Genomic DNA, 272,286 nt, shown 5'->3' on the forward strand with positions numbered 1-272,286 from the left:
CAAGTTTATACTGTATAGCACAGGGAACTATATTTAATATCTTGTAGTAACTTATGGTGAAAAATAATATGAAAATAAATATATATATGTTCCTGTATGACTGAAGCATTGTGCTGTACGCCAGAAATTGATGTAACAGTGTAAACTGACTATACTTCAATAAAAAAAATATAAAATTAAATAAAATAAAGGGAAAAAACTATTTTTTGGAAAAAATAAGCATTTGTGTTAAGTGGTGATACTTACATAGCTTATTTTATTTAATTAATTTATTTCAGTTTTAAAATTTTATTATTTTTAATTTCATACGAATTTATTGATGTCAGGAGCTTGTTGGAGCATTTTTTTGTATTCAAATCATATCTCTGTATTCAAAGATAAGTAAGACATGACTCCAACAATTGTGGACTTATTGTGTACAAGTTTATTTATGTAAATTTATTATTTATTCATTTATTTATTATTTTTTCATTTTTTTGTGGGGGAGGTAATTAGGTTATTCATTTTTTATAAAATGGAGGTACTGGGGATTGAACCCAGGACCTTAGGCATGCAAGGCCTTCACTCTACCACTGAGCTATACCCTCACCTTCCCTACAAGTTTAGTACTCATATTAGCAAGTATTCTATTGACTTCAAGAGGTTATTGTCTTGCCAAAAAAAGATGTTGCCTGTTTCTTATTACAATGTTCTGTGCTTTGAGTCAGTTTCCTTGCTCTTGGCTGTTTTATGTCAAATTTCTTAAAATTGTGTCCTATTATTTCATGCAGGTGACTTATTGTGACTACACTAATGAAATTATTTGCTTAGTTATTTAAAAAACTTTAAATTTGCTGTTGGAAAGCAGGTTGAAACAATGTGTAAATCCAAATCTCAAAGAAAAGCATAATTTTTCTTATTGTGGTTAAAACACAAACATGAGAGCTACCTTCTTTAAGTGTACAATACAGTATTGTTAACTGTGGTCACAGTATTGAACAGCAAATCTCTAGAATTTATTCATCTTGTATCACTGTTGTGAAGGATGCAAAGGAGGCAATATATACAGTGACTCACTTCTAGGGGTGCTCCATACTGTATCAGGCACACTCTCCTCTGTCTCTTTCCTTTTGTGGATCAAAGATAAGAGTGGAGGGGTCACACAGCAGGGAGAGACAGGGGTCATCAGAACAATGCTCATTCTTTACATAAGCTATTATTGATTGATCATTCTTAGGAAATTTTATACTTTTATTTGTTCCTCCTTATAATTAGCAATCCTCAAATGCGTATAGACAAAGTGGACCATGTTGTCAAAGTGCTTACAGCCTCACAAAATGAGTGATTTGTGCAAACTGACGAACATAGTGCATGGTAAAATGTGAAATGCGCTATGAGAAGAGAAGTAAATTTAGCTGGGATGAGAGATCTGATCGGAGATGCCATGATTTTCAGCAGTAACAAAAAACACTGTTTTTTGAGAGCCTCACTACATGTGGAGAGGCACTAAAAGTTGATTTATTTAATTTTGCCACCATCCTTTAGTAAGTGTTAATGTTATACTTGGTTTTCATACGGAATATATTATTTTGGAGGGGAGTTTTTTTCAATTGAATGAAATGTCATTTAAATTCTGTAGTCATATGGAATATATTATGACTCTAGGTTTGGCTGAAGGGAAGGAAGAGATGGAAATAGAATGGAAGAAACAATGTCTTTATTTTTAACCTTTGGTCATATATATATGTGTGTGTAAACATAAAAACACACATGTATATATGTATGTATGATTTAATTTTACATAACAATAATGTTTGATAAAGTTTGAAGATAAGAATTTGGCAGAAAGGAGCTCTGAAAACCCAACTTACTTTGACCTTAGTTTGACGTTGCCTCACCAGTAAGCAACTCAGTGTCACAATGAATGCATGATGCCGTCTCTCACATCGAATGGACTACATTTCTGCATTCCTCTTAACACAACATCCCTCTTCCCAATGGCTAACACCTACCTTTTTTGTCTGTCACTGAGACGATTGTCTTGGCTCTGAAACATTTAATATAACTGAGAAATATTAAAGACAAAGTAATTATACAAAATCAAAAGTAACATCTCAATTTCAGTATGCATAAGCTTAATCTTAGCTAGAAGTTTAATGTCTTTACCTAATTCCTTTATCCTGAAACTCCAAGTACCAATTGTATGCCATTAGGTAGGGTACAGAACAAAGCACTGGTGACATTAATTCTTGAAAATTTTCTTTCTGAAGATAAAGACCTTTGGAGGACTAAATATTGTAGTGTCTTTTCTCCCCTTTCAGGAGAGAAAGGGCAGGTTCAATGAATCACATCCTGATGGTTCTTTCACTGTGTTCCTGTCTTCGCACAAATCCCTCAGTCTCAGGACTCATATAAAAGTTGGAAAGGGAATATTACTGGACAAGGAAGTGAAAGTCAGGTGCCTGATTCTGCTGCTGGTGACGAATTTTCAGTGGGAGTTATTAAAAATCACTGAGACGTCCACATGTGTACACACACACACACACGGACACATTTTGGTTGGTGTCCAAATTATTTAGAGGCAGTAGATGAAACCTGTGACTTTATCCACGGCTCAATCAGAACTTTGTTAAAATATGCCAATTGCTGTTCCCAAGAGACTAAAAAGGTCCAATTCTGATGGCTTGCAAGGCTCAGAGGATATCATAGACAAAGGAGTTTTAATTATATTGCCAAAAAGCTAGAAGAAGAGAGCTGGACCTCAAATCATTTGCTATTAGTCCAGTTTCTGATTATACACTGGATGATTATGTCTCATGAGTCTCCTCACGTAGAGAAACATGACTTAGGTGGTGTCTGGGGAATGCACAGTTTTCCTGTTTTCCAACACTCTACTCAAAGGAATTTCTCAATTTCGATACAGCTATCAGATAAGTACTAATGTAAAGCTGTCCACACAATTGCAGTAGTTATTTAAGTTGAACTCAGTTTATTAGATGGTTTCATCTTATATAGAATCTGATTTCACTGTTTCCCTGAATGATGATGAATTTAACTGCTTTTCGATTTTGTTTTTGTACATTCAACTAGTCTACAAAGATAAAAACTGCATGGTACAGATTGTGTGTTTGAGATGGGTATTTTTTCCACCTCTATTTTGATGTAATTGGCATACATTGTGTATGTTTAAGGTATACAATGTGTTGACTTGATACATTTATATACTGCAAAAATGGTTATCCTAGTAATGTTAGCTAACAACTCCATCATCTTACGTATATACCAATTCTTTTTTTTGTGGTGAGATCATTTAAGATCTACTCTTTCATCAACTTTCTTTTTTTGTGTATATATATATATTTTATATATATATATATTATTGAAGTATATTCAGTTTACAATGTTGTGTCAATTTCTGATGTACAGTACAATGCTTCAGTCATACATGAACATACATATATTTGTTTTCATATTCTTTTTCACCATAAGTTACTACGAATTATTGAATATAGTTCCCTGTGCTATACAGTATGAATTTGTTGTTTATCTTAGCAACTTTCAAGTACACAACACAGTACTGTGAACTATAATCACCATACTGTGATCCTCAAAATGTATTTATATTATACCTGGAAGTTTATGCTCTTTGACCAACATCTACCCATTTTTCCCATCCCCAGCTCCTGGCAAGCATCTCTGTTTCTATAAATTCAGATTTTTAGATTTCACATTTAAATGAGACTGTACAGTATTTGTCTTTCTCTGCCTGACTTACTTCATTAGGACTTATTTCACAAGGTCCATCCTTGTTTTTGCAAATGGTAGGATTTCCTTCTTTTTTATGGTTGATAAAATTTGATTTTATGTGTATGTATATATATATGGTCACATCTTTATCCATTTATTCATCAATGGACACTTAGATTGTTTCCCTATCTCAGATATTATGACTAACGTTACGATGACCATGGGAGTTCTGATACCTCTTCTACATTCTGATTTCATTTCCTTTGGATATATACCCAGGATGGACTTGCTGGATCATATGGTCGTTCCATTTTCAATTTTTTTGAGAAACATCTATATTGTTTTTCATAGTGGCTGTACCAATCTATATTTCCATCAACATTGTACATTCCTTTTTTCCACATCCTTGCCAGTACTTATCTCTTGTTCTTTTGATGGCAGCCATTCTGATAGGTGTTAAGTGATAGCTCATTGTGGTTTTGATTTGCATTTCTCTGATGCTTAGTGATGTAGAGCACCTTTTCATGTACCTGTTGGCCATTTGTGTGTCTTGTTTGGAAAAATATCTATTCAGTTTGTCTGCCAATTTTTAAATTGGTTTGTTTGTTTTCCTACAGTTGAGTTGTATGAGTTCTTTATATATCTTAGATATTAATGTCTTATCTGGTATATGGTTTGCAAATATTATCTCCCATTCTGTAGGCTGTCCTTTCATTTGTCAGTTATGTCTTTTGCCATGCAGAAGCTTTTTAGCTTGTGTATCTCCACTTACTAGATTTTGCTTGTGCTTTTGGTGTAATATCCAAAAAATCGTTGCCAAGACCAATGTCAAGGAGTTTTCCTCTTATTTTCCTTCTAGAAGTTTAATGATTTAAGGTCTTAATACTTAATCTATTCAAGTTAATTTTTGTGAGTGGTGTAAAATAGGGGTCTAATTTCATTATTATGCATGTAGTTATCTGGTTTTCTCAACACCATTTATTGAAGAGACCATCCTTTTCTCATTGCATATTCTTGGATTTTTCCCATATATTAATTGATTGTGCACGCATGGATTTATTTCTGGAGTCTCATTCTGTTCCATTGGTCTATATGTCTGTTTTATGCCAGTATTATGCTGTTTGATTACTATAGCTTTGTAGTATAATCTCAAATCACAAGTGTGATTTCTCTATCTTTGTTCTTCTTTCTCAGGATTGCTTTGGTCTTTTGTGGTACCACACAAATTTTAGGATTGTCTTTTTCTATGTCTGTAAAAATTGCTTTTGGAATTTTGATGGGAATTGCATTGAATCTGTAGATATCTTTGAGTACAATGGACGTTCTGTAATATTAATTCTTTCAACCCATGAGCATGGAATATCTTCCCACTTACTTGTATCTTCATCAATTTCTTTCGTCTGTATCTTATGGTTTTCAGTGAACAGATCTTTCACCTTCTTGGTTAAATGTATTCCTAAGTATTTTATCCTTTCAATGTAGTTGTAAATGGAATTGTTTTCTTAATTTATCTTTCTGATAGTTTGTGCTAGTGTACAGAAATGATGTACTTTTTGACTTTGGTTATTTGCAGTTTTGCTACAGTGTGACTAAATGTGGATAACTTCTTATGCATTCCATGGTGATTTGTTATGAATCTGAGAATTTGTATTTTTCACCAGTTGTGGAAATCTCCCAATTATATCCAGTAAAATTGTGCCCCTTCCTCATTTGTATTATTTTTTCATTCTGGAACTCATGTCAAATCTGTTATTTATTAGATTTGTTCATTTTCTTCTCTAAATCTCTTAACCATCTTCCTATGTGTTCTCTTTGTCTATATGTGATTCGTTTCAGGGAGTTTCTTCAGTTCATTATAGTTTTCATTTCTAGAAGTTCTGTTTCATTCTTTTTACAAATCTGCTTTGTTAATCTTTTTTTCTTGTTCATTAAAAAAAGCCTTTATTTTTTTTAGCTCCTTATTTACATTACATTCTGTATCTGATTACTTCAGTATTCAAAGTCCTTGAGTGATTGTGTTTTGGTTGTTCCTTTTGATTTTTGCTAATAATGGCTTGTTTCTGCATGCAGCTTTTTTTAATGTTGAATTATGAATTCATGCTCAGCTGTTTATGTGAAGGTCTTGGAAGGCTCGGGTTCAGTATGCATTCCTTCAGAGAAGGCATATATTTATTTGTTTCTTTCAGACATCATAAGGCATTATTAACCCTGCATTACTCTTAGTTAATTTTTCCCTTTGGAGTTCCCCATTTCATGGAGGCAATAAAAACTTGAATCCTAGACTTGTATCTTGAATTCTCAGAACAGATAATCTTTATTCCACTCAAATCTCAGGTTGGGACAGACAAGTGTCATTGTTATCTTTGCTGGTGGGAAGATTTTTTATCCAGCTTACCCTTCCACTGGTGGAGGAGTATTCAAATCTCTGGTTTTCTGCTTTGTATCTATTTTTGGTCCTGAGTCTTTCCCTTCCCTTTGTGTGAGTTCTGATATCCTCTTAAGTGGATGTTTGCAGGAAGCATTTCTAACGTTTGTGTGCATGATTAAATCAAGACTTTATATTTCATGATATGTGGTCTTTCATTTTGCCTAAAATAGCTCTACTATATTTTCCTCACAAATATTGGTGATGTACAGGAAAACAGTGATGTGTGTAATTTGATTTTATATGTGAACACCTAGTTGAATTCTTTTAGTATTTTCAGTGATCTTTCAGTGAACTCTTTTATATTATTTTGGGTATATCATCTCAATATCTGAGAATAATGACTTTTTTCCTCCAGCTTTCCCTAGTTTATAAAATTTCATATTTTTTCCTTGTGTTTTTGAGTTGTAAGTGAATTCAAGCTTAATGATTAATGTTAGTGGTGATAGTGGACACTGTTGTCCATTTATGGATGTAATAAAAATTATTTTAATTTTTAATCATTAAGTGTAATGTTTCTTATATCGTTCTTATTGATATTCTTTATCAAGATGGTACATTTTCCCCCCCTCAGTTCCTGGTTTCTCAGGTGTTTTGTTCCCCAGCAATGTGGGTTGAATTGTACTGAGTATTTTCTGCATCACTGAGATAATCACATTGTTTCTTCTTCTAATCTGTATTGCAGTGAATTGCATTAACATTTCTTTTTGAATTTCTGGTATAAACTCTACTGGGTTTTGATTTGTTGTTATTTTAATACATTGCTATGGAATTCGCTACTGTTTTATAAGAATTTTATATGTATCTTTAATGATCTAGTTGTTGTGTATACATATATTAGATACGTAATATTACTAGATATATTAGGTGCTATTACCTAGTTATCTATTTCATCAATAGGATTATGTTGTCCTTATAGAATGAGTTAAGAAGATTTCTAAATTTTATGAGAAAGTTGAGAATTAAGAATAATGTTGAATATTTATTGGAAATCACCCACAAAATTATGTGGACCTGGCACCATTTCAGAGTCTCTATCTTTGGCAATTTTTAAATTCATCTTTAATTATTGATTTATTAAGATTTTTCTCTTTCCTTCAGTTAATTTTTATAATCTATATTTTCTATAGAAATTATATGCTCTCTTCCATTATTCAAAATTTAAAACTACATTTCAATGTTCTGAGTCTTTTCTTCTTTTCCTTAATAAGCTCCAAGTCTGTAGGGTGTATTTGTTTATGTATTCAACCAAAGAAGTATAACTCTTGAATGTGCCTGGGTATTTGGGGAACAAAAGGATGATTCCTAGAAGCAAGTATCTTATCAGCTTCCCATGAGATAAGAGAAATACTTTCATTACTTCCAAAATGAGGAAATGTAGTAGCAGTATCTTTGGTCCCCTAAAGTGAAGAAAAATTGGAGTTTCAAAGTTTCCTTTAATACCAAGAAATGAATGAACTGCATATAAATAAAAATGTGTTATAGATGGTCAAAATTTAGTTATAAAAAGTCTGTTTAGTACCAGTGAATTGATGGTAGTTTTATGTGCTCCTAAAACATAGGGTTGGGGGCAGGGTGTAGCTCAGTGGTAGAGTGCATGCCTAATATGTACAAGGTCCTAGGTTCAATCCCTAGTGCCTCTGTTAAAATAAGTAAATAAATATCCAATTACCATCCCCCAAAGAATAAAAATTTTTAAAAAAACAAACAAAAAACATAAGGTTGACAAAATAAAACTTGTTTGCCTTTTACATTTCTCTTTGGAAAAGTGTGTGTGTAAGTGTGTAAGTGTGTGAGACAGGGGCTGATTATCTTATATTTTTAAATATCGAGTTTCTTAAATTCTAAGATGATATTTTTCTTTCCTTCAAATTTAGATGTTCCTGAAATTAAGATGCGTCTTATCATCAATGAGTACATGTTATGTAGTAGCAATTCTTTTTTTTTAACTACGTAGCTGTTATAAAGTGGATGATATTTTCAATTAAAATATGGTGAATATAGTTTCTGTACAAAATACTTGAAATTCCATCCCTGTGTCTCATTTCATGGAGTATAGGAAAAATTCACTTGGTATGATATGATCTCACTGTTAACTACTCATGGAATTTCGGCGAGTGTTTAATTAGGCCTCTACTTCAGATTCGAATGCCCCATTCCATCCTACACAGAGTCCATAAAGTGGTGATGGCTTAGGGCTGGCTTCTCCAGCCCATGCACTTGGACTTGAGGTTTGTGCATGAGTGTGGTGCTTAGTCCTTGGCTCTTGGGAGAACCATGTGGCCACCATCCCTTGGTTGGTCCCCCTCCCTACCCCAGCCTCTTTTCCTTGCATCTGTCTTTCTCTTCCTTTTCCTTTTTGGCTCCCACAGCCTCTTCATCTCCAACTGAGGCACCACCCTTGCACGAGTGTCCTGTGGCTGCTGTAACAAAATCACCACACACTTAGTGGCTTAAAACAACATAAATTTATTATCTGACAATTCTGTAGATCAGAAATCTGACATAGGTCTTTTTGGAGTCTCTAGGGGAGAGTCCATTACCTTGGTTTATCTAGCTTCTAGAAGCTGGCCACATTCCTTGGTTGTGGGCCCTTCCATCTTTAAAACCAAATTCTTCTCATATTGTATTTATTACTCCAGCCTTCGCTCCTGTCTTTCTCTTCTACTTTTAGAGACCTTGGTGATTACATTGGGCTTCCTCAGATGATCCAGGATAACCTCCCTATTTGAAGATGAGATCCTTAGCAAACTTCCATTTGCAACCTTAATTTCCTTTGCCATGTAACACACCACACACTCAGATTCTGGGGATTAGGATGTAAATATCTTGCCTACTATAATCCTCTCTTACTCAATTTCTGTATTTGTTGCCAGTCATTCTGAAATCTCCAAACTCAGAATGCTGATTTTTAGAAAGTCATTTGGTAGTAAATCTGATCTGACCTGAACCAATTTTGTGTTGCAACATTTGATTTGAATTAATATGAGGCCATGTGTAGTTTTTATTGATTGCACTTAGTGGGAATATTCACATACTTTATTGCAGAAATTGATTAAAGTGTTTGGGTATCAGGTGCTTCCAGTGAGAAAAATGATGTAGTAGAAAATACATGCACTGTGTTATCTTTCTAAAATTGAAGAAATTTGAAATTGCGAAACCTATCTGGTCCCAATAAATTAAAATAAGGGAATGTGGTCCTGTATAAAGCCTAGAGTTTCAGATTGTAGTACACTCTGATTTGATCATTTCCATTTCCTTTGGCTTCCGTGAAGAAGTATCTGTTCAAGAAGTAAAGTCAATTTTAAATACTAAAAATCTAAGATCCAGTCGAATTTGGTGTCATCTTCTTACATACATTCATTCCACTCCTTTCTACATATTTGAAACATATTTATCGGTCAGGCACTATTCTAGACACTGGGAATATAAAAGAGAATTCAATCTACTAATTTGAAGTTTTATGGGGTTTTAAAATACGCGGTGATAAGGAAATGATAAAGAAGTACACATAAGAAAAATAAAAGTATTCTTTGGGTTGGATATAGATTTTTCTTTTTTCAAGCAGTCAAACAAGCTTATGCCAAAGTTGGTGGTTCCAGATTCTTACCATTTCTGTAGTCACGTACATACCAAGGGTTTACAAAATCAGCCTGTGTAAGTTCCAGGTCACATTCAGTTCTGACAAAGTCACAGGGCGTGAAAGGCAATGGAAACTCTTAAAAACCAAGACTTTACATTTCCTGAATGGTTGTGGCAGAAGGTGCTGGTGTATTTTATAGGTGAGTTAATTAAGCAGACAGTCCAAAGTTGCTGACAGGACAGAAGTGATAGTGAAGAATGTTTGCAGACAGTGTTTCATACATAGCATATGATTAGTTAATAATCATAGTCTATTGTTGAACTGGATCCTAGCCACTGGATCCCTGCTGTGTTGAGATAGGTGTCCCTGCTGCCTGCTGCATGCCTGGACAATGCAGTACTAGTCTTTACTCTGTTGCCTGGACACCCAGGTTCTATTATAGTTCACATTTGTGTTCTGCTTGCTGTCAGTTGCTCTGTAAGGACTCTGCTCTTTTTGTGTAACTTCCTGCTGGTGTTCCTTTTTAACACCAGTGTTCCAAGATCCTGGTCCTTTTTGTCTGTGCCATCCTGGTACAGCTAATTGTCTATGTATGGTTGAGCCCCAATATATCTCAGCTAATATTTTAAGAAAATAGTTCATCATATACTTGCATCTTGATCCACACTCTATAATGAGATTATTCCTTCTCAGAACGCGTGAGTCTTCTCTTCAGTCTTTTCATGGCTGACTTCATCTCATTGTTCCTCAGGGTGTAGATCATGGGGTTCAGGACAGGGATGATGATGGTGAAGGTGACAGATATGGTCTTATCAGTGGGGAGGGCAGTGAAGGGCCGGGCATAGACGTAGATGCAGGGCACAAAGTGCAGGGTCACCACCGTGATGTGGGCCGTGCAGGTGGAGATGGCTTTCCTCCTGCCCTCCCCTGCTTGAGACCTCAGTAATAATAATATGACTGTATAGGACACCAGGAGGAAGAGAAACCACAGTGTGGTGAGCAGTCCATTGTTGGAAATCATCAGCAGCTCAAGCATAAAAATGTCAGTGCAGGCGAGTTTGAGGACCTGGGGGACATCACAGTAGAAGGTGTCAAGAACATTGGGTCCACAGAAGGGGAGTGGGAGCAACAGGGAAATCTGCACGATGGAGTGGACAAAGCCCCCCACCCAGGAGGCCACTATTAACCCAATGCAGCAGCCTCTATTCATGATGGTCACATAGTGCAGGGGCTTAGAGATGGCCACATACCGATCTAAGGCCATCAGTGACAGAGAAAATACATCCACCCCTCCAATAAGATGGAAGAAAAACATCTGGGCGAAGCAGCCATTGAAGGAGATGGTCTTTCTCTGTCGCAGAAGGTCCACCAGAACCTTGGGAGCTGTGATGGAGGAAAAGCAGATATCGGCAATAGACAAATTACGGAGCAAAAAATACATGGGGGTGTGAAGGCGAGAGTCACAGGTCACGGTGACCATGATGGCAATATTTGCTAACACAGTTGTTACATAAACTGTAGCTAAAAAGAAAAATAAGAGCAAGCTCAGTTCTTGAGACTGGGTCAGTCCACGAAAAATAAATTCAGACACCCTGGTATGATTTCTCAAGGCCATTGGAAGAATTCCTTTCTCCATGTGCAGCTTTGAATGAAATAATAATATTACTGAGGCAATGAAATCAGCAAAGGTTTGTCTCATACAGAAATTGAACACACATCATTCAAAAACTCATGTATCTTATTCTTCATGAACTTGCTGTGTTAACTGGAGAAATCACTCAGTTCCTCTTGTTTCACTCCCTGGTTAGTACAAGTTGTAGGGTCATTTCCTTACTGCGCTTGATGGGGACCTTTGGCTTCTGTTACAGTCCACCTCTAGAAGTTGCCGAGGAAGAGAACTTAAGGAAGGTTTTGTGGAAGCAGTTGTGGGTTCCCTGTGCCTTTGTGAATCAGAGCAACTGTGATTTTATTCACATTCCACTTTGTTCCTATGGCTTAAAAGCCATTAGACTTAAAAGCCGTTAGAGTAAATCAACCCTCAAATGCCTTTCTGTAACAACATGATAGGGATCAACTTCAATAACATATTATATTTTTTACGTATTATATTTTTATTGAAGTAGAGTCAGTTTACAATGTTGTGTCAATTTATAGCTTTAAAAGCGACTGTGCACCTCATTTCAATAAATTTTCCTAACTTCCCTCGGAGGCTAGAGGGGTAGGAGGTGCAGTCATGCCTAGTTCAATAATACTGAAACTGAACTCCATCCAGGTAAGTCAATCTTCCAAGGTCACACAGAAAATCAGTGGCAGAGAGAAAGGAACACAAATTTCTTCTGTCTCTTAGTACTAGGATTTTTCCACAATACCACACTGTCTGCCAGTTTCAGGATACATAAATCCTACAATAATTTGCATAAGGTACTCTTTACAGAATTTTTCTAGCACCGTCAGTGCTGAGTTTCATCACCCCTTTGATTTCCACTCCCCATCACCATGGAATTTCAGACAACGCCCCTTCTACTAGCTTTCAGAAGTGATGTCTCTTTAATTTTTAAATTTCATTTCAGGGGTTGGAGTTTAACACAAAGAAGATGATAAGGATGGTGATGGAGATAGTTCTGTTCACAAAGCAGACAGCAAATGTTCCGGGCATGCCTATATAGAGGAAGGGCATGAAATGCAAAGATATCACAGTGATGGAGGCAGGTAAATGCAGATTTCCTCCTGCGCCCTTCCTATAAACTTAAGCAGCTTCTGATGAGCTTGCTATTTGCATTTCCTGATGGAGTGCGAGCTAACACAGGACGGAAGCAATGGCAGCTCCCTGTTCCTGGAGGCCTGCTGGTCCTCTTACTGTACAGTCCTTGTTGGGGAGGAAGGGGCAGATCCAACTGAGAGAATTTTCAGTTCATTCTATTTTGCCCATGTGAGTCAGGATTAGCCAGCCTTTTAATGCTTGAATATTAATCTAGGAAAAATCAAATTCCGGAAGATGCTTAAGTGACATGTGAAAGGTCACACAGGAAGCTAGTGGTGAAATCAATCTTTGACTTTTAGCCCCATACATATTTCTAAGTAGACTTATGATGGTGGCAGCAGTTGAAAAAAATAAGGTTAACTCAAGAGTTAGAGAAAAAAAAGGAATCCTCAGCTTAACATCTGAGTTATCTGAAACCACCATGTAGATAGATGGTCCTTTGATCAGTGCCCAGCTGGGAAGCATTGTGCTTGGCTTGTGTAGAAACAAGCTTTCAGAGTCTTGAGAAATTATGTGGATAAATAAGCAGAAGACACATGTCGCCTCTCATTTGCTCTGGAGGATATGGTTACTTGTTTTGTTTCCCCAGTTTATTCCGTCTTTATGGACATGGTCACCTCCACAGCATGTATTGCTAGGTTAGCACATTTTATCCAAAAGACTTACCTGAAGCACCTACATTGCCAGCAACCTGGACATTGTGTCAAATCTCTTCTGAGGGATCTACTTTCTACCTGTCTCTCAATGTATCCCCTTTGCTTCATCCTCAGTTAGACCGGTTTCATTTCTTCTTAGATTGTTGCAAGAATTTCCTAACTGGTCTTTTCTTTGGTGTGGTGTTCTCTAATTCATCCTCTCTGTTGTTTCCAAAAGTATATTAATAAGTCACAAATGGAACCATCTGTTCCTTTGTTTGAAACTTTTCAATGGTTCCCCACTGCCTACAGAATAAAGATAGAACTCCTCTTACAGCATTCAAGACTTTTCTCCATCTTGAATATTATCTGGTGCCCTGTTTCCTTTGATCCTGTTTCAGGTCTTCAGATGTTATGCAAATCCTTGCTGGCCCATGCCTTTGGATTTGTGTTCCTGCTGCTTTTTCCACCTACCATGTCCTCCCCACCCGCAGGGTCTCCTCTTTGATGAACATTGATCTCCTAACACTCAGGTTCAGAGTCTCCTCCTCTGTGGAAACTTTCCTGATATCCTTTTATGACTCACAATCCCCTGCATAGACTTCTGGCACCTATTACAGTTTATTTCATCTAATTTCTCATATGTCTGTCTCTCCTTGGTTCACTGTAATTTCCCTGCAATACCTCAAGTTCATCCTGTCCACTCACTATTTCATTCATTCTAATGTAATCAAAGATTTGCTTCACCTGGGGCACATATTAGGTGCTCAATAAATGTTTTTTAAAAAAATTAATGAATAAACTTTGCTGGCGAGTGTACATTACACAGGCATTGGCGTTGGAGTTTGAATAAGTGAGAAGGATGTTGACAAACATAAGCTAAGAGACCCTTTTGTAAATGTCTCTGACTTGGCCTCAGGGATGCCAGATAGAGGTTTGCTTTCTGATCCAGGCTTTAAAATAGCTTTGCGACCCTGAGGAAGTTGTGCAGCCTCTCTGTGCCTCAGGTGCTTAGCTGTAAAATGTGGGAACAGCCTAGTGTGATGTAGCGTCTAGTGAGATGCCCTGTAGGACGATGTTAAGAGGTCTGGAGGCACCCCAGGGCTGGAATTCTGCCTCTTCCTTCTTTGTTACTTGAAGCAAGTCCTTTATTTTCCTTTAGTTTCCTCCTCTGTAAACTGGGAGGCACAGCACTCGCTTCATTAGGTAGCATTAGGAGCAACTATAATCGCACTGGTAAAGTGTCCAGCACATATTAGGCATTCAATTAACTCGCTTCCCTTTCATTCCTCTGAAGAAAAAAGTGTCTGTCCTGAAGGGTTATTTATGAGGACATTTGCAGAATGTAAAGTGCTATTCAGTAGAAGGACAGCTTCTCTTTTAGCCAACTTGCTCATTTTTGTTCCAATGAGCTGGTATGAATTAACCAAGTGGACCCGAGGATTCCATGCTGGGTGGTTGGATTTGGGGCTGAGATTGGCTCTGGATCAAAGGCAAGAGGCCCAGTAAGTCATGTACAGGTGTGGGGCTGCTTTTGAAACCTGCATAGTTTTTAAGGGAATCTGGGGTTAAAATCATGTTTTTTGAGGAAGCACCCATCTTGTGGAAAGAGGTTCTGTGATTCCCTCAGGCAAACCCTAAGCTGGAACAAAATCTGCTTCTTATACACAACTCAGTTGTTCCATCAAATGCAAGCTGCTTTCTCTTGTACCACCCTGACCCCATCTCTGTAGCCCCTTTTCCTTAGGAAGACATTCCTCCTTTCCCAATATTTAACATCCACTTTGTTTTCTGTTGTTTCAGCTCTCTTTGCAGCATCTTACACACCAGGTATATTTTTCATGCTCATACTATTCATGTATGATCCACAATGTCTCATGTTCTGATGGTTTACTGTTCTTACCTAAATCCTTCAGTATCCAACCAGGAATTTACACCTTCTGAGACTGGGTAGCTGGGCCTCAGTGTATGTGATGCTGAAGAACTAGCACGTTAGAGGTGAAGTTCTTGTGAAGATTAGTTATACTGGACTTCAGTGTCTTCTCTTCAACCTTCATGTTGGAAAAGGCAGACGTGGGGAGTTACATCATCATAGCTCTTCTGCTTGTCCCAAAGTGTCCCTGCTATGCTCACTAATCCCCAAGGTGCAAGCCTAATATGGGAATTAGCAAAGGGGATTTTATTGAATGTGAGTGTGAAAAGAGGATGGACATTCTTCTGCTAGTGTTGGAGTTCCAGTGGGGGTTATTAAACAGCTTCTAAGTCATTATTGCATGCAAGTACACACACACACACACACACACACACAAACATAAACATACTCACATTTCTATGCCTTCCTTGTACGGTTCTAGAAGACATATATCTGCATATTCTATGATTCTCTCAGTTTTGAAGAAACATTTATACAGACATTTCATATCATGTGATCATTCATTCTCAATGTAGGCTTTATGTCCAAGGGAGCAAAATTTGGTTCTTGAGGGGCCAAAAACTTAGATATTACAATGATGTGTGCTTCTTTAGAGAACCTCAGTACACAAAAGTATATACAATATATTTTGGTAATAAATTTTCATGAGGGAGAGCAATTAGGAAAAATATCTAATAACTCTTTTGGGGGGGCAATAATTTTAAAAAGCTTTCGAAGCACTGGTCTATGATTTAGAGTCTTGGCCCAGTTTCTTTGTCTTGTAAGACTCAGAGAAGATCACAGCTGTGTGTCACCAAAAGGACCTTTTCAGCTAAATATTAACCCCTCATAACATTTTAAAAAAATTGTTCTGTATGTTGCAATTTCCTCAACTTCTTTATTCCTCTTGGCCAATTTTTGAAAAAACTATTGAAGGCAGAAGCGTGGAATTTGAGGTGAGCATAGAGAGAGAAAGGAGATTTATTCTTTTTCTTTTTTCTTTTTCTTGGATTCCTTCTCTTGGGAGAGAGGTGGATTATAACACAGATTCAGTCTCTAGTCCTAAATGACCCTTCATACAGTATGTTTCTTTTCTCTCCTGGTACAGAAAATGGGTCTTGAGTGTGTGAAAAGTTACTTCTTAGGTAATTTTTTTTGTACTACAATGATGTGTCTTGAGTTGTCTATACATACATAGATCAAAACTACAGTTTTGCTCCAGCTCTAAAAGCCAGGGGTGAAATAGGACGAGGGGATAGAGGAAAGAAGGAACTTCAGGTTGACATAAAAGAAATGGGCACTTTGTGCAGGTACATCCCCCCACTGGACAAGTCCTTTTGATATTAATCTCAGTGGGCAAAAAAGTAGAAAAGACTTGAGAATAGGAAATACTTGGTTCTTGTATAGATTTGTTTATAGATATATCAGACTTGACACAACTTAAACTAGTCCTTCTCTTTTCAGTAATTAGTGAAATGTATCAGAGATTCTGTACTTACAGCATTAAATCAAGAAGTGATTTTAATAATCAACTGAAAATAACAGTCACTAGGGAGAGAATGTGTGGAATAAATATATCCATATCTGTATATATGCACATATAGGAACAGAGGTGTGGATAATAGGGGGCATTGATTATATGCCTCATTAATGCCAGGAGTGGTGCTAACCTTTGCAATTGTAATCCTCTCAATGTTTCATTCTCATGACAACCTTGTCAGGAGACAAGGCTATTCCCACATCACAGGTGGTGAAAGTAGCATGAGGGCCACAGATCCACCAAAATAGCATTTAGGTTATTGATTTCAACCTCAGACCCCTACTTCTCCCCGGACCGCAAGCCTGATGGCTGATGTTCAATCTCACCTCTTCCTTTTGTTCTCACAGCCTCTCTAATAGAGTTTCGTGGCTCTGGGGATATACAGAAATGACTGTGGAGAGTTAGCTGCCTCTTACCCTTAGGGCAGTGGTTTGAGAAAACCAACTCAAAATAAATGTCCAGTCTCAATCTGACTGCTCATCCCAGTTTCTCGCTCTCAACAGGCCCAAGCCTCCTCTGCAGTCTCCTCATGGCTGACTTCATCTCCTGGTTCCTCAGGGTGTAGATCATGGGGTTTAGCATGGGGGTGATGACCGTGTTATTGATGGACACAGCTGTGTCCATGGGCAGCATAGTGAAGGGCCGGCAGTAGATGTAAACACAGGGCACAAAGTGAAGAGTCACCACGAGGATGTGGGAGGTGCAGGTGGAGAGGGCTTTGTTCCAACCCTCCCCGGAGTGAGCTCTCAGCATCACCAGAATGACGGTATAGGACCCCAGGAGCAGGAGGAACCACAGCAGGGTCACCAGCCCATTGTTAGAGATCATGAGAAGCTGCAGAGCAAAGGTGTCAGTGCAGGCCAGCTTAACCACCTGGGGCACATCACAGTAGAGGGCGTCCAGGATGTTGGGGCCACAGAAGGAAAGTGGAAGCATCAGAATTATCTGGACAATGGAGTGCAAACCACCACCTACCCAGGAAGCCACCACCAAGGCCACCCACATCTCTCTCCTCATAATGGTCACATAATGCAGGGGTTTGGAGATTGCAAGGTATCTGTCATAGGCCATCACAGAGAGAAAAAAAATATCTGCTCCACCAACAAAGTGGAAGAAAAATATCTGTGCCATGCAGCCATTGTAGGAGATGGTTTTCCTCTCTGATAGAAGATCCACCAGGAACTTGGGAACAGTGACAGATGTGAAAACAATATCTAGGACTGACTTGTTCCGCAGGAGAAAGTACATGGGAGTGTGGAGGCGGGACTCACAGGTGATGGTCACCACAATGAGGGCATTGCCCAGCACGGTTGTTACATACACAGCAAGGAAGACCACAAACAAGAAAAACTCCAGTTCCCGGAAGTGAGTGAGTTCCAGGAAGACAAATTCCTTCACGCCGGTGTGGTTGCTCTGGCCCATGATGGGGACCACCTTCATCCAGGTCTATCTTGGAAGAAGATATGTTAGGGTTAGGAGTATGGTGTCATAGGGGGCAACATCATGGATCATATACTGATACAAGGCTCTTTTAAGCGTTTAGATCTTCATGACTACTAGAAAACCTGTGCTTGAGTCTTCCTTTTTGTGAAGATCTGAAAAATTTTTGCCCTGATGACTCTTCGTTTTTATTGTAAATAGCCCGGGTTGACTGGAAGAACCATCATACTCCTATGTCCTTCATCTGACAGAGAGAGATGAAGATGGTCCTTTGGCTATGACTTACCTTCTGTCCTGTAAGAATAACTTCACATGTACGCAAAGCTTTATCCTTTACCAAAGGCTTCACCTGTAACATCATCCTGATTTGGATTCCCATATAGATACTCTATAGTCTCTCTGGGGGTCTATAGAGTAGTTATGACTATCCCCATTTTATACAGGGGAGACCGAAGCTTAAAGCAGTTAGCGACTCGCTCACATTTGTGTATTTGCCAAGTTAATAAGTGGAAAATCAAGGATTCAAACCTGGGCAAAATTTCTGACTTGACAAGGACTCTTTCCCTGATCAAATTTCAGTTAGGCTCTTCTGAGCTCTCTTCTCAACCAGGTCTCGACCTTGGCCTTCCTTGTCTTTCATTGCAGAGGTCAGTTTTAGCAAGAGTCTTGCTAAATCAGGTTAGCCAGAAGCCCTTACTTTTGATTTCTGATCAAACTCCTTATTCCTGCCTTTGATATCCAACCACTTGTGTCTAAGTCTTTGGCTTAACTTTAGCAAAAATCCTTCTAAAGCAAGAATCCCCCCATCCTTGATATCTCCTCTTGGTAATTTTCCATCCACTGACCCCCTCACTCTGTTCACTGGCTATAAATCCTCACTCGTCCTTGTTGTATTTGGAATTGAGCTCAGTCTCTCTCCTCTACTGCAATAGTTTTGACCCTCAAGTCATGAATAAAATCTGTCTTGCCATTTTTAACAAGAGCCCAGTGAATAATTTTTTCTCTGAGTCTCCAGAGGTTTTTCCACTGTAGCACTCTGTCAGATCAGAGAGTCTGGGGCTTACTTTGGTTTATCAGAATTACAGTGAGTAGATAAGGCTTAGTCAGTTAAGTCGCCTGCCTCCTCAATCCTCTTTTCCCTTAAAGGAAGAGACGAATCAGGCCCTCATAAGAACTCCCTGTACGTGGAGACACTTGGGCCTCATTTGGGCCCATGGGCTCCTGGTAGCGTGTGCAGCTGCAGTCATTGTCCAGAGCACATGAAAGTATCACAGACAAACTGATGATTAAAGCTTCAGGATCTCGGATGTGGCTTACCCCAACTCTCCCCACTTTAAAGGGGAACAGAGAAGAGTATTTATTTTTCCAGAATTAATCTATGAATTGGTGAAAGATGGAGAATTAAAGAAAATTTCAAGTATTTTGGTGATTTTTTAATATTTTGGTCATGAGAACATGTAAGAGCTATGCAATATTTTTCACTATAGTCACCCTGCTGTTCTACTGCGGATCTCCAGGACTTACTCATCCTGCACAACTGGAACTTTGTACTCCTTGACCAATATCTGCCCCTTGCCCCATACTCCCAACCTCTGGCAATCACCATTCTACTCTTCTTCTGTAAGTGGAGGACATTTGTTAAGTGAAACAAGCCAGACACAGAAGGACAAATACTGCATGATCTCATTTATATGTAGCATCTAAAACAGTCAAACTCACAGAAGGATAGAGAATTTTGACCAGGTTTATTGAATTAAATTCCAACAACTTTCTCCTACTACTATATTACAGAAAAATAGTTTTTTTTTTTGTTCAAATTAGATATCTGGTCACCAGAGTGCAAACTCCCTTTAATAAGAATATCTCTATGTCCAAGAATTCTCATCAACCAGATAATTTTAAAAAATTCAAATAGTTAAGGTGGTCAAAATCCAGTTCAACAATAGAAGGTAGACAGTTTTGTATTTGGAGCAATGGAATTAATATTTGAAGAAAATAGGATGAGAAAGAAGAGGTAAACTGGATAAAAAAAGGACAGATCATTTTCTGTGAAGCAAAAGCATATTAAAGCATCTTGCAAACAACCTATTTCTTGATGTTTCTTTTTTCAGCTCTATTACAGTTGGGTGCATTTTATGGTTTAATCTGAGGAGTTAGGACATACAGAAAGCCTCCTAAATAAAAAGGTTTTCTTGATTTTCCTAGATTCCTAATGTTCTCACCATTAGAACAATTTAATTCCTGTGGAAAAGTGAATTTCCTTTAAGGGTTTAAAAAAAAGTATGATCCAATGGGAATCTCACTTAATAGCCTGGCATTCAGTGGCACATTACCTAGAACTGATTCCCATACAGCCTTTTTTTTTAAACTGCCACCTAGCAAATGACAGAAAGCTATGCAAATGGTACCCTATATTTGGACTTAAGTTACTGCCTTTTATCAAGGGTGTCTACAAAGAAGACCTTACCTTAGGATTGTATTGAGGGCAAGATTTATTCAGTTCCCCTTATTTGAGACCACAAGAGAAATGTTTATCCAAGACCCATGTGTTAAGGGACAGCTCCCCTGGGAAACCAGTAAGATTCTTCTTCTTAGGTAATGAAGAATATGTACTGGGCCATATCGCTTTGTTTTGTCCTTCATACACTCAAAAGTATAGATGTGGCTCAACTTCTTACTCCATATTTTTTCAGGTGTAGTCTCGTAACAGTTTCTTACCTACATATTATTGCTTATTGTATGTGTTTTGTAGTTTTTGCTGTATGACCTTCCTGATCTTTTGTGGAATGTGATGGGTAAATACATTGGTAACTAAAGTAGAGACTGGTTTTCACAGGTATATGTCAATCAGGCAGGTCAAGAGTAAACACTGGTCGTGAAGGCTGGAGTGGAATGGGGCACTAGCCAGGAGCGCACAGCAGCCTTGGGAGACGGGGGTTGAAAGGGGAATTTGGAAACTAGAGGTCTGTGGGTGGCTTTGGGAGTCAGGCTTGTAGAACGTGCAAGAGGGGATGGGACCACAAGTCATACATTGCCCTCTTCAGTTTGCCTAGTTGGGCCCTAATTACTACTTTCAAATAATGCTGCTCTCAACATTTTGCAAATGCATTTTCATGTACATCTGTGAGTCCAGACATGGGTCAAACGATGTGTTAATTTTCTAAATTTAAATGATAAACAAGGTATTGTAAAGAAACAAACCCATAGACATAGAATACAAACTTGTGGTTGCCAAGGGGGCGGGGGTGGGAAGAGATAGACTGGGATTTCAAAATTGTAGAATAGATAAACAAGGTTATACTGTATAGCACAGGGAAATATACACAAGATCTTATGGTAGCTCACAGAGAAAGAAATGTGACAATGAATATATATATGTTCATATATAACTGAAAAATTGTGCTCTACTCTGGAATTTGACACAACATTGTAAAATGATTATAAATCAATAAAAAATGTTAAAAAAAGAAACAAACCTAATTCTAATTGCGTTTGAATGTTTGATTACTTTTTATAGATAATACCATGAGCTGAAACAAATAATAGTTTTTTTAAACTTCTCAACATGGAAGGCTGGAGATTTCGACAACTTATATAATATAAACCGCAAAAATAATTTAAAATATTAGAATAAAATTTAAGTAAATTTTTAAAAAATAATTTTGGGGTAGAGAAGAACTTTGTAGGCATTACATGGAAGATTATTAGATTTGGCTAAATAGAAATATGAAACTTCCAGGTTTCAGAAGTGTTTAAAATAAGTTTAAAACTAAAAATAAATGAAAAACTTGAGGAAATATTTGTAAAAAATATAAAATAAGCTTAATTTTTTGGTATCTAGAGAGCTCTTATCATTCAGTAAGAAATGGATACTTGAAAACAAAAATGGGTCATGATTTACAGAGAAATTTAGCTGATCAGCCCACATGTGAAAAGGTGGCCACTCATACTATCAATCAAACGAATGCAAATTAAAATAATAATAGGATGTCACTTCTCATCTAGAAGATGGGCCAGCGATGAAAAAATCCATTACTGGCATGGATATGGGGAAAGAGACACCTCTATATGTAGTTGAGAGGAATGTACACAGGGACACACTTTCTAGAGTCATTCTGGAAATATGTGTCAAAACTTAAACAGTGCAAATCCTTTGACTCAGAAATTCCACTTTGGGAATTTATGCTAAAGAATCACTAAACCAATTGCTTAATGTCATAAATACAAAGAATGTTCATCACAGTATAGAAGAAATTAGAATTTAAATTAATGTCTGATTTATAAAATTGGTTCAGTAAGTTATGGTACAATAGAATGATTCAATATTTGCAGCCATTCAAATTGATAACATAGACCTTTATTCTTAGACATGGTAAGATTCCCTATTAGTAAAAGGTTGAAGCACTGGATATATCATATAATGTTATCATTGGAAAAAAACCTACATGTCTAGAAGAAATCTGGAAAGATGTATACTGTTACCTGTGGGTAACTGGATTTTGGTAATGTTACTTTAAAGAGATAATCTATTGTTTCCAATTTAAAAAAATGACTTTAAATGGCTTCTTGTCTTGCTAATACATATAAAATAGTAAACAGCAAGTTCATATTGTATAGCACAGGAAACTATATTCACTATCTTATAGTAACCCATGATGAAAAAGAATATGAAAACAAATATATGTATGTTCATGTATGAGTGAAGCATTGTGCTGTACACCAGAAATTGACACAACATTGTAAACTGACTATATTTCAATAAAATAAAAAATAAAAAAATCTTGAAAATCAGAAAAAACTCATACACATACTTAACAGCTTGAAGTAAATGATTTTCCCGTTAATTTGAGATATGATGTTACAATTTTTGTATTTTTCTTTTCCCTTTCTGTAAAATTGTCCTAAGAAAGATAACTTATTAAGGGAGGAGGTATAGGAGGGAAGACAGTTCTAATTATTCTTTTGGTATATTATGGTTCCCCAGGCGTTGGCTGGAGGCTTCCAGGAGAGACTCTGGGACCAGCCAAGTTAGAGCTCTGGAAAATGAGATCAAAGATACTTACTGTTGGCTTCTCTTTTGGATTAATATGGTTCCCCCTTGCTCTCCTGGTCAATCATCGTGGAAGGTTTGGACTCTCAGGCCCGATGTCAGGTCAAGATCAAATGGTGGCCTTTCTCTCTTGTAACTTCACGGTTGTATTATGGAATCTAGAGGCAGCTTGTTCAAAAGAGCACAGCCTTTGAACTCAGGCTCGAGTATTTTAAATTTTGGCTGTGTGTCCCCAAGCAGGTTAACCTTTATGCTCCTGGAAATCTCCTTCCATGAAACGGGGGGCACAAGGCTTACTGTGCAGTGGGGTTTATTTGAGATGGCCCAGCACTGTTTTATTGCCTGTTCTTACGTGTCTGTCTGTTTCTGCTTCTTCCTCCAAATGTGAACTCCTCAAAGACTGGGACTCTGTTTTGTCACCATTGTCTCCCCAGCTCCTACCGGGCTTGTATCAGCTATCCAGTAATTCTTTGTGAATAGAGGAATGAACAAGTGGACGGCCAGTGCCTGGTGGGCAGTCGTCACCCAACAAGGGCTTGTTCTCCTTTCCTCCGTCTCCGGCGTCATCTAGACTTCCCCCTCCTGCCCCCTATTCACTTTTGTTGCTGCATAAATCAATTAAATGACAATTCACACGGGAGCCTATAGGAAGCTTCAAAGCATTATCCAACATCATCATAATGCTAAAGTCGCTATAAAATTGTATTTCTCTCCCTGCTCCCAGCTTGCTTTTAATTTCTCTCTCTCTCTCTTTTTTTTTTTTTTAAAGAAAGAGGCTGTGCCAGTTACTTTCCTATACATTGTTGGTGCTCATTAAATGTTTATAGAATGAGTTTTAATATAAAACAATAATCTCATTTGAATGTGCCTTGAGAAGCCTAATAATTTACAGGAGAGAGCAGGAGATTGTAACCAGCTTAAGGATATCAGTCCTACAAGACGTATACTTCAAGAATTGCACGTGGATAGCTTACCTTTCAGGGGCTGAGACAGAACAATAATAAAATCATAAAGTTGTGTGTGTGTTAAGCTGAATTTGCCTGCAACTGTGTCTTCAGGATGCCCTCACCTACCTTTGTGTTAGAAAGGTGAGCCCGCCAGGTCCCCCATCTTCACTGTTCTGCTCTTCTCTACTTGAACACAGGCACAATCTGCACTGCTCCCTTGGACACTGGATTGGAAGCCTAATGACATAATAATGAGCATAGGGAATAGGGTCAGATATTTGTATGAAAAAGTAATTTTCACTAGAGAAGCAGGCCATTGCAGATGCAATGGGAGTTATTAAAAAGTTACTAAGCAACATATATCTACATTCGAACTTTCTGATCTAACTTTTGTTATTGCTTTCTAGTTTAATTCCACTGTGGTCTCAGAGCATACTTTATATGATTTATGAATAAAATGCCTTATGGGCCAGAATGTGGTTTGTCCTGGTGAATGTTCCAGGTGGGCTTGAGAAGAATGTGTATTATGTTATTGTTGGAGGAAATACTTAATAAATATCAATTAGGTCCAGTTGATACATGGTGCTATTTAATTCAACTGTACCCTTATTGATTTTCTGCCTATTGGATCTGTCAGTTAGTGATAGATGGGTGTTGAAGTCTCCAACTATGTAGTGAATTTGTCTGTTTCTCCTTGTATTTCTGTCCATTTTTGCCTGATGTATTTTGACACTCTGTTGTAGGGTGCATACACATTGTATGTTGTTACATATTATCGGATAACTGATCCCTTTAACATTATCATTATAAAGATCTCTCCTTATCTCTGATAATTGTCCTTATTCTAAAGTCTGCTTTATCTCAAACTAACATATATGCTCCAACTTTCCTTTGGTTTATCTTTCTCCATTGCATTACTTTTAGTCTATCTCTGTCTTTATGTTTAAAGTGGGCTTCTTATAGAAAACATATAGTTGGGTCTTAAAAAAAATCCACTCTGCAGTCTCTGTCTTTTATTTTTATTTATTTATTTTTATTTTGGATACTATTTTATTGGGCTATAATTGACATGTATCATTATATTAGTTTCAGGTGTACAAAATAATTATCTGTTACTTGTATGTATTGTGAAACAATCACCGCAATAAGTCTAGTTGACACCTGTCACCATACATAGTTACGATTTTGTGTATGTGTGTGTGATGAGAACACTTGTCTTTTAATTGGCATATTTAGACTAGTTACATGATCAGGTGGCTTAAAAAAACTTTTTATTGCAAACTATAGCTCACTTTCAGCCGAGCAAGACATAATTATAGACCTTACCCTGTGTAACCGTCACCCAGACCAAGAAATGAAACACTGAAAAAAATCTTAGAGTGCTACACCCTTACCACCTCCCCACCCCCACTGGAGCTAATCACAATCCTGACTTTTATGATAATCATTTGCCTTTTAAAAGTATTTTAACAACTTATGCATCTATAAACAACATAGTTAATTTTGTCTGTTTTTGAACTTTATATGCATTAGATCATACTATAGGTATTATTTTGTGTCCAGCATCTTTCACTTCAGGTCAATCCCTTTTTTTGCCTGTAGCTGTAATTTGTTCACAATTGTCACTATGTGATACTCCATTGGGTAATGTAGCCCAGTCTTTATGAACATTTATATTGTTTCTTATTTGAAGTTTTTAGGAGCAGTGCAGTTGTGTTATCCAAGTTTTCCAAGAAGCAGACAGGGTTGAACATATAAGGATATTAGTAAAGGAAGTTCCTAAGAGAAGAACTGAGGAGGGAGTCAGAAATGACTGGAACTGATGTCAGTCCCCAATGCAAGCCTGATCCTAAGTGCAGATGAGACGGAAGGAAGACTGGGTGGAAGCCAAGACGTGTTTTGGCAGAAAGGGGTGCTAAGGGAGTGTAATGGTCTAAAGTTGAGTGGGCTTTGGAGACCAACATGGTACTTGTTTCTAGCTCTAACTACCAGTTACTGATTCTGTGACTTCGGGCTACAAATATTTCAACAAGTTATTTTTGAGGCTCAGCTTATTTTGTTCAATGGGGATGATACTGCCTACCTCAGGGGGCTGTTGAGATGCGTGGTTCAGAGAATATATCTAAAGTTTATAACACAGTTCTAGGCACAAAGTGAGTGCTCACTTAAAGGGGCATATTAATGATGGTGACTTTTGGGCATGGGTGGATTATATGTCATGGAACTCCCTGTTGACATATACTAAATACAGAAAAATCAAGTCCACTCTGAGAGGTACAGAGGTTCAGAAGAAGGCGGTTTTAAAGGTGATGTTGTGGGGATTTAGTCTTGAGGTTGGCGAGTGAATTCAAGGGGCTCTTTTTAATAATTCTTTTACTTTGTCCTTAAAAATTCAGTTTAGAGAGTAGCCTTGAGAAAGAACATCCAAAGTTTAAGGGTAAGCTTTCCTTAGTACCATAAATTTTATTTTCTATTGGACAAGTTGGCAGCAGAAGAAAAGGAGTAGAGAATATGCTACCCTGAATGTTGCTTTCAAAACAAATCAGAGTGATTTAGTATCGTCAGGGAATTTTGGGCTAATTTGAATCTCTGAACTCTTATTGCACAAGGTGTAGAGACTCCCTGAACCTAGAGAAGGGAATTCTTTCCTTGAGACATAGGAGAAAGCCCCTGCCCTCACCATAAAACAGAGAATTCAGTTTGCACACAGAACCACACAGAGACGGAAACCTAACACAAATTACACAAACTAATATATGTATAGAATTTAATTCCCACACCTATTTTGCAAAATAGATGTGATAATTAAATATTAATCAATTTAAAATTAGTAGTCTCCCCTTGGTAGAGTTAGAGAATGAAGACATAAGAGCATAAGTGATATCCATAACTTGTCAGAGTTAGCGACTTTTGGTTCTGGGATTAAAAACTTGATCATCCAAAAAAAATGCACCTTGCAGGTGACAGGAATGATTACATCAAACAGCACCATCAAACAGAAGTGTCTGGCACAATGCTCTGTGAATTGCAGACAGTCAGGAAACGTTAATTCTTTTATGTATATTGTTGGGGAGTGATGGAAGGTATCTTGGGACTTGATGCTTCTTCAATTAGGTGGTAATACCAAAACCCATAGAATAGGTAAGATTTTACAGGTGTGCAGGACACAGACTGTTTTACACATATTACCTTATTTAATTAGTTCTTGCCACACATTTGTGGCCAACTTTGATCTTGACCATTTGGATTGCCGGTTTGGGTTTGACAGGTGTCTTGGCTGTGAGAGTGAAACGGCATAAATTGATAGCAACGTCCTGTAACCAGAGCTGAGTCAGACTGTGACGCTCATGACGGCTGTCTGTGGGTGCGCCCTCTTCTGGGCTGGAGCTTGTCCTCCTTCAGTGCTGCCTCTCCCTTTAACTTCTCGGGTGCTTAGAGAAGTGCCTAGTTTCCCTTTTGGACCCTTACTGTACAAATGACTGTAAAACTTAACGAGTGACCTCTTTTAAAAGGGAAAGTTTGGCATTTTGAAAGAGGACAAGACAAACTAACAGATGAGTTTCAGAGTCTGAGGCATTGGGATGCAAATAAGGGAAAGTTCAGAAGTTAGGGACCTCCTTGGTCCCTAAAATATACGTCACTTCGTAGTTCTTTGAGGAGAGGTTGAGAGCAAGCAAACTCCTTGGAAACTTTTTCTTTTTAAATCTTTCTTCCTGGGGGCAAAGTTTCAAACATGGGTCAGGATGTCCATCAGAAGATGTCATCAGAGGAGTGGAAGCAGACAGGGGAGAATTTGGGTTGAGTTTATAGAAAGGCAGAAACACTAGAGAAAAGCTAAAGAAGTTCCTGCATCTGGCTCAGCCTTACAGTTCCTGGGGGCTCATAAATAAGACTGGATGGGACACACACACACACACACACACACACGCATACACACACAGAGACACAGAGACACAGACACACACACGCATGAACACACACACACACACACATGCACACACATATAGACACACACGCAGACACAGACACACACACATGCACACACAAACACACAAACAGAGGAGACACCAGTTGACTGTGGGCACCCTCTCCGTCCCTCCCCTCCTGCCAGTCTGGTCCCCAGATACCTTGTATTTTGTTTTATTCTGCTTTGGATACAGTCTAATCAGGCACATGTAGCTCCGTCGGGTCCCCAAGTTGCTCTCTAATGAGAGAGAGAACTTCAAGCTTAGTCATCCATCCTCCCAGGGCAGGAAGTTCGTGTTTGTGGGTAGATACCTGAAGTGAGACAATGAAAGGAGACTGAAGAGAGACTGTAACCTCTAAGAGTCTCTTTTCTAGTGCCTGTTAACATCCACAGCTTTGGAGAGTAGACAAGGGATTTTCAAAGTCTATGGTTAGGGGTGCATTTGGGGAGCTGGTTCTCTCCATCCTTGCAGACGAATCATTACATTGAGTGTCTCTGTGAAGGAAAGATTTGCAAAATCCAAAATCCACAGCTTCATAAATTAATCGCTCTCTGGGGTGTAAGGGATTTATCCTCATTTAACTTTTCTAAGCAGAGGTAGTTAATCTCCAACCCAGTGGTCAGACCCTGAGATTCCCTAGGGTTGATCTAACTTGGGGTTTTCCTTTGTGGTCGATGAGGAAAACACATAGGAGGGTCTGGAAGATACAACAAAGGATAAGTATCTGATCATTTAAAATCCTGCACTCTTCACCTCTGAATAACCCGTTAGCATAGAGAACCTCATTGCTTCAATTGTTTGCCAAGTGTTGCACTGGGCATTTTGCATATGTTAACATACTGAATCCTGCAAACAAACCACTTACAGATGATTTGATGGACACTAGCACTCATAAATTAGGGACACTTGGAATCACAGTCCTCAGATCATGAGCGCATACCCTCTACACAGCACACAGGCGACCTTTCCCTCAGGTGAGGGAGCACAAAATTCACAGACTTTTCCTATAATCATCTAGTTTCATTTTATTTAATAAAAATTATTAAAAAAAAAAACCATATAGTATTATTTAGGGCATGAGTGGAGAGTATCTTTTCTAATGAGGAATCACATGCATATAAAAAGCAATAGAGGAGGGTGCAGTTGTGTTATCACAAGCATCAGTTATAAGATAAATAAGTACAGGGAATGTAACATACAATATAATGACCGTAGTTAACACTGCTGTATGGTGCATTTCAAAGAGGCTTAGAGAGTAGATCCTAAAAGTTGTCATCATGCAAAACTCTACATTTTTTTTTCTTGTATCTATTTGAGATGATGGATGTTAACTAAACTTATTGTGGTGATCATTTCACAGTATATATAAGTCAAGTCAATATATGCTGTACGTCTTAAACATACAGTGCTGTATGTCAATTACATCTCAATTAAACTGAAACAAAAAGCAACGGAGGATGACAGACTCATAAAAATCTTCTTATTGGTTAGAGGCACCATTAATATTTTGTATATAAATATAAAATTGAATCAAAATACAATTTTATGATATTTTAAATAAAAATTTAATGTAAGAATTATGTAAATTAAATATTTAATATACATTTTAATTTAACATAAATTTAAAAATTTTAATTCACTTGCTTCATGAACAGAACATAGTTGTGGACTTTTATTAAATAGTTAAAATAAACAGTGAAAAGGTAGAGAAGGTTGATTTTGCTTTTAAATTTTTAATATTACTTTTCTAATGGAGGTCCTGGGGATTGAACCCAGGACCTCCTACATGCTGAGCTATACCCTCCCCCCAGAGAAGGCTGATTCTTGATTCATGTTATGACCAATGAAGGGAAAGAAAGGAATTTAGGTTAGAAAACAAGGTATGAATGTCAAAGGCTACAAGGATGTTTCCATTTTTACTATCATGTATAGCACTGAGATGAACATACTTGGACACGTATGCACATGCTACATTCTTAGCAGGACAAGAGCTAAGGCTTAAGCATGTACATTTAATGATTTTTGATGCATGTTGCCAAACTGACCTTCAGAAAGATGGTACAATTTATATTTTCAACAATTGTACATGAAGCAGCCTATTTTCCTGTATCTGAGCATTCAGTAGCATTCAATATTATTGCTACTTTGAACATTTGCCTTTTTAATAGAAAAAATTTCTCACTGTTCCATTTTCATTTCTTTGACTCTTAGTACAGTTGAGTATTTTCTCATCAGATTATTAGCTGTTATTATCTTTTTGTGTGTGTGAATTGCTTCATTATAACTGTGCCCATTTTTTTCTATTGGTTTATCTTTTCCAAATTTTGTTGGTAAGATGTGTGTGTGTGTGTATATGTATGTATATGTATACTATTGTCTACCATATGAGGTGTGCATATTTCCCTTGGTTAAACTTCTGTCCTTTAATTTTCCTTATGTTTTGTTTTCCAGGCAGATTTTTAACACTATTGCAGTTAAACTTGTCCTTTTTTTTCTTTGTGGTTTTGCTTTCCGCATTAAGTTTAGAAAAATCTTTTCTATTCCAAGGCTACACATATATTTGTCTATATTTTCTAATTGCCATGAAGCATTTTAACTTTTTAAAAAGCATATAACTGTTCACTTACTTGCAACTTGCTTTATTTTGTGCAGTGCATGTGTATTTGAAGTCACTTTGAAATATTTTGAAACAAGGAAGGGTAAAAGGAAAAAACCTTTTAAACTTTGCTTAAGAAGTTTATTTAAATGTGTTCTAGAAAGTGTTTCTGGCAAAACTGAGTTTGTGTATATTTTATAAAATCACTTTATTAACCAAGTTGCCAGCCTCTAATTTCTGAGGAGAAAGAGCTAAATTTTAGAGACGGAAGACTTCTTAGAGAGAGAAAGCTGATCTTTGCAGAGTATTTTGTTCTGGAAACAGTGGATTCATGTGATGCAATGGTCTCTTTTTCCTTGCTCAATCATTAGAGGGAAAGGAGGCAGAAGAAACCTCAGGGTGGGCTCACACATGTCTTCAGGCACAAACCGGGGTAGATCTCTCAGGTTAGGGAAATGGGTGCTTTGATGTCAGATGAAGCAAGACCATTAAAGCCAGAAATATGGTAATCTGCTTTTCACTGCAATTAACAATTCTGCGTGGGTTTTAAATAAATTATGCCTAGGGCTAGGAAAGATGGAAAGCCATTGAGGTTTGATGTATAGGGTGTTTTGTTTGTATGAATACTCTGGTATTTGCTTTCTTTTTATCTATCTCTAACTGTCTATTATATCTGCAATGGAAAGTACTTATGCATTTTTGAATGTTATGATTAGCCATTTAATTAAAAGCTCCCTTACATTTATTTTTAGAGTATAGCAGATGGGAAAAGAGGTCTAACATTTTTCAGTCTCTCTTTTATTGAAACAAATCTATAAAAAGCCTTGTTAGCCATACCCCAAAGCAATATATAAACACTGTGCTCAACAAAAGCCAGAATTACTACGAACAGTGAACAGTTCATTTGTTAAACATATTTATTATGTGTCTACTACGTGCCAGACACTGTCTTAGGTTCTGGAAGAACAGCAGTGAACAAGAGTCACTCTGAGTCCTTAAGGAAGTGATAGTTGAGTGTAAGGTACAAGCTACATAATGAGAAGTTACAAACAGTAATGTTAGTGCATCAGCTGGGTAGATCATGATGGTTTGGGCTTGGGGAAGGGGTGGGAAGATCTTTATGGAGGAAGTGCTGTCTGAGCAGAGACCTGAAGTATGAGAAGCCATCAGGTAAGAGTATGGATGGAGGGAAGAGGATACTTCTTGTGCAAAGAGCTTGAGGGAAAAAAGTCAAGGGACAGCATGCTGCCCAGATCCCATAGTCCTGAGGCAGACGTAGTGAGGAGTGGGGGGTTGGAGAGATACAGCAAAAAAAGCAAAAGGGACTTTGAAGTGCCTGTTAAAAACTTTAACTTGGAGGCAATGGGAAACTCATGAATGTTCTTGAGAGCTGGCCTCACAAACTCAAATCAATAAAGTGACAACTAGTGTGAAAAGAGCTAAGTAGGCTGAATAGTTACTCCCCCCACCCCCAAATGCCTATGTCCTAATTTCATGAACCTGCAAATAGATTACCTCTCAGGCAAGAGGGACTTTTCAGATGTGAGTCATGAGCCTTGAAATGAAGAGATGACCCTGGATTTTCAGGGTGGGTCCAATCCAGTCACAAGAGTCTTTTAAAAGTAGAGAACGTTTCTCAGCTGAGGGTAGATGTGACATCGCTGGCTTTGAAGATGGAGAGAGGGGGCTGTGAACCCAGGAATGTGGGTGGTTTCTAGAAGCTGGAAAAGACAAGGAAATGGATTCTATCCTAGAGCCTCCAGAAAGCAACACAGCCCGGCTGATAACTTGGTTTCAGCCCAGTGAGACCCCTACTAAACTTCTAATCTGCAGAACTGTGAGACTGTGAGATATTAAATTTATATGGTTTTAAGCCACTTACTTTGTGGTAATTGGTTACCGCAGTGATAGTGAACTCATAAGCTCAGAGTCTTTAGATGGAACTGTGCAGAGGCCACTGTATTTTGTTTCTATGCGAAGCTCTCTTACTAGGTGAGGTGGAGGATCTTTGGTATATAAGCTGAGATGGGTTGGCAAATAAGGCAGATGAGGAAGAGCAAAGAGGTGTGTGTGTGTGTGTGTGTGTGTGTGTGTGTGTGTGTGTGTGTGTGTGTTTTAACTTAAAGAAGGAGAAGAAAGTAAAATGTGTTGATATCAAATAATTCATAGATTTCTTTTATGGTAAACTCATTCCATAATTTTTATAAACTGAATCACTTTCTTTAGGAGAAAAAATAATTTTACCTCATCAAACTTATTTATTTGGATGGGAATATGCCAGACTTCAAGCAGGTCAATTCAAAACTTCAAAGGAATAATCTAGCCTTCTGTCTCCTGCTGTGCTTGGTCAGTCTGTCCCCTCCATTAGATCTCACATCTGCAATAATCCCAAAGGCTTCCTCATATTATAGTCGTACAGCTGAGGAAACATAAAAATAGAATTGTCCTGAACATAGCATCCATCATCCATTCTGATTATCAGAACTTCCAATACAGTGCCAGGTAGGTCCTAATATTCATAAAGGTAATCAGCAAAGGAATTTCAGAAAAAGTTACCCATTGGGTAATCCCATTGGGTATTATTTGTATGGGTCATTTTAAGTTTGCTTGACTTGAATGGGAATAAATTTAGGAGACTGAAGAACCCAAGAGACCTGAGACAGAGATCTTTTCTCCACTGTGCATTGTTTATGCTCTTCCAGATATGAAAGAAATAGTTAATTCATTTATATGAACAATGAAGTAAAGTCAAGTCCATATCTGATGTCTAACAGAAGGAAGAGAACATAGCTACAAAGGAATGAGAGAGGACTTTATCAGCAGAAATGGTTGTCCTGGACAACTCCACTATAAGTGCCCTCCATGAAGGAGTAATGGCAGCCTGGGATATTCCTCCCTGAGATAAGGACAAATAATATTTAATGTGGGGCAGCAAGGGATAATCCATTCAGGTAAAGAAACAAGGAGCAATAGGTTCAAATAGAAGAGAGCAAGAGGAACTCAGAGTGTGATGATCAAAAGGCAATCAGAGATGTGAACTGGAGTAAAGGAATGGCATGGTTGAAATCAGGGAGGTAAAAAAAAGTAGGCAGTTCAGGTGACAGAGACTGGGAAGAGAAGAGTATTGCTGTGATACCGTTGGACTCAAGTTTTCCAGGTCCCTCCAGGGGTGAGGTAGACATGGAAGCAAAGGGTAATGTCCTTCAGTATTTGTTTAACACATTATCCAGTAGCCATCATGGGAGGCCAACAGGGACAGCTCGGACGCTTAATGGAGTAGGCATCTGGGTTTGCAATTTACCTCAACTGCACACAGTGCATCTTTTTGAATTCTTCCATATGCTAGTAATAAGCTCTTTGCACCTGGACAACTTCAGGCCTGTTTATTGTTGAGTATGGAAAGCAGCATTTGGGTAGAGCATGGGCTCTGGAGTCAGGACGACCTGGGTCTGAATGGGAGCTCTGCCCCTTGCTTCCTGCATGACCCCAGGCAAGTCAGTTTTCCTCGCTGGGACCTTGTTTCCTCATCTGGAACATAGGGATAGTGCTACGTGCATCATAGCACTGCAGTCAGTATTTACTTAAATAACTTTTGTGCCTGGTACATATTAAGCACCCAATAAAAGGTGGTGGTTGTAATGCCAATTGTGAGAATGTTATCCTGCGAAGTTTTTTTGTTTTTGTTTTTTTCTGAAGTAATCTCTCCCTGCTTTCGACTATCCATGGTGGGATCAGTAGACAGATGACCGTGAGGAATGGTGAGAGAATCCGGCAGGAGGAGCCTTCATTTTCAAAATGCACACAGAACGTATCACTTACCTAAGCCAGAGGTGGAGGTAAATGCCTTGGTTCATTGAAGCCTCCAGGAGTTTGGAGAAATATGTTTTCAATCACGAGCTAGGAAAACACTTTCTTTTTCTCCAACACCTTCCACAGGGCATCTTTGATCTCTTTGTTCCTCAAACTGTAAATGAGCGGGTTCAGCATGGGGATCACCAGTGAATAGAACACAGAGACCACCTTGTCTCTGCCAAGCGAGTAGCTGGAGCTGGGTCTTAGGTACATGAAAAGGGCCGTCCCAAACAAGAGAGTCACCACCATCAGGTGTGAGGCACACGTGTTGAAGGCTTTCCTTCGGCCTTCCACTGAGCGGATCTTCAAGACGCCAGCCACTATGTAACTGTAGGAGATGAGGAGGATGAGGAACGACGTGCCCCCAACGGAGACCACCACAAGGAAACTCACCACCTGACTGAGGAAAGTGTCAGAGCAAGAAAGTGCCAGGACTGGTGGGAGGTCACAGAAGAAATGGTTGATGACATTGGGTCCACAGAAGTGGAGCTGAAATATGGAGCTGGCCTGGACCAGGGAGCTCAGGAAGCCACCAACATAGGCCCCAACCACCATGTGTGTACAGAGGCCCTGGGACATGACCGCAGTGTAGAGCAGGGGGCTGGAGATGGCTGCGTATCGGTCGTATGCCATAGCAGTCAGGAGGAAGCATTCAGTTAGACCCATGCCGACAAAGAAAAAAAACTGAGCAGCACAGCCGAAGAATGATATGGTCTTCTGTTCCCGGAAGAAGTCGGTGAGCATCTTGGGAGCCACGGCGGAAGAGTAGCAAATGTCGATGAAGGACAGGTTGCTGAGGAAGAAGTACATTGGTGTGTGTAGACGGATGTCACCTCTGATCAGAAAGATGAGGGCCAGGTTCCAGGTCAAGGTCACGAGATAGACACCCAGGAAGAGCACAAAGAGAGGGGCCTGGAGTTCCGGGTGGTCTGCAAATCCCAGGAGGATGAACATGGTCACTGACGAGCTGTTCCAGGCTTTAGTGGTGGGCATGTTTCCCGTGGACCACAAGGACAAGATGCAGACCTGGCATAATAATGATAACCCGCAGTACAGGTGATGTCAAGAAATAATTACTAAATGCGTGGGAGGGAGGGCAGTGTGTTATGGAGGGTTACACCTTTATGCAAAGATTCTCTCTTGCTCTCAGAAGGTAAATGTCTTAAATATTTGCTTTCTAAACGTAGGATAGTGTGGATGATCTGAGCTTAAACTTTGGATTCAGACTCCCTGTGGTCAACTCCTGTCTCCACCCTTTAGTAGCTGTGTCACTTTGGATGAGATATCTAACATCTCTAGGGTTCAATCTCCTTATCTTTAAAAAGGGTGACAACACCTATTCACTTTTTATGTTTTAAGAATTAAATAAGGCAAAGTGTATAAGGTGACTGGCACATAGTAAGTCTGCAGTGAAAGTTATTATTCAGACAGTTTTGTGTGTCCCAGGTGAGTCACATTATGCCCTGAAATAATTATGTGTCTAATTTTATTTCAAGTTTCCGTATTGGAATGGAGAAACCAGCAGAGACCGGGTTCAGTCAGGTAGCTGTGAAATAATCAGTCAGGCATTTCGAATATTCTTAATCTATAGGATTAGGCCCGATCTGCATAGAAATGCCTTCATTGTCGAATATTAGACCTGAGTATACCAATGTGGTTGCGGTTTCAAATTTGTCTTCAGTCTGAGCTGTCAAAGCTTATTTATTAAGAATGTGGAGTCTGGATTTGGGCTGCCTGGATTCAATTCCCAGCTTTGTCACTTAATAGATGTGTGATCTTTGGAAGGTCACTTGAACTCTCTATGACTCCCTGTGAAATTAGAGATAATAATAGCACTTTGTTCTTAGGATCTAGCTATCATATCTATCACCTCTATCAATTAGCTATCTGTCTGTCTGTCTGTCTGTCTGTCTGTCTGTCTCTATCTATCTATCTATCTATCTATCTATCTATCTATCTATCTATCTATCTATCTATCTATCTATCTACCTACCTACCTACCTAATTATCTACCATCTTCCCAACCTCCTTTAGGACATTCCTGGCCCACAGTAAGCACTCTACAAGTGTTTGTTTTTGCTATTGTTTAAAACCTAAATTACAAACTATCCTAAATCAAATTCTTAGAATTTTTGGTATATGAAGCATCTTTGACGATCAGGGACTGGATTCCATTCAATCTGCATCTGTAAGGATTCCCATCATCACCTCTCACGTCCACACTGTTTCAGTGCACGTAGCTCAGAGGAGAACTCTGCCGTCAGTAGCTCTCTGAAGCTGAGGTCCTGTCCCTGCAGGAGGCACTAGGAAGAGTGTGGTCAGAGGGCTTGGTGGCTCATGGTGAATGACTCGTAAACATTTGGAATATATCTTGATCCTTCTTCAGTTCTTGACCCCCAAATTGGGAAGTCAACAAAATTAAGTGTCTTTTAAGCTATGTTTTCAGCCTATTCTATCTACTTCTTAAAATATAGTAAATCCAACAAATTTTACTTTATTTTTCAGAAAGAAAATGTTCTTTTATGAATTTAAAGCAATATGTGAGAACTGTAAAATGATTTGATCAGCAGACAACTGTGAAATATTAAGCCTAAAAATCACATGCAGTTCCTGCTTGATGTACAAAAAAACCCTGAAACTGGAAATTATGATGTTCCACCTCCTGAAATGAAGACTCTTAACATTTTGGTGTACCCTTTTCATGTGCAGGTATATGTGTATATGTGTGGGTGTTTGCATCATGGTACACATACTCTCTATAACTTACATATATGATAGAAACCATCCCAAGTTAGTAACTTGACGATTTGCAAAGTAACACTTTCTGTGTTTGTTTTGAATTTTTCTTGCTCAATTTAGGTGTGCTATCTCAATTTAATATCCCCAGTTTTTCATAAATCAATCCATATTTACTCACTGCTAGTCAAGTTCTCTTTGACTTTCTTAACTTTCTTCTCCAAACTTGCACAGAGAGAGGCCCTTGGAATTGGGGCTCATCCCTTCCCTCTTAATAGCGCCTGCTACAGATTTTTCAGCATTAAAACCCTCAAATTTGGATAGCGAGACAACATGAACCTCGTTTTAGCTGTAACCATGCCATCATTTGTGCGGGTTTAGGAGGTCTCTTACAATCCCAATCTTACGAATATGACTTTAAGTTTTATCCTATGTTCAGAGGTTATGTACCTGTTTGTGAAAGGTGTGTAGACTTCCTAGAATCAGGAGAAGATTCTTTCCCCTGGAAGAAAAGAAAAGGACCTGTAGCAAAATTTGGAGTAATCTGCTGCGGGCGTAGAGCCGTGAGAAAGTGGATCTAAGCAAAAACAGCTCTGCTGGAGCCTTCATCCCACTCTGTGCTGGTCAGCTATTTAGTAAGGTTGGAACCCGAGGTCCGCGGCGTGGATCAGGTTATTTGGAGCACCTATTCAGGCAAGCAGAAAGGGGAGTGGGATCAGGTAGTGGTTATGATTCTGGACAGGCTTTAGGACAAGACTGGTTTTAATCTTGACTCTGCCACTTGCCAGTGGTGGGATGTTGGGCAACTCATTTAGCTGCTCTGAATCTCAATTTCTCCATTTTCAAAATGTGGATAACAGTGACTACTTAACAGAGTTGTTTGAGGATCTCTTAAGGTAATGCGTGAAATGTTCATGGGTTTGAGATGCGGTATTTGCTTAATACATTGGGACTGTGACTGCTATCAGCAGTGAATATTCCTTAAAGAATTATTTATGGAACTCAGCATTTTTTTTGGGAAACACTTCCTCATCATGTGATAGGTTAAATGTGCTTATATTATGGAAATAAAGAGTTCACTGATGGACCACATAGGTTTATAAAAAGTATCCAGGGGTAAAGTTGAAGAATTTAATAATCTGGGGGTTTGATGTGCCAGCTGAAAGTCTGTTCTGAATGTTGCCACTAGAAGGGAAAATTTTCATATCTAAGAATGAAACGTCCCATCCCCAGGAGCAGACAGTGAAGCTGGGCAAGTTGAAACAAGAAGAAATGCTTCTCCAGGGTTTTATTCTCACATATGGATGCCCTGAATGTAATTCCAGAACGTTACCTGGAAGGTATCGTAAGGGTTGTGTGAAGCAGTTTACATGGCTGAACTCTGCTCACAAAGAGGTGCTTCTTCCCTTAAGAGAGGAAGGGAATCTCCGTCATTCTTGCAGAAAACTCCAGGAGGCTCAGTTTGGTCTGAATCTGGACTCCCTATGATCCCATGGTATATGTGTAATCAACACCAGCCCTGTTTTACAGAGCTGAAGAAAGAGTTTGGGGGGACTGGATTCATAGATACTGGAGCTGCGTCTTTGTGAATAACATTAGCCTTCAAGGCTGTGGTGAAGATACAATGACACAGTAAAATTAAACACCTGGCACCTGGAAGACACTCAGAATTGACGGGACCTGGTAGAGTTGATTTATCAACCAAGTCATCTTTTATGACACAGCTTCAAGAAAGTGTTAAAATTTATAACCAAATATGCCTCATCTGAGCTTAACAGTTGCTGTTGGGGATGCAAGAAAAATGGAATAGTAACAAGGAAAGCCTCAGCCAAACTGTGGTTTTCTGTGATTTTCCTGATTTCACAGTACCTCGTGCTTTCACTGGGCAAGAGCCCAGTGCCTTTAAGGTCTTGCTCTTTTACGTCTATCAGCAGAATGTACAAATGATTTCAAGTGAAAGTCACAAATGAATTAAAATGAAATGTACAAATGAAGTCAAAAGGTGCCAAGACTTAAATCCAAGAATTAAGATTCAGATGGAAAAATTCAAGCCATCAGTCAGAAAAAAGAAGGATTTCAGACATTAGAGGTCTCTGCAGTATTTGGAAAATCTCCTAGGTACAGTCTGCCTCAATTACAGCCCTTCCAAATTGCTTTCATATCACTTACTTGTAATTGGGGCCATGTTCAAGGACACAGCAATTCCTTCAGAAATTTGACATCTTCTTGATTCTTTTCCTAGTTGCAAGATCTCACCATGGTTCAAGAGTCCATCAAAGGAGCAGTAAGGTAGAACCAAGATTGGGGCTGAATTTGGTGAAGGACAGGTAGAACTGAGAGGCATATGGGTAAAAACTGAAAGCCAGGGAACTCTTTCGTCATCTACACAGGTTTGTAGATCTAGGGTGCTCTATAAAATAATATTAATATGGATGTGGAACAAAAAGTAAAAGACGAGTGACTGCACTCAGCCTTCCCTCTTGTTCTGCCTGTCATCTTGCTAGTGCATGTGTGGGGTTCTGCTTTTTAAGGCGTATAATCATGCTTCGGTACCTGCCTCCAGTCCCCAAGGCACTAACAAGTTTGAAGAGCAAGCTTGAGGCTGGTTTGTTCACCAAAGATAAAAATATCCACTTGTCACATAGGATGTGTGTTTGTGGGCAGAAAAGTAGAGGGAAAAGATATCCAGGGAGAGGAGGAAGAAGATATAATCTTTACGAAGCTCTTCCGGTATCAACTAATATCTGCATTTGGGGTGATTTTGGAAATTTTTAAAAGCTGGGGTTGGGGCTGAATTTGAGAGTTTTCTTCTTTCTCCTTGGAGATGTTTTATTACACTTCCCCTTGAGGGTCTTTTTTTTTTTTTTTTTTTTCCAAAGGGAATGGAATGTATCACCTAAACTTCACAGATTTGTAGTTAATTGATCTCTGGGGTAGTATGGAGAACACATATTCATATAAATGCTCTGAAGACCATGCTTATTAAGCTCTATCCCAGTGGCCAGCTCCTCTGATCCCACAAGGCTAATCAAGATCTCTTCTGATTGTGCATGGTGAGCAAACTCAGGACAGCAGTGGAACACGTAGGCTGAGATACACACTCAGTAGGAGAAAACAAGGTTGCATACATATTTGTACATGTGATGGGTACACACAGTGTTTACACTTACTCTTTCCAGTCCTTCATAGAACTTCTTTGGCTTGAAGTACATTAAAGAGTTGGAAACTCAATCTTATTATGCTCCTACTTTGTGCTAAGCTATGTGCAAACTGTACTGGGCGGTTCATGTGTGTTAACTCACTAGATCCTCCAAACTTCCCCTTGAAGAGGAGGAAACTGAAATTTGGAGAAGTTAGATAAATTGCTAAAAATTTTATAGCTTGTAAAGGATTGGTTCCATATTTGAACCCATCAGAACGTGACATAAAACCCTGCATATGAATATATGATATATGCATATATTTTGGAACTCAGTTGCACATATATGTGTTGTTATGGTCAATCATACCCCTCAATTCATAAATCCATTCTCTTTCCACAGAAACCTACTATCTTCCTCCAAGAGAGAAACATTAGACACAGGGCTTTTCCCCCTAAAATTTTTCTTAACTTATTCTGATCAGAATGATGATGTAATATAAAGATGTAGGACTTTTATTTCACAGAATGCCATATCCAAATAAAAATTAATTTGAGACCAGACACCGAACCAAAGGGAAGCCATTAATTCACGTGTTTGTGGATGGTGGGAGAAAATAAAAAGTTTGATTCACCGTATTTCTGAAACTGAGAATTTTGAACTTTGATCTTTTAAAAATAGCTACAGTAAAGAGTGGAAGATTGCTCCTAGACCCATGACCAATTAAGGGAAGAAAGTTACCTAACCAGGCAGGGAAGGAATAGCTAGTCACAGGATGCCCAATTCACTTGGACCCTGCTTCTTTTAGCCTACAACTGATAAAAGGAGAGATACTCCACTATAGCAAAGGCCTAATTGCTTGTGTTAATAATAACCATGTTTTGGCGGAGCCATCTGTGACTGTCTCAAAGGGTGAGAGTCTATGAGTTCTAAAAAGGGTGGATCTGAGGTTTAGAAGGACCAAGAGAAATGCCTTTTTAACATAAGAGCACCAGTGAGCCGCGAGGAGTCAGCAGTACCCAGAGGAGCTTGTAGAGCATCACAAGGAGTCAAGAGGCAATCTGTCAGTGTCAAGCAGTTGTAAGGGAATCTCATGGTGATTTTCTCAGCGGCATTAACCAAGAGGGCAGTGGCCACAATGGCACTAAGGCAATGGTCATATCCCTGTGCACAGGGTCCAGGTGCTGGCTATGACACCCTGTGGGTCAATGGTGGTTCCTGTGTGTTTAAGTGAGTACCCCAAGGTTCATTCCCTTCCTTTCTGTATTCAAAATAGGAAAAAAGGAATTTGATAATTGGGGGGCCCAAGGGCAGTTGGGTTCATCAAACTTTCCTTTAAGGTCTTGAAAATCACGTTGTCCTGTTCTTCCCATAAAACTGGCTTGAGGTTGTCACTGTTTACTAAAATGTACAGAAAGTTTTGCCTATGTTTGTTTAAACTTAGGTTTGGCCACGAGACAGAAGCTTGGCATCAAATTTCAGCAATAACCAAATAGCCCTGGCTATTATCACTTAGTCTTGGCTTCTGGGAAACTTAGGACACCATGAAGTCTATCTGGATCTAAGAGTAGCCCTTGTTCTGAGATAGCAGATGACCTAAATTTTGGGCAAATTGCAACTTTGGTGATCTTACGTCCCTTTGTGGCTGAAAGCGTTAGCAAGTGGATGCTGTCTTCCTGCAAGGAGGCTTGAGAAGGAGAGCACAGAAACAAATCATCCACACACTGTAACAAAGTAGAACCTCCAGGGAACTTCGTGGCGTCTAGATCAGCCTTCAGGATACGGGAGAGAGAAGGACTCTCAGTAAAACCCTGAGAACGTTGCTGAACGGGTGAATTGTTTTTCTTCCCAAGTGAGGGCAAAAAGCTATTGGCTAGCTTCATCAATCGAGACACTAAAGGATGCTCAGAATACATTAATTAGAGTAAACAATTTGCTTCTGGTGGGAATGGATGTTAGTAACGTATGAGTAGAGAATAGGGAAAGCAGGGTGTTGAGCGATAGCAATGTTGTTTATTGCCCAGAGATCCTGGACAAACCTCCACTCTTGACTGTTAAATTTTTTCACTGGTAAAATGAGTGTTACAGGGGCTGGTGCAAGGGATAATGAGGCCTTGAACCTTGTAATCTTCTAGTATGGGCTTCATGCCTTGAAGGACGTTTTTGCTTATAGGGTATTGATTAATTCTGAGAAAAGGCTTTGAAGAATCTATTTGAATCTTGATGGGAGGTGCACTGTGAATTTTGCCAACATCCATTGGAGATGTGCCCATAAGGAAGATGACAGTTGATTCAAAAGAGACAAATGATTAGTGTTTCCAGAATCAGTGCTACTATCCCAGATGGAAACAAATAAAAGATGTCAAAGGGTCATTTAACTTGTCTGATTGGTTACTTTGATCACTGTCATTAAATTCTACAGTTATTTCCTCCTTTTGGGAGAAAGAATTTCGAGCATCATCCTTCTTCAGGGAGTCTCAGCCTAATAAATGGTGGGGTGGAGAAACTAAGGAGAAGAAGGTATGTGTCTCTCAAAGGGCATAAAGGAAAGGAAATAGGTTCAGAGACAGGAATCTCTTGAGGTTCATTAGAGATCCTCATGGTTTTACTACCCCAAGGCAGTGGCTGCTTTATTTTTTTAATTTTTAAATTTTTATATTGAAGTATAGTCAAGTTAGACTGTTGTGTTTGTTTCTGTTGTACAGCATAGTGATTCAGATGTCTGTATCTATCTATATCTACATATATTCCTTTTTGTATTCTTTTCCATTATAAGCTATAACAAGATGTTGAATGTTGTTCCCCGTGCTATGCCATAAGACCTTGTTGTTTATCTATTTTATATATAGTAGTTTGTATATGTTAATCCTAAACTGCCAATGTATCCCTCTCTCCATCTCCTCTCCTCACTTTGGTAACCATGTTTGTTTTCTATATCTGTGAGTCTGTTTCTGTTTTGTAAATAAGTTCATTTGTGTCATTTTTTTAAAGATTCCACACACAAGTGATATCATGTGCTGTTTTCTTTCTCTTTCTGGCTTATTTCGTTTAGTATGACAATCTCCAGGTCCATCCATGTTGCTGCAAATGGTGTTATTTTATTCTTTTTCATGCCAGAGTAGTATTCCATTCTATCTATCTATCTATCTATCTATCTATCTATCTATCTATCTATCTTCTTTATCCAGTCAGAACTTCTTTATCCAGTCATCTGTTGATGGACATTTAGGTTGTTTCCATGTTTTGGCTATTGTAAATAGTGCCACTATGAACATTGGGGTGAATGTATCTTTTTGAATTAGAGTTTCCTCGGGGTTGCTTTATAGTAGTGAGGTTGAGCACCAAGAATGTGGCTCTGGTGTCAGTTAGAACTTGAAAAGATACATCCCCAATCTGGAGACAAGTTTTTCCAAGCTGATTAAGAGGGAGGATTGGGAAGAGGCATGGCAATTCCTTGGAGCTTCAGCATTGAGAATTGGAAGGATGTTAGAAAGATTGGTTAAAGGACTGGATATACCTACAGAGATTAAATTTATAACAACATTTGCTCCCAATGTCCTAGAAGGGTTTTGGTTTCATTTAGGAGCCTTCATCTGCTGGAGTTGAAGACTAAGAATTTTGGCAGTCTTCCTTCGAGATGACTCATCTAGAGGATAAGAAAGCTGGTTTGCCAGATTAACTAAATCTGGAGTGGATGTATTTTCCCATTCCATCCATTTACTAGAAGGGAAAGGTTCTGGTTCAGCTCATTAGTAACCACAGATTTAAAAGCTACCTGGGTGGAATTGATACCTGAAGGAAGACCAGAGTTTTCTTTAAAAATAATCTGACGTTGATTGTAATAGTCATGCACAGGTTCATATTTTTATGTGCAAGCTGGATTTCATTCCAATCAACAGGTTGTTAATTAAAATTTTTGCTTCAACTTTCATTGTATCAATGGTTAAGGACATTTAAATTTTATTTTCAAGTCAACACATAATTTCCCAATGATTCCTTTTGAGTTTGTCTTCAAAGAGTGTCTAATTATTTTTTAATTCAAGTGTTTTCCAGAAGTATAATGTTCACATGGTTCATAAATAGTGTCCACAATAATATTAAGCTCAGAACAATAAAAAAAGACATAGGTGATTGTTTACAAAAAAATCACTATGCCAAGATTTTCTAAAAATGAGTCTTAAAAACTATATCCAACATTGTAAGTTTGAAATAAAACTTTAATTCAATATACTTACCCTAGTTAACAAGAATAAATCATATGGAAACTAACAAAAAAACTATGTCCAAATTAGTTGGCATTTTAAATAAAACATATAATTAGCTGATATTTAATGAAAACATATATAGTTAACTGGGAACAATAATTATATAGATTACTATGCATTTCTAATAAATCGGTACAAGAATATTATAGCTGAAAGTGTTTCTTCTGAGAATAATGGGAATTTAAAAATCAAAATTTTAACCTGTCCCATGTAACTAGTTCTTATATAATGGTTTTCATAGATGTTGTATATCATCTGATCCTCACATAACCTGACGATACTGATATAGTTTTGGAGCATCTCACAGATGAAGGAAGAGCTTATATGAGATCAGCTGAAGTTCACAAAGCCACACAGATGAAAATAGACAGGATTCAAACCTATGACGTGAGTTAACATTACCAATTTTTTTAAACCTATGATGCCCGTTCTTCTAGACTCTCCTTCCTTATGTCATGATGCTTCTTTTTGAGAAGTAAAAAAAATCTGATTTGTTTAAAATGGTACTATGAATGTGAACTTGCAGCTTACCTGTTCTCAATTGCATCATCCTTATCAAAATATGTTTATTAGCATTATTCACTATTTACAATATGGTTGGTAAGTTGCCCATCGCCCCAGTTTCTGTTCTCTCCTCTGCTTTCTTTCCCAGAATTGAACTGCATAATAGTATTGAGTTCAGGTTCTTGAGGAGCTCTTGTTACAGTGCTAAGAGTGTGATGGGCATGTAATGTGTTTGAGGAAGATCAAAAGCTGAGTTCTCATGTGGATTTTAGTCCTCAGTCATCTTTTAAAACTGACCCTACAATTTAGGCATACTTCCACCAGGTGGCAGCAACATTCCATAGGGGGTCTAACCTAGTAGGCGTCTGTGAAAATAATGTTTTTTTAAAAATACAGTTATCTGAGTTGTAACCATGTTATTTGGGTGATTAAGGTCTTCTACTTTAGCTTTTTTTGTTTCAGAATGAAAAACTGAGGTCCAGAGAGGTCAAGAGCCTAATCTACCACTGTAGGTTGGGAATTGGAACTTAGTTTCTACAACTTCTAGCTTAGGACTTCTCTCTTGCAAATACGTATATTTAAAGGATCTCTAAAACCTCTAAATGTACTTTAATCTTATACCTTATTTCAGAATGTTTGGTGAAAAGACTTTGAATCTGTGTAAGGTTAATGTTTTTACTCATCGCCCTTGGAAGGAATACAAACTGAGATAATTTTCAAACTCTAATTTGAGAATCAAGATTGTGTTTTAATTCCAAATACCTCTGGGTTTTTCTCTAGGCTTTGCCTTGAAGCAATTAAAGTAACCTTAATAAAATAGGTATGCTAAAATGTTAAACAAACATGAAAGCAAATCATATTTTAGGAGAAGTTGTCAGCAAACAAACTCTAAGATGCATAGAATTGTAGTGAGATAAATTTTGGGTGGAAGTTCAAAGAAATGTCTCTTAAATATTTGTAATTTTATATGGAGTTTATTTGCTTTTGTACTTTTTGATGTTCACTTGAATGGCGTTAAATTCTTAAATTTAATCATATTTGAAATTTGATATTTTAAAGTAAGGCTATGAAACATTTATGGTTATATCCAGGAGAGTTAAATAAGGTAACTATTTTTATAGAATAAGTTGACAGATGCATTGAGTGTCCTCACTCTACATTTTCCTGTCCAATGCAGACATTGCTAATTTATAATTTGCTTTTTATTCTTGAGCTTCTCAGTATGACTTTGTAGATAATCGTTATCACTATAATCAGAGTTGGCACGACAGATGACATCTATTACCATTCTATCAGCCTTCTCTAATCCCCTCAAAATGTATAGAGCATAATGAAGGGGTTATTTTCTAAGTTATCCCAGATCTTAACTCAGTATCAAAACTCGTTCAAAGTTAGTTGGGCTTGACTCTCCCAGCCTCAGGATCTCCTGGACCAGTTTATCCCCAAGCCTGGGGAAGAATGCTTCTCTTGGTAAGAACTTCTTGCCTTCTCTCCTTTGCAGTCTATTTTGGGAGTCATTTACTTTCTTCTTCCAGCCATCTCCATTGCTAAATTTCTTCCTCTGAATTCACCTATTACCATGTGTGTCAAGAATCTCAGTAATTATGTTCCTTCATATAGAAGATATTTCTGTCAGTTAATTGTTAATTTTCAGACTGAAGATTGCTAACTTGATCGCCATGAAACAGATTAACTCCTTCTGTGTAAACTTTATTTCCATACAAAAAGTTTCAAAAACCAGGAAATCATGGTCTCAAAATTTCAGACTTTCAGAGTTGAGGGGGGTCTTTAGAGAGTGAAGCCCAGCAGGGGTGGGGAGATGCTACTGACTCATCTGTAGAGACACATCCAGGTCTTGGCAATGCTGGGCACAGCACCCACCACATTAAAGAGTCAAGGAAGGAACTGTTTTCATTACAATGAAAATGAGTCACAGTAAAAAGTCAGATATAAAGGAAAGAGCTCTTGTTCATGACCCTAGAGACAGTGAATGATGTTGTTAGTTAACGTTCATTGAGTGGTTTTTTTCACTAGGCTCTATGCTAAGGCTTTCTTATTTACGTCTCATTTCAGGATCACGACAACCTGTTTGAGATAAGTATTATTACACCGGCTTCACAAGTGAGGAAATCGATAGGTAAGAGATTTAAAAACTCGGTACATGTTTATATGAACAAAATGACAGAGCTAGAATTCAAACCCAACTCTCTCAGTTGGAAATTCATGTTTTTAAACACCATATTTTAGTATAAACTTTGGCCTGTTTGTGTGTGGTTTACTGCCAGCGAAGGGTCTCTTACAGTGGAAGGCTGCCCATCCACACAAAAGGAAGTCTTCCTGGACCTAGATCTGGGAAGGCTCACGGAGAATAAGGCAGAGGGCTGTAAATAAGACTCTGGCGTGGGTGGCTGGCCCTGTTCCCCATCACCCCAGAGAACAATCAGCGCTCAGAAAAATGTTTGTCTGTAATGACTGCTGGGCTTTTCCTTTGGACCCAGGAGTGTGCGACAAGGCAGCCACATGGAGGGAGAGCATGGCTACCCCTCCCCATTACAATAATGAACTCTCAAAGGCCATTTGAGACTTGGTAATAAAGGGGGTCTAGAAGCAGACATTACTATTTGTGTGAGGCCAAAGTATACAAAAAAATTTGATGGAACCAGAAACCAGACATAGAGCAGCGGGAAACACAGATGAATTAAAATTTCCAAAGATGTTGTTGGAGCAAAGCAACCAATAATTCTTTTTTAGCATCAGAACTCAGGACACTTCTGCATGAAATAATTCAGTAAGTTTGCCTTCTTTCCTTCCACATCATTCATCCAACAAATGACAATTATAAATGTACAGCCTTTCCCATATTTTATCTGTGAAAGGGGCAGAGTACCTCTACCCACCTCCAGAGAGGATTAAATGAGTTAATATTAATCAAGTCCTTAGAACAGTGCCTGGTACTCAATAAGCCCTAATAAGTGCTTGTGATTATATTACGTATTACATAGTATATAATTAGCATTGAGCACTCACTATAAGCCAAACACTCTGCTAAGTTCTGTGGATAAGCAGTGAAGAAAATTCATTCATTAAACAAATATTTACTGTGCCAACATCACAGACACTCTTCTAGGGACTCAGGATAGATAAATAAACAGGACAGATAAAACACCCCGCCTGCCTTTGAGTAGCTTACATTCTGGTAGGGAAGATTTCGTTAAGATGAGAAACACCAAACTCATCCAATTTCCTCTTTGGTGGGATTAATAGATTGATGTCATAGTGGAGAGTTGTCTTGGCTCTTCTTGGTTTTGGCTGATCCATCAGTGACTGATTGTGGGGAGATTTAAAATGTTTAGAAAACACAAAGCTAGGAGCACTATTTATTTGAACAACTTTATAGACAGATCTTTAACATATAGAAATGGCATATGTTTAAGATGTACAATTTGTTGTTTTTTATATATATGCATATGTTGTGAAAAATCACAATCGAAGTAAATAACTTATCTATCACCTCTACATAGTTACGTGTGTGTGTGTGTGTGTGTGTGTGTGTGTGTGTGTGTGTGTGTGTATTGAGAAGATTTAAGATCTATCTTCTTAGAAAACTTTCAAGTATACAGTAATGTTAACTATTGTCACCATGATGTTCAGTAGATCTCCAGAACTTATTTATCCTGAATAACTGGAACTTTGCACCCTTTAACCAGCATCTCCCTTCCTCTTCCCTACCTCATCCGAGCTCCTGGCAACCACCATTCTACTCTCGGCTTTTGTAAGTTTGACTTCTTAAGATTCCACGTATAAGTGAGATCATGTGGAATTTGTTCTTCTGTGTCTGGCTTATTTCACTTTGCATAATGTCTTTTGTGTTCATCCATATTGTTGCAAAAGACAAGGTTTTCTTCTTTATCACGGTGAATAATATTCTACTATTTATCTATCTATCCATCTACCATCTGTCTATTTCAAATTTTCTTTATCCATTCATCCATCAATGGACATTAAGTTGTTTCCATATCTTGACTATAGTGAATTATAATGAACATGGTTAGTCCAAATTTTAATCTTTTAATGCATTTTATGCAGTGACTTATATAAAAACTTATTATATAATTAGAAAAATTCTAAGCATGTATGTATATGTGTATTATACATATATATATATATATATATATATAAATATAAATAAAAACATATATTTTCCCTCTTTAGTTTTACTACCTAAAAGAATAGGCTGTTTTTATTATGGGTTGAATTTTCTCCCTCAAAATGGAATATGTAAAATATTATACCCCGTTGTATTTAGCTCCTTAAAAAAAACTAGCCCATTTTTTGTATTCTTATACCAAAGATATATAAAAGATAAGACATTCCTAACTTTATTGTTAACTTGAGCTTACATTTTCAAGCCTGGACGTCTAAAAAGCCATAAGAGACCCAAGTCCAAGGAGCCTTGAGACTCATCTGATTCAACCCTCCTATTTTTCAGTTGGGGAAATGAGAATCCCACGAAGTGAAATGACTTCTCCACAGCTCCCAGGGAGTTAGGAGTGGAGCTGTGGGCAAAATTCGGATTACTGGCTTCTAGTCATTCTCTGTTCTATCAGACTAATTCTCTTCTAGTCAACAAGTTATATAGCATACGGTTTTATAGTGCCAAGAGATTATCGCAGGTTGTCTTCCTCCAAGAAGACCTTGCCTAGCAGGTGGCTAAATTTGGTGTTAACTGTATGATCTTCTAGGAAATACCCACTCATTTAATAACAAAGTCTAACTGATCACAGGATTGCTTCTTCCCCTTATGCAGGAAGCAAGTCTACGGCTGAAGGCAGGAACAACACAATTGTGACAAAATTCATCCTCCTGGGATTTTCAGATCATTCTCAAATGAAGGTGTTCCTTTTTGTTTTACTTCTGGGGATTTACCTCCTGACACTAGCCTGGGACCTGAGCCTCATCGCCCTCATCAGGATGGACTCCCACCTGCACACGCCCATGTACTTCTTCCTCAGTAACCTGTCCTTCCTGGATATCTGCTATGTGTCCTCCACAACACCCAAGATGCTCTCTGACATCATCACAGCGCAGAAAACCATTTCCTTTGTTGGCTGTGCCACACAGTACTTTGTCTTCTGTGCAATGGGGTTGCCACACATTACTTTGTCTTCTGTGCAATGGGGTTGACAGAATGCTTTCTTTTGGCAGCCATGGCATACGACCGGTATGCTGCAATCTGCAACCCAGCTCTACACAGCCCTCATATCCCATTCACTTTGTTTGAAGATGGTGGCTGGGGCCTATGCAGGTGGATTCCTCAGTGCTTTGGTAGAAACCTACTCCGTCTATCAGCATGATTTCTGTGGGCCCAACACGATCAACCACTTCTTCTGTGACCTTCCTCCGGTCCTGGTTCTGTCATGCTCTGATACCTTCACCAGCCAGGTGGTGAACTTCCTCGTGGGTGTTGCTGTTGGGGTGGCGTCTGTCCTTGTGATCCTCATCTCCTATGGTTACATTGTTGCTGCTGTGCTGAGTATCAGCTCAGCTAAAGGTAGGACCAAGGCCTTCAGTACCTGTGCCTCTCACCTGACTGCTGTGACCCTCTTCTACGGTTCGGGTCTCTTTGTGTACATGCGACCTAGTTCCAGCTACTCCCTGGACCAGGACAAGGTGGTGTCCATATTCTATGCTCTGGTGATCCCGATGGTGAATCCCATCATCTACAGTCTGAGGAATACGGAGATTAAAGATGCCATGAGGAAAGCTGTGGAAAGGGATTGTTTGCTTTCTCGTGGGCATTGATTTTTCTGACCCTGGTATAATGGTTACGGTGAAGCTGTGAGCTGGGTCACCTGTTCAGACTTTCATGTCATGCACAACAATTTGTGCTGACCAGGCTTTTTTTTTTTTTTTTTTTCAAATATTCCCTTAACCAGTTTCCAATTGGTTATGGGAAAACAGTTTGGCCATTATTAGTTTCTAGAATGAATAGTATTGCATAGCTTGAGATTATAAATGCTCCTTTTAGTAGAAACTTCACCATGACAAAGACTGATTAACCTGGAGCATGGCAGTAAGAGTTTGTGTCTGTAGGAGGAAAATATTGAAAAAAATGTTAGTCCAGCATTCAGGGTGGAGATTCTTAAGGTAGGTCAGGAATATACAGCATTATAATCTAAAAAGGGGCATACTTCTTCTAAAACAGTTGCCTTTCCTTCTAATGAGGTTATATTATGATAATTTATCACCATCTGAGCCAAAGAAATAGAAGACATTTTCTTAGTTTGGTAGAAAACTTGACCTCCGTAATAATAGCTTTGACACATTGGAAAGTGAGTTTGCAAAGACTGGTTAAGAGTATTTGTTAAGTATTCTTAAGTCATCAGACCCGTAATTATTAACCTTATCTCTGCCATTTTGCAAGTATGTGGCCTTAGGTAAGTTATTTACAAACTCCATTTTTCTCATGTGTAAAAATGAGAATAATACTTCTATCTACCTCAGAATTGATGCAACAATTAAGTGAGAGTATGCATGAAAAAGGGCTTAGCCTAGTGCTTGGTATATTGTAATATTTAATAAATACTAGCTCATATTATCAGTCAATTAGTCAATATCATTAGACAGTTTTATATAAATCAGGAGAAATCCAGGTTAACGTGCTAAAAAGAGACAGAGGAAATAACTTCATAGTGTCTACTCAAATTGGGATGTAATAGCATGCCTATAACAATGTCTCACCCCCGCTTTCTTTTGTGTACAGGAAGCAGTCCTTAGGGAAACAGAAATAACTCAAATTCATAGAAGTGGCCACGTGTAGAAATGCTACCATTGTCCTAAGTCTGTCAGCTACCTGGACACATTGCCTTTTCCTTATTGCCATTTTCCTTCCAACTTTCTTCACGTGTGCTCCAGTTCACTGAACTCCTATCCTTCAACTTACCTTTGGTAGCTAATCTTAAATTCCCCTAATGCCAGAAGTCGTTGGAAAATGAATGAATGAATGAATGAATGAATGAATAAATAAATAAGCCTCATGCTCTGGATTTATGTGGACTGTCACTGGTCTATTATTATATCTATTTTTTTTTTTTTTTTTGATGAGCAAAGACTCTGACTATAAGGTCTTTGTAAGAATCTCTTTTGTTCGGCCACATATAGGTTTGCTACTTATGGAAATTTTCTCTTTTCATTGAGAAGATATAAGGCGTTTTGCTGGTTGCTCAGCTACCCAGGAGAAAGTAATGCTCATTCACTAATTATCCTGAAATCTAGTGCTTAAGATGGGGATTGGTACAAAGCCCGAATAAAGCAAAAATGATCTGGGGCTTCTAATCAGCCACAGGTTAAATAAAACTTCCCAAACAAGCGCATTTATTATGGAGCATATGAACAGGCATGCATTAAGCAGAATATTTTTGGCACTAAAAGAATCAGGTAATTTATAGCCATTTGAAACAGGACAGGGTACAGCTGTCTCCAGGGGGTGGCTAGCTAGCTGGGGACGAATTCACTTTAGTAAAATTACCACAATCCTGGGCATGGTGCTCATTTCGCGACCTCTGAGAATCTTTTCCAGATGGACAGAAGCTAACCAAGCTCAGCATAGCTAGCTGCAGAAGCCAGAATGCCATTTTTAGTTTTCAGTGAAGAACAAAGCCGCCAAGCTTGTACTTGTGCCAGTGGCACAATTCTTCGTCCTGTTGAAGAAACCACATGGAAAGTCAAGTTGTGATCAAAAGTCTATTTGGAAAGAAAGGAATCAAAGCAAAGTGGATGATGTGTGTCAGCGCCTGAGATGCCCGGACACGGAGTCCAGACAGGCTGAGCCCCTGCGCCAGGGCACTACTAAGTTTTCTCTGCAAGCATTCATTTCCCTCTCTTCTAAGTGACCATTTTTCTTTTTAATCAATATATTATTTACAGATTGATTAATTGACAGGTTTTCCTTCTTTTGATACAAGAAATATTTTGTCTCTAAAATGCCTCTTTTATACATTTTAATTATTTATTATGACTTGTTTTATGGTTTCATTTTTAGCATCTTCAGAAACCTGATTATTGTCCACCTACATTCCCCTAATTTTTTGGGTGGGTATATATGATGACATATACACACACACTCATTCACATACTCCCCAATTAGTGACTGATGCATTAAGTGAGCTCTGATGAGATTTTAAACTTTTTTCTAAAGATTAATGGTCTCATGTTTCTAGTCTTAAATCTAGGCAAACCTAGAACTTGCCTATTCTGATCATTCACGCAATTAAGGAAACATTTCCATTTCACTTCCCTGTGTCCAGATAACTGATTTGGGTCTCCCTGACCTACAACTGGGCAGGGAGAGTCTGACTGTCTTGCATGGAAAGAGAGAAACCATGTATCCCAGCATTCTCCCATTAGCTTGATCAACAATTACCTTCCCTGAACTCTTGGTGTGTCTCCTTGTTGTAACATCTCTTAAGTGACTGGGGAAGAAACACCAACTGCTTGTATCAGACCTTTGCTGCCTTTATTCTGTCCTCACTCTTCATGCTTCCCACTCCCTTTCTAACACTGGCCAAAATCTCCTATGAGCAATGCTGCTTATGGATCTGCCCAGGGGCAAGTAAAGAAATAGTCAGTGGGCTGTTGCAGTCATGGCTTGGAACTGTTATAAACGAGATGTGGCAGCATCTTCCATCAGTGTTGCCAGACTAGATGGCTGGCACCATCTGGTTGGAAGACAGGCAGACCACACACTTTGGTGGGACCACAGTCTAGAAATAAATCAGGCATCTGGGATCCAGAGAGACCTCATGGAAGAACAGAGGTTTCATCTCTCTCAGAACAAAGCTCTCCTGAGGGAGAATCACGATACCAGGTTAGATTTATTCAACATAAATAGCAAAGCTGGCGTCTGTAAAGGGTTTTGTTGATATTGTGTGGTATATTCGTGTTATTCTAATAAAACCTCTTATGCAAAGGGAGGCTGGGTTATTTTCATCTTAAGAAATCCTTAAGAAGCAAGACTGATCCATATGGACCCGAGGAAGGAAGTGCTTATATCAAACACACACAGAAACACATAGTTCATTTTCTAACAATTATAAACTGAAGAAGTAACCTGGCAGGGGTCATCTCACCCTTCATCTTGACCCCCAGTCTAGAATACAACTGGAAATGAGACTCTATCTGGGGTTGAGATGCAGCTGGGAGGTGTCCTGGAGCCTAATCAAGAAGAGGTGGATTCTGAGAAGTCCTGCATCTCCACACACCTCCCAGTCCAATTTTCCCTCTATTTCCTGTTATACATACTATTTATAATTTGCTGTATTATCTACATTGTCTGTTTGGATGACACTTTTTTTTTTTTCTTACAGTCTCTCTCTTTTCTTTTTTTCCACCAGAAGGCAAAGCAAATATTCCTTCTCTGTTTAACACTTTTGGTGTCTGTGGCTTTCAGATCTCTGAAGGTTCTGGGATTGTTTCTTATCATAGATGCCATCCCTGATAGTTTTTCAACAGAAGACCATACACGAGATTTTCCTGCTTCAGCCAATTAACATCTTTGATGAAGATGCTAGCCTTCTTTATTCATTTGATTCAGTTTTATTGAACAATTACAGTTAGGTGTAACTTGCTGTTACTTCCTTATCCTTTTTTCTCCTTTTGGTATTTAGTATGTGTCCTTTTTAAAAATTTTATTTTTAATTGAAATATATTTGACATATAATACTGTGTTACTTTTATTTTTTTAATTGAAGTATAGTCAGTTACAATGTGTCAATTTCTGGTGTACAGCATGTCGCAGTCATGCATATACATAAATTCATTTTCATATTCTTTTTCATTGTGAGATTGCCACAAATTCAAGTGAGGCTTAGAATAAAGCAAAATTTAAAAAGAACAGAATTGAGGGTGGGTATAGCTCAGTGGTAGAGCACATGCTTACCATGAATGAGATCCTGGGTTCAATCCCCAGTACTTCCATTAAAAAAAAAAAAAACAGGCAAGGGTGCTCTGAGGATTTTGATTTCAAGACGGCATTTCCCCTTCTCCTCACAAATACCTTAGGGGAAACTGAAATAACAATCGGAGGGGAAACTTCTAAGGCCCTTGTAGACATGGTGGGGCGACATTATCTGTTCTTAACCCTATTCTTATTCATTGCCTCTCCCTCAGAGTAAACAATCAATTCAAATGGTAGGAGTTTCAAATTTTCCCATGCAGGTTTCAAAATCAGAGCCAATAGCTCTTCCGCTTAGAACTATCACAGCGAGACGTATATTCCTTTTGATGAAATGTAGTCCAACTCATTTGATTGGATGAGACTTTTCTGGAGTCATATAACACTTATGTCACCTTTTCACCTAAAGATGAAATGATTTTACGTTTAGAAGATATAGAGGCAGATTAGAACATAAGTGGTTATGAAATGAAAATTCAGACACATTAGGAAGAAATTAATGGTTTACTATTACAAATGCCTAAGGAATTGTGGTCTTCTTCTTCCTCAGAGATTGGGAAAGTTAAAATGGCTGCTCCTATTAGAGTAACTGTTGGTAATTCCAAGCTATCCAATATTGGAAGATCCACTAAGGCCAGAGGCATTAAGTGGAATAAGACCTATTAGTTAGGAATTCCTTAAGAAAAGACATAATTCCTCGTACCAGTCCTTGCATTACTCCCACTTTACCTGTAAGAAAGCCAAACGGAAAAGGCTAAAGGGTTTCTCAAGCCCTGAGAGCTATAAATAACATCGTGAGCCCTCGCCATCATGTGGTTCCTAATCCTCACACTCTGGTCTTGGCCATTCCAGGGGACACTGTTATTCCTGTTATTTCTCAGTAATAGACCTGTGTCATGAATTCTTTACTATTCCAGTAGAAAAAGAAGCCAATACCGCTTTGCCTGTACACGAGAAGGCCATTAGCATACCTGCATGGTTATGCCCCAGCACTATGCTGAAAGACCTACTTATTTTTTCTCAGATACTTAAAGCTGACTTGGCTGATGTATACTTTCCTAATGGCTCTGCTTTAATTCAATATGTGGATGATTTACTTTTGTGTTCTAGAACTGAACAGGACTGCCAAGGAGACACTATCCATCTGTTGCAACAATTAGCATCTAAGAGGCATAAGGTGTCCAAAGACAAACTACAGTTCTGCTTACCAACTGAGAAATACTTAGGTCATTTAGTATCTAAGGAAGGATTGTTGATTGACTCTGAAAGAATCAGGGAATCCCAGCTTTCTCACTTCCCCAAACAAAGAAACAACTAAGAGGATTTCTAGGTCTAACTGGATGTTGTAGGCTATGGGTACCTAGTTTTTCCCTCTTTCCCAACCTCTCTATGCATTTTTAAGTCTGACCAACTAGACCTAATTGAATGGATGATAGAAAGAGAAGAGGCCAAAATGCTTTAAAATCTGCATTAGCTCAGGGTCCAGCATAGGCCATCCTAATTATAAATGACCATTTTTCCTTTTTTTTTTTAAATGAAGATAGAGGATACGCTCTGGTATATTAAACTGAGGCAATGTGACCAGCGTTGACCCACAGGACATTATAGTCAATAGTTAGATTTGCTGGCAAAAGGGCTCTCACTGTGTATGAGGGTTATTTCAGAGGACAGCTCTCTTATGAAAAGCCACTACTGAGGAACCTGTAGTGTGTTCCTCTCTGACCGTTTATGTTCCTCACTCAGTTGAACCACTCTGAAATTCTCATCATACTCAACACTATGAGTAGATTGACCTCTTGCAAAATATTGTTACTCTTTTCACCCACTGCCACTTTACCACTGGCCATTTTCTTACTCCTAGGACTGACTTACAAGAAGTTCCCATTGATAATGCTGATCTAATTTGCTTTACAGATGGATCCTATTTAAAGGATGTGCAGGGACATTATCCAGCTGGGTATGCAATAACTTCAGTGGTAGAAATAACTGAAAAGTGCTTATTTACCAGAACCAAATCAGCCCAACAAGTAGAATAGATTGCATTCATTAGGGCTTGTCAGTTAGCCAAGGATCAAATAGCAAATATTTATACTGACAGCCACTATGCCTTTGGAGTGGCTCATGATTTTGAGATGCTGTGGAAACAGAGGATTTCTCACCTCTTTTTGGTCAGCCTATAAAGAATGGACAGCTAATCTTAAAACAATTAGACTCCAATCAATTGACAAAACAGCTGGCTATCATTAAAATACCTGGACATTCTAAATCTGACTTAATAGAAACCAAAACTATTGCCTTGAATCTTGCCCCCTGCCCACCTTTGAGAATGTCTTCTGCTCAAACGTAACTCTGATGAAAATATTAAGAAATTTCTTTTGCAGGCTCAAGAACTAGCTTCAGAGGATGAAAAGCAGGCCCGGGGGAAAAAGGGGGGATTTTCTGACTCCATCTCATAAATGTGTTTTGGATCAAATAAAAGGCCTAAAGTACCTGTAAGTGCCCAGTTACCCTTATTCCAACATGTACATTCCCTGACCCATTGGGCACCTGAAAAATGATATTATGGGGAAAACAATATATCTGGAAACCTTCTCCCACTGTAGCTCATAAGGTTTATGACTGATGTTCTGCCTGTCTTAAATATAATCCTGCTAAACCCTTTCATGGCTCTCAAGGCCACTTTCCCATTCCTAAGGGACCCTTTGAAGTTTGGCAACTGGAATTTATCTAGGTGCCTTCCTCTCAAGGCTGCAAATTCATCCTGGCAATGATATGCATGTTTTCAAACTGGGTGGGGGAATTTTCTTGCAGAAGAGCAACAGTCTGAACTGTAGGCAAATTAATATTGGAAAGAATAATTCAAGTTTGAGGAATTCCTCCTGAGTTGCATAGCAACTGGGGAATCCATTTTGCTGGACAGATTATTAAATCCATTTGTAATAGGGAAGAGCTAATCTGACTCCATATTCCCTCCTCTTTGTAGTATAAATGGAGTCTGAATTCTGACTTGGGGAAGATGGTTCTCTAGCACATCAGTCCCCCATCTTCTCAGTCGGCCGGCTTTCCAAATAGAGTTGTTATTCCTTGTCCCAACACCTCATCTCCCAATTTCATGGCTTGCCCTGCATTGAGCAGAATGAGTTTCTACTTGGTAACAGTAAGATTGGGTTGATAATGCAGTATTTTTACTGTGCCTATCACCCTGAATCTTCACTATTACTGGAAAGGATGAATAGCACAATTAAAACACAATTGGCTATAATTTCGGAGGCTTTTAATCTTCCATGACCCAAAGCTCTTCCCTTGGTACTCCTCAACCTTAGGTCACTTTGGTAAATATCAATTGTCTCCTCTTGAAATAATTACTGGGTTAACTATGCATCTAAATGAGGTATGTATGAACCAGCACTTCTTAAAGGTGATATTTTAAGTTATTGTCAAGGATTCATCAAAAACCTTAAAGACAATGAAAAATTAGTAACTAATTCCTTCCCCAGCTCCTTGGTGATGAAGACTTTAAGGACCACAGTTTATAGCCTGGGGATTCTGTCTATCAGAAAAGACATCAAATAAAGGACTTACAACCACGTTGGAAAGGACCATATCAGGTATTGTAAGCAAATCCCTGTGCTGCAGAACTTAAAGGAGTAAGCTTTTGAATTCACATTTCTCACTTTAAAAAGGCCTCCTCTCCTGAATGGACTGCAACTCCTATTTCTGACACTGGCTTTGACTAACTAAGAAAGGCCCCACCAAGCCAGGATGAGAATAAAATGGCAGCAGTGTTAGACAGCTAACCCAAGAGTCTGGACCAGGCCTGTAAGGCCTATCTTACTAGCTCAAACTGTCTGTATATGAAAATATCTGTATCTCTATCCTAACTGCAAGTTATCATTCTATTTCTAGCTATGTCTTTCCCCCAGTGTTTAGGATGGAAAGAAATCTTTTTAGCAAAACTGTCACAACGTATAGGTACTGGGGCCAGTTTAACTGATTGTTGCATTGGTCACCAAATTCCTTGGTCAATACAAGGCCAATTTAACCCCCTTGGAATTCCTGTCACTGACTTTTCAGGTGTCCATACTCAGATCTTTCAGGTTCAAATTCCCCAGCACATTAATATATGTCCATCCTTTGTCTGACACTGTCTTCAATTCTAAGAGACTGGACACAACTTACCCTAAGACCCTTTTGCTCCGTCCCTTGCTCAACAGATGTCTAAAAGAGAAAAATACAAGTCACTTGTGCCAGCCACTCCCCCACGTCAAATATCATACAGGTAGTTTTTGGAAAGCCTGCAAGAGAAATGACCCATGGTTTAATATTGTGTTAACAAGACTTCCAATTAACAAAGCTATGAACAAAAGCACTCTGGGAGTAATCACTTGTACTCCCCCAGATTGTGGAACCTACTCACCTTCCCAAGGGCGAGCTCATAAATGTCTTAATAGCTGGCAAGTAGAAGATTTATGCTTATTGGAAAGTTATGTTACCCCATTGTCTATATACAGAGAGGCAGATGGACCTCCTTTTCCTCCCCATTATGGAGTCAAGAGAACTATGCTATGAGGATACCAAAGTACGTGGTGGTGAAAATCTTTTAGGAATATTGGTTCCTATTGGAGGAATACATGTAACCAGGGATGTGCTTAGAAATCTATCAGCCACCATCGGTGAAATGGCTGAAGAAACTGCAAAAAGGATTGCAGCACAACAGAAGTCCCTAAATTCCTTAGCCCAAGTAGTATTAAATAACAGAATTGCCATAGATTTTCTACTGGCCAAACAAGGAAGCATTTGTGCTATTGTTGACACTACTTGTTGCATTCACATCAACACTTCTGGAGAGGTTGTGACACACCTAGAAAAAATTTGTCAAAAAACAAATTGGTTACAAGATGTAAGAAAGACTGACCCATCAAATGACCTGTTTGGATGGTTCCCCTTAGGATTAGGCAAATTTTTTTTGCTCTGCTTTACAGACAATTATTATTTTCATAATGTGCTTTATTATCCTTTTCCTAGCTATCAAATTACTCATAACATTGTATCACTGCTTGCTGTTAAGTCTACTGCTGAAAGCATACATGCAATGATTGTACAACAAACTGAGATGTTGATCAAATGTATAATCTAGGAAACTTTTCTCCATTGATATATTTCATGCTTATTTACTGATAAGAAAGAAAGTAATGCTTAGAGGAATTTAAACTGCCAATCACATCTATAGTTCTATATACGATAATGGACATGCACAATGCACATATAAGATACAGTTAGCATAAGTCCTATTGGACATCCTTGAATTAACCTCAATTCCCTGCCAAGCATCCTACTGGCATAATACTCTAAAAACAAAAGAAAGAACTGGGCTATTAAGACCCAGCATCAAGGGACATGATGAATCCAGGACAGATAAGCAACTAACTTGTCTTTGAAGGACCAAATAATTGATCACCTAATGCTTTCTAATGAAAGAGTTATGATCAAAAGGGGGAAGATGATGAGGGAAAATCATAAATACTTCTATGGCAAGGCAGCCAAACTAAGACATAAAGGAAAAATAAATGAGATATCCCTTTTGTGGTAGGTCTTTCCCAACGTGCATCTATATTATACATTAACCAAGCCTCCTCAAGGCAGGAAGATGAAATCAATCTTTGAGAAAAAATTGTCCCTTTATTCAGAAGCCAGCATTGTAATTTTAACATTAATATTTCTTTTTCATCTTATAGAAGGGGTTGCATTGACCAAAGGCTTGTTGTGCCCATGCATAACTTATCAAAAAAAATCTTTGATGAACTTTGTGTATAATGCTAACCTGTCAATATGACATGCAAAATTCTTTGTCTCAAAAATGTATAAAACTGCATCTCCAATACCTGATCAATGGAACAGTTCTCAGAGCTTCTGAGAATCTGTTCCTCAGGTTATAATCCTCAGTCTGGCTTGAATAAAATTCTCTTTCCTTTCTTCTTAGCTTGATTGTTACTTGATTTTCTGTTGATTCATTCTTGCCTTGATTTCCTCACTTATGCATAGGAAATAATGCCATGTCTGCCTCACAGTCCTGCTGTGATAATTGATTTAGATCAGGTAGTTGAGAAAATGTATGTATGTATTTATCTAAAATGAAAGTTCTTTGTAAACAGGGACATGTCCACATGTCTAGTATATTGTTATCAGACTATTTTACCAAATAGCTATATTATCTTAGGTAAATCTCTTAGCTTCACAGGCTTCAGGTCCTCACTGGAAATGGAAGGTATTGGACTAGATGGTCATCATGTCCCTTTCAGCTTAAATTACTCCAAGTTGTTAAAAAAGAAGCTATAATCATGGGATCATGGTAGATCCAAAGGGAAGAGAGAACTGAATCAGAAGAGACATGATAAAGTGGGGCATGAAATTAGCAGGGACAAAAGCTCCATGACAACCATGACTCCAGAGAGCAAGTACCTGGAGAGTTTTTCCATCAATTATCTTTTTAATTTTTTTTCCACTTTTGCTTTTAGTAACACATTTAAGAGGATTTCCAGTGTGGACATCTCTTTGGCTGTGAGTACACAGTCAATTTCATGGCCAAAAGTTCCCATGGTGGAGAGCAGTAGGGCACAACTGGAAAATCCTTTTGGAAAAGAAATATACAATTTCAATCTTTGTCTGGAACTCTGTCCTTCTGGGGAACTGGGTCAAGGTGAGAGCAAGATTTATAGAGAACAGTGGATTCTGTGCTATCACTATAGCCATGTGATTCTTTTAGTAGGAGCTTCCTGGAGCAAAATTTATGGTCCACAGTCTCTCCCATTTTTCAATCCTTCCCTCTCCCTTATGTCTCTCTCCTCCACATAGGGCTCTTCCTTGGGTTCTCTTTCTCCATTCTCCGATGCTCTAACCTTCAGGCAAAAGATTAATCTGCAACCTAAATTTTCTGGTATTACTGTGGGGTGAGGTGTAGATATTGATTCTCAGTTCTGGAATTTCTTAAGAATATTATCTTAAAAAAATTGAAATACAGTCAGTTTGCAATGTTGCATCAATTTCTGATGTACAGCATCATGGTTCAGTCATATATATACATACATATATTTCTTTTCATATTCTTTTTCGTTATAGATTACTACAAGATATTGAATATAGTTCCTTGTGCTATACAGTTGAAACTTGTTTAAAAGATATTATCTTTAACTCTGCTATTTTCTGATTTTTTTTACCTGTAAAATGAGGGTAAAGGATCATATAGTATCAAGTGAGGTAATGTTTGCAAAGCCTAATACATTTAAAAGTTAATTGAGTGCCAAAGCAAAAATAATAATTTACTGAATTTCAAAGGAATTAACTATGATAAAAACATGTTTGTCTATGTTTCCTATCTTAATTTATCCTAAGGACACTTTTAAATTTAATTTGTTCCCTTGAGGATCTGTTTTTATATAATAATAATTATTTTGATTTCCTTTTAATATATGTCCCTTTTGGGTTGACATGCCTCTAAATGAGATCTGAATCTACACCTACCTAGAGACAATGATGCCTGACTATCTATAGGGTCAATGATATCTCGGGAAATTCCCCAAATTAATCCATAAAACTGTAGCATCCTTGGTATTCCTATTCATGGGTATAGCTGTCATTTGTGAACCTGGGCTATCTTTCATTTGTGTTTCCTTTTCAGTTTCTTTCATCAAGGTCTTGTAGTTTTCATTGTACGGCTCTTTTCCTTCCTTGGTTTAAAAATACTTCTTAAGCATTTTGTTATTTTTGATTCTAATCTGAATGGGATAGCTTTAAAAGTTTTTTTTTAAAAGTTGTTTTATTGTTATTTTATAGAAATGCAACTGATTTCTGAATGTTGATTTTATATCCTGCAGCTTTACTGAATTCAGTGATTACTTCTTACACTTTTGGGTTAAGTCTTTAGAGTTTTCTACATATAAGGTCATATCATCTGCAAACAATGAGAATTTTACGTCTTTGTTTCCAATTTGGATTTTTTTTACTTTATTATCTTGCCCAGTTGCTCTAGCTAAGACTTTCAGCACTCTATTGAAAAGAATTGTGAGCATTAGCATCCTTATTTTCCTCCTGCTCTTAGAGGAAAAACTTTCAAATTTTCACCATTGAGTTAGCTGTGGATTTGTTTTATGTGGATTTTATTACATTGCAATATGTTCTTTCTATATCCATTTTGTTGACGGTTTTAATCATGAAAGAGTGTTGTATTTTGTCAACTGTTTTTTCTGTATCTGTTGAAATTATCATATGATGTTTACCTTTCATTATATTAATGTAGTGTATCACAGGTATTGTTTTTTTTTTTTTTGTATGTTGAACCATCCTTGCATCTCAGAAATAATATTCACTTAACCCTGGTGTATGATCCTTTAATGTGCTGTTGAATTTGATTTGCTAATATTTTGTTGAAAAAATTTACATCTCTATATTTCAGGCATATTGGTTATAGTTTTCTTCTGGGGTTCTTATCTGGTTTTAATATCAGGGTAATGCTGTCCTTATAAAATGAGATTGAAAGCATTTTCTCATGTTCAGTTTTTTGGAAGAGTTTGAGAAGCAATGGCATTAAACCTTCTTTAACTGTTTGACAGAATTCACCAGAAAAGTCACCTGGTTTTGGAGTTTTCTGTCTTTGGAGGTTTTTGATTACTGATTCAATCCCTTACTCTTTATTCTATTCAGACTTTTTTTTCCCCTGATTCAATATTGTTAGGTCATATATTTCTAGGAGATTGTCCATTTCTTCCAAGTTATCCAATTGGTCAGTATATAATTGTTCATAGTAGTCTCTTATGAACTTATGTATTTCTGTAGTAGATCTTGTAATGTTTCCTCCTTCATTTCTGATTTTATATGAGTCTTCTATCTTTTTTTTCTAGTCTAGATAAGGTTTTATCAATTTTGTTTACCTTTTCAAAAATCAGTTCTTAGAGACTTACTGATTTTTTAAAAATTGTTTTTCTTGTCTCTATTTTATTTATTTCCACTTAGATTTGTTATCCTCCCCCCACTTTTTTTGTGTGTATGCTAACTTTGAACTTAGGTCATTATTTTTTTTTCTATTTCCTTGAGGTGTAAATTTTGGATGTTATTTGAGAGTTTTCTATATTCTTAATATATGTATTTATTGATATAAACTTCCCTCTCAGAACTGCTTTGGTAGCATTCCATTGGCTTTGATGTACTATGTTTTTCTTTTCAGTTGTTTAGAGATATTTTGATTTCCTTTTTGACTTCTCATTTGACCCATTGATTTGTCAGGAGTGTGCTGTTTAGTTTCCACATGCTTGTAGATTTCCCCACTTTCCTCTTGCTCATTTCTAGTTTCATCCATATTGTGGTTGGAAAAGATACTTGGTTTGATTTTAATATTAAATTTCATAATACTTATTCTGTGTTCTAGCATATGATCTACCTGGAAGTGTTCTTATGCACTTGAGAAAAATGTGTATTCTGACGCTATTGGATGGAATGCTCCTCAATTTTTCTGTTCGCCCTATTTAGTGTAGTGTATGGCTCAGGTCCAGCATTTCCTTGTTGATTTTCTCTCTGAATGATGCATCCACTCCTAAATTTGGAATGGTAAATGCATAGTCTGTCTTGCTACCATTTCCCCTTCCATATTGATGGCAAACATCTTGACTTTCTTTTCTAATTAATCACTTCATTCCTCTGAATCCTCAAAATAGTGCACCATGAAGTAGTGACTGATCTGATTTTTGGAAATGAACCATTTAACCTTTCTTCTCAGGGTGTAACCTTTGCGTCTATGGGGATTTCCCAATTTACACATTTTTGCTATGAGGGATTAGGAAGTAGTTGGGGAAATGGAAGACATTTTGGAGGCTAATGTTGACAAATATGTGTAGTTCATTGACATAGTTTATTCCATAAATGTCACAGCCTTTCTCTTGGGAAATCTCCAAGACTTTTACATTTTTTCCATAAACACAGTTCCCAGGCTACACTTGATGGCTGTTTTCTACCTTTGAAGGCTTCCTCTGATATTTTTTTGTAGTCTGAGTTTATCTGAATAAAAATGTGTTGGTGTTGGGAGGTGTTCTAATGACCATCTACAAAGAATAACACCTATAGCATCTTGAAGAGAGCATTCAGTGTCTGGTGCAACAATATTATTTTGTTTAATTACTATTTGGCCTGAAGACTCAGTGCTTGCCTACTCTGGATTTGTTCCAGTGAGATGTGAAAAGGGCTTCTAAAAACACTGCCTCAGTTTCTTAACACTCATACATATTGCTTAGCATCCTAACCCTATCATGAGTTCAACCATACTTTTCTAAAGAGAAAATGAATAGATCCTGGGGGGAATCGAGAATCTAACAAAATCATATACAATGGTTTTAAGTGGTATCAATTTGCAGGGTAGAGAGCCCAGAGTTTCCAACAGGTTCCAAAGTATCACTGACTCAAAGAAAATCAAGAATGACTGAGATACTTTAACTTGTAAGTATCTATAACTTGAGGAAAGAAAAAAAAATCTGCACCTGCAAGGAAGGGAGCATAATGGCTTTTTAAACCTTGTCTTATCTAACTTTCCAGGAGCCTTGGTAGAGTCATTAAGCTGGTGAAGACACATTTCCAAGCTGCTTCATGGTGTGTGACTCTTCCCATCATCCCATTACATTATTTTTTAATCTCACAAGGCTTTATGAAAGCAGAAAGGTAGTTACAGAATTGCCCACCATCCCTGATTACAGACTAACTAACTCAAGGAGATTTTCGAGAACACCTACTCCATCATCATCATTTTACATATGAGGCCTAGTGAGATTCAGGGGCTTCTTCAAATACTGAGTTAATATCAGAGTCATGCCTAACCAGGATCATTCTTTTCACCACATAGAGAGATGACAAAATTTCCTAATTTGGTCTATTTTAAATTCTCATAAATTTCTAAAATATGGAATGGAAAAGCATAAAATCATGTATTTAACGGGATATGTACTAATGTCGTGCATTTACTGTCTTCTTTCCCCAAATGGAGAGTTACAATATTTATCCAAGAGAAGTTTTCAGTTGAGGTTGGTGATTATACGCAAAAGGCATAGTTTAACTTGACATTGATGATTCAATATTATATATTTAGTCACACGTGAATGAAAAATGAAGAGTATTTCTTTTGTTTGTAGAATAAAAGCATTCCCTTCTCTCACTTTTTCTCACCGGCTTGCACCAAACAGGTCCATGGAAGTCAGTAGGAATCATACCTCTGTGGCTATGTTTGTTCTCCTGGGACTCTCAGATGAAAAAAGGCTGCAGCTTATCCTCTTCCCAATCTTCCTAGGGATCTACCTCGTGACCCTAATCTGGAACCTGGGTCTTATCATCCTAATCAAGATGGACTCCCACCTCCACACACCTGTGTACTTCTTCTTCAGTTTCCTGTCTTTTATTGACATCAGCTATTCTTCTTCTGTCAGCCCAAGGATACTTTCAGATTTCTTAAAAGTTGAAAAAAAGATTTCCTTCATTGCCTGTGCCACCCAGTATTTTGTTGGGTGCTGGATGGGTCTGTCTGAGTGCTGCCTCTTGGCTGTCATGGCCTGTGACAGATATGTTGCTATTGGTAGCCCTTTGCAATACTCAGCCATCATGTCTCCTGGCCTCTGTCAGAATATGATTGCTGGGGCTTTTGGGAGTGGTTTCCTTGGTAGCTTAGTTGTAACAATCTCCTGCTTTCATCTCTACTACTGTGGGCCAAATCTCATTCAACATTTCTTCTGTGATGTACCTCAGATTATTTCCTTGTCTTTCTCCAATCCCTTCATCAGCCAAATGATGCTTTTTCTAGTATCTATTATTTTTGGATTCTGTTCTTTGCTTGTTATCATCTTATCCTATGGTTTCGTTGCAGTTTATATCCTGAAAATATCCTCTATCAAAGGTAGTGCCAAGGCGTTCAGTACTTGTGCCTCCCACTTGGCAATTGTGACACTCTTCTTTGGCACAGGCCTCTCTGTGTACCTGCTTCCCAGCTCTAGCCACCTCAAGAAGGAGGACAAGGTGCTTTCTGTGTTCTATGTTATCCTTATCCCCATGTTAAACCCTCTTATATACAGTCTGAGGAACAAGGAGATCAAAGAGGCCCTCAAGACAATGACAAAGAAGGCAACACATTTATCTCTGTATCAATAAGATTTGGGCTGATATTATTAGCCTTATAAGGAAGACAGGGGTGTGAGTATGTAAGTGACGGTTAGTGAGTCACAAGAACAGCTAAGTAGAGAGGTAAGTGAAAACCTAGCTTCCTTAATTTTTGGTGCCATTTTGTTTATTTTGTAATTTTCATTTTATCCTTTCTTTATTTTGTTGAAATGTAGTCGATGTACAATATTTTATATGTTTCAGATGCATGGCATAATGATCCACAATTTTAAAACTTGTCATTCAACTAACAGTTACTGTAAAATCTTAGCTATATCTGTGTTCTGCATTGTATCTTTGTAGTTTATTTATTTAATACCTAGTAGTTTGTCTGTCTAAATCCCTTACCCCTCCCTTCTTCCCTCTCCTCACTGGTAACCACTAGTTTGTTCTCTGTACCTGTGAATCTATTTCTGATTTGTTCTATTCACCAAATTTATTTTTTAGATTCCACATATAGGAGATATCATACAATACCTGCGTTTCCATATGACTTATTTCACTAACCATAAGACCCTCCAAGTCCATCCGTGTTGTTGCAAATGGCAAAAATTTCATTCTTTTTTTGGGTTGAGTAATATTCTATTGTTTATATATGTATATATACATTTATATATCACATATTCTTTATCCACTCATTTGTTGATGGACACTTATGTTGCTTCCATATCTTGGTAATTTTAAGTAATACTGCTATGAACATTTTGGTTCATCCATTTTTTGAAATAGTGTTTTCATTTTTTGGGATATATTCTCAGAGGTAGAATTGCTGAGTCATATAGTAGTTATATTTTTAGTTTTTTGATAAATCTCCACAGTGTTTTCAATAGTGGCTGCTGGTGCCATTATGTTTAGCTGCCACCACCAAGTGATCTGAAGCAGTGCCACCTACATTGAATTCAGTTTAAAAAGTCTGTTTCCATCATTAGACCCAGTTAGACAAAACATTATGTGTTGAGAATAGAGGTTCTGATTGATATTATATGTAGTGAAATGACAAGAACCCAGGAAGCCTCACACACTATCTTTTTCTTCACTGATTTTCTCTCTTCATTTTTAAAATAAAGCACTTATTTACATATCCATCAAAATAAAATAATGTATAAAATTAAATATATGAAAATTAAAAATAGTTTTTAAATGGACATTATAAATCTTGAGCAGAGGGCATATGTATGTGAGAAACACACACACACACACACGCCCAGAAAAAGAGAAATGGGAAGAGAGAGAGAGAGAATAGACGGGAAGAGGAAGAAAGAAAAGGAAAGGAGATGACAGGAGACAACAGGAGTGGAGAGGATCAGAGATTGGTCTACTTTTATTCCCAAATTAGCTTGTTCTTCCATCTTAGTCCTTCAGTCTTTTTGTAAGGTGAATTGTGAAAAAGAGATAGGAGAAAGCAATGGTAGAAAGAAAGGACAATTTTAAGGTCAAGAGTAGAAGGGATGCTCAGAGTCTAGAAAAAAGTCAAGTCATTAATTACTGAGCATGGATGCAACTGGAGGACACTTCATGGAAGCTTCCTAGAGACAGGCAAGGCCTCAGAAATGAAGGCTGTCATGATGTGTGTAGGGTGGTGGGACCTGAGTCCCAGAGAGCTGAGTCTCCCAGGGGATCTAGGACCTTAGGTTTGAGCAGGGAGGAGAAGAACCATCAGACTTGGGTTTACCATGGAGACTCAGAATCTAACCAAGAGAATTAAAAAATAATTTTAAAAAGATTGTATTTTTTTCAAATAGGAGTTCATAGGAGTTAAGTTTCACACATATAACATTAATATTTAAACTACATTTTATACTTCATATAGTTATATTGCATAGATGTCATTTTTTTTTTCTATTAACACACGAAGTTGTCAGGTGAGAAATTTTTTCCTTTAAAGACAGAATGATTGGGCATATTGAGATCTACCATGTTCTTCCTAGTGGAGCAGCAACACATATTTAATGCCACAAAGTGTGATTTATGACCAGAAAAATGTCCTCATTGCTTGGTCATGGTGTCCAAATTCTATACTTTTGGCCTTAGTTCTGTAAAATTGCCTTAACAATCTGTTCAACTTAAAGGATTAAATTATTATAGTTTTTATCAGGGCAATACATAACTACTAACATACTAGCAAGAGTTTAATTATATAATTAACTCATTGCCCACTCACCTCTTTCTTTCAGATTAGCTGAAGTAGATCGAACCAAGAATGGGACGTTTCTAAAGCATCTTTACAGCCATATTAATGGCAGGGTAGAGCCCTATTTAAAAAAAAAAATAATGAGAACGTTTGTAAGATGATCTTAATTAATTATTTTTAAAGAAGAAATGGTAATACAGCATAATATGTTGGAAAAAACTCCAACTTAGAACACATAAATTATACCTGGTATTAATAGAAGGCAAGGTGTGGATTACATACTCTGATAATAGCTTAATAAGGGTCCTCAAATTTAATTATACTATTAGTCTTATTTTAGAGGTGATAATACTGAGGCTTAGAGAAGTTAATTTACTCAAGATCACAGAATCATCAAGTGCAAGAGATGGTATTCGACTCAGATTTGCTAATACCAATGCCCAAGGTTGTAACCACAATAAGTTGTGGCTCTTTCATGAATAGTTTTATTATATTCCTTATTGCCTTGGTTTCATCACCTTATGCACAGGAAATAATGGCATGTCTGCCGCACACTGCTGCTGTGATGATTCAGTCAGGTCAGGTATTTAAGAAACTGTATGTATGTATATAACTAAATAAAGATGCTTTGGAGACTGGCAGCCAAGATGGTGGAGTAGATGGAGCTGGATCTCACCTCCTGTCACAGAGACACCAAGATCACAACTAATTGCAGAGCAGCTGTCAATAAAAAAGACTGGAAACTACCAGAAGAGATCTTCTATGGCTAAAAGTTTAAAGAAGAAATCATGATGAAACTGGTAGGAAGGGCAAACTTGTGATATAATCAGGTCACATACCCTTCAGGTGGGCAACTCACAAACCGGAGAATAATTATATTACAGATGTTCTCCCATAAGAGTGAGAGTTCTGAGTTCCATGTCAGGCTCCTGAACCCCAGAGGTCTGGCACCACGAAGAGGAGCCCCCAGAGTGTTGGGCTTTGAAGGCCAGTGAAGACTTGATTACAGGAGCTCTGTGGGACTGGGGGAAACAGAGAGTTTATATTTAAGGGTTTCACAGAAGATCTCATGCTCATTAGGACCAAGGGCAAAAGTAGTAATTTCATAGGAAACTGGGCCAGATCTACCAGCTAGTCTTGAGGGTCAACTGGGGAGGTGAAGGGTGGCTGTGGCTCAACTTTGGGACATAGACATGATGGTAGACATTAGGATATTCATCAGAAGGAACTCTTCTGGAAGGTTGACATCTTGCTTGGATTTTAGCACTGAGACTTAGGCCCACCCAACAGCCTTACACTCTAGTACTGGGACACCTCAAGCCAAACTACTAAATAGATGGGGACATATCCCAATCTGTCAGCAGACAGACTGCCTAAAACTGACCCTATAGCTGCCTCCTGGCACACTCTTAGATACGGCCCTGGACAGGCCAGAGGACCAGGAATCAGCTCCACCTACCAGCGGAGGCACCAACCCTCCAGCCAGGAAGACTGCACAAGCCTCTACAGCCTTCTCACCCACAAGAGTGGCAGACACCAGAAGCTAGAAAACTTCCTTCTTGCAACCTGCAAAACAAGTCCACAAACACTGGCCAAAATCTATCCTGGGGCCATCTGGCCACAGGCCTTTGGGTGAAGAGAGGGGAGTGCACTGTTGGGACACAAAGGACATCTCTTACAGAGGGCCACTTCTCCAAGATTGAGAAACTTAACTAACGAGCCACACACAAAAACTACAAATAGAAATTTAAACAAAATGAGGTGGCAGAGGAGTACCTTCCAGACAAAGGGACAAGATAAAATCCCCAAAGAAGAACCAAGTGATGTGGAAATAGGCAATCTACCTGAGAAATACTTCAGAGTTATGACCATAAGAATGATAAAAGATCTCAGAAGTAAAATTGATAAATAGAGCAAGAAGATAGAAGTTGTTAGCAAAGAGATAGAAAAAATAGAGAACAGCCAAACAGAGGTAAAGAATATAAAGCTGAAATGAAAACTACACCAGAAGGACCGACAAAGGCTTGATCTCTAGAATATATAAGCAGCTCATGTGACTTAATAAGAAAAAAAAAACAACCCAATCCAAAAATGGGCAGAAGACCTAAACAAGCAATTCTCCAAGGAAGAAATACAAATGATCAATAGGCACATGAAAAAATGCTCAATATCACTAATTATCAGAGAAATGCAGATCAAAACCACAATGAGATATCACCTCGCACCAGTCAGAATGGCCATCATTCAAAAATCAACAAATGACAAATGCTGGAGAGGCTGTGGAGAAAAGGGGACCTTCCTACACTGCTGGTGGGAATGCTGTTTGGTGCAGCCACTGTGGAAAACAATATGGAGATTCCTCAAAAGACTAGGAATAGACTTACCATATGACCCAGGAATCCTGCTCCTGAGCATATATCCAGAAGGAACCCTACTTCAAAATGACACCTGCACCCCTATGTTCATAGCAGCACTATTTACAATAGCCAAGACATGGAAACAGCCTAAATGTCCATCAACAGATGACTGGATAAAGAAGATGTGGTATATTTATACGATGGAATACTATTCAGCCATAAAACCCGACAACGTAACGCCATTTGCAGCAACATGGATGCTCCTGGAGAATGTCATTCTAAGTGAAGTAAGCCAGAAAGACAAAGAAAAATACCATATGAGATCACTCATATGTGGAATCTAAAAACAAACAAACAAACAAAGCATAAATACAAAACAGAAACAGACTTATAGACATAGAATACAAACTTGTGGTTGCCAAGGGGCAGAGGGTGGGAAGGGATAGATGGGATTTCAAAACATAGACTAGATAAACAAGATTATACTGTATAGCACAGGGAAATATATACAAGATCTTATGATAGCTCACAGAGAAAAAAATGTGACAATGAATATGTATATGTTCATGTATAACTGAAAAATTGTGCTGTACACTGGAGTTTGACACAACATTGTAAAATGATTATAAATCAATAAAAAAAGTTTAAAAAAAAATCCCTACACCAGAAGGAACCAATAGTAGACTAAAGGAGGCAGAATAACAAATCAGTGAGCTGGAAGACAGAGTAGTGGAAATCAATGGCACAGGAGAGAAAAAAGAAAAAAACATGAAGAGAAACAAAGATAGTTTAAGAGACCCCCTGGGACTATATGAAGTGCACTAACATCTGCATTATAGGGGTCCCAGAAGGAGAAGAAAGGAGGCTGAATAATATGCTACTAAACAACAAGTGGATCATTGAAGAAATCATAGAGTAAATAAAAAAACACTTAGAGACAAACGAAAATGAAAACACAATGATCCAAAACCTCTAGGATACAGCAAAAGCAATTCTAAGATGGAAGCTTATAGCAATACAAGCTTACCTCAGGAAACAAGAACAATCTTGAATAAAAAACCTAACCTTACACCTAAAGCAATTAGAAGAAGAAGAACAAACAAAATTCAAAGTTAGTAGAAGGAAAGAAATAATAAAAATTAGAGCAGAAATAAATTAAATAGAGACTAAAAAACAATAGAAAATATCAATGAAATTATAAGCTGATTCTTTGAAAAGATAAACAAAATTGATAAACCTTTAGCCAGACTCATCAAGAAGAAAAGGGAGAGGGCCCAAATTAATAAGATCAGAAATTAAAAAGGGGAAATTACAACTGACACCACAGAAATACAAATGATCATAAGAGGCTACTGTGAGGAACTATACACCAACAACGTGGACAACCTAGAAGGACTGGACAATTTCTTTGAAAGGTACAATCTCTTGAGAGTGAATAAGGAAGAAATAGAAAATTTGAACAAACCAATTGCCAACACTGACATTGAATCAGTAATTTAAAAACTCCCAACAAACAAAAGTCCAGGATCAGATGGCTTCACAGGTGAAATCTACCAAACATTTACAAAAGAGTTAACATCTATCCTTCTGAAACTATTCCAAAGGAAGTTGCAGAGGAATGGACACTTCTGAACTCATTCTATGAGACCACATCTCCTGATATCAAGGCCAGGAAAAGATATCACAAAAAAAGAAGATTACAGGCCAATATTTCTTATGAATAGAGATGCAAAAATCCTCAACAAAAACTAGAAAATTGACTCCAACAATGCATTAAAAGGATCATACACCATGATCAAGTGGGATGTATCCCTGGGATGCAAGGATTTTTCAGTATCCACAAACCAATTAATGTGATACACCACATTAACAAATTGAAGAATAAAAAGAATGTGATCATCCCAATAGATGTAGAAAAACCTTTTGATAAAATTCAACATCTATTTATGATAAAAACTCTCCAGAATGTGGGAATAGATGGAACATACCTCAACATAATAAAGGCTATATATGACAGATCTACAGCTATACTTATACTCAATGGTGAAAAGCTGAAAACTTTTCCTCTAAAATAAGGAATAAGACAAGGATGCCCACTCTCACAACTTTTATTTAACATAGATTTGGAAGTCCTAGCCACTGCAATCAGAGAAGAAAAAGAAACAAAAGAATCCAAATTGGAAACAAAGAAGTAAAACTGTCCTCTTTGCAGATGACATGAAACTGTACAGAGAAAATCCTAAAGATGCTACCAGAAAACTACTAGGGCTCATCAATGAATTTGGTAAAGCTGTAGGATACAAAATTAATAACAGAAATCAGTTGCATTTCTATACACCAACAACAAAATATCAGAAAAAGAAATTAAGGAAACAATCCCATTCACCGTCGCATCCATAATAATAAAATACCTAGGAATAAACGTACCTAAGGAGGCAAAAGACCTGTACTCTGAAAACTATAAAACACTCATAAAAGAAATTGAAGATGACATAAACAAATAGAAAGATATATTATACTATTGGATTGGAAGAATCAATATTGTTAAAATGACCATACTAACCAAGGCAATATACAGATTCAATGCAATCCCTATCAAATTACCAATGACATTTTTCACAGAGCTGGAACAAAAAATGTTAAAATTTGTATGGAAACACAAAAGACCCCAAATAGCCAAAATAATCTTGAAAAACAATGGAGCTGGAAGAATCATGCTCCCTGACTTCAGACTATAACACAAAGCTGCAGTAATCAAAATAGTACAGTACTGGCACAAAAACAGACACGTAGATCAATGGAACAGTATAGAAAGTCCAGAAATAAACCCATGCACTTATGGTCAATTAATATGTGACAAAAGAAGCAAGAATATACAATGGAGAAAAGACAGTCCCTTCAATAAGTGGTGCTGGGAAAACTGAACAGCTACCTGTAAAAGACTGAAATTAGAACATTCTCTAACACCACATACAAAAACAAGCTCAAAATGGATTAAAGACTTAATCGTAAGACCAGATACCATAAAACTAAAGGAAAACAGGCAGAACACTCGTGGACATAAATTACAAATTACAGCAATATGTGTTTTGAACCAGCTCCTGGAGTAATGGAAATAAAAGCAAAAATAAACAAATGAGATCTAATTAAACTTAAAAGCTTTTGCACAGCTAAGGATATCATCAACAAAATGAAAAAACAACCTACAGAACTGGAGAACATATTTGCAAATTATGCAACTGACAAATGCTTAATTTCCAAAATATGCAAGTATCTCATACAGCTTAATATCAAAAAAAAACCAAGCAACTCAATCCAAAAATGGGCAGAAGACCTAAATATACATCTCTCCAAGGAAGATATACAGATAGCCAACAAGTACATGAAAAGATGCTCAATATCACTAATTGTTAGAGAAATGCAAATCAAAACTATACGAGGTATCACCTCACACTAGTCAGAATGGTGATTGTCAAAAAGTCTACGAATAATAAATGCTGGAGAGGGTGTGGAGAAAAAGCAACCCTCTTACACTGTTGGTGGGAATGTAAATTGGTACAGCCACTATGGAGGACAGTATAGAGGTTCCTTAAAAATCTGAAAATAGTCTTACCACATGATCCAGCATTCCTACTCCTGGGCATACAACCAGAGAAAAGTATAATTCAAAAAGACACATGCACCCCAATATTCACAGCAGCACTATTTACAATAGCCAAGACATGGAAACAACCCAAATGTCCATTGATAGTTGATTGGATAAAGAAGATGTGGTGTATATATACGATGGAATACTACTTAGTCATAAAAATAAAATAATGCCATTTTCAGCAACATATATGGACCTGAAGATTGTCATTCTAAGTGAAGTAAGCCAGAAAAAGAAAGAAAAATGGCATATGATGTTACTTATATATGTGGAATCTTAAAAAAAGGGCACAAATGAACTACTTATTATTTATAACTTAGATGGTTGACTTCTTGAATATGTATAAGCACATTTGACTGTCCTTTATGATTGGATTACCACATTCTGTTGATTCTTATTTTGTGGTTGGCTTTATTCCTTTGATAACTATGTAAGTTTAAAAAGCTAAAGCTCTAAACTGTTCTTAGAAACAATGAACAGTACATATATGTAAATTTAAAATATGTGCAGTGTGTTGTATATATGTATTTACATGAAATATATTGTATATGTGCATTCAAATTGTATCAATTTCACCTAATAAAACTGAAAAATGAAAAAAGAAAAATAGTGCTTATCATAAGGATGTATAAGGTCTAGAATATTACAACTATTAACTGACACGCAGTCAAGAACCAAAAAAATCTCTAGGAACCAATTTGTCTGTCTCCCAGGTTGTCTCACCTCTGGCTTTCAATTTGCTGAGTTCTATCTCATTAGACCAATGGCTTAACATTTCTTTTCATCTTTTTCATGATCACTGTGGCTTTGACATGATAGATCACCCATAAACTCTACGTCTCTTTTCCCCATGTGTTCCAGACTCTACTTTCTAACTTCTCCATGTGCATCCTCACAGCTTAGGTCCCCACTACTACCTATCTCATGTCCTCAACATTTCCTACTTCAATACAACTGTGCCCTATTTAGCACTAGAGATAATATTCCTGGAAATGGGAGTGCTGAATCAGCACATTATAGCTTTGTCCCTATGAGTATTTATTCATAATTACAACTAACATACCATTAAACATGTTTTGAATGATATTTTACATTCTCTTTATTTTTGAGAATTATTCTAATGGTAGCTTTAATATAGAGAGTATAAAAAAAAGTTTGTAGGAATGATCTTAAGTAGATATTTTAAGTGAAATATTAGTAATTCAGAGTAATATTTTGGAAGGAACTCCAATTAGGAACACATTAATTACACCTACTATTAATGGAAAGCATGCTGTGTAATACACACTCTGAATAATTTAAAGCAGTATCTAATTTGATTCTACCGTCAGCTCCATTTTATAGGTGACACTACTAAAGCTTAGATAGGTGAATCTGTCTGAGGTCACACGATCATCAAGCAGAAGAGCTGGAACTCAACCTAGATGGGGTAATACAAATGCCTGTGGCATAACCAGGGAAAATCATGGCCCTGTCAGGAATTAGTTTTATTGTGTTCCTGATTACCTCAATTTCCTCACTTATGCATGGGAAATGATCCCATGTGTGCCTCACAGGGATTCTGTGAAGATTGATTCAGGTCACATATTTGAGGGAATGTATGTATGTATATATCTAAATGGAAGTGCTTTGTAAAAAGTGAGGTGTCCATATCTATTTTATTGTTATCAAGCTATTTTACTGGCTAGCTGTGTCATTTTGGGCAAATCCCTTAGTTCCGCTGGCTTCAGGTGCTCATCTGGAAGTTGAAGGTATTAGGCTAGATTATCACCATATCTCTTCTGGCTCAAATGACTCCAAGTTCATTAAAAGAAAAGCTACAATCATGAGGTCATGTTAGGCCCAAGGGGAAGTGAGAATTGAATCAGAAGGGACATGGCAGAGAACATGAAATTAGCAGTAACAAAAACTCTGTGACAACCATAACTCCACAGAGCAAGTATCTGGAGAGTTTTCTCCCTCTAATTGTCTTTTAAAAAAATCTCTGCCCTTAGTAACACATCTAAGAGGACCCCTGGTGTGGACATCTCTGGCTGCAAGTACACAGCCAATTTCATGGTCAAAAGTTCCCGCGCTGGAGAGCAATAGGGCCCAACTGGAAAATTCCTTTGGAAAAGAAATAAGCAATTTTGAGCTTTGTTAAGAACTTTGTCTTTCTGGGGATCTGAGCCAAGGTGAGAAGGCAAGATTTACCAAGAACAGTGGATTCCCTGCTATCTCTAGGGTCACTGATCATTTCAGTAAGACTTTCAGGGAGCAAGATTCATGGTGCTCAGTCTCTTCCATTCTTCAACTCTTTCCTCTCCCTTATGTCTGCATCCTCCACTTAGGGCTCTCCCTTGGCTCTTTTTCCTTACCCCAATTCTCTGAATTTCAGGGAAAACACTAATCTGTAACATATATATCAGATATGACTCTGGGGTGAGGGATAGAAGTTGGGTTGAAGTTTTGCAGTTTCTTAAGGATATGATCTTGAAATCTGTTACCTTCTAATTTTTCATCTGTAAAATGAGGGTGAAGGATTATCTAGATCAAATGAGATAATATAATGCCTAACATATTATAAAAGTTAATTGAATGTTGAATCAAAAATAATAATTTAATAAATTTCAGGGTAATTAACTATTGTCAAAATATGTTTGTCTTGTTTCCTATCTTTATTCCTTCCAAGAACACTTTTAATTTGTTTCCTTAAGGATCTGTATTTATTTTGATTATTTTGATTAATTTGATTTCTATTTTAATACATAACTTTGGTTAATAATTTCTGAAACAAAGGCCAGCCTCATTTCTCCATTATGATATGACAAAATACTTAAGTACAATTCCACTGGCCTTTGGAAATACTTCAAATAGCTCTTCATTATCATCTCTGGAGTACCTGGGGGTCTGGAGACACTAGGGTGGGTGGCACAGAGTCAAGCACAGGTAGTGTTTGTCTAATTGTCCCTTTTAACCTTTTACTTGTATTGTTCTTTATCATCCAGCAACATTCCTGGCTTTTTGTAACCTGATTTTGTACCCTGCATTCCCTTACAAATGATAATGTCCTTAGTAGATCAGATTTGGAAAGGGTTTTCATAAACTCTTATGCCTCAACCATGTCTTGGGAAGTGTCATTAGCCCCATTGATAAGTGAGGCAACTGAAGCACAGAGAGGTTAATAACTTGCTAACAGTCACACTGCCAGTAAGTAAAAGTCAGGAAAGCCTGAAAGTCTATTCTCTTTGTCATTCTCTCTGTCATTTTTCCTCTTCCTGTCCCTCTTTTTCTCTCTCTGTGTTATTAAGGATTAGAGATTTATACATCTTAACTTGCCCTTATTATAAATATAGAAGTTGAAGAAAATTGGAAAACAACAGATGAGTATAAAGATGAAAATCAAAATCATATCAGTCATTATTATGGCATTTATAATTAGCACACATGTTTTGCGTGTGTGTGTGTGAGAGAGAAAGAGAGAGAGACAGATTATATAAAGTAAAACTTTCCTTCAGAAAGGATGAATCATTTGTATACTCATCAGCACTATGTATACTTGCCCATCCCTTCCTGACTTATGCTTTTTATATTAAAGACATTCCCACATTGTCTTTTTTAATATTTTGTGACTATTTCTCATTTCATCCAGTGCATTTCAAAATTATTTTATATAAGTGGGTTTTAAACCATAAGCAAGTTTTAAATGATTTTTTGCTTATAGTTTTTGGTTTATTCTTATATTTTGGAAAATTGTTTTTCATCTCAAGAGCATATAAATTCATAACTATTAATTTCCCTCATGCTTTTTACTTATAGTGAGCCAGGTCTCACAAAACATTTGTGTAAGATCTTTCTATGAAGTTAAAATAACTAACTTTGTCATATATTAAATTCTTACCAATATTTAAATTTATTTAAAATTTCTGTTTGCCGTCTTGATATATGCTCTTTTCTACAAGAATAATAAAATATCAATGTTTATAATACTTTCTGATATCTGAAAGTTCAAGTCCTTCCTAATTATTATTATTATTTTCTAAATTTTCTTGGCTGTTACGAATAATTTACCCTTTTATCTCAAAGGAAGACAGTTTGGTTATACAGCATAGTCAAAAGGTATTATCTATTATGAATCTGTTAGCTCTAACATGCTGACTGCATCATCAAAAATAGGGAATATACCTTTGTAGTATATAAGGGTTGAAATCTTTACTTTGACTCTTTCTCAGCATCATGGCTCATCACAGCTTTATGCTCATCATTTGACCCAAGTATATTTGAACGCAAGCTAACTAAAGTGAAAATAATTTATGTAGTTAGTATCTTCATGGCTCCAAGGAGGTTGGCATACCCCTAAGTGAGATATGAATCTACACCTGTCTAGAAGCAATGATGCCTGACTGTCTAGAGGGCCAATGATGTCTCAGAAATTTCTCCAGATTAACCCGTGAAACCCTAGCACCCTGAGCATTTCTGTTCATGGTACAGCTGTCAATCATGATTATCTCTACGCAATTAGTGATAGTAATAGTAAACTGCTATTGAACAATTGCTAAATTTGTGGTGAGAATTTGCATAAATTTCCTCATAACCCTCCATTTAACCTTATAGCTCAAGGGCTCTTGTCCTCACTTTGTTATGAATAAATCTGACCTAGTGTGTTTAAGCCACTGGGATAAGTTCATAGAGTGAGAGTGTATCAGAACGAAAACTCTGTTTTTCCAGTTTTACTGAGATCTAATTGACGTATAAAATTGTATATGTTTAAGGTATATAATCTTAATGATTTGATATATGTATACATGGCAAAATAATTACCATCATAAGATTAGTTAATAACCATCATCTCTCACATAGATAGTTTTATTCCTTGTGCTTAGAACTTTTTAGATCTACTGTCTTAGCAACTTTCAAATATGCAATACAACATTGTTAACTGAAGCCATCATGTTGTACGTTACATTCCCAGAACTTTTTTATCTTCTAACTGGAAGTTTATGCCTTTTGACTACCTTCACCCAATTTCTCCATCTCTCACCTTCTGCTTCTGGCAACCACAATCTGATCTTTGTTTCTATGAGTTTTTTGTTTTTTTCTAGATTCCACATATAGTGAGATCATTCAGTAATTATCTTTCTCTGTCTGACGGATCTCTGTATAATGCCCTCAAGCTCTATCTAGGTTGTTGCAAATGCCAAGATTTTCTTATTTTTTATGCTTGAATAATATATACTCATTATTTTATGAGTTATTCATTATATATATCCATTCATCTGTCAATGAACAATTAGGTTGTTTCAATGTCTTGACTATTGTAAATAATGCTGCAGAGAACATGGGGCATATGTATCTCTTAGGGACAGTGACTTCATTTCCTTTGGGTATATGCCAAGAAGTGGAATTGTTGAATCATTTGTAGTTCTTTTTTAAATTTTTTGAAAAAATTCTACTCTGCTTTCCATTGTGGCTTTATCAAGTTACATCAGCTTAGCAGTGCACAAGGGTTCTTTTTTCTCTACATACTTACCAGTGTTTGCTATCTCTTGTCTTTTTTTTTTTTTTTTTTGTAGTTGATTTACAATGTTGTATTAGTTTCAGGTGTACATCATAGTGATTCAGTATTTTTACAGATTATACTTTATCAAGAATTATTACAAGATAATGGCTGTAATTCCCTGTGATATATAATATATCCTTGTTGCTTATCTACTTTATACATAGTAATTGTCTCTTAATCCTTTACCCCTAATATGTCTCCTCTTTCCCTCTCCCCTTTGGATACCAATAGTTTGTTTTCTTTTTTTTAATTAATGGTTTGGATTTTTAAATTATTGAAGTATAGTTCATTTATAATATTGTGTTAGTTTTAGATGCACAGCAGAGTGATTCAGCAATGTATTTTTTCGAGTTGTGTGTGTGTTTTTTTATTTCTGGGCTCTCTATTCTATTCTAGTGACCAATGTATCTATTTCCATGCCAGTACCACACTGCTTTGACTACTGTAGTTTTGTAGTATTATCTGAAGTCTGAGAGTTTAGTACCTCCAGCTTTGTTCTTTTTTCTCAAGATTGCTTTGGCAAATTGGTGTCTTTTATGGTTGCATATAAAATTTAGGGTTATTCTAGTTCTGTGAAAAATGTTGTGGATATTTTGATAGGGATGTATTAAATCTGTAGATTGCTTTGGGTGGTATGACCATTTTAACAATATTAATTATTCCAATCCAAGAGCATTGAATAACTTTCCATTTCATTGTAACTTCCATTTCCTTAGTCAATGTTTTATAGTTTTCAGAGTGTAGGTTTTTCACCTCCCTGGTTAAGTTTATTCCAATGTATTTTATTCTTTTTAATGTGATTTTAAATGGAATTTTTTTCACTTTCTGTCTCTGATAGTCCATTATTAATGTATAGAAAAACAACAGATTTCTGTATATTAATTTTATATCCTGCAACTTTGCTAAATTCATTTATTAGTTCTAACAGTTTTTGGGTGGACATTTCAGGGTATTCTGTATAAAGTATTATGCCACCTGCAAATAGTGACAATTTTAACCCTTCCATTGTAATTTTGATGCCTTTTAAATTTTTTTTCTTGTCTTATTACTGTGCAAGGACTTCCAATACTATGTTAAATGAACGTGGCAAGAGTGGGCATCCTCGTCTTGTTCCTGAATTTAGAGGAAATGCTTTCACCTTTTCACATCTATGTATGTTAGCTTTGGGTTTGTCATAAATGGCCCTTATTATATTGAAGTACATTCCTCCTATACCCAGTTTGATGAATTTTTTTAAAATCATGAATGGATATTGTATTTTGTCAAATGCTTTTCCTGCACCTATTGAGATAATCATGCAATTTTTATTCTTCCTTTTAAAAATGTGGATTTATCACATTGATTTCTGAATGTTGAACCATTTTTGTGCCCCTGTAATAAATCTGACTTGATCATGGTGTATGATCCTTTATATATATTGTTGGTTTGGTTTGCTAATATTGAGAATTTTTTGCATCTATATTCATTGAAGCTATCGGCCTGTAATTTTCTTTTTTTGTAGTGCCTTTTTATGATTTTGGTATCATGTTGATAATGGCCTAATAGAGTGAATTTGGGAATGTTCCTTCCTCTTCAATTATTTTGAACAGTTTGGGAAGGATAGGTATTAACTTTTCTTTATATGTTTGGCAGAATTCCCCTGTGAATCCATGTGGCCCTGGAATTTTGTTTGGTTGAAGTTTATTACAAATTCAATTTTACTTCTAGTGATCAGTCTGTTCAAATTACCTATTTCTTATTGATTCAGGGTTGGCTGTTTGTATGTTTCTCAAAACATTTCTTCTTGGTTTCCAATTTGTTGGCATATAACTTCATAGTACTTTCATATTTCAAACACTTCATAGTATTTTCATTTTTGTATGTCTGTGGTATTGGCTGTTACTTCTCCTCTTTCACTTCTTATTTTGTATATTTGAGTGCTCTCTCTTTTCTTCATGATGAGCCTGGCTATTGGTTGACCAATTTTGTTTATCTTTCAAAAAAATTAGACCTTGGTTTCACTGATCTTTTCAATTTTTTAATTGCTACTTTATTTATATCCTCTGTGATTTTTATTATTTCCTTCCTTCTGCTAACTTTAGGTTTTATATATTCTTGTTTTTCTAATTATTTAAGGAGGTGAGTTAGGTTGTTTATTTGAGATTTTCTTGTTTCCTAATGAAGGCCTGAAATGCTATTAACTTCCCTTTCATAGATGCATCCCATTGATTTTGGAATGTTGTTCTTCCATTTTCACTTGTCTGGAGGAATTTTCTGATTTCCTCTTTGACTTTATCATTGACCTAGTGGGTTTTTTTAATTGAGGTATAGTTGATGTACAATGTTACATAATTTTCAGGTGTGCAACATAGTTATTCATGATTTTTAAAGGTCATAATCCATTTATAATTATTATAAAATATTGCTATATTCCCTGTGCTATACAAAATATCCTTATAGCCTATTTATTTTATACATAGTAGTTTGTAATTCTCTCCCTCTACCTTGCCCCTCCTTTCTTCCTTCTCCACACTGGTAACCACTAGTTTGTTCTCTATATTGGTGAGTCTGTTCTTCAATTATATTTATTTATTTGATTTTTAGATTTCACACATGAGTGATATTATAGAGTATTTGTCTTTATCTGACTTATTTCACTGATCGTAATACCACCAATGTCCATCCATGTTTTTGCAAATAAGCACACATTCTGTGTTCCACCAAAACATTATCAGGATTGTAAATCATGAGGTAAAATTCCAGGCTATTTAGGAGATATTGTATTGAATATATTTATAAAAAAATTTGAGAAGTTATGACAGGGTAATTTTTCTTATGGGTGAAAGAAGAAAACTTAAAAATTCATCTAGATGGCCATTTGGGAGAGAATAACTATATCACACTTATTCTGAAAGGATAGCACTTATGTTTTATTATTATAAAGCTGCAGTTCTATATTCAATTATCAGAGGCCTCTTAAAGACCTATTATTTTAATCAGTGATATTTTCCATTAGATATGATAATCTCAGCATTACTATTGCTTTACTTCAAAGTTTTCAATCAACTTTTTAAATACATCTTTTAATTTTCATGATACCTCATGAAATAACTGAAAAGGCACTAACTGACACTTCGAGATCAAAAGCCGGGGTTTTTCACCAGGACAGTGAAGCATTTTCCCCTTTCCAGTATTAAGTGAAGGAGAAATATGGCACTAACGAAAATTTTAAAGCTTACCATTTCACCTGAGTCAGCAATGCATTCTCTTATCTCCTTTTTTGATTTTAGGGGCACCAAGCCAATGATTAGGGGAGGAAATATTACAGAGATCACCTATTTCGTCCTTTTGGGATTCTCAGATTTTCCCAGAATCACAGTAGTACTCTTTGTTGTATTCCTGGTGATCTACATTATGACGCTGACTTGGAACCTGTCCCTCATCATTTTAATAAGAATAGATTCCCATCTCCACACACCCATGTACTTCTTCCTCAGTCATCTGTCCTTCATAGATATCTGCTATGTGACCTCCACAGCACCCAAGATGCTCTACGACTTCTTCCAGGAGCAGAAAATTATCACCTTCGTGGGTTGTGTTGTTCAATACTTTGTATTTTCAACCATGGGACTGAGTGAGTCTTGTCTCATGACAGCCATGGCTTATGACCGATATGCTGCCATTTGTAATCCACTTCTCTATTCATCAGTCATATCACCCACTCTCTGTGTTCAGATGGTGCTGGGATCCTATATGGCTGGACTCTCTGCTTCCATATCCCAATTGTGTGCCATGCTTCAGCTCCACTTCTGTGGGCCTAATGTCATCAACCACTTCTTCTGTGACATGCCCCAGCTGTTAGTCCTGTCCTGCACTGACACTTTCTCTTTACAGCTCTTGACTGCTATATTAACAATGCTCTTTGGGATAATAAATGTCCTAGTTATCATGATATCCTATGTCTACATTGTCATCTCCATCATGAAGATCACTTCAGCAAAAGGCAGGTCCAAGGCTTTCAACACTTGTGCTTCTCACCTGATAGCAGTTTCCCTCTTCTATACCTCAAGCATATTTGTCTATTTGAGTTCAAGCACTGGTGGTTCCTCCAGCTTTGATAGATTTGCATCGGTCTTCTACACTGTGGTGATTCCCATGTTAAACCCTTTGATATACAGTCTGAGGAACAAAGAAATCAAAGATGCCTTGAAGAGGTTGCAAAAGAAGAGAGGGTATTGTTGAGGTCACAGATTCCAAGATTTCTAACAGATTTGTCCTTTCAGAATCATCTTAACACACAACAATATTCATACAAATGGAGTATAATAAAATCCAAAATGCCTTTGGACAATGAAGGCTTAATTCGACACAGATAACATGCCAAAATGGACCCACAGCTGAATCAAGCCACACAAACACAATGTTTCTGAGTCCTAGAGTTACATTATTTTCATTCTACATGAGATGTATCCTCATCATATATTAATATATTCTCAAGTATTTGTGAAACATCAAGATTTAGAACATTGTTGCTTTTTGTTTGTTTGTTTGTTTTTTGGTTCTGAGATGGATCCCTGTTCAATCTCAGGCTTCTGACTCTAGAGGAGGGATAACTTACAGGGAAATCTTGTGTCCCAAATATTGTGTTGCTGCTTAATCCAGACATGGTGGTGACTGATGTTCATTTTGTGTTTCTAACAAGAGTGAGAATGAACAAAAAGAGAATATATCTTTGCACAGAAAAAAAGCTATACAATTGGCCAGGCCGTGCCTCCCATGCAGACCAATAAGATAGCTTATATTTGTGTAAGTCATTTTCAGTGGTAATTATCTAATAAGTTTTGGGTGACATCCTAGTTTCCACCAGCTGTAGTCTAAAGAAGAGGAGGTGGTTTGAATTATGAAGAGGAATAGAATGAAGCATGTGGTCTTTTCAGAGCCATTTACTTATGAGTCTGATGATGTAGTTTCTTGCATCTGGTGTTCAGTGGGGATTTCTGATGGGGATGATATTCAAAATCTATGTTACAGTTAATAGCAATTTTTGATATGATGGGACTCAAACCTCTCTCCCATTAAATTTGGAAAATATCCCCTTGGTTGGCATAGCTAATGATCCCAAATAATTTCTGCTATTTCAAGAATCTGAACACATTTAGTTTAATGAGAATTGTGTGGGAATTCCTGGTAATAATAAAGTTACTGAATTTCCAATATTGCAGAGTAAGCACTGAAAAAAATGGCACACATTCTTTTCTATTGTCTAGGTTCAACATTTTCTGTCCTAGAAATTTATGCTGTGTGGGCTGATATAATGGTTGGAGTAGAATGGTTAGAGTTACTTTAAAGCTAATTTTTTTTCAGGGAAACCTCAAGGGGCAGTAGAGGAAACAGACTGTGGTATAGGTAGGGTTTTAATTCTGGCAAATTTTTGTTGTCTGAAGGAGAACTTAAGGTGTGGTCCTTGTGTTTCGTTTAAAAATAGGACCAAGATATGTACTGACTGTTGATTTTCCAGATATCCAATATCTCAACAAACCAATATAAAATAAACATCATTAATTTACATATTTTCTTTGGAAACTCATTGGATTCTTAATGTTTTGGGGTGTCAGTTTCAATGGTCACATGAATTATTCTGTTTAACAACCATCAGTGGAGAGGTATTTGAAGCCTTGCCAAATTTTCTATGAGTTTGCACATGGACAAGATTAAAAGAAGGGTAATTATTGAACCTCTGGGAGAGTATGTGAGGGATTACCTCATATCAAGTAAATCATGCAATATAAATAAAGATGTATGTCTCCTCTCAGACTCATCCAGAGGCAGGTCATTTATTCAAGCATTGCTCTTTAAAAATGTGTAAGATTTGTGACAAATCTCTCTCTAAAGGGCTATGAGAGCTCCAGTAGGAGGCAGACCTCTGCTAGTTGTTTGTAATATGGTGGTGTTGATTATAATCACTATTCTGTGCATGAGACCTCCGGAACTTCCTCATCTTCTAGATGCAAGTTTCTGCCCTTTAAATTCATCTCCCCAATTCTCCTGGCCCTCATCCCCTGGTAACCATGATTCTAATTTCTGTTTATATGAGTTCGGCTTTTTAGATTTCACATGTTTGTGATGTTATACAGTCTTTTCCAGTCTGGCTTATCTTACTTAGCATAATGCCCTCAAGTTCCATCCATATCATCAGAAATGACAAAATTTCCTTCACTAACAAGATTGAATAATATTCTATTGTCTGTATATCCCATGCAGTTCACTTACTGATGGGCCCTAAGTTTGTTTCAATATCTTGGCTTTGTGATTAGTGCTGTAATAAACATGGAAATGCATACCATTTAGATATCCTGTTTTTACTTACATTGGATATATACCTGTAAGTGGAATTGCTTGATCATATGGTTGATCTATTTTTAATTTTTTGAGGACTCCCCATACTGTTTTCTGTAGTAGCTGAATCAATTTATATTCCCACCAACAGTGTAAATAAAAGTGTTGCCTTAACTCCACACCCTCACCAATATTTGTGCTTCTCTTTTTCCTTGATGTTAGCCATTCTAACAACTATGAGGTGATAGCATATTTTGGTTCTGATTTTCATTTCCCTGATGATTTGTGATGCAGAAAACCTTTTCATGTACCTGTTGGCCATCTGGATGGTTTCTTGGAAAAAATATCTATTTAGTTCAGTTCCTCTTTTTTTTTTTTTAACTGAAGCATAGTTTATTTATAATGTTGTGTTAGTTTCAGGTGTACAGCAAATTGATCCAATTATATATATATTCTTCTTCAGATTCTTTTCCATTAGAGGTTATTACAAGATATTGAATGTAGTTCTCCGTGCTATACAGTAGGTCCTTGTTTATTTTATATATAGTACTGTGTATATGTTAATCCCTAATTCCTAATTTATCCTTCCCCCCTACAACCCCTTTCTCCTTTGGTAACCATAGTTTGTTTTCTATGTTTGTTGAGTCTATTTCTGGTTTGTAAATAAGTTCATTTGTATCTTTCTTTTCAGATTTCACATATAAGTGATATCATGTGATATTTATCTTTTTCTATCTGATTTATTTCACTTAATATGATAATCTCTAGATCCATCCATGTTCCTGCAAATGGCATTATTTCATTCTTTTTTATGCCTGAGTAATATTCCATTGTGTATATACATATCACATCTTTTTTATCCATTTATCTGTAGATGGACATTTAGGTTGCTTTCATGTATTGGCCTTTATAAGTAGTGCTGCTATGAACATTAATGTGTATGTATCTTTTAGAGTTATATTTTTATTTGGATACGTGCCTGGAAGTGGAATTGCTGGATTATATGGTAACTCTGTTTTTAGTTTTTTAAGGAAACTCCATACTGTTCTCCATAATGGTTGCACCAATTTATATTCCCACCAATGGTGAAGGAAGTTTCCTTTATCTCCACACGCTCTCCAGAATTTATTATTTGTAGGCTTTTTAATGATGGCCATTCTGACTGTGTGAAGTGATACCTCATTGTAGTTTTGATTTGCATTCCTCTAATAAGTAACAATGTTGAGCATCTTTCCATGTGCCTGTTGGCCATCTGAATGTCTTCTTTGGAGAACTGTCTATTTAGATCTTTCGCCCATTTTTTTCCTGAGTGGTATGTTTTTTGGTGTTGAGCTATGTGAGCTGCTTGTATATTTTGGAAATTAATGCTTTGTTGGTTGCATCATTTGCAAATATTTTCTCCCATTTTTTCATTTTGTATGGTTTCCTTTGCAGGGTAAAGGTTTTAGGTTTAATTACATCCCATTTGTTTATTTTGTTTTTGTTTGCATTACTCTAGGAGATGGATCCAAAAAAATATTATCATGATTTATGTCAGAGAGGGTTCTGCCTATGTTTTCCTCTACGAGTTTTATAGTGTCTGGTCTTACATTTAGGTCTTTCTTCCATTTTGAGTTTATTTTTGTATATAGTGTTAGAGATTGTTCTGATTTTATTCTTTTACATGTAGCTGTCCAGCTTTCCCAGCACTACTTATTGAAGAGACTATATTTTCTTCATTGTATATTCTTACCTCCTTTGTCATAGATTAATTGACCATAAGTGCGTGGGTTTATTTCTGAGCTCTCCATCCTGTTCCTTTAATCTATGTGTCTGTTTTTGGGCCAGTACCATACTTTTTTGATTACTGTAGCTTTGTAGTATAGTCTGATGTCAGGGAGTGTCATTCCTCTAGCTCTGTTTTTATTCTCAAGATTGCTTTTGCTATTTGGGTTCTTTTGGTGCTTCCATAGAAATTTAAACACTTGTTCCAGTTCTATGAAAAATGTCATTAGTAATTTGATAGGGATTGCATCAAATACATAGATGACTTTGTGTAGTATGGACATTTGAATACTATTAATTATTGATTCATGAACATGGAATATCTTTGCATTTGTTTGTGTCTTCTTTAATTTCTTTCATCAGTGTGTTCTAGTTTTTATAGCAAAGATCATTCTCCTCCTTGGTTAAATTTATTCCTAAGTATTTTATTATTTTAAACATTATTTTGAATGGGATATTCTTCTTTACTTAAAAATTTTTGTTGTTGTTTTTGTTAGGGTATAGAAATATGACTGGTTTCTGTATGTTGACTTTATGTCATGCAGCTTCACTGATTTTTTAAATTAGTTCCAACTGGTTTATGGTTAAGTCTTTAGGATTTTCTATATACAAGAATATATGGTCTACATAAATGGCAATTTTTCTTCTGTCTTTCTTTTTTTTGAATGTCTTTTGTTCCTTTATCTTGCCTGATTGTTCTAGCTAGGACTCTAGTACTCTGTTGAGTAAGAGGGGTGAGAGTGGGTACTCTTTCTCTTGATCTTAGAGAAAAAGATTGCAACCTTTCATTGTTGTGTATGAGAGTAGCTGAAGCTTTTCATATATGTTGAGGTTATACCCAGTTTGAGGATTTTAATCATGAAATGATGTTGCATTTTGTCAAATGCTTTTTCTGCATGTATTGAGATGATCGTATGATTTTATCTTTCATTCTATTAATGTGGAGTATCATATTTATCGTTTTGTGTATGTTGACCATCCTTGCATCTCAGGGATAGTATCTACTTAATTATAGTGTATAATCCTTTAATGTGTTGTTGAATTCAATTTGCTAATATTTTTTTGAATTATTTTGCATCTATATTCATCAGGGATATTGGTCTAGAGTTTTCCTTTTTTTGTAGTATTCTTGTATGTCTTTGATATTAGGGTGATACTGGTAAAGTAAAATAAAGTTTAGGGTTATGGTTAGGGTTAATGTCTCTTGTTTTCTTAGTCTTGCTAAAGCTTTGTCAATTTGTTATCCCATCAAAAAACCATCTTTCATTTTTATTGATTTTTAAAATCACTTTTCTTATCTTTATATCACTTATTTTTATTCTGATTTTTATCAGCTAGGTTGCAAAATTCTGTGTTTTTGAGTTTAGTTACTAGAGGATAATTTTAATTTTTTGATGATGACATGATTTCTTGATTCCTGGTGTTCACTGAAGTTTTGAGATCTGCTCTTGCATTTTAAGTATCAGACACCTTCTCAAGTCTTTACTAGTTGTCTTTAGGTGGTAAATTTTTTTTTTTTTGTTTATCTTGCTTATATCTCCAGTTCAGTATGGATACACCTGCTTCACACTTCTTGCTCCCCTTGGTGGCCAAATTCTTAAGAATGTATGTGTTCTCTGGTTCTTAAAATTCACGAGACTGGCTCCTGAAAAATCTCTTTTTTGTTTCCCAGAAGGTGATGCTATAGCTCAAGTTTGTGGTTTCTCCCACAAGATGGCCTGATTTTCTTAACATATTCACTGTTTACTGGAGCTCACTCTCACCTCTCACTTGAGACCATACACAGTGGGTTGTGGGGAGGTGTGAGTTTAGACTTGGGATGTTTGTGCGTGCCTGCAGGTCACGTGAAGATACCCTCATGTATGATCAGATCACTCAAGACAGCAGTTCTCTTAGTCTCTGTATCCTTGCTGGATGAGCCCCCTTTCACCTACACCCTACACACATAATTTACCTTCCCTCTTAATCACAGAGTCCATCCAATAACTGCCTGCTTACCCCCAGCCCCAGTTAGTGATTGTTCTAATCTTTAGGTCAGAGTGGCTTCACCCTACTGGTTAATCAAAGGGGCTATGAAGGATGTGCCCATCTGCTGGTTTCCCTGGTAACCAATGAGCCAACCTCATATCAGTTCCCCTTAAAACTGGCAATCTCCCTCTCCCCTGGTTGTGAAGATTGCTGCCTGCCTGCTGTCTGCCATACACAATGGGGTATCACTCTAGGACCTTGCTTCCAACATGTAAGATCCCCTACCTAATAAACCATTGAAATCTCTGTTGCTGTCACCAGGATCTTTCTTTAGCCTTGATGCTGGGCAATTACAGGGCTTGTAGGCTTGCAGGGTCCAGCACAACACTTTGGATTGAGTTTGTATAGCAGCCTGTGGTTGCCCTTCCTCCTGGGGTTCTGAATAGAGTCAGGAGGAACTACATCCCTTTAATGATATTCTTATCCACTTCTTTCATGATATCCTCCCTCTTTTCAGTTAAGAAGGTCTTGCCTCAGTATCCTTGGTACTGATGGAGAGAAATGAGTTTTACCAGCATGTTCAGCACAGCTGTGGTAGCCAGACACTCATTCATCACATTCCTTTTTCCTGTGTGGAAGTCATTGCTGGCTAGGTCATTTCTGTGCTGTGTTGCCTTGGCAGGGAGTGGTCCTGGCAATGTTTTAGTTAAACCTCTCCAATGCATACCAACTTGTATTTATTTTTTGCTCCAGTGGAGAGCTGAAATCTCTACATAAGAATCTGGACTTCCACAAAGTCTCTGTCATCCTTGAATGTCCGCACAAGCCAGAGCCCTCTTCAGAAGTCAAAGTCACAGTTTTTGACTTCAAACTCGATTACAAAACTATAGTAACCAAACCAGTATAGTTTGGCATAAAAATAGACACATAGATCAATGGAACGGAATAGTGATCCCAGAAATAAATCCACTTATACATGATCAATTCACTTATGAGAAAGGAGCCAAGAATATCCATAGGGAAATGGATAGTCTCTTCAATAATTGGTCATGGGAAAACTAGTTAGCCACCTGAAAAGGAATGAAACTGGACCACTATGTTACACCATATGCAAAAATCAACTCAAAATAGATTAAAGACTTGAATGTAAGAACTGAGACCATAAAACTCCTACCAAAATCTCATAAGGGGCAAGTTTCTTGACATCTGACAAGTCTCAACAAATTTAATAGGGTAGAAATCATATCAACTATTTCACTTAGTATAATGCCCCAGTGTTGAAATTTCCATCCATGTTGTCTCAAATGGCAGAATTTCCTCCTTTTTAAGGCTGAATAATGTTCAATTATACATATATGATCTATTCTGGATCTATCTATCTTAAGAATATGTTCAGATTATACAATTAAATTATTAGTTTTTATCATAACTACTAACCTATTAGTAAGAGTGGAATAATATATTTACCCACCCCATTTTTCCTGGAAGTAAGATTAGCTGAAGTAGATCAAATTAAGCATGGTACCTTCCTAAAACATCTCTATAGCCCTAGTAATGACAGGATAGATGAGCCCTATTTTTTAAAAAATTTAAAAAGCAACAAAAAAGTTTAGGAGAATTACCTTAAGTAGATATTTTAATGAATATTTTTAATGCAGGATAATACACTGGAAAGAAGTCCAATTCAGAGAACAAGCTTATACTTACTATTAATAGAAAGCATGCTGTGCATTATACACTCTAAGTAATGATTTATAGGCAATTGAATTTGATTTTCCCTATGAAGAGCTACTCTATGAAGTAGCTACTACTGTCAGTCCCATTTTATGATAACCTTGAAGTGATAATTCTGAGGCTTAGGGAGGTTAATTTGTTCAAGGTCACACAGCTATCAAGTAGAAGAGCCAGAATGTAACCCATATTCGCTGATACCAATGCCCGTGGTTTTAACCACAATAATTCTTGGCTCTATTATGAATCAGTTTTACTGTATTTCACATTGCCTCAATGTCCTCATTTATGCATAGAAAATAAGGCCACATCTGCCTTATAGGTGTGATGATTGATTCAGATCAGATATTTGAGAAAATGTATGTATGTATATATCTAAAATGAAACTGCTTTGTAAACAGGAAGCCCATATTTTTAATTTATTGTTTTCAAGCTATTTTACCAACTAGCTATGTCTTCTTGGGCAACTCCCTTAGCTCCACTGGCTTCAGGTCCTCACCTGGAAATGGAAGGTTTTGAACTAGATAATCCCTAGGTCCTTTCCAGCTCTAATGGCTCCAAGTTCGTTAAAAGTTATAACCATATGATGATGATTGGACGATGGGGAAGTGGGGAATGGATCCAAAAGGGACATGGCAAAACGGAGCATGAAATTAGCAGGGATAAAAACTCCATGACAACCGTGACTCCAGAGAACAAGTACCTGGAGAGTTTTCTCTCCCTAATTTTCCTTTTTCTTTCACCTCTGTCCTTAGTAACACATTTAAGAGGATCCCCAGTGTGGGCTCCTCTCTGGCTGTGAGTGGACAGACAGCTCCTGGACAAAAGGTCCCATCTTGGAGTGCACGTAGTAAGACCCAGCTGAAAAATTTCTTTGGGAAAGAAACACACAGTCTCAACCTTTGGCAAGAACTCTGTCTTCTAGGGGGATCTGGGTCACGGTGAGAAGGCAAGATTTATAGAGAATGGTGGATTCTGTGCTATCTCTGTAAGCCATGTGATCCTTTTAGTAGGACCTTCACGAAGCAAGGCTTATAGTCCTCAGTCTCTTTCATTCTTAAGCTCTTCCCTCTTGTCACGTCCGTATCCTCCACCTAGGGCTCTTTCTCCTCATCCAAGTTGTCTGGCTTCCAGTGAAAAGAGTAATCTGTAACCTAAAATTTCAGGTCTCATGCTAGGGTGAGGACAGATGCTGAGTTCTGAAGTTTCTCCAGGATATGATCTTGAACTCTGTTACTTTCTGTTTTTTCACCTGTAAAGTAGAGGTAATAGCATCATTTAGAATCAAGTGAAGTAATGCCAACATAGCCTAATATGTTGTACAAGGTAACCGAGGGCTGAATCAGAAATTGTAATTCACGGAATTTCAGGGAAATTTCCTAAGATCAAAAATGCTTGCATGTGTTTCCCAACTTTACCCATCCCTTTAAATTTAATTTTTCCTGAGAATTCTCTTTTTAAAAATAATTATTTGATTTCCATTTCAATATACAGCTTTGATTCATAATTTCCATGTAGCAAAAGTCAAGCTGGTCACTCCATAATAATACGACAAAGTACACATGGACCATTCTGTTGGCCTTTTGAAATACTTCAAATAGTTCTCTACTGTCATTATGGAGACCTTGGGGGTCTAGAGACATCTAGCATGGGTGACACAGATAACAGAGATGCTCCACTCCAAGTGCAAGTAGTGCTGTCTGTCACTTTAAACCTTCTTTTACTTACATTGTTCTTCATCCAGCAACATTCCTAACTTTTTTTTAAACCTGATTTTGTACTCTGCACAATCTCCCAAATGATCATGTCCTTAGTAGGTCAGACTCGGAAAAGGTTTTGATTTACTTTATTTCCATAATGAAATCTCCAACCAATATTTACATCAGTCACCTTTTCTTCTAAAAACTGTATTGAGAGATGGTGAACACATGCAAAAAATTCATCAGAAAGAGTGAATATACTCAGAATATATTTGTTTTTCCTCTAGTTTACCAAATTTTAACACTACAAGTTTTTAGATAAAATTTGCCATGAGTAAGTAGAACAACCCAGCACTGCTCACTCTTTTCTGGGGATGATGGGCTACACAGAATGCTTTAGTTGTGGCTGAGTCTATTACCAGAATGTATTAAGAAAGTGAAGAATTTTATTGCAAGTCATTGATCAAAAGCTTAACTGATTTTCATTGAATTGATTAATTTATGTTGGTGTTAGGGGGATGCTATGTTTGGGGGTTTATACTTTCAAAATATTTTCACTGAACCCTACTTATCATCTTGGACAAAATATCTGAGAAATATGTTGATAGCACTGTGTTCTAAAAGTAAGCAGGAAGATTTCAAAGTTCATAAAATCATAAAGTAAAACAAATATAAGATTTTTTGAGTTTCATATCCAAAAGTGGGTGAAAGAACCATTTCTTGATGTATTCAACATACATTTATATTTGAGTTTTATAAACATTAGTATATGAAATGCTTATTACTAAATAGGAAAGCATCTCCAGTAGTCCATATACTGTACACGGTGAGTATCATCAGCTCAGATATACTTGGTGGTGGTGGAGCATAAAAAGTGGCGTTATCAAGAGTTTACAGCTTAGCTGGGTGGGAGACAATGAAATAATGCAATAAAGAAATAAGCACAATTATTTATTAACAATGTTCTTTAGTCTAGGCTTAGTGACCATCCAATTTAGGAAATAGTTTTATGAAGAACTCCTTAGTATTTCAGTGTTAGTTCCGCCTTATGTTTTTTCTTCACGGTGAGGAATATTCATGTGAATGATAATTGCTAACATTTCTTGATCCCTTACTGTTTTAAGCCCTTTATGTCATTCATTCCCTGCAACAACCCTATGAGGTAGTAAGTATTGTTAGTCCCATTTATAGATGAGGCAACTGGCTGAGGGCCACACAGCCGGTAGGTAAAAGTAGGGAAGCCTGAGTCTATCCTCTGTCATTCTCTCTTTCACTCTCTCTCTCTCTCATTTTCCTGCTCCTCCCTCCCCCATCTCTCTTTGCTACTGAGGATTAAAGATTTATATATCTTAATAACTTATTTTTATATAGATAGGAGTTGTAGAAAATTGAAAAACAACTGGCAAGTAAAGAAGAAAATCAGTCATACCACTCATTACTTTCAGCTTCTGTGATTGGCTCCCATGGTGTGTCTGTGTGTCTGTGTGAGACAGAATTAGGTAAAGCAATTACTTCCTCAGTAAGAGAGAACCACTTTGTGCACTCATCAGCAGTATACGTGAGTACCCACCCCTTATTCATTTATGCTTTTTATATTAAACATTTTATCACACTTTTTAATATTTTGTGACTTATATTTCAAAACTATTTTATGTAAGTGAAATTTCAGCTATAACCAAAATTTGAGCTGTTATGTTTTTTCTCTTATAGTTTCTGTTTTGGTGTTGTATTTCAGAAATATTTCTCATTCCAAGATTATATGAATGCCTATATATTTATTCCCCTAATGCTTTTTACTTACTGTGGACCTGGTCTCACAGACCATTTATAGCAGAGTTTATCCTTTCTCTACCAACTTTAAATACTTTTATCAAATATTAAATTCTTACCAATATCTAAATTGATTTCTTAAATTTTTATTTGTTCTTTTGACACATCTATTTTAATAAGAACAAGAAATTATCAATGTTTATAATATTTTTGATACCTCAAAGTTCAAATCCTTTTAATTATTAATCTTTTCCAAGATTCCCTTGGCTGCTAGCATTGATTTACTCTTTCATCTCAAGGAAGGACAGTTTGGGTTATGGAACAGAGCATATAGTTGGAATCTGTTACAAATCTGCTAGTGAGTTGTGACATGCTGACTGTACCAACAAAAAAATAGAAATATACCTTTGTAATATTTAGGAATTAAAGTATTTACTTTGAATCTTGACATCGAGGCTCATGATAGCTTGATGCTGGTTTTCTAGTGACCCAAGTGTGCTCAAACTCAAGCAAACTAAATTGAAAATAATTTATGTGGTTTTATCTTCATGGCCCCAGGTAGTTTGACTTGCCTCTAAATGAGGTCTGAATCTACACCTGCCTAAAGGCAATGATGCCTGCCTGTCTAAGGGCTGATGATGTCTCAGGAATTTCCCCAAATTAACCCATGAAACTCTAGCACCCTGGCATTCCTGTTCATGGGTGCAGCTGTCATTCAAGGATATCCCTGAGCAATCAATGATAATCATGGCCAACAGCTATTGAACAATTACTGGGTACTGGGTTGTGTGCTGAGCATTTGCATGAATTTCCTCATATCCCATTAACCCCATAATTCAGAGGCTCTTGTCCTCAATTTGTTGTGAGTAAATCAGACTAAGGGAGTTTAAGCTACTGCGACAAATTCATAGAATGAGAGGATATCAGAACTAAAACTCTTTTTTTTTCAGTTTTACTGAGATATAATTGACATATAACTGTATAAGTTTCAGGTGTACAACATAATGATTTAATATAAGTACATACTGCAAAATTATTACCATATTAAAATTAGTTAACATCCATCACCTTATTCAGATATAATTTTTCCTTGTGATGAGAACTTTTAAAATGTACTCTCTTAGAAGCTTTCAAATGTACAATACAGTATTGTTAACTATAGTATGTTGTATATCACAGTCCTAGAACTTATTTATCTTATAACCGGAAGTTTACACTTTTGACCATATTCTTCCAATTCTCCCATTCCCCATCTCCTGCCTTTGAGAACCACAAATTTGGTCTCCATTTGTATGAGCTTTTCCCCCCCAATATATAGTGAAATCATACAGTATTTGTCTTTCTCTATGTGATTTATGTCACTTAGCACAATGCTCTCAATGTATTTTTTATGCCTGAAATATGTATATATCATAATCTCTTTATCCATTCAAGTATCTTGGCCCTTGTAAATAAGGCTGCAGTGAGCATGGGGGTGAGGTGCACCTATCTCTTCTGGACAGTGCTTTCATTTCCTTTGGATACATACACAGAAGTGAAATTGCTGGGTCATATGGAGTTTTTAGTGTTTTGAGGAAACTTCACTCTGTTTTGCACAGTGGCTGCACCAGTTTACGTTCCCACAACAATTCACAGGGTTCCCCTCCACATCCTCAATGGTAATTGCTAGCTCATCCTTTTGATGGTAGCCATTCTAACATGTGCAAGGTGATATCTCATGAAGTTTCTGATTTACATTTTTCTGAGGATTAGCTATATTAAGCACATTTTCTTGTACCTATTGGCCATTTGGATGTCTTCTTTGGAAAAATGTCTATTTTGGCCCTTTGCCTATTTTTAATTGAATTTTTTTTTGCTATTCAGTTCTATAAATTATTTATGTATTTTGGGTATTAACTCCTTATATATGTGGTTTGAGATATTTCCTCCTGTTCCACAGGTCACTTTTTCTTTTTTATTTTTGATCATTTCTTTTTCTGTGCAGAAGAATTTTTATTTGATACAAATCTACTTGTTGATTTTGACTTTTTGCTTGTATTTTAGGTGGGATATCCAAAAAAATCATTGTCAGGACCCATACCAAGAAGTTTTTTTCCCACCAAAAACTAGATAGGAGGGTTTGCTTTTCTCCACACCCTCCCTGGCATTTATCATTTGTCAACTTTTGAATGATGGCCATTCTGACTGCTGTGAGGTGATACCTCATTGTAGTTTTGATTTGCATTTCTCTGATAATTAGCAATATTGAACATTTTTTTTCATGTACCTATTGGCCACTTGTTTATCTTCATTGGAGAACTGCTTGTTTATGTCTTCTGCCCATTTTCGGATTGGGTTGTTTGTTTTTTTGTTATTAAGTTGTACGTGCTGTTTATATATTCTGGAAATTAAGCCCCTGTCAGTCTCATCATTTGCAAATATTTTCTCCCATTCTGTAGGTTGTCTTTTTGTTTTGTTTATGGTTCAATTTGCTGAACAAAAGCTTATAAGTTTAATTAAGTCCATTTGTTTATTTTTGCTTTTATTTCTATTGCCTGGGTAGACTGCCCTAGGAGAACATTGATAAGATTTATGTCAGACAATGTTTTGCTTATGTTTTCTTCTAAGAGGTTTATAGTATCTTGTCTTATGTTTAAGTCTTTAAGACATTTTGAGTTTATTTTTGTGTATGGTGTAAGAGAGAGTGTTCTAACTTAATTGGTTTACATGTGGCTGTCCAACTTTCCCAATATCACTTGCTGGACAGACTTTTCTTTTCTTTTCTCCATTGTATACATTCTTGACTCCTTTGTCAAAGGTTAATTGACCATAAGAGTGTGTGTGTTTGTGTGTGTGTGTGTGTGTGTGTGTGTTTATTTCTGGGCTCTCTATTCAGTTCCATTGATTCATATATCTGCTTATGTGCCAATATCACACTGTTTTGATTACTGTAGATCTGTAATATTGTTTGAAGTCTGGGAGGATTGTTTGACTGGATAATTTTAAATGACTTATTTTCTAGCTCACTGATTCCTTCTTCTTGCTTGGTTGAGTGTGCTTTTAAACTCTCTATTGATTTCTTTATTTCAGTCATTGTCTTCTCCAGTTCTAGAATTTTTGTTTTTGTTTTCTTTTTTGATGGTTTCTCTTTCTTTGTTGAACTCATTTTATTCATTTTGTTAATGCGTTGTCTTCTTAATTTTATTTTGTTATCTATCTTTGGGTTTCGTATTTCAGTAAGCTTCTTTAAGAGAGTTATTCTGAATTCTTTTGTCAGACAGATTATAGAACTTCATTTCTTTAGGATCAGTTATTAAGGCTTTATTAGTTTCCTTTGGTGGTGTCATATTTACCTGATTTTTTGTTATCCTTGATTCTTTTGTTGATATCTGCACATTTGGGTAAGTTGTGTCTATTTCTAGACTTTACAGGTTTGCTTTGGCAGAGATAGTCCTTCCCTAGTCAGCTCAGCTTTGGGGCAGCCATTATGGAAAACAGTATGGGGATTCCTCAAAAAATTAAAAGTAGACTTACCAGCAATCCCACTCCTGGGTATATATCCAGAAGGAATTTTAATTTGAAAAGATACACACACCCCAATGTTCATAGCAGCAGTATTTAAAATAATCAAGACATGGAAACAACCTAAATGTCCATCAACAGATGACTGGATAAGGAAGTTGTGGTATATTTATACAATGGAATACTACATAGCCATAAAAATAAAACAATTCCATTTGTAGCAACACAGATGGACCTGGAGATCATCATTCTAAGTGAAGTACGCTAGAAAAAGAAAGAAAAGTACCATATGATATCACCTATATGTGGAATCTAAAAAAGAGAAGATACTTCTTGGCAATTCAAGATGAAAAGCTGGTCTTCCCCCCAGGACAGTGAAGGATTCCTCTTATTCCAGTGCTCAGTGGAATAAAAATTTGTAATGCTACTATTTCACCTGAGTCAGCAGTGCATTCTCTTGTCTTTTTTTCTGATTTTAGGAGCACCAAGCCAATGATTTCGGGGAGAAATATTACAGAGATCAACCATTTCATCCTCTTGGGATTCTCAGACTTCCCCAGAATCATAGCAGTTCTCTTTGTTGTATTCCTGGTAATTTATGTTACAACTCTGATTTGGAACCTGTCCCTTATTGTCTTAATAGGGATGGATTCTCACCTCCACACACCCATGTACTTCTTCCTCAGTCATCTGTCCTTCATAGATATCTGCTATGTGACCTCCACAGCACCCAAGATGCTCTACGACTTCTTCCAGGAGCAGAAAATTATCACCTTTGTGGGTTGTGTTGTTCAATACTTTGTATTTTCAACCATGGGACTGAGTGAGTCTTGTCTCATGACAGCCATGGCTTATGACCGATATGCTGCCATTTGTAATCCACTTCTCTATTCATCAGTCATGTCACCCACTCTCTGTGTTCAGATGGTGCTGGGATCCTATATGGCTGGACTCTCTGCTTCCATATCCCAATTGTGTGCCATGCTTCAGCTCCACTTCTGTGGGCCTAATGCCATCAACCACTTCTTCTGTGACATGCCCCAGCTGTTAGTCCTGTCCTGCACTGACACTTTCTCTTTACAGCTCTTGACTGCTATATTAACAATGCTCTTTGGGATAATAAATGTCCTAGTTATCATGATATCCTATGTCTACATTGTGATCTCCATCATGAAGATCACTTCAGCAAAAGGCAGGTCCAAGGCTTTCAACACCTGTGCTTCCCACCTGACAGCAGTCAGCCTCTTCTATACCTCAGGTATGTTTGTCTATTTGAGTTCCAGCTCTGGTGGTTCCTCTAGCTTTGATAGATTTGCATCGGTCTTCTACACTGTGGTGATTCCCATGTTAAACCCTTTGATATACAGTCTGAGAAACAAAGAAATCAAAGATGCCTTGAAGAGGTTGCAAAAGAAGACAGGGTGTTGCTGAGGTCACAGACTGAGATTTCTGACAGATTTTTCCTGTTAGAATTACTTTAACACACAATAATATTCATATGAATGACCTATAACAAAATTCATACTGCCTTGGGACAAAGAAAGTTTCATTTAACACGGATAACATGCCAAAATGGACCAAGAGTCAACTTGATGCCACATAAACACAATATTTTTAAGTTCTAGGGGCTCATTATTTTCATCCTACATGAGGAGTGGTCTCATCATTTATTAATATATTCACAAGTATTTGTAAAACATGAAGATTTAGAACCTTATTGATTCTTTTTTGCTTCTTAAATTGAGCCTTATTCAGTCTTGGGCTTCTGACTCTGAAGGAGAGATATCTGACATGAACCCCAGGAATGTAGAAACCTTGTCTCTCAAGTATTCTGATGTAGCAAAATCCAGACATGGTGGCCATTGATGTCCACTATGTGTGTCTGATGAGAATGAGAATGAACCCAGAGAGGGGATGTGTGCCTTTTGGACAGAAACAAAGCTGTACAATTGGTCTGACTGTGCCTCCCAGGAAGACCAGTCTGAAGATAGCTAATGTTTGTGTAAGGCCACTTTCAGTGCTAATTATCTAATAAAATTTTGGTTACATCCTAGTTTCCACTAGCTATAGTCTAAGGAAGGAGGACATGATTTGAATCATAAAGAGGAATGGAATGAAATAGCTGGTTCCTTCAGTACTACTTATTCATGGTCTGATGATGTAATTTCTTGAATCTAGAGTCCAGTGGGGGTTTCCAATGGGAGATAGTGTTCGAAATCCATGTCACAGCCAATAGCTGTTTCTGACATTGTGGGACTCAGACCTCTTTTTCTCTCCTCCATTTAATCCAGAAAATTTACCTTTGTTTGACATACCCAGTGGGATCACACTCTCCAATCATTTCTGACATCCTAACCATCTGTTCAAGTTTTATATGAGGGGACTTGTGTGATAATTTATTGTAATAATAGAGTTACTGAATATTCAATATTGCAGAGACTGAAAATGAATATGGAAAACTGGTATACCTTTATTCTTATTGGGTGTGTTCAATGTTTTCTGTCCTAGAGATTTATGGTTGCATAGGGTGATACATAGTTTAGAGTAGAATTTATAGTGTTGCTTAATGCTGACTACTTCCAAGAATCTTCAAGGGCCAAGAGAAGAAATAGATAGTGAGATAGGCAGTGTTATCAGTTCTGACCAGTTTTGTTTTCTGAAGGAAGATGTAAAGATTTTGGTCATTGTGGTCTGATGAAAAAGAGTAGCAAAATATATAGCAGCATTCACTATCGATTTGAAAGATTGTCTATACTGGAACAAACTGATATAAACCAGATGTTGTTACATTTCCATTTTATCCTTGGAGATTCATTGGGGTATTAATGAATGTTTTGGGAGTCTCAATTTCAATGAGTTGCATGAATTATTGTGTTTAATTAAGGACTGTAAGTGCAGACATATTTGGAGCCTTTGCCAAATCTTCCATGAGTTTACACGTGTACAAGATTTAGAAGAGGGAAATTGTTGAAACTCTGGGAGGGAATGTGGGGGCTTATCCTATGCCAAGGAAACTGTAACATGAATAAAGGATATTTGCTCCTCTCACTCAGGCACATGTATGTTTTCTGAAGCATTGACTTCGAGAGAAGTCTGTTCCTAAGGGGACATAATAACTTCCTTAGGAGATAGAACTCTTGCTAGACGTTAGTATGGAAATGCAACTAATTTCTGTATGTTGATTTTATATCCTGGAAGTTTACTGAATTTGTTGATTTCTTACAATAGCTTTTTATATGTAGGATTTTTTATATGTAAGATTGTATCATCTGGAAATAATGACAATTTTGCTTCTTCCTTCATCTTAACAGAATTAGAGCGTTGTAATTCTGTGTATTTGCCTTTTATCACTGTGTTGTATGTTTGAATATGTTTTCATGTTACTATTTAGTGTCTTTCACTTCAGCTTGATGAGCTAATTTCACCATATTTGGCAAAGAAGACCTAGTGGTGATAAACCCCCTCAGCTCCTGGTTGTCTGGAAAAGTCTTTATTTTTTTCTTCTATCTGAAGGATAACTGCTGGCCAGATTATTCTTGGTTGGCAATTTTTTCTGTCAACACTTTGAACATATTATTCCACTTTCCCCTGGTCTGTTAGGATTTTTGTTGAGACATTTGCAGAAAACCAAATGGGAATTCCTTTGTAGGTTATACTCTTTTTCCCCCTTTTCTGCTTTTAAGATTCTCCCTTTGTATTTGATTTTTGACAGTTTCACTATAATATATTTTGGAAAAGGTTATGTTGCACTGAGATAACAGGGTTATCTATCAGTTTGTGAACTTGGTTGTTCATGTCTCTTTTCAGATTTGGAAAGTTCTCAGCTATTACATTTTTAAATAGACTTTCTGCCTCCTTCTCCATCTCTTCTCCTTCTGGAACTCCAGTTATTTTAATATTTGTATGTTTCACAGTGTTCCATAGATCACGCAGGCTTTCTTTGCTCTTTTCATTCTTTTCTTTGTCTTCTGTCTGTGTTATTTCGAAGTTCCTATCCTGTAACTCACTGATTCTTTCACTTGGCATATTCTATCTTAGGTCCTCCCAATTTCATTTTGCATTTAATTTATTAAATTCTTCAGCTCCAGAATTTCTGTTTGGTTCTTTTGAATGATTTCTACCTGTTTGTTAAATCTTTCCCTTTGTTCATGTATTGTTTCCTGATTTCATTGAATTGTCTTTCTGTGTTTTCTTGTATTTCTTTGGGTTTCCTCTAAGCAGCTATTTTGATATATTTATCAGATGGCTTGAAAAATTCTGTGTCTTTATGTTCAGTTTCTGGAGGATTATTGTTAACTTTTGGTGATGACATGTTTCCTGGATTCTTCATGCTACTTGGAGTTTTGAGTTGTTATTTTTGTGTATGAGTAGTAGAAACCTCCTCACATCTTTACTAGTTGTCTTTGGATGAGAGACATTTTTCATTGCTTTTGCTTATATCTGAGATTTTCTCCAACTTTTTATGAATACATCTGCTCCACACTTCTTGCTTTCTCTTGCAACTGATTTCTTAAGCTTGCAAGTCTTCATCTGGTTCTTACAGCTTACCAGGATGGCTGCCAGTAACCTCTTTCGTTTTCAAGAATTTGGCAACAATTATAGCTTAAGTTGTGGTTTTTCCCTTGCCCACAGACCTTGGTCTGATTTTCTGAGCATATTTGCTGTTTACTGAAACTCACTCTCTTGCCACATTTGGGAATATGCACAACGAGCTGGCACAAAGTTGGTGGAGGTTTGGGGTTAGCACTCAGGGTGTTGCGTTCCTTGCAGACCAGATGAGGGGATCTTTGGGTGAGGTTCTCTCAGCAAGTACCAGCTGGGCTTCCATCTGGGGATCTGAAAACAGTCAGCAGGAACCATATCCTCGAAAGAGAGATTATATGGGAAAACAGAATGCTTCTAGCGTGAGTTGTTTGCTGTTAGATGCATTTAACAAGGTTCCACAGAAATGAGACAAGCTCACAAAACAAGTAGTCAGTTTGTAAGGAAAAATGAAAGAGACAAGAAATTTGGGGACTTGCAGAGTTAGAGGAGAAGCTTTATCTCCAACTTGTAAAGATAAAAATGAGAAGAACTCTGAGGGAAAAAAAGGTGAATAAAACTGAACCTTGCATCAAGGACCAAATCAAGGAAGTGGTCATCACATCCCATGGTTATAAATTCTAAATGATTGAAGGTTATGCTCAGTAAATCTTTTAATTTGACAAAATAGTTCCTATTAAAGAAATTTAGGGAGTTAGAATGTGACTTTCACAGAGAAGCCCAAAAGACCTGAGATATCTGAAATATATATTTGATATATATATAAAATATATACAGAGAGAGATCTAGAAACTAATTGTGAATGTGAATATAGCTTATGGTCTGTGGAACTGACTTGAATAAGTAGATAAGAAGTCAACTATTAATCTAGAGTAAAAGAAATTTGCTTATTTGAGACTGAAAAGAATCCTTGGAACATCAGTCTTCAATGGCCAGGAAACAGATTGAGACAACTGACCAGACCCCCAAGGAAGAGACATTCTTTGACTTCCTATTCAAATGTGACCAAGGAGGATAAACATCAAAGTAAGGACTTTGTAGAAGGTGGAACTAAGTATCATGAAAAATAATGGATGGGGGCAGAATGGAAACAATGCTTAATGATGGAACAGTCTACATTCTCAGTGTGAGGATTTCTCCTAAGACATGCCTAGTAGGATTTTGGGATTGCTATGGACCAATGCATGCCGTATATCTTCTCTTCTTTTACTTCCTAAAGAGGTGTGTTTACTGCCATTATCCTATCCATATTCCACCATTGAACATTGGGTGTGTGGAAAACAGATAACTTGTTGGTTAGCCCACATGTTTCCAAGTCAAGGAGAGTAATATATTCATTATTAAGAGACTGCTAGGAATCCCTCAAAGATCCAGTCCCCATTGGAAAAGATCCTAATACAAGTATGACTGACAAGATTAGTATCTAGAATGTTAATAAACTCCTAGGAACAAAACGTGGCAAATGTCTTACTTAAAATGGGCTAAATAGATCAATAGGAATTCCATGACAAAATACAAATGATCTTGAAACATATTAAAAGATGTTAAACCTCATTAGTAGTAGAGCAACACAATTTCACACCCACTATTTAGGTAAAAACTGAGAAGTAGGACAATATCAAGTGTTGATTTGACCATGTAGTAATACAGACTTCATCTTCTGCTGATGAGTGTGTACACTGGCATATCTACTTTAAAAAGTTGCTTTTCACTGTACAGCAGATACAAATACAGTATACAAATACAGTGGGCCAATGATGGTAGCAAAGGAAAATCCTCCCCGTGGTCAGAGTTCCAAGAAGCATGCTTGGTTGTCCAATTTGCACTGAGGGAGAAGGCATTTGAGTTAAGGATATACATGGACTCCTAATCAGTGCCAGGTAGCTTGACTGGCTGGTCAGGAGCCTGGAAGGAGCAAGACTGGAAGAATGGAGAGAAAAACATCCAGCAAAGAAGTATGTGGATGGACCTATGGAAATGGATACAAACACATGGATATTTGTCTCACATGTTAATGCCCACCAGAGAGCATCCATTGCAGTGGAAGTTCTCAACACTTCGATAGACAGCAATAGCATAGATATCATCCAGCCTCTCTCCTTGTAAACTCCAATTCATGGCCACCATGGGCAGAAAGTGAGCATGATGGAAAGGTTGAAGGCAATGCTCAAGCTCCTTCTCATCAAGGCCAAACTACTGATCTGACTGAGTATTCAGTGTGCTAGCAGATAAGTCAAACCTGAGCCCTTTGAAGGGTACCACGACTCAAGTATTACAGCCAACCATGTGGTAGTGGGTGTATTATAGTGAACTCTACCACCCTGGAGGGGATAGTGATTTACACTTCCTTGAGACACATACTATTGACACAGGTCTGCCTTCCATGCCTGCAATGTCTGTGCCAGTACCACCATCTGAGCACTTACAGAACACCTAATCTATCCCATATGAAATTGACCTGGCTCAAGGGACACAGTTTGTGGCAGAGGAGGTGGCCAATGGGAGTATAACCATGAGATCCAGGGATTTTATATTGTATGTAATTATGTAGAAGTATCTGGGTTAATAGCTGAATTGAGGTGTCAGAGGAAAAGACCTGTTGAGGCACTATCTTCCAGGAAGCTGCATGTCCACCACACAAGCACATAATATGTGGTACCTTCTCCCAGTGGCTTGGCTGTAATGACTTCCTGAACCAAAGAATGAAAACAAGATTTCACCCTTTCACTGTCATTTCCAGTGAGACACTTCTGTGATTTGTGCTTTTTTTCCCCCATAAACTTAGGCCCTCCCTACCAAGTTGGAAGTTGGGAAAACACCTCCATCAGAGGACAGAGAAGGAGTCCAATGAGCTGAGACTTTCCTCTGATGCTGGTAGACCAGCAGGCAAAGAAAGAATTTACTGCATAGTGGGGATAGTTGACCTGAATATCATGAGGAGTTAAGGTTTCTGCTTCACAACAGGGGCTGGAAAGAGTATTTCTGGAACTCAGGGGATTCACTGGGGCATCTTCTATGCCTGGGAGAACAGTGAATAGGCAATTATAGCAACCAAGAACTGTGAATAGCAAGGCAACCAGAAGAGCTCAGACTCTTCAGGGATGTAAGTGTGGGGTAACCCTCTAGACAGGCAACCTAGACCAGCTGAAATAATGGCTAAGAGTGAGGGAAATCTGAAATCAGTGGTAGAGGGATGAGATTAATCAGCTGGGACCTCAGATCTAAATGCTTTGGCAAGGACAGAACTTGCTTTAGTAACCCTATTGATTGTATCTCCCCTCTTGGGAGGAAATGAGGGCATCTAGTTCCTGCAGAAATGGAGCCTCCATATTGTAGTATTGGAACTGGGTACGATCATAAGGCACGAACAAAGCTGAGTGGTGCAAAGGGTTATCTGTATTAGATGCTTCACTTCTTCAGATCCTCTTGGCTACACCCGTTTCTGGAGCTTTTTGTTATAGACCCAGTTGTGGCTGTTACAAACAATCTGCAAGGCCTCTAACCCACTTCACTTGGGCACGATAGTATCTTGCCTCATGCTCACTCCCTCCTCCACACAAAATATTAACTGTGTCTTTGACCTAGGAAAGAAAAAGCCACCTGCTCTTTTCATTTCCTGTTTTCTTGTTCTGTTATTTGAATAGGTAGGTACACATTCTCTAACATGAGCCATCTCATCCCATTGTAGTGGACAATGATAGGGTAAGGAGAGAGAAAAACCATCATTCACATGAAAGTTACACAAGTTTAAAACAAGAAGTTATATTTAAATAATCAGAATAAACTCCAGTGAAATTTACTTACTGGAGAGGAAAATAGAAGCAGAGAAAGGCTTTTAAAAATCCACTGAGCTGGCATGTAACAACCAGGATGAATCTGTAAGACCACTTCTCATGGCTTCCCATAAGTACTCAGAAATGGGAGCCAGGTGAAGCACTGGATGTATGAAGCGACACAGGATGGATATTCGTGCCTTCCAAATCTGGATATTAAAAACAAATGGGCAATATTACCTACGCGGTAGTCTTGCTGAAACCATCAAAGCTGAGTCATATGAAGCCCCTATATCCAACTGCAAATTTACATGAAATACAGAAGATGGAAAAACACATTAATTCATACTATGGGGAGTCGATTAGCAAACTGCAGACTGTGAGAAGTTCCAAAGGAAAAACATAAATTTCAGAGAGAGAGAGAGAGAGAGGGAGCAAGCAAGCAAGCTACAGAGACAGAACCACAGACACACACACACACACACACACACACAGAGCACATTAAAAAAGGCCAAAACTCATGTTAACCTTTAGGTATGTACACTTCAGTGATAAAATTATAAAGAAAAATCAAGAGATTATTAAATCAGAATAGTGGCTACCTGTAGGTGGGAAGGAAGGGGGTATGATTGGGATAGAGCATGTAGGAGACTTTTGAGGTAGGTAGTAAGAGTGTTGTCTTCTCACATGGGTGGTAGCTACAAGGGTGTTCTCATGTAATTCCTTAAGCTGTTTATTTTTATGTTGTTTTCTGTATTTGATTATTTTTAACAATAAGGTTAATTTTTTAAATAAAAAGCAAGTATAATATGATGTTATAGTTAAGATTAGTGAGATCAGGACTATCTGGGTTGCATTTATATTATAAAAGATAAATAAAACAAAACATAAGGTAAAGAGCCAATATAGCAAGAAAACCATTAACTAAATTAAAAATTTTAATAGTATAGTATGCAAACATTAAAATAGAATTTACCAAGTTTTAAAAATGTGAAAGTAGTATTTTATAACAAAGGCTGAATAGGGAATTGTACATATACCATGATCTCAATTTTTGTAAAAGTATGAACAGAAGAAAAAGGAAAAATTGTAACAGACAGGAACAAATATGACTCCAAATTAAATATAGTCCTTTAGCTCTAACCATTGTGCTCTCTTGCCTGTGCTCAGTCATGCTCTCTCTGCACCTTTGTAAAGGAATGTTGCCTTTAGCCTGAAATATACATAATAGCCCCTTCTCAAAGCTCTGCCTCTTGTGCTTGACTTTTGAAGGTATAACACTTTTCATTCACATACAGATAAAAAGTTGCAGAACAGAGAATAACATTTTGGAGGTTTACAGAAATTCCTTAAGCATTTTGCAGCAGCTAGTTATGCCCCCTCCCTTTTTACTATAAAAGAATCCTGAATTCTAACTCAGGTACGATGGTTCTTTGGATCAGTAGTCTGCCATCTTGGTCTGCTGACTTTCCAAATAAAGTCACTATTCCTTGCCCCAACAACTCATCTCTCAATTTATTGGCCTGTTGTGTTGGGAGGAGTATGAGCTTGGACTTGGTAACAAAATCACAACAATTATAATGTTAGCAGTAGTAGGATTTCTAACATTTGCTGAGTGCTTCCAAATACTGTACAGGTATTATTTAAGTTCATTACAACTCTTTTAGGTAGTGGTTTTATTATCACATCTGTTTTATTATTTTTTAAAATTAAAGTATAGTCAGTTACAATGTGTCAATTTCTGGTATACAGCACAATATTCCAGTCATGCAAGTGCACACATATATTCATTTTCATATTCTTCCATTTTATTGATTAAGTAACTGAAGCACAGTGAGATTAAGTAAAAGAACCAAGGTCACAGAGCTGGTAAGTAATTAAATCTGAATTCAACCCAAGCAAGTCCATCCAGAGACCAAAACCACATAATCACCAAAACCACAATGGATGACTATTCTGATAAAGACTTCAAATGTTGGGTGACCATACAACCTGGTTCACTGTACAACTTGGTTTGCCTGGGACAATCCTGCTCTATGCTTGTTGTCCTGATCTCATTATTAATAACTCCTTTTCATGACCAAAATTATCCAGTTTTGATAATAAATGCTATGATCACTCTGCACTGAGAGTCCCTCCCAGTTCTCATGGTTCTAAAAGTCTGGAAGGGAAACTTGGAAATTGATTCAACAAGGTGGTGAGGTTCACATGATAATGTGGAGAAATGGAATCAACTGGGAACATTTCTCTGTTTCACCATCCATCACTCTAGAGCATAATTAACGAAAAAGTTGCCTTCTGTTAATTGCCTCCTCTCTCCCTACATTGGACCCCAAGGAAACATTTAAGAGAAAATCTTGAGTTGGAAGCACCTCTTGTACAGCGATGGCTAGCAGGATCCATGGCTGAAAGCCCAGAGTGTAGGGGAAGTTAATCCTTAATGCTCATATTATGTTTGTGTCCTCTAACTCCTGAAAGAAACCTACGTACATCTGGACATCCAGAGTTCAGATACAGGTCCAGGAAAAGGCTGCCATGGCAGCAGTGCCTCTCGGATTTTACCAAGACACACCTGTCAGAATATATATGAGACAATCTGGGTGAGTAAAATAAGAATGGGACAATTTGGCTTTCTTTTTCTTCTTGCAACCCTATGCACTCAGCTCAGGGACCTCATACATCTAGGTTCAATGACTATTTTTACTTTTTAATTTTCTCACAATAACCATGTTCTCTCTTCTCTGTCTCAATGGAATTATTTGAACTTTAACAGAAATCAAGGTATTTGAGCCTAAAGGAAAACATCCAACATGGAATTTCAGATATTAGCAAGTAGAAAGAGTGAGGAATGGAAGACATGGAGGTTTTCTGATAGCTCACAATCTGGGCCCAGGAACCCCAGATTTTCACTACCAAATAATCTCATTTTTCCCCTGTAAAAGATTTTTAGTTAGCAAATACCTTTAGCATATAATAGTTACTGTTATTCATTATTAGTATAACATTTCGAGAGCTTACTATGTGACCAGTACTCTATTACATACTTTATATACTATACTTGAATAAGTCTTCACAAAAGCCCTGTTAAGTGATAATTCTTCTCTTACAGATGATGAAATGGAGGCACACAGAGACGAAGTGATTTGCCAAAAATCATCAAGTTGGTAAATGGTGGAAGCAAACATACTCTGCTTCTCAGTAGTTAATTTCTCATTTATATTCAACAGAGATAGTTGAAACTTTAGCTTAGTTTGAAATAGAATAGCCAGGAGGAGTTGATGTAATTTTACTCCAAGGCAATTTAATGGTGTTATTTTACATAAAAAGACAATTTTAATAGCTTCATGAAATATTAAAAATTGTCACTGCCATCTTTGCAGACCTGCTGCTGTCTTTGCAGAAGGATTTTAAACATTATAATAGTTGATGTGAGAGGTGACTTGCTTTAGCTACACTTGATACTGGGCCAATGTGATCTTTAATTCTACGTACTTTTTAAAAACAATTGTTTATACTCTAGCAACAAAAGCTCATTTAACATGTTTATTATTTAGAGCAGTGGTTCTCAAAGTGTGCTGTTGGAACCAGTGGCATCAGAATCACCCGAGAAGTTGTCAGAAATGCAAACTGTCAGATGCCACTCAGACCAACCATGTGAGAAATTCTTGGAGACAGAGCCCAGAAGCCTGTGTATTAATAAGCCTTCAGGATGATTCTTATGGACACTGAACTGTGACTACACGTTGAAATCATTTGTTGAGTCTTAGCAAATACTGATGTCTGGCCCCCAGCCCCAGAGAGGCTGATTTAATCAGTTTGATCACTGTTGCTTTAAAAAGTGCACCAGGTCATTCTAACATACAGCCATGGTTGAGAAGCTCTGCTATAGGGGGATAATTTTCGGGCTGTGATGACTGAGCTGCAGAAAGGCTAGAGAGAAACCTGTGTAGGAAATTCCCTCCTCTGCTCCCATACTGCAACAGTATAGGAAGGCAAGATGTTTAAGAGTACAGTTGGATGAATTTCAGAAACTTCCACAGATTCAAGACAACAGGCAAAATGCAGGGGCTCCTATCACTAATTTGTCTACTTTTCATTTTCTCCATCTCCCCCAAACTGTAGAAACGGGTATCTCATATAAGACTACTCATGAATTTTTCAGTTATAATCTGGGCATAGGTTTGTAGTAGGTTGAGGAACGAAGATGTAAACTTAAAAGAATTTTATTTATTGCATTTTCTCTTTTATTTACTTACTGTATCTACACAAGGCTAAGATTTTAAGTAAAGTGTTATTTACAATCAAATTATTTTCCCCATTCTTTTTTTTGGGTTGTTTACCTTCACCTTCCGATAGATTTTTTTTGAGAAGAGCTAATGGGCACAGGTGCCCTCTGAGTTCTCGCATGTTTAAAAATGCGTATAAATTTGCTTTCATTCTTGAAGGACAGTTGAGTGGGCACCAAATTTGGGGCATCACACTTTCTTTGTCCCCAAACTTTGCAAACATCACTTTTCTCTCTTCCACTGTTGAATCTTGTTATCAAGTATGAGGCTGGGCTGTTATCTGCCCCCTAGGTAACTCGATATTTTTCTGATTTTCTTGTATCACTTTGAAATTCTTTATACTTAATTAAAATATTTTTGTTCTTTCCTAACTGTCTAAGAATTATGGTCAGACCATTTGTTTTCAGTTTTTCATCTTTTATATGCATCTAAGACACCTATATTTCTCTAAGCACATCTTTAGTTAAATCCACAAGACTTGTTAAATGTCTTCACCAAAAAAAAAAGAAATGGCAATTATATGATATGATAGAGATGCTGGCTAAAGCTATAATGGTGATCATATTGCAATATATAAATGTGTCAAATCAACACATTCTATACCTTAAACTTATACAATGTTACATGTCAACTATACTTCAATTAAAAAGTCTACAGGATTTGATAAATAGCATTTTTCATTACATTTAAGTTACAAATATTTTAAAATTTTCATTACAATTTGTTATTTGACTTCTGAATAGTTTAGAAATATGTAATTTGTCTCTAGTTGTGATATTTCTCCATGTGTTACTGATTTAAAATTTAATCAAACTGTAGTCAGAGAGTGTTATCTGCATGACAAACCCTTTAAAATTTACACTTTAAAAATTTACCACAAACCAAATGAATGCTTTAAAACTATATTAGAAAGATATGCCCTGCTCACTCCACTTCATATAATACTTTATGCACAGCAGGCACTGTACTTAACAGACCTAATTTAACTTCAAATAAACCTTATGAGATAGATTCTATTATAATTATTTTTCTGTTTTTCAGATGAAGTAATGTAGGTAAAAAGATAACAGACAACCTTTTTAGAGTCATGAAGCTTACAGATAGCAGAGCTACCTTCAAAAATAGATAGGTGGCATCTAAGGCCATGCTGTTAGTCACTAAGCTATATGCAGGAGTTAAAATCCCGTTAAGAATGTCCTAAAATTTCCCAAGTATCTTTTTCTATTCTTTTTTTTTTTTTTTTTTTTTTTTTTTTTTTTTTTTTGGTGAAGGTGATTAAGTTTATTTGTTTATTTTGAATGGAGGTACTGGGGATTGAACTCAGAACCTCGTGCACGCTTAAGCACGTGCTCTACTGCTGAGCTATACCCTCCTGCCCCTCAAGTATCTTTTAAGAAGGGCTTTCCAAATGTTATTTTACTTTCTTTTGTCTTTGTAAGAGGTTGATGGGTTAATAATGAAAAGTGTTAACTATCCTCTTTTATATGTGGGAAAATTGACAGGGAGAACCATTGTTTAGGGGCAAAGTTAACCAGTTATTTCTTCTAAAATGGCTCAGTCTCTCTCTTGATTCTGTGTTCAGCATGCGTAAAAGCAATTTATTCTAATAGAAACTGGGGTAACAATTGACTTAGAGATTTATTCTCTTCTTTCCCTACAGACCCTAGGATCATCAATGCAATGGCTGGGGGAAGGAACAGCACAGCAATTACAAAGTTTATTCTCTTGGGATTCTCTGAATTTCCAAAGCTCACCATTGTAGTCTTTTCAGTATTCCTAGGGATCTACCTCATGACGGTGTCCTGGAACGTGGGCCTCATCACCCTTATTAGGATGGACTCCCATTTGCACACACCTATGTACTTTTTCCTCAGTAACCTGTCTTTGCTGGACATCTGCTATGTTTCGACTGTAGCCCCCAGGATGCTCTTGGACTTCTTCAAGAAGCATAAATCAATCTCCTTTATGGGGTGCACCATGCAATACTTCTTTTTCTCTAGCCTGGGTCTGACTGAGTGCTGTCTCCTGGCAGCCATGGCCTACGATCGCTATGCTGCCATTTGTAACCCTCTGCTCTACACAGCCTTCATGTCCCCCACCCTCTGTGTGCAGACGGTGGTTGGAGCCTATATAACTGGTATCTTTGGCTCCTTAATCCAACTGTGTGCTTTACTTCGGCTCGACTTCTGTGGACCAAATGTTATCAACCACTTCTTCTGTGACCTGCCTCAATTATTAGTCCTCTCCTGCTCTGACACCTTTTTCCTACAAGTCATAAAGTTTGTGATAGCAGTGGTTTTTGGTGTGGCATCCCTCTTAATCATCATGATATCTTACGGTTATATCATCGCCACCATCTTGAAGATCAGCTCAATTGAAGGCCGGTCCAAGGCCTTCAACACCTGTGCTTCTCACCTGACAACAGTGACCCTTTTCTTTGGATCAGGACTCTTTGTCTATATGCACCCCAGCATTGATAATTCTCTGAGCTACGACAAGATGACATCAGTCTTCTACACTGTGGTGATCCCCATGCTGAATCCTTTGATTTACAGCCTGAGAAACAAGGAAATCAAAGATGCCCTTAAGAGGTGTAAGAAGAGGATGTTTTCCCATTGTCACAGTTACTTAAAGATCTGGTAGGCTAGTGACCCTGTTGACTAGAATTTTCTAGACTTTGCAAGGAAAATGCATTTAACATTATTCAACATATCTGATGCTCTGGCAGGATTGCAAGTGAGTCAGTCCATCTAAACCCAGGACTGGCTCAGTGCCACGCAAATCCAGTGGCTTCTTTGCGTCTCAACAGTTGACTCTCATATCTTACACCAGCAATGACTTCACAAAGCAGTTAATATATTAATATTTATATCAACATAACCTTCAACTTTTCAGTATTTGACTCTTACATATCTTTTCAGAATTTCTGACTGCAGGCTGGAGAGAATGAGACTGAATACAAGGTCAGTAAGTGATCTTTCTCGTACACAACATCACAAAAGGAACAATGACCACTTTGTCCCAGACTTCAAACTCTCTGGGTGTCCAGGCAAATTCCAGTTGATAGAGGTAGGGACGTGGAGAGAAGCCTAACTTTAGACTTTGACATAACTTCCTTGCCAAGGAAATCTGCCGTAGAGAGTTTGGTCTAGAGTTTGTTTTCTAGGTTTCTGTTTTCAGAACTCAACATCAATAGGTGAATAGAATGAACAGGGGATTTCTATGATACTACCTTGACCAGGAAGAGCTAAAAAATACAAAGGAAGGAAGTGATCCTTTGGATTCTGAAATATAATAGAAAGATTACATTTTGCTTTCACAGACTGAAAAGCAGAGATGTACTCACCACTGCAAAATAACTAAAGACATTGGACAACATACTTTTTAGGGAATTTTTTTGCATACCTTTCTGATCAGGCAAGAAAAGAAGAGAAATCTCCAACATCCAACTATAAAGAAAGTGGGTGGGTATAGCTCAGTGGTAGGATGCAAGCTTAGCATATGTGAGGTCCTGGGTTCAATCCTCAGTATCTCCATCAAAAATATGTATATATATAAAGAAAAATCAAGAATTCTGAGAGTAAAGGCAGCTCTGAAGATGACTTTCACATTGGGGGAAATCTGCTGAACTCTGGTAATATTGTGCCTGTATTTCAACAAGCACGTGAAGCTTAGGGAGAGGGAGACCAAGCCTGGGGCTGCCTGAGACTTCGACAGGAGACCCAGACATGTATATACATGAGAGTCCAGTGGACTTGACTTTGGTGTGAGAAGAAATTAAGGGGAAAAAATTCTATTTCACAGAAAGGAAATCTTAAAACTCTTTCAGGCTTCATGCTGGGTATGTGGAAAAGTAAACTGAAAATTTGTAACCATACACCCTAATGGAGGTTTGTAGTCTGAATTCACACAACCTGTTTAGTTAAGTGTCTCTTGGGTGAAAATTAATTTTAAAGCAGTCAGAGGTTGGTAGTACCCTTGAGCACCAACCAAAAGCAAATGCAAATCCTCTCTTTAGATTCTTAAGATAAAATCTTAAACCCAAGCTCAAATAATTCTCCCAAATAACTTTCTAAAGAAAACCAGGTTACACCAATCTCCAAACACACACAAAAAGAAGACCTTATGGGCAAAAGGCAGGAAGTTATAGACATGTCAAACCTAGAGAAAAAGTCAGGAATGGCAACTGTCTTAATACAAACATAAATTAGGTGTGACTGATAAGGTCAAAAATAAGAAGGGGAATTGAAAATATCTTTAAAGATCAGGAGAATGAAGTTTACTGAAGATTTCTGTGTCTGGCAGAGTGATGAATTATGTATTATACCTAAATGACCCCCATCACTGAAGCAACTGAAATGCTGAATCTGAAATAAAATCATCTTTTAAAAGAATTTCAGTTAGTTTAATGAAAAGGAAGAAGAAGCTAAACCCTAAGATGAAGTGAAAAGTAAGCAAGCACTAAACATGGCTTTCACTTGGAGAGTCCTGCCGAACGCTGGAGACCCTGAGCTTCTGCTATGTTGGCCGAATGGGTGGTGAAGCCTCAGAGGACAAGACTCAGGACATGCTGTCGGTGAACTGGAAGGCTATGTCCCCAGTGCATATGAGCAAGAACTCCCACATATGATGTTCAAGAACAAAAAGAGCAGTTCATAGCGAAAAAAAATTTTAAAGCGCAAACCTATGTACGGAGCCAAACCCCCAGAATTGAGATCCAGCCAGGGGAAACATAGTCCCTATGAACAGACCTGCAAAATCTTCAGATATTGGAATTATCAGTAAAGAGGATAATGCAGTTAGGGCTAGCTATGGTGAAACACAGATTAAATCTCCCCTCAAAAGAGATACTCCTTCCTCAAAGGAGAAATTCTGAGAGGAGGTCAGAGACCTGGTGACTCAGAGCACTGAAAACTGGGGAAATCAAAAGGAAGAAGCTTCCAGGGGGAGGATGTAGCTCAGTGGTGAAAGCATGCTTACCATGTACGAAGTCCTGGGTTCAATCTGCAGTACCTCCATTTAAAAAAATAAGGAAGAGGCTTTGCCACTTGCCACAACATGGATGGAACATGAGGGCACTGTGCTATGCAAGTAAATCAGACAGAGAAAGACAGATACATATGATCCCACTTTTATGTGTAATCTAAAATCAATCCCATAGATACAGAGAACAGATCAGTGATTGCCAGAGACAGGAGTGGGAAGTAGGCAAATGAGTGAAGGGAATCAAAAGGTACAATCTTCCAGTTATAAAATAAGTAAGTCATGGTGACATAATGTAACTATATTTGATAATACCACACTGTGCATTTGAAAGTATTGCAGAGAATAAATCTTGAAAGTTCTCATCACAAGAAGAAAAATCTATAACCATGTGTGGTGATGTGTGTTAACTAGACTTGTGGTGAGCACTTCACAGTATATACAAATATTGAATCATTATGTTGTACTGCTGAAATATCCGCACAATATAATGTTATATATCAATTATATTCCCCAAAAAAAATCAAAGAGAAGAGACTTGGAATATCCATGCAGTGGAATATTATTTGGCCATAAAAAGGAGTGAAGTACTGACATGTGCTCCAATATGGGTGAACCTTGAAAACACCATGCCAGGTGAAAGAAGCAGTCACAAAGGACCACATATTGTATGATTCCATTTTAATGAAATCAGCAGAATAGGCAGATCTATACAGACAGAAAGTAGATCAGTGGTTGCCTAGGGATGTGGGCAGGAAAGGGGGTGGAGAGGAATGGGGAATGACTAGATGCTAATGAATATGGATGAAAATATTTGATGAAAATATTCTGAAATTAGATTGTGGTAATGGCTGAAAAGCTCTGAATAAACTGAAAGTCACTGAATGGCACACTTTAAATGGATGAATTTTATAATACGTGAAGCATATCTCAATAAAACTTTTTTTTTTTTAGCTTTTTAAAAAAAGAGGATGGAAAGTGCACAAGACCAAAGGCGGCATTCTTGGGAAGGCACCATTTCTGTGGTGGGTATTCCTTGAGGATTTGGTAATAAAAAAGTGAAAGGAAGTGAGCCAGGGAAATGAAAGGTCCTAAGAAAATGTTAAAAATCAAGCAGAATACTAACCCATCTCTGTTCTTGAGTAAAGTCACTACACAAATGAAACAGCCCTTCTCTATACCAGCAGAAGAGGACACGTAAACTAAACAACCTAGTAACTGTTCAAACCCCATTCCTTGTTTGATCCCTACACAGACCTCAGGCCCTGGAATAACAATGATTGATCAATGCTTCCGGGATCTAGCAAGTTCCCCACCCGTTGTGCTGTGGCATGGTCCAGATATATCATTCACCAGTGGGACATATACTGAACAACTCAATGTTCTTGGGCAGAACTGAGCCAAATGAAGAATTAAGGAGGAGGAAGGGGGTAGCCTTTTTGGTCAGAAGTAGAAATGAAGAGATTCACCATAGGTTTCCTTGCAATAGCCATTTCTCTGTAATATGCATTTAAAATATGGCTTGACTTGTATAGTTTACTTACATGTAGATTGTCAGGAATGTATTGCATGGTTATAAAAATGACCAAATTCACCAATGACTATGAAGAGGCAAGTAAAATGAAACAAAGTCTTATATAAGTATGATACATCTCTTACAATGAGACACCAAAATGTGATATCCTGTTAGACTTTCATTAACCAGCAGAGGGACATCCATTGCAAGACTCTACAGTAACTGAGACCTAAGACAAGGAGGGCAAGTGGATGGATCTGACTAGTGGTAGTGATGATGCTGACTTTACTATGTGTAACTCTTCACAGTTTGTGTCCACAAACATTTGGTCTTCACGACAGCTTGGCTATGAGCCCCTCATTTTACAGCTGGGGAGGCAGGCCTCAGCTCACAGTTGCAGAGGTGACCTAGCAAACAAGCAGCAGATGAGGGACAAGGAATGCATGTGTACCTGCATCCCTCATGGGGACAGAATGTTAGCACCTCTTTCACAGTGCTCCAAACAAGATTCTCTTTCCCCTCAATAGTTGCCACTTTAGCTAGAATTGCTCCTTCAAATATCTTGGCATGAACATCTGAGAGAGGCTAAATACATCCACTTCTCTTTGTGCGTAGGAGATATGAATGCTTATCTTCAATACTTCTCTTTCCCCCAAGGGTTCACAACCTCTTAGTTCATTTTACCTTTGGATGAGGATAACAAAAGCTTCACTATAAAAAAATTCTTCCTTGAACTAAGCCATAAAGTCTTTCCAAGTAACTTTGAGCTGTTACTTCTTATCTGCAAAAGAGACATTAATATATCCTCCCTCCCTACTTCATAAGATGCAGGAAAAGGTGACATTCCACTTGAAAGGTGGGTGGAGCTAAAAAAATACCCCAGTATCTTCTCTTACCCTGTTCAGGAGGAAGACAGTAAGCAGAGCACCCAGCCACACTGTGTTCAGACTTCTGACCTACAGAACTTTATGGCTGCTAAATTTGTGTTAATTCATTATGCAACAATAGGAAATGAATATCCTCATTTACACTTTAGTTTGCTTCTCTGTAAAACTACCACCTCTGAACTTTGCAATTGATATTCTGATGAAGCTTAAAAAGCTTCTTTGTAGAAAAACTGTCCTATTAAATTCAGGAAACAGCCGCTGAACATCTACTTGATGCCAGACACTGGAATACAAAGGTAAATCAGAAGTTGAAACCCTAGTAAGACCTCAAAGAGAAATCACACAAGTAAGCACATAACTATCATCAGAGTCAGAAAGCGATGGAAGCCGTGAGGGAATGACAAGTGTGAGCTATGAGAGTTTAGAACAGGGAGAATTCTTACCCGGCTGAGAGTGTCAAGGAAGGTCATCTTGGGATGGATGTGGGCACTGGGAAAGGGAAACCAACAGGAGGCCCGGGAAGGATTTCCTGCAGCAGCGAATGTCTTCGTGGGATTGTAGACCTCATTCAAACAGCTGATCTCATCAGCAACCCAAGCCTGGGAATAGTACTGGAAAAAGAAGAAATCATGGTGGGCGATGTTAGAGCCAGAGTGATGGACTCATGAACCTGGGAGAGTTTGAGGAACAAAGAGTCACCAAGAATAGAGTCACTGAGAGTTGCACAGTAGAAAAACAGGAAGTTCTGATAAAGGGAAATTTTAGGGTTTGAGATTTTAAAATCAGCAGTCTTTCATTCCAGGGAGGTCTGGGATGGGGTTGCCACATTGTGTTACTGATGCGGCATAGAGTTTGAAGCTGGTGGAGGTAAAGAGGTCAAGACAGTGTGTGGCTAGGGGATTTCAAGACATCAATCTTGAAACCACCTGATTTATCTTTCTGGTTGCCCTTAAACACAGAGGGCTAAATACATGTTGACTTGGGGAGCATACAAAAGAATGAAATAATCAGAGTGAGGTGAAGTCCATCTAGAAATATTTCCGGCATTACTGAGTTTGAAATTTGGGCTTGAGGAGGAGCAACAAATGGATGGACAATAGGCCCTTCTTGCCGTTCCTAGCCATGTATGTTTGCTCTTAGGCTGACCACCCAAACACATTGGTGATCAAGTTGAGAAGAGTGATGTCTTGAGACCTCAATCGAAGATATAGCAAAGGAAGTGCACACAGAGGGAACCTATTGGTTTCCCCCCCCCATCTTTTTATCTGCCACATCTGATAGAATTTCAAGAGTAATTTTAGATTTTCAAGACTAGTTCATGATTCAGTAAAATAAACATTCTTGATAACCTACAGCTGCTGTCTCCTCTTTTCCCCTCTTGCCTCTCCAAACCGTCAATATCCACATGCACTAAAATGTTCCTTATTCATCTGGCTCTTCCACTGCCTCATAGACAAGGCTTTTCCCACCATCTGGAACCCAGCTGGATAGTCCTCCCTGGAGAACATTCATCAGCCTAACTGCCTGTACCCAATCACATCTGTCTTTTCTGCTTGAAATTCAGCCCACTGACAAAATGCTACTTCTAAGATCAAGCAACTTCAGAGTGGTTGAACACGTCCCAAGTAACATCAGCTCTGGGTCATTTTAAGGTCTATTTTAAAGGACAACTCAGTATTGCAATACACACTTAATTGGATCCATAATTCCCAGTGGCTCCACTCTTGTCCATGTTCCATGTTCCAGAAAGGCTTCTTTAGGAAAGTCTTGGAGTGGGCCATCTCAGCAGGGGAGACCACAGCAACGTGGCTTCCCAGAAGAACCTCAGCCCTTCCCATCATTCCAAACAGGACTGAAGGATCAGAGTCTCTTAAAGAATAGGCAATAGACACCATGTGTGAAAGGACACATCTGTTTGACACTTGCAGTTGGGCAACTGTTTTCTAGGTTTTACCATGCTGGTTTATAGATTTAAGGCTGAGAAGACAGTTCAGAGAACACCTTCTCCATTTATCCTGGATCCAGAAAAATAAATTTTTATTTTCAACGAGTTGAAACAACTACTTGCAGAGGCAGACGAGACCTGCTTTAAGCAAAAGCATTAAGTGCTGTAGTTTTGTCCTCTGTGCCACATCCTCCCCTTGTGAGCCTCTCCCTTCCGGATTCTGGGTTCCTTGTTCCTCCCATGACCCATTGCCTCTGTTCTCATCCAGCATTCCTGTGTCTCTTGTGATTATAGGCACAGGCCTGAATCTGGCTCTGCTAATGCCTGGTTGTGACCTGGTGAGCAGCTATGACCGAGAACCACTGCAGCAGACTATCCCCCTCCATGGCCTTTCCTTCCGTCTCCAGATCCTCTCCAGTTCCTCTAGTCTTGCGAATTCTTTCACTTGGCATCACCAGTTGTACCTACTTTTCCATTTCCTTCTCTTCTTTTACTGCTAAGCTGACGTCTCACTTTCTTCAGCACCTGGCTTTGCTCAAATCCCCTCTGAACCCCACTCCAGATAACCCATCTGGGATGGATGAGCTTCCATTGCAGCTGTGCTGGGAAGATCATCACTTCCTTCCTTCTTGCCGCATCCAAAGGCCTTTTGTTCATATTTTTCTCTCTTTGATTTCTGTGCCACGTTCATCAAGTATCCCTGAGTGGCAAGGGCTTTGAACATCAGGACAAGAAATTTGGTTGCCATCAGGCTATAATGAACAACACCACCAGTGAATGCTCTTGAGTGAGGAATGAATGATTGGGCCTGTGATTTAGGGAGCTATTTCTGCAGGTTAAGGAGGAAGAATTGAATTGGAGAGGGTCTGAAGGCAAAAAGACCAGTTAGAAGATTGTGGAAAATCATGAACAATCAGGTTAAAACTGCCTGACCAAAGGGGGCTGGGCTGAAGCTGTCACGACAGAAGGTCTTTATGTTTTTATTCTGAAAATATCAAAGAAAGAGAAATTTCTGAAATTTTGCCTTGGGGAGAAGGGAAGCAGATAGACAAGAATATTTTTTAAAAAAATCAGTTTTCCAGTCTATCCCACCCTTATATCCTTCACTCTGCAATGAGGAATAAGAAACTGTAGGTTTGTTTGTTTGTTTTTAAATACAGATGGCAAATTTTATTTTTTTTTCAAGGTGGTGATAATTAGGTTTGTTTATTTGTTTGTTTGTTTATTTAATGGAAGTACTGGGGATTGAACCCAGGACCTTGTGCATGCTAAGCATGAACTCTACCACTGGGCTATACCCTGTCCACTTGTTTGGTTTTTATTCATGTGTTTTTTAATCTAGAAAAGAGGAATTACATATGAACTACCACATTGACCAGGGTAATCCTTTCCTCAATATCAGGGCTTAGAGGGACCCCAAGAATGTAGGCCTAAGGCCAAGAACTGGAAATCTGGGGAAGGAGTATAGTTTTTCTAGCTTCCCAGTAGGAGACTATGGCCCTGGTGGAAGAGAAGAGGGTGGGGTTTGGGAGAGGAGAAGGAGAAAGGCAGCAGATTTTTCTCATCTGGTTGCGGGCTGAAGAGCTGCCAACATAAACAGGGTGTGGCTGCCATCTTTCACAAATCCTTGAAGGAAGCCGCAGGGCCCTGTAGTTTGCACAATACCACACTTCCTTCTGTTCCTTGCCTGTCCTTTCACAGACACACAAACAGACTTCAAGTCTTTTCAAGTTGGATATTTGATAAATCATAAACAAAACATGTACAGGAGGGAAATCTGGCCTTGGTCAAACACCAAGAGGTTATTTTTCTTTTCAACTCTCTGCGCCATAGATTTTTTGAAAAATGAGGTCTATCAAGTGATTTTTCCCAGTTGCCATCCATTTTTCACTTCTTTACAGGGGACAGTAGGGTATGGAGGACTGAATATGGACTTTGGATTCTGGAAGACCTTAGTACAAATTCCAGCTGTACACAATCTCTCTGCATGACTTTTGGCAAGCACATCTCTAAAATTCCATTTTTTCATCTGAAAATGCATTTAAGAATACTTTCCTCTGGAAGCTACTGTGAAGATATTTAAAGGATGCAAAAGGCCCAATCCACACAACCAAAAATGGTAGTATCTGTCTGTCTTCTTTCCTCTTTCTCTGTACTGCACAGAATCTTACAATCTTAAAATTTTAAGGAATTCATAAGGTCAGCTAATTCAGACTCTCTCTCTCTCTTTTCCTCTCTCTCTCTCTCTCTATCCCTTTTTTGGATAGCCTATTTATTTTACTTTTTCCCAGTTTTATTAAGATACAAATGACATATAACATTGTATTTGTTTAAGGCGTACAACATAATGATTTGACATATGTCTGTACTGTGAAATGATTACCACAATAGGTTTATGCAGTTGACATCCATTGCCTCACAGTCACGCATTTTTTTCTTGTGACGAAAAGTTTTAAGATCTACTCTCTCAGTAACTTAAATACGTGATAATGCTACTGTTACCTATAGTCACCATGCTGTACATTACCTCTCTAGAACCCGCCTGTCTTATAACTGGAAGCTTGTACCCTTTGGCCACCTTCACCTATTGTCCCCACCTCCCCCGACCCCGCCTCTGGTAGCCACCAACCTGTTCTCTGTTTCTATGAGTTTGTTTGTCTTGAGATTCCACATATAAGTGAGATCATCACTGCCAAGTATACTATCTCCTCTTTACTTATCTCCAGTGATGGAGAACTTTCTCCTTTCCAGAACATCCACTGTACCTTTGGACTGTCCTATTGTTTTCTTATAATCTATCTCCGTCTTTCTGTCTCTGTCTTTTTTCCCCTCTCAGTTTTACCCATTAAGTCCTAGCTCCAATACTTGGAGTCATTCAAAAGATATTTTTACATTGAAGAGGTTCTGTAGAATATCTGGTTCTTTACAAAGGTAACTGCTGTTGATTAGTTATGTATTTTGAAGCCAAAAGCCACTCTTGGCTTTCACTACCTCTAGGGACTCCTTACTGGAACCAGACCAGGGACGAGGAATATAATGGAAGCAGGGCCAATGGAAATCAACTCCATCCAGCCAAAGCTGGCTTCCTTTTTCCCTCCAAGCCCAGAAGGGCAACCAGGTGGCCAATAGGTTCTCTCTGGGACATGTCATACCCCACAGCCTAGAGAGACCCAGTGGTACCTAGGAGAGAATGGGCCTTGCCTTAAAGCCCAACCAAGTCTTCCCCTTGGTGACCAACTTAAAGCAGCTACATCCAAAAAAAATTTGTTTTAAATCTCTTTGATCAACACCAGTGTTCCAGGTGCTAGCAGAGATGAATTTCATTCTTGCTACTAGCATCTGGTCTTAGCCATCTGACTGAAACCCAGAGTTTAAGGGGTTGTAGGTAAGTTTGCCCTTTGCCCTTCCTTAGGAATAGTTTGTGGTGAATCCTGTAATCACAGAACGAAAGACTCAGAAAGACCCTTGAAAATGGGGAGGGTGGAGAAAGCAAGATGCTGAGGCCTTCTTCCCCACTGCTCTGACTTTAATCAGGGCAGCTGGACTTGACCTATTTTATATTCTGGAATTCTGCAGAAGATCTCATTTTTAAAAAGTGTCTGCTATTTACAAATGGAAATAAGGAAGGAAAGAAAGAAGGTAAGAAAGTGGACTAGAAAACATTGATCTAAGCTAACTTTTATCTTGTCCAGACAGGAGATGAGAAGATTAAGACTCAGAAAGACAAATATTTTTTCCCAAGGTCACACAAAAGAAAGGTGCCTGAGAAACAGGACTTCAATCAGCATTTTTTTTTTCAGCTTTTAGGCTAGTGCTTTTTATGCCCTTCTAGGCTCATAAATATGTGCATTTGTGAGTGTGCTTACAATTTTAAAAATCATCTAGTTTCCTTGGATTATCTCTAGTTACCAGTGAAACTCCAGGTTTTAGAAAAAGGTAAAGCAGAAAGAGCTACTCCTGGAGAATGAGATTTTTGGTCCTAATTTCACCTCTGGTACCAACCAACTATATAGACAATAAATCTCCCTCTTGGCTTTAGTTTTATTACCCATAATAAGTAAAGACCAGGTTAACTGGTTTCTTCCTTTGATACTTTATTGTTTTAGGCATATCAGCTGAACTTTCTGCATATCCGTGGAGTATTTAAAATAGGGCAGACCCAGTAGTCTTGGGATTAGGGAAAGTTTTCAGTGTCTATATAGTGACTATTTTATAATCCCTTATTCAGCCAGCAGACAAATTAGTTGGGCACCTATAATGTGCTAAGCACTGTAATAGGTGAGGAGAAATAATCGATGGAAGGAGAAAACACATTTTTTTTCTCAGCATGTTAGTCTTTCTAGGTTTTCTTCATTGTACCCTACAAAGTCATCTGAAGTACAAGTACCCTCTGCACCTCAATTATATCATTTATCTGGGAATTACCATATTAGAACTTCATTCCTCTTTATCTCAGTATGTTGTGTAATTCTGTTAAAAAAATGTGAACTGACTTTCCCAGGTTGAGGAGAAGAGGACTCTTTACAATGATTTTCAGAAATCAAGTTCCATATAACCAATCTTGTCCAGTCAATCGGGACGGGGAAAGGATCATATCTATTGCAGTTACGTCTACACTGTGGTCCTGTGGATTGCCCAGACCCATGGCCAGATTCTTTCACAGCATTCAGGAAAAAGAGCAGGCTCTGGAGTGAAAGCATCAAGGGTTTAAGTCATGGTTCAGTCACTATCTCCCTGAGCTGTCACAACTGCAATGAGCTTCTTGTCTGTAATATGTATCTTTTGGAATTGTATAAACTGAGCTCATTCAGCAAATATTATTTAACATCCACTCTGTTCCAGGCACAGTACAAGGCATCAAGGTTACAACACCCTCCCAGACTTTATAGTTAAGGATACAGAAAGAACAAGTCAGCAAATGAAAGTAAATATGAAATCTGGTAAGAGTTATCAGATAAGCCACATGTTGCTATAAATGTTGGCAATAACATAATTTTTATTACTTCCTACTAGCCATTATTACCATGTACAAGTCCATGCACCTGGGCTTAAGCCACAGGTGCAGTGGAGAGCAGACGCTGGGTTAAGGATGAAGTAGACCTGGGTTCAGATCCCGACAGTGCTGCTCATTTATCAAGTGATAAAAAATATTTCTTTTTCTCTCCAAAACTTGATGTAAGTTATTTCATTTAATCTTTACAATCTGTGAGATAGTCCTAGCGTTGCCTGTCTTTCACAAAAGAGGGAAATCGAAAGAGGAGATTTGAGAACGATGTGTCAGTTTGAGCAAGCTCACGCAGCTGGTGAGCAGCAATGTAAGGACTGGTGGCCAGCTGTGTCTGACGTCAAGGTCCTGCTTTGGGTGACCACAAATAACATGATGGATGGGAAAATGCCACACATGCTTAGAAACACTGTAAAAATAAGTGGTGGTGGCTCTCAGACCATGCAAACTAATAATATATATTTATATAGTTATTATTATAAGGAAATTTAATGTATGTCCCTACTCTATTTTTATATCTTTACCTTTAGATAATTCAGGTCAAAATAACCAGGTTATCAATGTAGTAATCATATAAAATCATGGGCAATTAGCTTTTATCACCTAATAAAAATGCAATAGACTAGATATTGTAGAACCTTGAGGTTGAAGTAGCAAGAATCATGATGAATCTTGCTAAAACATACCTCTGACAATAACTGTAAATGTGAGAAATGGAGGGGAGGGACTAGTTGTCTGGCCGTATGTGGTTTCTCCTCCCTGCTGCACTGCAGAATGAATGGTGGTGTTACTTCTTAGGGGAGCATGTGTTTCTGAATCTACCTGTTTTGATTCAAATCATTATTAGCTTTGCTCCTGGCCTTGAAGCAACTTTCCAGTCTTCCTTCTCAGCCTCCTTTCACTCTCCTCCCTCGTTTACACTGCATCTGCACTGCTTTCAGTTATATTGTTAAACATATGTTTGACAGCTAGTTCCCTGTTACAAAGAAATAGAAAAAAAAAAAAAACTTTCACATTTTCCCTTTTGCCCATGGGGAAAGATCAAACTCCTTAATATGATATTTATTCAATAAATATGAATTGAGCATCTACTATGTGCCAAGCACTGGTCTAGGTGCCTGGGGTACTTCAATGAATGAACAAAACAAAAATGACTAACAATCCTGGTCTTCATTAAGGTTACATTCTTGTGGAGGGATACAAACCTAGGAATCATATGCAACAGTAGAAGGTGGTGAGTCCTATCAAAAGGACAGGGAGGGCAAAGGGGACAGAAGTCCAAAAGTGGAGAGAAGGTTCAAATTAAATATGAATATGCGCACACCTATGTGAAATTATGAACATAGTGTGCAATTACATATACAATACATGCGATTATATCTATGAAACATTGCAACAAATGCCCTTGCCATCTTTGCTTTTGGACATCTGTCACAATTTGTTGCCCTCCCACTGTCTCTCAAAAGGAGACTTATTGTCTCTTAACTATTTACCCTGTACTTCTGCCGTGATAACATTTTTAAGTTTCCTCAAACAATATGCTCCCCTGTGCTCTTGCAAATGCTTTTCTCATTTTTAATATAAAGCTCTTGGACCAACCACCTGCCAAATCCTCACACACGAAATTTTCATTCTGGTAACCCCTTACTCATTGTTGGAATCCTCCTCAAATACATCTCCTCTTGGAAAACTCCAGCAGCTAGTACCAGGATACGGAGCACTGTACAAATATTTCTCTTAGAGCACCTTGCACACTGTGCTGTGATTTATCTGTTTCCTGATTGTTCCATGCAGTACGTTGAATACTGTAAGCTTAATAATAATGTTTATTACTTTCTACATCATATTTCCCTATCAAACACATGGTGCAAAGTGAGTTGATAATATTTGTGTCAAGTAGGGCATTAGCATTTCACAGTATTGAAATTTTTTTCTTACCCTTTTCTTTAATCTCTAAAGGGAGTGCCAGCTTTTCACATCTCTATGTGCTTCACTCTACTATTTTAAGGAGAAAGAACACCTTGACCCCATAAAATCTGGTCAGAACAGACTATGATGGTAAGAAATATGAAAGTGCCTCTCTGGGCATTTCAACTTTTGACGTATTTATTTTCTCATAAAAAAAATCTAGTATAAATTTGAGTGGCTCAATAATCTAAGCACAATGCTTGGAGCAACTGGAAAAAAGAGGGTGTTTCATCCAAGTACTATTAATAACATCTTTCAATAAAGTCACGGCATAGACAGTGAAATTGATGATCCAGATAATGCAAAATGCCATTTTATTCCGGGACCTGTCACTTTTGCATAAACAAATGAATCAGAGCAGGATGACAGTGATATCTGTGAAAGACCCAATAAAGAGGGGATTTCTGCATTGGTTAGAGGTAGGGCATTTGCCTTCCAGTGCCTCTTCTGGTTCTGAGAGTCTATGATCATATGACAGAACAAAATGGTTTCTTCACCTGGATTTTCATTGCCCCAGGAATCTCATTTTGAGGGTCTAAAGGCAGCAGAGAGAAGATACGTGGCGCTGGGAAGAAACATCAGCACGATGAGCAATTTCATCCTCTTGGGATTTTCAGAACATCCAGCGCTGCAGGTTGTCCTCTTTGTGTTGTTTCTGGGGACCTACTTCATGACTCTGGCTTGGAACCTGGGTCTCGTTGTCCTGATCGGCATGGAGTCACACCTCCACTCCCCCATGTATTTCTTCCTTGGTAACTTGTTCTTTGTTGATATTTCATATACTTTGTCCATTGCCCCTATGATGCTGGGTGATTTCTTCAAGGAGCAGAAGACCATCTCCTTTGTGGGCTGTGCTGCTCAATTTTCCTTCTTCATTGGGATGGGAGGCACTGAGTGCTGCCTCCTGGCGGCCATGGCCTATGACCGGTATGCTGCCACCTCCAGCCCTCTGCTCTACACAGCCCTCATGACACCCACCGTCTGTGTGGGGATGGCCATTACTGCGTACGCTGGAGGATTCCTCACTGGATTGATCCAGACCAGCTCTGTATTCCACCTCCATTTCTGTGGGCCACAAGTCATTAACCACTTTTTCTGTGACCTGCCAGCTCTGCTGCTCTTGTCTTGTTCTGGTACCTTCCTCAGCCAGGTAGTGAACTTTCTTGTGTGTGCAGTGGGGGGCACATCAGCTCTTGTTGTCCTGGTCTCCTATGGCTACATCATTGCTGCTGTCATGAAGATCCCTTCAACCCAAGGGCAGACAAAGGCTTTCAACACCTGTGCCTCTCATCTGACCACAGTGATTCTCTTCTATGGCTCTGGGCTCTCCTCCTACCTTCACTCTAGTTCTGGCTACTCACTGGACGAAGATAAGGTGGTGTCCTTGTTCTATGGAGCTGTGATTCCCATGCTGAACCCCATCATATATAGTTTGAGAAACAAGGATATCAAAGATGCATTGAAAAAACTCAAGGAAAGAAGCAGACACCCTCTCTGTGTCTTATAGTTCTTTGAGTTAAAAAAAAAAAAAACCTTAAGTTTTGCTCTATGTAAATTGGCATAATAATAAGTGGCTCATTTATTAGTAGTAATACTAAGAATCTGAGTAATAAATTAAAGAAGCTATTTCAAACAAGATCCCCAACCTACATGTCTACTGCACAATTAGGCTCAACAAAGGTTTGTTTTCTTCGTCTTACTTTTCTTGTCTGGTGGGCTGATAGGGTTTCAATTTTGGTCATTTGTAACAGAAAATAAATATGTTTTTTCGTGACATTTCTTAGCTTTATGGCATCGGGTGCTGTGTCCAGGCTACCATGCCTTAGAGCCAGCTGGGGCGTGGCCCCAGGACCATGAGCATTCTTCAGAGATCTTTTTACAAAACACTGCTCATGCCAATCCATTCACTATTTGCGACAATTTACTTGTTCCCTTTGCCTTGGATATCTGCCTACCCAAAGGCTGATACTGACCAGGAAGGCTGACTCTGGATTAGGAACCTGAAAACCCTAGCTGAGCTGGGTTCAGCAATGGCTACTCAGAGCCAGCAAAGCAATAGGGCACTTTTCAGCCCTGTGTGAAAAGAGCCAAGGTCACATCTGTGGGGGCATGAGGTCCCTAGGGCCAGAAAGACGGACCTAAATCAGCAGATCCAAAGTTGTGAAGTCACAGTGAGCAAAGACCAGAGATAAGGGTAAGTGAGAAGCCCTAAAGGTGGGTAGAGTGCCGTGTGGCTAATTATCATGACTGAAGCCACCCAGCGATGGAGAGGACCTGGTCAGAGGAACAGGGGCGGAGAAGAGTGCCTTCCTCTGGCAGCTCTACTCCATTATCTGTTCCCTAGACCAGTTCTCATTCTCGGCCTTGTAAGTGTATTTGACTTACTCTCTGTTCTCACCCCATCCCCAATTTACTTCCACTTCATGTACTAGAGCTTCTATCTGTTCTGCTGTCTGTCTGGAATTTGACCTCAGCCTGCTCCATGATTCTGACACCCCTGCTTTCATTTCCATGCGTTGTCTCGGAAGGGGCCCCACTCTGTGACACGATCTGAGGGAGGACGACTAAGTCAGTGAGTTTGCAGCAGAAATGAATGTGGATTTTAACTTGTCTTTGATCCTGTTTTACAAGATGGTTCTTGAGCAGAGGACAAACATTTATGAAGTCCTCCTTCCTCAGTGGTTGTGTGTATAAATCTTGGTGAATCGTGACCGCCATTCCTAGGTCACGCCAATGTTGGCTGTGGCTCTCATACTTCAATCTTTCTTTCAGTTCATGCTGGTATTGGATCTGTTCTCTGGCCACTTGGATTACTGGCAGTTTATGAACTGGAGGGGCTACAACTTCACAGTTTCCTTCGTAAAGGCTTTGTTGATCCTGGACTCCAGATGAAGTTGATTTACTGCAATATGTTCATGTAACATCCTCTATCTCGTAAATCAGCTCCGCTGAGACTTCCCTATTTTTTCCTTGTTTAGTTATCTGTCTTCTCAGGTCGTTAACATCCTTGTTGAAACTGCTCTCTGCTGCTTTCCCAAAGCATAAGATATGACTGGGACAAACTCTGTGTCAATAAATATTTGTTTAGTAAATGAATAAATAAATCCAAATTCACTTGGCAGATGATTTAGAGATTTTTATGCCAAAGGAAGAAAGTAACACTTATTAGATGCTTATTGTATGTCAGGCTTGGTTCCCAGAAGTTTTTAAAACTTATATTTCAAATCTATACCATATGCACAGATTCTTTATTTAAAAAAAGAAGGAACACCTTAGGTAAAGGAATGTTTCTTTTAAAATATAACCTTCGATTTCAGTTCCTTTATGTACTCCCCAAAAGGTAACTACTGTTTATGTTGCATATAAGTTTACACTTTTTCTGCTTACTAATATCCATATAGTTACCAATCAGAAACATATAATGCTGTTTTATGTGGCTCTGTGTGTATTTAAATAAATGAAATCATATTGAATGATCATTCTATACCTTGATTTTTAAACATTCAATCATTATGTCTTGGACCTCTCTCCACATTATACACATAAATCTACCTCAATCTTTTTAATTGTTTCATAGACTTGATATACCAAAATTCATGTACCTGTTCCTCCCTGATGGACATTTAGGTAGTTCCTAGGTTTTTGCTAGTTTATTACAAATAGTGTTGCAATAGGCATGTTTGTTCCTACTAATATGCACTTGTTATGGTAGAAACTGAAAAGTTGAATTGCTGCTTATAGACAATGTATGTTTTTAAATTTTAATAGATGCTGCCAAGTTCTCTCTAGAAGGGCTACCAAAGATGCTTCTGTCAGCAACACCCCTATCTCCTTACACCCATAGTAAAGGATGATACTATGAAACTTATTTTTTTTCCTATTTGATCCCTCTTTAAAAGTATTCTTTTAATCCTTGAAATGACCCTATTAAATAAGATTGTTTATTGTCCTCATTTATATACAATGTATTACATACTACAGAAAGTCTCTATGTACACAATTTTAAAAAAATTCTCAAACTGTACGATGAAATGGGGTTTTGATAATGTTTATTTAAGATATGAGGTATGTAGGGCTTGGAAAGTAGGCTACATAACATACACAAAGGCACACTAATAAGTTAAGGAGATTCTAAGTGCACGTCTACATGACACCAAGGCCATTAATTGAAAATATATATTCTCACATGTATGCTTGGCATCATCCAGAGATGAAGAAAATATTAAAGCAAGTTCTGAAGGAAAAAGAAACTGACTCATTTGTCAGGTCAGGCATGATTCAAGTGCAGAAAGAGAAATGAGAACTGATTTACTTCTGTTAAATAGGAGTAGCTTCAATAAGAGTGTCACTTAAGTTATATACCAGGCGCGACAAGCTTTATTTAAGCCAGTCATTCAAAAAGCATTATTCAAAAATGGATTTGTTAATGAACAACTTTATAAATGGCTTTATTCCCAAGTGACCATGAAACAAGAAGGAATCAAAATGTTAAAACAAAACCCAAATTGAATTAATAGTTTAATAATAATGCTTTTCAAAAGTAACAATAGTAATGAAGTTCGAACCCCATTTATAGCATCTGTTTCTGTATTCAGATAAAGAAATGACCAACTGTGCTGTAGGCTCTGGGGAAGGGAAACAGTGTTGAGTGGCAATGTATCAGGATACCAAGGTCACGGGGAAAATAAAGGAAGAGGGGTTGATGCTTTGAAGCCTCCCTCTGGATTAAGCCAGATAAGAAGAGCTTAGCGGACAACATTGAATCACCGTCCATACCGAGTTGTTTATACGGAAGGACTCCAGAAGAATTTTACCTCCTAACACTGCTTTCTTATCAACAGTTTTCCTGTATTCATCCTATTAACTCTGAATTGTATCACTCAACATGGAAACATAAACTCTTTCTACATTGATTGCTAAGAAGTTTTGAGTAAAATTTGTGACTCATCTGTAGCAAGAATTTGGGTCACTGTGATGAGCACTCTACTCTGCATTTCTTTTTTTTTTTTCTTTCATAATTCTTTTAATCTGTTATTGTATATATTTTATACATCTCTGCAAGCTTCTTGCTGAAACATTTTGCAGCAAAATAGAATATAAATATGCGTAGAGTTTGCCTTACCCACCAGGTTGTTGCATTAGAAAGTGAATTACTGTTGGTTCTCTGGGCCACCTCTACCTCTAACCTCTGCTCAAATCACACTTACCTCCTTAATCTGTAGTCATCCAAGACTCCTTTTCCATCATTCTCCCCATTCTCTCTTAGTCTCTCGGTATCTTTCTCCCTGCTTCTCTTTTCTCGTCTCTGTCTCTCTGGCCCTGTCTCTCTCTCTCTCTGTATCTGTCTGTGTCTGTGTCTCTGATGCTCTCCATCTTTCTCTGACTTGGAGGACCACCCTGACCCCCTGGTCCAACTTGAGACCTTGCTCTATGGTCACTTAGCACCCTGTATTTCCCTTTCCATACAATATTTCCCTTTCCATATAATGCATCATTGTTCAACATCTGTCTTCCCATTAGACTACAATTGCCACGGCAGAGTAAGTGATCCCTGACACACGGTACCTGCACAATAAGCTTTTGTGAGCACATTAAAAATTTGCTATATCTCAGAATGTTTTTAGCTGTTAAGTGACAGCCTAGTGACTAGTCTATTCCACACCCCTCTTTCCACAAATAAAGAATGGAAGCCCTGAGTGGTGAAATAATTTGCAAATGACTCACAGCTGGCTAATGAAAGCACTCCTTTCCAGCCCAGCAATTGTTCCATGTCTACACAACAGTGGCCGTTGCCGGTCAACAACTTACCCAAAAGGAGGTGAAAATTTCTCTTAGAAAGAATGCAGTATGGTCTAAAAATCCCTTGCTTCACAGCTTGGCAACTCTGACTTCCTGTTTTTAGGGAAATCATGCCACTTCAGCTTTGTGTCATGAATCTTATGGCTGGGGAAACTTTACTTCTTCTCATTATTATTACACCTCAACTGGAAGGAACTATAGAAATTGTACATAGACTGGTGGCTCTTAAACTGTGTTCCAGGGATGCCGGTGATCTGCCTTCTCCAAGTGGTGAGAAGGGGAAATATATATGTAAAGAAAAAAACAAGGGAGAATTTGGCCAGTTGAGCTGACCCATGGGATACTCCCCTCCCCCATACGCACACAGGCACAGACACATTTCTGCAAAAACAAAGATTCCAGCTCAAAACCAAGAAAGGGAAATCTTTAGGTGCTTGAAAGAGAGAACTCAAAATCAGAGCAGTTAGTGGGCACTGAAGCCTTGTGGCTAAGGGACTTTCTGAGCCAAATGCAGACTTCAGAGCAGAGCTCTGGGGCTTTGAGGGCTGGTCCTATGTGTGATGTCCGGGGTCGAGGGGTGGCTGGAACCGTCCTGGGAGTCAAGAAGGACTGCCTCAGCCACCACCTGTGGATGAGAAAAGCTCCATCCACTGGCCTGCAGAAAATGGCCTGGATGATTGATATCTTCCCATAGACAGCAGGACCCCGAGCCTGCGTTTACACAGATGTGAGGTCTTAGTTCACATCGACTCCAAACCAAGAAATTAACACAAGCACTGGTCCAGTATGAGGCCTCAGCAGAGACAAGGGCAAAATCACTTTGGAGTATCAACTGTCTGAACCGGAGCAAACCGGCTTCCCACAGCAAACCCCAGTGGAAAAGGAGATCTAGAGTCACAAATGAAAACCACACAGGGAAATACGTCACCAAGAGGAAGGCGCAGCAGGAACAATGCGTGGGAGAATGTGCATGCCACGACCTGCATGGAACAGAATGTTCTCAGACTCCTCTGGTAAAAGATCACAGCCATAGCTTTCAAGCCGAGGCAGGTTATCACTGGATTGCAGACTCAAGCGGCATGCATCATGTAGACACTGGAAAGGATCTCAACAAACCTTCTTATTTTACAGACGGGGAAACAGGGACTCAGAGAGGGGAACTGACCTGGCTAGGATCACCAGCAGGTTAGTGTCAGAATGAGGAACAGAATCTAGGTCTCCAGAATTCTAGCCCTCTGCTACTTTTACTGCCCTGTGATGCCCTAATTTCCTAAGGTAGAAATTAAGAACCTAGCTTCAAGAGAGAACCAGGAGGAAAGGGAAATGGAAAGTCCTACTCAGGACCTGGGAAAACCCAGAACCTGGGCTCTGACTATTATTAGCAAAGCTCAGATTTAGTTCTCTAATAATTAGAATTTTTAAGTAAACCCCTCCTATCTTCATTTTTCATTATACTAACGTCTTTCTTTCCTATTCTTCCCCTATTTTCCTTAGCCCGTCTCTTGATAGAAGTCCTTCTCAGCATGATGGAAGTATTATCAGAATTGGGGCAAGTCAGTTCTCTGATAATTCCTTCTTCCTTCTCAGTCTCTGCCGCAACCTCCAGCCAAGACTTGCCTGCACACTGTGTAAGGCTGGGGCGAGAGAAAGGGAAAAGGAATGGGGAGAAAGCAGGTGTCTTTAGGCCAGCCTCACTGGGTGAAGATGCTTGGCAGGGATGGAGACCAAGTGGGTATGGAAGTAGATATGGGTTCAGTCTTGCAAGACCAGAGCTTTAAATACCAGGTCAGACATAAATGAGGCAGAAGTTCTTGGCACATAGGAACACTCCCCCTGGGCTCTTATAATTCATTTATTATATAAGACACTAGGACCACACCATCCCACGTCACCAAGGATACACTTATAGACCAGAAAAGCAAATTAAATTTTACAATAAGAAAAACAAGTAGCACTAGCTAGGCTCAGAGTAAGTGCTCAGAGACTAGCATCAATGGAAACAAACATCCTGTAAGAATTTTGCTTCAGCTTGAGTCTGCATTCCCAACCACTCAAGGCCTGCTCTACCAGGGGAATGTTCGAGAACTATTGTCAGCTTTGCCGGCTGTATTCACTTCTTCATTTGTTCAATAGTAACATGTGTTGATCGAGCCTCTGCTGCCGTGTACCAGATACTGCGATGGCCTCAGGTAATACAGTGATGAACCAGAAAAACACAGCCTTCCCATAAGGAGCTTATAGTTTACCAGAGGAGAGATTCACACAAAAAGTCCATGAAAATAGCCAGTGATAAATTCAAGGAATGCTACAGAGCACATAAGAGGGACATTGTAATGTTAATTAATTGATGTTTCATTGGGAGGTACAGTCCCAGGGCAGGAAATGTAAGGGGAAAGGGGAGACAAGGCAGCAAAGGAGACAAAGCAAATCTAAGGGGTTTATTACTGAGCTGATCACAGCTTAAGGAAAAGACACAGACAGTTGTGTAATGTCTTCAGGCAGAGCACATGAAACCACCAGTCCTCAAAACGGTCCGCTGGAGGGAGAAAGAAAAAGCAAAGTATTTCCCAGATTCCTCCTATCTCCCATATCTAACTCATCAATGTTCACTGGCACATGGAATTTCAGTCCTCTGTATTTCTGGGTTGTGTTATCCAGTATTCTCTGACCAACCACTGGAAAAGCCATAGTCCACACCCGGTGGCCCAGTGCTTCATCGGAGCTCAACAGTGAGGAAGGAGCGGAAGTCTCTTCGGGTCCAGTGGTGTTTAGGGTCTCCAGGTACAATGTAGGATACTCAGTTAAATTAGAATTTTAGATAAACATTGAAAATTTTTGTAGTATAAGTATGCCCCAAATGTTGCTTGGGACATACTCCTACTAAAAAAATTATTTGTTGTCTATCTGAAATTTAAATTAAGTTGGGCATCCCATATTTGCATCTGCTAAATCTTGGCAACTCTCCTCTTTTTGGACCTAAGTACTCGAGCTATGGGGAAGTGGAGAATATGTCAGAGCCCACACCTCCTCCCAGGAGAGGTCAAGGGGTGAGGGGTTGGAGGACCACCCAGAACTCTTCACTGGGTAGGGAGCTGAGGGCTTAGAGATTGGTGCAGCTGAAGAAATCTAAAGATGCCCATAAATTTATTTGATACAACCTAGGCCTGTGAGTTCAGGGGAGGCTTTTAGGAAGAAATCACTTTTAAACTGAAATATGAAGGGCAAGCAAGAGTTAGCCTGGAGAATTTGGGGAGCAGCTCAGTCTGAATAACAAACATGCACTGCTCAGCACCTGGACAGAAGACTTCAGGTCTGAGTACCTGCCTTTAGTTTATTTTTGCCTGAGTCTCAAAAGGCAACTCTTCAATCTGAGTTTCCCTCTACAACAGTCCAAATAAATACACATTGCCAAAATTCTCTTGCATGTTCACACGCCTCATTCCTCTCTGCCCCAACCCCTAGTAAACACTATTCTAATTTCTGTCTTTACAATTTGGCTTATTCTAGGTACTTCATATAAGTGGAACCATATAATGTTTAACTTTTTTTTTGTCTGACAAGCCTCGGAAGGCTGGCATAAAATAGTTTCTGGGATGCGGATTCTTGTCAGCTTCAAGAACAAACTTCAGTCAAAAACTTAAAAAATTTATTAGCTAGTCATTTATAGTACATGTTTGTTAATCCCATTCTGAGACTTCTAGGATGAATTCTTTGATAAAGCAACCAGTTACTTCTGGTTTACCTGCATCATTAATCCAAATGCCCTTCCTGAATGGAGTGTCTTGTCCTTTTGCTCCTGTCACCTTGGGGCTTGTAGGTCTCTACCACTGACTATTTTTGAAACCCATCAGTAGAATTCTAAGACTGCAAAGTTTTTACATTCATCCATTAATCTTTCCGACAAATATTTATTGACTACCTCATGGATTCCAGATGCTCTTCTAGGGAAGGCTGGCATTCATGTGAATAGCTCTGAAAATACTGAAATATTTTCTCCTTATAGCTCACCAAGTACCCTATCTACCACAGTCCCTGCCTTGGAAACCCCTGAAGTTCCCCATGATTCATCAATGAAAAAATTATTGGCCTAGTAGGAGGTGTCTAGGGCCCTCACACTGTGGTCTTTATCCCTTCTCATTAGTCATTAAACAAGACAGACCTAGTTACACTCTCTCAGATTTCCAGGTTGGTGGGCATCTAACCCACCTGCTCTTGCTTGCATCTGGTATACAGCATCACTGTCAAGCGGCCACAGCACGGGAGTATGATTTCAACCAGTGGATCACACAGACCACTTGGACTTGGCTGAAGCCACAGTTTCCCAAGAATTAGAACTGTCCACAGACAGTGGGTAGGAAGTCACCCTGCCCTAGAGGCATCCAAACAGAGGTTAACTGACACTGAATTACAGTTTAAACCCTAAAACTATCCCTCAACTTCAAAACAGATTATTTCTCAATAGTATTTGTACCAATTACACTATTTGTTACATGATCCATTATAAAATTCTCAATGTGGTAGATACACTCTGACTCCAATATTAATCAGTTCTTCAAATATCTACTCTTATTCCTTATTACAATACTAATTCTTGTTACCACCAATAACCTATTCCAGCTTCACCGTGGAAGAGAGGGAGTTGGGATTATATTTTTATTAATTGGATGATGACATGGCTGAGCAGATGCAAACACAGCCTCCCTCCAAGAAATTCTATATAACTGCATTGGAGATACTGGATTTGTCATATCAATAGCCTGATTTTTATTTAATTTAAATACATGAGATCTTCAACAAATCTTTATGCTCACTCAAAGCCCCTCCAACCTACCCCCCAAAAGGACTTCTCCTAGCTGCAGCCAGAAAATCCACTCAATTTGGCTTACATCTTTGACTCCCCTCAGCAACAGAAGGCCCCACTCCTGTATCCGCCCTACTTCACTCAAGTACAATAGTAGTAGCAGGTGTATTCCTGCTTATTCAATTTTATCCCCTAATAGGAAGTAACAAAACTATCCAAACCATGACACTATGCCTAAGAGCAACGACCACACTATTTACCACAATCTGTGCACTTATGCAGAATGACATTAAAAAATTGTTTTCTCCACCTCAAGCCAATTAGGCCTTATGATATTAACAGTTGGTATTAACCAACCCTATTTAGCATTCCTTCACATCTGCACACACACTTTCTTTAAAGCAATACTCTTTATATGCTCTGGAAATGACAAACAAGATATTCAAAAAATAGTGAGTTTACTTAAATCTATACCCTTCACCACAACATTCCTCATTGTTGGCACCATGACCCTCATTCCTCATGACAAGAATCTCATTCCTTACAGGCTTCTACTCCAAAGACCTCATTGAAGCCGCTAACACCTCGTATACCAATGCCTGGGCCCTACTTATTACTCTTATCGCCTCTTATGACCACTTTGTAAGACTGTATTAGAGGAGGCTCAAGTGTCGTCTAAGAGGGAATGTCCTTTCCAATAATGGGATTCTGTAAGTCTCTGATTCTAAATTGGATGTCAGTAAAATACAGACCCCAGGCAAAATCCAGCCCCCTCTTGTTTTTGTAGAGATTTTATTGGAACACAGTCATACGCATGCATTTACATATCATCGACTTTGGCACTACAATGGCAGAGTTGAGTACTTATCACAGAGACCATTTGGTTGCAAAGCCTAACAAATCTACTGGCCACTTATGGAAAATGCTTGTTAATCTCATTCTAAGAGACTTCTGGGATGAATTCTTTGATAAAGCAACCAATCACTTCTGGTTTACCTGTGTCACTAATCCAGATGGTATGGCTACTAGATTGTTTTCCTTAAAGATGCATGTCTTTGGGATATTAATAAAAAAAATATTCAGAATTAAGGGGCCAAGATGGTGGAGGAGAAGGACGCTCATAGCTCACCCTCTCCCACAAATACACCAAAAAGTCACATCCACGGACCCACCTAGCCAACCAGAGCACCTGCTAAACTCAAACAGAACATTGCCCTCTTCAAAAGACAAACATGCCAAGAATCTGGTAGGAGAAAAGGTAAAAAGAAAGAAGAAAAAACAAAACAGTGCGGGACAGGTCCCACAGGGAGGGAGTGGCAAAGGAGGACTGGCACTCCTTCGTTGAACCTTCCCCTCTCTAACAGACAGGCCTGTGGGATGGAGGGGGAGCCTCCAAGGTTCATATCTGACCTGAGCGTCCCTTGACCAACAGAACTAAGTTAAATGGGCACAAAGGGTCCCTGCAACACCCAGTCCGAGACTCAAGCCGGCAACTGGGGGCCCGGACAGGCCACCTGAGCCGGGCGGAGGATGGGGATGGCTGCACTGAGGCAGCCCTGGGGGAATGCAGGGGGCTGCGTACCATGGCTGGGAGGGGATATGGAGCAGAACAACCTGGGCACTCCATAAATTACGAAAGAATAAAGCAAAGCAGCACTGCTGATGTGCCCTGGGGGGGGGGGAGGGGCGCCGTAGCCGTTGTCTCCTAAGACCCATGGCGCTTCTGAGAAGATAGGAGGGGTGCAGCCACAGCTGTCATCTCCTCCTGTGCTCAGCGCCTGGGCGGAGGCGGGGGTGGGGCTGAGGCCGAGACCTGAATCCACACCTGGGGGCTCCGCAACCTCTTAGGCAGGACTGAGAATTGTTTACAGCCTGAGGCAGATAGGTTCTTTCTGCCCTGGTGCCTCAGAGAACTCGCACTGCCAAGACAAAAAAGGAGCTGAGATTTGGCAGGGAGCTAGGGCGGGACTGTTCCACGCTCTTCCCTGAGCCTGCCTACGGAGCGCCACCGACCAGAGGCGGAGTGTGCAGTTGCACAGAGCAGCGGAGCGACTGGCGCTGGGAGAGGGCGGTGGCCACCTGCCTTCCTGGCAGGAGCGCAGCACCTGACAGCGGTGCTGGGAGGAGGTGCAATCAGCCCGCTTACCTCACCCGACTGCAGCATCTGACTGCAGCATCGGGAGGGGGAGTGACCCACCCGCCAACCGTGAAGGAGAGCAACACCTGACCCAGTGTTGGGAGGGGGCGTGATCTGCTTGCAGACAGGTACTGGGAGCAGCACAGACAAGGGAGCCAATGGAGGGACTCTGGAAACAGCAAGCTGAGTTCGCGAAACAGGGCGAAGACAGAAAGACTTTTCGATAAAATTATTAAAAGTGCTCAGTCTTCAGGAGAACACATTCCCCCCACCTTTTTTTTAATCTTTTCTTTTGTCTGTTCTATTTTTTATTACCTTTTTAATCTTTACTTTTTAAACAATTGTATATATCTACAGTTTTAATCCCTTCTAAATTTATCTTTTAAAATCTTTTTATTATTATTTTAAAAAATCCACCTCATTTCATTTTTATTTCTCTTGGTTTTGATCTTCTGTTATTGATTATACACAGGTTTCATATATTGTTTTTTGATTTTTTCTCCTTTTTAGAAGGTTTTAAAAAGATGTTTCAACTCGATTGCTATTCAGCTTCAACTTGCTCTTCTATTATTGATTACACACTGCTTTCAATCTTTTTTCTCCCTTCTTTAAAATTCCCTCTTGTTTTACATTTTAAAAAAATCTGTTCTATTTTCTATTAAAGTTTCTTTTAAAGTTTTACTTTTTAAACAATTGTATATGTCTCCAGTTTTAATCCCTTTAAAATTTTTCTTTTAAAATATTATTATTATTATTATTTTAAAAAATCCACCTCATTTTATTTTTATTTCTCTTGGTTTTGATTTCCTGTTATTGATTATACACAGGTTTCAAATATTTTTTTTTTATCTTTTCTCCTTTTTTAAGGTTTTTAAAAGACATCTCAACTCAACTGCTATTCTGCTCCAACTTGCTCTTCTATTACTGATTATACATTGTTTTCAAAACTTTTTTTCTCCCTTCTTTTAAAATTTTCTCTTTTTTTAAGATTTATTCCTGCATAGGCTTTATATAGATAAATAAATAAACTCTTTAAGGACTGCAATTGATAACTGATACACCATAAGCCACAGTGCCAGAGATGTGAGCAAGATGAAGAAGCAGAGGAACCACTCCCAATTAAAAGAGCAAGAGAAATCCCCTGAAAGAACAATCGATGAAATAGACATTGATGGCCTACTAGATCAAGATTTCAAAAAAGGAGTGATCAAAGTACTGAAGGAACTAAAAGAGATAGTGTTTAGAGATATAAAATATGTCAAAGATGAAATTGAAGCTATAAAGAAGAGCCAAGTAGAATTGGTAAACTCATTTGCTGAGATAAGAGCTGATCTAAAGGCTGTAAACAGCAGGCTAGATAATGCAGAGGAATGAATAAGTGACCTAGAAAACAGAACAACAGAAAGCACCCAATCATAACAGCTGAGAGAAAAACAAATTAAAAAAAAAAATGAAAACAGTATAAGGGACCTATGGGATAATATAAAGTGCACCAATCTATGCATAATAAGGATTCCAGAAGGGGAAGAAAGAACAAAAGGGATTGAAAAGGTATTTGAAAAAATCATGACTGAAAATTTCTCAAACTTAAAAAAGGAATCAGATATCCAAGTACAGGAAGCTCAGAGGGTCCCAAACAGGAAGAACCCAAACAGACCCACACCAAAACATATCATAATCAAGATGGCCACAGTCAAGGATAAAGAAATGATCCTAAAGGCAGCAAGAGAAAAACAAAGAGTGAGTTAAAAGGGAACCCCCATAAGGCTCTCAGCACATTTCTCTACAGAAACACTACAGGCCAGAAGGGAGTGGCAAGATATATTCAAAGTCCTGAATGAAAAACAGATGCAGCCTAGGATACTTTATCCAGCAAGGCTATCCTTTAGAATAGAAGGAGAGATAAAGAATTTCACAGACAAGAAAAAAAAACTAGAAGAGCTTAGCAACACTAAACCCATGCTAAAAGATACATTTACAGGTGTACTCTAAATAGAAAAGAAGCAGGATTCCACAAAAGTGAGAAAATCATAACTAGAAAGGTGATAACTATCATGAATTACAAATAGAATAAATACAAAATTGTAAAAGAAGACATCCAAATCATTAAGAGTGGGAGAAGGAAGCAAGGAAATATAGATTATTTTTTATTTTTCTTTTTTAAATGTTTTGTTTTCGTTAGGATGGGTTTGAGTTATATTACTATCTGTTTAATACAAACAGTTATATTAATGGGTTAATAGGTTTACAAAAAAAGGTAACCACAAGCCAAAAACTTACAAGGGAGTCACAAAAGCTAAATAAAATCCAAGATAATACAAAGGAAAATTACCAAACCATAAAAGGAAAAAGAAAGGAACAAAGAGGAAATACCAAATCAACTGCAAAGATAAGTTCGAAATGGCAATAAACACACATCTATCATTAATTACTGTAAATGTTAATGGACTAAATGCTCCAATGAAAAGATGCACAGTAGCAGACTGGATAATAAAGCAAGAACCTTCAATATGCTGCATACAAGAGACCCACTTTAGGAAGAAGGACACATATAGATTGAGAGTGAAAGGATGGAAAAGGATATTCCATGCAAATGGAAAAGCCAAAAAAGTAGGTGTAGCAGTACTGATTTCAGACAAAATAGACTTGAAAACAAAGGCCATAAAGAAAGATAAAGAAGGACATTTTATAATGATTAAAGGAGTGATACAAGATGAGGATATTACACTCGTTAATATATATGCACCCAATATAGGAGCACCTAAGTACATAAAACAATAACTAACAGAGATAAAGGGGGAAATTGATGGGAATATAATCATTGTCAGAGATTTTAACACTGCATTAACATCACTAGACAGATCTTCAAGACAGAAAATAAATAAGGCAACAGAGAAATTAAATGATACAATAGAAAAATTAGATCTGATGGATATTTTCAGAGCATTACACCTCCCAAAAATAGGATATACACTCTTTTCAAGTGCACATGGAACATTTTCTAGGATTTATTATGTACTTGGGCACAAAAGAAGCCTCAACAATTTGAAGACAATAGAAATTATCTCAAGCACCTTTACTGACCACAATGCCATGAAACTAGAAATCAACTACAGAGAAACAAAGGAGAAAAAAAGGAAAGCATGGAGATTAAACAACATGCTATTAAAAAAATAATGGGTCAATGATGAAATCAAAATTGAAATTAAAAAATACCTTGAGACAAATGAAAATGAAAACACAACCACACAAAATTTATGGGATGCAGCAATGGCAGTGCTAAGAGGGAAGTTTATAGTGATACAGGCCTTCCTCAAAAAAGAAGAACAATCTCAAATAAACAATCTAACCCACCAGCTAAAAGAACTAGAAAAAGAAGAACAAAAAACCCCTAAAGGCAGCAGAAGGAAGGAAATAATAAAGATCAGGGAGGAAATAAATAAAATACAGATTTTTAAAAACATAGAAAAAAAAATTAAACCAAAAGCTGTTTTTTTAAAAAAGTAAATAAAATCGACAAACCTCTGGCCAGACTCACAAAGAAGAAAAAAGAGAGAGCACAAATAAGCAAAATAAGAAAGGACAATGGAGAAATTACAACAAATAACATAGAAATACAGAATATCATATGAGGATGTTATGAAAAACTATATGGAACCAAAATGGATAACCTACAGGAGATGGAACAAGTTTCTGGAAACATACAGCCCACCAAGACTAAACCAAGAAGAAACTGACCACTTGAGCAAACCAATCACTAGAAATGAAATCAAATTAGCAATAAAAAAAACCTCCCTACAAATAAAAGTCCAGGACCAGACAGCTTCACTGGGGAATTCTACCAAACATACAAAGAAGAACTCATACAAGTCCTTCTCAAACTCTTCCAGAAGATTGAAAAGGAGGGTATACTCCCAAAATCATTCTATGAAGCCATCATCACCCTGATACCAAAACCAGACAAAGACACCACCAAAAAAGAGAATTACAGACCAATATCACTGATGAACATAGATGCAAAAATCCTTACCAAAATATTAACAAATAGAATCCAACAGCACATAAAAAGTATTATACATCATGACCAAGTGGGGTTCATCCCAGGGACACAAGAGTGGTTCAACATACACAAATCAATCAATGTAATACATCACATCAACAAGAGGAAGGACAAAACCCACATGATCATCTCAATAGATGCAGAAAAAGTATTTGATGAAATTCAACACCCATTTATGATAAAAACTCTCACCAAAGTGGGTATAGAGGGATCATATCTCAACATAATAAAAGCTATATATGAGAAACCTACAGCCAGCATAGTACTCAACGGTGAAAAACTCAAAAGCTTCCCACTAAAATCTGGGACAAGACAAGGTTGCCCACTATCCCCACTCCTATTCAACATAGTCTTGGAAGTCCTAGCCACAGCAATCAGGCAAGGAGAGAAATAAAAGGGATCTAAATTGGAAAAGAAGAGGTAAAAGTGTCACTATGTGCAGATGAGATGATACTATATATAGAAAACTCTAAAAGGTTCACACAAAAACTTCTAGAAATAATTGAAGAATTCAGCAAGGTAGCAGGTTACAAGATTAACATTCAAAAACCAGTTGCATTTCTTTACCCTAATGATGAATCAACAGAAAAAGAAAGTAAACAATCAATCCCCTTTAAAATAGCACCCAAAGTAATAAAATACCTAGGAATAAATCTAACCAAGGAGGTGAAAGAATTATACACAGAAAACTATAAACCATTGATGAAGGAAATTAAAGAAGACTTTAAAAAATGGAAAGATATCCCATGCTTTTGGATTGGAAGAATCAATATTGTTAAAATGGTCACACTGCCCAAGGCAATCTACAGATTTAATGCAATCCCCATCAGATTACCCAGGACATATTTCACAAAACTGGAACAAATTATAATAAAATTTATATGGAACAACAAAAGACCTAGAATTGCCAAAACATTACTGAAGAAAAAGAAAGAGGCTGGAGGAATAACTCTCCCAGACTTCAGACAATACTACAGAGCTACAGTCATCAAGACAGCATGGTATTGGTACAAAAACAGATATATGGACCAATGGAACAGAATAGAGAGCCCAGAAATGAACCCACAAACTTTTGGTCAACTAATCTTCAGCAAAGGAGGCAAGAACATATCATGGAATAAAGACAGTCTCTTCAGCAAACGGTGTTGGGAAAACTGGACAGCAGCACATAAATCAATGAAGCTAGAACACTCCCTTACACCATACACAAAAATAAACTCAAAATGGATCAAAGACTTAAACATAAGACAAGATACAATAAACCCCTTAGAAGAAAATATAGGCAAAACATCATCTGACATACATCTCAAAAATGTTCTCCAAGGGCAATCTACCCAAGCAATAGAAATAAAGGCAAGAATAAACAAATGGGACCTAATTAAACTTACAAGCTTCTGCAAAGCAAACAGAACCATAAGTAAAACAAAAGGACAACCTACGGAATGGGAGAAAATTTTTGCAAATGAAACCGACAAAGGCTTGATCTCCAGAATATATAAGCAGCTCATATGACTTAATAAGAAAAAAACAAACAACCCAATCCAAAATGGGCAGAAGACCTAAACAAGCAATTCTCCAAGGAAGAAATATGAATGATCAATAGGCACATGAAAAAATGCTCAATATCACTAATTATCAGAGAAATGCAAATCAAAACTACAATGAGATATCACCTCACACCAGTCAGAATGGCCATCATTCAAAAGTCCACAAATGACAAATGCTGGAGCGGCTGTGGTGAAAAGGGAACTCTCCTACACTGCTGGTGGGAATGCAGTTTGGTGCAGCCACTATGGAAAACAGTATAGAGATTCCTCAAAAGACTAGGAATAGACTTACCATATGACCCAGGAATTCTGCTCCTGGGCATATATCCAGAAGGAACCCTATTTCAGGATGACACCTGCACCCTAATGTTCATAGAAGCACTATTTATGATAGCCAAGACATGGAAACAGCCTAAATGTCCATCAACAGATGACTGGATAAAGAAGTGGTATATTTATACAATGGAATAATATTAAGCTATAAAAACCGACAACATAATGCCATTTGCAGCAACATGGATGTTCCTGGAGAATGTCATTCTAAGTGAAGTAAGCCAGAAAAAGAAAGAAAAATACCATATGAGATCGCTCATATGTGGAATCTAAAAAACACAAACAAACAAACAAAAAACAAAAGGAGAACATAAATACAAAACAGAAAGACTCATAGACATAGAATACAAACTTGTGGTTGTCAAGGGGGAGGTAGGAAGGTATAGACTGGGAGTTCAAAATTTGTAGATACTGACAGGCATATGTAGAATAGATAAACAAGATTATACTGTATAGCACAGAGATATATATACAAGATTCTATGGTAGCTCGCAGTGAAAAAAAAAAGTGACAATGAATATAAGTATGTTCATGTATAACTGAAAAATTGTGCTCTACACTGGAATTTGACACAACATTGTAAAATGACTATAATTCAATGAAAAATGTTTAAAAAATTAAAAAATTTAAAAATATTCAGGTGGTCCTTCTGAGTCAGTATGATTCCCCATGTTGTCAAGTGGATGACCAGAAAAAAAGTCAAGCTCCTGAAATGCTCTAATACAGCTTAACTACCAAGTCAGCCTGAAGCCTGCAGCAGTAAGTTCAGTAGAGCTGAAAACTGATATACATTCAGCTCCTACCTGAGTCACACGGAGCTTTACATGGAGGGTTGCAGTCACTTATCTTGATACAGGAAAAAATGCAGGGTACGAGAGGATGGCCATGTCCCAGGTGTTGGGCAAGTCCCTGGGATGCATCCCACCAAGTGAGGGTCCTTGGCTTTGCTCAGGAAAGCATTCAAGAGCGAGCCACATTTGAGTAAGAGTAGATTTATTTAGGGAGATGTACACTCCATAGACAGAGTATAGGCTGTCTTAGAAGGCAAGAGAGAGGCCAAGAGGTGTGGGGTTGGGTGCTTAGTTTAAAGTAAAAGTAGATACACACTCCATAGACAGCTATCTCAAAAGGTGAGGGAGCAAGAGATGCCATGAGGCATGGTGTTGCTAATTTTTATATGCTAACAAGTGAGAGGATTATTCCAGCTACTTTGGAAAGGGGGTGGTGATTCCCAGGAATTGGACCTCTTTTTGACCTTTCATGGTTAGCCTCAGAACTGTCATGGCGCCTGTGGGTGTCGTTCACCATGCTAATACATTACAATGTGTACAATATAGCTCAAAGTCCACTGGAGGTCAAATATCCCACCATCTTGGGCCTGAAGGTCTATTGGGAGCTGAATTTTCTGCCATCTTGGTGGTAATTGCTGTGTCATTCCTTTGATGGCTGTGCCCTGCCCTCTTCCTTCCTGTCTCAGTCTTACCAACTTCATCTACTGCATAGAGGTAGATGCTACTTGTGTTTCATAGTTGAGGAGATGGAGGCTGAGGGAAACTCCATAACTTACCCAAAGTCACGTCTGGAGCCAGGATGTTGCCTGCAGTTCAGCTCTGAAAACTGTGTTTCACATCCATGTTCATCAGTCTAGCTGTTGAGATACTTTGAGTGACTTTACAAAGCTGGACAAAGTCTAGAAACTGAACAGACCCATAACCCAGCCCATGATATTAATTTCACATTTAGACCACCAAAAAAAGTAGTAAAGACAGTAGGAACATTTCAGTGGAGGACCCAAAGCTCCCAATTCCACATAATTCCCTGATGAAAAAACCGCCTCACTTAACTTACTTGTTTTCATGGCTATTTCAGGTAGGAAGAGAAATGGGGCAAGTTTTACTTATCTCTGCTCGAAGTCCACTTGAAGATCCTGTGGTAAAAGAGGGAAAGATTAAATGTTAGACTGGTTTCGTGTTACCCAATCATGAAACAAATATAGAAATACGAGCTCCGCCAGCAGTTAACCCAGAGAAGCCAGAGGCCACCCAGTCACTTCCTTTGTTCAAATCTTCCTCAAAGGGGTAGTTACATGACAGGAAAGACTTGGGGACTAAGAAACAGGGGCATGAGAGAAATTCCATTGTATTCCAGTCCTCTTGTGGGCAAAGATCTCTGTGTTCAGCTGTTTTCAGCTGAAGGAGAACCCAAGAGGCACTCTTCCTGTTAGACTGGTGCCATTAGGAAACCCGAAGGCAGATGGGGACGGGGAATGAATTGGTCCTAACTGCTCAGTCCCAGTGGAGCTCAGTTTGGGGAGTAGATGAAGAGGGATCAGTGGTTCCAAGGGCTCACCAGGTCAACCAGACTCTTAAATGAGCATTAAATTTGACAGTGGCTACTCCAAAAATGGCGCCTACACTGGGTTCCTGACAAACAGATGCTCAATGAGTATTTATTTAATGGGTAGATGAAACAGGCTTCCTTTAGAATGTCCTGGGGAATCCGTGCTGAGAATGACACTGAGGCAGCCTCAGAGCCTCAGGGGGAATTAATGGTGTGTCTGATTAGCGATGTCTGGAGTGATGTGGACTAGGGGAGTGGCAGCCTGCTGGGGAAGTCTTCGCCACATCGAGATTTCCTTCCTCAGTGCGGTAGAGGTAGCACCCAAGTCACAGACTTGTGTCCTCCAAACCTAAATATGAAAATGGCAAAGAGAAATAAGAGCAGGAAGGGAAAAGTTGATGAGGAGAAAAAGAATTAGAAAAAAAATGTGAGGGACAAATGTTAATAGAGAAAAGAAATACAATGGCCAAGGCTGCCCAGTTCTGGCCTGTTTAATGGGAATGTGCAGAATTTCAAGTGGGCCATCTGTTTTTACCCACCAGATGAAAGGGAATCAAGAAACCACTGTGTTCTGACTTTTGTGGTCAGGATACAGGCAATCCTGCTGGGAAGAACAGTCTCTGAGGGGAAGGAACTGAAAAGCAAACTCTCAAGCCATCAGGTTAGCAATTAACTGTTCAGAAAAAGAAAGTATTGTCACTTGGTTACCAATAACCTCTTGGATTTTCCAGAACCAAGGTGCTCCAGAATCTTTATTTTCAATTTGTTTAAATTTTACTGGTGGTGGGGAGGTGATTGGCTGTATCTGTTTTATTTTTTAATGGAGGTGCTAGAGATTGAACCCAGGACCTCATGCATGATACGTATGCACTCTACCACTGAGCTGTACCCTCCCCCCTCAGAATCTTCAAAAGTCTTAGTTCCCTGACCCATTTAGGGACGATGTGACTGTCAGTTTTTAGGCTTCTGCTAAGTCCATTTTCCTAGATTCCTGCTAAAAATAAGAAGGAGAATGGTCCCTGCAAACACAGCCGAACGTTCCTATTTCAGACTGCAGGTGAAACACAGAAGACGGAAACACCTGGACCGGCTCCAAGCCCACCCAGAACTGAACCTCAGATGTGAATCATGGCTTGGCTCTGCATGAGACGCTGTCAGAAGGTTGCACGTGCTCAAACTGAGAACGAAAGCAGACGTGGGACTTCCCTCTTTTTGGAGGAAGTGAAACCACTCTCCTCATAACACATATGCAGAACTTTTGTGGAAAAGTTGCCTTTTTCTTTTTAGAGACCCAAACTGAACTTTGAGACACCAGCCCTGGGAGTGGCCATCTAGAGAGTTTAGGTGGCTGTCTATGCATTTCAATACAAGAAAAAGTAGAAGACACTGCTGGTTGAGCAGAGGAAAGCCAAAAAGGAGTGGGTGAACCGCTCTGGTCAAACTCCTGCAGGCCGCTTCCCCATACCTGATCATTATGACCAACAATTCCTGCCAGTGGAGTGCAAATTCAAGTTAAGTTGAAATTCCCAACATTTGCACTTCTTCTTTCATTGTTTCCCTGTAAATTGAAAAGAGAACTTCCTTGAGCACCAAGCACAGCAAACACAGAATCATAGCTTTGGATCATTTCAGGTATATGGAAATTTCAGAACTATTTGGGTCCCCCTTTTTTTTTTAATGTCTCTCTGTTGCTTATTTTTCTGAGTAAAAAAGTGATGATTACCCAATACCCATCCCTGTGTTTGGTACTGGCTAGATTCTCAAGGAAAATTTGTCAGAGTCAAAACATACTCATTGTTGAAAAACTCAAAGTACTCAGAAAAGAGGAAAACATTTAAATCATAAAGCCTACATACTAGATATAATTACTGTCAATGAGTTGGTTGGAATATATTATGCTAGTTGTATTTGTATATAGTTGAGGTCATGTTGAATGGATATCATGCTTTTGTTTCACTTAACATTCTGTCTAAGAATTTCACCTGTTATTAAAATTGTTTGAAAATGTAATTATGAAAGCTGTAAAATATTTTGTCATAGGCATGCAATATGATTTCACTCTCATTGGCTCTTTTAGCAATTTTTAAATTTTTTGCTATGATAAAAATGAAGAGGAAGGCTATTCAAAAAAAAAATGGGAGGGAGGGTATAACTCAAGTGGTAGAACGCATGTTTAGCATGCACGAGGTCCCGGGTTCAATCCCCAGTGCTTCCTCTGAAAAATAGATGAAAAAGTAAACACAATCCCCCTGCCAACAGATGACAACGACTGGGTATTTAGAGACCTAGGAACACCTAAATATAGAATTATCTATATTCATCTTGCTTTATTCTCATTGAAAAAGAGTGAGGGCTCATCAGGATCTATTAAAGCGAACACAAAAAGTTGGAAATTGCCAGCATGTCTTCAAAACTGCATGTAAGTGAGTTTTCTGATTCTGATGAGCCATGTCCTGAAAGCGTTTCAAGAGATGTATGTGGATATTTCAACAGACTTAATGAAAGTTCTCAAGGACATTCAACTCTGATTGTTCTAATTCTAGGATCACTCTACTGAGCTATAAATTTATAACTAACTGCTTTATAAATTAACCAGGACATCCTGTACAGAGGCTTTCTTCTCTAGCCAAGTATAAACTGGATACCGGTTCATAAATTAATCCCTCTTGAGTGTAAGTGAATTCCCTGGAGCATGATAACTGAAGCATGGACAGACCCAGAATGCGGTGTTTCTGGGTTTACAGAACACTGTCAAGGTTTTAATAATAACCAGTGATGCTCAGCCTGTGAAACTTGTCAACTGACCTCATTGTATCTGAAAACACTTGTCAGCTGCATCAGTGACAATCAGCAGTAATTCAGTTCCTTGAAACCTTCTTTCCAGAAGGCATGCAGGTTGCCTGTGAATTGAAACATGACTTTTTCAGTCTTGGCACTGCATCTGGTTCATGCAGGATTTGGGGAGCCATAAGGGTGCAATTGGGAACTTCCATTAACCTCTAGATTCCCTGGCTACCTCTAAATATAAGATGCACACAAGTTGTCCCAAAGAGTTAATAGAGCTGGGCTTCCATTAATCCTGGTCCTAGATCAATGGGCCTGGAAACACTATTCTAAATAATGAGGTCTAATAGATCTAGCATTTATACACAAAAGCACATTCGTGAAATTATCTTCTCCTAATAACTTAACAAATGAATTGTTGCTTTAAGAAAAATTGAGTAATGAAGAGCCACATTCATTTCTATGCACCTGTACTGGTTACATCCACTTAACAACAGAATAAAAAGATTAAAGTTATCCTAGCAGGCACCAACTTATTGCCAACTCTGCACACAGTAAAAGCAAACTAGTACTGAAATATTGAGAGCGAGCAGTCAGGGAAACTCTGAAGCATCAAGAGAGTGAACAAAGAACAAAACCAAAGCTTTCTTTCAGAGATGGAAAGCTCTGGTGGAGGTGACAGTACAGTGTGTGGTGGCACTTAGATTTCTGAGTGCCCACGACCGCTGCAGAGTAACCAGCCTAGGGCTGGGGGAGGTGAGGGGCAGTTAGGGGGGTTAACTGTTAAGGATCTAGGGCTGTGTTTGCATATCTAGTACAACAGTTTTTTCAGTCCTGAGGGACCTTAGGTTTTCCAATCAACTCTCATTTCCCCATTTTACGATGAGATTAGCCTAAAGGGGAACTGGTGGCTTTAGGAGAAATGCTGAACTCTGCTTCAGTAACTCAGTTCAGTTAGCCCCAAGCTCTCTGGCTGCTGCTTAGGACTGGTGTGTCTGGCTGGGGCTCTCTGAGCCATGAACCGCTTCAGGGGTGCTGTCCTTCTCTGGGCAGTGGCAGCATGGGCGAAAATGGACATGCCTCTGGAAGTGACAGATGAGGCTGGCTTTCAAAAATGCAAGAATGCCTTAAAACTACCTGTTCTGGGAGTCTTACCTGGAGGCGGCTGGGATAATCTGCGGAATGTGGACATGGGACGGGTGATGGGCTTGACCTACACTCACTGCCGGACCACAGAAGACGGACAGTACATCATCCCGGATGAAATCTTTACCATTCCCCAGAAGCAGAGCAACCTGGAGATGAACTCAAAAATCCTGGAGTCCTGGGTGAATTACCAGAGCAGCACCTCCTACTCCATCAACTCGGAGCTGTCTCTTTTTTCCAAAGTCAGCGGCAAGTTCTCCCCTGAGTTCCAGAGGATGAAGACCCTTCAGGTGAAGGACCAAGCTGTAACTACCCAGGTTCAAGTAAGAAACCTGGTCTACACAGTCAAAATCAACCCAGATGCAGAACTAAGCTTGGGATTTAAGAAGGAGCTCATGGACATTTCTGATTGTCTGGAGAACAACCAGACGCGGATGGCCACCTACCTGGCAGAACTCCTGGTCCTCAACTATGGTACCCATGTCATCACCAGCGTGGATGCCGGAGCTGCTCTCATCCAAGAGGACCACATCAGATCCTCCTTCCTCCAGGACAGCCAGAGCAGCCACAGTGCTGTGACCGCATCTGCTGGAATCACTTTCCTAAACATTGTGAACTTCAAATTTGAGGAGAACTACACCTCGCAGAATGCCTTCACCAAGAACTACCTCTCAAACAGGACCAACTCCAGGGTGCAAAGCATCGGAGGGCTTCCCTTTTACCCAGGCATCACCCTCCAGACCTGGCAGCAGGGCATCACCAACCACCTGGTGGCCGTAGACCACGCCGGCCTGCCTCTGTATTTCTTCATCAACCCTGACATGCTGCCTCACTTGCCGGGGCCCTTGGTGAGAAAGTTGTCTAAGACGGTGGAAACTGCTGTGAGACGCTATTATGCATTTAACACCTACCCTGGTTGCACGGATCTCAACTCGCCCAACTTCAATTTCCAGGCTAACACTGATGATGGCTCTTGCGAGGGGAAAATGACCAATTTCTCCTTTGGCGGAGTTTATCAGGAATGCACTCAGCTCTCAGGGAATGAGGTTGTCTCACTCTGCCAAAACTTGGAGCAGAAGAACCCACTCACGGGCGATTTCTCCTGCCCCTCCGGCTACTCCCCAATCCAACTGCTATCCCAGATCCACGAGGAGGGTTATAACCACCTGGAGTGTCCACGGAAGTGCACCTTCCTCATCTTCTGCAAGACGGTGTGTGAAGATGTGTTCCAAGTGGCGAAGGCTGAATTTAGGGCGTTTTGGTGTGTGGCCAGAGGCCAAGTAGCAGAAAACTCAGGACTACTTTTTGGGGGCCTCTACAGTGGGAAGAGCATAAACCCTTTGACCAATGCACAGTCCTGCCCGGCTGGCTATTTTCCATTGAGACTTTTTGAAAACCTCAAGGTATGTGCTTCTCAGGACTATGAGATTGGATACAGGTTTTCAGTCCCCTTTGGTGGGTTCTTTAGCTGTACCGTTGGGAATCCCTTGGTGGATTCTGCTGTAACTGGAGATTTACGGGCACCTTCCTTAAAAAAATGTCCCGGGGGTTTCAGTCAGCACCTAGCCCTCATCAGCGATGGATGCCAAGTGTCTTACTGCATCAAGGCCGGGCTTTTTACGGGAGGGTCTCTGCCCCCTGCCAGGCTCCCACCTTACTGCCGGCCACCCCTCATGAGTCAGGTGGCCACCAACACGGTCATAGTGACCAATAGTGAGACTGCGAGATCCTGGATTAAAGATTCTCAGACCCACCTGTGGAGGCTGGGAGAGCCGCTCGAGCTTCGCAGGGCCATGAAGACCATCCACGGGGATGGCAGTGGCCTGTCAGGAGGAGCAGCAGCCGGGATCACCCTGGGGGTCATGGCCATCCTGGTAGCTGTCATGGTCCTGGCCATTTTTGGCATCCGGAAGTACAGGAAGAGGGGCTACCTCACTTTGCAGGATGAGAGGCAGAGTTTTGTCCCAGGCACCACAGTGGCTGGAGACACCTGTGACCAAGAGCAGGAGCAGAGCCCAGCCTAGATTTCTCCCAGGAAACCATTTCTCTCATCTCCAGCCAGAGCGTCTGGCACGTCTTTCTTTTTCCTTTCTCCACTGCTGCCTTCCTAAGTATTGAAGTTCAAGCACAACAGAAAGCAGGTGTAACTTTGTGACCTCCTTAAGTCTCTGGGCCAGGAAATGAATGGAGGTACGTGGACAAGGTCGGGGAGGGGTTGGAGAGCTGCTGTGATTTTTTTTTTAAGCAGAAGTCACCTCGGGGACTAAAACATGAAGGGAGTGTCTTTTCTCACCTTGCGTTATTAATTATCTTCACCTACATGCATATGTGCAAAAAGGGAGGAGGGAGAAGGTTGACATTTGGATTTGGAGGCAATGCATTTAATATGAGGTCAGCTAAGATTTCCAATTCATGAGCTATAAGAATGTCTTCCTTTGAGTGTTACTCTCCCACCATTGTGTGCATATGTGTGTATGTTTTAAGCTGTCTGGATTTCAAGCTCCTGGAGGCTGACAAAGCCCCCAGGAGATACGGGAAGTTCCGCTTGGCTATGGTTTTCAGTTTTGATGGATCTCCGTCAGCGGACTGCATCGCCTCCTCTGGGTCATCTCAGCAGCAGCCGAGGGGAGAGATGGTGCCTATTCCAAGCCACCTGGTCCAGCTTCTCCACGGTTAAGACTTACTTAGACGAGGGCCCTCTTGGACTTCAGACTAGTATCATAAAGTCCTCAGAAAATATTAATACAGCATATGAGCTTCTATTAGGAGGTCAAGGGAGAAGGGATGGTTTGGAGACAAGGAATGAGTGAAGAAAGGGTGAAAACTGGAAAAGATTCTGGTGCTCGTGGGAGATAGGGATTCTTACCCACAACCAATTACCTGGTTTCGTCCCCTTAGCTCCTCGTAAATGGGGCAAAGGGAGCAGCTACAGCTTCGGGTAGATCGGGCATTACTATTTCATGTTCTGTTACCAAGGTACAAAGCCCTCCTCCTCCGTGGATGGCCGCCCCCCTCTCCATCCTCCCATCCCGTGCACACACACTTGAACACACACACACTCCCACACACCCCACATTCCAACAAGAGGCGTGCATTTTTCTGGGAGTGGGATACAAGGAAAACTCCGAGAAGTCAAAGTAAACCCACACCTAGGCACCCCTTCCTCCCCAAAACCTCAACAGGGAAGGTTGAAGTATTTTTACCAATTATGTACCCTGCCTTTTTTTTTTTTCCAGCAGAAAGGGGACTGACATGATCAAATCAATAATTTTACATGAAGCAAAAAAGGCATCCGACATCACTTGTGACGCATTTATTTCAGTTCCAGGCTGACCTCCCTGGGACATCTAGCAGGATGCATGGTTGTTACTTGGCATTCGAGGCTTTGCCCAGTTTTAATAACTGCCTCACCTAATTGTAACGACTAGGGTGAATCTATTAATGTTCCCCCACAACATTTTAAAAAGTTACATAGTTCTTCACCAAATCAAATGTCATTGGATAATCTGTCCTTTCTTCATTAACATTCACCATCAAGAATGTTCCACTAGGTCCTTCTTCTGAGGACCCTGAAGCATCCCCGCCTGTGGGAAGATGGGAGGAGGTTTACTCATCCATCTCCCACTGCGATACAGAGAAGTGATTTACAAAATTTGAGCCCTGCTCCCAGCTGGGAACACTGATTTCTGCAACCTCTCTACTTACCCCTGCTTCTTCTTAAGCATTAAAACTTAACCTTAACCTCTGGGTGTTTTGTGGGTATGTTTTAGCCAAGCTAACCACTTTCCTGCCAATGCTGACTTACTTCCCCATGAGATCTTTGAAGACCACTGAGTCAGAGAGACAAAGTATATCTATAAGCTCCCAGGCTTTTAATGCACTAACTGCCCGTTGAAACAGAGAGCTCTTCACAAACTTTTATTTCTAACAACATTGCACATAAATATGCATTAAAACGTGTACTTGAGGGACGCTCCGTCTGACTGTTCATCCACAGGAAACCAGAAGCAAGGGGTTTGCGGCTGACATTCATCAAGTCATTTTGCACAGTCAGAACCCCGATGGGGGGGTTCACAGCGTCTGCTTTCTGAGTCCCGCTTTCCTGACCGTGTCGCTCGGGCTGGGGTCTGCCCAAGACAAATCCGGGCTTCCAAGAAAACCACACTCCGTGGACTTTCAGGAACAGAGATGCATTTGGGTGACAAACGAGGCTTTGCAATTGCATTTTATTTCTGTGTTCTCATTAGTATCAGGATGATCAATATTAAACATGTGTTTGAAAAACAACAGCCTGTAAACTATTGAAACATACATGATATTGTCATCAGGTGAAGGGAACTTTAAGAAGCAAACATTCATGGTTTTTAAGATGGTCTTTCCCCCACAGTTTCAGTTGTATTTCCCCCTTGCCACATGGTCTGTTTCTTTAGAGGAACGAGAAGTCAAGCCAGGTTACTTGGTTAAATGTGTGGGTAGAAAAAAGGTGAAAGAAAATTAGAAAAAGGGACTCCTCCACTCAGCGGAAGGACTTGTGATTGCTTGCTGACTTGGCGAAGTACCCCAATGCCGCCCAGGTAGGTGCACCGATCTACAGAAAGCAGGTTAACAACAACAGCAGTTTGTGGTTGTTCATTTGCCATTTATTGTTCTGCACATACACGTCATGAGCACCAGGTGGCGATGTCCTCCCACAGAGCCACAGCAAGGACCTCAAAACACACCAGTTACAAAGATTCACATTAGGACATTCACCTGCCCTTTCCCAGAACCAACCCCTCCCCGCTCCCCATCAAATGCCAGTGACCACAGACAAGCAAAGAGGACAAGGCCCTTTCTCGTACCACACGGGACCTTCCTCCAATCCTTTCATGCCCAAACAGTGCAATACCAGGACGAGTACTTCCGACCAAGTATAAAACCACAGAGAAGTAGAAGTTTTACAAAAGGGGGAAGGGGTGGGGGGATGAAAACACAAAGGCACATGCAACTACACATACACAGTTCATCTTTTAAGGGATGAGACTATAACAAGATTTGTCTCCAATCCCACGTGTCACCCCTGGAGACTCAGGAAGGGGGAACTAGGCTGCTGGTGCTTAAGACGATGAAAGGAAAGGCATGGGAATCCCTGCATGGGCGGGGAACACAGCAGGGCTTCCGGTGGGAGAGCATCCCGTGTCAGAGTGGGGGATGCACAGAGCCTCTGCTGGCAGGGTTCTCACCGAACCCGAGACTACATTTCCAGGCTGGCACGAGAGAGCGAGCGAGCGAAGGAATGCCCCCCGCCTTGCCTGGCACAGTGTTAGAAAGGAAATTCAAGATCCCTTCTGCCCAGAAGGTCCTACCCCCAAGAAGAGCAGCATGAGGATGAGGCAGCCCCTACCAAGCGTCCTCAGAGAGGAAGAGACACGGGGCACCGACACTACCAGCATCCTAGGGGGAAAGGCTTGAAGGTATGAAGACTAACTCTCAAAGTGGTACTGCCCCCGGCACAATGCTTGCCCGACGCATTCCCTGCGTCCTCTTCCTTCTGCTCTTGGCAGATCTCTTCTCCACCCACACCTTCTTCTGCCTGCTGCGGGGAAACCAGTCTCTCCCCATTGCCCACTGCCAGTTGTCAAAGCATTCGCCTTCCTTTCCCCACCTCCTACTGCACAGCTCCGTGTCTATCCACTGACCTTCAATCTGTTTCCTTATCTCCTGTGAGTGAGGAGCCCAGTGGGTCCTTGGCAAGGATGCTGAATGAAGGTGGGGATGGTACCAAGCTTGCAGAGAGGCTCTCCAGCATCTCTGGCACATGGTAGCCTGGCAGAGGGCATGGGCTTGGCATTAAACACAGCAGGGATGTCTCTTCCACTGAGTTTGGGTGTTTCCTTCCTGACTGTGGCAGGAAACTACCCCCTAGTGCGGTGAACACTCAGTCCAACCTCCTGGTCTGCTGGTGAGTTAAATGGCTGCCGTCTGGTAGAAGTGGCCGGAATCAATACTACAGGAACAATTCCTCCTGCCAGAGCACCCTCTGCCATAGCTGATCAACATCCCCAGGGCCATTTGTTAAAGGAGGAAGGCTCAGCCTGCTTCCAGGAGCTAGGTAACACTTGGGAACCCACTGGCCACAGGAATGCCAACAGGAGCCGGCTCTCAGAATAACGTAAGTACCATTTTGGGAAGTTCTTTTGTTTCCATTTTTCTAGCATCCAAAACCTTCCAAATATTATGAAATAGATATATGCATATATATATATATATACGTCAAACCCCCCAAACATGAGGTATATAAATTCAAATTAGTATCCAGAGGAACTTCCCCCAAACACGTAGTTCAAAGAACCCACTTTCAAAGGGAGACTTGAGTTTCCCTTCTTAGATCCCCCTTCTCTGCTCCCTGACCCCCAATTCCTTCATTAGAGGGAGATGAAGGTAAGAAGAATGTCGGAGAAGGATCAGACAGGGTCCTGGGATGCAACCCAGAAGCAGGATGGACTGGACCATAATGTGGTCCCACCCCTGTTGGGGATGAGCTAGTCTCCCTCACACTCTGGGTCGGCCTGTGATCAGTGAAGTTGATGAGGGGGCTCAGCACCAGCTCCAGGCTCTGATTAGCAAATACGCACGGAGACAGACTGAAGCCCTCATAGCAACAAGACTGGATGGAGACTGGCTCGGATCCGATCTTGAAAGAGGCAGAAAAAGGGGTCAGTCCAGCCCTCACCTTCCACCTCTCCCCAAGTCTCCGGCTGTGTCCAAGTTTACAATGGGATGGGTTGGCAAAGGGTGAGGCAGGTCAAGGGACCACAGCCTGGCTGTTTCATCCCCATCAGAACTGAGGTTTGACATCTTGCAAAACAGAGCGTGAAAACACGATGGGACTCTCCACCAACCTGGGCCAGCGGCGTGCACACGCACACACACGTACGCACATGTATATGCACATACACAGACGGCACAGAGCCCAGCCTGGGCTCCACTCACAGTGACTTGATGAAACTCATGGAATCTTTGCGCTGGTCTGGGATGAGCTGGGAAGAAGGCTATGGGATCCTCTCCCTGAGGACAGTTCAGATGCTAAGTGGATGCAGGCTCTGGTCTGATCAGATAGGGGCTGGAGACATCAGGGGATGCCGCCCCAGAGAGGAATCCGAGTCCATCCATCCACACAAGAGAATCAGATGCCTCTTTGGACAGGTCAAAGGTGTGAGGAAGAGGGAGGGCCCCAGGGAGCCAGGACTGTGATGAGAGCTGACCATGCTCCCAGAAGCCTGGCTGCCCGGACCCTCTTGGCAAGAAGTGCTCCCTCGCTGTCCACAGAGGCATCGACTTCTGATGTCACAGCAGTTTCGCGGTTCACCCCTTTGCCCACCCTTATCTTGCACAGTGAGAGATTCTCACCTCCAGTGGAGGAGAGAAAAGCAGAAACTCCGCTCTCAAAGCAGAGTGGAAGCAGCAGGAAGCCAGCGGAGGCACTGAACCTCCAGCTTCACAAGGCCAGGGTGTGGAGTGCCCACGCCCCAGGTGTGCTGACCATGCCCCTACTTCGGGGGACGAGGGGCTTCCTGCCTACCCAGCACCGAAAACTCCATGGGAACAGACCGAGGATGGCCCTCACCCCATGTCCCGTTGGTGTTGGATGAGGTTTGTGAATGACACCATCTTATTCAATCTAGCTCCCCTCTGTGGCCGGAGGGATGGGGGGATGGAGGCAGGGCAAGAGGGGAGACGAGGGGGCCGGGAGGGCACGGCACTCACTTCCATCTTGACTCTCCCCACTTCTGGCCCTGTGGTCCCCGTGGCCCCTCCCACCCCAAAGCCCCGCCAACTCAGTCTTTCTCCTGGGCAGCGCTGTCCTCAGAAATGCCCTGGGCGGCCAGTTCAGCCAGCACATTATCCAGGTAATTGGCATCTGGGTAGCCATGGCCAGTGAGATTAGAGCCAAACTCTGTCTTGTGATGGACCTCATTCCAGATGACGGTATCTGACTCGCCCGTGGTGCTGGACGTACCGATGGCAAAGATGAGGCGGCGATCCCAGGCCACGAGCAACAGCTTCAGGACCTAAGAGAAAAGGCAGGAGATCAGAGCCTGACATTCAGTGTGGGTCAGAGACTAGCCCTTGGATGGTTGAGAGTCCTCCCAAGGGTTCTAACCCTTCCTGGGTCATGATACGCTAAGCAGCACAGTGAACAGAAAGGGATTTGGCTGAGTAATATTCCATTGTATTTATACCCCACATCTTCTTTGTCCAGTCATCTGTTAATAGACATTTAGGTTGCTTCCATGTCTTGGCTATTGCAAATAATACTGCTGTACACCAGAAACTAACACAATATTGTAAATCAACTATACTTCAATATAATAATAATGAAAATAATAATATAATTAATAATAATAATAATAAAAGAAAGTGATTTGGAAGTGGAGTCATGAACCTGCAGGTTAAGTCTTGACTCTGTCACCTACTAACTGTGTGACCTTGGACGAGTTCCATCACTCTCTGAGCTTTAATTTCCCTACATATAAAATGGCAGTGATACAATTTACCTCTAAAGGTTTGGAGCACCTTACGGGGCATTAGGTGAAAAGCACTTGGGCAGTAATGCCTGGCACATCCACTCAACACATATTAGGTACCAACATCATAGCTGCATTTTAAAAGATAGGCTCTAGGAATTCAAGGCACTCATGACCTGAGATCTTCTGACCCGTGTTTCCCACCGCCTCCTCCACCACCACCTCCACCTCTTCCTCCACCACCACCACCTCCTCCACCTCCAGCTCCTCCACCACCACCTCCTCCTCCTCCACCTCCACCTCCACCTCCTCCACCTCCTCCTCCTCCACCTCCACCTCCTCCTCCACCACCTCCACTACCACCTCCACCTCCTCCACCTCCTCCTCCTCCACCTCCACCTCCTCCTCCACCACCTCCACCTCTTCCTCCTCCACCACCACCTCCATCTCCACCTCCTCCACCTCCACCTCCTCCACCTCCACCTCCTCCACCTCCTCCTCCTCCACCACCGCCACCTCCACCTCCATCTGAATGTGGTATTAATTTACTGAATGTAGCTTTGACTTAGCCAAAGTTGTGAGATATTTGTCCAGGGATGTGGTGGAAGCGTTTTGACCTCTTCCAGGCTATTTCATATCTATTTTCTCATCTGGTCCTCACAACCTCCCTTTGAGGCAGGTCTGGCAGGTGCCATTATGGCCTCTAGTATACAAGTGAGACTCAGAGAGGTGTTAGAGATGCAGAATGTTGTCATTCAGCTACATTGAACAAAATCTTTGTTGAGTAAGACAAATGCCAGACACCCTGACCAGCATGAAGAAGGCACCTGATAAAAATGCATGGGGTTCAAAACTGAATGACTGTGAACATGGTACGAGCCGGAGGTGGGGAATCCTTATAGCAATAAGAATAGCAGATATTGAAACTAAGAGCTACCATTTCCTGAGTGTTTACTTAACCAAGTGCCAGGCACTGTGGTGTTTATAATAATTGGGTAAGACAGGATGCTCATTATCCCTTCTCTGCAGAAGAGGAAACAGGCTCAGAACATGAAAGGCTGGCCTTGGTCATACAGCTGGTAGGTGCTGGGGGAAAGCTTTGATTTCAGGGCTGTCTAACTTGACAGTCCTTGGTCTCAGTCATTACTCCACTGACATGCCAGTGGGGCTCAGTATTGAGCTCGTGGAGGAGGCTGTTTCTGAGCCAAGTCTCAAAGAGAGGGGAGGACTTGAGGTATAAGAGTAGAGAAGGACATGCAGACACAGTCAATAAATACCCCCCAAGTCATGGATAATTAAAATTGCTGCCATCACATTGAGCATTTTGTCAATGCTACCTGCATTTAATTCTTATAGCATCTTGTCCACCCAGATAGAATGATCACCACTCTTATAGATTAAGACACTGAGACTTAAGGAAACATTATGTCAGTTCCCACACATCTGATAAATGGCAGAACGAGGATTTGAACCCAGGCTGGTCTGGCTCCAAAGCCTGTGCTCTTATTACCTTGCTCGGCAATGGAGCCCAAGGTTAGGGCCTGGGAACGGCAGACATGAAGGATGAGGGTGAGGAATTAGTGAGAGGGGACGGCTCAGACCACACCAGTAGGCCTCGTATGTTAAGCTGAGACTATCCTTGTGAAGAAGGAAGGCAAAGCCATCCAAACAATTTTCTGTTGTTTTCTCTCACTTTCTTTCTTTTTAAAAAATTTTTAATTAAAAACACTTTTTAAAGAAGTATCATTGATTGATGTCACTTTAATTCTTTTAAACAAAGGAGATGCGATGCTAGAAATTGTTTCAGGATCACTGTTCCGGTGACAGATAACGAGGCGGGTAGTGGCGGGGTCAGGAAAGGGTTCAAGCAGTTTGGGGGGCAGCTCAGGGAAGAATGTGGTAGTTCAGAGCCTGCATCCAAGATGGTTCATGTGTCCACTTTTGTCCCAGGGATTCAGGGTATGTCATTAACATAAAGAGGGAGGCCTGGCAGAGGAGCAGCTCTTGGCAAGAGGTGGAGACATTTAGCCAGCAGCTGGCCAGGAGCTGGGACTGCAGATCTAGGGCTCAGACTTAGGAATCTGGCTGTTAAGGGCAAATGGGTATCAGGACTGACTGTGAGTCCTAATCTGGGGACACTGCACTGGGCACTTCTTCATGATGACATGGTTGATTCTCTCATTGTTCCAGACTATCTGCTTCCTGCCCCGTGATGGACTATAGCCACCCTTGGCCATAAGACCCGAGGGGCCTCTCTACCAACCCGCTCCTCATCTTCTTTGCCTCGTGCATGACTTGCCAGGGGCCTGTGAAAGGTGAGCGGAAGTAACAAGCTTCCAGGAGCAGCTTTAATGGGATGGTACACTTCTGCTGGGATTCTCTCGGGGACCTCTGCCCCCTCCTATGGGAAGAGGTTGGACCTTAGAAGGGATGCACCTTCAGCCTGGACTCCAGAACAGGAAGCCACATGGAGCGCATGAAAGCTGACCCCCAGCAGCAACCAAGCCACAGCCATTAACAAGCAAAGTGTATGAGAAATAAACACTGGTTGAAGGAAGCCACTGAAATTTAGAGGTTGTTTGTTACACAGCTTGACCTAGAGAAAGCTAACTAAGATGCACCTCTTATCCAAGAAATCAACAGTTCTTTTCCTTTTTGAGATCAGGGAATCTTTTGAAAATCCAGTGATTTTCCTGGGCTTACCCACAGAAAAATGAACATGAAATTTTAGTTCTAATTTTGGAGTTCATAGAACAACTGAAGCCTAATTGGGAATCACCAGGAATCCAGAAACCCGGTGATTTTTTCCCTCTGCTCTTTTGTGGAAAGTCAAAGTATTCATAAAAAGTAAATAAATAAAATCCCACAAATTGAAATCATGCTTCAGAGCAGTGCTTCTCGAGCTTTAACGTGCTGTCAGATCACCTGGGATCTTGTTAGAATGAAGCAGGTTCTGAGGTTCTGCATTTATATCAGGCTCCTAGGTGTTGCACTGGTGTTGGTCCCGGGACCTGATCCTTCCTAGAGGAAGGATCCTAAAATAGATAAATTATTGCCTGTAAAATCTGGGAGAGGAAAAAGCCGAACGTCCAGCCACCACCACCCTGCGAAAATAAACTTCTACTCATATCCACCCTTGTCTCTAGTTGACTCGACTAAGCCTTTGTTACATGTGCATCTGGAGAGAGATGCACAGTTCTGTTCAGCATCACAGGGAGCAAACTTGGGGCCCCAACACAGAAGCAAATTTGCTGGCCCTACCTGGAAGCCCACTCTTACCTTTCTCCCTTTCTCGCTGTCCGGGAGGTAACAGTGTCGTGGGAAGCCACGAGCGCTGAAACTCTTCCCAGGATTTGGGTGCTCTGGCCCCTGGAAGCAGAAAGAAAGAGAGCAAAGAGCATTTTCCAAACTAGTTTTGATGGGGGGTGGGGAAGATGCAGGCTGTGACTGATTCAAACAATGATGACAATCATCATGGCCACAGAGTCTAGACAGAGAACAGACTCAAACCGCGGTGGGCGAAGTGGTTTAACACATGCATTCTGGAGTCCCTGGACCTGGATTTGCACCCGGAGCTGCTGCCTCCCAGCTGTGTTAGACAGAGCCCTCTTTTGGGGTGTTAATTCCCCACCCTAAACTGCTCAGAATAACACAAGTGCCTGTGAGCCATGAGCCATGCAATCAGAATTATCCGAACGATTCTTGTAGATTTTCTCCTTTGTCCTCATGGGGTTTTGGTTTGCTTTCTTGTTTAACAATAACGATTGGTCTAAGGACACTGGGTGGGAAAGAAACTGAAGCAGAATTCAGTCAAAAACCAGGCTTCCTAATCAGAGTTCGGATTGGTCCAGAGGCCCCTTTGAGAAGTTCATGAATACCGAGGGGCTTTCTCCCAGTAACAATGCACAGATTTTCCCCCCTACACACAAACATTTGTCTATAATTTCTGAGCTTCCCTGGTTCCCCCAGAGTCTGTGAAACCCTGTTCTAAAATCCCTTCCAAACGAAGTCAGGATAATACTGATACTCCACATCACTCCTGGCACAGCTCCCACACAGAGGATCAGTAAATGCATCCTGGCCAAACAAATGAATAAGCAAGTGAACAAATCAACGACAGAACTGCAAGCAAACACACAATTTTCATTTTCTCTTGTTATGGACAAAGGTTCCAAAACGATTTAATAATTATGTGACTACAGATTTTTTTAACAGCCTGGTTCAGAACCGTGTACAATTTTGCAAACTGAGCAGCATGATAAACACAAGCGGGTCTCAGAGAAGGGAAAGCTCGCTGGAAATGGAAAGTGGCAACAAAGTCTTCCGGGAGTCCCAGCATCTGATAGTTGTGAATTTCACATTCGTGTGCAATTGCTTCACGTAGACGCCATTCCCACGGCCATGGCTGTTTCTAAGTCAGGCTGCCTGACCAAGGGTTGATTCCGACCACGGCTCTGCCGGCTCTTCTCCTGCCTGGGACTTGCCCGTGGTGCCGCCAACACAGACGCCTGCCTGGCACTGGCCCAGCCAGGCTGTGTGCACCCGGCAGGCTGCCAAGCTGAGCAGTCACGACTCTGGCTCGGCCCCGCTCAGAGCTTCTCCCCCTGAGAATCATTCTCTGCAGTGAAGGCAGAGCTTAAAGGTCCTCACTCCTCACGACAGCCCCAGCTAGTGGTCCCTGGGCCCTCCGGGGATGGACGTGGCGCTGAGTGTCCTGCTGCTGGCTCTCAGGGGTGACCTATGGAGTGGCTGTAAGGACAGTGCCTAGGTGCATTTCCTTTGGCACAAGTTGGGTTTTCCGTGGCACCTGCAGAGGTAGCATGCAGACACCTCTATACCCCAGTGCAGGCTTCCCATTCTTCAGCCTTGGAGACTTTGAAAAAAGAACATCCCCCCAGGTGGCTGCCCCACCCCCAACCTTTGTCCATGTCAGTCTGTCCTGCTTCCCACAAGGCCAGGATGCCCAAATTATCATTCATGTCCCTACCTTCCCCCTGGCAGCCCTAGGGTCATTCCAGAAGTCTCACTTGCCCCGACATCCCACCATATCTCGCTCTCCCTTGTTCTGGCCCCTCCCTTGTTCAGGCCCCATGACTGGAACCTGAATTATCGCAGTGGTCTCCTAATTGGTCCGTCAGTCATCCCTCACTCCTTTGCCAAACTGGCTTTCGTAAAGCATAATTCCAATCACACGACCTCCCGTAATCCTAACCACACACCCAGCAACCTTCGGGGAAGCCCCTCCCTCTCCCAGCCTGTCAAGGAAAGTCCACGGCCCTCACCCTAGTGTTCACGGCTTTCCATGACCTGGCCACTCTTCCTCACTGCCTCATCTGTCTTCCACATCCTTCATGCTCCCTCCTCCCCTCTCCCACTTTGGCAAGTCTTAACCAAATGTCGCTCTTCCTTATGGGCCTTCCACACCCCATAAGGAACTCTGCTGTGTCCTCCAACTAAAAACGCTGTCTTTCATTTCTTCATGTCTTTCAAGGCTCTATGAGCGAGTGCCCTGCCCCAGAAAGTCTCCTCTGACCCTACCAGAAAGACGGAATTGGCTCTCATCCTTACCCTGGCAAGTAGGATACTCAATAATGATGGGGACCAGGTACTGAGCACCTAGGTACTGTGCCTGGGGACCACAAATGTACCTATGATCGTATTGCCCATCCTTACAAATACCCCTGTAGATTAAGCTCCCAGCTGCGCACACACAGAAATGGGGCTCAGAAAGGTCAAGTTGTCAAGGTCCAAAATCTCCAGCTAAGGAAGAGTGAGCCAGGAATGGAAACCCAGGTCCATTGGGTTTTGAATGTCTTTTGCGTTGCCCTTGTCCACACAGCCTCCCACAGCTTTTATCAGTGACACACATCAGTTTTCACTCTGGAGCTTAGTGATGTGTATTTCTTTCTGCCTGACTAGTTGGTAAGTCCTTCGAAGAAGAATCATGTTTTTGTGTTCAATTCTTTCACAAGCTGTTACATCTTCCTGTTTTATTTCTTCCTCATCTCACTAGAATGGGGACTTCAGGGCAGTGAGGACTTGGTTGAACATGCCTGGTGCACAGTCCACACTCAAACGTTTGTGAAATAAAAGACAAGACGGAGGAAAGCAAGGAGGAGGGAGGAAAGGAGGATAAACTAATAAACATTTGCTAAATAAATGAATCCCATAAGCACCCTAGAATACTCAGAAAAAGCTTCAATGTGTGAAGGAAGGAACATACTGGCATTTACTGTCAAGAAAATTGTTCGATCTGTTCCTTACGACTGTCTTTCAAAGAATCAAAAGAGGAAAGAAATGCCTACAAAAGTCAAGGACTATCTATCAAATTATGAATACAAATACCCTTTAACAAAAACACTTCCCCTTCTAGAAGATGATTCGACAGATACAGTCACATGCGTGCGAAGTTATTATTCATTACATTACTTGTTGTAAAAAAAGGATTGGAAACAATCCACATGCCCATCAAATGGAGACTGTTTGCATATAAATGATGGTTCATTTAGACAATGGATTCTTATGCAGAGCTAAGAAAGAAGGAGGAAGCTCTCTCTGTACTGACACGGGAATAGCCACAGACCAAACTGGCATTGAAAATGCAGGGTGCAGCACAGTGTGTCTTGATATGTCACCCTTCGTGTAAAGATGGGAGGAGGGGATACCCCGGAAGGACACCTAAGAAAGTGAGAACAGTGGAAGAGAGTGGGGAAGGGTGAGGCTGGGTACGTGGGGGACTAGAGTGGGAAGGGGATTTTTTCATAGCATAACATCATCTTAGCAGCTCAGGCTGCTCTAACAAAATACCACAAACTAGGTGGCTTTTAAACAACAGGCATTTATTCTTCACAGTTCTCGAGGCTGGGAAGTGCGAGATCAAGGTGTTAGCTGATTCGGAGTCTGGTGAGGCTCTACCACTGGTGTGGCTTCCCGGATTCACCCTGGCATGAATCATACCTTGAGTCTCACCCATATCTGATTTGGATGATATTTGGAAAAGACTTCGGACTTAGACCTTAAAGTGGATGTTGGAATGAGTTAAGACTTCTGGCAGACATAGAAAACAAACTCATGGTTACCAAAGGGGAAAGGGTGGGGTGCGCTAAATTAGGAGTTTGGGATTTGCAGATACTAATTACTATATACAAAATAAACAACAAGGACCTACTATACAGCACAGCAAACTATGTTCAATTTCTTGTAATAGCTTTTTATGAAAAATAGTATATATACATATATATCTCAATCACCAGAAACAAAAACAACATTGTAAATCAACTCCACCTCAATTAAAAAAAAAAAAAAAGAAAGATTCTAGAACTCTAGGGATGGAATGTATATACTCTGTGCAGGAAGGATATGAATTTTGGAAAGCCATGGGTGGAATGCTATAGATTGAAAGCTTGGGTTCCCCCCAAACTAACATGTTGACACTTAATCCCCACTGTGATGGTATTAGGGGGGCTTTGGGAGGTGATTAGGTCATGAAAGTGAAACCATCATGAACAGAATTAGTATCTCTAATTCTGAGGGAGGCTCCCTCACCCCTTCTGCCCTGTGAGGACACAGTGAATAGTTGGTCTATGAACCAGGAAGAGCGCTGTCACCAGACACCGAATCTCCTAACACCTGGGTCTTGAACTTCTCAGCCTCCAGAACTTTAAGAAATAAAGTTCTGTTGTTTAAAAGTCACCCAGCCTGTGGTGTTTTGTTGCAGCAGCCTGAATGGACTAAAGACATTTACCTGCGAACCTTTCAACTTAAAACGATAGACGCCAGTGGCTAAGGACCTAAGGACGGGCTCACCTGAATGCCGGGCGGAATGCTGTAGATGATCCGGATGGTTTTGCAGTCCGGGTGGCCAGGCAGGGAGTGGGGGATGAGGTGGTACTCCATCTTCCCTGGAGGCTGGGTACCTGTCTTCACCCCATAAATGGTCTTACAGGTTGGACACTGCAAACTCCCATCCTGAAGAGACAAGGCAGGAGTGACTAGTGTGGGAAACAGTTTGGGTAAGGACCTCACCACCTGACCCCAAAAGGTACCAGAGACACAGGGCGGAGATGGGGGACAAAATGCACCTAAACCAGTAAATGCATCTAAACCTAGCTGCCCGCCTGCCTGGCTACCTCGGCCATGAAAGCTGAAGCTTTCTCCAAAGCGACAGAAGGAAAATTCCACAACAGCCCCATGCTCCGTGCTAAGGGACATGTGAGAGAGACCACATCCTTGAGAAGGAGACCAGGCTCTGCTCTGCACCTCAGGGTTCTGTTGGGGGGGAAAGTGGGAGACTCTGGAGACAGTGATGGAGGGGTCATGGCTTGGTAGCAGGACCTGGTAAGGTGTTGCTTGGAGAGGTGGGAGAAGAGCCAGGGTGGGGAGTCTGGACAGTAAATCCTATCCCCAGGCTCACAAAAGAAAGGGAGTGAGGAAAAGGAAAGCGTGAGTGGGCAGGGAATGATATGTGTAAAAAGCGCTATCACACAGCTGGGACCAGAGCTCTCCAGGACATCTGTGTCTCCTCGGGAAGACTGGCATCCTCTGCGGGGCTATTTAAGGACATTTCAATTTAAGCTCTACTCATTTAAAGGAACAGATGGATTCAGGGCAACAGAGGTTACTTCATATGATCAAAGGATGGGAATCCAAGGCTTGGGAGATAGACACCAGGGTCCCGCTCTCTGCTCTGGCCTTAACTTGCTTCGTGACCTTGGATGAGTCATTCCAATTCTCTCTGGGCCCTTTTCTCCCCTCTTCTGTGTAAAGAAAATAAGAAATGCATGCTTCAAAAGATTCATTAGGGCAAAAGAGAATAAAGGATAGTGTCTTCAATGTTTTTGAAGCACCATGGAAATAAATGCAAAGCTACTAGGTTAGTCTTGAATACAGTTGTCGAAAAGGGAATGAATGTGCTAAGAAACCCCTTTAAACCCAAAATAACCTCTTAAAATGCAAAGTCCTGATAAAATCCTTAAGTGAGCAGGGGAGACAGAGATGCAGGGTCCATCAATTATTGAGCACGTGGTCTCTGAGACAGAGAAAGAGCCCAAGGTCGGCACTATGGGTATTTCAATCATAGGGCCACATAGAGATGAAGGAAAACAACGCAGCTATGATACAATTAGGTACCACTTTGAATAGTAACGATAATAGTGCCCTGTAAAGTAGGGGTTGCTTCATCTCATTTTCCAGATGGAAGATGGAATCTCAGAGAGGCTGAAAATCTTGTCCAAGGTCATTTGGCTACGAAGCCGGGGTTCGAGCTTGGGTCCGCTGCCTCTCTTGCCTTTACTCTTTCCCACAACAAGAGCAGCCCCTGAAGGCCAGATATTTTTTGGATGAGTAAGAGGTTGGAGGATATCACAAAAATCTCAGGCTCGGATGCAATCCAAGCGGGGCCTGGAGAAATGAGTAGAATTCGAATTCACGCAGATGGGGAGTGAAGGTTATTCCAGGCATCGGAAAGGACATGAGAAAAGTCAAAGGCTTAGACAAAGCTCGGGCGTTTTAAGGAGAGAGTTTAAGGACACTCCTAGGTTCTTGGAAAATAGCTCCAGTGGGGAGCACCACCCCACAGGCCCTGGTGGACAAGCGAGCCCCGCAGACAGCCTTCCCTCCTCCAACAGCGGATGGGAAGAGACTTCCAGTTATCCTTTGGCTAAAAACCCTCCAGCGCTTTCGGAGGGGCAATCAAAGGTGCTCTGGAATTGTTCAAAGAAAATGAACTGTAACTGAAGATCACCAGCCCTGGGGGAAGGAAGGGTGTTTGGGAACTCCATCTATGCCAGTAGGAGTGGACACTTACCACGGGCCCACTGTCATGGGCCACTCCTCTCAGGACTCTCAGGGACAGAAGTCTACACCTCTCAGGCCACCACCCAGTGTAGACACTGAGGGGAGTTGGGTAGCAGAGCCCAAAAGGAAGGTAAAGACTGATTTTGCCAACATAATAAACTTGTGGAAAACTGATTCTGCTGAGGACAGCCAAGATCATCACTTCTGCTGCCCTGGGTGCCTCTAAGACCCCCCCCCAGATCAGCTAAGTGCACCCCCCAAAAGGCCCCCGAGCTCTTGTTCCCCCGGGCCCAGCATGGGGGCGGGCAGCGCCACGGGCCGGCACGGACCTTGTTACCGTTGTTGTACATGGCGACCAGGCAGTAGATGTGGTAGATGTGGCCGCATCTGGACAGCTTGCCCACCAGGTCAGGCTTGACCGTTGGCTGTGGGCCCTTGTAGCCCGAGGGGGCTGTGAGGCGCTCCATGCAGATGGTGCAGTCCTGAGGATAGGAGGGGACAGAGCAAAGAGGCCATCAGTCGTCACCCAGCCTGGGAGGCCAAAGCATCTCCACGTGGCTCCCGCGTGATCCCAGAGGTCAGGTGAGCTGTTACGGCTCCTCCACTAGAAAGCCCACAAACCAGGGTAAACGTGCCTTTGGGAATCTAAATATAGTTTTGTCTTGCTTTGCACAACAGAGAAATTCCTGAAATAATTTCTGATGGTGGTAGGTGTTAATTTAGGCTGGCCAACAAAATTACAATCTCCCTGGGGAGTCTGACTGTCGTTTCCTGGTATACGTCAGTGGCTTGTGGAGGAAACAAATGCTTGCTGATAGACCCACTGGCAAGTTTTATTTAAGCAGAACATTTGTAAAGGCACTGAAGTGTACCGGAGAGGCTGCTATTTAAATAAGTCTACGACAGGATTTCTCAGCCTTGGCACCACTGACTCTTCGGGCAGGCTAATTCTTTGCTCTGGGTGCTGTCCTGGGCACTCCTGGGCACTGCAGGGTGTTCGGCAGCATCCCCGGCCTTTGCCTACTGGATACCAGTAGCATTCCCTCTCCCCTCCAGCCCTGCAAAATCATTTCCGGTTGAGAGCCACTGATCAACATCAAACCCATTTTAAGATCAGTTCCTGTAACTGATCATACTGTTTTTCTTAAATTCAGACTCTCACGTTAAGGCAGTTTAGAATCAGTCACCTCTTTGCTGAGCGGGGAGGTGGGAGAGGTTAAGTGGCAGCTGTAGCTCAGGACTATGAACCTGGGAGCCCAGGCACCTGCTCTGACCAGCTCTGCACCAGTCAGGACTCAGAAAGGAGCTCCTGCCACATCCTGCAGGAAACTCTGGCAGAGGAGATGCATGAGTGACGGAGAAGGTGGACCCCTCTCCTCCCCGCTTCCCCTGCACTCACCTCGTCTGGAGGGTGCCGGACTTTCTGCAGATACTTCTTCAGCACTTCTTCTGGGGTTTTACCTGTGGAGACAGGATGATCAGTGGGCCCCCAAGACAGAGATGCAGGTCCCACAGCCTTGTCAAGCTGGGCATGCTAGACAGCAGGGAGTTATCAGCCAGGCTTAAAGCAGAAAAAGGGAGGAATTCATTCTGCACTTCGGATTTAAGAAAAAGAACACAGGGGCAGAAGATGGAGAGAAGGGGTCTGAGGAGGGGGGTAGGTGTTCACATCTGCCTTTATTTCCTGCAATCACTTCCCAGCAAACCCACTTTTTGATCGACATAGCTTGAGTGGGCTTCTTTTCCACATAATCGATGCAGTGAGATGAAAGGACTCTGCAAACTGTTACACACTTGGCAACATTCGGTAGGCTTACCGTATTCCCTTTACAATGTGCTAAGTACTACCTCGATCTGCCACGTGCTGTCATTTTAATGGGGAACCGGGAAGTTATGGCCATAGCTTTCAGGATGCTCCTTCTTGGCTGTTGATGGCACAGTCACTGCCAGCAGATGTAGCCCAGCACCAGGGAAAAGGTGATGCTCTGAGGGGCATCCTGACAGGTGCAACGATGCTGGAATTTTGAAGGGCGGACTGGACCTCCTGAAGGCAGCTCAGCCTGAAGGCAGGGATGGGGTGCTACAGCCTCACAAGGAGGCAAAGAATGAGAAAGGGTCAGTGCCTCTTTGGGAAACTCCCTAAGCTGTTTTCTCACCTAGAAGATGGGGGAAACAATTGCACCTACTCAGAGGGCTGCTTTGACAATTAAATGAGCTAATGGACGGACAGCTCTCCAGCACTTTGTCTGTAAGAGTCCAATATGTGCTATTAATAATAACAAGAAGAGCGGACAGCGCAAAACCCTGTCATTTCCTATGAGACGAGGAGCAGGGCGAGCAAGTTCATTTAAGCAGAGCAACGCCTGAGAGACTGGAAAACCAGGGCAAGGGTTTGAGGACGTGGATCTCGCAGCAGCCAAAAGCGTGGAGGCAGTTCCTTCCTGCCCACTGCCCTGTTTCTCTTCTAAGAATTAAGCTCCTGTTAACTGAGAGCCTGTGCCTGGCCGGGCCGTGAGCTAAGTTACCATGTACATGTGATCCCACTGAAACTTCACAACGAGTTTACAGGGTGGGGGCTTGGGGTGATGGTCAAAGCATTTAACAGCCAATACCAGCGACCAGAAAGACCAGCCACAGAGCGGAGGTGGGCTCTTTGGTGCCCAGGTAGGCGCAGGCATTGACCCCTTGGTGGGACTGTGGGCAGGTAGGAAGGAAGTCCTGAAGGGGGCTTCGAGTGGCCAGAGTGTCTGGAGGCTCCAAAGGGACGCAAGGACAGTGGCTACTTCCCAGATGGCATGGATGCTTTCCAGGACTTACCTGCCGGGTACCCACTGTGAGCAGTATTTTTCACCCCATTGTAAAGGTGAGAAACACTGTCAGGGATCACATGACTTGCTAGTGACAAAGTTAGGCTTTGAATCCAGTCTCTTTTGGTTCCAGTGCCCGAGTGATCTTTGTCTCTAACGTAATTTATCTGTGCCCCACTCCTATTTTTATGTTTCTGTATGTTTGCGCTGCATTTTTATATTTCTCAAGGCGTTTCTGTCTGATCCATACCCAGTTCATTTTGGTGTGATCATCAGAACAGGTACTAGTTAGGCACACTTTGCAGGTTAATATTAAGGCACAGAGGGTCAAGTCATGGGTCTGACCTGGAGGCAGAGCCAGGACTGGGAGCGAGGTCTGGGACCCCCCAGGACCCCTTTAGATAAGGAGGCAGATACCTTTCTTGGCTTGTTTTTTGGTGGTCTTGCGGCTTGTGTTGGAAACCCCTGGGATGGATTTTATTTCGCTCTTGCTGACGGGGGGCGGGTGGAGGACCAGCTTTGGTGGCCTGGTGAGACACACCGGCAGCCCCGCAGCGCTCATGAGGATCCCAGTGATTCCTGGAAGGACAAGGACACGAGGGAGGAGGAACTGAAGAGTCAGCCCCCAACACCCCCAGACCCTCCCTCTGCAGGAGCCTGCTCACCTCCGTTTCACCAGCATTCTCTTAACTCATGGATTCTCCCCTTAGCCTCTCCTTTTCCCGGAAACATCTCCATTCACTCACCTTCCACAGCAAGCTTTGCTTTTCACAGTCAGTTCTCCCCAAACTCTTCCTGCCCTTCCAACCCAGCTTCTCAAATCCTCGTCTGTCTTCATCAACATCCGAATTCTCTCCCTTTTACCAAATGCTCACCACCTATTTCATTGCTTTCTTTCTTTTTTTTTTTTTTTTTCCCTACCTTCAGCCCAGGGCTTCTCTTACCTGCCAAAGCAGGATTGACAGGGCTGGACCCACTGAGGTTCTTCACTGGGACGGTGGGGACCCTGGGGAAGGAAAGAGCAGATGCATCATTATTTGGACAAGTGGGACAAAATGGGCCGGTGCTGGGAATCCTGAAACTTCACTCAATGAGCGGTTCCCCTTTCTTACAGGAATGACTTATCCCTATTAAAGATGCCATAAGTTCTGAGCCAAGCAGCCAGAGGTGATCCTTTCAGACCTGTCAGACCATGTCACGCCTCCACTCAGAACCCAGAACCTCAAAACTCAGACCAGCTTCTCAGTCCCTCAAAGTCCTAGCAGGGTCTAAACAGCCCTGTGGGAGCTGCCAACACCCCCACCCCGACCCCCCAGCTCTCTGGCCTCCCCTGATGTGACTCACCTCTTAACTGTGTTGTAGCTGTTCCTTCTACCTGCCAGGGACACTCCTGCCTCTGAGCCTTTGCATATGCTGTTCCCTCTGCCTGAAATGCTTTTCCACCAGATACCTGCTTGGCTCCCTCCTCCAACTTCTTCAGTCTTGGCTCAAATGTTACCTTCTCAGGGATGTTCTAGAGAGCACCTTGTTTAATATTGCTACCCACCCTTCCATCCCACCCTGGGACATCCCCACCAAGTGCTCTTACCCTGGTCTTTTTTTTTTTTTTTCTTTTTCTCCCCCTGTGGAACTTACGATCTTTTCAAATAAGCTGTTGCTTCTTATCGCCCATCATCAAATCTCAGCTCTACAAGGGCAAATATCTTTGTCTGTTCCACTCCAAGCCTGACACTAGTAGGCATTCAATGACTATGTGTTGAAGAATGTAAAAAACAAAGAAGCAAGTTCAAACCTGGGTGGACATAACAGGTACCTCAGAAGCTTTTGAAAAGGTAGAGCCCCTCCCTGAATCAGAGGCTCCGTCGGTGGGACACGAGAATCCGCACGTTTACAAGCTTCTGCTGAGAGCATACAGATGCAGGCGATCCCCAGTCCAGCATCTGGAAACCACGGCCCTAACAGCTGCCACTTCTCCTTTTCCCTGAGACATATAAATTTCAGGCAAAGCCTCCTCCCTTTTCTGTCCTTCTCCCCTGGGGAACTCGAATCAGCCTGTATAGAAGGCAGCACAGCCGCCTGGGAAAGTCAGGACCTCCCACCAGGCTGATTAGAAAAATATGGGGCTAGGGGCTAGGTCCTGCCCCTCCCCTCGCCCCGCCACCCTGGTTTCCACAGCTGGGTTCAGAGGGGGGATGTAGGCTTGGAGAGTGTGATGGGCTGGGCCACAGATGACTCCAGGAGCCAGACAGCCTGAGAAGTCAGCAGTTCTGCTATGGTGGAAGGGTGGTGCTGGGAAAAGTAGGGGGGAAGGGAAAGAGCATGTGTTTATTATTATTGTTATTATTATTAATTATTGTTACTATTATTATTTGTTTGTTCATCCATTCATAGTGAGCCCTACTTTGCATTAGATACTCTGCTAGATTCCAGGGACCCAAAAGTGAACAAGACAGCCCACTGCCCTTCATCCATGTGTTATAATTGCTTAGAAGATTAGAGCAGTTCTAACTCAGAATATATTTTATACATCCATCTAAACCTTCCAATAACCTACACAAGACGTGCTATTATTGTTAACTCCATTTTAGTAAGCAAGGCAATTGAAGCACAGAATTGAAGCAACTTTGATGAAGATGACACAGCTAAGGATTTGAACCCAGGAAACCTGGATCCAGAGCCCACTGCTTAGCCACTCACTATGCTGTGCTCTTGTGTCTACGTAATATTTCTAACACCCCAGGCTGCAGACAGAAAACATGCCACTCCAAGGGTCAGGAATAAACTCAAAACTCAGAGGGGAGAGCTGGAACAGGACCTCAAGGCTGAGCAGTGAGTCTGTCTGTTCCCATCATGCCCGGAAGGATGGGTGCGTGCCTGGCCATGCTGGATCTTCGGGGGCCTCTGTCCCTTCCCGGGGATAATGTTTTGTGCATCAGGCTTGTGGGAAGGATGTGGAAATAACAGATGTGGGAGTGTTTGGGTCTCAACAGGCCACCAAAGGCAACTTTTCCTCTGAAACTCTCCCCAGGATAAATCAAATCCTGATGGAGGAGGGAAAGGCTGAATTCAACACAAAGGAAAGTCACCAAGAAAAAGAGGCACAGACTTGATTCCGGACTCTGCAACCTTCCCGACAGGGCCAGGCTTGGTATAATGGAGGAAGAGTAAGAAAAACCAGGTTTAAGTCCTAGTCCCGCCAGTAACTCCTCACAACGTCCATTAACTTTTCTGAGCCTGAATTTCCTTATCTGTAAAACTTATCTGTGAGATTCTTGGGTTAGAAGATTCCAGAGAGACTTCCTGATGATTTCCCACCCCAGTACCTTGTGACCCAAGGCGCAGTATCCACCCTGGGTTCCCCAAGGGAGGCTGATTCTCCTCCTGGCCTCCGGGGAGGCTGGGAGTGAAGGATCCTCTCTCCGCACCTGTTCCCCGGCTCCCCACCAGGGGGCAGCGCGTGCTGCCCAGCCCCGCACCTGCCTTTCCCCTTCAGCGTCTCCCAGGCCCCTACTTCGGCTGATACTAGCTGTGATCTGGGTGACAAAAGCCACCTTTGTTCCCACAAACTGGACTGGCAGGTTTCCACACCCAATCTGGTTAACCAGGAAATAGTCCAATCCTCACAGCACACACCCCAGGCAGCCAAGGACTCGGGGTTGGGGGCAAGGCCTGGAGAAAGGGAGGGTCTGCCTCTGAATACTGTGGGAGAGGAGGGTGTCCCTGTCATGCCAGGAAAGGGACAACATGGTGGAAGGGCTTTTCAGTAGGCTCTGGATGGTGGCAGCAGGGTTTGGGGAAGAGAGGATATTTGCTTATGGAATACAGACAGGTCCAGTGGAAGGGGCCCAGCACAGGGGTCAAGAACTCTGCCTTCTAGCCCAGCTCTGCATAGACTTGGTGCCTTTGGGAGAACCAGGCCTCTCTCTGCAACCCATGACCATATCTGGGTTACCGCAGCAGTAAACAGGGCACCCTAACGCTCTGTCCCCTGGGGTCCCTGTGAGGATTTAGCATCTGGGTTGAACACTTTGTAAATAGCTAAGCCTTATGCAAATTTGGGTGATTGTTTACATTTTTGTTTCCCAACAGTAAGAGGGAAATGGGCTTGATTAAAGCCTTTTCCTGTTTAATATTCCAGTTTTCTGAGATTCTTGAGGATTTTAAGTATTTTATTAAAATATAAAGTTGAGTGCCAGGCAGACTATTGAAATGGCAACTCCTGATCGCCTTTCTCCCACTGCTACTGGTTAAAATGAAAGCCAGGGAGACTCGCCTATGGGGTCCACGCTGGTTACACCCTGTTGGGGACCCAATTATATGTGCCTGAGCCCTTTTTCTAGAAATCAGCAACCCAAAAGCAGGCAACTCAGCTCAACCACTTGTTGGCCAATCAGCAGACACCCCCCTCCACCGCCCCCATGCTACTGGGCAGTTCCCAGTGATGGAGTGTGTGAGTTTTAATTTCTGCCTCTAAAATATAAAACTGAGAAAGAGAAGAGCTGGCAAGGTTGCTAGGGGGTAAGGGATGTTGATGATGGGAGAATAGCTTGGTAGATACCATGGTGAGAAGCAGTATTTTTCTAGGAGTCATGAGCAAACCCAGGAACTGTCAGCAGAACAATGGTCTTGTCTCTCCAGCAACTGAGGTCTCGTTGGAGATAGAGGAGCCACAATTCTGGAAGAGAGGACCAGAGGGGCGACTCCCGCCCTCCCCTCCGAGGCACAGTTCCCCTCTCCTCTTTAGAAACCCCCTGCTTGTGTATCTGAATAATTCACAGGATCTTTTGTTCCCCCTAAACCCTTCTCTCCATCCCACCTCTCCCGCCCTCCCTGGTCTTCCTTTTTTCCGTGGGAAAGTTGCTGGAAGAGGTCATGGGCAGAGAGAGGAGGGGGAAGGGGCCATTCTACGACAGAAGGTCGATGGCAGCCTCAGACAAAGGGAATAAACACGCCAATTAAATGGCCAAGAAAGACTGGAGGAGAAGATGGTAGTGTGGGTGATGGAGGCGGGCAGAGGTGAAAAGGAGAGGGCTGGATGACAGAGAGTGGTAGGGAGGGGCCTCCCTTGTCAGGGAAACAGAGCAGAGAAAAAAACAACTTGTTTCTATAGCCCTTTTGAAATTGCACTGCCCAGACCTCCGCCCTATTCTCTCACTCTGATTCTACTGGCAGGCAGAGGGACTAGAGAAGAGAGATAAAGAGCGGCCGGCTCCCTTATTGAGATTTAAAGTGATCTGGTGTTTCTTTCCCTCAATAATGGCATGAGGTCACTTGGCTTTTGTCAAGGGCACCAGAAATGAAGTGGGCTGTTCTGCTCAGCTTTGACTTCAATTCAGCAACCCAGAGTGCACATTCCACAGAGGCTGTTCGTCATCGGCATCATCACCATCATAGCAGCTAATACTGACCGGACTCTCATATGCCAAGCACTGGGGTAAGTCTACACTGAATACTTCACTTAATCCTCATGACAAACCCTGTAAGCAAGGTACTATGACTGTCTCCCTTGTACAGATGAGTAAACTGAAGACAAAGGATGCAAAACTTGCCCCCAAGTAAAGGAATATATGCATGTATATGGATGACTGAAACATGATGTTGCACACCAGAAACTGACACAACACTGTAAACTGACAAGACTTCAATTAAAACAAACAAACTCGCCCTCAAGTTAGCCAGGAATTTGGGTTCAAGCCCAGGCAGTCAGGTTCTAAAGACCGTGTTCTTCCCCACTGCAGGAGCCCCCCCTGCCAGGCCAGCAGTCACCCTGGAACTCATCAGAGGCTGCAGGATGCTGCTGTAGGACAGCGCGGAGATACTGAGCAGCGGCGTTTTGTAGGTACCCCTTCCTCTCCGCCAAATGCTTCTGCAGGTTCACAGGAAGTCATGTGAAAAGCCCAGGCATCTGACTAGCATCTGACCATTTATAAATTGCCTTCGCAGACAATGAGGAGCTGGGCTTAGCCCAGAGAGCAGTGGACTAGGAGACCAAAGCTTGGGCTCCAGCCCCCACTTTGTAACACGTGAGCTGTGCGGCTCTTCGGGGGGAGTTCATTCCGAGCTGAGTGCTGGTGCCTGGCACGTGCATCGCTATGCAGGGGAATGAGATGATGCTCTCCTTCTTGTGCTGAGCTCCTATGTGCAGACACCTTCCTCTGGGCAGCCTGACCTTCACGCTCTGGCGTCCAACCTAACTCTAAACCATCCCGAACGTCTGGGGCTTGGGCTGCAGGCATGGCCAGACTCCTCTGGAGGAGAGGAAGATTGGACAGAAGTGAGAGGCCAATCTTGCAAGAAGTCAGGGGCTGGCAGGCAGAGGCTGCGGGCACCATGTGGACCCCCGTCTCTCCCACTGTACAATCAGGAAGACCAAAAGATCATAAAAAGCAGCAGTAACAGAACCTACAACACCCCCAAGTTGTCACAGGAATGACTGAGACAATGCATGGCAAAGGCCTGGCGCGCAGTAAGGACTCACTAAATAGGGGCTATGATTCCAATCTGGAGTCACCATTCCAGCTTCCAGGGAGACCAGAGGACAGGGACTAACTCTTACTTGGCACCTACTGTATGCTGCACACCATGCTCTGTGCTTGTTAGCGAAGCAGAGTGGTGGGGTCGGAGGCCGGGCTCAGACTTCTTAACGTTTGAACCTGCATCTCTGCCCATGGTTAGCTATGTGCCCTTCCTTGAGCGAGCCAGGGAACCTCCCATTTCTTCATGGGCAAAATGGGATCAAAACGCCTACTTCGTAGACTTCTTGTAAGGACACATAAAGTGATAAAGCCCCAAACGCAGAGCATGGTGGGAGCCCATGACTGTCGCCGGTTATTCCTTAATAAGTGTAGTCCCCTTTAATTTCCACCTCAACCCTAACGTGAATGTTAACTGCCGGCATTTAGAGATGAGGAAGCTAGGGCTCTGTGATGCTGGGGATCTGCCCCAATCCCACGGCTAGGCTAGTAAGGGGCAAAGTGTCCATTGGAATCCAGGTCTGTCACACCCCACAGACCAAACCCTCCCTTATCCACCACATCATGCCGCCTTCCACGTGCAGCCAGGGGCTCAGGAGAAGGTGCGGAGGAGCTAGTGTCCGCAGCCCCTTCTTCATCTTATGCCCGTGATCAGTGGATGCTCAGAGGCAGCCACGGCAGCACCTACCCAGAGGCGATCAGCACCCGGGACTGGGCGATGGCCAGTCGCTGCAGGTTGGTCCGATTCAAGGTCGCCAGGGCCACCCTTCCGGTCTTCCCGTTGGCTCCGGGGGGGCTGGCGGGAGCGCCCGCCGTCGCCCCGGCCAGCGCGCTCGAGGCTTGTCGCCGGACGGCCTGCGATGGGACCGTCTTCACCGGGCCTCGGAAGGTGCCTGTGCTCTCCAGTGGCCTGGCCCCAGGGCCGGGCGGTGGGGGCACCTTGGCCCCTCCAGGCGGGGCCACGTTCTTGCGGGCCGCTGAGGGGTGCAGGGGTCCCGCGCTGCCGTTGGCCACCGCAGCCTTGACGCTCATCACCAGGACGCACTGCGGGCAGGAGCAGGGCGGGGCGGGGGGCGCGGCGGCCGCCCCGGGGCTGGCCGGCCAGGACTGGGCCTTCGGCAAGGTGCCGGTGACCATGGGGTAGATGAGATCCAGCCGCCGGCGGACGCGGCGCTGGCGCTGGGTCTGCCGGTTGATCTGGCCCATGGTGCTGAAGTCAATGACGTAGCTGAAGCCGATGGAAGTGAGGTCGATCCAGGGGTGCTGCTTCTCGTAGGCGTGCTGGATGGTGATGCCCACTTCCATGTCGTAGGGCGTCCAGGAACCGTTGTCGTTCTCCCACTCCCACACCACGCCCTTCCCGGGGGCCGAGCTGGGGTCGTAGTAGTTGCGGCGAACTGGGCGGAGGGTCCCTGCCAGAGGGCACAGGGGAGAGGGTCAGGGTCAGCGAGGGATGAAACTAAATCGTGTTACAGTAACAGACAAATCCTAAACGAGTCCTACTGCGTGCGGGGCTGACAAGTGAGGTGCCAGCTTTGAAGGAGACTCGTTCCTGCGTTTTCAAGTCTGCAGTCACAGGACGGTGGAAGCAGCTGATCTTTGAGGGGAAGGATATGGGCCACAGTGCAGGGTACCAAAGAGAGCACTTACTGGTTTGGGGTCGGGACACCTGGGTTTGCAGCCAAATTTGCTTACTTAATATAGATCCTCATAACCTTCTTTTCTCCCCTGAGAAACGGAATAAAAACTCCTTTGTGGAGTTTTTGTGAAATTTAAGTATGATTCACTCATTCAACAATTATGTATTTGTTTGTGCCAGGCCCTGAATCTCTCATGCGCTTTGTATTATGCACTAAAGGCTCATGAGTATCATTTCCCTTCTTCCTTGACTCTCTAGATGCCTCGGCCCGCATGGCTATGGAGGTTAAGAGCGCAGTGTCAGAGAAGCCTAGAGGACAGAGGAAGACTCTGCCCCTCCCCAGGGAGGCTGCCCAGGGGTGGTGGCCATTGAGCTGGCTCTCTGTACTTTTATGTGTATGGTTAAAAAAATAAAAATAAAAGCTCAGGCTGTGGGAGCTTGCTCATATTGTCCAGCACGGAATCTTACATCAACAACTACAATAATGATCGTAAGAATAACTTTCTATTTATCTAACGTCTTTCTCTCAAGAAGCTCAAACTTTCCTAAAGATAGGATTGTCTCAATTTTTAGTCTGGGGCAGTCGAGGGGGATGGGGGCAGGGAAGAGATCAAGGTTATTACAGGGGAATATGGCAGAAATAAATGTGCAGGACTGGCAGGGAAACCTAAGCCTGTAACTGTTGCCTCTTCCTCCCCTACCCACCCCAAACCTGAATTCAGACCTGTGCCCAACCAGGGTTCATTTCATGGGTATTAAGATCAAGACTGAAGCTGCTTGGTTTAAGGCAGGGTAGGGAGGCCCGGGGAGAGCTCCAAGGATGCTGGAATCTCTGCATCTGTCAGCTTAAGCCCTATCCATCAAAGTGGTGGGAAAAGGCTCCCCTTCTCTGGCCTCTGACCCACCCCCTCCTCCAATCCACAAGGAGACACCAAGATGGGGGACAAAATCCCATTCAAGGGGGGATGAAAAGGAACAATGACTATTCAGGCCTTTGCCAGGTCATAACCCGCCCCTCAACCCATCTCCAAGCCCCTTAATGACCCCAAACATCAACATTCAGAGGCAAGAGGGAGAAACAGAACAATCCCTTATTCAGTACCAGGCGCTCTGCTGGGGGCCATGGGGGGGGCAGGAGGGGAGGACTGCGGAAGGAAGGAAGCGTGGCCAGTAGGCTCAGGGTTTGCCTCCACTGCCTGCTGTACGGAGCCAGCTCATTGGGGAACAAAGGGCACAGGCTTTGGATCCGAAAGCAGAGGTGTGGCTAAGCCTCAGTTGCCTCATCTGTCTGGGTCCCAGACAGACAGGTTCAAAGTGTGGATTTGAGGATTAATAAAGCACTAAAGTAATACCTGTCCCATGGCAAGGACTCAGTAAAAGCTGGTGATTATTATTGTCATTTATTTTTTATTTTATGTCTAAGTGGGATGGAGAAGTCATAGGGAAAGTTTAGTCCAGAGGATACAGTGGGGTGTGTGTGTGTGTGTGAGAGAGAGAGAGAGAGAGAGAGAGAGAGAGAAAGGGAGGGAGAATTTATATATAACTCCTATTTGCACAATCTTTGTTACTTAGAACCTTCACCTATCCCATATGGCAATCCTATGAAACAACTTTTAAAGACAAGGAAATTAAGTTTAGAGAACTTAAATGGCACGATTTTATATTCTCTCCAGGGTGGCAGGGCCAATGCAGTTGACTGATTCTCATAAACGTGCTTTAAAGGCATTTTTCACAATAGTGTCATCAGTCCCAGATATGCCGCACTGTTGGCCCAGAATGTCTGGAAACTATCCCCTGCCTCTAACACACCTTTCCAGAATTACCCTCCTCTCTGCCCTGGGCAGATGCCTCTTTTTTGCCATCCTTCAGAGTTCCCTGACTACCCCCACGCCTACTATTCGCCAGGTCCCATCTATCGAAATGCCCTCCTTTGCTATTTTTAGCTACTAAAATTTTCTGACCGCTCAGGTCTTCTGCCAAACGCCATCCGCTTCATGAGACACTCTCCCAGTCCGGGGCCCACCCTCGAGAAGTCTGGGTACACAGCTGCTTATGCCTGATGGGCACCAGTGTCCCTGTTCATGCCAGGGCCCTGGTGGAGGCAGACACACCGCCAAAGAGTTCTTTGGACTCTAATGCCTACTGCAGGGCCGGCAGGAATGAAGGCTCCATAAACGAGCCAGGTTGAAGGCATTTAATCATTTATCCCATATTGCTCAGGATGCATCGGCTGCTGTGGGGAAGGCAGATTCAGGCCCTTCTTAAGTAGCTTACAGTCTAAAACAAGGCAAGTGTGGGAATGCCTAGCTATGAAGTGTATTATGTCACAAGAAGGGAGTCAAACAAATGCAGTGTTGGCAGGAATCTGACCACATCTGCACCTGCTTAAATCCCTTCCAGAACTTCCCCTTTAGGTCAAGACCGAGAGCCTCTCCACCCACAACCTCTGTGGCCTCCTCCCGCCCTAATACCCTCTGCCCACATTTCTGCCCCACTGGCCTCCCGCAGTCTCTCCCCACTGCCTCTTCTCTTCTCTGGGCCTTTTCACAAGGCTGGTCCCTCCCCCTAAACACCCTGGCATACTCTTGACTGCTCACCCTTCAGATTTCAGCTCATGCCCTCAAGGAGATCTCTCTGGGCTGCCAGACCAGGTCCAGTTTCCATTCCTTTTTTTTTTTTTTTCCTTTTTTACTAGCGCTTATCTTGATTTGCAGTTACACATTTATTTGTGTGATTCATTTGATGAATGTCTGTTTACCTCACCAGGCTCCCAATCCCACGAGTGTGGGTATCCAGGAGTTCGCTCACAGTGGTATCCCCCCCATGCCTGGCATGTCCCAGGGGCTCAATAAAATTTCGACTAAATAAATGAATAATGATTTGGAGAACATTTCAAGTAATGGATGACAAAGAGCACAGGACCTGAATGGCAAAGGAGAATTTCAACAGGTGAAAATGATCAAGGAGGGCGTCTCAGTCGAAGAGACCTGGTGAATTGTTGGGGTGTGGGTCAGAGGGAACGTATGAGAATAAATGGGACATCTATTTGGCAGGAGTAGAGGCAAACAGCGACATAGAGGGAGGTAAACCCAGAAAGGGGTATTAGAGCCAAGGCAGAGATGGTCCGGAACGCCAGGATGTGATGGGTTTTATTTGTAGGCAATGAGGAACCAGTGAGGTCTGTGATGCAGAGAAGTGTGGAGACCAGAGCTGCTCTGTTAATTAGTTCCACGTAAGAAGTAACGGGGGTGTTGGCTGCAAAAATAAAAAGCAGATGGCAGCCTGGAGGGACTCTACAGAGAGGTAATGGGTAGGACGTGACCGTGAGTGGCTGAAGGCTTTCCAAGTGAGGTTCCAGGATCACCTGCTTCTGAATCTCCTGGGGGACGACGGATCGGTAACACCCCCCAGAACTAAGGGCCAGCGTCTCCACGGGTTGGGGCCGGGGATCTGCATGCAAACAATCGCAGTGTTTATCGCTCACACTCAAGTTTCAACTTCTATGTGCCTGTAAATGCTGGGCGTCCAAAAAGAATGACAAAATGAGTCATAGACTCCTGAGGCTTTGACCACCAGCAGGTGGTAAAATGGTGACACCATCTCACAAGCAGAGGCGGCGTCCAGAGGAAGAGCTGGTTTTTAGAAGGGAAAGATGTTGAGTTTTGTTCAGCCCTAGAGGGTTAGTTAAAAACCAGAACCAAAGAAGTTGTGGGACAAGAGAGATGGTGGGAGTATATTCTTTGCTTATTTTTAGAGGCCACTCCATCTGGTATGGGCCAGTTCTGGATCTTTATATAATCAGGATGCTGAGCTAGATGATCTGAGGAAATCCATTTGCTCCTATGGGGCAGAGACCCAAGGACCAGGGATAAAGGGTTTCACAGACTAAGGAGGAAGAAAGAGAAAGAGAAAAACATGTTCCCAGCAACTCAGACACCTACATCCCAAACACCCAAGTTGCTCGGGCTCCTGGGAAACGAGGGTTAACACCTTCCAGGCACGACCCTACGTCTCCAGGGCATTTCACCCATGTCCACGCAGCACCGCGTTCCTGGGAAACCCCAGGCCTCTCTTACCAGCACCTTGCACCCCTCCTAGAATGTTCCATGAAGGCAAAGTCTTGGATGGTTTACTACTGCTATATCCCACATGCCTGGAGCAGTGCCTGCATGGAGCAGGTGGTCCATAAGTGTTCATCGAACAAAGGGTACTCGATTCGGAGTCTCAGCTCTGCCACTGATTAGCTGTAAAACTTGGAGCAACTTAATCTTTTTCAACTTGCTTTCTTTCCTATGAAATGAGAACAATGGGTCCTTCATAAGAGGACTGAGGATTAAGCCAGATAATGTGTGCAATGTGATTGGTGCATCCTTCTCACTGTAGCTATGGTGTGGTCATGACATTTGCCCCCACTACTCCAGTGCTCACACAGGGTCAGAGTACTATCAGAGGGGGGCACTAGAAATCTGCTTCTGTCAAACCCTTTAATTACTCTCCCTCTGATTCTTTTCACTGCGTTGAAGACATAAAAGAGGGAACAACTGCACAGAAAACTCTGAGCTGGAAAGAACCCTCCCTCACACCATGTCATTTCTAATTAGCATCATCACGGGTGCAGGGGCCAAACCCATTTACCTGCCCATCTGCATGATGGGAGGAAAGGAGCCAGAAGGAGCCTTAAGGCTGCTCTTCATTCTACAAAGGAGAATGAGGGCTGAGCAGTCAAGGGACTTGCTCAAGGTCACCAAGTAGGTCAATGAGTCTAAAGTGAGAGCCTAGTCATGTCTCCCACAGCCAGTCCGGGTCTCCCCGCATCCTGCTGCGGGGCCCTGAAAATGGCAGTGATCAGGTGCATTGGAAGATATGGGGGAAAGCGATGGGAAAGTACAGCGCTCCAGCCACTGCCCCACGAGACAAACAGGTCAGCCCAGTCAAAGTAAACGATCGTGGGCGGAGAGGTCCCAACTAAGGCTTTTGGAAATGGCCAAGACCCAGTCACCTCTATCTCGCCCTGTCTCTTCCCCATTCTCTAGCCCAGAATGTCTAGAGGAGACCAGCATAGGATGCAAATATACTCAGACTCAGAGACGGTCTGGAAAAGGAGAAGGGCCCAGGGCGCACAGAGGCAGGCAAAGGAGACCTGCAACCTCCCAGCCATCTCCCCAAAGACAGGCTGGATGAACTCTGAGCCCAGGGGAGTGCAGAGTCTGAGGACTTACTGGGCAGCAGGGCAGACAACTTCTGAAAAAACTATGCTCCCATGTCAGGAAATGTCCCCACATAGAGGAGGCAACAAAAAGAGAGAGGAATCGCCTCTGGGCAGGGGACTTACAGCTCTTCTTTGTTTATGGGGATGTTTTTGGTTCCCAGCTTCAAACTGTGGCTTGGGGACGGAGGGTAATTTAATTAAACATTGCCAGGGCTTGGCCGAGGTTGCCTGGGAGCCCGTGGTTTAAAGTTCCTACCCTGTCATGGCCTCATCAATGAGCTATATTGAGAGGAACTGTGTGTCTGTTGGTGGAAAAGGGAGAGGAGGGGGCTTTCCAGGCCCAGAGACCCAGAGATTCTATTCTACTTTGACAAGCTCCCTGACAGACCCAGCATTCCTGGGAATTCAGCCCAGTGCCTTCCGCACCCAGCCGGGGCCTGGCACTAAGGACGGAGGCGCTCAGTACACGTTGGCCTGTGGATGGAACCAAAGCAGTCTGAATCACATGCCTCAAGAGACAGGCAAGAAGGCAAAACACATCCTGGGGTAGTTTCTTAAATGATCGAGGGCCAGCCTGGTGTAAAATCTGAGGAGCCCCAGCCTCTGGCTTAACTGCTGACCAGCAGGCAGTGGTCAGCCAGTCCTCAGGAAAGAGTGATCAGACCTGGGGGAAGGTAGCGTCCGTCTTCCAACCCAGTTTTCTCCAGCACTTCATTATCTGTCGAAAGAGCCCTTCAGTCCAAGACCCTTCCTAGGTCCTATGCCCACCTCAGACACCGCTAAACCCCAATTAAACATTCCCGCTTCCCAAATGTGGGACAAGGCTGGGAACTTTAGGTCACCGAGGAGCCTTTCCATATACTGCTGAGATTTCAAATGAAACAGAAAAGTTAATACCTGCCCATTTATTCTGAGCAGGACTGGAATCCCCTGTGTGTGTCTTGACTGTTAGTCTTTCTGGTCCCACCTGCAGGGCTAGGCTCCCCTCCACACAATCTGATGCCTCCGCTCTCACCTCCTGGAGGAGGTCTATCTAAAATTACAGTTACCTTATCCCCTTCCCCCCTCGGCCACACTTAATCCTCTTTCTCAATCTCCCCACATTCCTTTTTTAGTCCCATCTCCTCCCTGTCTCTCTCAGCTCCACCTCCCTCTCTTTCCCACCAAGGTTTAAGCCCCTCCAGATGCTAACTCTTCTGGAATCCTTTCCGCAGAAATCTTTACTCAATCGGCCAAGTGTCTGCAAAGTCCTTGGCAAAAAGGTTGCTGGGAGTTATGACCAAAGATGGGGACACGAATGTGGAAAGATACCCCTTTCCCATGACAATCCTAATTAGCCCACAGGATGTGGGGGCTTTCCAAGGAGGCGGAGATGCCGGGCTCAAACAGCTGTTCTCTGACCCTCTGGGACTCTCCAGTCATCCTCTCTGGTCCCTCCTCTCCACACCTGCCTCTCCAGGCCTCTCCAGTCACACTCTTGGGAAAGCCCAGCCAAAATTCCAGAAACAACGCCCCACCTCCGTGAAGAGACTACTGGAGAGACAGACTTGTCCCAGGTCAATTAACCCTGGGCTCCCTGGGCCAAGCAGAGATGCATCTGCTCTGCCCTGCCAATGACCCGCCACCCTGACCTCCAACCTGAGGGCTCTATTCCTTGCTCTGACCTGGAAAGCCCAGCCAGCTGGGAAGTGGGATTGTGGTGGCCACAGTGGCGACTTGATTCTCATGAAAAGACAGGAGTTTAGTGCCTCCCCCCCCCAGGGGACCATTTGAGGAGGAAGCTTGGGGACAGTTTCTCCTTAGGAATCCGCCTCCGCCTCTTCATCGCGGACAAAGGAGTGGCTTCCCTGCCAGGCATTCCGAAGCTGAGTCCCTCCCCCTCCTCTCTCCATCTGCTCTGGCCTGTTGCTTCAGCACTTGGAGTGCCCAAGCAGAGGCACCCACCAATGCCACAGCCACCAGGGCGTTTCCTGCCCTGGAATCCCCCAGCTCTGTCTCTCCTCCCAGGAAGGCCCATCCCTTTTTGTACTATACCACAGCTGAAGCGTCCAGGGAATCCCTTCTTCCTCCCCCCAGTTCCCACTCCCAGGATGCAGCTGTGGGAAGGCATCCCACGCAGGAGGCAGGAGGGGCGGAGGCAGTGAGGTGGGTGACCAGGAGGACGTGTGGCGGGCCCACGGGTGCCAGAGGCAAAACAGGGTCAGCCCATGTGATGTGTGAGGAGTGAGAGTAGGAAGCCTTTCCCAGCAGCTAGGACTGCTTGTGGGCTGGGGCGGCCCCAGAATTTCTACAAGAGAGGACTTGGAGCCACCGAGCGCTTAAAAGGGGACGTGAGGGGGGTTTCTTAGGGGCCGGCTTCAAGCTCGGTTTGCATATCCAAACCACTGACGTTTATTGCAGGGGGTATCTTAAGAGGATCATGGGGAGTAAAGCGCCCCCCTCCACCACCACCTCTTGGTGACACCACTGTAGGGAGGTGCGGACTGGGTGGGCCCGGGTGGGCTCGCGGGGCAGGAGGTCTCGGGCAGGGAGGGGAGGTGGCGCGGGCGGGCAGGGGCGGCCGGCTCACCGGTGTCCTGGCGAAACTGGTTCATGGACTGCAGGTCAATGATGTAGGGCGCGAGACGGCTGTCCACCTGGCCCAGCACCACGCTGCCCCCGGCGCGGGGGCCGGCGCGGACCACCGCCTCGATGTGGTGGCTCACGGCCGGGCTGTAGGGACGCCAGCGGCCGTGCTCGTTCAGCCATTCCCAGACCACCACGGCCGAGGCCAGGAGCATGGCGAGCCCGGGGCTGCGGCGGCGGCGGCGGCGGCGGCGGCGATGCGCTGCCTGCCTCCCGGGCCCGGCGCGCCCGCCCTCCTCCGCTTCCTCCTGCGCCGCCGCCTCCGGGCCTCGACCGCGCCCCCCGCCCCGCGCCCCGACGCCCCGGGCAGCCTCAGCTCCGGCCCATGGGCCGCTCCCCAGCCGCGCATCCACCGGGGCCCGGAGACCGGGGCCGCCTGCCTCCGACCGCGCGCCGCCGGGGTCCGCCGCTGCCGCCGCCGCTGCTGCCGCTGCTCCGTGGGGTCGAGTCGCTTCATGCAAATGTCCGGCTCTCTGCAAACAGGCCCCCGCCTTGCAAAGCCACCGGGCGGGCGCGCGACCGGAGCCCCGGCGGCCGCGAGCTGGGGCTGACCGCGAGGCGAGGACCGAGCCCTCACACCAGTTGCGCCTCGGGCTCTGCAGACACCGGGGTGGGATCTCGCCGCGCGATCGCGCTCGGAATGGCACGCTGGGCTCCCCTCCCCTCTCTCCCCTCCCTCCCCACCCGTTTGCCGCACGTTCCTCTGTCGCCGCCTGGGCGAGAGCTCCCCCTCCCTGTGGCTCTGCTCAGCCGTTTCCAGAATGAATCCCTCCTCCCAAGCCTGGCGCTGGGGCAAACCCGCGCCTGCAGGGTTTCCCCAGTCCCCAGACGCGGAAAAGCGACCCGCCAGGACAAGGCCTCGGGACTGCGGCTGTCGCTGGCCGCGACTTTGCAGCCTCTATCCCAGAAATGGAATTTTCTATTTTCTTTTCTTTTCTTTTTTTTTGTTTGTTTGTTTAATGCAGTGAGATCGATGTCTGTAGCGCGAGCTCCGAGACACACTGTATCTTGCACACTCACACCCACTCACACCCGAGCCCAAAACGGCAACCTCTCCAGCTCTAGTTCGTATTACCTCATCTTCGTCGATATCCTTAGCTGTCCGTCAAGGATGCCGAGCCACGCCCCCTGACTACTCAGGCCGGTGCCCTGGAGCTCACACGCCCCCTGCTGGCCCAAAGCGAGGAGTGCCGGCCACTGGCCACAAGCTAGTCACTGCTCAATTCCAGCCTCTGCTAATGAGACCCAGTCCAAAGGGATGTAGCAATTTGAGAAATGATGGATTAATTCCATTTATGTACAGAGCAAATGTGATTTTTCTGGCCTGCTTAGACGTTACTAGAATCAAGAAGACACATGCTAAATTGGTTTATTTTGCAGGCTTTTATGACCCAAATAATGAGACACTAGGACAGACACAAGCTAGACTTGGTTAATTTGGTCGTCAGTAGTTAAAATGGAAAATAACCTCACAAAGGTGAGCTCTGCCTAACAAGGTAGATTGACATCGGGACTGCATATAAATCTTGCCAGAAAACCCAAACTTTGATTTGCTAAAGTTGCAGCCACATGAAACAATGAATTCATATGACCAAGATCCAGGATAGGATACGGAAAAATAAAAGTAGATGATGTGTTAGGAACTGAGGTGATGAAACTTTCTGAAATAGTCGTTTTCTTTCCTAGTATCACACGATTTCTTTTGTTTTGGAAGATTTGCTTTCCCTCTCCTTTTCTTGCTCTGTCTTGAATCACACCTCTCCTGTCTCCCATCTCTAGTACTTTCCAAATCTTTTTCATCTCTCTACCCTTACCTCCCTCCTCACCAAGTTCTAAGTACAAAATAAAAGAGAAAGGATCAGACCTGCTCTTCCAGCCTCCAAAAGCACCAGGCTCAAGGTTACCTCTGAGCGCTTTGTTCTTGTTTGTTTCCTTGCCCAGAAATCTCCCCAGGATGACCTCCAGAGTCTCTAGTAAACCTCTCCCTGTGAGGTCAGTCTCCTAATCCAACTCAATCAAAACCATTCGTTAAGACATAGAATTTCAGGGTTTGAAGGACAAAAGGAAAAGGATTTAAGAATACCTCAGTGAATCCAGGAGCCATCATTATTCCCATTTTATACATGACAAGGCTTAGGGAATTTGAGCCATTTGCCCCAGTTACATATTTAGGAAGGAGAGAGGAAACTGGTATTCAAAATGTAGTTGGGTTATAAAAAAAAAAACCCAAACCAAAAAAAACCCAAGAAAACACCAAATATCTTGTTCTATAACACAAGTTACATGACAAAGAGGTGGTGCAGTAAGAGGCAAGGTATGTGACAATGTGAAAATGCCTCACCATGAGGGAAAGGGAGGGAGAAACGAGGGTGCAGAGTTCTGGAAGGACAGAAGTAGAATCAAAGAAAAGGTAATGTACATTTGTATTGAGCTATTTTTACTTCCAATCATGATCAAGAGTTTGAAAGCTCTAGAAACTTTCTTGTGGTCTGGGAAGGTACAGATCCAGAAACTATCAGCAAAGATTTAAGGGGGATGCTGGAAGTGTTGGGGAGGAAAACAGCATCCCACCAGCAGAACCAGAAATTCCCAGGAAGAAAAAGCCTAAACCTGGTAAGAGAGGAATTAACAAATGTTGGAGATGCCTGGGAGGCAGGAAGACGCTGGCTCCTGTCTAAGTCCAGCCTGCTTTTGTATCTGTTCTTCCTGTATCTGCTGCGTCAAACATGGCAGAGTGTTAAAGCAGAACAAAAATGCCTAATGCCCTGTGAGGGGGTTTGTATATAGCCTGATTAATTTGTAAAGTGAAGCGAAGCCTTTATTTTTCCCCACGAATCTGTAATCTGGGGAGGCCTTGATGAGGACAGCTGGTCTCTGCTCCACATGGAGCTCAAGGCAGCTTGAAGGATGGCTGGGGCTGAAATCGTCTGTAGACTTGCTCATTCACATGTCTAGTGGCTTGATGCTGGCTGTCAGCTGCGGCTACCAGCCCAAGCACCTCTACGTGGGCTTTTTGCTAGTTGGTTTCTTCACAGCATAAAGACTGGGTTCCAAATGAGTATGACACAAAAGAGTCAGAAGGAAGCTGTGTTGTCTTTTTTTAAAATTAAGTTTTTAATTTTGAAATAATTGCAGATTCACATGCAACTGTAAAAAATAAGACGGAGAGAACCCACGTGCCCTTTTCCCCCATCTTATAAAACTAACCTTACAAAACTGTAGTGCAGTATCACCCCCTGCTATTGACACAGGATATAGAATAGTTACAATTCTTCTTTACTCATACAATATATCGTATATTGTGCAATATACATTTTTTATACAAATGTATATAATATACATTTCTATTACCACAAGTTCCATGATGTTTACTTTTTATAGTCACATCCAGTTCTCGCCTCTACTATACTGTCCTTAACCCTGGCAGTCACTAATATGCTTGCTCTCTCTACAATTTTGTCAACTCAAATGTTATTTAAGTGAATCATAAAGTGTGTAACCTTTGGGGTTTGGTTTTTCCCACTCAGCCTAATTCTCTACACATTTATCTAGATTGTTGTCTGTATCAAGAGCTTCCTTTTTATTGCTAAATAGTATTTCATGGTCTGATTGTACCATCCAAGGCCAAAGGGGTGTTTCTAGTTTGGGCTGTTGTGAATAAAGCTGCTATGAACCTTCATGTACTGGTTTTTGTGTGAACAGAGTTTCCATTTCTTTGTGATAAATGCCTGCCAGTATAATTGCAAGGTCATATATTTAGCTTTTTTTTTTTAACTGCCAGTTGTCCGGAGTGGTTTTACCATGCTATATTTTTACCAGCAATGTACAAGTGATCCAGACCCTATTTTCTCACCAGAATTTGATGTGGACATCATTTAAAAAATTTAGCCATCCTGGTAGATACATAGCACTATCTCACTGTGCTTTTAATTTGTGTTTCCTCAATGATGTTTAACATCTCTCCACGTGATTATTTGCCATCTATATATCCTCTTTGATAAAATGTTTGTTCATGCCTTCTATCATTAAATTTTTTTTCAACATAGTACTGGAAATTCTAAGTACTGTTGAGGTTTGACAATTCTAAGTATTGCTGAAGTTTGAGATTTCTTTATACGTTCCAGATAATAACCCTTCGCTAGATATGTGGTTTGCAAGTATTTTCTCTCACTCCATAGCTTGTCTTTACACCCTTTTCATGAGTTCTTTCATAAAGAAACACTTTTAATTTTGATGAAGTTAAACTTACCAAATTTCCTTTTTGTGGTCTCTATTTTCCATGTCAATTCTAAGAACTTTTTCATTAGCCTTAGGATTTGAATATTTCTCCAAAAAGTCTTACAGTTGTACAATTTATATTTAAATCTATGATCCATTTTGAGTTGATTTTTATATAAGGAGTGAGATTTGGGTTGAGCTTCCTTCTTCTTTTTTGACCTATGGATGTCCAGTTGCTCCAGCACTATTTGTTGAAATGATTATTCTTCCTCCTTTGAATTGCTTTTACATCTTTGCAAAAATCAGTTGGGCATATTTCTGTGGGTCTAGTTCTAGTTTCTCTATTCTGTTCCATTGATCTTTGTGTCTGTTCTTCCACCAATGCCACATTTAAGCTGTATAATATCTTTTTATAAATTTGGTAGACTTGTTCCTCCCACTTTGTTCTTCTTTTTCAAAATGTTTTAGCCATTCTAGTTCCTTTGATTTTCATATAAACATTAGAATCATCTTGTCCATATGTGCAAAAATACCTGCTAGGGTTTTGACAGGAATTGCATTGGAGGTGTACATCGATTTGGGAAAAAAATGACATCTTTTTACTATGTTGAGACTTCAGTTCTATGAACATGGTATGCTTATCCATTTAGATCTTTGATTTGTTATGTCAGAGTTTTGTAGCTTTCAGCAGACATGTCCAGTACAGGTTTTGTTTAATTTATACCTAAATATTTTATTTTTTTGGAGTGATTGTAAATGGCATTGTACTTTTTAGTGTCCACATGTATATTGCCATGTAGAAATGGTATGTATTTTTGTATGTTGATCTAGTATCTTGTGACTTTGCACGAATGCCAGGGATAAGCCTACATGTCCTTTTGCAGATTGTTTGGGATTTTCCAGTGAGCTGAAAATGGGACTATATAATTTCTTCCTTTCTGATCTTTATGCTCTTTATTTCCTTTTCTTGCCTTATTGCAGCTCTTAGAATTTCCAGTACTATGTTGGCTACAGTGGCGAGAATGGGCATTCTTACCTTGTTTGTGATCTTAGGGAGATAGTATTCAGTCTTTCATCACTAAGTATGATATTAGTTCTAGATGTTTACTTTAAAAGTTGTTTATCAAGTTGAAGACATTCCTCTTTATTCTTGTTTTTCTGGCAGTCATTTTTTAAAATCATGAACGGATATTGAGTTCTATCAAATGCCTTTTCTGCATCTGTTGATAAGATCATGTGACTTTTTTTCTTTTGGGCTATTAATATGGTAGATTACAGTCATTTTCAAATATTGAGCCATATTTGCATCCCTGGAGTAAGCCCCACTTTCTTATGTCACATAATTCTTTAAAAATATTGCTTGCTGATGAATCAAAAACTAATAAATGAAAAATATTGCTTAATCTTATTTGCTAAGAGTTTTTGGGCCTATGTTTATGAATGATATTGGTCTCTAGTTCTTCTCGCTCTCCCCACCTCCCTCCCCCCCGTCTCTCTCCCCTCCCCGTCTTTGTATGGTTTTAGTATCAGAATAATACTATTTTTATGAAATGAGTTAAGAAGTGTTCCACACTCTTTTTTTTTTTTTTTTTTTCTGGAAGAGAATACATAGAATTGGTGTTAATTCCTCTTTATGAGTTTGATAGAATTCTCTAGGAAAACCAACTGGGTCTGGAGATTTCTTTCCTAGGAGATTTTAAATTACAAATTCACTGAATCCAAAAGTGGGCAGAAGACCTAAACAAGCAATTCTCCAATGAAAACATACAAATGGCCAATAGGCACATGAAAAATGCTCAATATCATTAATTATCAAAGAAATGTAAATCAAAACTACAATGAGGTGTCCCCTCACATCAGTCAGAATGGCCATCATTAAAAAGTTCACAAACAATAAATTCTGGAGAACGTGTGGAGAAAAGGGGGCACTCCTACACTATTGGTGGGAATGTAGTTTGGTGCAGCCATTATGGAAAACAGTATGGAGATTTCTCAAAATCCAAAACAGTATGGAGAATCTTAAAAATAGGCTTACCATATGATCCAGCAATCCTACCCCTGGGCATATATCTGGAGGAAGCTCTAATTTGAAAAGACACATGCATCCCAGGTTCATAGCAGCACTATTTACACTAAGCAAGACATGGAAACCATGTAAACGTCCATCAACAGATGACTGGATAAAAAAGTTGTGGTGTATATATACAATGGAATACTACTCAGCCATGAAAAAATAATAAAATAATGCCATTTGCAGAAACATGGGTGGACCTGGAGATCATCATTCTAAGTGAAATAATCCAGAAAGAGAAAGAAAAATACTATATGATATCACATGTGGAATCTAAAAAAAATGAGACACAAGTGAAATTATTTACAAAACAGAAACAGACTCACAGACATAGAGAACAAACTTATGGTTACCAGGGGAGAAAGGGGGTGGGAAGGGATAAATTGGGAGTTTGAGATTTGCAGATACTAGATACTATATATAAAATAAACAACAAGTTTCTACTGTATAGCACAGGGAATTATATTTAATATCTTATAGTAAGCTGTAATGAAAAAGAATATGAAAAGGAATACATGTATGTATCTGTATGACTGAAACATTATGCTGTACACCAGAAATTGATGCATTATGAACTGATTATACTTCAATAATTTTTTTGTAATTAAAAAATTTTCTGGAGAACAGAATAGTGATTCAGTTCATTCATTCATACACATATATGTTCTTTTTCATATTCTTTTTCGTTATTATTAACTAAAGTCCATATTTTACATTAAAATTCACTCCTGGTGTTTTAAATTCTATAGGTTTTGACATAGAACCCATAGAACATAGGTCTTGGTATCTTATTGCTGTTTTAAATTGCTGTCTTTAAACAACATATGACTTTGAGTGTCTTTTTACCGATTTTATTCTTCTCTGTTAATACTATGTTGGCTATTCTAGGCCTTTTGCTTTTCCTTATAAACTTTAGTATCGGTTTGTCAATATTCACAAAGTAACTCGCTGGGATTTTGGTTGGGATTACATTGATTATAGATCAAGCGGGGAAGAATCGACAATATCGAGCCTTCTGACATATGTACATAGAACATATCTCCATTTACTTAGATTTTCTTTGACATCTTTTATCAGAGCTTTGTAGTTTTCCACATATAGATCTTGTACATATTTTGTTAGATATATGCCTAAACATTTCTCTTTTTTGAGAGTGGTAAAGTTAATGATACTATGTTTCAAATTTCAAATTCCAATTCTTCATTGCTGGTCCATACAGAAGGAATAAATTGATTTTTGTATATTAATCATGTACCATACAACTTTGCTAAAATTGCTTATTAGTTTCAGGAGTTTTTGTTGTTGTTGTTAATCCTTTGGGACTTTCTACATAGCACATAGATAATTTTATCATCTGTGAACAAAGATAGTTTTATGTCTTCCTTCCCAATTAATACCTTTTACTTCCTTTTCTTGTCTTATTGCATTAGCTAGGACTTCCAGTATGAGATTGAGTGGGTATGGTGAAAGCAGATGAAAAGTGAAACAGAGTTTCCTAAAGACTAATGGTGCTGACGAGATAAAAATTGGAGTTCAGAATTTGATAAGGGAAGGGGCACTAGTAAACACCCCAGGCTCTCAGCTGAGACCCCTGGAGGGCTAAACTCCAGAAGTGGCCTAGACCAGAGGTAGACAGAGCTTTAACATTCTGTTAAAGTTTCGAGTCAGTTTTGTCTTTGACTAGATGAAGGTGATCTGATTTCATTCTGTCTATCAGAGGTGATAGGCTGACCCCTCTCTGGAGAGGGGGGGGAATGTCCCGGTGATGAAGCAGGAGATCAAATATCCCCCCGAAAAGCAACTGCCACTTTTTCATGTAAAATTCAGGATAATGCTGAGGCCGGACTGGCTGAGCTCATGAAAATACCTTTGCTTTTGACTACCAATGTCTTTGATCCTTCCTTTGTTAGTCATTGAGTCTGAGTTGACCAGCGTCAAAAAGGGGATGCCAGATGGAAAAGACCTCCTTGGATCCAGTAGTCAGTTTCTACACTAATTTAGCTTCAAGTTAATGGCTCCCTTTATTTAGAGGGTGTGCATTTGGTGGCAACATCTGGCAGGTGGCAATGAGGTAACAGGAAACAGCCCTTCCAAGTGTTCAGGTTAAATTTTAGCCTTTAAGGAAAGCTGAGACTTCCCTTTCTCCTTTTGGGATTCTGTACTATTTTTCTGGAATATCCGAAGGGTTCAGGAAAGTGGTCTGAGGACAATCTACAAGTCCCACATGAAGCAATTCCTGAACAGGAGAATACCCTCTGGTGCTTGTGAGATGGGAGTGCAGGCCTACAACGCATCAGTCCCACAACAGCTGTAGGCTGAGTCCATCTAGAGGGCCTCGTCTGCATCATCTCCTCCATCACCTCAGATCTTGCCTAAACTCCATTGACTGAATTAGGTGCCTTTCCTCTTATAGGACCACAATACAAATCAGGGGTTACAACGGCTGCCATCTAGGTAATGTTGACGAGAACAATCAATAAACAGTCAATAACAAAAATAGAAAAGAGTTTTATTTGAGCCAAACTGAGGACTAGCCCAGAAGTTGGCTTCCCAGAATACTCCAGGAAACTGCTCCAAGAAGCACAGTTTTATATCTTGTCAGAACAAACGGATATTAAACAAGTCAAGGACACATTTCTTCAAAGTTTAAAAAAATAAATAAATAAAGACCAGTATGGCCTTGGCACTTGGGAAGGGAGTTTTATCATGAAAGGAGAACCAGCATTGGCTTCCCAGGAAGAAGGGCCTTTAATCTTTATTTTTAACATGGACATTACTTTTGATCAGCGTGTCCTCTTCTTTAATAATTAAAGTAGATGTATGACATAAGTTTGGTAGGCCACAAATTAGGCCACTTTAGTTAGCATAAAATTCAAGTTAACTCATGTATAAGCCAGAATGACTTCCCTATATCTTAACATGTGAAAATGTATTTTATCAGAACTCAGGGACGTTCAGGGTGGTGGGGAAAAGCTAGCTAGCCTCAGAAGGGAGGGCAGTGGAGGTAAAGGAGAGGAAATTTAATTGTCAGTCTCCTTTCCTCCTTCGGCCCCTTGATCCAGGGTTGCGGATCAAGTGCCAGTGCTTGGTCCTCTCCCACGTACTTCTCAGTGTCTGGTGAGAATGAAGTTCAGGGATCTCTTTCTGCCTCCACACATGCTGCCTCAGCTCCATCCCTTCAGTCTTCGGTGCCTTTGACCAGATATGTCCAGAATCTTTTCCTATCACAGGACAAGGCAAGAAGGTGATTTGGAAAGTGACTTGGGTGCCTGAATTTAACACGGCTGTGAGCTTGAGTTCTCCTCGTCCCTGAAATTCCCAACTTAGTCACACAAGTGTGTGTGTGGTCTTTGGTCTCCCTGGGGGACAAAGAGGTCTCAGGTCCAACTCAACTGTCTCCAAAAGCCTCCGAGGTTGAGGTAGAGAGGAAGGGAGGGAGACAAGAATGACTACGTGTGTTTGCTTGTGGTTTTGAGTGGCTGGTGGGTAGCTTGGTTTCAACCAAATGAACTTTCTGTTTCAGTTTACTCAAAGCTAGACACCAAATAGCAAGGCCTGCTGGATGACACCATCTATTTCAGCTTTGGGGGTTCCTTCACTCAGGGGCTAGAGCCACATGGCTTTTGTACTGGCCATGAGGCTTGCTGCCCCATTGTCATGAAAATAACCCCTCCTGCTCCTGCCCCAGAGGGGATGAATATCATGAGTAACAACAAGGAATCACTTGGGTGACTTGTTTTAATTCTACCTTTTGCCACCCAGACTCATTAACAAGTAGGTCAGTGGGGGGCCCTTAACTGCACCCCTTTACTCTACTTCATCCATCAATTGGGTGAGAGAATTTGCTACCAGATCCCAGAGCATCTTCCCAAATCCCTGAACCTATCCCACCAGGATGTTGTCCTTTATCTTCCAAAATGTACTTCGAAAAATTAGTTAGCTAGCCATCTAAGCATAGTATCGTTTATTGCTAGTAATCAGCAACTTGAATTTACCCAGCACTTTTCATTCCAATAATTCAGTGAAAGATTAGAGACAAATATGGTCCCTAATGGTTGAAGGGGAAGCTGAGGCACAGAACAAAGACGGTTTTATCCTGAAGTCATGTATGACCAACGGATACAGTGAGAATCAAACCCCAGATTCTTGGTTTATTACTTTTCCCATTAGATTATGTGATTTCCTGCATAAATTTTATATTGTGGAAGAGATTGGCTTTCAAAAAAAAAAAAGAATTAAAAGATCAAGTTTAAGCAATAGAAACTAAATGAAAACAGAGCATCTGATCCCTCAGTCTTAAAGGTATACTTTCCCAAGTCATCCTCATCCTGGTGTGTGTGGTAGGCTGGATAATGGCCTCCAAAGATACACCCACGTCCTAATCTCCAGAACCTGTGAATGTTGCCTGACGTGGCAAAGAAGTTGCATGAGTGATTAAATTAAGGAACTTGAGATAGGAAGATTATCCTGGATTATGTGGGCGGCCTTCAATGTCTTTGTGAGAGAGACAGATAGATGTCTAGTTTTAAGCCATCAGGTTTGTCACAAATGACCACACACTTGGTGGCTGAAACAATAGAAATGGATTTTCACAGCACTGTTCTCAAAGTCCAAAGCCTGAAGTCAGTGTCAGAAGAGTTGATTCCTTCTGGAGGCTTTGAGGAAAGCCCTGTTCCATGTCTCTCTCCTAGCTTCCAACGCCTGCCGGCAACCCTTGGCGTTCCTTGGTTTGTAGGCGCGGCACTTCATTCTCTCCCTCCATCACCATGTGGACTTCCATGACGGATAGCTCCATCTTTGTTTATCCTATAATTACAAGGACACTTTTTTATTGGATTTAAGATCTACCCCATTCATCAGGATGACCTCACCTCATATTGACAGGTACCAAGGGTTGGGACTTGGCCAAACCTTTGAGGAGGCACAATTCAACTCACTACAAGTCCCTTCAGCCCACTGTCCCACTTCAAACAGAGATCTGTGCTAGCATGTGATTGTGGGTTGGCTCTATAGCTGGGAATTGGAGGACAGATGGTGATAAATCCAGGCCAAAGCTGGACTTTCTAACTACCTGGTCTTCGGAGGTAGGACAAAGGAGAATCAGAAAAGGGCATTTGTTGCATTTTGAGATGTTTACCATGCTTCTTAAGCGATCTGGGTGGATGTTAGACACAGGAATCGGACACAGGGGTCTGAGAAACAAGCTCAATTAGCAGAAAGAACAATAAACTATATTTCATGACTTCAGTTTCAGTCTTTGCCCTGGAATTTGGACAACAATTCAGTTATCCTTCCTTCTCACACAGGCAACAGGAATAATAGTACCTACTCTACTTGTCTAATAGGTACTGAGATAGTATGTCAGAAATCATTAAATACACAGTCAATCATCTAAGTTCCTGTGATGATTAGACACTTGCAATTACATTTGAAATGATATATACAGTCAAGTCCATTATTTGTGGCAGTTTTGTTCCATAAATTTGCTGCAAACTCTGAATTAGGGAATATTGAAACATTGCTTTTTGGGGAAACACAGGGCTAGATTCCTGTGAGCCTCTGGTCACAACATTTTCATTCAATCAATATAGAACCTTGTTTGATGTGTGTTCCTGTTTGAAAAAAAAGCCTTATTTAATGTCTATTGTTGACTCATTAACATGGAATGTACAGCCAGCAGCACTGTAACTTGTGCCAGAACAAAGGTTATTTAACACATGTATTTATTTTCCCCATAAGGCACATCACAACTTTTTGTGCTTGGGAACACTAGACAGCACCTCAGCATTATGATTGAGGGCCATTTTAAGCAGCAAAAACACCACCACCAGAAAAAAAAAAAAACCCACAAAAATGCAAAAACATGGTAATAAATAGACAGCAGATAAAGCTACTTGTTTACACTATGAGAGCTGAAAAAAGGCAGTGCAGGGCTTTGTTCTGCCTCAGCTGGGAATGGATGCATCAGGCAGCTCAAATATTTTATTGCTCTGCACACAACTGTGAATGACCAAAAGCACCAGTGTGGATTTGAGGAGGGGGAAGATTACAAATTAATTTTAGGGAGGAGGTACATTTGCAAATACAGAATCTGCAAATAATGAGACTGAGAAATAGTATTTGTTTTGTTCTGTTTTATACTTTGTACCTTACTCCAATGATTATGCTGTTTGAATTTTGTCCAGGAAGTGCTCCTTGGGGAATGCTGTACACTGTAAAGATCAAATCACACAGTAACACTGGTTGATACCTAGAGAGAAAAGGGGATTTGGGGAAGGGATCACGTTGTCTTGTTCTCCATTCTCTGGACAACAGTAACAGGAAGCCCAACACGTAAATTAATATTGATGGAGTGAATCCTTCAGTGCAATTGCTGGTGAGTCCCATCTCCAGCTTTCAGCCTTCCCACACCACCTCATCCACTTCCTCTCCCTTCTCTCAATTTCTCTGGCTGTTCGATTTGTAAACTTCTGGGTGGCACTCAGCATAAACTCACTCCCTGATTCATCGTTACCGTGACTGCATGACTTCTTCTTGACCACATGCCATGGCGACAAGATATGCAAATTCTCAGACTTCCGCACATCACTCAGCAGGTTCTCCTCGGCTTCCTGTGCTTTAGGCTGACATCCTCTTCCTGCAGTTTTACAGATCTTCTCCTCCCTTACTCTGTCTGTATTCATATAAGCCCCAATTCCTAACTAAATACTTTATTCTTATAATATTTATAGTGGCTTTATTTTTCCATTAAAATCCAGACTGATACTATAATTATGTATACATATGCTAGATCACCAAGACAGCCCCAGTTTATGAATAAATCCCACAATCTCCTAAAGAGTATCAGGCATTCCAACAGTATTAATATGCCTAAAATTAAAAAAAAAACAAAAAAACTGACAACACCAAATGCTGGTGAAGATGTGAAGCAATATGAATGCTCATTCTTTGCTGGTGGGAATGCAAAATGGTACAGCCACACTGGAAGACAGTTTGGCAAATTCTTACAATAATCTTACCATAAAGTCGAGTCATCACCCTCCTAGGTATTTCCACCCATTGAGTTGAAAAGTTACATTCACACACAAATTGGTATACAAATGCTTATAGCAGCTTTAGCTATAATCACCCCAAAGTGGAAACAACTAAGACATCTTTCAAAAGATGAATGCACAGACAGTGGTATTCCACTGAATGGTATTCCGCACAATGGAATATTACTCAGTGATAAAGACAAATGAGCTATGAAACCATGAAAAGACACAGAGGAACTTTAACTGCATCTTTCCAAGGGTGTTGGGAAGCTGGAGCTGGTGTATTGAATCAAGAAGATGTAGATGATAACTTACTGAATGAGGGGGCACAAACCAGCCACACAGGGTCACCAGGTAGCTCCCTCAGCATCCGAGCTCCCACTGTGGGCAAGTGAAACTCATGGGGTCATTTGGATCGAGGGCATGGTTTCAATACACCCACACAAAGGAAAGGGAATCACAAGATTTTTTATTTACAGATCCTAGGAACTGGGGTAAGGAGCATCGAGCCAAAGGAAGGGCTGTCCTCCATCCCAAGTCGTGAGTGAGCAGGAGACAGAGAGCATGGTATCAAGCATCTTACATTCTTAAATTGAAATAAAGTTGATTTACAGTGTTGTGCTAGTTTCCTGTGTACAGCAAAGTGATTCAGTTATACATATATTATGTTTATATTCTCTTTCAGATTATTTTCCATTACAAGTTATTATAAGATCTTGAATATAGTTTCCTGTGCTATTCAGTAGGTTCTTGTTGTCTATCTGTTTTATATATGCTAACGTGTGTATGTTAATCCCAAACTCCTAATTTATCCCTCCCCTACCATTTCCCTTTGGTAACCATAGTTTGTTTTCTATGTCTGTGAGTCTAGTCATGGTTCGTAAATAAGCTCATCTGTATCACTTTTTCTAGATTCCACATGTAAGTGATATCATATGATATTTGTCTTTCTCTGTCTGATTTACTTCACTTTATATGATAATCACTAGGTCCATCAATGTTGCTGCAAATGGCATTACTTTATTCTTTTTTATGGCTGAGTAGTATTCTATTGTCTATATATACCACAAATTCTTCATCTGTTCATCTATCAATAGACATGGAAGGTTGTTTCCATGTCTTGCCTATAAATAGTGCTTGTAAATAGTGCTTTTGTGAACACTGGGGTGCATGTTATCTTTTTGACTTAGAATTTTCTCCAGATATATGCCCAGAAGTGGGATAGGCACCTACTACTTTTAAGATGGTTGGGGCAAAGCTTATTAGATCAAAAACTGCCCCTGTACACGGAGGGCAAGAAGAGACCAAAGAAAGAGGCAGAGCACTCCAGATTGATAGGTAGCAGTTTAATAAGCAAGGGAACTTACATATAAGCTTGGCTTGAGAGGTCATAAGATGGGTAGATCTTTGCACCCTCTTGCCAGAATTTTTTTTAATTGAAATATAGTTGATTTACCATATTGTGTTAATTTCAGGTGTACAGCAAAGTGATATGACTATTTTTTAGACTACATTCCAGTATAGGTTATTACAAGATATTGAATAAAATTCCCTGTGCTATACAGTAAATCCTTGTTACTTATCGATTTTATGTATAGCAGTTTGTATCTGTTAATCTCATACTCCTAATATGTCCCTCTCTTCTTCCCTCTCCCCTTTGGGAACCATATTTGCTTTCTATGTCGATGAGTCTGTTTCTGTTTTGTATATAGATTCATTTGTATTATTTTTTAGAGTCCATTTACAAGTGATATCATATAGTATTTCAAAGTCAAGGCTATGTCCTTGGAACAGCTCTCTCTGTGGGAATGGTAGGCAAAGTGTACATTCCAAGGACAGAAGTGCCTCCAACTGCCCGGGTCCAGCTCGAAGGTCAACTGGTGGTTACTTCCCCTTGATTGCCTCCTCCAGCATTCTACTTCCGCTCTTGTGAAGAGCTCTTACAATCTCACACGACCCGCCCACCCTCTTCAGCAACGTGCCCTAAGCAGTCAGCAAGAGGTGTCCCTAGTATGGGGGTGCTATAAAGCTGGGCGGCTATCCAGCAGCACTGGAGGCAGCTACCACAGCAACAATACAGGCATTTGCAAGAGAAAACACAGGGATAATAGTCCAGTTCATCATAGAGTTGTTAAGACTAGTCTCTTCATGTGCTTAGAAAAATGCTTGGTGCATAGGAAGTGGTCGATAACATTAATTATTATTTTTTTTATGAGACTGACCATTGTGGAAGGTAGAAAACTATCATCATTGCTTATGGAATAACAATTCCATAGGTAATTCCCTTAAAGGTGGCAAACTGACTGAATTCTCACTGTTCCTCATCCTAAACACTCACCATTTCTACTTCCTGCAGATTTGTAAATACTTCTTCATACCACTTTGTATGGTTTTCCTTGATATCAGAGAGGATGGATTTCAGAGTAGAGCCGAATTCAATGATGCTAGAAAACTCACCTTGGTAGATATAAGGGAAGCCAGCAGTATGCATGGCCACCAATGAACCATTTGAATCAAAAACAGGGGAGCCAGAAGATCCCAAGTAAAAAGAGGTGTGATAAGTGATCAAGCCAGACTCTCGAATTGTTTCTGGGAAACTTCTTTGAGTGTGCATATGGATATACTGCATGCCAGGACTATAACTCTCTGCTTCCCTAGCCTGAAGACTTTCCTGATACGCCTCTTCACGCTGACCCTGTGGGATCACAGAACAAGCATCAGTAGACTTTGCCTGCCCATCTGGATGGCCAATAATATATATCAACCCACTATGTGGTGCAGGACCAATTCCATTGTATAATCCCACAGGTACTTGTTGTCCATAGGTCTTCAGTTTGAGAACAGCATAATCAAGATTTACATCAGATACCTCAAACCAAGGTTCAACGAAAAAGTAGTTCTCTTCTCTTTCTAGGAACTCCTCATAAACAAATGTCACCTTTACACATTGACCAATGACATGGGCCCACATACTTGGCTCTACTCCCTTCCCCACAATATCACTTATTACATGCCGACAAGTGAAAAGGTACAACCCACTAAAGACAAAGCAAGTGGCACAACCTGTGTTCCCATTGTTGTCCCATGATAGGAACCCAACTGAATTACTGAGATGAGAAAGAAGTTTGTGGACTTTAACCAAAGTAGAGTTTTTGGTCAGTTTCCCAAAGTTTGCTTTATGCAATTTAAATAATTGTTTCCCCTTTCTTATTTGCTTCTCTTTCTCAAAGTTTTCTCTAATTTTATCCCTTTCTCTTTTCAAACTGGGGTACTGGTTGACAATTTCTTCTATCAACCGAGAGGGGTTTATCACCTGTGACTCAGAATTCTGAGCAGCTGCTGCCACGGTAGCCACGGCAGCCACAGTAGCCACGGCAGCCACGGCAGCCACACTTTTCTTCTCAACGCTAAGCTGAAAGAGCTTGCCCTCCAGGTGATCAACCTTCTGTGAGCTTTCTAAAATGCAGTTCAGGTTTTCAATGAGTTTCCAATCATTATTCTCCAGAACGGGAAGAAATCTGCCATCCTCACACAGAGCCTTCTTAATGCTTTCTCCTTTGAAGGCAAAGATGCAGAGTTTGCACCCATCTTTGTGAAGTTGCCCGCACTTGACAATCTTTTTCCTGGGGCCCTTCCCGACTGCGTGAATATAAAACTTGACGCAGTCATCAGTAGACATGTTGTTGTGCTGGCGGAATACCTGCTTCACCTCTTCCTGCTTTGCTTTACATGGACCAAAGGTGATTTCCACGTGGCAGCCTTCAGGAAAACAGCTCAGGGGCATTCCAAGGTTTAAGTATCCTTCAATTCCACTTTTGCCACATACCAGCATTTCTTGGTCTGGATGAGATTCCATTACTTCTCTGACAGCCTTGAGAGTGCTGAGTGCCATGTATAAGCTAGCCTTATTAGTATGCGTGAGCACAACTGGCATTTTTTTGTTTTTCTTGAGGTTTACATTCAAGTGAACATAAATTGTCTTATCTTGGGATACAGTCTGGTCTTTGGGTCCTTCAGCCTGGGCGTTGGCTATATTCTCTGAACTTTTTCTAGAGTCCGTCTTCATTTGAGAAGTACTGGGATTATTCTGCTGCTTTTCATTGACCTAAACACAAATGTTACATACTTTAAAGCTACAAATGCAACCCTAAGTCTCTTGTTTTTCTTTTGAGCATGCCATTCACAAAATTTATCTGTGAAACTCAGAGCCAATCTCAAAAGGCCAGTGAATAGAATTAAATCGGAATTTGAGTTGGGATCCAAAATAAAAGCTGAGTTTCCCATCTCATCAGTCAGACAAGCTCTTAATACTGCTACACTAGTGCATTTTTTTTTTCCTGAGAAATATGAGGAAAGAGAGAATTTTTTTCCAGGTGCATCAAAAACAGAGATGCTGAAAAGTCTGCCAGCTCTCTCATAGTGTTACTTCAAGTCTTGTTTACTATTTTCAGCTATAAAAGTTTTACTTTTTTTGAGCATAGTGATCTGTTCTTAAAGCACCGAACTCAGCAAGAATAAGTAACCATGGTTTATTTTCAGGCATTAAATGTTAGACAAAACCATCATCAGTTATGTAATCATTTGGTCACAATAATATAGTTATTTCTAATAATAAAAACTCTGATTCACTTAGCATCTATCAGGCAAAGAACTCTATTTTCTCTATTATATCAATTAATCCCCAAATTCTATAAAGTGAGGAGGAATAAATATGGCCTCTCTGTCCTTTTGATGGAGAAACTGAGATACAGAAAGTTTTTCTTATTAAGTGCCTTTCCTATGGTCACATAATAACCAATGAATAAATTGAGTATCAGTACTCCAGCATTTTTTCCATTAGACTATATAACCTTTTTTGTAAGTTTTATACTCATGATTCCTATTTTTATAGGGCATTATCTTAAAAATCAGGAGTAGGGGAAGGGAGAGGAATTACAGGGGAGGGTTAATCGAATAGAGAAATTCAATAAAAATTTAAGAGCATCTGCTTCCTATGTCTAAAAGATATGTTTTCCCCAAGTCATATTCATTACAGCACAGGCATCAACAGATACGGGTTCATGTGCCAGCGAGGACACTTGCTACAATGGGAATAACAATGCCAGGATTCTTGTAAGGATTAAGTGTAACATCATGTGTGACAACGCCTAGTACAATGACTGGCACATAGATAGGTTAACTTTTATTTTCCTTCTTCGTAATGGTACTAATATTTTGGATCCCGAAACGCCAAAACAAAAGAGAAAAAGGAACAAAAGGCAGTATAAATGTACTCTGGGCATACATACAGACTCTCAGAGAACCATCCTTTCAGCCTAAGGCTGTCAGAAGTGTCACACACCCCATCGGAACACTGTAATGGATTTCTGACTAGTCAAGAGATTCTCAGGCAGATGTAGACACTTTCAAGAGGGACCAGGGCAATTAGCTTGCTCTGTCATGGAGTAGGGCAGAGGGAAACAGAACTAGGTTGGTTTCGGCTTTTCTAAATACTCACATGTTCTAGTTAGGACTAGACTAAGAGAAAAGTTAAAGGCTTTTAAGTTGCATTTTCAAATGCTTACCATTTCTCAGCCTTCTTGTTGATTAATTCAAGGAGTATTTTAAGACTCATGAAAGGAGATACTGGTTTGATAGGATAACAGTGCCCCATTAGTCGAAAGAGCCCCAACTTAATGTCAGTCAACACTAGTCCAAGTATTCATTCCACTTCTGCCTTAAGCAGCAACTCAGTCCCCCTCTCTCCTCGTAAACAAATTGAGGAGAATAAAACCCTCCCTAACTGCCTGACAAGGTTATGGTAAGAAAAAACATTAAAAAAATTGTTTTATAAACTGTAAAGCGCCATACAAATGTAGGTTGTTATTGTTACTGAATAAATAGATCAACCATGTTTGGGATGGTATATACTTTCATGTCATGAAATAGCATTAATTTTGCTTTTATTCCACAGTTTACTGTAATATGTTATATTTGATTTTTTGGTTGTTGTTTAGAAGGTGTTACAACAGATTTTATCAAAGTCTGCTTTGATACGGCTAAGAGTTTTATTAAAATTCCTCCGTACCATCATCCCACCAAAATAAGAAGAATAAAATGGATGAGACAGACTTTAACTTATTTACTATTCCCTACATAATTTCCCTACAAGAAAAATGGCATAATTTCTTGACAGGAAGGACTGTAAAGCCCAGTGTCAAGGAGGGTTAAGCCTAATACTGGTATCTTCCATAAACAGTATTTACAAACATACCTTAGAAAAGTAGTGCTCAATTTTCTTGCTATTCTTTTCATATGAGTCCTTCTGTGGCCTCTGCTTCTTAGAGCTCATGATGGCTTGAAGATGAACGTCTCTGTATTGGCTGAAACACTAATTTCCAAAAGGTTCACGTTACAGCAGTATCTTCATAGCTACCATTACTCGTACAGAGGATCAGATTAACAGGGACCCCATAGCCTGCCTTTCCCCTTGCCCTCCAGCATCGCTTTCCTCAGAGATGTTAGTATAGCATGTAGACAGTTTATCCACTAATTATAATGATCTGAACCATATAGATCAGTATACTAAATACTTTACAAAAATTACCTCTAATTTCCAGTGCTTGCTTATATACCACGTAGGTATACCTGCATTTTGCAGATGGGCAAAGTATAACTCAGAGAAAACAGGTGACCTGCCCAAGGCCAGGGCTACATGGCAGGGATGCAATTCAAATGCAGGTATATATACCCTACAGATGGATCGTCCAGTTGGAAAATTCAAAAAATGTTTTCTAGATACATTGATGTTAAAATCTGGCCTCCATTTAAGATGGAGATGATACAGGGATGATATAATTATAGGGAAACAGATGGGAAAAGAACTGGGTAGGACCATGAAGACAAAATAAACTTGAAGTGGGAAGACAGTGAGAAACTTTAGTTGCAGCTTTAGTTTTTTGTTTAAAGAGGTACTTCCCCATCTAGCTTTCTTCTGATGGCTCCCCAGAAGAGAATGAACAATGTCAATAAAAGAGTGAAATCTTCAACAGTGATAAATACCACTAGAACGAAAGCCGTGGAGGGTAGCAGCCATCTGTCTTCAGGATCCCAGCATCTAACACAAAGCCTGTCATAGAGCAAGCCCTCCGCAAAGATACGTTCAGTGAATGAATGGTGTGTGCAGATGAGGAATTATGTCCTATTCTAAGTGCTTTTCATAAACCACCTCATATAATTCTTCCAACCCTGGGAGACAGGTATATTATTAGCCCCATTTCACTGATAAGGAATTTGAACACCCAGACAGATTAAACTATCCACTGAAGGTCACAAAGATCCAAAGAGAATATTTTTGATGACTTTTGATTATGAACGTTTTCACATAGAGAAAAAAGAGAATAGTATAATGAGCCTCCATATACTTACCACATATCACTTATTACATGGACAATGTGCTTATTCTGTTTTCCTTTTTTTCTTGTGCAAATTTACATCATCTTTTCATTTTACTACATTATTTTACAGTTAAGAGACATCATGCCATTTTAAGCTTAATTATCACTTTCCACCTCTAAAAATTTTGGACTTTTTCTTATACCATCACAATACTAATTTATTCAGACCAAGATCCAACTGAAGCACATACGTTGTCTTTATTTATTATGTCTTTTGAGTCTCTTCTATTCTAGAAAAATCATTGATTTGTTGAAAACAACAAAGAAGTTGTTTCTAGAATGCTCACCTCCTGGGTTACTTCTGCACATTGTTGTTCAGTTTAAGCTCTAGTTCCCGAATTTCTAGTCAAGTTAGTTACCTAAAGACTATGCTTATTGAGTTCACAATTTGACAATGGGGCAGGAGCCCCGTCTCCGTCATTTCCTGGGAACGAGCTTTCAGGGAACTCACTTTAGCCTGTTTGAGCCTTAGTTTCCTGTTTGTAAAATGAGAAATGATTCTCTCCCCGCTCCCTCCCCCTCCCTCCTCTCCTTTCTCCCCCTCCTCCGTCCCGCCTTTCTTTCTCTCCCTCCTCCCCCTCTCCTCCACCCGCCCGCCGTGCGCTCACCGCGCCGCGCGCCCCTCGCCCTCCGCCAGCGCCCAGCCCAGGTGCAGGCGGCGCGCGCGAGCCCTCGAGCAGCGAAGCCCGCCTCCCAGCTCCGCACACGGCTGGCCACGGAGAGCGCTCCCACTTCGGCTCCGACCGACCAGGCAAGAGGGAGGTGGGGATAAGAGTTGAAAAGCCCGCCTGACTTTTAGGAACTGCCCCGCCCTCTGGCCCTTTGGAGACTTTCGTTTTCATTTCCTCCAGGCTCCCTCCAGCCTACGCCCTTCCACTCCTCCCCACCGCCATCTCTCTGGGTTCTTTTCTTCGGACAACTGGGAAAGCAGGAACCTGGCTGCTGGGGGAACTCCAGAGTGAAATACTCATGCTGCGGTTGTTTCGGACGGTCCCTCCAGCCTGAAACAAAACCTTCTGGACGTCTTCGTCCCCAGGACTGGCTGGAGAAGCCGACTTAGCGCAGCGTACACCTTTTTCCTCTACACAAGTACAACCACAAGTGACAAGGATAGGGACACACTGTAGTGCTGCTGCTAAGGCAGATTTTCACCAAGCATAAGAGCTTTGAAAATTTGCATCAGGTAAGCAAAAGGATTCCTAAAAAGGTTTCTTTACTCCCAGGGGCAAAATAAACTCATCACCTGGGGAGTTTAACAAAGAGAAACTGGAGTTCAACCTAATATAAGATTTACTTCCTCTACCTTTGCGTTCAGAGAGTGCCGGAAGAGAAGGTTGCAGGGACCTCAGAGGCACACAGTGATTCTGGCTTGAAGGTGTTGCTGCAGCAGCAGAAACTGCCTAGGTCTTGCTGGGACCTCCAAAAATGTCAACTGTTGGCTCCCAGAAATATCACCAGAGCAACCTGTTGGTAAGACAAAGCTAAGAGGAATGCTTACAGAGGTCATGGAGAGCAAGAACTTGACAGGATTTTGCTAGTGTCTCAGAGGGGACAGCAAGGTTGAGTTATTTGTTAAGATTCTGAAGTCCGGTTTAAGTTGTGTCTTTAATGTGGGGGATTGGTTAGGGTAAAGGAAGTACTGGGTGACAGTTTAGGATGTGGCTGTAACAGGGCAAGGATGCTCAGGCAAGGGTTCAGGAAGTCTTGGTATGTAAACTGTACTTTGATGTTTTCTTTTGAAGAATGATTGGGTCTTTGAAGAAGTTACTGGAATAAACAGTAAAGATATTTGCAGCTTTTATGTCACTGGGTAAAAGTTTCCTGAAACAGCAAATTAACCTTGATGAAAACAGTGAATAAAATGTAGTTAGCAAGTTATGTGAACCTGCCTGAGAACATAATCAACATTTGCCACTTAGAATATTTTATCTTGGAAAGAAGCTCACCCAGGAAAACACATTTGACATGGTTTGTTATACACAGAATTCAGAGAGAGAGGCTGATCTTAAGACACATTTTTACGAAGTTAAGGTTGGTTTTTACAAGACCCATCAGTTTTTAAAATTACAACGTCTACCCTTGGGCACAGCAAAAGTAATACACGTCCTTTTACTTTACTCTGTTCTTTTTACACGTCCAGGGATAGATCTCAGTTCCCCTTTCGGGAACAACAGTATCCAGGACGATGTTTTTTGTTTTTTGGTTTTTTTCCTTCCCCACCCCCTCTACCCAATCCTTAAGTTTTTTTCGAATTGTGCCTCAGCCACTGAATTTTCCCAAAACTCCAGATAAGCCCCAGGACCAAAGGTGAAACTCACCTAAGACAAGAGTCCGTCCGGAACCGAGCCGTCACCAGTCTGCGCTTGCGGCTTGAGGGAACCTCCAGCAGTCCCGCGCTCCGGGGAAACTGCCGAGGGAACTGCGCATCTGGCCTGAGATCTTGGCGTCCTTCTGCTCTCATTGGATAGCAGCTCTCCTGCCGCAGAAGCCGATTGGCTGCGCTCTAGCCGCGGAGTGGAGGGCGGGAGACGCTGAGTGTGCAAAGACCTTCCCGCCGCTGGTCTTGGACGAGGGAAGAGCGGGATTCGCTGCCAGGCTGCGCGCTGCCCACAGTGCCAGCTTCAGCCCTCCTAGTCTTGAATAAGGGAAAGAGTCCCGGAAGAAGGGTCTCGAGCGCGGGGAAGGGGAGTCGGGGATCTAGGCTTTGAGAGGACGCGGGAGCGGGAGACACCAGAAACGCAGGAGGCGGCGCCGCTGCGGAGGCCTGAGCCCCGCGCGCGCGAGCGCGGGAACCGGTTGCACCAGTCGGAGCGCGCGGGCGGAAACCTGGCTCCCGGGTGCCCAGCAGTCGGGAGGAGGCGTGGAGACACTAGCCCGGCATTCTGCATTGCTCCCGCGCAGAGGAGGCACTGCGGGTGGGTGGGGAGGGAGGGGCTGGGGCGACTCGGGCCCTTCCCAGAGGGGCGGCATTCCCAGCAGCTGGGACTGGCCCTACCACTCTGACACTTAGGAAGAAGCCGCGAATGCAGACCGAGTGAACGACCTCGTCATAAATCGATTCTCCAAACGCAGAAGTTTACAATCCAGATAAAGGAAATATTGTGAACTCCAGGTATGTGCATCTCAAAGCTGACAATCAAAGAACTTGACTGGAAAGGGCTTGCAAAGGCAGCCTGCTGTTTAACGATCTGCATGGAGGGCAGACGTGCAAGTATTCCGTGCTGTGTTTGAGAAGGGCTCGAGGTCTCAACGGTGACAACTTTTATGCAGTTTGACAGAGGAATACATGATGTATATAAAGTGATAGGGTTGAGAAACGTGTTGGTAACTACAATATGTGTGGTAATTTGGGGGAACTGGCCTTAATCTGCACACAATACATCAGAAGTAGTTATTGCTTCCTCTAACATCGGTTCTCTGAGTTTGGATAGCATAAGCTTTAAAAAGGCAGCAACTACCAAAAAAAAAAAAAATTATACGGAAGTTTCAGCACTTACTATCATTCTCAATCTTTATAGAGGTTTCTACATCCCTAAGATTAGTGCATGCAATAATCGCCAATTAGTATTTGGCTGATTCTTTGTTTTTTTTTTTTTTTTTTTTTTTATTCAATGTGGATTCTGAAGCAGCAAACGTTTCAGTGACAAGTAAAAAGTAGTAAGGAACACTAGAGTTGAAACGCTGAACAATCTGAGTTATCCTGTTTTGGAGAGCTATCCTGGTGACTTCCAAACATTGAACAGCATCCTATCATTCTATCTGACTTATTCATATTTGATAGACTTGTGAGATATTTCTTGGAAATTAACAAATGGATCTCAGAAAGCTATGAAGAAGAGTGAAATAATCCTTTTTGGAACAGACACTGGTATTGTGGAAGCCACTGCATGTGGAGTTAGTATGAGTAATAAGACCAAGAATGGCAATAAATACAAGTGGTTAGTCAACTGAGAATATGTTTGTGCAGATGTGAATTATTTCCTGTGGTTTTCCCCTCCCTCCCTTCTTCCTTCTTTCTTCTTCTTCTTTGTTTTTTTTTTTCCTTTTGTATATTTCAATGTATAAACAAAGTAGTGATTTAACAGACAATAGGCTTAACACTTTCTAAGACATGGATGTTAAGAATTCAGCATGCTCATAAATTTTGTTTATTGAAATATTAGTGCCCAAGAAGATAATAAAAAGTTACTGTTACAGTGGGTATAAAATGTGTTCCTTTAACATCTATGCAATCGAACCTACTATGTAGCAAGATATCTTTTTCCCCTAAATCTTTTTATGTAATTTATGTAAATTTGGTAAATTATGTGTTGTCTTACTGGGGAAAGGATATAAAATAAATAATTCTTAAACCTTAAATATATTTGCAATAAAACACATTTTGGCTTCAGGTAATGGAAAATAAACTTTTATTTGGATGAACAATTACTGTCACATTTTCCCCATTATCCTTTTATCTTTCCCATTTTCTTGATTTATATTACTGAAGTTCTTTACCTTAAAAAAACTAAGATTGACACTTCATTTTTGGTAGCAAACTTTGGTTATTGTTTTTTTCTTCAAGTTTCAGACAAAGTGAAGTCTTAATTTCAAAGTTACAAAACATAGCTAGAGAGATCTAAATCAAGAAATTTCACATTCTCAAGACTACAAACCAAACAAGTTGTAAAAAGCTATTTTTGACTATTACATTTATTTAAATTTGACTTTCTTTTGGTTTTGTTTTCTAGAGACCAGAATGCTTATAATTACTATGAAACTCCTATTTTAAAAAAAAGTAGTTTAGGTTCCTTGACAATGCTTCATCAAACAGGCTATTTCAAAATTCTTAGACCAGACCTACAGAGGACAAGGCTTTCTCAAAATTAGCCCCAAAGAGTTATTTTCCTCCACATTTAATATGCAGTCAGAAAATAGTTATTTTGGGGGAAACTTCTTCCTTGATGGGAAAAAATTAATTTTTTCAGGCAAAGTCAAACATAAAACAAATGAGATGAATTTTGATCCACATTCACATATACCACTTTATTTTTTGCCTCTGGCTTTTATGTAGTTAAACAGTTAAGAGCAGAATGGACTTAATACAGTACCATTTTTATAAATAATTCCTGTGTTTATTATTCTGCTATAGAAATTTATCCTATTGTTATGTCAAAGTTTACACTCTTATCTGACTCCTTGGAAAATATGTAAATATAACTCTAATCTGGCTTTTCATAGGTTTATATGACTCTGTGGTCTATAAACATCAATTTTAATCAATCAGTTATATTCTATGGCTAATTTTAAAATGGGAAAAATATCAACAACAATACCCTTGGGTATAATTATTCTTTGATAACTGATCTATTTGTAGAATGTTTACTGCCATTTTTTTTTTTTTACTGCCACTCTTGAATAGAAAACCCTGGCTAGAAGATCTTAATTAGATAACATAGAAGAAATTACATAAAATATGCAAAAGTATAACCTTATCTGTATTTTTTACTGTTATTTATTTATTTATTTATTTTTGGCAAGGCCTTCTTGTAGGAAAAGATTGTATCATACAGGAAGATCCTTGATTTCCATTTTAATTCAGAGTTTATTTTAAAAAGCCATGACTGCTCTGTAAAAACAACAACAATTAAGTAAACAAAAATTCCATGTGCATCCTATACAAGTTTCTTGTTGTTCTCACTCATTCTTAATTCTTGAAAGCACTGTGAATAAATGCCTGTTTGATAAGGCAAAACGTGATCAAGTTCAAAATACAACTGTTCTTGGCACTTAAAATTTTCTTGTTAATTACTTATGCCGTAATTTTTAAAAGGGGAGAGAGATGTGGGATTCTTTGGCAAAGGCCACCTTGGCTGTCTGGCTGCTTTGATTGACAGGCTGATGCTTACGGTCTGTCCATGAAAGAAGTCCAGCGGATGTACAGGCAAATATCATCTCCTGGGGAACTGCTTGGAGCATCACTTATTCTTGGCACATGTATGTGCCTGTTTCACTTAATATTCTCAATAACCCTGTGGGGAAAGTCTGATCGTATCCCTCACTTCACAAATCAGAGGAATAGCAAATAATTGCCCAGAAACATTCTTAGGAAGATTTAAACTCCCATCTAAAACTAAAGGCCAAAGTCTCTTTATTGAAACATGGTTGCTTTTAATATTTCACTGCAAAAAAGGCGCAGTGGCTCACCTCATTCTCCTTTTTTTTTTTTTCAGTCATCCAATCATTTATTAACACATAAACTTGCAGTTACAATTTACAAGGCCCTGTGCTGGATTTTATAAAAGGTGAAATGTTGACAGGAGCCCTGCTCTCAAACAGGGAAGATGGAAAAGGTCCACACATAATATAATTTCCAACACACTTTCATTTGTTTAGAACACATGTTGATTCCTGCTTTGTACGAGAGATTGTGCTGGAAATTGGGGATACAGAGTTGGATGAATATGATGCTCACATTCATGGACCCAGAGCAGTTTAATACAATGTAGATTCTAAGCAGAGTGCTTTTCTAGGACACATTTCATAACCTATTCAATACATTAAAATGCACATACATTCCACATTAAATATACATGTTTGCTGTTAAAAGTTTGGTGGGTGGGGTTATAACTCAGTGATAAGTGCATGCTTAGCATGCACAAAGTCCTAGGTTCAATCCCCAGTACCTCCAATAACAAATAAATAAAAAAAAAAAAATAAAATCTTTTAAAAAAGTCTTCTAGATTAAAAAGAAAGTTTCGTAGAGCTTTGTGAAATTTTGCCTTTGAAAACATTTGTTTTGATTTCCTGGGGATTTGGAGAACCCTAATTCTATTTTTCGTATCTATTTTGGAATGTCCTCAGAGAACTGGATGTTGAGTGTGGGAAATTGTCCTCGAGTCTCCACCCTTCTTTTGCCCCGTGACTTTGCAGTTCCTCCTCACCTGATTAAAATCAGGCTGGACCACAGGACTTGCTTTGGGCAGCAAAATGTACATAGAACCAAAACGTTCTGGGCTTGGACCTAGGAGCCACTGTGTCTTTCTGTTTGCCTCTCTTGGGCTTTGGCCCTAGCCAGGAAAAGGGCATGCTCCTGCTGGTGAGACAGGAAGGAAGGAGTGAGGGCACAATCACTGAAGGAATGCCACAGTGATAGAACCAAGATGGCAGAAGATTTGACTTCCAGTAGACCTTGAGCCTCATTATACACTCATTGTAATACACTAGTATACTAAATGGCACTCCCACAGGTGCCATGAGGGTTCCTAAGATGACCATAAAAGGTCAAAAAGTGGGCGGTGGCCCAATTTCTGGGAATCCCTACCCCTTCCCCAAAGTAGCTGGAATAATCCTCCCACTTGTTAGCCTATGAAGTTACCGAGCCCATAAAAATGAACAACCCTGCACCTCTTGGTCATCGCTCTCTTTGGCCTTTCGAGATGGCCTGCCTTCTGCCAATGGAGTGTTTATCTACTGCTTTGCCTTCTGAGTGAGATGGATGGCACTCTGCTACAGAGTGTGTATTTCCCTGAATAAACCTTCAACTGATTGAACAAGGCCCACCCACACCAGGGAGGGCAATTTGCTTTACTTAGTCTACTGATTGAGATGTTAACCTTACCCAAAACCAGCCTCACAGAAACACCTAGAATAATGTTTGACCAAATATCCAGTCACCTTGTGGCTCCATCAAGTTGACAAAAAACATGAACTGTCACACTGGCTCACACACATTTACTCTGATCTGAGGGTGATTTGCAGAATATGTGAGAAAGTGTTTTATGCAGAAAGAATTTTTAGAGTTTGCTAAACTCTGCCGTCAAAAACCAGAGAATACTTGTGGGAGTGGATATTAAAGGTTCTTAATAAAAAGAGGTGGAAAATGATTTTGACTTAGTTCTTTAAAGTGGTACACTTGGCAAAGAGTCTGCCTTCAGCATTCAGTTATAGGAAGCCAGTGAGACATACGCTAAGTTTCAAGGTGCTAATGCAAACAAGGATCAGATACTGGCCCCCCGGAAAGGATCAGATGAAAGAGGAAGCCCCAGCACCTCTTGGCCCCTCCTGGGAAGTATTCCCAGGCAAAAAGCCGAACTGAATATAATCAACCTTCTAGACCTAACCCCAGTTTACAGGAAATACAAGGTCAACAACGACACATTAAGTGACACCATAGGGATGAAACAGCAAAGTCCAGAACGTAGACTGTTCTACAGGACACGTATGACCCACTTTCTTCAAAAAATAAGTGTCTGGAAAAAATAGGGCGCTCATACACATTGAAAGTGACTTGAGACTCACACAACCAAATACATTGTGGAGACTGGATTCTGATTTGTACGATCCAGGTGTGAAACAAAAATTAACAACAAATTATAGAGAAGTCAGGGAAAGATATATCCTGACTGAAATTATCATTAAATTTTTGCAAGCATGCTGACAGTGGTGTAGTTATATTTTATATATATATATTTAAAAAAACTGCTTCGCTTTTTGACTGGGTAGTAGTTACTTGAATATATGTTAATCAGAATTTACAGACCTATACACCAAGAAGGATGTATTTCACTGTACCTAAATCCTAATTTAATATAACTAGACATTAAAAAGAGAAGGAAATTGCCACAGGAAACAATGGACAGAAAAGAACACCTTGAAGGACCAAATCTATGGCTTTGAGGGCCAATCAAGGCAGTTTGAACTCCAATGAGCTGTAACCAAGAGTTCAACTTGAGTTAACCATAAATTGTCCTCCCTGCCAGAATAGGACACCCCAGCAATTCCTGCAGAACAGGATTTGATCATTGCTGTGGGATTGTAACTGCTGTATTTTCCACTCTCCCCTTTTCCGACTGAAAATGTGTTATTGGATTTTGGCCATACGCCACTATGGTATATTGGGTGTGTGAATAAGGTGGGGGGGGGAATGGGCAGATATGACTCTGGATCATGAAGAGCTGCATTCAGATGTGATGCAGAGAAGTGCGTGTTACCCAGAAATCCCGGACTATCTTGGGAGTGGGTAGGTGTGCTTCATATGCGGAAAGAAAGGTATATATAGATAATAGAGGGTCTAGACGGGTGGGACTGTAGTTAAGGCTACTTGGGTACCAACACCCAATATCCATTTTCCCTTTCTTCCAAAGTAATAGAATTTAGGCTGGGCATCTGGTCATCCAGAATAAGCGCTACATTTCACAGCCTGATGTTCTGCTAAGTGAGCTATGTGACCAAGTTGTAGACAATGGGTCTGAGCATGTGTGATAAACGCAGTTTTTCCAGATTGCGTTCTTAAGAGAAAGAGGTATACGCTCCTTGTGCACTTTTCCTCTGACCCCCGGCTGTGGTGTAGGCATGTTGGCTGGAAGTTTAGCAATCATCCTGGACCATGTAGCATGTTGAGGATTGTGGTGTAATGTAACTTGATGGAAGAATCCTAGTATCTTGACAACCCACATCTCCCACAACCCCAGAAGACTATATGTTTAAATTATCACATGAGAGAGAAATAAGCCTCTCTCGTTTAAGCTACTACTTTATTTTGGAAATTCAGCAGTTGTTTCTACATTCTTTCTAATAGACAGGCAGATGTAGGGTTTCTGAACCAACAATTTCTCTGAGTCAGATTTCTGGCTTTCGCATGGCTGAGAGACCATCGTGTATTTGGAAAGTTCAATCAACTGCTAGTTGGTATGGAGGGTATATCAGAGATTTAACAGAAGGGGTAGTGCTGGAAAACCTTTAGGATGATAAAAGCAGTAGGATTCAAGGGGCCAACGTCAGAATTATTGAGTTCAAGAACACACCCTGTTGGCTGCCATCCAGGAATCAGAAAGCTGTTCCAAATGCCTCTCCACCCCATCCAAGTCAATGACCAGACATAGCACTGCTAATTCTGGGTGCTGATTCTGCTGCAGTTACTCCTGCTGTCATGAAGCTGATGACTAGACACTGACACTGTGGCCAACACTACTACCTCTAGACACTCACATTTCTGACTTTGTTTGCCAGAAGATGGAGCAGAAGATGGCCCCCATTTTATTTCTGTCTTCCAACTACCATGCAAGTGCATCTATTTAGAGGAATCTGGTTTATATCGAGAAATCTGGTTGCAAATTATGGGTGGAGATGTTTAGCGGTTAGCTCTCTAGACTTTGAACATGAGAGGCTGAGAATAGAGACTAAGAAATCATTACTTATATCTGCCAGAGAAAGGAAGAACTAGAGGAAAGAACTGAAAATCTGGATTTTCTATTTTTCTATTACATTAGAGGCTGATGTCACAGTGGCCTAGCAGGGGAAAAAGTATGATTGCCAAAGAATTTGGGGTTGTAGAAGAAGGATACATCTTTTTTCCTTAACTCTAAAGGTTTATTTCTCCATTATCTTGTTATGCAGAGAACAATAATCACTTAACCAGTTATAAGAAGGGAATGGATGTACCATCCTAGGCATTTAGAATGGCAAATACCCAACTATTTGTATGTGTAGAAGTGACCTAAGTATTTTTAAAAATTTTTTTTATAATTTTAATACAATTTTTTTATATTTATTCTTTTCCAAATTGAGTATAGTTGATTTACAATATTGTGTCAGTTTCAGTGTACAGCAAGGTGATTCAGTTATATATATATATTTTTCAGATTATTTTCCATTTTTATACAATTTTCAAAGGTTATGCTTTTAGTTATTACAAAATATTGGCTATATTGCCTGTGTTGTACAATACATCCTTGTAGCCTGTCTTACACCCAGTAGTTTATACCTCCCAACCTGAGTATTTTAAGTGAGGCTTCAGATCGTTTAAAAAAAAAAGCCAATAAGAAAAAAAATCAATATTTACTTGAGCTCTAATATGTGTTTTGTACATCTACATGATTCTCTGAAAGCTTTCTAATTAAGAAGTAATATTCATTATACTTTAAAGAAACAGTCACAAATACTTAAAATTATTGGCATATTTTTTGAAAGCAGCATCTTTTCCCTAATGTTCCATGGGTTCAATCTGATGACCTTGGAATGATGACTCTTGTTTGTTACATTTCTCTTCATTGTGGTTCTCATTTTTCTCTTCACTTAATACTTTGTACAAGCTTTCATTATTCTGTTTAATATCACGAAGGATTGAATCCATAGAATAGCCAAATTCAATAAGGGCATAAACCCAACCTTCATGTTCATAAAAATGCCCAAAGGAGTGCATAGCAACCAATTTACCATCTGCATTAAACACTGGGGAGCCAGAGGACCCACTAGAAAAACAAGTATCGTAACTAAGTGTGTCAGTGCGCCAAACCGCAGATGGGAAACTTCTTTGGGTAAACATAGGGTAAGCATTGGAAGCGGCAATCGTATCTGGATGTTGTTCTTGGTACCTCTCAAGCCGTTCCTTGAAAGGAATCACAGCACAACCATCTATTTTCTTGATCTGACCTTCTGGGTGACCAATTAAATAGATCAAACCACTAGATGGTTCAGAGGAAACTTGTCCAAATAGGCCTGGAGGAAATCCATTTCCATTTTCACTTAGTTTTAAAACGGCATAGTCTTGAGTTTCATCCGACACAGCAAACCACGGCTCGATGGAAAACCAGTCAACATGAGGAGGGCAGAACTTTTTATAAGTGAAAGTTACCTTTGCACATTTGCTTATTATATTTGGCCACAGACTTGTATGTGTGCCTTCTCCCACCATGAGATGTAAAACATGTCGACAGGTGAAAACATAACCATTGTTGATGACAAAGCAAGTAGCATTGCCTGTGTTTCCATTATTGTCCCATTTCATGAAACCAACTGAGTTACTAAGATGAATAAGATGTTCACAGGTTGCAACTGAAGTAGAATTTTTGGTCACTTTTCCAAAGTCCTTTTTATACCAATTGAATTGTTTAAACGTTGGCAGTTTTGTTTTCCTCTGTTCTTCCCAAAAATACTGCCTCATCCAACGTGCATCTTGATTAAAATTTGGATATTGTTGCATTATAACTTGGTCCAACTTTTGTAAATTCTTTAGCCAGAGATTTGTTGCCTTCCTCTGGATAAACTGATTACTAACATATTGCATATGCAGATGGGGCCTTTGCCTAACTTGTGAGGCCCCCCCACTACATTTTTTGTTGAAATGATTATTATCAGAATGCTTCTTTTTAGAAATTATTGGATGAGTCTTATATTTAATATCATGCCCTAGACTTTGAGGTGGGAGAATTTTTTCTGTGTTGTGTTCTACACCTTCAGTCTCTCCATCTTTCTCTGGTTCATGGGCTTTGCTTTTAGACTGTATCAAATCCCGTGGACTGATTTCATCAGTGGCATTTTCATTTTCCTGTTTAATATTTTTATGGGTATCTTTCCTGATAAATGGTTTTTTAAAAATTTCCATTTCTAATTTTTTTCCAGATACTTCATCCACTGTGGACTGTTTTCCATGAATTTTGTTATAATCTTCTATTAATTTCCATTCAAATGTGTCCAGGTCAGAACGAAATCGGCCATCCTTACACAGGGCTTCTCTGATGGTTTCACCCTTCAAGGCATAGATACAAAGTGTACTTCCTTTTTCATGAAGTTCCTTGATCTGAACAATTTTCTTTAGGGTCTTCCCAATGGCAAAAACATTAAAAAGAATGCATTCACTGTTTGGATTTTCACATTTGCGTAATATCTGATCATCTTTTTCCTGGTTATTCCTACTCTGACCAAACCTTATTTTAAAATGGGAATCTCTAGGTAGGCACCTGAGAGGCATTCCTAAATTTACATATCCTTGTATTTTTTTTTCTCCATCAACAATAATGTTCTTATTAAAGTGACTCGTCATCCTTTCACGGAAGAAGTCATTATCTCTCAGAGCTGAGTAGATATTCTCATTGAGTCCACCACGTGCCGTATACACACTACGGTCTGCCTTCCTGGAGCTTTCGTCCAAAGAAAAGGTGAAATGACATTTTTCATTGGTGCTCCAGTGTGGGTTCTGAGTTTCAGGGGATGTTTCATGCCTACTGACTTCACTTTTAAGCTTAATGGCGCTGATGCCCTCTTGTGTTTCGGACAAAGATGTATCAGCAGGTGTGCCAGAACATGTCTGCCTCATAAGAATATCCTTCAAAAAGGAAAGATTAAAATTTAATAAGATTCAGCTTTAATAATGTTTCATGTTTTTCTAACTATAAAATTACATTATGCTGGGCTGCACATGAGTTTATTATTCACTGAGCAATCTGCTGGTGCTTTTGCATGTTATTAAACAACCTTGGAAAACACAGTTTGAGGGGCTGTATGATATTCCACTATACAATAATATCTAATCCATTTTTTTTGTTGCTGGATATTTAGATTGTTTCCAGTTCTTTACCACTCTAAATATGACAAACTTTTCTATACATAAGACATTTTGTCTGAAGTCTTAATATTTCCCTATGCTAGATTCCCAGCAGTGGAAATACTAAGGCTAAGATTATAAATGCACTTCACAGCATATATACTGGCAAACTGCTTTCTAGGAAAGTCACATCAACTCATCCTCCCTGCTCTCCCCTGTTGCCCAAGGAGGTCAACATTATGGTTAATTCTTCAAAAGGATTTCAGTACTAGTATTTTAAATGTTTGGCAATTGAGAGAGGAAATGCCATCTAGTTTGACTGTTTTTTAAATTTACATTTATTTACTTACTAATAAACCTGGACTTATTTAATGTGTCTTTTGGACATTTTGAACATCACCTTTCAATATGAAAACAAACATATGTATGTGTATGCATGACTGGGACATTGTGCTGTACGCCGGCAACTGACACATTGTAACTGACTGTAATTCAATTTAAAAATTAAAAAAAAAATAAAATAAAACATTATCTTTCAAAAAGACCCATTAAATATTTACTGTTTAGTTTCTATCCTGTACATGGTTTCAACAGCACTAAGGAAAGATACTGAAGTGATTAATAAATCACAGGATTGGGTAGATACACAAATGTATATTCAAAACATATACATGCACAATCAGTTGGCAATAGCCTGGGAAGAAGTTTTGATAATTAGATGGCAACACATTCTTTAGGGCCATACATACAATGTAGTAAAAGTGTAAGTAGCACACTCTTTAGATTTGTCTGTTTTTGATTTTACATAAATACATCCTACTGACTGTGTCTTCTGCAATTTGTTTCACTATTCTTTTACAATTCATTCTCATTGATGGAGTTTTATATTCACCTCCACAGTTAAACAGAATCCATTGAAGAAATTAAGTGCTTATGCACATGTCAGTTGTTTCCAAAGTGTTTTTTTTCCTACTAAAAATAGTGGTACAGTTCTGCTATGAATATCCTTGAATGTGTTTCCTGGTGCACATGTGCAAGAGGGTCTCCCAGGTACAGACTTCAGAGCTGAATTGCTCAACTTTAAGATATATGCATTCTCACCCTTATTAAATACTGTCAAGTTATTTACAAAATGGTTGTACCATCCCACACCTGCACCAGTGGGAAATGAGAGTTCTCATTGCCTCTACATCCTCATCAGAACTTGGTATTGCTCAACATTTTAATGTGTGCCAATCTTGTGAGTGTGAAATGGTATCTTATTGGTAGTTGAATTATTAATGAGGCTGAGCCCTTTCTTCATGCTTCTGACTGTTCATGACCTTTACCCAGTTTTCTATAAGGATTAGCTTTCCTTTTATTATTGAAAGTACTTTATATATTCTAGACACAAATTGTTTATTCACTATATGTTTTAAACATATATTCTCTGAGTTTGTGGCTTGCTTTTCCTACAGGGACAACTAATTGTCCCAGCACTACTAATTGAATTGCTCATCCTTTCTCCACTGATTGGTATGGCCAGTTTTGCCATATAAGATCATGGGCTAAACTATGTCCTGTCACAAAATTTGTATTTTGAAGTCCTAACTCCCAGTACCTCAGAAAATTCCCTTATTTGGAAGCAGGATTGTTGTAGATGTCATTTGTTAAGATGGGGTAATACTGGGATAGAGTTGGTCCCTAATCCAATAAGAATGATGTCCTTATAAAAAGGGGACATTTGGACAGAGATAGACACACACAGAGGGAGGATAATATGAAGAGACACAGGAAAAAGTTACCCATCAACAAGCCAAGGAGAGAGACCGCCTACAAATTCTTCCCTCAAAAAGATCACAAGGCACCAACCCTACTAATGACTTGACTCTGGATTTTGAAACTCCAGAACTGTGAGACAACAGACATCTGTGTTTAAGTCATCCAGTTTGTGGTATTTTGTTATGGAAGCCCTAACAAATTAATACAAATATATTTTCATAGATTTTATGTTTTTCTCTTTTCTCTCTGCTCTGTTCCAGTGGTACATTTTTCCATATCTGTGCCAAATAATCTTAATTACTACAACTTTATAGTAAGCATTCTTGTCTTATAGGAAAAATTCCCCTCACTTTACACTTTATCTTCAGAAATGTCTTGGCTATTGGCTATTCTGCTCTTCCAATAAATTTTGGTTATCTTGTTAGGTACCAGAAAAATAAACTGTTGTACAGATGGCCAACAGGCACATGAAAAGATGCTCCACATAGCTAATTATCAGAGAAATGCAAATCAAAACTACAATGAGGTATCACCTCACACTGGTCAGAACAGCCATCATCAAAAAGTCTACAAATGACAAATGCTGGAGAGGGTGTGAAAAAAAGGGAACCCTTTTATTATTGGTGGGAATGTAAATTGGTGAAGCCACAATGAAGGACAGCATGGAGGTTCCTTAAAAAACTAAAAATAGACTTACTCATGATCCAGCAATCCCAATCCTAGTCATATATCCAGAAGAGATGAAAACTTTAATTCAAAAAGATACATGCACCCCAATGTTCACAGCAGCAGTATTTACAATAGCCAAGATATGGAAGCAACCTAAATGTCTACCAAAAGATTATTGTTGGATAAAGAAAATTTGGTATACACACACACACACACACACACACACAAACAAGCACAATGGGATACTACTCAGCCATAAAAAAGAATGAAATAATACTATTTGCAGCAACATGGATGGGCCTAGAGATTATCACACTAAGTAAAATAAGTCAGACAGAGAAAGACCACTATCATATGATATCACTTACATCATCTAAAAAAAATGATACAAATGAACTTATTTACAAAATAGAAATAGACTCACATAGAAAACAAACTATGGTTACCAAAAGAGGAAAGGGGTGGGAGGGGAGGGATAAATTAGGAGTTTGTGATTAACATATACACACAACATATTTAAAATAAACAACAAAGACCTACTGTATAGCACAGGGAACTATATTCAATCTCCTGTAATCTATAATAGAAAAGAATCTAAAAAAGAATAGGTGTTTGTGTGCATATATATATTATATATATAAAACTGAATCACTTTACTGTACACCTGAAACATTGTAAGCCAGCTATATATCAGTAAAAAAAATTTTCCTATACGCAAAAAAGAGAAAGGTTAAAAAAAGAAAAAAAAGAAACTCTTGGACTTTTAATTGGGCTCATATTAAATCAATAAATGAATTTGGGAAGGACTGGCATTCTAATAATATTGAGTTTTCCTAGTCATGAATATCTTATATCTTGACATTGACTTAAGTCTCCTTTCATATCTTCCAACAAAAGTTTATAATTTTGTATATAAAGGACTTAAAAATCATTTCTTACATTTATTCTTAAGTAACGGGTATTTTTCTAGGCATCATAAAATAATTTTTGTGGTATATGCTTTCTGATTATTACTGATCAAGATAAATCCATCTTTTTGTAAGTATCAATCTTAAATCTAGCCAACTTGCTAAATTATAATCATTTCTATATGTGGTCTATAGATCTTTTTGGTTTTCAAAGTAGGCAATCAAATCTTCTGTGACTATTTTACAAATAGGCTTTGTTCTTTCCTTTTCAATTCTTAACTGTATTTTTATTTATTTTTCTTATCTTATTGTACTGGCTAGAATCAGCAGTATAGTGTGATGTAATGATGATTATGTAATCACCAGCTAAATAGAGTCAGTAATAATGAGCATTCCTCTATTCTCATTGATTGTAAAAGAAATGTTTCTAATGATTATTTAACAAGCTGTTTCCTGCAGGATTTTTGTTTCCAACATACATAAGGCATTCTCAAAACTCAACAATAAGAAATTAAACAAACCAATATAAAAATGAGCAAACTATTTTAATAAACACTTGACCAAAGAAGATATATAGATGGGATTGGGGTAGGTGGAGGACAAGGGTAAGCACAAGGGAAGTATTTAAGGTGATGGAACTGTTTTGTCTCTTGATTCTGGCCATGGTTACATGACTGTAGGTGTTTGTCATAAGCCATAGAACTATACGCCAAAAAAAAAAAAAAAACCACAACAAAAAAAACCACACTGAATTTTACTGTATACAAAATAAATAAATTAAAAGATAATGATAAAAGTTTAAGTGTTTCATGCAACCACTAAAGATAATCAACTTTTTGTTTTTGGTATTCATTTCTATTGGCTTTTAATGTACATTCTATTTTTTCCACTTTTCCTAGATTTATATTCTCCTTTTTTATTGCTTCTTTTAGATTCCCTTTTCTGCACATCATTCCATTTTTCCTCCAGACAATTTGGAAGTTTTACATTGTAGTTCTGTTCTGTAAGTGAGTGGCCTAGACTGGTACTATCTAATAGAATTTTCTGCAGTGATGGAAAAGTTTAACATCCTCACTGTTTAAGTGAAGCCACATGTAGCTATGGAGTACTTGAAATGTGGTCAATGCAACTGAGGATTCACTTTTTTCACTATTTAGTTTTAGTTAAGCTGAACTTGCAATTAAATGGCCACAAGTAGCTAACAGCTACCATATTGAACAGCATAGCCCTAGACATTTTAATATGAATATTTAACTTAAAGTTTAAGTTAAATCTTTCCTTGTAAATAATACAAGGAGAAGAATTTTAAATACTTCTTTACTTACAGAATAAAATCCAAATACCTAAACATGGAGGTCAAGAAAGTAAAACATACAGCAGCTATTTTCCAAAAAGCTATTCTTCCTCTCTCCCATTTTTTTATCAGTCATACATGTGTACAAAAATGAATTCATGCCAGTTCAGGAATAGATCTTGATTGTTTTAGGTGCCTCCTTAGCCACAAGGTTTGTACAGGAATGGTTGAGCTACTTAACTTAAGACAATTAGATAGCAAAGAGAAGTTGCCTCAGGGTAACAGGGTACACTCATTATTTGGATAATGAAGAATGAACTTTGAAATTACTGCAGCTATAATGTCATTATGCAGAAAGCCAGCTAGAGGGGTACATGGGAAGCACAGCAACAGAGACTGAGAACATAAACAAGTCCTTGAAAATACTGTGTCCTGCTGAATTAAAGCTCAGCTGTACTCTGCACCTTCCAGCTGCGTGAACCGATGAGTCCCTATATTTTTCCTCAAGGGGTTAAAAATGCCTTTTTTTTGAAACAAAGCTTTTCAAACTAAATAAATATTAGCAAATAATGCTGATAAGCTTGATGAATTTCACCATACAGAATCTATCAGTAGAACCTTATTTTAGCACAGTGTTTCTCAAATTTTAATGTGTTTATGAATCACCCGGGTATCTTAAAATGAAGATCATGCAGATCTAAGAATCTGTCAGGTGGTATCAGTGCTGCTGGTGTGTGGACCACACTTTGAGTAGCAAGGCCACAGAGTTCCTTAATCTAGAGCAGCACTGCCTGGTGGAGCTTCCTGCAATGACGGAAATGTTCTATGTCTGCTTTGTCCAATATGGCAGCCATCAGCCACATATGGCTACTGAGCACTTGAAATATGGCTAGTGCACAGAGAAAATTAATTTTAAATTTTATTTGATTTTAATCTAATGAATACATTTTGTTATTTCACAATTATAGGATTTTTTTCCCCTGACAAAATAAAACATTCTCACTGATACAAAGCCTACTGTGATCTTGTACCGAGCTATCTTCCTAGAGTAATTTGCCTACCACATTCTTGAATTCTCCTTACATACCATCAAGTCTAGCTCTACTGCTCCTCAAATATGTTTTCATATGTACGTGACCGTACTCAGACTATTCCTCATGCTTTATCCATCTACCTGGTGAAATTCTGTTCATTCTTTAAGATCTTTCTCAAAAGATAGGACATTAATTTCTTGAGTGCTTAATTGCACTCTTCTCTGTACTAAAAACACTTGTTTAAATCTTGATTTAGTATTATCATTTTGAATATTTTGAGTAAAACAGTGTGTTGGTTACAAATCGGGTTCTAAAGTCTGATTGCCTGGGTTTTCAAATTCTTGCTCTGAAGTCCATTACTTCTGCAACTTTAAGAAAATTGAATTTCAGTTTCTTCATTTGTAAAGTAGAGATGATAATAATATCTATTGCACAGAGTTGTATTAAATATTAAATGAGATAATCCATTTAGGAAGTGACAAGCCGAATTCCAGGTCCACAGTAATTTCTCAGTGAACATTAACTACATTATTAGTTTTGCCCATCTCTATTTCCAATGGTATTAAGTGTCTATACTCTTAGTCACCTTGTTGTCTAACAAGGTACATTTTGCTTTGTTAATTCATACACTATAATTTTGTTTTAGACAAACACTTATATGTATGATCTCCCAAAGTATATTTTAAACAACACAAGAGAAGAGGTTATAACTGCTATACTTTATGCACTTGTCCCCTTCCAGGATCCTAATATAGTACTGTGGCTGAAGTGTTGCTCCAGCAAAGAGTTGTTAAGAAGTGGACATACCTCTGAAATTTCAGGTCTGGTACTCTGTTCATTTTCCATAGCACTGGATGACTTGTTCTCTTCAGCCTTCATGGAATTCATAATGAGTTCTGAGAGAATGTAACTCACTTCCACTACTGGCCAAGACAGAGAAACAAAGATTGGATTTACCCTCCTACTTGTAATGACTAAAACAATAAAACACAAGATATGTGAAACAATAAATATCCACATACTGGCTATCAGGCAGGGCAGAAGCATGATCTCCAATCCCTGAGAGAGGGAAATCAGAGGTAAGCTAGGAACATCTAGCTTACAGTCTGGGAAGAGTTTCCAGGCTATATCTCAGGGAAAGGAGACACAAGCAGAGCCTGGCAGTTTCCCTGAGTTGAGAAGACAAGTTAAGAGTCGTAGGAGACCTAGGTAGCTGGAGTTTGTAGGGCAGAGTACTAGAAAGCTACAGCTACCCAGATGGAGAGAGTGTCAGAGATCTGTAGTGGGTACTCCTGAAATTTCAGCTCTTAGTGCATGAGTGTGATGATGTTGGAAGCCAGGGAAGAACCACCCAAAGGGAGAAAATGGAATAATTCTGAGGTTCATACAGGACTGAGAATAGTTTCTGTTCCCAAAAGCCAAACTAGAAAACTTCATAATTCACAACCTATCAGGTTTTCAGAAAGGTATTGCCTCTACAGTGGGACAAAATTAGCCCTAGACTAAAGGCTGCTCTGGTCTGACTGGAAGCAAGTCTTGGAAGGATGAAACTGTTTCCAAAGAACACAACTGGACACTAGAACAAGCCCAAGAATACTGATGGGAAGATAAACATTTCTAGCACTCAAACAAGGTGAAACTGACAAAGCTTGATATCCAATAAAAAATTATCAGGCATAAAAAGAAGCTGGCAAATATGACCCATAATAAGGAGAGAAACTAATGACCAGAAACAGATCTAGAAGTGACACAGAGGACAGGACTAGTAGACAAGAACATTGAAACAGCCATTACCTTGGATTTCTGCCCAAATAAAGTAACAGGGACCAGGCTTACCCCTCCAGTCTGAAAGCAAAACAAGACAAAATAGGCAAAATAAATAAACAATAATTTGTAAGGAACTGGACATCATGCAGTTAAGGGCAGAGACAAATGAGGTGCACCCTGTGATGCCTCCACCTGACTGCCCTGAGAGATTCCTGGCCAAGGTGCAAGGAGTGGGCAGCAAAGAAGAGCCAGCGGGACTCCTGATTGGAAGAGATAGAGCCGAGAGATCCAGGTGGCAGGAGTTTAAAGGATACAGAAGGGAGAGACCTGCTCGGAGAGAGAACTCGGGATATATGAAGACAGTTCCCCTTAGGTGTTCAGCTGGGACCTGATCAGAGCAGCAGTGGAAGAACTACCTAGGGCCATGAAAGAACCCCACCCCCACCCCGAAATATCAAACCATCCCCCTATAGCCCTCTTAGGAATCTCGCTTTCCTCGTTTGTAAATTAAAGAGTTTGGTTTAGACCAAAATTTGATTGTTTCTGAAAATGGCCCTCTCTGAGTTTGTTTAAAAAAGATATCGGATTCCCATCCTCAAAGATCTGATTCAGGTTGTCTGGGGTGCATGTATGGGATTTGTACTTTTACTATACACCCTTCTCCCACCAAAGGTGCACAACACGTTGGTTGGAACAGCTACCTAGGCTATCTCAGAGTGTCATTCCAGGGCTAAAATTCTTGGCCTTTGAATCTTGGGAGTGGGGAGGGAGCGTCCTACAATGGAAAGCTGTTTATGCCTCCTTCCCCGCCAAAACCGCCTTGGCTCTGGGCTGAGATCCTTCTAACTAGTGCCCTTGACAGCCACCGCCTAAAAACTCCATGTCTCTTTAGAGAAAAGACGAGCCACTCACAGAAGCGGAGAATCTGCCCAACAGTGCCGGTGCCGGTGCCGGAGATCTCCGAACTAGAGTCCTCAAGACTTGGCGATGACGGCTTTTGGCAGGCCCTTCCAGGAAATCTTCTCGGAAAGAAGGAAAGCCCATCCTCCCAAGGACCTGGCCAATGGGCGGCGAGGTAGGAGGCTCATTGCTCTCATTGGACACTGACTCACTCGCGTCAGAAGCCGATTGGCCGAGTCGGGCCGCGGGAAAAAATGGATGTGAATTCCATTAAGCCCGTGGGTCGCAAGGCCAGCCCGGGGGGAGTTGCCCGCCTACCCGCCCTGCTTGTCGCGAGGATCCCGCCTTGGTCCCACGCATCCACGCACTCCCCACACTCGGTCCACAGCCAGATTTCTCGTTCCGGGACAAACTCGGAGCAACCACTCCCCTCCATCCCTTCCCGCCCATCTGCGTCCTCTGTCGCGACGAGAGGAGCTGAGGGAACGCTGGGCGGGAGAGGAAGGAGCCGGAGGATTCGCTGCTCCCGGGGGTGGGGGTGGGGGTGGGGTGGGTCTGATTCCCCGGCGGCCCCGCCGAGCAGGAGCAGCGCACCCCTGAGCCCGAGCCTCAGGGCGAACAGCCCGGGCACGGGTGCTGGGTGCGCGGCGGTCGCAGCCCTTCAAGCCGCCGCGGGGTGGGCGGCAGCTGTGGGGTGAGCTTCCCGGCTGAGGCTCCAGAGAGTGAAATGGTCCAAAGCAGGCAGCGGACTTGGTGTCCCTCGGCAAAGCAGCCAGCTTCGCCTACACGCTATTGAAGGTTCTCCAGCCGGGAGGGAGAGGCCAGGACCTGCACTCCTGGTTCCCAGGACGCGCATTAATATACGCAGAATTTTACAGTCCTGAGGAGAGGGCTGCAGAGTTGGGGGTCTCCAAACTGACGACCAAAGGAGGGGCTTGAGAAAACATCTTACTGTTTAAGACATTGGAGAAGAGAGGATGCCTTCAGTATTGGGTGCTGTTTTTGAAAAACTGTTCAAAGAAGGGGACAGTATAATTAATGTTATGATGGTGACAGTTCTTTTGAAATAGCAAAAAAAAAAAAAACCCCAAAAAAACCATTTATGTAAAAGTCAATGGTGTTGGAATAATCATGAAAGCTTTTCCTCATTTGACTTAGTGTAAAATATATACAGAGAAACAATAATCGGCTTAAATTCCAGGTGCTCTGTAGGGTGTGGAGAAAGAAACTTCAGAAGTATAGTAAAAACTATTAGAGAAGAAAAGAAGAGAAAAACTATGATAGTTTTATCAGATCACTGTTATTCCTCAAGTCATCCTTAAGTGGTACACGTGACTGGTACCAACATACACAGATGGAGGACAAATTACTGCACAAGGAGCTTGCTGATTCTCTTTTATTTGCAGACTCTGGAGATGTTAAAAAGTTACTAAAAGCAAGAGACAGTAGAAAATGACACTACTGAAATTGCCTGGCATTTAAGGAACATACCTTTAAGAGTATGTGCATTTGCCACTGCCTCTAAGCACATTTATTCTAAACAGAGAGTTTGAACTAAGGGAGTAACATAACGAAATTACTAAAAAAAAAAAAAAATCACTGGCAGCTGTGTGGACAAAAAACTCTAGGAGACATGAGTAGATGCAAGAGGAGAAAGCGGTTGGGGGGAGGCTAGCCCAGCTTTCCAAAGATGTGGGAGGCCCAGCCTCCAGTGGTAGTGGTGGAGGTGTGAATGCTGGTTGGATTCTGCACTTATTTTGAAGGGCAATCTCATGAGCCTTGTTTATGGATGGGGAAACAGGAGAGAAAGAGGGCTCAGTGATGATGCCTGGGCTTTTGACTTGAGCAATTTGAGCAAGGATAGAGTCTCTGTTAACTGGAACGGGAAATCTGAGGAAGGACCTGGAGCTGAGGCTGCTGCTACTGTTGTGTGTGTGTGTGTGTGTGTGCATGTGTGCGTGTGCGCGTGTGCGTGTGCGCGTGTGCGCGTGCGTGCGTGCGCGCGTGCGTGTGTGCGTGTGTGCGTGTGTGTGTGTGCGTGTGTGCGTGTGTGCGTGTGTGTGTTCCTGTGCGTGTGTGTGTGCATGTGTGCGTGTGCGTGTGTGTGTGCGTGCGTGTGTGTGCACGCATGTATGTGAATTCTACTTTGGACATGTTGACTTAGCAATACTTACTCACTCCAGCTGAATGATAAGGAGTGAAGTGAAATGAGTCACATTCAAGTGATAGTGAATTCCCAGGGAGAGTCAGGAAGGGACATGGGACTGAAAACGGGTGGAATAACATAGACAAAATGGAAAAGAGAGAGGCAGAGACATAGAGACAGAGAGAGTCACACACGGAGAGAGACAGAGACAGAGAAGCTTGAACTTATGGTTACTGAGTCCAAGCTCATACTGCTCACTGCATGATGGACCAATAAATTGAAAGATGAGTTGTTGGGGCAAGGAGTAGAAACTTTTTCAGAAAGAAGATGGTGGACTAGTGTCCCAAAGAACCATCTTGCCTGAGTTAGAATTCAGGCTTCTTTTATACTAAAACAGGAGTGGGTAAAGTCAAACATTTCATGTTTCCAGTCAGTCTCCAGAGGGGAAGTGTTAATTTCTTCCTTCCTGCAGCCATTCACATGTGGGCCTGGTCAGGATATTTCCTGTGAACTAAACAAAGGTATTTTAGCTGAACACTCATTACCTGGGAGCCAGAGTTCCCAGAGACGGGCCATTATGTGTAATTTAAGCTATAGACAACATCCCTTTAGTGATTAACTTGTAGCAAAAACAGTAGAACACAAAGGTTAAAGTAAAAGAGACAGATCCAGTATGGAGTCAGATTTGTTCTTCCCTATTACATTATGACGGTCATGATGCTAGCCATTAACTGAGAAGTATATTTGAGGTGCAGTGAAAGTGAAAAGGAAAAAATACTTCAAAGGCAGATATCTCAGCAGAAGATAAAGAAAAAGCCTGCCTTGTTTCCCCACATCCTCTGTTTCTTAGGTGACGTTTGTATTTTTACTTCCCAATGGACTTCTGCCCATTCGCAATGGCATCCCACCAGCACACGATTCTTGTGAATCCTAGAGTGTCCTGCACCTTGAGTCTAGCTAAGTGCAGATGCTTCTGCTCCCTGTTCATTTACTGGCCACTGGAACAGCAACTGGACCATATTCTTGGACTATCTGCCATGATGCCTTTTTAGGTGGCAGTCTTCAGTCTTCCATTTCTGCGTAAAGTGTAAAACTGACCTGCACACACACACACAACTAACAGCCTAGAGCTGGCTGAATCAGGATCTATAGGTCCATGACTGAAGTCCAGCATTGCTTTCCTTTTTAAGGCTGTGTGCTGGGAGCTTTGATGCAAACCCACTGTGCCTTGGCAGCAGTGACAGAGTATGGAGTGATCAATGACTCTGTTGAGCCATCAGGGAAACTTCATTTTCAGCTGAGGCTTAGATGAATGATGCTGTTGAAATTGTTTGGCATCCCCGGGGACAGAGCATTTGCCCTTGAAAAGGCCACACAATGCACAGTCCCTTGGAATTAAGCACCTTGTTGGCCCTGTGTAGTAAGCAGTCTGCATTTTATTATAAATGTGACAAGAATACTTTTGGCCAAGTCACAGGTGTTTGGGTTAGTTTACTGTTGTCATACCCAGAATGAGGTAAAGACCACTCACATATTCTGGAGAGGTGGGAATTCATCAAATCCTAAAGCCAAGCCTTGGAAGAGTCAGGGGACAAGGCCAGTGCTTTTGGATAGTGACTCTTTCATGAACCCTGAAAGATGTCTTTCCTCCCACTACCACTCCCCCAAAATCCTAACAGAGTGGGCTGATTTCTGTATTTAGAGTTGCGAACAGCATGTTCTGGGAGCAAAGATGACACCATTGCCTCTACTTGGGAAGAGTAAGGGGTGGGGGGAGGATTTAGATTTGACCTTGTGGATGAGGGATGAGCAGGAGTTTTCTGGAAGAGTAGAGGGGAACTGTCATCAGATGCACAAAGGCAAAAGCAGCACGGAGGGCTAGAGAACTGGCCTCTGGGGAGGAGATGGGGATAAGGGCCAGGGGATCCTATTCCAGATCTGGCCCTGGGATCTGCAAAAACACAGCAGGGATGGTCTGCTTCTCTTCTACCATGAGTTCACAGGGGGCCCACCTCACTTCTGCTTGGAAGCTGTCCCCCTTTTTAGGAAAGGATGGGAGTGGGGTCTCTAAATTTCCAGCAACCGCACAGGGTCATCTCTGAAGACCTAGCAGCTAACCTGTCTATGGAGGCCCCTGGTCCACCCTATCCCAGGAAGACAACGCGCTCATGGGAGGATAAAGCCTTCCTTCCTGGGACACCAGAAGCTTCCAGAAAGATGCCACTAGCAACGTGGGAGATTTTTCTCTTTCTCCAGTAAAAGAAATACACACTGTGCAGCAGGTGGATGTGGCCTGAGGCTCGATCGCACATCTGGACTCGGAAACCCGGGACAGTGCGCATCTCTCCGCTCAGGGGATGGCTCCTGACTGCACTGAGCTGGACTCAGGCCAAACTAGGAGGCCTAGAGATACGACTGTCTCCCAGAATTCCCTCCTCTGGTGACTCACGTTTCTAAGGAGACTTATTTTATCAAATGAATTCCCAGAAGGAAACCAGACCTACAGGGTTCCAGGCACCTGCAGGAATTTCGGCTTTTAGGGCCTGGAGATGGATGAACACTTTAGTTCAATCTGTATTCCCAGTGGGGACTTATTTGGGTCTCCTTTGATCTTCGCAGTCACCCCTTAAGCCAGATGTGACTTTGGCCCTCATTTCACAGATTAGGAAACAGGAGAGTTTACCAGAGTCCACAGGACTAGTTGGGGCCGGGGTAAGGGTGTCCAGGAGAAGGTTAACCTCAGAGCCTCACAGCTTCTTAGGACTGTTCAGGGAGACCTTAGGCAAGTTCCCTTGCCTCTTGGAGGGTCTTGGTTTCCTATCTGTAAATTAAAGAGGCCTGCCTGTTTGTGATTGCCCCATCCGTGTTCTAACTTATTGCTCGGGTATCTTTTAAAAGCCGCAGATTCTGGGAATCAATCCCAGAATAAGCTCAGTAGGTCTGGGGTGAGGCTCAGTAATCTGCGCCTTTTAACAGGTGGAGGCATCCACAGACCTGCTTGAGAAACTCAGACCAGTGCTCCGTGAACTCCCGTGCGAGCCTGATTCCCGGGAGGCTGGTGTGTGGCCGGAGAGGTAAGCTGCATTTCTCAAGGGGTGATGCCAATGTTGCTGGTGACCATCTTTTTCTCATTGAACAAAACTACTCTAAGTACTTGACGAATATTAATTAACTTAATCCTCGTAACAAGCAAAGGAGGCATCTACGTTACCCCCATTTCAAAGGAAATTGTGGCCACAGGCTTCAAGACACATAGCTATTAGCAGCGCTGGGATTACTACCCAAGCACTCAGGCACGGTGACCTTAACCCCAAGGCATTGCTTCCCTGTTGTTCTAATCAGCTTCCACTACCACAGCTCACCCCAGCACTTCCCGGACCTGCTTGCCTCCAGTCCCGTTCCCCAATGCCCTCTGTAAGTCTGTCCCTCTGTAAGTCTCCGTCACAGCTCCTGGGACTGAGGTCCGCGCAGGCGGCCTGTTCCCAGGGCCGCCCCGGCCCGCGAGCTGAGCGGGAAAGAACCTCGCCCAGCTGGGCTGGGGGCGGCGAGTTACTCTGCGGGTAAAGGATTCTCCAGGGCGGATGAAGTTCCGCGTGCTGCCTGCAGATGGCGCCAGAGCATAAGCCTGAGGAACAGGGAGGGATAAGGAGGCGGGGAAAAGCGGAGCTGGGTGAGGATTGACAGTCATTACGGCCAATGGCAGCATGTCGTGGTTTGCCCAACTTCCGTGTTTTGGCCCCTAAGAACTTCCCATCGCTTTAAGGGGCTGCAATTGTGCAGGGAATGGAGAGGTGGGGGTGGCAGATGCTGCGTCACGTGCTCCCTGAGGGTACCCCTGTTAGTCCAAGGTTGCCATAGCTCATGTTGGCTCATTTTTTCCCCAACTCTCAATTAAGGCTCACTCCACCTGTCCCTGGCAAACTCATTTCTCCATCACTCGGGTCCTTGTAGTTTTGGTAAAAGGCATCGTGGGGGCAAAGCCAGCGGGCTACCTGTCATTGCCCTAGTGGCTCTTTCCCGGGCTGACTGCGTGGGGATGAGAGTCGAGAGACGACAGGTGGGAAGGGTAGGGTTGTCGCCTTTCATCATCCTTCTGTATAATCCATTTCCTGTTTCACAGATCAGGAAATGAAGTGAATAAATTGCCCAAAGGGCAGTCTTTGGGTGATTTTAACTCCTGCCAGACATCAATGCCCAAGGTGTTTTATTGTGCAGAGGCTGCTGCAGTTCCGGGGAATCACTTCTACCCATGTGGATCCATCCATCTGACCATCCATTCGTCTAGTCACTTTTTAGGGACCTGCAAGCCATAGGCCTCGTTGCTTTTCAAAATGCACACAAAAAACCCTCCAAACAAACACCAAAAAACACCACCACCACCAAAACCAAAAACGACTCTGCTAAAAAGTAAAGTAGATAGAAAAACTATTCACAGGAGATTAAAAAACATATATACATAGAATATTGAAACCTATTTTGTTCCAGATAATATGACGGGGTCTGAAGATACAGACATGGATAAAATCTACCCTTGCCTTTCAGGAGGACTTAGGCCACAGCAGTCTCTGAATTTTTAATTTCCCACCCCTATAATTTTTAACAAATTAATCATCCACCCCATATGTATTATTTATATTATATATGTATACATATACTTTTATAATTAATATACTAAATGTTAGGCACATTTCATTTCTCATGTTTTAGATAAAAATATAAATGAAAGTTGATTTTTTTTTTTTCGTTCACCCCAGTGGACCATCTGGGGCACTTCCTGGAGGGCTTCTTCTGGCTGGAGCCTCCACCGCTGGTATGTGCCTGACTTTCTCCCTCTTCCTTCTTCAGATCTCTGTCAAATGCCAGGTTTTCAGAGAACCCTTCCTTGACTGCTTTTGATAAAATATTGTCCTCTTCTCCTTTGTCATCTTCTGTCCCCTGACCCCATTTTTTCATATACTACATTTCACCGTATAGTAAATAGGATTATTTTTTAGAATGTGAGCTGCAAGAGGGGCAGGAAGGGGACCTCAAAAGGGAAATAACAAAGCCAAAGGGCTGGGGATAGAGGGAACATGCCTTGCCCTGAAATCCCCTGGGACTGGGATGGGCTTAGAGGGGAGATGGGGGACTGTTTATTCATGCCTCTCCGGGGTTCTACATTCTTGCAATTCTAAGGGCTAGGATACCCAGTGCTTCCGTCTCCCCAGGTTATCTCTAGCACTCTTTTCTTGACCCTGGTTTTTAGTGAGGAATAGCACGTTTTTAGTCCCTTCCCCTCACCAGGGAGCGAAGGTAAATTTCTGATCCACAAAGGCCTCCAGTGAGACTCAGTGAAAGTTCAGAGAAAGACTCCGCTTTTTGTCTCTCTCAGCACCTTCTCACTTTAGACATTTGTGGGATTGCAGAACGTATTCTGGGCTAGGAGCCAGAAGACCTAATCTCCATAACTGGATTTGCCTCTGAAGAAAGGAGGAATGGGATGACTGAACACCCTGTCCCCACACTCTCTGGCTTTCCTCCCGTACACCAGAGCCAAGGACGCCTAGGAATTGATCTCAGATGGAGCTTCTTATCCAGGCTGAGTTCTGAACTAATGATAAATGAGCAGTCTTGCATGGTGGCCAGATTCTGTGTGATGTTAAAAAAGCATACTGAGAAACCTATCCAGAATGTAGAGATTCTTTATTATATGAGTTATAATCAGTGGATTCCAGCTGCCCTGAGAATGGGAACCAATCACACACTCCTGAAGACCTAGGGTGAACAGCAAAGTGGAGTAGAAATGGGATATAAAAGTATAAAGTGGAGTGCACAGACATACAACAACTTCCCTGTCCTGACATGGAGCACAGCCAGGCCAGCCTTGCCTCTGCCCAGCTCTGCACAGTATTTTACATTTGTATAAACTTGAAGTTGAGTTAATTATTATTTTATCCCATGATTTTAATTGTTAATCCCAATCTGAGCCTCCCTCACCCCAGTTGCTAGTTAACTGCTTCTTACTAGCTGTGTGACCTTGAACAGGTTCCCTTTTTTTTTTCTGTGATCCTCTGTTTCTTCCTATGTAAAGTGAAAAAAATAAAAAATTTGGACAGTCTAAAACATGGGGTCACAGGGCATCCATCCCCCGAGGGTCAAAGACAGATACTGTGGATTTGAAAGACTTTGGAAATTGTATCATTAACATACTGATAGGTAGAAAATAGTAGACTAAGAATTCTAACCAAACATCAAATAGATAGAGAGATCTCAGATAGGAACACGGGAAAAAAAGGACAGCAAACTGGTGAACAGAAGAGTCTGGCTGATTTGATCTATGTAGTTAAATCTAAATGGGCAGTGATAGACTCTCTGGGAGCATGTAATAAAGATTTTAAAGAAGGATTCTTTAAATGGAAGTGACTGACTGCAAGGGAAATTCTATGATATCTGGAGCTGAAACACCCAAGGTTTGGCTCAGGGAGACCACCGGTAGAGGAGGAGAGGCATTTTGTTTCACCCATCACACCCTTCTGGATGTACGGAGGGAGAGGAACAGGAGGACGGATCTTTTAGAAAGACGTCCTCTTATTGGGATGTAAGTGGAAGCAGAGGGAGAATAACTGGTACTTTGTTTATATATAATAGTAGAGAATTTGTGTTCAAGTGTAAGCACTAGGAAAAATACTATTGATTAAATAAAAAGCCAAAAGAAAAAAAAAAGAATATGATGAATAAGTGAATTCATAAGATTCCTTTGTGGAGGCAACATCCCCATTGAAAAAATGTTTTCTGAATAGATACAACGTACAATTTTCAAAGAAGAAGGCATATACAGGGGGAATAAGTTAATTTTCACCTCATTCTCAAGACTTTTCCAGTGAAAATCTAAGGCTAAACAAGCATAAAAACTCTCGTTCAACGTATTTTCCCAGCAACTAAGCGGTTCAGTGTGTATACATGAGAGATTGGTTGATCTGGCTGGAAATGAAAAGTTCTACCTTAGATATTTTTCTCATGAACATTTTTTAGGAGGTCCACGTATTCTCAAAAAGGGATCCACAAAAACCCTACAAAACATGAGTTTGGGACACAGAGAGCTAAAGATTTGAGCTAAGTTTGAACGAGGTCAGGAACAAAAGAGGCTAGCACAGAGTGTGTGTGTGTGTGTGTGTGTGTGTGTGTGTGTGTGTGTGTGTGTGTGTGTGTGTGGTTTGGGGCAGAGACAGGTGGGAGCCATTAGGCTACTAGTGAGGTGTCAAGGTCTCCAGGTCTGGAGTAAGCCCTTGGGAAGACAAACTCCTCTAAAATGTTGACGCTCTTACCAGTTTTAAATATTTTTATTATTGCTCTTGGGCATCATTGTTAACTTTTTAAAAATATCCCACCGTCACCACTGCCCGGGGCACATAGGCGAGGGATGGTTTGGCTGTGGAGAGCTTCTGCTGGACTGTCCCTAATTTTCCTCTGTGGGAACAGGTGCTCCTCCAGGGTAAGGAAAGGAGGTGGAAAGGTCCCTTGTAACCTACTCCCTCTCCCCGTCCAGAGGACTCTGAAAGGGCGCACAGAGGCAGTCCACCGGAATCAGTTTTGGTGTTTCCCATCTCCTGGGCCGAGGTCTTCGCTGAAGGTGAAAGAAAAGACTGCTCATTATGTCAGGGGAAGATTGATATGTAAAGCCTGAGACTCGGGTACTATTTCAGGGGAATTCAAGTCCATGGGAAAGCAGGACTGGCCCAGGGTCACCTGTCTGCATGGGCAGGGGTAGGAGGTAAACATGAAGGACTGGGGGTGGGACCAGCCTGGGAGAAAGAGTAGAGAGAGAAGATCAAAGCGGTGAACCAAACACGAGTCTGTCTTCTTCATGCCAAGAATTATACGAAATAATGGGAAAAATAGAAAGAAATAAAAACAGAATAAATCTTCTAAAAAAAAAATACTGTCTTTGGGCCAGACATTTTAAGTGGACAGGTAAACACAGAGGAAACACTTAGGGGGGCAGATTGCTGTGGGGATAGGAACTGTAAAGAACAACAAAACAAAACTTCAAGCTTGGGCATGACAGAAGTAAGAAGTCGGGTGGGAAGTGGCTTAGAATATCTAGTAAACTCCTGTCTTTCCTCCATCCTCACACCCCTGCTTGTCCTAAGGAGCATGCGTGTGCTGGCGTTTATCCACAGGCTAAAAAGGTGAGTGTCTGCACAGGGCTGACAGACAGAGCTTGCCCAATAGGTAGCTGATGGCTACAAGGAGGGAGCAGAAACAAGACTTAGAAACAAGTTTCCAGCACTCAGTTTGTGGACCCACATCCCTGCCTTGCCCAGGGTCCCTGTAGGTCAGCTATGAACAGACTAACAGATGAACAGTCTTTAAACACTTGATAAGTAGATAATCAGAACTCATAAAAAATGTTAAGTTATAATGATACTGTATAAATCTGACTTTTTTACAAAAACTAACTGATCTCTTGCTTTCTGAGGAAAGAGCCCTGACTTCTCACACTGTGATTGTGGATTGACTAATCTCTCTTTGCCTTGTGTTGGTAGGAAGATCCACAGCCTCTCCTGTGGGAGGTTTCTGTACATAACCGATGTTCATTCCTTTTTGCAGATATGGATGTTACTAACTTGCTTTCGGCTTCACATGTGTCTAGTGTATTTTTTTCCACCCTTTTAACCCTCACATGCTGCTTGTTTCACATGTACCTTATAATGGATTGTATGTTTGAGTACCTCGCCTGCCCAGGTTTATGTGGTGAAGCCCTGACCCTGCAATGTGATGATTTTTGGAGGTGGGGCCTTTGGGAGGTGATTGTGTTTAGATGAGGTCATGAGGGTGGACCCCCCCACCATGAGACTGGGGTCCTTCTGAGCAGAGGAGGAGACACCAGAGCCCCCTCTCTCTCCTTCTTTCTGTTTCTCCACCATGTGAGGACATAGTGAGATATCAGTCACCAATAGGCCAAGAGAGGAGGCCTCAGAATAAAATCTACCTCATTGGCATCTTGATGTTGGACTTCTCAGACTCCAGAACAGGGAGAAATAAATTTCTGTTGTTAAGCTCCCCAGTCTGTGCCGTTCCGTATGGTAGCCTGAGCAGTTTAATACGTGCTTCTTTGCCTTTGTTTTTAACTCAATATATCAGATACCAGCATGTTAATAGGAAAATTAACACACTCACTTTAATTGTGATTATTGATAATGATATGCTTATTTTTCCCACATTTATGACCTCTTTCCTGTTACCCATGGTTTTTTTGTTGCTTTAATTCAGATGCACAATCAAGTTTGGGAATCACTGTCTTAATTGGACTGTGCTGAGGTGGTGTGAGCCTCAAGCCTTAGATGAATATCTTCTGCTTAAAGGACCTGCCTGAAGGATCATTTCGAAATAGGCAAATCTTATTTACTTTCTGTTCTTTCATCTTCTGTGTTCCCTGAATTTTGAGTGCCAGAATAGAGTTATTTTCATATAACACTAATCTCTTTACTTTATTTTATTTTTTTATTAAAAGACTTCTCTACCCTTCAAAATCCAAAACGATATATTTCCTTTTTTTTCTCAGGCCGTACTTTCATTTAGTCAGTATAATAATCAGCCAGGTTTTAGGAGTGTAACAATCTGATTGGACTGATTTATACTAAAGTTATGAGTGACAAACCTACCACATCCTTCTAAGGTGAAATGAAATTTTTACAAAAGCTACTTAACTTACATGATTCTTTAATTGCTGGAACTGCATCCTTTACAATCATAACAAATATAAGCATTAAACTCTGTAGAAGTTTACTTTTATATAGGGAGATGGGGGTTGGCATTGGTTAATCCCTGAAAGCCAACTCTGTTAAGATTTCTTGTTTTATGCGATAGTTGCATTGTCCACAACAGCTCATGTTCCAGTGGCAGGAGAAAAGCCAAAAGAGACCATTGTTATGTCTGTGCTGTTCCTGAAGTGGATTATTATTATCTTTTTGGATTGGAGATTTTGAGTCAGTAACACAAGATTCTGATTATAAACTGCTTGTGCCTGGAACACGTTCTCTCCTTTCATCTGGAATTTCCCACCACCTCTTTGCCTGGCTCGCTCATCTTCACTCTTCAGCCCTCACCTTAGTTGTTACTTCTTCCCAGAACTCTCCTGATAGTAGATCTTACTCCTGATGCAAACATGTGGAGCTGAACAAACAACCAGACTCACAGGAAACGCCTTACCCAGCACCATGCTTCAGGGATGACCAGCGGAGACCAGGAAGGAATCACAGAGAACAACACCTCTGTATTGGGAGGCCCGGCATCCGTCAGACTCCATCCTCTGGATTCCACTTCCCACATGGCAATGATGACAGCTAGTTGCGTGAGTGGGTCAAGTTATTCCCCAGAAGCCACTGGTTTGGGATTTCACCTTTTATACTTTGCTAGTCACAAACTATGAGGCTGACTTCCATTCTGTGATATAGTTGTGTCTTAAAAATCCACAAACAGCAGGTGGATTTACAAGAAACCATCCACACAGACCAAGGATATCCTATCAACCATTTTATCCAAGTCCTTCACTCATCGTCCAGATGGTAGAGTCTATCAATCCAGTTTCATAAAGAGTTCTGATTCTCAGAAGTAAAAACTGGCCCAGGCTTCACAGTCACTCACTTGCTGGTAACCCCGTCCTTCCTAATGTCATACATTTTGAAAGACTGTGTTACCACCACCATCCCTGCAAAACTTACAGCACCTCAGGATTGTGGCTGAGTCTTTTTACATCACATCTTTGTGTCAGAAGAGTTCCTGGCATACCATAAACACCCAATAAACATTTGTGGGTGAAAGAAGGCTATTTTGTGACATCTGCTTCAATATTAAGAAAGGACCTTCCCAAGATGGCCAAACAGCTTCATCGTTTAAACAAATGGAACTAACTTCTATGGATAGCAGGTCCACTGGCACCACACACAGGGGGCCACAAAGAAACCAGACCACATCACGGACCTTTGGAATTTTTCATTCTCTGCCAGCACAGAGAGGTAAAGTAGAATAATCTCCTGATGCAGATGTTTTATGTTAATGTGCCACCAACTGTCTCAGGATGTCCTCGCCTTGGTACCCATCCAGGGAGTAGGCCACCCCCGCATCACTAGTTGGGTCCACGGTCAGCACGCAGTGGAGTCTGTGGTGGCCCGTGTGATAGCACACAAGCAGGGTCAGATGCAGCCCTGGAGGTAGGGCAACTTCCTCTTGCTGTGACCTGGTTTCCAGCAGTCCCTCACCAGCCCAGGATGAGAGGCATCCAGCTGGGAAAGCTTCAAGTTCAGGTCCTGTGGAAACAAAACAAAACAAAATAAACAAAGCTGTCATCATCATTCCTGTCATTTCTGGACACCATCCAGACACTAGAGCTCCCGGCACTCATTTCCTTGATTAAATACCCACCTTTGCAAAATTGCTTGTTTGGACTCTTGGCAAACTTTATTCATTCCAGTGAATGATTTTGTCCTCTCCTCACTCTGAAACTAATTTATGAGAATTACAAAAATGTGTAAGAAGTAGCAATATTAAAGAAAAGCCACAGGGTCGATGATCCCATGTTTTTTTGCACCTCTCAAACTCAGCAGCTGGGCGGCCTGCTTCCAGGTTTGCTCTTACTGGGGACACTGAGCTTCAGGATATCTTCTGTTCCTTAGAGGATTAAGTTCAGATATTCCACTCTCACTGACTTTGAAAATGCAACTATTCTTGTCCCTTCATCTGAACTTTCTTGACAACCTGGGAAGAGAGGTAAGAAAACACTGTTGGTGATTCAGAGCTCTCTGTGTCTGCTGCTCCCACCTGATTCATAACTCAGTACAATTGTCTCATGGTTCTCAAACTTGAGCTTACATCAGAATCAACTAGAGCACTTGCTGACTTTGCCTAGATCCATCAGAGGGATCACTATCCATGGCAGCTTAGCCTTATAAAATATATCTCTTAAATAATAAGAAATGGCTCCTTGATCCACAGGCTGCAGAGTGGGTGTTGTGTCAGCAGACATGTACATCCTCCATCAGAGCCCTTGAATGACCAGGTACATTGTCAATGAGCAGTAGTATTTTGAATGGAATCTCTCTCTCTCTCTCTTTTTTTTTTTTTTTTTGGAGTGGTAGTTCTCAACAGTGAGCTTAAAATATTCAGTAAAACATGTTGCAAACAGATGTGCTGTTATCCAGGCTTTTTGGTTCCATTTATAGAGCACAGGCAGAGTTGACTTAGTATAATTCTTCAAGGTTTTTGGAATGGTAAATGAGCATTGGCTTCAACATAAAGCCAACAATTGCATTAGCCCCTAACAAGAGAGTCAGGCTGTCCTTTGAAGATTTGAAACCAGGCATTGACTTCTCTTCTCTAGCTATGAGAATCCTAGATGGCATCTTCTTCCAAAAGAAGGCTGCTTCATCTATACTGAAAATCTGTGGTTTAGTGTAGCCACCCTCATTAATCATCTTAGCTGGCTCTTCTGGATCACTTGCTACCGCTTCTAGAATTGAAGAGGGTTAAGGCCTTGCTCTGGATTAGGCTTTGGCTTAGGGGAATGTTGTGGCTGGTTTGGTCTTCTATCCAGACCACTACAACTTTCTCCATATCAACAATAAGGCTGTTTCACTTTCTTATCGTTCTTGTGTTCACGGAAATAGCACTTTTAATTTTCTTTAAGAACTTCTCCTTTGCACCCACAGCTTGGCTGACTGTTTGGCAGAAGAGACCTAGCTTTCAGCCTAGGTCAGCTTTTGACATGCCCTTCTTACTGAGCTTAATCATCTCTAACTTTTTATTTAAACTGAGAAACATGTGACTCTTCCTTTCACTTGAACACTCTGATGGGTCTGGGCAAAGTCAATTGAAAACCTTGTGGAAAGGACTCACCATTCTAGATGCCATTAAGAACACTCATGATTCATGAGAAGAGGTCAAAATAGCAACATGAATAGGAGTTTGGAATGAGTTGATTCCAACCCTCATGGATGACTTTGAGGTGTTCATCAAGACTTCAGTGGAAATCAATCAGTCAGTCAATCATTCAAAAATGACTTCAGTGGAGGAAGTAACTGCATATGTGGTGGAAATTGCAAGAGAACTAGAATTAAAAGTGGAGCCCAAAGATGGGACTGAATTGCTGTGATCTCATGATAAAACTTTAAAGAATGAGGAGTTGCTTCTTATGGATGAGCAGAGAAAGTGGTTTCTTGAGATGGAATCCACTCCTGGTGAAGATGCTGTGACTATGGCTGAAATGACAGCAAAGGATTTAGAATACCACATGAACTCAGTTGATGAAGCAGTGGCAGGATTTGAGAGGACTGACTCCAATTTTGGAAGAAGTCCTGTGGGTAAAATGCTATCAGACAGCACTGCATGCTAAAGAGAATTCACTCATGACCAGAAGAATCCGTCAATGTGGCAAACTTCATTGTTGTCTTATTTTATGATGTTGCCACAGCCACCCCAACCTTCAGCAACTACCACCCTGATCGGTGAGCAGCTGTCAACATCAAGGAAAGACCATCCCCCAGAAGAAAGATTATGACTTGCTGAGGGCTCAGATAATGATTAGCATTTTTTTAAAACAATAATGTATTTCTTTTTTTTAGGGACTTTGTTACCTTCTCCTCCTCCTCCTTCTTCCCTCCTTCTTTTTTAACACATTGGAATTTGACACAACATTGTAAAATAACTATAACTCAATAAAAATGTTTTTAAAAAGCAATAATGTATTTTTAAATTAAGGCATGCACATTTTTTAAGACACAATGATATTTCACACTTATAGGCCAAAGAATAGTGTAAACATAACTTTTATATGCACTGGAAAACCAAAAAATTCGTGTGACTTGCTTTATTGTGATATTCACTTTATTGTGGTGGTCTGAAGCCTAATCTGCAATATCTCTGAGATATGTCTGTATTATGTATTCACAACATCCAAAAGACTTTTACAAAAATAAAACACATAAACAAGCAAGATCTTAAAGAATCTTGTGGTATGTTTGAAAATTAAGAACACAAATAAAAATCAATAACAAAATAATAATACTCAGAAATGGAAAAGGGAAAATAATTCCAACAGTAGGGACAAATAGTTTAAAATATCCAAGGATAAGCTTAATGGAAAGTCATTTGGCTTACCCAAGGGAAAATGCTAAAATTTTACCAAGTAGTATGAAATGGGAACTGAGAAAATTGAGATACATATCACATTTCCAGATGAAAAGATTTAATAGAATGAAAATGTCAATTTTCCACAATTGTTTTCAATTAAAAGTGAATCCAGTTCCCATACTTCAAAAGGACACCTGCATCCCAGTGGTCATAGCAGCACTATTTACAATAGCCAAGACATGGAGACAGCCTAAATGTCCATCAACAGATGACTGGGTAAAGAAGATGTGGTATATTTATACAGTGGAATACCATTCAGCCATAAAAACTGACAACATAATGCCATTTGCAGCACCATCGATGTCCCTGGAGAATGTCATTCTAACTGAAGTAAGCCAGAAAGAGAAAGAAAAAATACCATATGAGATCGTTCATATGTCGAATCTAAAAAAAAATTAAAAAAAAAAAAGAACATAAATACAAAACAGAAACAGACTCATAGACATAGAATACAAACTTTTGGTTGCCAAGGGGGTGGGGGGTGAGGGACAGACTGGGATTTCAAAATGTAGAATAGATAAATGAGATTATACTGTATAGCACAGGGAAATATATACAAGATCTTGTGGTAGCTCACAGTGAAAAAAAATGTGACAATGAATATACGTATGTTCATATGTAACTGAAAAATTGTTCTCTACACTGGAATTTGACACAACATTGAAAATGATTATAACTCAATAAAAAATGTAAAAAGAAAAAAAAAGTGAATCCAGTTCCAATCATGATTGCAATAGGTAGTTGGTGTAATTGATAGGGAACTGGAAAAATTAGTGTGTGTCCATAGAGCTCATAAGTCCATAAGGAAAAAGGGGAAATTAAGAAAAAAAGAATAGTGGAGGGAGATTTACTTTTTGAAATATTAAAACTTACCACTAAGGCACTGAAATAGCTTAAGACTAGAAACAAATACAAAAATGGATTAAAAAAATATAAATGTGTCATATAACAAAAAAGGTCTTTAAGTTTCAGTGGAATTATTTATTTAATAAATAGTACAATTAGCTAGCCACATGGAAGAAAGACATAAAGTAATCTTAATGTTATTTAAAAATATTGAAATGTGAAAAGTAAAAATTAACCTGCTGTAAGAGAAAATAAGGAAATATTTGTATAGCCTTGGAGTAGTAAAAATCTTCCTAATTAAAAAAAACCCTCAAAAATCATAGTGAAAAAGATAATATATTTGATTACATGAAAATTAAAAATCTATGTTTGTCAAAAGCTTCTCTGATAAAATAAAAATACTTATAAACTGGGGAACAAATTTGTAGCATACCTGCAAATGTTGATATTCTTAATATTCAAAATACTCTTATATAATTTTAAGAATGACACAATAACTCAGTATTAAAAGGGTCAAAAGATATAAGCAGGTAATTCAGGAGTAAATCCCAAATGACTGGTAGACATAGGAAAATATGTCCCATCTCACCAGTCAGGGAAATGCAAATTAAATCTGTAATAAGATGCCATTTTTTATTCAAGAGTTTGATATAAATGTAAAAAAAAGATAACATCTAGTACTGGTGAGAAAGTGGGGAAACATTTCTTCCATTTACTGCTAGTAGAAATAAAATTTTGTCCATGTTTTGGCCAAAAAAACAATCCAGCATTTTCTACTGGATTTTAAAATTGACATGTACTTTGACTTGGTAATACCACTTTTGGGAATCAATTCTATTAAGAAAATGCTTCAGGATATAAATCTTTGTGTACAAGGATGTTTACTGAAGCACTGTTTGTAGTGGCAAAGAACTGGGAGAAATTTGAATCCCACAGTCAGAGAATGGCTGACTAAATTACAGAGCATTCACTCTATGGAATATTACTCGGGTTTTTTTTTTTGTATATATATATATATATTTTTATTGAAGTATAGTAAGTTTATAATGTTGCATCAATTTCTGGTGCATAGCACAATGCTCTGATTATACATGAACACACATATATTCATTTTCATATCATTTTTCAACCATGTTATTTCAAGATATAGCCAAGATATAGCCAATATCTTGGCTATATCTTGAAATAACAACAGGCTATACAGTATGAACTTGTTTATCTATTTTATATATATTAGTATCTGCAAATCTCAAACTCCCAATTTATCCCTTCCCATCCCTTCCCCCGACAGACCCCAGTAATCATAAGTTTGTTTTCTATGTCTGTGAGTCTGTTTCTAAAAGAATGAGTTAGTGCCATATTAATTGATCTGAAGGGATGTCCATGTCATGTTAAAGGCAAATTAAAAACTTAAGAAAGAAGAGATAACAAATACCCCTGTATGTGTTAGTATAGGCAAGGACCCTGATTACTTCAAGGGGTGGGAAAAGAGGAGAAGAGGGAAGGTGAGAGGTTATTACCTTCTTAAAACAACACTAGATCATTCTACCTGTATAATCAGCATACATTACCTTTGTGATTAAAAGTTAACAAATATTTAAATCTTGTCTAGATAAATTCTCCTGCATGTCACCCCTAAAGTTTCTTATTTATTACACCTGGGTAAAATCTAAACACCTGTACTTTAAATTATCTTCTCACTGGACTTGGATGCAGGGTGAACCCCCTATTTTTCAAATGAAAGAACTGAAGTTCAGTAGAAAGACTATGCCTTCCTGAAGTCAACTAGTAAGTGGCCAAGTTAAATACAAGGACTAGTCCAGTGTTAGTTCTAGTCTCCTCTAGTCTACTGCTCCAAATTTGTAAGGAAGTTAACGGACTTTTAGTTCTTTTAATTGGTTTTCACATTTTGTAATGAAAAATGTAAAAGTTACACTAAAGTAAAAAAGCATAATAACCCCCCCAAAGTACCCATGAACCAGCTTCAAAGATTGTCAACGTACAACCAGTCTTGTTTCATCTATACCATCCCACTTCCATCAATGGATTATTTCATCCTTAAATATTTCAGATTTCAAGAGAATTTTGACATTCTTTTAGATAATATCCCTAATGTTTGTGGGACACTTACATGGATAGCCTCCGAGTAAAGTTTCCATGTGCAAATTTAAATTTTTGTAGCACTACAAGGCAATGTGGAATTTGGTCACGTGAATAAAGGAAGATAGCCCAACTTTAAAATACAGTTTGGAATCAAAGCTTAGGGCTAAAGGTGACAGCAGCAGGGTCTGTTTCTATCTGCTCTATACTTTGAATGAAAATTTAAGGAATGTATAATGGCTGATTTGGTTAAAAGAAAAGTCATAATTTCATGACAGTTGGATTGACTTTTAATACTAAAAGGGACATGGGATCCTATGGAATTAGGCTAGATGAATGTACTCCCCAAAATAAATTGTATTATCTTACAATCTTCTCAATTTTTGTCATATGCATGTACCATGACCCTTTCATATATATAGCATTTTTATTTATTGACTCAAGGGGTACGCAGTTTTCTTAAGAAGAGTCTTCTCAGTGACTACTGCTTGTGTGATAGTCATTGCTTTTCACAAATTCATCCTTTTTCTTCTGTAGACTGTAAACTTCTTAAGAAAACTGCTTGTAAGTAGGGTAAAATTTTTAAACCTTCACAATTCTTGGCAATTCTACCTTCAATATATATTCAGAATCCAATGACTCTTACTGTGAACTCTGCAAATACCCATCACTGACTTGTCTAAAAGACTTTAGTACCCACAAACTGCCTCAAAGCTGCCTGGGTTTCCTCCACACACTGTCTCAGGATCTTGGCCAGGAGAACAGCTTCCTTATGGGTTCCCCTCCCATTTGCAGGGCTTCTGAACTTCTCAGTTCCTTTGACCACTTGGCCCAACCAGCCTCCTTCGTACCAAGCTTTCTAGTCAGCTCTGAAGTCTCTGGAGCTCAGCCCAGGCCCAAGGGGTACTGAGGGCTAGGGCTCAACCCAGACCCCTAAGCCTCCTCCCTCAGGAATGCCTGCCAACTGACAATGAGTTGTCACTCTGAAGGACTCCAACTTAACCTTCCTCATGCATTTTTCTATCCTCTGGGTCAAAACAGAAGGATGGACCCTTCTGTGTCCCTGCCTCAGGGCTCTCTGCGCCCAGTGAGGCTCTAATATCTGTCCCATTCTACTTGCTTTTCATTACAGGACAACTTTTTGAAACACAGCAGCCTGGCCTCTGGAAGAAATGCAGAGCCTCTGAACGGTGGCAGTGGACTCTGTTTTCACAGGTGCCACGTCCGTACTACTCAGTTTTGGCCTTCTTGGGCTGCGTTCCCAGGTGGCCTCTCTCCCCTCTGATTCTTGGTCCCTCAGAGCTGGCCAGCCCTGAACTCCCTTCCAACCTTTGGGGCTCTGCGGGGCTGTCACGGGGTGATAATGGAGTGGAGGGTGGGTGTGGCCCTGCTTCCACAAAGGGTCCCAGAGCTGGTCTTCTCGAGTCACTTCCCAATGAGGTGACATGCACAGGGGCTCTGATGGACCTGAAATAGCACATTCACCATAAACTACACGCTGCTGAGGGCCCACTCTGAATGAATGTTTTATAACTCCTGTGCTCACCTTGTGAGCAGAACAGTGGTACTGCATGCTATTAAAACTTGGTGTTTTTTGTTGCATAGGCATAAATTTATAGGATGCACACATTTTAAAGCTACATAATACAGCTACTGTAATTTTTAACCGTTTTAGTCTGTATCTTTTTAAACTATACCTAGTACCACAAAGAATGGCCATGAACTGGCCAGCTCTGGACCTCTGGGAGGCTTTGACTCTCTTGGAGCTTTGGGACTGCAAGGCTGGGTGACTGTGGGAGGCGGGTGTAGCCTCATCCTCTGCACAATGTCTCAGGGGCCTCTGGGATTCTCCTTTCGTACTGACGTCCTTCATGAACCCTTAGCAATGAGAAACTGGGATGCAGTAGCTGCCTTAAGAAGGAGTGCCCATCTGATGGCAGTCAGCACTCACCTATAAAATCCTTAAGGATCCTGAGATGACTTGCCCTTATGAGATCTCTTAGAGGACTCTGGAGGGACTTTAAAGTCATAGGGTCACTCTACCCCTGACCTATATTAAAATTAACTCCTTAAGAATTATCTTGAGACTGACTGCATGCTTGCACACCTCTTCCAGATGGCAGTAAATTTCTGGTTTCTGTTCACTGTGGATTTACCAAGACATCCTCCTATGCTCAAACCTGGGGGCAGTTTTTACATAAAGAGTCTTTCAAGGGCCAGGGTCTTCTCTGCTGACTTCTGTCACAGTAGGACACCTGGCCTACTGTGTAGGGCCCTTGTAAAATACCTGCTCTCTGTCAAAATTCCTAACAAAGTTTCTCTTGATGGTCCAAAGGAGCAGGGAGATTCTCAATTCAGAAGCTTCGGCGAGTAAGCAGATCCTGCACCTCTGAACACTCAGTGAGGGTTGCTCAACCGGAGGAACTTGAAGCTGGTGGCTTTAAATGTGGTTGTACCTCTTTGAAAATAGTTAGTGTCACATACAAAGTTGTGTGATCTCACCTACCCACAGGGTGATCTTAACCACGTAAGAAAACTTAGGCATAGACAAACATTTTCTTAAAGGAGGGTGGATTAATAGATTGCACAATGATATGCAACTTTGTAAACAAATTAATCACATAAAATCACGAATATATAAAAACTCTTTCATAGATTGTGTGAATGATTTTTGGTTCAAAAAATGGAATTGCTAAAACTGTAAGACCCAATGCCTTATATAACAAACACATGTTAATTAGTGCTAAATCCTCATTGGTGGTTTTTGATACGTTGCCTGATGCGAATGTAGATTTGTAAGAAAATATAAACTAGCCAAGGGTAAGGAATTGCTCACTGAACAATCGTGGTTTCGTTCAAAGAATCTGGTCTTTGGCTTCAGCTCAAGGCACTGCTGCTGGCTGGCTCTGTGACCCCAAGGAAGGCATTTATTCTCTCTCAACAGGATCTTCTTTATTTGTGTGCAATTAACTCTTACTTTTCTCATTTCATGAATGATTAAAATTTGTGAAGTTGCTGTATAACATTCCAGAAAGTGGGTAAAATTTTGATAACTTATTGTCACTTTCCTCTATTTCAATGTCTCCAAAATGTTAACGTAGATCAGACTCTTTAAGGTAATTAAAAAAAAATACACATTCTCATGCATTCTTTGAGACCCTGGTTTGACTGATTTGGGGAAGTTCCTGTATTTTTAACAAGCAAGCTCTGATGATCTTGATGTGGATGGTGCGAGGAGCACATTTTGGGAAAAATTTTCACGTCTATTCCTTTCCAAAACACATTCCATTCCCTCCCAAACTTATGTCCAATAATTGTTTATTGTGCCCACTTAAAAAGTCCCCCTTCCCTCATCTGTCCCTTTCACTTTCGACAACAACAAGGACAAGGTGTATGAAGCTCAGTTCCCTGAGGCATTTTTGGCTTTTCCCAGGTCACAAAGGTTTGATGGTACGAGGCTGAGCATTTCACAGTGAAGTCAAATTATCCAAGTCTTTTGTTTCCCCACACATATTATTTGAATAATGCTGCAGCTGGGCCATTTCTGTCCGCTTCGTAAAATTACCTGATTATTATTGCTTTGGAATAGCCAATCAGCTACAAATGATATTGGATAAATCAAAAGCTTCAGTGGGAAACTCCTTATAATTGTAGAAGCTGTTCAGTACAGAACACATTCATGGTGTTCCTCTGGTCCAGAAAGTCTCTGATTTCGTTCATGTCAATGGGAAGAACCTCCAGTTTGCTCTATAGGGACCACAACTTGGAGCTTTATGCTAAACAGTGACAGCCTACATCAGCTGGGGTTTAGTCTGGACTAGAACTAACTATAAGGTGGTGATTACAGAAGCTGCTCCATTGCCAAACTAACTGCAGAAGGTGGTGTGTAGTCAAGTCTACAAAGAAGCTGCAGGTAAGCAGAATTGTTTTGGACAGCCAAGTCTTGTTTTTTTTTTTTTTTTTTTTTTTTTTTTCTCAGTCTTTCAATTAATTATGATCCTGGTGCTAAATACTTTGCATTTGTTAATTAATTTTTCCCCCTGCAAACCTTTGGAAATAGCGCTTACCAGTATCTCAGTGCTGAGAACCAATTCCTCAAAGAAACTGTAGGTCCCTGGAGCCGGAAATTACGTTAAAAATCTACAAAGCCAGTGTGTGTTATTTTGAACTGATAAGCTTTCCAGATTCTTTCCCTGAACTATAACTTATTGATACACAAGTAGCTTTCCCTGCCACCTCCAGACACCCAAAGTAATACTATGAGTAAAAGCAAGAATTAGCATTGTCCTGGTCTTCAGTCCATACTCTGAAAAGTGTTACTTGTCCTTTTGCTTAGAAAAATTCTTCTTTCTTTGAGTGCTGGGGCATGTGGCTAAGATGATGCTATATTTTTCCAGTTGCTTTCTGCCAAATTTCCCTCTACTTACTGATAGATTTGGCACCTGACTCGTAGACTTTTCTCTCCATCAGACTCCTGCCACATCCTGGTGATGTCTCTGACACCTGCAACTTCTGGTGCCATGTTGGCTCCTACTGCACTGACATGAAGTTGAAAACTAATAGCCACCTCTCCAGAATTGATCTACTGCTGAAATCCTAATTTCTGATTCTAGTCTCCTAGTCTCTGAATACACTCCTCCTGTCCATTAGCCATCGCTATTCTTTGACCTCATAAAGTAGTTTCAACCTACGCTCTCTCCATCTTTTCCCATTTGACTGGACTCCTACTTTACTCCCTTCTTTCTCTCTCCTAGATTCTACACATTCAGTTTTAAGTGTTTCATTCCTTTTTCTCAAATACTTTGCTGCTTATCTTTTCTGCTACTCTAAGCCTGGAAAAATCTAACCCTAGTTTGTTTCAATTTGTCTTCTCTGCTTCTAGTCTCTGGGGGCTGAGCTCATACATGTGGAAGAATGCCATGCCCAAGTGATAATTTCCCACTTGCACTTGGTCCCTATATGTATTCCTGGTCTGCACTTTCTCCCACTAACATCCAAAGCCATTCAAACCGTAACCATTTCCCACAACACCCTGTTCTTTCTCTCCACACTTTCCTGACACACCCTCACCCTCTTCACTTCCAGAAGATGACTTGCTATTCTATCTACTTCTTCCATAAAATAGACATCTGAAGATAACTTGTCATCTTCCTGCTCTTTTCTCTAACCCCAAGTACTCACACACATATACATACATCTAAACTACAATCTTTCTTCCCCTTCTTGTAGAAGAGATATTTCTCCTGTCCAAACTAATCCCAACACCTACACTGAGAGATATGGTTTAAGATTAATGAATTAATAAACATAAGAGATTTGAAATAGTGCCTGGTCAATGGATTTAACTCTTTTTCTTTCCCTTTACCATCTTCTGTCATATCAATTGACCCTTCAATTACTGTCCATCTTACCTGGTTTTCTGTAATTGGCATTAATATGCTTAACTCTCTCACACAATAAGAAATGTCTTCCTTTGAGCTCCTGCACCCTTCTTCCCCACTCAATACTTTCATATTCTTCCTTTTCTGGTCAAGCTCTTTGAAAGATCTATCTTCATTTCCTCACACTTCATTTAATCCCTAATCCTTTTGACCTGGTTTCTTTCTCCATCATCCCATGTCATATCTCTCACCAAATCGATAATCATTTTCTAACTTCAAAATGCATTGGCATTTTTAGCACTCATCTCTCTTACCTTCTCAGCAGTATTTGACTCTTCTGGTCACTCCCTCCTTTAAATACAGTTTCTCCCATTTGGCTTCCAAGATACTTCTCTCATTTTTCACACTATTCTTTCACCACCTTCTCCCAGTCTCTTCTGTTGGCCCTTCTTCCTCTCTGATCTTGTTAAATATCTATATTCTTCAACATATTTTTATAGATGATTATAACAGAGTATCTATTTGATCATGTTAAACCAGAAGGATTCTACTGCCTGGAGGCCTCAGGGTAAGTTGGAAAGAGGTGGGAGCTCTCCAGTTGGTGGGAGCAGAGCCAGGGTCCTGCCATGGAGGGCAGTTGACTCTAATACAGCAGAGAGCATGTGCAATGGATGATGGCAAGTGGCAGCAGTGAACAAAATTTATGCACAATCTTTCTCCTATCCCTTTTAAATCCCCATACATCTTATATATCTGATATAAGGTGCTCAGTGCAACACACTGTTGGACATTTTCTTCTTTATTTGAATGCATCTATTAGTAGCCACACGTTCCTCAGAAAGCTGACTGAGCCAGGAATCAGAGCAAAGTTGATATGCAGTCTTCAAGAAAAAGTCTCCCAAGGGCCCCATCGTCATGCCTCATTGATTTCATTCATTCATTCACTGAACAAAAGTCTGTTGATGTGTATGCCATGTCAAGTGCTTGATGCTTGAACTACAAGGAAGAATAAGACATGGTTCCACTTTCTGAGGAGATGACATTCTTCTGGGGAAACAGGCTACAAAAATCCTGCAGAATAAATATCTGCCCTTTGATTAGTATACCCATCATCCTAGACAGTGCTGGAAACTACTGATTTGTTCTAGAGCTGTGGTTTGCCTCAAAATGTTGACTTTGTGTTAATAGTTTTATTTGGGCAAGTTAATACATAGCACTTTCTCTGGAGCTGCAGTTTTCTTCAGTTATGTTCCTGTCCTGTAGAATGGTCCCCTGGATTGGATTTGAGGGTCTCCAGAATTTCCCTCAGAAATATAAATGTGTATATATATATATATATATGTGTGTGTGTGTGTGTGTGTGTATATCTGTGTATATATATATTTGTGTGTGTGTGTGTATATATATATACATAAAATCTTTCATTGTACTAAACATTTCATATACATTTTGTGACTTAATGTAGTCTTCAGGACAGCCTAAAAGGAGGTATTACTATGTCCATTTTATATATAGAGAAAATGAAGCTCAAAAAAAAATAAAAGTGAAGCTCAGAGAGTTTCAAATAAAGTGACTTACCTACCTACTCCAAAGACCATGTTCTTAACCATTGTGTTCCCTTTGTTTTGATTTTGGCTACACATACAAACACACAATGAGTGTTGGATTTTTCAGGATTGTTACAATAGAAAAAAAATTGATGGCTCCTCTATAAGCCATCAAAATTACTTGAAATTTCTTGTATTTGTTGAGTTTTGGAAAATACGGCTACTCATATAATGTCTTTAAGTATCATATACACCTTTATCAGGTATATGCAATATAAATATATATTATATAATTTTATATATAGTCAGGTATTTATGTGTACAAGACCAGAAGAAAGTTCATATGTGTATCATTTATATATTACTTTGCTTCAGAAAGAATTAGAGGTGGGTACTAATTTGTGATTATATATATTTTTGGCTTTGTAACACAGATATTTTTCTGTGTCATTAAATACACTTTGAAGACATCATTTTAATAGCTGCCTAGTAATCTATTATTTGGATATGCCATCATTAATGACTTCTCTATAATGGATTTTGCATCATTTCTCAGTTTACAGTGCCATAATACTACAATAAATTTCCTGGTAATTACATCATTTAGATATCTATTATTATTTCCTTGGGATCAGTTTCTAAAAGTGGAATTACTGAATAAGAAAGTTTACTCTGTTTTTAAGATTGCTAAAATATAATTCCAGTTCCTAGATTTTGCCAATTTGTACGTGGGTAGTATCACCACTAATCAACAATTTTTTCTTCCTATGATTTTGGTCCTTAGGAAAAAGAGTCTACATACAATATGGTCTTTAGGATCTTTTCCAGAAAATTGCATTCCTTCAGGATGGCTGGAAATATAACTAATGCTATAGCAACATTCCAGCAAGAGTTTTAATGCTTGGGAGCCTCAAGGGTCCTCAAGGACGTTTCTGAAGAGATACATTATTCTTCATTTGCATATGGAGAGCTGAAGACATTTGCCTCTCAGATTCTTGGCCTGATTTGAATCAGATGGGTGTGGGGAGATTATTTTCACCAGATATGCTATGGAACTTTTTACTGTGAAATTGTAAAGAGATCCAAGGAGCCCTGAGGTCAAGTTGCAGCTCTGGGCTTTAGATTCTCACATATAAAAATGAAAAGCCCAGGTTAGATAATTTCTAAAAGCCGTTATCTCTGGCAATGTATGGTGTCCTAGGTGACTTCTCCTTCCTTCTCTTCCTGGACATCTGCCTCATTTCTCCAGGTGTTTTTGTTTATGTGTTTCTTTCCTTAGGTCATCTTCCTCAGGGATGTTTGTGCTTCAGGAACCCCAGAAGCTGCAGATTCTGTATGAATCCTTGGAAAAGACCATCCCTGAGTCCATCAAGGTGAGGGAGTAGGGAGAGACCTGGGGAAGAGGGCTGAGGTGTGAAAAAGATAGCTTCAGGCCTCAGAACCTCCCTGGCTAGATGGAGGTACAAGTCTGAAGTCAGATTCCTTCCACAGGGACAATCTTAATACCCATATCCAGCCCACTGCCTTGCTTCTTTTTTGGGCTCTTCAACATCTTTTGAATCAATTCTACTGCTATCTCGAGTAGATTTCCTTATCTGCTCCAGGCTGTTGGTCACCTGCAGCTTGGTGACCAGCCTCATTCATCTGACACAAATATGATCATATCACTCCCTCATTTTAAAATGTTAATAGCAATTCATGTCCAAGGCATAAATCTTGCACTCCTTAGTTGGATATACAAAGGTTTATCACAGAATGCCTCTTTATCTCACAACATCCTCCTTCCAGATAACACCTGCTACAATCATTGAGCCCCTCACAGTTCAGCAGCTGTGTTATAACCGCCAATTCCTTCAAGCATTCCTGCTTTTTCTCCTGCTTGAAACTACTTGTTCTCCTCTCTTTATTTCCCCAGGAAAAGACTACTTCTTCAAGACCAACTTTAAGGGTTGCTTCTTCTCTAAGTCTCCCACTACTTCCTAGGCAGGTAGTGCATTTCTTTTTTGGAACCCTGTACCACCATATGCATACAGCTATCAGAACATGTGCCCAGCTATGATTAGACCATGCATCTCTTTGTCCGTCTACATTTAACTGGAAGGCAGTGGCCATTTCGTATTTGCCTTGGAATTCTCCATACTTGACACAAATATGATATATAATAGATGCTAAATAAATGGCATGGTATTAAATTTGGAAATAGGGAAAATTGTATGAATTTTAAAAATGAATGAATGAATGTCAGGAGAGCCAATGCCTAATGATTTGTTATTAGCTTGGATTTCTGTGTAACCTTCCTGGGCTGTTTTGCAGTATGTCTTCCAATGAATAGTCCAGTGACCCATCCTGGAAGTGTTGTTCTGTCCTGTCAATTCCTCCTAACTCCTGGCTTTATTTTCCATGCCATGTCTAAGATTCAATCTCAAAGGAAAATTTCAACCTCCCCTGTTTTGTTCTGTTGCTCTTGTAGGTATATGGTGCTATTTTCAACATTAAAAATAAAAACCCATTCAACATGGAGGTGCTGGTGGACGCTTGGCCAGATTATCAGATAGTCATTACACGACCTCAGAAAGAGGTGAGAGCACTAGCTACTGAATGCTGAATGCCCCAGGATGTTCTCTGTGTGGGAATGCGGGAACTGAAGTGGGGGCCTGGGGAGAAGACCCTTAACACCTCTAATTCACACAGGGTTTGGAAGGGCGGCTTGGGAGGCTGCTTTAGGGAGAGGGCAAGACTAGGAGATACGGCATGGGGCTAGAACACATAGACAGTAATCCAAGATTTGTAAACAGCATTAGAATCCCAGCTGGTCAGTTCTTTTCCATCAAGATTCTGATCATAGGCATACACCTCAACAGAGATGCCTATGGCTGGAAATGGTTAGGAAGCGTTTTTCTTCCCCTGTGATTAAATAAACATACTCCAGTAATACCTGAGTCAGTGCTGGGTTTGAGATCTACATCTGCCAGATGACTAGTTTGACCTTGGGGATGTATGACCTTGGGAAGACTGCTGCTTTCTTAACAATAAAAAAGTGAGTTTGACAAAAATTACTATGTCAAAGGTTTGTTAAACAATAGATAAGTCCTGTATATTTAATAAGAATGCCTTCTCCATCTTCCAGAATATAAGCAGTGAATCCCTTACTTCCTGGAGTAGGAATATGTTAACAGCATCCCACTCCACTTATCCATTAACATAGTAATTTGGGGAATTAGAACCCATCACCGGCAGTGACCACCCCCCAGAGGAGTGTCAGCAGCAGAAGGGAAACAGGCCTGTGGTGGCAGACTGAACCCTCTACTCCAGGAGCTGTGGTGAGCTCTGGCTCTTTCCAAAAGTCCCCCCTTTTCACGTGCACACCAAGAGTCAATCACTATGCCAGTGCCAGAGTGCTGGGTCAGTGTTAGCTTAGGCATCACCTCCTTATGGATCCAGTCTTGACCCCAACCCTGTCTCCTGTAATTCTCTCCACACATTAAGCCTCCTCTCTTTTAGACCCTTAATACACACTATATTTGGTGTACCTTCCATCCCAGACAATGGAGCTACTGGCCCACCCTCCCAAAGGTGGTTGACTTTAGTGCACCATCAGGAAGGAACAACCTTTGGTGTGTCAGTAGTGATATATTCTATCAGGGACTCCAAGGACATTTTCTGCACCTCTCACCAAAAAAAATAGGGTATCAAACAAATGAGTCTCTGGTACTCCAGAAATGTCCAAGAACATTTTGTAAATTGTAGTGCAATCTAAATATGATTGATATTTGTTACATCAGTAGATGAAGGATGATCTGGATTATTATACCAACACTTACCACATCTTCAACAAAGCTCCTGACAAGTTAGAGGAAGTCCTGGCATGCCCCCAGGTTATCAATTGGGAACAAGCCTTCCAGATCCAAGGTAACTGATCTGAATTAAAGGCAAAGACATCCTGGTTAATTCATAGCAGATATGAAAGGAGTGACACAATGCCTGTCTTTCTTCTCTCACCAGGTTGCCAAGAGAGCTTGGGTCAGGCAATATGAAAAGTTTCAGCTTCAAAATCAGTGCAGGTGGATTACATGAAGACCATGCTCTTTATGGCAGAAAAACCAGTGAAACTCAAGACATCAATTGATGACAAGCTGGATTGGATGAAATTATTTAAAATGCCTAACATGGAGGAAGACAGAAGGTGAGATTTTACCTTTTGCTCCCTAAATTCCTGATAGAATCACTCAATTGCCCTAAGGGCCAGACTTGCAAATGTAGGATTTGAGACTAAATTATAATGGTGTATGAAGTTGGGTAAAGGAAAAGAATGATGTTAGCTAATGTTGGCTGAGCCTGGGCAGGGACTTCTTTAAAGGAGGTCCTTTGACATATTTTAACTCCCTTAGATCTCACAAGAGTCCTCCTGGAAAGATACTGGGCATTGAAAAAATCTTTACTGAAACAGTTCATTTTTTTCCCACAAAAATACAACATACTATGCAAAGTATACAAGTGTACAAAGCAAAAAATGAAAGTTTGCCCATTTGAATTGCCCTCAGTCTTCCTGTCTACATGTAAATATTCTTAACATTGCTATGTATGCTTCTAGCACTCTGTATATGTGAGTTGTTTTGTTAGATTTTTCCTACAACATATGCACATACTGTACTGCAACTTACTCTTTTCACTCAGCAATATATTATATACGTTTTCACTGTAAGCTCATACAGGTATCTTTCATTTATTTTCACAGCTGCATAGATTTCCATAAGAGGGAGATGTACAATTATGTATGTCCAGGTTAACACACTTTTGTTTTATCTCCAGTTCTTCCTAATAACAAAAATTCTGTGATAAATGTCTTCAGAAATAGATCATTATACAAGTTGTATATTACTGAAAGATGGATTCTTAGAATGGAAATGGTTGGATAAAAATATGTGTATTAAATGAAATTTATCACCAAATTGAATGGTAAGCATAATTGAATGATAGTATAACATGAAAAAACCTGTGTCCTTCAGTAGGGACATGGATAGATTCATTATGGTACAATCCAAACATTGGAATAATATGCAGTCATTAACAAGACTTTAACAAGCAGCTCTATGTGAACTGATAAATAAAGAACTACAAAATATATTGCTAAGTGAAACAACAAGATGGATAGAACAGTGTATACAGTATGCCATCATAGTATATGTACATGAAAAATTCCATGCAATGCCTCTGGAAGGTTATGTAAATATATTGCATCACTGGCTACCTCTAGAGAAGGTAACTGTGTAATAGGAGACCAGAGAAAAAAGAAATAATTATTTCCCATTAATATCCATTTATGCTTTATAATTATTTCACTACTTCAGAAAAAAAATCTAAATACACTTCAGATACATACAGTTGACTTAGCCAGGAGAGTCAACAATATTCAAATCCTGCTTTGGTTCAACTGTGTTCCTATAAGTATCTTAAGAGAAACATATGCACAGGGAAAAATAATAAATGGAAATTAAATAATACTTGATACTATAATTCTGGAAATCTGGAATGAAGTGTCTGTCCTAAGATGATTCTTTCTTTCCTCTAAGCTCAAATGCATATCTTGATGTCTTGTCACTCTGGGTTTGACTATACTACAGGAAGAAGGCAGGTGAGGTTGCTCAAGATCTTGAGGAAGTCGGGCCAGGATCAGGATCAAGCTTTCAAGAGAGCGAAAAAAGAATGCCTCACCCATGTGTAGACAGTTTAGCACCCGGTGACGGCACCACTAGCAAACATGGAGTGACTTTGAAGTTGACAAATTGCTGAAAACTCTTCCTCCTCAACGAGGTGTAAAACTTCTTAGAGTTCTTCCCCTTGCCCCAACCCCTCCTACCCCTTCCTACAGATGAGAAAACTCAGTCAGATGACTTGTCCAAGGAGTGAATCAGGACTAAAACCCTGATTGTTACCACCAAAAACCCCAATATTCTTTTTCCTATATTTGTGCTTCTTAGAACTGCATTTTTGTGCTTCTGTAGAGATATGTGGTTATGGGCTTTAGGACAGATGAAGCCAGGAGAGCAACATGGCTTTCATCTCCCTGTGATGTACATTTGATTGAAATATCTGTTGAAAGAAATATTATCTTGCATATTTGTATGTTTTGTGGAGTATAATTCAAAATCCACATTTTAAAAATTGAAGTATAGTTTATTTACAAGATCCTATTAGTTTCAAGTGTACAGCATGGAGATTCAACATTTTTATAGATCATACTTCATTGATCCTCAAAATAATGGCTATAATTCCTTGTACTGTACAATACGTCCCTAGAGCCTATCTTTTTTATACATAGTTTGTACCTCTCAATCACCTACAAAATCCTCATGTTTCATACATGGATTTTCAAAGAAAATTCAGCCATGTGGAGGGTTGCTCTGCCTGTAATCCTCACTCTTTTAGGAACATATGCTCATTTTCTCCTTTCTTAAGGTATTTGGTTGGACTTTTTTGAAATATATTATACTATATCTTGCTGACTCTCTGCTATGAAATGGATCATAAAGTACATAGGGCTTTTTCTCTCTCAGTTATTTGGGAAGATTTTGAAGCAGACTTATAAATAGTAGCATGTGCGTGTATTTGTGTGTGTTTGTGCATCTGTTTCCTCCTCTAGGCTATGGGATCCTTAAGGAAAGGGAAGGTTTCATATTCATTTTCTGCAATACTGATGTTTTGTAAATGTTGGCTGAATAAATGCACTTTTTTTTTCTGGACAGGGAAGGAAATTTTACGAACATCTTCTTGGATGTCTCACATGCACAGTTTGTAAATGAGCACTGGGACTTTGGAAAAAATGAAAGAAGTTTGAAATATATTGAGCACTGTCTCCAGAATTTTCCAGGATTAGGTGTGCTGGGTCCAGAGGGGCACCCAATCTCTTAGATTGTGATGGAACAGTCCTGTGAGTTGAGAATGGGTTACACTGTGCCAAAATATCGAGGCCAGGGCAACATGTTTCAAATAGGTTATCACTATGCAAATTATCTTGCTCAGAAAAAAATGCCATTTTATTTACATGTGACAGAAGGGAAAGAAACACTTCAAGAGGCAGTAGGAAGTTTTGGGTGGAAGGTTTGTCCTTGTGGCTGGCATCAGTGGAAATGCACCCCAAAGAATTACTGCTGATTGGCGCCATTGTCCATTTCAAGGCTTTCTTATCAGTGAACAAACATCATTGCAGACAAACGTAGTAATTTACATTAGCACAAAAACCATCCAATGATTTGGGATTTATGCATTGCTTAAGCCCACACTTGTATAATATTTTTGTCTTCCTTCTCCTCCATATTACAGAAAATTAGAAGATTGACCCTTCGGTGTCATACTTTTCCTTTGCGGTGACAGATATCTCAGAATTAAAGTTACCCAATATCAATCATTAGTGCCAAGATAACCCTTTATAAGTAATATTTTCTTCTTTGAAGAAGACATATTTGAAAATAAAAAGTCTGCTTTGAAAATTGTCTCCTCTGGTATCCTACTGTAACAAATTACCACGAATTTAGTGGCTTAAAGCAAAAAAATATATATTTGTGGTAGTCGGAAATCTGAAATGTGTCTTATGGGATGAAAATCAAAGTTTTGGCAAGGCCAGTTCCTTCTGGAGTCTCTAGGGGAGAATCATTCCGTTGCCTTTGAAGCTTACAGAAGCGCTCCACATTCCTTGGCTTCTGGCCCTGCATCACATACTACCTTTTCTCCTTCAGCTTAAATCATCTTCACATAGCCTTGTCTTATGTCTTCAAATCTTCCTCTTCCTCCCTCTTACAAAGAAACTTATCATTACCCTTGCAGGACATTTGATCCTGTCCAAAGTGCCCATAAGAATTTGGTCCATGCCAAATGGTTTTAGACCAGGACCGAATATCAAGGACTTTTTGGCAGGGACCAAATATCATAGGGACGTTTTGGACAGGACCAAATGCCTGCTAACCACTGCATATTGAATGAGAGTGTCCCGAAAGGAGGAAGTCATCTGGCGGAAGTATCACAGTCTATAATCAAGCTCCCTCCAAATCCTTGGCTGACCCTTGAAAGACGTATATGTGGGTATTACATTTGAAAATTCAAGTAATTTGAAAAGTGGGGTGATTGAAAAACTGTGTGGAGATATAAACAGCTTCCTGTTGCTGGAATTCAGTCCTTTTGGGCTGTTGTAACACAGTACCATAGACTGAGCAACTGACAAACAACAGAGATTTATTTCTCACGGTTTTGGGGGCTGGAAGTTCAAGATCAGCGTCAAGTTCTGGTGAGGGCCCTCTTTCAGGTTGTAGACTGCTGACTTCTCATTGTGTTTTCACAGTGTGCTCTGTGGTGGAGGGCAGAGAGAAACAGCAAATTTTCTCGTGACTCTCATAAGGGCACAAATCCCATTCATGAGTGCTCCACTCTCATGACCTCATCTCATCTTAACCCTCAAGACCCCATCTCCTAATATGATCACATGGTGTTTCATCTGTGAATTCGTACAAACTTGAGGAGAACTGCTTGTGTGTCTTTGTGTTTATTTCATGAAAGGAGTACAGATAATTTTGTTTGACTTACTTAAAAATGGTATATAACAGTGACAACTTACTAGAGTTGTGTTTTTTTTTTCAAAGAGGAGGAAGAAAATCATTAAATAGAGAGTAAATTTAAGGCCTATAAAGGAGAATTTAACCAAATGTCTCTCAGATTATTTGGCAAATTATAAAATGATACACAGAACTGATAGGAAAGTTCTAGTGATTAATATCCCAGACACAAGTTTAAGTAAAACAATGAGGTCAGAAGCCAAATTGTGGGGCACTGTGTCAGAACCATCCAAGGACTTTGGCTTTGAAAGGATCTAGAAAGGGTGACAGAGTTAAGGGGAGACTTTTGTTGTTGCTGAAGACAAGGATTTTAAAAGCTGAAGAAAAGCAAGTAGAGACAGAGAGACAAAGAAAAACTAGATATGATAGAAAAATGGAACCACAAGAGAACTGGGAAGAGCTGATTATCAGGGAAAAAGTGGCAGGAATTTGTTTCAAGAGAAGGATGGAAATGTCTTCTAGAGCCTGTGTGGAGATAGCAGGGTGGAGGAGAGTTCTTTATATTAGACTGAGCGGGGGGTCACCTACATTTGCAAGCCTTGACCTAGTTTTTATCATTTTGAATAAGCCAATTCTATGTCTCAGTTTTCTCGGAGGTGAGAAAGCAGTTATGTTCCCCTGGGTGTTGTTTGGTGTATGAACTGCTCAGCACAGTGCCTGGTACCTGACAAGTTCTTAATAAGTGGCAGTCATTGATATCAGTGTAAATGTTTTAAGTTTATTTAATAAAAATGTGTTGCATATCTACTAGGTGCCAGGCTGTGTTTTAGGACCTGGGGACACAGGAACGGACATGCTGCCTCCTTAGAGAAGCTCTTTCTCTATAATCTCCTTATGTTCATTTGGCTTGGAATCCTGGCTCTGTGACCAACCAAGACGGGGATAGACTTGGATGCATAGATGTAGAGGTGAGAGGGAAGCAGAAATTCCTTCTTATCTCCCATAATCCTTCTTCATTCCATACAAGAGATGACAGATCATTTGGATTTATATGTTGACACTTATCACATCTTCATCTGGGCACCTTAGAAACTCCAAGACATCCTGGATTCTCAGAGAATACAACTGAAATAAGCCATCCAAATCTAAGGTAACCAGTGAAAGATGGGTGTAAAAGAGTCCCCCATCTCAGTCTTGGTGTCTGTTCAAGTTGTGTAGATTGTAAGTTGACTGTTGTGTGCTATGGACTGTAAAGGCTGACACGATGTGGAGCTTCATGTTGAAATAAATCTGCAACAACCAATGTGACACACATTTTAAAGTATGTGTATTGTTCAATAAGTTGCATGGTAATTTAGCATAAATTTTAATGTGTTCATATAAAAATAATAAGTATTATCTCAGTGTGCACAGACCAAGAATTTATGAGCCAAGCTTTAGAAAAGTGTGCACTAGAAGATAGAAGATGTTGAGGCCTCAGAAATCATACTAGCTGCCCCCTCTTCTTTACTAATTCTGTTTTGCAAGCTGGCTAGGTGTTCCCAATATCCAAAAGCACAAAATGACAGATTATAGGAACTCCCAGAAGAAAATAAAAATGGACAGATGCCCAGAGTTTATCGTGTCAGACAATCTCTCTGTCTAATAATTGAAGCCAAGTGAAATGAATGAAAAAACAAAATCTTCCCTAAAGAACATTTAAAGCCATAGTTAGGAGTGTCAGTGGGTGAACACAGAAGGTGTGGGTGGGCCAGTTAGTGGGACACAAATAACAGCATTATCAGTCTGTTACAATAGTGTAATGTAATTAGTTTGCATCTCTAACCTCAAGCGCCCAAGGGGGATTCAGTTAACTAGGAAATGTTTGGAATATGAGCACAGTGGACTATGATGAGATAATCAGAGGACATGGAAATATTTCTGAGAAATGGGCAGAAGAAAGGGAGAGGATGGTTTCCCAGAAGATGACTTAGTGTAACCAAGCAAGACCCTATTGTCATTGGTGACCACGTGGCATTTGTAACTGCTTAGCTGTGTAGTAATTTAAATGGCTTTTCTCATACTCTTGCCAGCCAGGGTTAGGCTGAAGAGGAGGGGGACTTGGGTGGTCTGCCCAGTCCCCTCGTGGTGCGGCATGTGGGGATCATGCTCAGTGCCCTGCTCCTGACCCCAGTGCCCTGCTTTTGCCCCCAGTCCCTCAGAAAAGGCAGTTGGGTGTTTTATGCACTTTATTGTTTATAATTCACTTTAACTTGCACACATCTGCAGTTATTTTTAGCCATTTGTGGTTTCTCTGTATTCTGTTGTTTGAGGTGCAGGTCTCAGCCTGCAGCAAGAGATCCCAGGTCTCAGCCTGCCTGAAATACAGGAAGCATTTATCAACCCAACTTTAAATTGTACACGGTTTTCTCTGGAGGTCTCTTCCATAGACTCCCTTCCTATGCACCCTTTGCTGTAGGCACAAGAACATTAGAAGAGTCCCAAAGCCAGAGGTGAACTTCTGCTGGTGAACCAGCAATGGGAAGGGGACCACTGCATCTGCAAAAACAAAAACCGCTTTGCAATAATTTGTTACCTGTACGTGATCTCTATGGAAACTAGCTGCACCCCTTGAACTCCTGAACTTTTATTATAAACCTCCCTGTCTTCTCTCCCCAGCAGGCTCACAGTCTTGGAAGCATTTAACCCACCGTGACCTCCTTCGCCTGGCAAAGAACTAAAGCTGCCTTTTCTACCTTATCCAAAACTCTGTCCTCGAGTCTTAATTCAGTAAGCGGGGTACAGAGGCGGGGTTTCAACAACATTAAGAGAATAACATTGAAAGGGTAAATAACAAAGAAAAATAAATTATTTTGAATTTTTGCTGGATACCAGTCCTGTTTCAGCGTGCTGAACACCTTTCTACCTATACGTATACTTACCATTGTCTTTAAGTATTAAGGCAAGGAAAAAGGCAAGGGAAAAACAGGTGTGTGTTTGAACAGGGGGTGGGTAGTGGTAAGCATTTATAGTAAGCTGGCTGAATTGGGCTGGACTTTTATTTTTAAAGAGTTTCCAGGTATGCTATAATTCAATTATTGGCCCGTAAATAGTTGTAGGGTTATGTGGGGTCGGGGACAGAGAAGAGTCTTGAGTTAATGCCTAGGCTAACTGTCTTTTCTTTTTGAGGGCTGTAATAGCAAGGGGTAACAGGCAGGTTTTGGAATCAGGTAGCCCTTGTTTAGAATCCTGGTTCATCTTTAAGCCTGAGTTATTTCATCTTAAAATGGGCAATAATAGAAATCTTTTTACAGAGTTATAATTATGACTAAAACAGATAATGCATGAAAAGTGTTCCTTATAGTGCTTAGAACATGATGACCTTCTATAAGTGTTCCATGTCATTATTTGTTGTTATTATGCGTCAGGGTTGTCAGAGGAGTTTGGATTGGGTGATCATAAGGACTATAGCTTCAAAGTGAATACAAGTAGACTAAGCAAGAAATCTACTGCTTTTTGGATAAGATCCAAACCAACTCAGGGGTTCAAAAAAAAAAATCAAGTTAGGACTGCCTCTGAAGCACCCAATCCAAATGAAGAACAAGAGAGGTGAGAGTAGACCTTGGCACCTCTGTTTACTGAAATATCTTGCTTAGTAGCCCAAGGAGTTAAAGTTGTACCACAGGGTGGAGTTGCTTGGGTTGTGCTGGAGAGGAGGGAGGTCTAGGAATAGACTGGTTTGGGCTGTCATGCCTATGAGTGGCTAGTTTGGGATAAGAGTTGAGGGACTGTGGTTGAATTTGGATATAGGATGATTGAGTTAAGATAGGAGGAAAAACCTGTGGGCACAGATGCAGGATATATGGCAGGATGAGCCCAAATCAAAACGTTCTTCATCTCTGTATCACATGGCTCTCAGTGAGGAATTTTCCTCTGCAGAGCAAACATGGGCTTCAAAATGTCTTTGCTAGCGGTCTCCCAAGATGGGCTGGTGAACAGTAAATGGACGTTTGGTCAGAATGAATGGAGTCTGAGTTATGTCCAGTGCTACATCCAGCTGTACTGAGTCCACAGGGACACCTCATCTTCTGAAGTGTGATGGAGCTGTCCTGAGAAGTGAGAATGGCTTTCACCCACCCTATCTCCACCTCCATGTTTCTCAGAACAGATCGCAGGACATGTGGTGAAATACTTTATTAAGGAGGGCATTTCATTTTATGGACATGTGGCAGAGGAAAATGCAAACCCTAAAAAATAATTAAAAAAAACAACATTCAGGTTTCCAATTTGCTTCCTGCAGCTGGCATCAGTGGAAATGCACCCTTACTCAGGTTAGCCCCATTGATGATCCCAAATCATCCTGGTCTGCTGGAGTGAAGGAATGTTTTTCATACATATTTTATCATATCTGTCCCATGCTTTGGTTTAGTAAGTTAACGAGACTTAATATGTGCAGGTCAAAGCTTAGAGTCATTAGACACATCATTAGATATTTGAACTGAACAGAACCTGGAAACCATGCAGTCTCATTCTCTCAGGTTCTTCCCCTGGTTCTCTACACCTACTCTTATCCCATCCCTGGAAATACCTATGTAGCATTAGATATGAACTTAAGAATGACTTCCAAAGGGAAAATTTC

At 40.5% G+C, this 272,286-nt stretch overlaps 14 protein-coding genes, 2 long non-coding RNA genes, 2 other non-coding genes and 1 pseudogene across 19 annotated transcripts; 11 read left to right on the forward strand and 8 right to left on the reverse strand.

Annotated features, from left to right (window-relative positions):
• Window positions 1–515: 515 nt before the first annotated feature.
• On the reverse strand, window positions 516–587 carry TRNAA-UGC (transfer RNA alanine (anticodon UGC)). Its single transcript has one exon. It is a non-coding gene; the product is annotated as a tRNA-Ala (tRNA).
• Window positions 588–10,413: 9,826 nt separating this feature from the next.
• On the reverse strand, window positions 10,414–11,349 carry LOC105094911 (olfactory receptor 4D10). Its single transcript, XM_010987014.3, has one exon. It carries the CDS (start codon window positions 11,347–11,349, stop codon window positions 10,414–10,416), a length of 936 nt encoding a protein of 311 aa, XP_010985316.2.
• A 5,710-nt stretch (window positions 11,350–17,059) lies between these two features.
• Window positions 17,060–18,004, reverse strand: LOC105094912 (olfactory receptor 4D6). Its single transcript, XM_010987015.2, has one exon. It carries the CDS (start codon window positions 18,002–18,004, stop codon window positions 17,060–17,062), a length of 945 nt encoding a protein of 314 aa, XP_010985317.2.
• Window positions 18,005–34,480: 16,476 nt separating this feature from the next.
• On the reverse strand, window positions 34,481–35,429 carry LOC105094913 (olfactory receptor 5A1). Its single transcript, XM_010987016.3, has one exon. The coding sequence runs from the start codon at window positions 35,426–35,428 to the stop codon at window positions 34,481–34,483; it is 948 nt and encodes a 315-aa protein (XP_010985318.1). The 5' UTR covers window position 35,429.
• A 3,042-nt stretch (window positions 35,430–38,471) lies between these two features.
• On the forward strand, window positions 38,472–50,901 carry LOC105094959 (olfactory receptor 5A2). Its single transcript, XM_031460698.2, is given in 6 exon segments — window positions 38,472–38,516; window positions 39,414–39,455; window positions 47,154–47,217; window positions 49,888–50,201; window positions 50,237–50,322; window positions 50,324–50,901. Coding segments are annotated over 6 exon segments (1,110 nt in total). The 3' UTR covers window positions 50,883–50,901.
• A 4,081-nt stretch (window positions 50,902–54,982) lies between these two features.
• TRNAG-ACC (transfer RNA glycine (anticodon ACC)) lies at window positions 54,983–55,055 on the forward strand. The gene has a single exon. It is a non-coding gene; the product is annotated as a tRNA-Gly (tRNA).
• Window positions 55,056–66,167: 11,112 nt separating this feature from the next.
• On the forward strand, window positions 66,168–67,203 carry LOC105094960 (olfactory receptor 5AN6-like). Its single transcript, XM_010987073.3, has one exon. The coding sequence runs from the start codon at window positions 66,172–66,174 to the stop codon at window positions 67,201–67,203; it is 1,032 nt and encodes a 343-aa protein (XP_010985375.2). The 5' UTR covers window positions 66,168–66,171.
• A 16,881-nt stretch (window positions 67,204–84,084) lies between these two features.
• On the forward strand, window positions 84,085–85,116 carry LOC105094961 (olfactory receptor 5AN1-like). The gene has a single exon (XM_010987074.3). The coding sequence runs from the start codon at window positions 84,126–84,128 to the stop codon at window positions 85,107–85,109; it is 984 nt and encodes a 327-aa protein (XP_010985376.3). The 5' UTR covers window positions 84,085–84,125; the 3' UTR covers window positions 85,110–85,116.
• Window positions 85,117–92,206: 7,090 nt separating this feature from the next.
• On the reverse strand, window positions 92,207–120,336 carry LOC116155296 (uncharacterized). The gene is made up of 3 exons (XR_004139161.2): window positions 120,068–120,336; window positions 95,796–95,846; window positions 92,207–93,918 (listed from the first exon to the last, which is right to left on the reverse strand). It is a non-coding gene; the product is annotated as an uncharacterized LOC116155296 (long non-coding RNA).
• Window positions 100,130–101,068, forward strand: LOC105094962 (olfactory receptor 5AN1). The gene has a single exon (XM_010987075.3). The coding sequence runs from the start codon at window positions 100,130–100,132 to the stop codon at window positions 101,066–101,068; it is 939 nt and encodes a 312-aa protein (XP_010985377.3).
• LOC105094964 (olfactory receptor 5AN6) lies at window positions 113,916–114,881 on the forward strand. The gene has a single exon (XM_010987076.3). It carries the CDS (start codon window positions 113,919–113,921, stop codon window positions 114,879–114,881), a length of 963 nt encoding a protein of 320 aa, XP_010985378.1. The 5' UTR covers window positions 113,916–113,918.
• An 8,690-nt stretch (window positions 120,337–129,026) lies between the features above and the next one.
• LOC105094965 (olfactory receptor 5A1) lies at window positions 129,027–130,049 on the forward strand. Its single transcript, XM_010987077.1, has one exon. It carries the CDS (start codon window positions 129,027–129,029, stop codon window positions 130,047–130,049), a length of 1,023 nt encoding a protein of 340 aa, XP_010985379.1.
• Window positions 130,050–138,751: 8,702 nt separating this feature from the next.
• Window positions 138,752–139,802, forward strand: LOC135322645 (NADH-ubiquinone oxidoreductase chain 5-like; annotated as a pseudogene).
• A 13,469-nt stretch (window positions 139,803–153,271) lies between these two features.
• On the forward strand, window positions 153,272–157,776 carry MPEG1 (macrophage expressed 1). Its single transcript, XM_010987017.3, has one exon. It carries the CDS (start codon window positions 153,360–153,362, stop codon window positions 155,511–155,513), a length of 2,154 nt encoding a protein of 717 aa, XP_010985319.1. The 5' UTR covers window positions 153,272–153,359; the 3' UTR covers window positions 155,514–157,776.
• A 331-nt stretch (window positions 157,777–158,107) lies between these two features.
• Window positions 158,108–190,758, reverse strand: DTX4 (deltex E3 ubiquitin ligase 4). Its single transcript, XM_031459536.2, has 9 exons — window positions 190,489–190,758; window positions 181,760–182,483; window positions 175,543–175,604; window positions 175,016–175,177; window positions 173,191–173,252; window positions 172,121–172,273; window positions 169,803–169,964; window positions 165,276–165,365; window positions 158,108–161,540 (listed from the first exon to the last, which is right to left on the reverse strand). The coding sequence occupies exons 1-9, from the start codon at window positions 190,697–190,699 to the stop codon at window positions 161,307–161,309; spliced, it is 1,860 nt and encodes a 619-aa protein (XP_031315396.2). The 5' UTR covers window positions 190,700–190,758; the 3' UTR covers window positions 158,108–161,306.
• Window positions 190,759–205,198: 14,440 nt separating this feature from the next.
• Window positions 205,199–212,747, reverse strand: FAM111A (FAM111 trypsin like peptidase A). The gene is made up of 3 exons (XM_010987018.3): window positions 212,607–212,747; window positions 210,121–210,237; window positions 205,199–207,972 (listed from the first exon to the last, which is right to left on the reverse strand). The coding sequence occupies exons 2-3, from the start codon at window positions 210,196–210,198 to the stop codon at window positions 206,194–206,196; spliced, it is 1,857 nt and encodes a 618-aa protein (XP_010985320.3). The 5' UTR covers window positions 210,199–210,237; window positions 212,607–212,747; the 3' UTR covers window positions 205,199–206,193.
• On the forward strand, window positions 211,879–214,807 carry LOC135322646 (uncharacterized). Of its 2 annotated transcripts, XR_010383336.1 has the most exons (5): window positions 211,879–212,054; window positions 212,155–212,486; window positions 212,619–212,773; window positions 213,592–214,218; window positions 214,314–214,807. It is a non-coding gene; the product is annotated as an uncharacterized LOC135322646 (long non-coding RNA). The 2 variants fall into 2 exon arrangements; XR_010383335.1 differs by having other exon boundaries at window positions 211,879–212,486.
• A 7,295-nt stretch (window positions 214,808–222,102) lies between these two features.
• FAM111B (FAM111 trypsin like peptidase B) lies at window positions 222,103–233,052 on the reverse strand. Its single transcript, XM_010987020.3, has 4 exons — window positions 232,952–233,052; window positions 232,067–232,117; window positions 231,080–231,195; window positions 222,103–224,387 (listed from the first exon to the last, which is right to left on the reverse strand). The coding sequence occupies exons 3-4, from the start codon at window positions 231,158–231,160 to the stop codon at window positions 222,267–222,269; spliced, it is 2,202 nt and encodes a 733-aa protein (XP_010985322.1). The 5' UTR covers window positions 231,161–231,195; window positions 232,067–232,117; window positions 232,952–233,052; the 3' UTR covers window positions 222,103–222,266.
• Window positions 233,053–260,420: 27,368 nt separating this feature from the next.
• On the forward strand, window positions 260,421–266,277 carry GLYATL2 (glycine-N-acyltransferase like 2). The gene is given in 5 exon segments (XM_010987021.1): window positions 260,421–260,498; window positions 261,596–261,703; window positions 262,908–263,034; window positions 263,128–263,308; window positions 265,869–266,277. Coding segments are annotated over 5 exon segments (903 nt in total).
• The last annotated feature ends 6,009 nt before the right edge of the window (window positions 266,278–272,286 follow it).

Source organism: Camelus dromedarius, chromosome 12, assembly GCF_036321535.1.
Source record: "Camelus dromedarius isolate mCamDro1 chromosome 12, mCamDro1.pat, whole genome shotgun sequence".
NCBI classification, from domain to species: Eukaryota; Metazoa; Chordata; class Mammalia; order Artiodactyla; family Camelidae; genus Camelus; species Camelus dromedarius.

Bases quoted from the DNA above. Each gene is read 5' to 3' on its own strand.
- LOC105094911 (XM_010987014.3), bottom strand. From the start codon at position 11,349: ATGGCCTTGAGAAATCATACCAGGGTGTCTGAATTTATTTTTCGTGGA.
- LOC105094912 (XM_010987015.2), bottom strand. From the start codon at position 18,004: ATGGGCCAGAGCAACCACACCGGCGTGAAGGAATTTGTCTTCCTGGAA.
- LOC105094913 (XM_010987016.3), bottom strand. From the start codon at position 35,428: ATGCCCACCACTAAAGCCTGGAACAGCTCGTCAGTGACCATGTTCATC.
- LOC105094960 (XM_010987073.3), top strand. From the start codon at position 66,172: ATGAAGAGTATTTCTTTTGTTTGTAGAATAAAAGCATTCCCTTCTCTC.
- LOC105094961 (XM_010987074.3), top strand. From the start codon at position 84,126: ATGCATTCTCTTATCTCCTTTTTTGATTTTAGGGGCACCAAGCCAATG.
- LOC105094962 (XM_010987075.3), top strand. From the start codon at position 100,130: ATGATTTCGGGGAGAAATATTACAGAGATCAACCATTTCATCCTCTTG.
- LOC105094964 (XM_010987076.3), top strand. From the start codon at position 113,919: ATGGCTGGGGGAAGGAACAGCACAGCAATTACAAAGTTTATTCTCTTG.
- LOC105094965 (XM_010987077.1), top strand. From the start codon at position 129,027: ATGGTTTCTTCACCTGGATTTTCATTGCCCCAGGAATCTCATTTTGAG.
- MPEG1 (XM_010987017.3), top strand. From the start codon at position 153,360: ATGAACCGCTTCAGGGGTGCTGTCCTTCTCTGGGCAGTGGCAGCATGG.
- DTX4 (XM_031459536.2), bottom strand. From the start codon at position 190,699: ATGCTCCTGGCCTCGGCCGTGGTGGTCTGGGAATGGCTGAACGAGCAC. The intron at 172,274-173,190 runs GTGAGTGCAGGG...TCCTATCCTCAG, and splicing joins TCCGGCACCCTCCAGACGAG to GACTGCACCATCTGCATGGA. The intron at 161,541-165,275 runs GTAAGAGTGGGC...CTTTTCTCTTAG, and splicing joins ACAGCGAGAAAGGGAGAAAG to GTCCTGAAGCTGTTGCTCGT.
- FAM111A (XM_010987018.3), bottom strand. From the start codon at position 210,198: ATGAGCTCTAAGAAGCAGAGGCCACAGAAGGACTCATATGAAAAGAAT. The intron at 207,973-210,120 runs GTATGTTTGTAA...ATTTGTGTTTAG, and splicing joins TTGAGCACTACTTTTCTAAG to GTCAATGAAAAGCAGCAGAA.
- FAM111B (XM_010987020.3), bottom strand. From the start codon at position 231,160: ATGAATTCCATGAAGGCTGAAGAGAACAAGTCATCCAGTGCTATGGAA. The intron at 224,388-231,079 runs GTATGTCCACTT...TCCTTTTTGAAG, and splicing joins CCAGACCTGAAATTTCAGAG to GATATTCTTATGAGGCAGAC.